This window comes from Vulpes vulpes, chromosome 8, assembly GCF_048418805.1.
Source record: "Vulpes vulpes isolate BD-2025 chromosome 8, VulVul3, whole genome shotgun sequence".
Lineage (NCBI taxonomy): Eukaryota > Metazoa > Chordata > Mammalia > Carnivora > Canidae > Vulpes > Vulpes vulpes.
In genome coordinates this window covers 60,390,865-60,604,381 of record NC_132787.1, presented here as the reverse complement: position 1 = coordinate 60,604,381, position 213,517 = coordinate 60,390,865, and the positions used below count along the sequence as shown (strand labels likewise).

At 37.9% G+C, this 213,517-nt stretch overlaps 2 protein-coding genes, 1 non-coding gene and 1 pseudogene across 53 annotated transcripts; 1 reads left to right on the top strand and 3 right to left on the bottom strand.

Moving 5' to 3' along the window:
• Window positions 1-7,340: 7,340 nt before the first annotated feature.
• ZNF638 (zinc finger protein 638) lies at window positions 7,341-148,180 on the bottom strand. 50 transcript variants are annotated; one of them, XR_012003081.1, is made up of 29 exons: window positions 86,703-87,164; window positions 71,782-73,297; window positions 66,612-66,673; window positions 60,375-60,413; window positions 58,925-59,217; window positions 56,859-57,136; window positions 55,318-55,464; window positions 54,294-54,416; window positions 48,273-48,331; window positions 47,747-47,799; window positions 40,737-40,787; window positions 38,239-38,307; window positions 37,010-37,096; window positions 36,645-36,713; window positions 36,226-36,266; window positions 34,440-34,571; window positions 32,437-32,565; window positions 30,812-30,853; window positions 30,064-30,198; window positions 27,609-27,734; window positions 22,138-22,175; window positions 16,389-17,604; window positions 15,738-15,803; window positions 13,439-14,393; window positions 12,817-12,921; window positions 9,951-10,052; window positions 9,135-9,253; window positions 7,799-7,925; window positions 7,341-7,658 (listed from the first exon to the last, which is right to left on the bottom strand). XR_012003081.1 is itself a non-coding variant. In XM_072766849.1 (28 exons), the coding sequence occupies exons 1-28, from the start codon at window positions 148,117-148,119 to the stop codon at window positions 7,593-7,595; spliced, it is 6,159 nt and encodes a 2,052-aa protein (XP_072622950.1). In that variant the 5' UTR covers window positions 148,120-148,180; the 3' UTR covers window positions 7,341-7,592. The 50 variants fall into 50 exon arrangements, 43 of the variants coding, with proteins under 43 accessions (XP_072622950.1, XP_072622949.1, XP_025850369.1 ...); XR_012003080.1 differs by having other exon boundaries at window positions 86,693-87,064; XR_012003086.1 differs by lacking the exon at window positions 12,817-12,921 and having other exon boundaries at window positions 16,389-17,529.
• LOC112916908 (U6 spliceosomal RNA) lies at window positions 69,597-69,702 on the bottom strand. The gene has a single exon (XR_003234368.1). It is a non-coding gene; the product is annotated as a U6 spliceosomal RNA (small nuclear RNA).
• Window positions 95,275-95,677, bottom strand: LOC112916823 (ATP synthase F(0) complex subunit C3, mitochondrial pseudogene; annotated as a pseudogene).
• Window positions 148,181-181,051: 32,871 nt separating the features above from the next.
• Window positions 181,052-213,260, top strand: PAIP2B (poly(A) binding protein interacting protein 2B). Of its 2 annotated transcripts, XM_072766847.1 has the most exons (5): window positions 181,052-181,507; window positions 204,615-204,763; window positions 206,107-206,173; window positions 206,988-207,164; window positions 208,045-213,260. In XM_072766847.1, exons 2-5 carry the CDS (start codon window positions 204,690-204,692, stop codon window positions 208,099-208,101), a joined length of 375 nt encoding a protein of 124 aa, XP_072622948.1. In that variant the 5' UTR covers window positions 181,052-181,507; window positions 204,615-204,689; the 3' UTR covers window positions 208,102-213,260. The 2 variants fall into 2 exon arrangements, with proteins under 2 accessions (XP_072622948.1, XP_025850377.1); XM_025994592.2 differs by lacking the exon at window positions 206,107-206,173 and having other exon boundaries at window positions 181,300-181,507.
• The last annotated feature ends 257 nt before the right edge of the window (window positions 213,261-213,517 follow it).

The following is a 213,517-nucleotide window of genomic DNA, read 5'->3' as shown; positions in this document are numbered from 1 at the left end:
TCAGTGCCAATCTCCCCTGAAGACTCTTGACTCCATGCTTCCTTTGGCTGGGACAACTCAACACAAGGGGTAGGAGGTAGTGGCCACTACCTCAGGAGGTAGTGGCCAACAGATCTAGAAGAGTTGGAAGAGTTGGAAGACTGAAAATGAGGAAGTTCCAGACTCCAGGGCCACCACAGGACAGATAACACTTGAGCACAGCTTCCGGCCAGTCCCTGTGGGTGACTGTGTGAGACTAGGCATCATTTCTCTGATACTTAACTAAGATCAACCAGGCACCTCCACAAACCTGGGGCCATGGGGCCATGGTTACTGCAAAGAAGCCTCATAAGAAGTGTTACCTTATATTCCCACCCAAGCCTCTGGTCAGTCTTTACAAAAAGGCACCAGCAAACTCCAAGTGCCCCTCCTGGCCACCCAGAAACCTTTCCTGGTCAGGATAGGCTCAGAAAGCTCTAGCTATTCTACAGGGCTGAAGGAGACATCTCAGATAGAGCAAAGCTGCCATCTCTAGGGGAAGGCAGCCCCACTGGCAGGAGTGTACGAAGGGAAGCGCAATAGGTAGTCTATTCCATGAAAGCAAATCAGGGATGCAGTCTGTAGAGAACTTAAAAATAGCAAAATTGACTACATTTTTTATCCTTGCCATTTGCTACTGGCAATTATAAATATTAGTGATGAAATACCCCAGCCCAACAGAGACTGGAGACCACTTCTACCAGTGAGCTACCAGGGTTTTCCACCTTACCTACTAATCCAGGTAACTGCAACAAAGTATTCCACACCCATTCAAGGAAGGCCATCTTTCCTCCCTCTCTGATTCCCAGTCCTGCCAATTCAGCTACATTGCTATGTTTATCCACAAACTTCTATTCCCTGTGACTCCAAGAGGCCTGATGAGATGACCAGAACACTGGGGGGCGTGTAAAATGAGCGTGGGTCTGTGGTAAGATGCCTTGGTTTCCAGCCCTGATTCTATTGCTTGCTTCCTCATAAGTAAAATGGGAATGATCATAATAGCATTTATTTCCTAGAATTATTATTCTTTTTAAAGATTTTATTTATCTATTTGAGGCGGGAAAGGGGAAAAGAAAGAGAATCTGATGCAGACTCTGCACTCAGTGCAGAGCCTGCCATGGAGCCTGATCCATGACCATGAGATCATGACCTGAGCTGAAATGAAGAACCAGACACCCAACCGACTGAGCCACTCAGGTGCCCCTATTTCTTAGAATTATTCTTTTTTTTTTTTTTTTTAATTTATTTATGACAGTCACAGAGAGAGAGAGAGAGAGAGGCAGAGACATAGGCAGAGGGAGAAGCAGGCTCCATGCACCGGGAGGCCGACGTGAACTCGATCCCGGGTCTCCAGGATCGCACCCTGGGCCAAAGGCAAGTGCTAAACCGCTGCACCACCCAGGGATCCCTCTTAGAATTATTCTGAGGATTAACTGAAAATGCTACAAAAACATGAAGGATACTGTCCAGCACAAATAGTATTCATATTTTTACCTAATCCTAGGTTATGAGAATTAAAAGCTACCAGCACACACTCTACCAGTATCTTTTTCACCCCCACTGCAGTGTCTAGTTTGAGAAATGAGCTCATCTTACATTAAGCGTGGTTTTTTTTCTTCACACAAATTATTTGCATGCCTACAGTAATTGCAGTTATTTTCTCACAGGTTATATAACTTTCTGTAAGAGAACTGCAAATCCTTCATCCCCAAGGTTCAGGGCCCAAGATTCATTTTAGAAACCGTGTAATTCCATTTTAGTCTTTAATCCCCTCCTTTGTCATTTATTTTATTTCTCCATATGTTAATTCTCAGTGTCTATACCACTCAGTAAGCATTTAGCATAGGCCAAATTTTCAGGTAACTTTTTATACTCACGTTCTCACGTACACCCTCGAAGAGTACAGGAACATGGTTTATACATATATACACACACTCATACACACTTTTTAGTAAGTTCAGCACCTACCTCATAAGCCTATAATGTTTTGCTGATGAATGTTTATAGATGTCAAAGTAGAATAGAGCAGTAGGGAGTCAATCATAGCACCTTGCTCCTCTTTCTCATGGACTCTGTGGCGTATTACCCTTTTCCCCACTTTTCTTTTAAAATCTTTAGAAGTCTTCTTAAAAAGATCCTCAAGTTTTACGAAAAGGTATTACTTCCCTTTAGCTCATGGAACTTACTATAATTTATCTCCACCAGTTTTGTGACCTATAAATTAAAAGGTTCAGCATCTGGCAAATTTCCTTCTAGGTTTATAGTGAACTCAAATATTTCCTGATTCTCCTCTGCCTTCAATCTCTATTCTTCTATCATTAGCTCTTCTTATAGATTAACAATCATTGGGCAGCCCGGGTGGCTCAGCGGTTTAGTGCTGCCTTTAGCCCAGGGTGTGATTCTGGAGACCCGGGATCGAGTCCCACGTTGGGCTCCCCACATGGAACCTGCTTCTCCCTCTGCCTGTGTCTCTGCCTCTTTCTCTCTGTGTCTCTCATGAATAAATAAATAAAATCTTAAAAAAAAAAATTAACAAGGAACAGTTACTTACATTAGGGAGGGAGGCAATAGGATAAAGTGAGAAAGGTGCTACACTTTCAATATACCTTGTTCTTACAAGTGTGACTTTAGAACCATATAAAAGGCTTTTTATAACATATAATTTAAAAATGCAACCCTTAAAAATCAAAGATAGAATTAAACACATGAACCTCAAAGGTAATCTACCAGGCAGCATAACTACTAAAGAACTATTCCAAGTGACTTGAAGGCTCTATAATTTAAATATATATCCTTAGTAGGACATACCCTGAGGACAAAAACAAAAGCAAAACTGAAAAAGTATTTTAAACTATTCTTTTTTTAAAAACTATTCTTAATAATCATTGCTGGTTGTGGTCTTAGTATTGTTTTTCTGATATACGTAACGTGAGATCCAGAAAAGCAATTTTGATAGTTTAATCCCCTCAATCTGGTGTCCCTGAGAATAACAACACATAAGACAAAATCTAGATTTTTTTTTAAATCTAGATTTAAGATAGAAAAGATAAATAAAAACCTGAAAGTCCTGAATTTGAGCCAGAAGAATCAGTATGATAATGACTTACAAAAAAACCCAAACATTTATTTCCAAGTTCTGTCCTCTGAAAAGCAACAACAAAAACAGAAGCAAAGACTATCCTATGGATCCACTAATTCCTTAAAGAAATAGTTGACTTCAGGTCTGAGGCAGAAAGTTTACAAGACAAGCCTACAATCTCTCTCTATATATGGAGAGCAAGGAACCTATGAAAATTAGTAGCGTCATATCAAAAGAATGAGGAGTCCCATGAAAAAAGGCCAAAAGCACGACAATTTGACCATCAGTAAGGCTACTGCTGCAAAGATTTGCAACACCAAATGTTAAAATTCATGAGTTCAAGTTAGTACCTAAATAAAAAGAATTTACCATAGTTGGTGGGTGCCAACAAAACAACTCATTTTGAAAAAATGAGTATAGGGAAATGAGTATAGGGAAAGCATCAAATACTTATGCCTTTCTTAAACAAACAATACAACTGAGTAACAAAGAGCAGGTTAAGTATCTCTCAGAAAAGTATTCCAGCTTATACAAGGAGGAATATAAAATTAAAATTATCACCATTTTGTAACTCTCAATGAATAAATCTACATCTAAGCTTTAAGCATCAACTGCTACTACAATCCCAAAGAAACAATCAGATACTTTGTGTCTGCTGATCAGGAAGACCAGAGCACCATCTAACGCAGTCTTGCCAAGGGAAAAAGAACCAAATTATGATCACATTTTCATGTTCAGCTACAAATTCAAGGTATCAGAGGACAGAGGAATACTCTAAAATTACACGAGGGTTGCAATTAAAAAAATCCAAACTGTGAGGAACACTTTCAGCAGTGCTTCTCAAACTAGGTGATGATCAGCTTATTTTTCCTTACTTCTTTTCCCCTAATTTCCAGTCCATCACAGATTATTATTTTGTAGAATAAATTAAAAATAGATGTAGAAAATGTAGAAAAAAATAAAAAATGCAGGAACTTAAAACTCCATTTTAATATGATCATATCCAACAAATAAAGTCACTATCAGGCTACAATATGATTTCTAGACACTCAATTTTTGAACTTAACATAAAGTTGCATACCTTGTGGACCAGCATTAGATTCCGAGACCACATTTGATCTGTAGATAAAATATCTCCTTTCTTTATCTGAATCCCAAGAAGAGAACATCTTTATATTAAAAATAATTTAAAAGACCTATCAAGCTAATCACAATGTATGACTTTAGATCTTGATTTAGGTATAGTAAAACAAAATGAAAATCATTTATGAAACACCAGAAAATCTGAACTGGATTATTTATTTGTTTATTTATTTATATTTATATTTATATTTATTTATTTGTTTGTTTTAAAAATTTACTCATGAGAGACCCGAGAGAGACGCAGAGACACAGGCAGGGGGAGAAGCAGGGACCAGAAAATCTGAACTGGATTGACTGATTGTTTGTTTGTTTGTTTATTGATTGATTGATTGATTGATTAAAAATTTACTCATGAGAGACCCGAGAGAGAGGCAGAGACACAGGCAGGGGGAGAAGCAGGCTCCCTGCAGGGAACCTGATGCTAGACTCCATCCCAGGAGCCCTGGGGTCACGCCCTAAGCTAAAGGTAGATGCTCAACCACTGAGCCACCCAGGCATCCCTGAACCAGATTTAAATAAGGAATATTATTAATGACGTTATTACATTAAAAAGAATCCTTATCGGGGATCCCTGGGTGGCGCAGCGGTTTGGCGCCTGCCTTTGGCCCAGGGCGCGATCCTGGAGACCCGGGATCGAATCCCACATCGGGCTCCCGGTGCATGGAGCCTGCTTCTCCCTCTGCCTGTGTGTCTCTGCCTCTCTCTCTCTCTGTGACTATCATACATAAATAAATAAAAATTAAAAAAAAAAAAAAAAAAGAATCCTTATCCTTTAGAAACACATAATGAAATGTCTACGGGTAAAATGACATGCTGAGATTTCCTTTAAAGTACAAGAAAGGGGGACATATATATAATTGGCTTTGAGTCGACTGTTGAAACTACATAATATATACGGGTAAGTTAACCTATTCTCTTCAATATTGCTTGATATTTTTAAGGTTTTTAAAACCTGGTTCTTCTATTTTCTTCCCCAAGAATTCAAAAGAAGCAGTTTTGGAGAGGCAACTAACTTTCACAGCATTCTGCACCAGAAAGGGTAGTTAAACCTAAGAACTTTTATTAGAAGTGGTGTTGAATGCAATCTTTTATTGCTTTGGTGTCAAGATAATGAAATGATAGAAACTTTAAAAACTACACCCTTCACCAACCAGTAAGCAGAAACTGCTATGTATAGGATATTTCATATGTGTAGTGTGAATAAAGGAGGGAGGTATTTCAAGGTTTTCTGAAAAAAGTGTAGAACAATTCTAAAATTACATGCAAAGTCTATGCTTATTTTTAGAAAAACACAAAAATCTTTTATATTTGGAGCCCTATCATAAAAATTCCCAGTCCTCCAGACAAGAACATTATTTACTACGTATAGCTAACCATCAACACTCGTCACTAAAACAAAAATCACCCTTAACACTTCTATGCTTTAGTTCCTTTTATTCTAATTTAGAATCTCAATTTCCACAAAACTAATTTGAAAGAAATAGGGGTTTCACACTTAAAAATTTTTTAAGATTTTTTTTTTAAATTTAGAGAGAGAGAGAGAGAGAGATGGTGCATGCATGAGCTGGTGGGAGGGAAAGAGAGAAAAGGAAAAGCAGACGACCTGTTGAGCAGGAAGCCCTATGCAGGGCTTGATCCCAGGGCCCCAAGATCATGACCTGAGCCAAAGGCAGGCACTTAACCGACTGAGCCACACAGGTACCCCTCACACTTAAATTTTTAAGATTAAATTCCAAAATTGGTCCAGACAAGATTAAAGTTCATATGGTCTCTGGTTTTAAAAGCTTCACCATAAGGAAACGATTCTTTAAAAAGTAAGATTCTTACTTAGTCTGACTATGCTGCTATAGATTGCTGGCAACTTATTCTCCAACCTTTTAAAAGCTCTTCTCTCCAACTCCCACCCCCGTCCCCAAAATTAAAAATAATATAAAATTAAATTAAATTAAAAAAATAAAATAAAATAAAATCTCTTCTCCCTCCTATCACCTCACTCACCTATCAGGGTTTTTCTTTTTCTTTAAAGATTTGTTTATTTGAAAGAGCACATGCACAAATGCATGCTGGAGAGCAAGGAGGGGAGGGGGAACTTAAGGAACTCTGCACTGAGTGCAGAGCCCTACCGACTTATAAACCTGAAATTACAACCTGAGCCAAAACCCAGAGTCCGATACATTACCAACTGGATTATGCACAACCAATTAGGGGTCCCTCACCTATCAGGTTTTTATTACATTAGACTCCTGGCATTCATAAGCTATCCTCCTCCCCACTGCACTCTAGTCTATGGCACATGTAGGAGTCTGCCATTTTGCTCAGGCTGCGATGAAGCCTGAACTGAGTGTGCAATGATTTGGTGGGCAACAAGAAGTCACTGCTTTTTGTTCTTCACTCCACTCTTGCTCACTGTGAGGTAATGTGCTATGATAAGAGTAAAACATCTAAAATAGTAGTTTTTTATTTCCTTCCATTCATTCTCTATTACTAATTGGTATACTCTAATCTTGGAAAAGCTGAGAAATCCAATATTAAAGCAATTCAAAGTCAGCAGGCCTAAGTCTGAAACATGCCTAATCTAAAACTTTATGGTACAGGGCTGTGTTCCACACCTAACAAGCCACTGAATTATTATTATTTTTTAAACCTTTACCACTTTGTGTTTACAACATATTAAATAATAAATTAAATGGTTTAAAAAGCAACTGTAGGGGTCCACAAGAAGTAAAGGTTGCTCTATTTTCATAGCTTTTCAAGCTACTACTAAATGACTTGCTAGAAACTACCTTAAATGGGTCTTGGCAGAAATAGATGTTACCACAAGCAGAAAAAAAAGATCTTCCTAACACACTGAAAACACCAACCAGTTTTACTCAAACCTACCTGGGTCAGTTATGCTGTAATTTAATTTTATCCGGAAAAAATAAGGAGTTTTAAGAAATCTTTGACCTGTATATGGCTGAAGTGAAGTGAAAACCCTGCTATGCTAGGACTTCTGGTAATTACAGGAAGAATCCCTAAACATCCCAAGTCACAGGGGTCTCCTGTCTGCAATAAGAGGCAAGCAAGTCTTTAATAAATCAACCACAAACACAAGATGGTATTTTAAATATACAGTAGGAACATTTATTTTAACACTTCTAAAAGATATTTCTCCATGCCTGATGATTTGATATAAAAATCAAACCCATCATACGTTCCCCATCAGTCTTTCCACATCAAGGGCAATCAGAAATTTGTACAACATGAATATTTGCTTCTGAAACAAAAATTACAAATTAAGTGATAACAAAAATACACAAATCAACTGGACCCTAAATGAATTTCTAATGAAGTCTTTCCCCCTTTCCCCCAATCACCTAGAACTTCTTTCTTCAGCCTCATTCTGCTCCTTTTCCTTTCTCTGCTTGGCCATGAACTTCTGTTAAAAGCAATTTGCAATATAAAATATTTATTAGATGTTGCTCTGTTGTGTGTGCAAACATATCTAATATTTCACTCAATTTACAATTTAAAAGAGCCTGATCCTACAAAATAAAGATTAGAAACACAGTGCCTTACATTAACATTCTTTCCTTCCATTCACCAGTCATCTGATATTTATGATATACCAGGCATTATGCTTGGTGCTTGGGGATTCAGTGGTCAACAAGATAGGTAAGGCCCTTTACCTCATGGAGCTTACATTCTAGTGGGGGAAGAGAAACAATAAAAGAATAAATAAACAAGACAATTTTTGGTGCTGGTAAGCACTATAAAGGAAAGAAATACAATAAGTGACTAAGGTTGACCCTTTTGGGGGCTGGGAAGGAGTTTTGTGCTTTTACCTAAGTCTTTCTTAAGCAAAGGCCTTTCTAGGAAGTATTTGCATCTAGACGTAGCTAAAAGTGGGGAAGAGGCAGCTATACAAGCAGGACTGGTAGAGGGCAAAGGAACAGCAATATATATGTGCAAAAGCAACAAAGGGGACTTTCACAAGTGAAACAAAAAGCCAAGAGAACCGGAAAGGAATCAATCATGTAGGGCTTTACAGATCTACAAGAAGTTTGGATATCATTCCAAGTGTAATACAAAGCCAATGGAAATTTTAAATAGGAAAATGACATGATAAAGTCAGGAGTACAGATACTATAGTATAACGGTTAAGGGTTTGAGGCTAGAAAAAACAGAGCTAAGGTTCAAATCCTAGGTCTGCCACTAACTAGCTATGTGACCTTGTGATTAGATACTTCAGTTTCTAGACTCTATGCCTGTTTTCTTCACCTTTAAAACTGGAATGATAAAAAATACAATTAGAATGATAGCATCTATTTCATATTGATGGGGGAAGGGGATTAGATAAGCTTCCAGCAAATAACACCTCAATAAATGTTAGTTGTTGAGTGTCAGTGCCACAAATTCAATTTCTAAGATATATAAAGTAACTCTCAAATGTTCAGGAGATCAGAACCACTGATTCAACTATGGCTAATGATGATTCTCTAAAGTACCACTTCCTACTCCTAAAAATGAGTAGGACTTAAAAAGGGATGAGCGGTTGTAATCAAATCAGTTTAGGGAATGGGTTAAATACAGGTAAGCAGATTCTGAGTAGACAATTCACAAATTTTAATATGCTATGTGTTCATGACTCTGCAAGAGGCCATCAGAATACAGAGTTTCCCACTAAGAGAGTGTCACATGGGACTAGTGATCTGTAGAATCTACCCTGGGGAATGCTGTCAGAAGTTCCTGGCAAGGTACAGTGAAGACTGTATTTTTGAGCTGTAGAGGAATAAAGGTACACATCTTCAAAAGTTCTCCCCAAGGAAAAGAACGTACATTTTGGGTGAATGCTTAAGTAGTTTGATTATAATACCACCTGAAGAATTTTGAGGGGTTAAGAAAAAAAATTTACCTCTGTATTTTGCTTATGACGTGTACTCTTGCAGTGATTTGTCATTGCTTTTTCACCTGAGTAGAAGAGGGAACAAATTGGACAGAAGAATCCAGCCTTCGGTACAAGAAAGTCTAAATCTAGAGGAAAGAAAAAAGGGGGGGAAGAGAAAGGAGGAAAATTATTATCTATAGCTGTTACTCAATTTATCTAAACATGACAAACATGCTAATCATTGTATATACTTATATACAAACATATACTGCTATGTATCTAGGGATCAAGAGCAATTATGCCTTTAATAACAAAACTGAGGACTTTATTTTTGGATAAATTCTCTAATATTCTATAGCCTCCAGGATACCACAAAATTCCTTCAGAATAGCAATTCACTGAAAAAGAATCTATCAGTGTCTTTGAAATAAACCTCTCTGGAATTCCATTAAAAAAAAAAAAAAAGGCAGAATGATGGGCAACTGTTCACTTGAGGAATATGCTGGGTAAACAGATATGGTGCTCCTTTACTTCATTTTAGCAGGCCACAACCAGTTTGCTAGCTATGCTTTTTAGCATGTTTACTGAAATTTTTGCCTGGGCAAGTATAACTCAGTTATTACCACAGCAGCAAATAAAGTACTAGAAATAAAAGACTTATCCCAGACTTTCTAAGAATAGGGAAAAAATATCTATATCTATCTCCTATCCTGGTTTGGTAAAAAACATAGGCCTAGTGAACTGTTCTCAGAAATGCCAATAGTCTTCTAAACAATGCAACACTTGCTATGGTACTGAATTTTTATTTCATATGGATAAGGAAAAATGTCAAGTTTACTTTACCTTCAGGGACATCAGGTACCCCTGACTTCCCTAAAGAAGAGTCCTCAATCTTCTTACGTTTTCGTTCTGGTTCTGAATCTTTTAATCCAGATTCCTCATCCACTAAAAATCATCAAAATTTTCAAGGAAAATAAGTTATTCAAAATAGATTTACAGCCTGTAAAGCTAACATCAGGTAATCTCTGCTTCAAAATTATGGCTCATCTAAGTAAACCTTCCCTGGCTAGTCCCATTTGGCCACTCTTCAAAGATTCTTCAATATTAGAAATAAATGGACTAAAGCTAATAGCATATTTTATTATATATTGTTCTCAAAAGAATTTAAAGAGTAATGGAAGAAGTTCAAGTTCTGTAATTACTGTCAAGAGTTAACTAGTGTACGTAAAGGGCTGGACTGGGAAAGAGCATAGACTGAGGAGGACAAGACATGGGCAGAAAATCATTCTCATGTCTGATATTGAGGCCCTCTGAATCAAGAAAAACAGCCTAAATCGAAAGACTGAGACCACTGTCCAATAAAATCACAAATGACATCACAAATGTTCAAGCCCAGCAAAGTAAGTAATATGTGAGAAACATTCAATGTTAGCTGACTCCACATAATATAATCTTAGGGAAGACAAAAACGGAAACTGCTTCCAAGCAATCCTGATTACCCTCAGCAGCTTTAACACCTGTTACATGGAAGCTAACAAGTCTCTTTCACATATAACCTTTCATTTAGCTTGTATCTCGTGTGAGATAGGTCAAATCATCATTATCTTTATTTCTTCATAGATGGATATAAAGCAAAACCAAGACTTAAGAACTGGTATGCCCAAGGTTGTAAGGAGTTTAAGTGACAGAGGCTAAAACCAAAGCTTGTGACTTCCAGTTCAGTGCTCTCTACATGCAACTGGGCGAATCTTCAACAAATCTGAGGGGATGGGCAGGAACCATGAAATCATTTACTCCTCTCCTATTCCTTTTATTTTAGTGATCATCAGGTCCTCAGGAGTAGCTAAAAAAAAAAAAAGCTCTTTTCCTGCCTTGATTAAAATAGCCTCTAGTCTCTTCCTACAAAAGTTTATTCCCTCATCAGAGTAATTAATAAATTTTTTATATTTTTTTAAATTAATAAACTTTTAATTATTATTTGCTCCTGCCACTCCAAGGGATATTATATTCACCTTATAATATATATACTATATATAATCACATAATAAATTTTACATAGATTAGAACAATTTTTTAGGTTTAAAATTGTTTAGAAAATTACTTTTTCTTCAGCTAGATTCTTTTTGTCAAACATACTGTCCATTAAGAGAAATAAATTATTTTATAAGCAGTAAGTCACTTTTCTCTATTCTTCATTTGCGACGAGACAATTCTGAGCAAACTAGGAGCTGTAAACAAACCTGGGCGAGGGGGAAGGGACAGGATGACACATACACTCATGAAATCATACTAGGAGCTATCTGTCACATAACCAAATCACTAACTATGGCTTGGTATCAAGGAGAGGTTCTGGAGAATAACAGACAAAGGAAAGGACCCACTTGGTCATGGGAGACAGCTTCAACAAAGAAGACATGATCAAGTAACACATAACGCAGAGAAGTCAAAACTGAATTAGAAGGAAAAAAACTTTATAAATCAAGTTGGAAAACCATCCAATGGGAGTTTAATCAACATAAATTTCAGGAAGGTGGTTCAGAAAGAAGCCAAAATACATTCAGTTCATTGAGATGAAGAAGTGAAAACAGGTGATTCTGTCCAGATACTTTGCCCTGAAAGCAAAGAGAAAAGGTGGGAGCCAGAAGGATTTCAAGGTTAAGGGCACATTTTTTTTTTTTTAAACAACACTTTTTTTTTTTTTTTTTTTTTTTTTAATGGGAAAGACTTGACCATATTTTCTATGTTGAGGTGCCAAGGAAGATAAAACACAAGCTGGCAGACAGTGGAGATCCCGTATTTGCTCTGGTAAATGGAAATAAAAGTAAGGTTATGAGCTGGGAAGAATGAACTGGGTAATGCAGTATGTGATACAGAAGGGGGAAAGACTTTTATTATGTCTGGTTAGGAAATGGGAAAGAAAGGAGGCCCATAATAGACTGGATCAGCACTGAAAGCCCAGTTGAGATCAGATTCAATGAACTTGAGACTGAATCACAGCTGGTAGCTTTTCCTTAGAGAAGACAGGATAGAAAAGCAAGAGGGCAAGGAGGGTGCATCAGAGAATGTACAAAGGATACCTTGCAGTGCTGTTTCAGTCATCCTAGTAGCGGATTTTTTGCTTTAACTCTCTGAATCAGGCAACGTGAGATATGGAACTCTGCACTTTTTTCCTACCCTTTTTGTAACTGTGCTATGAATATAATGGACACAATGACAAATATTTGTTGAAGGACTAGAGTATTATTCTCTCTTACTAGACACTGGTCCATACTTGTTTCAACATAAATTTTATTAATGTTAAGACCTTTTTGTTTAATTCACTGGCTGCCTGCATGGCAGCCTCCACAAAGCAAGGGATCTGGGTCCACAAATAAGAGCTGGTTAAGCAGTGATTTCTACTTGATGCTGCAACATGGTCAGGATGACCTTTCACATATGTCAGTTCCACAAATTTGTTGTGTTCTACTGTCACATTCTACCACAAAAGGGATCATCTATTATTCTGTTTTCCCATTCTATTATGTTCCATTATCTCTAAATTACAAAGACAAAAATCTTTACCCAGATAAGGGTGCCTCCCCCACTTCCCACCCCACTCTATTTCGCCATTTTTCTCCTTTTCTTCTTAGATGGTAGACCTTTGGAACTTCAACCACTACCCTTGTGTTATTCTCTATACTCCTCCCCGCTTCCATCAATCCTGCTTTACCTTCACTAATTTGGAAGGCCTCTTCACCTTTCACTGGTTCTGTTGCAACAGCTTTTTCCGATGGTGGTATTTTCCCAATTCTAACTCTCTTGGTTGGCGTTTTAGCTTTAAAAAGAAAGTCTAATTTATTGCTGTAGTAATAGCATGCCATTCTTAGTTCAGAAATTATTTTGATCACCCTAAAGTGAGCTAAACCTATTACTCTGTGCAATCAAAATATTACTTAAAAAGTGAAATGGCATCATCATAAATTTTTCTAAATCCTAAATCTGAGAAAAACTTGGGAGGCAGTCTGGTATAACATCCTTCTACTAACCAAAAGCTGTTTTCCAGTAACACAAATAAATCATTTTCATTCCAATTTGGGCACTGTAGTTTGCTTTCCAGCTTTGTCCTCTTTTCTTGAAGTATGTTAAGTTGGGACAAAGTCTGCTCTGTAACTAAAAGATATCTTGTAAACTTGCACACATTTCTTTGGAAAATATCACTGGCAATGCATCACTATTTGTTGACTTCTTATATCAATACATGGAAAATTATGACTCATGTTGTAATATTATTTTTTGAATTTTAAATATAATCCCCACATAAAGCAGAAAAATTACCTCCCCTAAGTATCTACCTGCTAAGTGTCTTTCAATCATGGTTTTTAGGTCTTCTTCCATAGCATTCTCACTTAGTGGACCAACTTGGGACAAGGCTTCAAGTTTCATCTTCCTTGTGTCCACAGCTTTCTTTTTTCTATCCCCTCTTTTATCTGTGGGATGGTCATTTTTGCTTTGCGCTAACTCAACTTTTAAATCACCGTCTCCATCTTCCTCCTCTCCAACTTCATCAACAGTAACAAAATTAAGCTCTTCTTTAAGGTTGTTAAAATCTGCCAGAGAGTCTTCATCCTCTTCAGTTACTTCATCCAAAGTCACTAAATGCAGGTCACTGCTGTCATCCTGTATTTCATCTACAGTAACTAAAGTAGAAGGGTCTTCAGGCATCTGAGAAGAAATGAACCCAATGGGATCCCTTCCAGTACTTCCCTCATCTCCTTTCATATTTAAAGTGTCAAAACTTAAGTCTGCTGACTCATTTAGGGGTAGCTCTTCAACTTCTCCAATTTCATCCACAGTTACCAATCGTTCCTGTTTGAGGAGATCGTGCTCTTCAGCCACTGACAGTACAGTAACATCTTTAGGTTCATTGTGGGCAATGCAATCATCTTGATCAATTAACTCATCTAATGTAAGAAGTGAATTTGAATTTTTTACCATTTCTTCCATATTTATTTCTTCTTCATCAATTACTTCATCCACAGTGACTAGAGCTTGTGCTAGATGTGCAGCTCCATCTTCCTCTTCCCCAATCTCATCCAATGTTACAAAAGATAATTCCCCCTCAACAACACGAGGGGCAGAAGTTTTTGCCTTCTTCTTCTTTAAGTTAAGTTCAGAGGAAGGGGTACTTTTGAAAGCCTCTCTTCTTTTTCCCTTTAGTGGGTTCTGCTTGGCTTGAAAAGGATTTACTTCTTCTATAACCTCATCCACAGTGACAAATTCATCCAAATTAAATGGAAATAATGGTTCCTGTGGAAAAGATTAAAAACTGTGAATAGAACCAATTACTGGTAACTTATGTTCCAAACAGTCTCAGCAAATGTGCATGAAATACCATCTGTGAGAATTCTAGTACAAAGAAGTTTCCTATTCCTGAAGTTATTTTGTAAAGCCCCACAAATGAATTAGCTCCAATTCACAAAGTAAACAATACCAAAGGTAAAATCCTAAGAATGCCAACCTAATTCCACCTATACTTAATTTCAATTAAAATTACATTTCCTAAATAATGTATAAGTTTTGATATATGAAGCATAAACATTTAAAGCATTTATCAAATAAAGTAAAGAATTTATCAAACTATAATATAAAAAAATTACTGTTCTGTTAAATATTTAACAAGTGTTCTAGAAAACTTAATGGATATTTAAAAAAACACCTCAAATGTAGCTAGAAAGTAAATTGCTAACTAGATTACACCACTGACCAATTAAGATATATAACATTAACATAAAATTTCTAGCTGGACAAAGTTGTTTGGAAAATTTCGTACTAAATATGACTTACTGCCAAATATAACTATACTTGAAAAAAAAACAGTCTCTGTAATTTGAAAAATGGTGCCAATACTAAAGAAAAAAAAATTCCTAGCAGGCCTCCTACAAATTTAGAATGCTTTCAATGATTAATTACTAGCATTTATAATGACATTAGAACATATATCCATAACTTGGGGGGGGGGTGGAAAAACATAAACATTTATACTATCAACTTATTAAACCAACAGAAACATTATCCTTACTTCTTTTACTTCTTAAACTACTAACATATCTCCATGCCCCGATAAGATGACTAAAAAAATATTCTATGAATGGTAGGAATCTAAAATATCGAACAACAACAACAAAAATACCATGTTTATTTGGCAGGAGAACTTAGCACCAGGAAAGTAAATCTCAGAACCCAATCAGTTAGGTTAATTTGAGCCATCTCAAAAGGACCACCTGTTTGGAAGTTCCACAAAATGGCAAGGACTCTGGTCAACCACTAGTCTCCTTTAACATGTATAATTTTATTATGTTTATCACCCATTGCTGTCAATAGGAGATTGGAGGGATTTTCCTACTCTAATTCCCCCCCTTCCTGCACCTGTGTAACTTTTTGCCCTGCACCATCAACAAAAACCATTTAGCCTAGCTCAAGATAAAAAAACAAATTAGTGGTAGAGCCTTAAATAAAATATCTCGTGCCTGTCTCTTGCTCTGTATGTATCAAATTGATTATTATAGGAGAGACACTAGTTATAAAACAGATGAACTCTTCTGTGGAAGGATAGAATAGAAAGCTTATTAATGTTAGTGAATTGTTTCTTACCTCTTTAGATTTTGAACTTCTACCAGTGGTGCTTTTAGGATTCTTAGTGTTCTGCCCAGCCAAAGTCTGAAATATTAAGTAAAAAATACAGAGAAATAGAATTTACAGCTGTGTTATTAATGTTTTTTTTAAAAAGATTACAGACACCAAACAATATCCAAACACATTTAATTATGCAAATAGTTAACAGATACCACACTAAGTCAACAATCATTTTAACATAGGCATCATCTCTGTAAGTTGTAGGTAAATTTGGTTTTACTGATCTTTTCTTCTGTATACCCACAAATCTAAGTTGGGCAATCAGTAAGCTGATAAAGGAAGCTTCAATTTAAAAGAGAAAACAGTTTCCCATTCAGAATCAGAGTGGTAAATCACCTCATGAGTCACTGCAGACTTTTTTTTTAAAAAAAAACAACACTTGTATTTCTGACCACATTTTATTCAAATAATGCTTTTCAAACCTGTTAATTACATTATTTTAAATGTCTATTGGCTTAAATCAGTGAAATCACTAAGAGAAATAGGAGGTTAGGGGTGGAGTGAGGAGATGAAAATACAAAACAAGATTACATCTCCTACTCCAAAGCTACAACAGCAGAGCTACTCATTTTCAAAGGTACACTGAACCATTCTTCCTACCCTCCTCACCTTATTGCTGCTGTCATGCCGTTTCATGGCGGAAGGTCTAGCCTCTGTTTCCTGAGATTGTTTTGTAATATCCCTGTAATCCAGTTCAGAATCTTTGCCTTGCAGGGCTGAGATCCTTCCACTGCCACCTCTGGTAACACCACTCTGAGTGGGTTTCAACTTATTGCTGCTTTCAGCCAAGCCTGACCTGGCACTTGGTTTAAGGAGACCCAATTCCTTGGCTGAAAGTTTCTTTTCAGCATTTATTTGATCTCTGAGTACAGACTTTAGAAAACTTTTCTGGTTTTCAGATTTTGAAGCTGTAGCTTTTGCCTTTGGAGAAGAGACCATACCAGCTTTGATGCTTGATTTAGTGCTAGATGTATTTGATACAGCCAACATACTGGTTTTACTAGTTTCATCAGGCTTATTGGCCTGACCCATTCCTTTATTTGGATATGCCTTGGTCACAGCATTTTCTGCAGGCTTTTCTTTCATTGCTGCCACAATCTTTTCCAACTTCTCTGCAACCATCCTAGCATCACTCTTTTCGGCTTTCTCTGTTCCTATTTGCAGATCCATTCTGGATTCCTTACTATTAAATTCATTTTCCTCCTTTTCATCCATGTTATTTTTCTCAGAAATTCCCTTTTTGCTCACTGCCTTCTCATCCCCAGTGGAAATTCCTGATGCTAAGGCCACAACGCAAGTAGTTGGTACTATTTCTGAAACAGTTTCATGTTTGTCCACTTCAGCTACAGCTTCTATCATAGACTGTGTAATCCCTGAAAAGAAATCTGCTTCAGATGGAGGTTCTTCTAGAATTCCTTTGATGTTCCTTTCTTCTATAATTGCACTGTCAGATGTTGATAATTCTGCTTCAGGGTTAATAATTTCTGCCTCTTCCTTCTCAAAGTCATTAGTATACACCTGCTGATTTAAAACACACTCCTCTATATTTTCAGTGAATAATTCAATACTGATTGGAGTGGATGCCACAAGAGGAATTTCCACTTTGACCTCTTCTTGAGTTTCAACTCCCAATGTTTCAATAGCAAAGTCAGAGTCACATAGTGCTTTTTCAGGTTCTTCCTCACAAAGTTCTTCCTGCTGTCCAGAAGTTTCTGTTTCAATGTTGGGAACAGTTTCTTCTTCAATCTCACTAGGTTTAACAGAGAGACTATCAGCTGTTGTTTGCACCTCACTTTCATCAACTGGACAGTTTTTCAAGTCAGGGCTAAAAGTATTTAAAAACAAACAAAAAGAACACAAACAAAACACAAACAAAAATCAAACTATGATGAGAATTCAACCATTATAAATAATCCTGTTGATGCCAATTGTTAAGACTTCCTGATGCATTAGTAATAAGCACTGGGAAATCCAGCCAATCGGCATTAAAATGGTTAAGATGTTTTGACATAAATATGTAAACAATATAAAATTGTAAGAGACCCTCCACTGCATTGAAGATTTCTTTTTTAGTTCAAAGGAAATAATGTCAAAATTATGACCACTGATATAATCCTTATAATCGATTTTTTCCTTCTGTGTCACGTTTGTACTAAACATGAGCTGAATGTGAATCGGAGACATATCAAAGTATTAAGATTGAAGTATTAAGATCTTCCCAATAGTGGTTATTGAAACAATAAATACATGTACAGTTCTACAATGAAACTAATAGCCCATGTATTGAAATTTAAAACTTTAAGTGAATCTTACCTAAAATGAACAGAAACACATAGGGAGAAAGGGCTATACTCTTAACTGTGTCAACTTTTTTTTTTTCTTTTAAATATGTGAGACAGATTTGGTTTTCCCAAGAACTGTATTTATAAGACCTAAAAGAAAACTTTCTTTGCAAGTTACTGGATTTAAAGTCAGAGGCAAAACTGATAGAATCACCTTAACATAAAGTAGGTGCCTTTGGCTACTTGAGAATATATATATATATATATATATTCAATATATAGTCATATATATATATATATTCAATATATAGTCATATATATATATATATATTCAATATATAGTCAAAGAAATCTTCCCAGTTACAGAGAATAATTTAGAATTCCAATATGTAATTTAAAGTTTTAAGTAAAATTATTCAGAAGAAATGAAGAAAATACATGGCAAGTATATGCAATTGATCTTATTTCACTGTTGTCCTCCCAAATCCAAAGTAAACAAGTGTGTGATTCTATAATTCAAACTTGAGACAGAATAAATTTTTATAATGTTCCACAGATCAGAGGTTATCTTGAAGAGTGACAAGGAAAATCTTAGCTTCCAAAACAATGTCCAGCATGCTATCAACACAAATCATCAAATTTAACAAATACATTCCCTTATTATGCTAGAAGCAGCAGGTTAGGGGAAGACATCAGAAAGTGATGCCCTATCAACACTTCATAATAAAGAATATTGGTTTTTTTCCTCCTAGTTTTCAAGGAAGGAGAAGATGAGATACCCTTTTAACATGCTTCTCAAAGAGTGGCCATAATATCCTTTAGTTGTGCAAGATGATGTGTATCTGTGTCCTAAGATGTTAATATTTCAAAATTTTGGAAAAAGTAAATGCTATAAGGGTCCAATCATTTGAACCAATACACTGGTCCTTCCCCGTAGAAGATGGTTAAGGAGATCTAAGAGATCAGAGAAACACCTCTTGACGAAAAGTTATAGAGGCAGAGTTTGAGGAAATTATTTAAGTTCAACAGTTGGTAACCATACACCTTAATCAGTATGTAGTCTACTCCTTTGTATAAGCTTCCTTTGTATACTGAAAGGGTTTAAAACTTTTTATTTGACATTATTTACATCCCTTATATTAAAAAACACCAACGGCTGATTTTAAATGTTCCAAATTCTTAGAACTAGTCAAAGTCAAACTTGTGGCCAAGCACAAATATGACAAAGATAAGAAAAAGTTCTGACATTCAATTACAGCAGTTATGTAATATTTCTCAAATGTAAGTTTTCATTTTTTTAATTGTAAGACTCATTTCCAATAATGAAGATTAAATTCAAATTCCTGCCTCATTACAGAACTGCACCAATAACCCTAAAGGCTTTATAAATTAGGGTTACAAAAGCACCAAACTACGCAGCTAGAAGGATAACAATGAAGGTTTTCATTCCTGGCTCTAGAATACAGCAAGTCCTTCCCCTTTACCATATTTACAGTTTGTCAATAGAAAAAGCTATTCTTTTATACAAAATGAATCACTGTGAAGTTTCATACTTCAATCAGAGCATGGACCTACTTGAAAAAATGGCTTAATGTGACGTTTGTGTGAGTTTGTCTTTTAAAATTAAAGTGCTTTCTTCACAAAATTCATTTACCGAAAGATAGTATCTAGTTTTCTAATATGGGAAAAAGCTTTCTGCAGTCATCAGGTTAGCCTGGAAAGTCAGTTTGAGATGTCAAATAAATGAAATTATTAAACACCAGAGTAAAAAAAAACAAAACAAAACAAAACAAAAAAAACCCACAGTCTTGGGGATCCCTGGGTGGCTCAGCGGTTTAGCACCTGGCTTCGACCCAGGGCATGATCCTGTACCACATCGGCTCCCTGCTTGGAGCCTGCTTCTCCCTCTGCCTCTGCCTCTCATGAATAAACAAACAAACAAACAAACAAAAAACCCCAAAAAACCAACAACAGTCTTTTAGAAATAAAGGAAAACACAGTCGTATTTTCGGAAATGCACAAAAAAGAAAGAGGGAAGGCATTCGGGATATAGGTATCTAATTTCCAAACCCGTGACCCACTTCCATCCTCCAATAATACCAGGCTTTCAAAACTCAAAAAAAGCTGGGTATGAGAACAAAGGTTAATACCATACCCTATACTTTCTGAGAAACTTTAGACTGCAATTTAACAATACTGAAAGATTAGTATTTATTTAAGAGGGCCACTGGGCTTGCATCCTTGCATCCTTATTTGGAACCTTAATCACACGATAAAGTAAATAAGGTTTACATGGGAGGGGATGAGAAAACTGCATCTTGCATCCTTATTCAGAGCCTTAATCACATGATAAGTAAATAAGATTTACATGGGAGGGGATGAAACAGACAAAATGTAGAATATTATTAATATATCCATAGGAGGTTTCTTTTCTTTTTCTAAATTTTTTTTAGGAGGTTTCTTTTATTTTTTATTTTATTTTTTTAGGAGGTTTCTTTTAAATAGGAAACACATTTAAGTACTTTACACTAATTATAAACAAAAAGATCATATTCATGATGAATTTGCACCTGCCAAGAGCTTCAAAAACAAAAACAACACAAGCACCAGTATTTTCCCAGGATCAGTATACTTCAATAACGAAATGTGAACTATTCAGGCATCATCCACGTCTTTTTATCTAATGTCATGTAAGTCAGAAAAAACTGACTGCAAAATAGAAATTACTAGTACTAGAATTTTTAAAATTAATTTTATAAGATTACCATAATAGACGACTGTGTAAACTCATTAAGAATCTTTGGTAAGTCAAGGTAAAGAGGAAAAAACTGACCAGAACACAGACAATAGCTGCTCTTGCAGATCTGAAACTATGTCAAATGATATATATAAAAAATGATTTTTTGGATGAACCTACTCACTTAACCAGCCAGGGTTACTGTGGAAAAACCATAGGTCTATCTATTATCACTTATTGCCCTTTGTGGGCTCTTACGTCAAACAGTACTGTTAGTATTACTTCTTAGACATGTGAACATAATTGGTATAAGGATGTATGACTTAAAAAAAAAAAAAACTCCGTGCTGGCATATACAGCAAACCTAATTGCTTAAAGTTACCACCATATTTTAAAGCATTCTTAATCATCTTTATCACTTAAAAGCCTCATTTAAGAATTACTAAGAAAAATCCGTAAGACATCCTGCTTTTCAGGTATCTTAAAATTAGTGCAACAAATAAAACAAGCATTCCATATTTAAACACTTTCAAAATGCTCTTTCAAACTTATAAGCTCTTACTACATTGACTCTAAACAAGAACAAATCACTAAGTATTAAAAAGGGGAAAGAATTCTAAATCAGTTATTTCCAATGAAGAGTAGTAAAAAGGTTATTAACTGGTGCGCAAAGGTGGTGATAAAGGTGGTATTCATCAGAATGAGAAAGTTACTAAAAAGTGGGTTTACTACATGTGGTCAGGACAAGGCTGTTAGTCATTAGTTTGTGTATACACCGAAGAACAGCTTTCATCTTTTGTCCAAGCTTTCATACTTTATTTTGCTTTATAAATATTCTGTTCCCCCACTCTAGCTGTTTTCAAAAAGTGTCAAGATACATACTGATTATCTTTTTGGTTTGAAGTCAGTGAAATTTTAAAAGATCATACAAAATAATTAAAATTTTATTACTATGTTTAGCTATTTTGGAATAGAAAAATCTAACATAATACTGTTAAGAGTCGAGTTGTTCAAGAGTCTACGAAAACATTTCATAAAGAAGTCATATTTATGTATTTAATTCAAACTGTTTACGAATTCAGTTTTTCTTTAAAAATCAGTAAATACCTGAAAGAGACTAAAAAACAAAACAACGCTAGGTCAATAGTCAAAAAAAACCACACACACACACACCCTACCCTAATGTTCATACACATACACACACACACACACACACACACAAAATGGACATGAAAGATATAAACATTTTTGCTACAAGTAAGCAATTACCATAAAATACAGAAACAAAGTTCAATAATTAAATGCTATGCAAAAATGTTAGCAAACTTAAGCAACATACCTTTCTTTTCCTAGTTCTGGGTCTTTGTCAGCTTGAGCCTGTAACACAATTCCACATTTCATTAGAGGCTATTCTACTGGAATTTAAATATTTAACTATTCAATGCCGTGTTCTTAGTTCTTAAAATCTAAGCTAAAAAAACAAGACAATGTCTTAAAAATATATCCAACAGTTAGTTTTCAGTATCCACATAACTATCAGGTTCTAGAATTATTTTCTCATTAGATAAAAAGCCCTAAGTTAGGTGATAGAGGCTGATACAGAGCAATTAATGAGAAAAATGTCACCTTAATGTTGATATAAGAAAGAAACTTTTTTGGACGCCTGGGTAGTACAGTTGTTGAACATCTGGCTCTTGGTTTCAGCTCAGGTCATGATCTCAGGGATCCTGAGATAAAGCCCTAAGTAAGGCTCTGTGCTCAGTGAGGAATCTGCTTGAGATTCTCTCCCCCTCACCCTCTGGCCCTCCTCCCATTCTATCTCTAAAATAAATAGATAAAAACTTAAAAAAAATTTTTTTAACTTTAAAACCTTGGTAATACTGTTTTTTCTCCCAAGAATAAAAAGTCAACCTGAAATATCAACAGCTTCATCGTGCAATTGTTATTTAAAAAGGGAGATGAGGTGACTTAAAAAGCTTTCTACTCCAAACACCTAGAAGTGCTGAACAAAATTTAACAATCTTTTTTTTTTAAAGGCTCCATGATGGGCTACCAGGAGCTCAAACTCACAACCCTGAGATCAAGACCTGACCTGAGATCACGAGTCAGATGCTTAACTGAATGAGCCACCCAGACACCTCTAATAATATCCTTTAAAAAATATATTGAACCACCAAAAATGCAATGTCCTAGGGCCCAAAATAGAAGGAGAAATTAAAATTTAATGCCTATGTACCAAGCATTGGTCCAAGCATTTATTTATTTATACACACACACACACACACACACACTAGCTGTAGACTTTTTCTCAGGGAATCACATGTGCTCTGAGTTCAGAAGTATCTTTCTCTAGATATATTAAAATCTGAAAACTAAACTTGAAAGAAATTGAGGGACGCCTGGGTGGCTCAGCAGTTGAGTGTCTGCCTTTGGCTCAGGGTGTGATCCTGGGGCCTCCTCACGGGCACCTACTTCTCCCTCTGCTTATGTGTCTCCCTCTCTCTGTGTGTCTCTCATGAATAAATAAATAAAATCTTTAAAAGAAAAAAAAAAGAAATTGAATAATGTGCCTAGAAAGGGTTTCTGGTGTGGTTATAGGAGTCCCAGAGTAAAGGCTTTCTTTATTGGGGCATTTTGTTGGGTATTCAATCTACACTGTAATGATACATAACCAAAATTAAAGATGGCAGTTGATAAGCCCCATCCATAGTATTTAAAAGCAGTCTTCCCCTTCATGGGAAAACCTTCATGGGGACTTGTGTGAGTGTGACAGCAGAGGAAATCTATACCAGATACCTGTATTAGCCAACTTGGCTCTTTTTTTTTTTTTTTTTTTTTTTTTTTAAATTTATGATAGTCACAGAGAGAGAGAGAGGCAGAGACATAGGCAGAGGGAGAAGCAGGCTCCATGCACCGGGAGCCCGATGTGGGATTCGATCCCGGGTCTCCAGGATCGCGCCCTGAGCCAAAGGCAGGCGCTAAACCACTGCGCCACCCAGGGATCCCCACCAACTTGGCTCTTTATTGATAATGAAAGAGAAAAATAAATGCACAACAGAGAGCAAGATAAGCATACAAAATGGACTGAAGATAGTTCAGACAACTGAAATACTCCACAAAACCGGTATAGATGTTACCTCCTGAAAGAACATTAAAATTTAAAGAGAAGAAATAATCAAAGAAATAATAAGAGGAAGACCTTCTTCAGGTGAAGGAACACACTCATCTTTATGAATCCACTGAGTGCTCTTAAAGCAGGATATATGAAGTAAGGCCCAAACCAAGGCAAACCTTGCTCACTAGGCTAGCCACACTGATCCTCCTTAAGAGTTCCTAAATCATCAAATCCATGTCCTTAAGGACTTAGAAGGGCTTAGCACTTGTTCTTCTGTTTAAAAACCTCCTCTCCTTGTTATGGTAGTGCCTGCTCTCCTACTTCACTCAGGTCTCAAATAACTATTCCTCAGAGGTGCTATCCCTGCCACTCTAAAATATACATTTCCTCCCATCCATTACTCTCTACCCTTTTTATATCTTGATTAGTCTCCGTAACACTTCATAACATTTTTTTACCACCTGACATTGCATGTGTGTGTGTGTATGTATAATCTTTTACAGTCTGTCTTCGCCACTAAAATATAAGCTCCTCGAGGACTGGGACAGCAACTCTTCTGTTTCTGTTTATCAATGTAGTCCAATGTCTAAGACAATGCTAGCATAGAAGAGGTATTAGACAGCTATTTGTTTAATGAACCAATGAATAAATGCTAAAAGCTTCCAAAGGAAAAAAAATAGAATACATAATGGTATGATTAAAATCAGCCTCCTCCTTAACAATATAGGTTAAAGGGTGCCTAGGTGACTCAGTAGGCAGAGCATGCAACTCTTAATCTCGGAGTTGTCAGTTTGAGCCCCATGATGGGGGTAGAGATTACTTAAAAATAAAATCTTGAAAAAAATACAGGTTAAAAACAATGAAAGGAAAAACAATCTGAGCACAGAATTCTCCATCAAGATAAATTATCAATGAAATATGTAAGAGCAGGGACGCCTGGGTGGCTCAGCGATTGAGCGTGTGCCTTTGGCTCAGGTGTGATCCCGAGTCTGAGGGTCTGAGGATCGAATCCTGCATTAGGCTCTCTGCATGGAGCCTGCTTCCCCTCCCTCTTCCTATGTCTCTGCCTCTCTGTGTCTCTCTCATGAATAAATAAATAAAATCTTCAAATGGCCATAAATTTAGAACAGGGAGTTTTGTTTTGTTTTGTTTTAAAGATTTTACTCATCTATGCGTGAGAGACACAGAGAGAGAGAGATGCAGAGACACAGGCAGAGGGAGAAGCAGGCTCCATGCAGGGAGCCCGACGTGGGACTCAATCTGAATCTCCAGGATCACACCCTGGGCTGAAGGTGGTGCTAAACCACTAGGCCACCCAGGGATCCCCCTAGAACAGGGAACTTTAACAAGAAAGTAGATTCTATTAACAAACAGTAATTAACGACCTGATTAACATGAAAACAGCCTTTCCTTTTCCTCTCAACAACCACCTCCCAAACCTGCACCACCACAAATGTAGAGGAAAGCCATAATCCAAACACTGAGGAAAACAAAAACAGCATCATTTTGAAAAGTGAATGGGAATGTAAGAAAGTGACCTCCAAATGTACAAGTTATGGACAGATATTCTATTTCCTTCTTTACAGACCCACTCTCAAACTACTGAATTCTGTAGTATCTTCTGAATCAAGATATAAAAATACAGATACTGGGATGCCTGGGTGGCTCAGCAGTTGAGTGTCGGCCTTTGGCTCAGGGCCTGATCCCAGATTTCCTGGGATTGAGTCCCACATGGGGCTCCTTGTATGGAGCTTGCTTCTCTTCCCTCTGCCTGTGTCTCTGCCTCTCTGTGTCTCTCATGAATAAATAAATACAATCTTTAAAAAACAAAAACATTGATTTTCAGTACTGAAAATTAAGCCTTCATGCTTCATATGAAGAGTAATTATAGTTATATAACTAAAAGTTGCAATGTACACCTACATAAGTAATATTAAAAGTAAAAAATGAAGGGGGGGTGTCAAAGACTAATAGAGGGTGTTAATTAGCTCATTATAAAGGTGGTAAATTAAAAACTGTAATTTAAGAAATTTGGGAACAGAATTTATTTCCATTTCCTAGTCTAGCTTAGTCTTTAATTACTTCTCATATAGACCATTATAATACCTTGAAATTGGTTTAGCTGTTTCAACCAACAATTTATCATTTGTTGAATGAATATAATAGACACTATGTGACATTCTCAAGATTATGAAGCTATCTTATTAGGTGTGAGGCTAAGTCTACAGTAAAACAATGTGTTTTTCAATTTAATAAGCCATAAGAAGAAGGTTCTGAGTTAAAACTTGGGAAGTAAAGTATCATTCAGGCAGATGTTTTCTAGAATTTTCATTTGTTTCATTTCCTTTAAGTCCAAAAATCTAGGACTACACTTTTAGGAGAAAAATTCTGTATTGTCAGTGTTTACAATAATTCTGAACAAAGTACTTCAAAATATCAAAAACACAAATTTTTAAGAATACAATGTTCTGTTGAGAAAAAAAGTGCTAATGAACAAATAAGTAAAATCTTAAAAAAAAAAAAAAAAGTGCTAAAAAAATTCAAATTTTTTTCTGAAATTATCAGGTTAAACAAGCCACTCAAATTTGTGCTGAAATGAGTACCTATCATTGGGTACCTGGGGGGCTGAGTCAGTTAAGTATCTGACTCTTTTTTTTTTTTTGAGATTTATTTATTTATTGGGGGGTGGGGGGGCTGGGCAGAGACACAGGCAGAGGGAGAAGCAGGCTCCATGCAGGAAGCCCGACGTGGGACTCGACATGGGACTCGATCCCAGGTCTTCAGGGTCACGCCATAGGCTGCAGGCGGTGCTAAACCTCTGCACTTCCGGGGCTGCCCTGACTCTTTGATTTCACCTCTGGTCATGATCTCAGGGTCATGAGACGGATAGTGAGGAATCTGAGGATTTTCTCTCTTCTCCTCTCTCAGTCCCTCCCACCCACACCCTACTCCATTCTCTCTCTAAAATAAATAAATAAATCTTTTAAAAAAATCAATACATATCACAATGCCTTTACTTATAAGATACTCTATTTAATTTGGTTTTGGATAATGGAATCTTCTTTTTCTTGAGCTAGCACAAGATTTTTGGCATATTAATTAACAGAAAACAAGCAGACACCAAATATAGGCCCCATTATTTACCTCCTGTTATGGAGATACAAATAAACTATTAGAAAAAGAAAACATCTGAGTTTGAATCTAATTCTTTCAAAGGTGGATTAGTTTTCATGCATATATTACTGTGTAAGTCAATAATCTGTAAACTCTTATGTCTTACACAAGAGTTTATAATAAATTAAAGAAAGGAATAAATAAACTTCTATCAAGAGTAGGCAAAATTGGACTTGAAGTAGATTCTGTACTCTTGAGAGAATTATGTTAGGTATATAGAAATCATTCTACACATATGTCAATAACAAGTATCAGAATGAATATGCTACATTTTTCAAAACTACTCAATTTATTGTAATTTAGACAAATTTACATTGCTCCATAAACCATGAAAATTGGAGTCATGATTGCAACACAAATCTTTAAAAAGAAAGAATATTTAAACTCAGTACTAGTTTGGCTACTCTCCAAGAATGATTCTTGAAATTTCCTTCAGAGTACATCATCTAGTTTTGGAAGGATGACCTTTACACTTTCTTCATTTTTCTAAAGGCACAAAAGTTGATAGAAAAGAATCTTACCTCTGATGAGTCCATTTTTGGAGATAATGTGCATGTCAATACATGGTCGCCTATATTCTGGGGATTTTGTTTCAGAAAGCTATACATTGACTGAGCAGATTCAGGACTATCTAACTGAAGAATTGCCTTTGGAGAAGATAAAGAAAAATTAAATATTAATTTTTTAAAGAGTATTAATTTTTTTTAAGATTTTATTTATTCATGAAAGACAGAAAGGGGGGGGGGGGAACAGACACAGGCAGAGAGAGAAGCAGGCTCCGTGCAAGGAGCCTGATGTGGGACTCGATCCCGGGTCTCCAGGGTCACACCTTCGGCTGAAGACGGCACTAAACCGCTGAGCCACCTGGGCTGCCCCCCAAAAATTAAATATTAAGTAGTTCCTTAAAAAACTGAAGTAGAATTACCATATTCTCCAGGAATTTCACTTTGTGTTATATACCCTAAAGAACTATAAACAGGAAATAAACAGCCATTTGTACACCCATGTTCATACCAGCATGGTAGAAGCAACCTAAGTATCTATCAATGGATGAGTAAACAAAATCTGGTATATGCCAACAATGGATTATTATTCAGCTTTAAAAAGGAAGTTAATTCTAATATATGTCCCAATACACGCTGGAAGACATTAAGCTAAGTGCAATAAGCCAAATCACAAAAGATCAAATATTATAAGATTCCATTCATATGAGACAGAGTAGTGAAAGGTGGTTGTCGGGCACTAGGAAGGAGACACAGAAGAATTACTGTTTACTTTTTTATATAGTTTTTAAAAATTTTATTTATTTATTCATGAGAGACACAGAAAGAGAGAGAGGCAGAGACACTGGCAGAGGGAGAAACAGGCTCCATGCAGGGAGCCCGACATGGGACTCAATCCCGGATTCTCCAGGATCACGCCTTGGGCTGAAGGCGGCACTAAACTGCTGAGCCACCCAGGCTGCCCGAGGAATTACTGTTTAATGGAAAGATAAAGTTCTGGAGATGGACAAGTGATGGTTGTATTACAACATGAATATACTTAATGCCACTAAATGGATACTTAAACATGGTTAAAACAGCAAGTTTAGCTACATATATTTTAGCACAATAAAAACATTTTAAATTTTTCTAAAGAAGAGATAGATTTTTCTTCCAGACCTCAAATGTGATTACAAAGGTAAGGTTAATCTTCATTTCAAAGGAAGCAAGAGAAAATAATCCTCAAAATGCTGCAAAGTCCAGGCAAAATGGAAAAGTATGATAGACTTTAATAAACTTAAAAATATCTATTAGAGGATTAAATATATCTAAATAAAAGTTCAAAATTTCTTATGCCACCTGTCATCTCCCTTCCCTCCTATGTCACACTATTTCTTAAGTATCAAACATGCTCAAACATGTTCTAAGAATCAGTTACAAGCATGTAAAAGAAATTACTATCTACTTTAGTGAATTAGGTACTTTTTCTGAAGCACACACTATCAACTTTGATATGAAATGCTACCTTTCTAAGTAATATGTTTGCTCAAAATTGATTTTTAATAGATAAGTATCTGAATTAAATATTAAACACAGGGATGCCTGGGTGGCTCAGAGGTTGAGAGCCTGCCTCTGGCCCAGGGCGTGAGTCCCAGGATCAAGTCCCACATCGGGCTCCCGGCACGGAGCCTGCTTCTCCCTCTACCTGTGTCTCCACCTCTCTCTGTGTGTGTCTCTTACGAATAATCAATAAAATAATAAAATAATAAATAAATAAATAAATAAATAATAAAACAAAGGGCAAATGTAAAGAAGTTAACAATTTCTTTTAAGGAAGGAAGCCGCCATACCATGAAGTGAGGGATCATCATTTTATACTTCTTTCTGCATAACTAAACAAAAAAACCTAACTCTCTATGTGCTTTATGGCTGGAAGGGACTTCAGAAAAATACCTACCTGATAACACCTTTTTTCATTTTACAAGTAAGAACTAACTAAAAGTATAAGCTAACTCAGCCAAAGTCACAAAGGTAGTTAAGGCTAGATGAACTAGAGTCTTTGTCCATGCAAGTTTAATTTCCTGTTAAAACTAGGACTTTCAGGGTGCCTGTGTGGCTCAGCTGGTTGAGTGTCTGACTTGATTTTGGCTCAGATAATGATCTCAGGGTCATGGGATCAAGCTTTATGTCAGGATTCCCACTTGGCAGAGAGTCTGCTTGAGATTCTCTCTCTCCCTCTGCTCCTCTCACTGCTCTTGCTTACTCTCTCTCTAAAAATAAATACATCTTAAAACAAAAACAAAATACTAGGAATTCTGAGGAGAAAGTAATAATCTCTTCCTTATTACAGCCTAGGAGAAAATATGCCAATCTATCATATAGTTAAGGAATGATGTTGATGGGTGCTTCAGTTTTCAAGATGGATTAAAAGTTACAAACCCTCAGTCATATATTCTCTACAGAACATACAGCTAAAATAGGAAGGACCCATTACCTTGTTTTTATTACTCATGAATACATGGTGATCCACTTTTCCAAACTGAAGTCCAACACAAAGCACACACTGAAGTCCATCTTCTGGTAAGTTATCAAGATGTACAAATCGATTGTAAATTTTATCTATATTCGCCTGTAGTTTTTTTTTTTTTTTTAAGAGACAGCATAGAAAAAGAGAAACACAGCTGAAGTATCAAACTACAAAACACACATTAATAATAATTTAATTTTTCAGAGATCAGATGATATCCTCTCCCAGGAATAAGAAAATGTGAGTGAAGACAGTGAGATTTTAGTTTTAGATTTGAGTAATCGATGGAACAATATACTAAAAACAAGAGGTTTAATCTTTCTTCTATCAACATAATATTTACCCTAAAACATTTAATATATACTTAAGCTACTTAATATGGCTCCAGTATCTAGAAAATATTTCACAGTAAGGAGTACCATGACCCTTTATTTCTTATTTTTACCAAGAGGAGATCCATCTGATACTTTCATCACCTCAGTATTTTTTAAATTTAAATTCTAATTAACATATAGTGTTAATTACAACATTAGTTTCAGAGGTAGAGTTCAGTGATTGATAAGATGTCTATAATACCCAGTGCTCATTCAATCACATGCCCTCATCATTACCTCAGTATTTTAAAATCAGTAGACTTGTAACAGGTGAATAACCAATGTTTCCATCATTTAAACAAGTGTACAAAGGCATTTAACTTATCAAATGCAAAACTTACCTCTGGATCATTTTCTTTAATCAAGGTTGTAAATATAGCTTCCTACAAAGGCAAAATAGAGGGAAAGTGAAGATTAAGTCTTCCTCATTCATATGCTTAGTCAAGATTTATAATAAAATAACCTATATGAATAAGCATTATTTATTTGAGAGAGAGACAGAGCATGAGCAGGGGGGAAGAGGTAGAGGGTGATGGAGAAGCAGACTCCCCACTGAGCAGAGAGCCCAACACAGGGCTTGATCCCAGGACCCTGAGATCACGACCTGAGTTGAAGACAGACATTTAACTGACTGAGCTACACAGGCACCCCTCAAGTCCCACTAATTCTTCTTATTCCCCTAAGCGAATTCAAGTTTAATAAAGTGGTGTCGGGGATCCCTGGGTGGCGCAGCAGTTTGGTGCCTGCCTTTGGCCCAGCGCGCAATCCTGGAGACCGGGGATCGAGTCCCATGTCGGGCTCCCGGTGCATGGAGCCTGCTTCTCCCTCTGCCTGTGTCTCTGCCTCTCTCTCTGTGTGTGACTATCATAAATAAATAAAAATTTAAAAAAAATTATTTAATAAAGTGGTGTCAGGGGAAGACATTCAAATTCACATACAGGGAATGAGAGATTTAATTTGGCAGTCAATAAGAGGATTCAAACTATAAAACAAAAAGTTAACTGAGCAAAATAGAGAATGAGGAAGAACAGAAATGTAGGCTAGTAAAAAAAAAACCACAACAGTACACAATATTTAATGTACAGTTATTTAGTGCTGTTGATTATAAAGAAGGCTAAGAGTGACATGAGATAAAAATGTCAAGGCCTGGGAAAGGCTAGCTAATGGATGGTTTACCTGTATAGGAAAGGAACTTTATCTTAGGAGAGTCTGGTTCTTAAGTTTTTTTCTCTTTTCAACAATGACATACATAAAACAATTCCACCAATTACATCAGAGTGATTCTCCATGGAAGGCTTTCTCAAATAACATGCATTTCCACCTTCCTCTAGAGAGTCTAATAATTCCGCTTCATACTTCATACTTCTATGAAGCAGTTGATAATAAATGTTTGTATGCCACAAAGAAACAACGAAGGGTTCCTAAGTCGACTGACTTTGAACAGATTTAAATTTTATGTCAGTCTCATTACTTCATGGAGAAAGGTTTTAAGGGAGACAAAACTAAAGGCAAGAGACATAAAGAACTACTTTAGTTGGAGTTTCAAGAAACGAAGCAATGATGGATGGGATATAGAGGGAATGAATTACAGAAATATTTATGATTTAAAAATACAAGACCTAGTGACTGGTTGTGAGAAATTAGAGAAAAATTAAAGCAACATCTGGAGTTCTAGTTTGAAGGACAGATAACAGGAGTAAAACAAGAATAGAGAGTTATTTACAGACAGCAGTTTTCAACTTTTTTCCCACTCTGACATACATGAGAGGTTAGATTCCTTCAATAAGGAAGTAAATCTTAAACACTGGGATGGGAGACTGTGAAGGGACAGGAAGAAACTTCCTCAAGGTCTCAGAGAAAACATGTAACCTGAAGATACAACCTAGAAAGCATAAGTGACCACAATAAATCCGATTTAAAAATTTTATAATTTTCTAGTAAAAATGATACCAAGTCTATTAGTTACCTCATCTTTTATATTCATGTTTTCCGGAACCATACTTATTGAGAGTTGATTTCCATCCATTGATATTGGGAAGCAGGTATAAAATTTTACCATAGATTCTGCAGATTTTCTATTAATTTCCATAAATACCTTTGAAAATAGAAATTATAAGACAAGAAAAATAAATGTCTTAAATTTAAGTTACTTTTTCTTGAAAAGATTTAATTAAGAGACAAGTAAATTGAGTAGCTTAGTAAATATTAAGATAAAAAAATGCATTCCTCCGAAGTGAGGCCAACAGACTCAGAGTATTACAACCATAAGGAAGAAATAATGAATGAACTCATTAGGCAATACTAAAGAGAGAAACAAGACAGGACATTCCAGTAAATCGCATTAAGGAAAAATTGTATTTATCTTATTCATCCCTATATCCTTAGTACCTAGAGCAGTATTTAACACACAGTAGACATTTAATAAATATTTAAGTAACTAAATTTAATGATTAGTAAAATATGAGAAATAAGAAAATTGAAAGAACCAAAGAAATGTGTAATGATTACCAAGTTATTTTTAATTTTGTTTTCCTAATTATAAAATTATAGTTCCATGCATTTCAGTTTTAATTTTCATCCCTGAGTAAATAAATAGGTTGAACATTCTTCTCTATGTCTGATATTGAGGTAAATATCTTTCATATATATTTCTTCATAGTTGTAATTCTTTTTTTAAGGAATTATCTATTTGTGTCATTTGTCAATTTATTTATTGAACTTTTAATATTTTACAGCATAATGAATCTTTCTCTTTTACAAATATAATTTAAATTTTTAATTTATATCTTGCTTATGTTAATTTTAATTCACAAATCTTTATATGACTGAATCTGGTATTTTTCTACTTAATATCTTAAAAACTATTAAATCTCCAAATAGTTAATAATTCTACTCTAATCAAAACTGGGCAGATAATACTATCCACTTTCTCAATTTGGATTTTATATTTAATGTATCTTCTTATTCTTTGGTATATGATACAAAGTATGAATCTGAATTATTCATTTACAGATTCCCACAATTTCCCTGTATTTCAATGTACTGTCACATAAAAAAATTATTCTATTAAAAAACTCATTCCTTTTATTCTTGTCTCTAAATAGAAACAGCTTTAATGAAATATAATTTACATATCATAAAGTTCACCTATAAAGGTGTAGAATTCATTGGTTTTTAGTAATTTATAAAGTTGTACAACCACTCAATCTACTTTTAACATTATGTGAAACTACATATAACTCACTTGTGTTCACTCTCTTCTACTGTTTTCTTAAGCACACCGGCTCTGACTGCCATCAAACACATATATCCTACTCTCAAAGATCTCTTCTCTAGTGACCAACTCCTAATAGAAGAACACTACTACTAAGCCACCTGAGTGGTATTTCCATTATTTACACTTTCCTGAAATCTCACTCCCTGTATCTTCCACAGGTTGTTTATTATGAATTATACATTTTGTTTTAAAATGACAAAAATAGTATGTACTTATTACTGAAAATTTATTTATTTATTTATTTATTTATTTTTATTACTGAAAATTTAAAACACATAGATAATAACCTAGGTTATTCTAAGTACTACTGATGACATCTTTGTTTGAGAATGGTTACTTCCCATTTGTGTGCAATTGGTGAAACAGCAGGAATATTAGTAAAAAAGTGCTATAAGTTGTTATAAAACTCTGTATCATTAACATAGTAAAGACATAAAACATTTCCTTTAGACTAAAATTTTGAGCAAAATTTTGACACATTTAGTGCGCCATCCTCCCCATGATTAAAACTATGTCAAATCATTTAGGATAACACTAAATACAGGATATCTATTTTATATTTAAAAAATCCCTTAGCATGAGTGGCTTAATTTTTTGAGGTGCTTCTTTTAAACCCTTTCTTTTTAGTTTTGTGAACTTAATGTATTTCAAAATGTGCTTCAGACATATGAACAGCTATTATCAACGCTTACCTTTTTATGAGATGATAAAATCAAAATATCCTTTAAACCACCAAATGGTTTTACTAGGTTGTAAACTTCTTCTATAGAATATCCTTTATTAGGCAAATTAGAAATAAGTACCACACACATTTCCTCTGTTTCCTTCAAAACAAATTTAAGAGTTGACATTCAAATTTCTTTAACTGCTTACTTTATACTTATTTAAATTTATGCTGCAGATCAAGGTATAATAGTATTTAAACTGCATTTAATACTAAATCTTACCAATTAAGAAGGCTGGTCTGAACCTCAAAAACAAAACAAAATGCAAATTTCCTCTCTCTGAGTACATAGCATAATTTCAGTCATACCATCTGTCACTTAGGGCTTTTAGTTCTCTTTTTCAACCACTGCTTAAAAATACAAGTTTAAGGGGCACCTGGCTGATTCAGTCAGGGGAGCATGTGAGTTTTGATCTTGGGGTGTGAGTTCAAGCCCCACAACTGGGTACAGAGATTACTTAAATAAAATCTTAAGAGAAAGTAAAAATAATAAGATAATAAAAGTAAACAAAAATACAAGTTTAAAAACACCAGTTTGTCTCTGACAACAACTCCTTCATGTACTAGTTGCCATTTCTGTGTCGTGTGATGCTAACATCCCCAAGCTCCAAAACAAAGCATATCCTTTTATCTTGCTGAATGAAATAATCTTTCAAGCAAAATTAAAGTTTCCCTTAGGAACCTTTCCCTACAACCTCATCACCATTACAAAGTAAATACTTTCATTTCTGCCTTCTCTTCTCTCAGATCAATTCTTTAGGATGATTCCATCAATGCCAGTTTTTCCTTTACTGGATTTTGAGAAAATCCCCAAAGGTATACTAAACTGGACAACTTGTCACTTTTCTTTTGGAAAAAAAAGGCTGGGGCGGAGGAGAAGGAAGTTATAATTTTCATAAATCAGTTGAGAATGATTTTTAACTATGTCAATTGTGTTCATAAATGGTTACTTTTGAAGTCCTTTAAGGCAATCTATTTGTGCTTTAAAATATTCTTCCTAAAACAAAATAGTTAAGACATACTAGTTACTCTCGAAGAATGAATCTACCAGTCAAAAATTGTTTAGCATGTGCATGATTTCAAGATCTTAACCAGTAAAATCTAAATTAACAAGATGCTAATACATTCATAATGACAAAGGTAACCACAGGAAAACAATGTGAGCTTCATGCCCTTCAAATTGAACTTCAAATTCCACTTCCTATTCTAAAAACACACAGAACAACTGGTATTCTAAATATTAACTTAACTCCCATTTGCCTCTAAGAAAAAAGTAAAGCAGATTTCACAAAATTCTACTGGTTCTGATTTGACAACCTGTTTTTCTAGTCAAAACCCATTTGGCCTAAACTTTTTTCTCTGTAAAAGGTAAACCTCAAAAACATGTACATTTATTGATAATCTGCACTTAAACATTTATGACTTACTCTGCAACTCAAATCCTATCTAAAAAGTCATATATGACAAGGGTGCCTGGATAGCTCGATTGGTTAAGCTTCTGACTCCAGATTTAGGCTCTGGATGATCTCAGGGTCCTGAGATCCACCTTGGAGCCTGCTTACTTTCCCTCAGCCCCCATACCCCATTTAAAAAACAAAAAACCTAAGGTGAAGTAATAACACTTAAAAAATAAAGTTACAAATGACAGACTTTTCACCATGCCAAATCCTGTACAATTTTTAGTAGGTTTACAATAAAAATATATTGTGTCAAAATTTCCTAAGCTTTTAAATAAGTAAAATGTAAAAACTGACCTTGTTAACTGGTTCATTTTCTGTAGCCTCCACAGCAGCTTCTTAAGATACAAAATAAGGTAAGAATTCATGCAGATGTATTTGATTTACCAAGATCCCACTTTTCCCACAATGGATTAAATAGTAGCTGCATGAAAATGTACACAACTGACAAAATACTAGAAATTTAAGAAGGAAATAGCTAGAGAAGTAACACTGGCTTTTAAATAATGCTTCATTTTATTCCTTCTAAGAGCTAAATTTCAGAATAATCAAGAGACAGAGTGAAGATCTGAATCATAATATTTTAAATTTCACTTAGGTATGAGCCTGATATTTTAAAAAATATGTATATATGATAGAAAATTAAATACCTTATTTTCTTAAAATTTAATTTTCTATCTTTAAAGATGAAACAAAATAAAAAAATTTTGACCTACCTGAAACAGTTTCTTTAACATTATTTTCAGTGGCTTTGATTTCCATACTGGTCTTTATTTCAGAGTTTTCTGCATGAAATAGTCTGCTTTAATAGTCTAGAAGAACACACTGATATAATTAAACTAATATCTCTAAACAGGAACTTAAATTAGTTTATTTTGTCACTATAAGTCTCCCTAGACTGACCTGAATTAAGTCAAAGCTAATATAGGAGTTGCTTTAAAAAAAAAAAAAAAAGGAGTTGCTTTGAAAATCAACAAAACAATCCCTTTGAAGATTTTAAAGCAATAATTTCCAAATAAACCTTAAAATGTACACCAAGAAGATCTAAAGAGAGCGCTTAATGAAAGCATTTAAAGCTTACCTGGTACAATCACCGGTTTACTGGTGTCTTTGTTTTTGACAATGCCAGCCTTTTTGACTTCTAGAGACTTCTTTCCACTAGATTTTGCTTTTAAAAGTAGAAGTGAATGATTATTCTAGGGATGTGTTCAATCATTTAGTGTGTCTCATACTAATATATGTAAGTAATGTAGTCCAACTTTATTATAAAAGCAGTTCTTTTCCATATATTTATCATTTCCACTTATATCTATTTACCAGTAAGATTAAAAGTAAATTTAAAGGGCCTCTGGGTGGCTCAGTCAGGTTATATGCCCTTGGCCCAGATCATGATCCCAGGACCCTGAGGATCAAGCCCCTCATAGGGCTCCCTGCTATGCAGGGAGCCTATTTCTCCTTCTGCCTCCTGCTCATACACACACAGAAAAGAAAAGAAAAGAAAAGAAAAGAAAAGAAAAGAAAAGAAAAGAGAAAAAGAAAGAAAGAAAGAAAAGAAAGGAAAGAAAGAGAAAGAAAGAAAGAAAGAAAGAAAGAAAGAAAGAAAGAAAGAAAGAAAAGAAAAGAAAGAGAAAGAAAGAAAGAAAGAAAGAAAGAAAGAAAGAAAGAAAGGAAGGAAGAAAGAAGAAAATAAGAAAATAAGTAAATAAGTAAGTAAGTGAGTAAGTAAATTTAAAATGAGACACAATTCTTGTTGATGACCATTAACGGGCCACAGGTTTCTTCTCCTCGTGGCAGAAGCATATTATAATTACTCAAAAAACATTTTATAATTCCTACAACGGCTCTTTAAAATTAGCCTATATATTAATAAACAGATGTTAGTTTCAACATGTTACATTTCTTTCTTTAAGGAGGAAACACTGTTTTAACAGGGAAAAAAACATTTTTTGGAGTAACAAAAATTTACAAGCTGGGGAAGGTAGCAAGGAGTGACAGTTCTAAAAATGGAGGAAAGTAAGTATTTGTAGGGGGAAGCGACAGAGCAGTCTGTAATTATACTGTCAATAAGGTCTCCTCCACCAAAATGTATCTGCAATGGCACACACTGTCAAAGACCAATGTACCAAAATATAGAAGCCCCATTAAGTGTCAGGTTTTAAAAATCAAAGAAATATCTACTTCTTACTTGTAGTTATTAGATACTACAAATTATATGAATTTAAAACTTGTTTTCAATTATTATGGCTATTGTATTCTTCAAGGCAGTATTAAGTACAAACTTAATAAATCCTTTCCTTCCCAAAGTCTTACCTGTTTTGACTGAAGCTTTACCTTTAGCAGCTACTGTTACCACAGATTTTACAGAACCCGCTGATTTCCCTAAATCACAAAAGCTGTAGTCAAAATTAGCTTATTTAACTAGTATCAACAATCCCCCCCCCCCCCCAAGGAACCTCATAGAGAATGAGTGACAGACTACATTTTATCAAAACAAAATGCTATCATCCTTGGGGCACAGGTCATTCTCTAAATCTAGCAATGATGACAATTTCCTCAGGAAAAAAAGTAGCAGTAAAGTAAGAATTCACCTCCCCAGTGGGGTACTTAAAAATAGCATTCAGGGTAGTTAAATCTCTGAATGAGCGCATCAACCAAGAAGCAAAATTACTAACTGCAAGGATATAAGAACAGTCCAATAATGCTTTTAAAATTAAATTTAAATTAAAATTGGCCCCCCAGGGATCCCTGGGTGGCGCAGCGGTTTGGCGCCTGCCTTTGGCCCAGGGCGCGATCCTGGAGACCCAGGATTGAATCCCACGTCAGGCTCCCAGTGCATGGAGCCTGCTTCTCCCTCTGCCTGTGTCTCTGCCTCTCTCTCTCTCTCTGTGTGACTATCATGGATAAATAAAAATTAAATAAAATAATAAATAAATAAAATAAAATTGGCCCCCCAGCCCAAGATTCCTTTGCTCCCAGTTGATTGGATAGCCTTCAAGAACACTTTCATTATGGTTAGGCCACATAAAGCCTGCTTTGACTGATTCCTAGTGGGCTCTATGTGAACAGAACTATTTAAATTGCTTTGACTCTTCTTTGTACATACACATTTGTTACTCTTACTTATATTCAAAGATAATGTATAAAGACTGTGACCATCCAAGTGTCACTGAGAAGATCACCAGAGAGCAAAATCCCTTTCTATTCAGAGAGCAACATAAGGTTTATCTCTGAAAATTAGGATTCATTAACAACTAGTAAAGCTGCATTATGAGGAAAAAGCCCAGAATCAGAAGTCAGTAGAGCAACTGAATTCCAAATTAAATTGTGAAGTCTTGTGGCATGAGTAAGTTTCTGTGCACATCTGCCCACTTGTAAACAAGGGTGGCAATTGCTATAATTATTTAAGAGGACCCTTGTAAGAACATGATTATGCTTTTGAAAAATTATCACACAAAACTAGTGACATGCACAAAAATCAACTGAAATATTTATAAATCCACCCTTTATATCCAAAGATAGACCCTAACCTCTGCTCAAAAAGATTAATACCAATCCTTACAGAGTATCACCTAACCAGCTATTTCTTAGTCAATCCCAAATTTTCATACTGCTTGAGTCACACTGAGCCTCAAAGAGCCCTTAAGCATTTCTTTCACTATCCCTTATTACAAGTCAATTCACGTTACTACTTCTAGCTGTGTATAAGAACTTAAGGAAATAATACACAGAAATAATATCCAACAGGTAAGGGGTGGCTAAGCAGCTTTAACAGCCATTATCAGCAAATCTCCAACAGAATTCCCATAAATGTACTATAAAAGTAAGTACTAAATACTGCTGACTAAATAAATACATCCTCAAAACAAGATTCCTAGCTTTCCCTGACCCTCTCAGGTTTACTGCTTTGAAGAAACCACTATACAAAAGTTCTGGATTTGCCACTAACAATGGTTATTTACCAACGCAAAGCCGTTCTCTTTCTACCATTATAGAAAATGTAATTTAATACACTGATCTCTAGCCACTCAAAAAGATGACCCTGGGCAGCCCGGGTGGCTCAGCAGTTTAGCGCTGCCTTCAGCCCAGGGCCTGATCCTGGAGACTTGGGATCGAGTCCTGCATCAGGCTCCCTGCATGGAGCCTCCTTCTCCCTCTGCCTGTCTCTGCCTCTCTATGTGTCTCTCATGAATAAATAAATAAAATCTTAAAAAAAAAAAAAAAAAAAAAGATGACCCTAAACTAACTAGTATTTAGCAAAAATGAGAAGTAGAAAAAATAATGCTAGAGGAAAGAGAAAAAAAATCACTACTTTAAAACCCATGAGGGGTGCCTGGGTGGCTCAGCTGGTTAGGCATCTTGATCTCAGCTCAGGTCTTGATCTCAGAGGTTGTGAGTTCAAGCATGACACTTGGCCCACGCTTGGCGTGAAAACTACTTAAAAAAACCACACATAAAATAACCCCCACTAAAATCTGTAACAACTGAAAATATAGTTTTGCTGTGTGTTATCTGAACTATTTTATAAAAGAAAGTAAACAGAGACCTGAATAAAAAAGAGGGGAATTATCTCTGATACTCATCATGAGAAATTGTTTCCCACTTAATTATCTTATTTTGATAGTAACTACAAAGAAAGAGCATTGTTTACTAAGTCTCCTTTCTCCGAACTTCTAAATGGCTATAAATTTAAAACATTTCGTGTACATTCAGCACATATTTTGTCACATGAACTCCAAGATTCCTGCTTAATACTTTTTATGTAATTTAAAGTTAACTAGTATGTCTAGAATTCTAGTAAAAAAGCATACCTGAAGACTTACTGACTTTGGCTCCAGATGTCTTGGCTTGTCCAGTTTTGGCTAAAAAGAAAAATATATTAATGACACATTAGAAACATATCATTAGGAAAGAACTAACCCAGCAATGACTGAAAAAAAACATCCTTATACTTGTCTTTGTATGGGTACAGAACTGCCTAAGTAAATTCTGAGACATGTAGTTGCTGAGACAAAAGAAAATATTTGAAATTTAACAATATTAAATTGTCCTGCATGAAAACTCTATCAATTGATATTCCCATCAATAGACAGGAGAGTGGGGCTTCCCATTTCCACACACAGTAGATAAGTCAAGTTATTAATCACTCTAATCTGAAATGGAAACTGGTATGAGTTTTTATTTCTTTAATTAGGAGTAAAGTTGCACTGATTTTCTCATGCTTAATTACACACTATCTTCCTTCGACATCTGTTATCTTAATATTTGTCAATTTATTATCTTTTCAGTTGTTGAGGTTTTTCTTATTTGAGGACTTTATATATTAAGAAAACTCATCTGCATCACACAGGTAACAATTTTTTAAAAACAGTTATGCAAAATATGTATGTAAAAATATTTATGAAATCAAATATCCTGATAGGGAAGGATGTCTTCACTCTGAAATTGAAAACAAAAAAACTCGCCACATTTCTTTCAGTACTTTTATTTACCACCTTATGTATCACGATCCATCTGTGATTTACTTTGCAATTAAAGTACTTTTTTCCTTTTACAAAGGGACTAGTCAATTCAATGAATAATTGATCTTTTCCTTGTTAATTTAAAATATTACCATGATTTACTGATGTTGCATTGTTCTAGGAACTACCTCTGGAATCTCTCTGTTCTACTAATCTTTTGTCTATTTGTGCAAATACATGAAACTATTGGGAATCTTTACCTATGTAATTTTAGTATCTGTTACTGTTAGTCCTAATTAGTCTTCCTTTGCAGAATTTTCCTATGTTAATTTTGTATGTTTAAAGCTTTATAATCAGCTTATTCAGTTTAAAAATCTTATTATTTTTGTCAACTTACTGTGAATTTAAAAAATCTTACTGGGATTTTTACTGGATTCGTAACATTTATCTAATATACGGAAAAAAAGGGGCAGCCCCGGTGGCGCAGCGGTTTAGCGCCGCCTGCAGCCCAGGGTGTGATCCTGGAGAACCAGGATCGAGTCCCACATCGGGCTTCCGGCATGGAGCCTGCTTCTCCCTCTGCCTGTGTCTCTGCCTCTCTCTTTGCTCTCTCTGAATGAATAAATAAATAAATCTTTAAAAAAATAATAATAATAATAATATAAGGGGAAAAAAAGGCATACTGGGGCAGTTAAGCAGGGGAGCCTGCCTCTCCCCTCGGCTTGTGTAAACTTGCTTTCATTCATAAATACATACATACATACATACATACATACATAAATAAATAAATGAATAAATAAATCTTTTTTAAAAAGGAGACACATAATGGTGAGAAGCTTTCTATCAAAGAGTGAGCTGTTTTCTCACATAGCATTTTATGTCTTTCACTAATATTTAAATTTTTTTCATAGCTTTTACCCTTTTTATTACACCCATTTACAGTAAATGGAATATTTTATTAGATTACATGTATGGTTATTCTTTCTACATAATAAAGCAACTGAAACCCTATATTAATTTAGAAAATTAAGGTGGCTAATTAGCAAGCACTTCAGTAGACTCTCTTGGGTGTTCCATCATACACACACATTTGCAAATAATAATGAATCATACTTTCCAATTTTTATGCTCTTGACTTGCACCGACTGGTGGTTATTAGTTTTAGGACAATATTTATGTTATTTCACAGAATTAACATAATTTTTGTTACGTGAAACTGCTCCATAGTTTTAATTTATTATGACAACTTTATCAGCATTTCAAAACATTTATCTTTTTGAGATAACTGTAAATTCACAAGGAGTTGTAAGAAATAATAGGGAGAAATCCCATCCCTTCACCCGATTTCCCCCAATGGTAATATTTTGCATAATTATGTACTAAATTACAAACAGAAAGCTGACATTAATACAATCTACTAACATTTCCCTAGTTCTACACACACTCATTAATGTGTATTTAGTACCATGAAATTGTACCATAATGTGTAGATTACTGTGATCACGGATCACAATACAGCCAGTTCCATCACAAGGATCCTTCCTACTACCCACTTACAGCAATAACCACCTGCCTCCCCCTCCTCTTCAACCCAACAACCACTAATCTATTCTCTCTCTCTCGAACTTTATCATTTCAATAGTGCTGTATAAATAAAAGCTCTAATATATAATTTTTTGAGATTGATTTTTTCATTCAGTGTAATTCCTCTGCAATCCATCCGAGTATTACATCTATCGATAATTTGTTCCTTTTTACTGCCAAGTTGTATTCCATACTACAAATATATCACACAGTTTAACCATTCACCCACTGAAGGACATCTGCCTTGCTCCTAGTTTTTGGTTATTACAAATAAAGATGCTAACAACATTTATGCACAGGTTTTTGTCTGGACAGGTTTTGTGCAAAAGTAATTCATCCATCTAGGATAAATGCCCAAAGAGCATAATTGCTGGGTCCTATGGTAAAGCACATGCTTAGTTCTGTAAAAACTACAATACTTAGGGCACCTGGCTGGCTCAGTCAGTAGAGCATGCAGTTCTTGACCCTGGTTGGAGTTGTGAGTCTGAGCCCCATGTTGAGTGTACAGATTACTTAAGTAAACTAAAACAACAACAACAACAAAAAACCACCCTGCAATATTATTTTCTGCACCATTTTAAATTCCTAACATCAATGTACAAGTTTCTCCACATCTTCAATAGCATTTGGTGTTACTATTTTCTTAGTTTATCCTCTGATAGGCATAGTGTCTGTCAGCATTTGATGTCCATATTAACCTGCTTCTTCCTGTTTCCCTTCTCTCCATCCCCATTTTTAAAGAAAAATTTCCTTTCCTCTGAATACCATGAAATAGCTAAAATAGAACTAGATTTATTTAAAGATTTGATGGAACTCAAATGTGGAAACTATTTGGGCAGAATGCTTTACTTGGGGAAATAAAGGACTTAGCATTAAAAGTCTGTGTTTTGGTTTGTCTCTTTTTTTGTTTGTTCATCTGTTTTGTTCCCTAAAAGAAAGTTATTTTTATCTGGAAACTGAAAAGTATAAAAAATAAGATACATTTACTTTATCTTTTAAAATTATCTTTTAAAGATTTTATTTATTTACTCATGAGACACAGAGAGAGAGAAGCAGAGACACAGGCAGAGGGAGAAGCAGGCTCCCTGCAAGGAGCCCCATGTGGAACTCAGTATCAGATCCCGAGATCATGCCCTGTGCCGAAGACAGACGCTCAACCACTGAGCCACCCAGGCATCCCCCAAGATACATTTACTGAAAAAAAAAAAAAAAAAGAAAAAGGAAAAGGAAAGGAAAAAAAGAAAACCAATAAAATGTTAAGAAAAAAATCATTAAATTAAGGATGACAAATCAGAAAATTTTGGCTGTTTCCCCATGGGTTCAGTTACAACAATACAGTTTGAGTGTCCCCTGTATTTTAACTCCTACAAATATTTATTCATTAACCCTTATACTATATTACATGTTAAGGAATGAGAAAATAAAACTACAAATATTCCCTTACTGAGCCACATAAAAGAGATAGAATTATTAAACTAATATCAGGGCACCTGGGTGGCTCAGTGGTTGAGCATCTGCCTTTGGCTCAAGTCATGTTTTCGGGGTCCTGGGATCGAGTCTTACTTTAGGCTCCCTGCAGGAAGTCTGCTTCTCCCTTTGCCCATGTCTCTGCCTCTTTCTTTGTGTCTTCATGAATAAATAAAATCTTTAAAATAAACAAACAACTAATACCAAATGACTCAATGTATTCAGTATTACTAGAAGGGAACTGGAGGCTTCTAATGCCCAGGTAAGTCAGGGAAGGTATCACGGAGAAGTTCTATCTGAGGTGGGCCTTAAAAAATAATCCAGAATTTGCTCCAACTCCACCCCAAAAAAGTAGTCTTATATGGCTTCCTATCCACAGTACCTTGTACAAGGCCTGGTACCTACTAAGTAGGTACACAGTAAGTGCTTACTAAAGTAACTGGAATTCAGAGAATCCCAAACAAATGGACAGCATAAATAAAGGTGACAAGGGAGTAAAAAGTAACCTGGGACAAAGGGTAAAGGGTCATTTATTTAATGTTAAATAATCTGGACTTTCTCCTGCGAGTCACTAGAAGTGGAATGATCAGACCTGCCTTAAAGAGATCTCAGGGCAATGGTATGAATAATGAAGCAGAGTGGAATAAAAATATGGTCAAGAGGCTATCTTCAAAATTAAAATATGAATCAATTAAAATAGTTACAAGTGTGATGAAGCAAAGTCAAAAGACATAGCTTGAGCCAGAATCAAGAGAGAACTAGTTTGAATCAGCCACTGGTTGGATGAAAAGAGGAAAGATGTTATTTAAGCTTGAACTGGGTGGTATAGAAGAGAAGAGACAGGGAGAAGATTACTCATAATTTCTACATTGGATGATGAATGGTGACTGTCAGATGACATAAAAAATGAGAGGAACAAACTCTAGGGGGTAGAGGTTTATGTATATACATGAGATGTCACTGGTCCTACAAAGAAAAAAATTAGGAAGAAAAGTATGACATAAGAGGAACAGACATTTAGGGAAACCATTATAAGGAGATAAAAGAGCAATCAAAGGAGATTTAGAACAAGTTTTCATAGTTTAATAGATGAAATGCTTTGAAATCATACAGTTTTAGATCTGAATCCTAACTCTTCCATGTGACCCCAAATAAGTCATTTAACTTTGAGTAAATTATTAATCTCTGAATCTGTTTTCTCATCTATAAAATGAGAAGGCAATTTGAAAGATTAAGGAAGGTAACATAAATTGCCTTGTATTAATTAGCACAACCAATGGCAAGTTTCTTTCCCTTGTTTTCTGTCTTCTGGCATAGATCATACCCGTTAGTAAACTCTTCTTCTATTTAACAAATCATTATCTTATTCTAAACAGTAAGTTCAAACTCCAAACTAACCCTGGATCTCCTTCACCCTGTCACAACATTTTTCACTTTATAAAACATAGTATTTAGTATATATCATCTATTACCTCAAGTTAGTATATAAGCTACATGGAAATAGAGACAGTGGCTACTGGTTCACTGACATATCCTTTTTTTAAAAAAAAATATTTTATTTATTTATTCATGACAGACACAAAGAGAGAGAGTGGCAGAGACAGAGGCAAAGGGAGAAGCAGGCTCCATGCAGGGAGCCTGACATGGGACTCGATCCCGGGTCTCCAGAATCACACCTTGGGCTGAGGGGGCGCTAAACCGCTGGGCCACCGGGGCTGCCTCACTGATATATCCTAACACGTTAAAAAGTATCCCCAATTATGAGCATATAGTAGATGCTCAGTTTTTTTTTTTTTTTTAATTAGTGATGGGTAATGGTTCTAAAGTTTTCCTTTCTGATCAAATTATACTTTTGCTTCCTTCGTGTATTTCTCTTCATCCTTTCTGATTTGTGCTTATAAAAGTTCTCTTTAAAATTATCTAATCAGGGATGCCTGGGCACCTCGGTGATTGAGTGTCTGACTCTTGGTTTCAGTTCAGGTCGTGATCTCAGGGTCATGGAATGGAGCCCCGTGTCGGGCTCCGCACTCTCAGTGTGGAATCCATTTCAGACTCCTTTGCCCTCTGCCCTTCCATGTTCTTGCTCAGTCTCTCCCTCTCTAAAATAAATAAATGAATAAGAACTGCCCTAATTAACTTATCATGCACCCTCATGAGACTTTCTCAATCCTATTTACAGGCTCCTGTCTTTCTACATTTCTATTAGAAGGGAGAGTATACTTGACTTGAAGCATTTCTCCCTCTACTCATTGCTTTTATTATGTTAGGACCAGTCCCAAAATTTAGACCTTAAACTTAAAAAATTTCCAAAGTATCCCACTTATTTCAACACCAGGTGATTGGCCGACCTAAAGGATATCTCCAACAGGTAAGTCTATGATACATGAAATTTACCAATGTTGAAATCAGAGTTCAAGGTTTTTCTCAAAGAAATCACTGCATCGGGTAGCCCCGGTGGCTCAGAGGTTTAGCGCCACCTACAGCCCAGGGCGTGATCCTGGAGACCTGGGATGGAGTCCCAGTCGGGCTCCCTGCATGGAGCCTGCTTCTCCCTCTGCCTGTGTCTCTGCCTCTCTCTCTCTATGTCTATCATGAATAAATAAATACATCTTTAAAAAAAAAAGAAAGAAAGAAATCCAGAACACACTATACACCTTTCTAAAAGAAAACATACAAAACAATTTAACTTTCTAAATTTTATAAACTTTCTAGTTTTTATCTACTTTATTTTAGCTTTTCTGTCTCATCCGTCACTATCAAGCTACCTATTCTTACTAAACTCAAGAGTGTTTGCTGTGGCAGTGACTTCTTTCCAACCCCAAACAGATGGAGAAAACTCAGTTTATTAAAACTGTATGCAAAATTCACTTAGCTAATTCATAATAAAGACCTGCAATGTTTTCCTGAGTATAAAGAAACAACTTTAACACTTGAGTGTAGTAACACTGCCTTCTGTTTGGTCTTTTTAGTTTACCTTTTGGCTCTCAGCAAACTTTCAAAATCAAAGGAGACCAAATAAGCAATCTTAACATATCTTTGCGTTGTGTCTTATTGGTAGGGGCTGAAAGGAGATACTACAAAATTAACCTAAACAGCTATTACCTATGGAACTATGATAGGTATTTTATAGACACTATCTCTTTGAACCTTTATATATTAACTACTAACCACTAGCTTAATATAGGGACCAATCTGGGTTCCTTCTACTAATGTACAATAAATAGTTTTCCTACCACCATCTTGTAAGAAGTTTCTAGTAAACTGACAAAATATACTTCTTTGGAGGAGTATTAAAAGTAACAACTTACGGGCAGAAGCTGAAGTCACAGTTTCAACACCTTTGGAAGCGTCTATATCTTTTCTATTTAAAAGAAGAAAAAATTTAGCAAAGACTGAAAGTCTAAGTTCTAAAAGTTCTGAAGATGAAATCTTAATTTAAAAAAGTTTAGAGGCGCCTAACTGGTTCAGTAGGTAGGGCATGTGACTCCTCATCTCAGGGTCATGAGTTCAAGCCCCATGTTGGGCGTAGAGCTTACTTAAATTAAAAATTTAAAGTTAAGGCAATTCAATTTGAACAATGTCTCATTTAAACTGGAGTCAGACACTTGACGGGATGAGCACTGGGTGTTTTTCTGTATATTGGTAAATTGAACACCAATAAAAATTAATTTATAAAAAAATAAATAAATAAATAAACTGGAGTCAGAAAAAAAAAGAAAAAATAAACTGGAGTCAGGGTAATAAAATATATTAAAAATGCAGTTGTACAAAAATTTTAAAATTTGAATTCACATGCACATTCATTCTCAGATATGAAATCATGGCGTTACTCACTTTAAAGCAGATGCAGATATTTTCTTTGAATCTGATGTCTTTTTCTTCATCTCTTTGTTCTGTGAAAGAAAAAGATTTTGAAAAAGAAAAACTAAGTTTCTTCCTCAATTATCCAAGGCAATTTAGAAAATACACACAAGCAAAAAGATATACAACAAAAAACATAGATATTATGATATTCAGATCAATTTAACAAATACCTACTGAATGTTCACTAATTGTCAAGCAGAATTTTAGGCACTGGAGAGCAGTAAATAAAACAAAATTCTTAATGAGTTTACCTTCAAGGGTTAAGGAAAGAAAGACCACAAGGAAATTAAAAATATATACATATCTTATCAGTTAGCAACAAGAGCTATGGAGAAAAGTAACAGAGAAGGGAAATAACTGTTCCTGTTTGGGAATGAGGAGCTATGCGACTTTCAAAAAGTTTGTTACACAAGTCTACTGAAAAGATAACATATGAGCAAACACCTACAGGAAAGAAGAGAGCAAGCCATTCCCTGTGTTGACAGCACTCCAGACAGAAGGAACAGGAACTGTAAGACTTTTGAGATCCGAGCCTATTAGATGGTTTATGAAGTATAAAGGATGTAAAAACTTGAAATGAAAAAAAAGAAAGAAGAATAAAGGATGCTTGGGGTTGGAAGTAGAGATGGAACGAGGTACATGGTGGTTTAGGGGCAGAGTGTGGGTGGAATGTGTGGTGTGAACTCTTATAAGCCACTGTTGAGCACTGGCTTTTCCTCTGAGTGTGATGAAAAGCTGAAACTATGAACGGCAAAATCAATCTGCTTCTATGTTAAGAACAGAGTCTGAGTGGGTGAAAAGGTAAAGACAGAGGTAGAGACTGTTATAAGGCTACAGTAATAGCCAAAACAAAAGACAGTGGTGGACTGGACCAGGATGACAGCAATTAGATACTGAAATGCCACTGTATTATTTGAAATGTTTTTGTAAGAGAGTGGTAAGAAAATGTAGATCAATAGTAAAAGAGAATTAATGAATTACAAAGAATTTATCTCTCTTCCATTACACTGCAAAGACTAGACTACTACTTTTTATACTTACACCGTTTGTGCCTGAATTATTAGAGGTTGCACCTGTATAACTATAAAATTTAAAGTCTTCAACAGTATTAAAGTGGTGTCCTCTTTCTAGAATTTCAGTTATTTGCAGACTGGGTCTCCTGAATATACCCACCATGTCTTTCCTCTTCATCACTAGAAAACTATTAAGTTCCAAGAAGAGTGAGAGCATATCTGTCTGTTCATCACTCTATCTTCTGCAGATACCACAATGCCTTATAACAGATTTTTAAGAAATAGTTTTTCAATTAAAATGAAATTAGGGAAGCCCGGGTGGCTTGGCGGTTTAGCACCGCCTTCAGTCCAGGGTGTGATCCTGGAGACCTGAGATCGAGTCCCACGTCAGGCTCCCTGCATGGAGCCTGCTTCTCCCTCTGCCTGTCTCTGCCTCTTTCTCTCTCTGTGTGTGTCTCTCATGAATAAATAAATAAAATCTTAAAAAAAAAATGAAATTAAACTGTCATCTGAATTTTGATTGTATCTTTGGTTTTAATGCCTTGTTACTTTTTCTGTAATGCTCAAACCCTAATAACGGTTTCTCAGCATTGTTTTTCATTTCTATGCAATCTTCTTGGATATTAGCTAACTGCTTACTGTGGGTTTTAGATGTAATATTACTATGAATCTTTCTAAAAATACTAAACTAGGGCAGCCCGGGGGGAGCTCAGCGGTTTAGCGCTGCCTTCAGCCTGGGGCCTCATCCTGGAGACCTAGGAGCGAGTCCCACGTCAGGCTCCCGCATGGAGCCTGCTTCTCCCTCTGCCTGTGTCTCTGTATCTCTCTGAGTGTCTCTCATAAATAAATAAAATCTTTAAAAATAAATAAACAAACCAAACTAAAAATTTCAAAGTACTGTTTTCATTTAGTTTTTGCAGAGTTAGGCTACAGCACTACTTCAGAGTTGCAATGAAAAATCTGATACTTTTTTCTAGATAAAGTACTCCTGCTCCATTAAAGAAAATTCTGGGAGTATGGACCACTGTCCATTTCTGTGAGAAAAAAAAAAAATGCCTGCTTTCATCAGATTCTTGGTAGTGGTAGCTCAAAAATGGTTAAGAATCAGTACTAAGAACTGAGGTCTACATTGGCTTATAATTAAAGACAAGGTCATTGAATTTGTTAAAGTTGTGCCAATTCATATTTTAATCCAGTTTTATTTATTTTTTATTTTTAAAGATTTTATTTATTCATTCATGAGAGACACAGAGAGAGAAAGAGAGAGGCAGAGACACAGGCAGAGGGAGAAGCAGGCTCCATGCAGGGAGCCCAATGTGGGGATTGATCCTGGGACTCCAGGATCACGCCCTGGGCCAAACGCAGGCGCCAAACTGCTGAGCCACCCAGGGATCCCTTAATCCAGTTTTAAATACAGGGATGTAGGCAATTTTCATCTTTTCTGTAACATTTCTTCATTGATTCGAAGAAGTAGCAAAATGGAGAGGATATTCTTTGAATCACAGCCAGAGTCAAAGGCAGTCCTAACACGAAATATCAAATGTGAACGAAAACTTTTTTCTTGGTCTGACTATTCGTGTCAAAATTAAGATCTGGACCAAGAAAGCTGTAGCAATGCCCTTCTTCCTGGTTTGGGCTCCCAGTCTGCTTTAGTTTGCTCTGGGAAAAGAGTTGATGTCTTCCCCTGTAATAACAGGCTAAGAAGGTTATCTATACATTTCCAATCTGAAACATCCATAGCTGGAGTTCTCTATGGGATGTCCTCCAGTCAGTCCCTAGGAAGGCTGCTCAATTACAACAGAGTCATGAGTTAGCCTCATTCAAACTATATTTAGTTGAAGAATATCAATATTTTTGACACATAGATGGCATGTTTTCTAATTTATAGTGCTGATAGCTTCCCCTATTCGTTACTATGAAAATCAGAATAGTAAATATGGGTGGGCTCTTCTTGGACTTGTTACAACCATACCAACCTTATCAAAATGTTATAAAAGAGAATTATTTTAATCTTACTGAAATATTCTAATAACCTAGATGTATCCTTAATCACCTGTTTTCCCAGATTAAACTTTTTAATATTAAAGAAGACTTTCTCCTCTGTTCTCAAAATTTAATGATCAGCCAGGTCTTGCTTGAGAGTTAACTCATTTAAGCTATTTCTCCTTCCTATTCTCAAGTTTACTAATCTACCTGAAACCATTACTATTATTATAAGAGGCTGGTTGGCTAGATGAATCTTCTAAACAAACTTCAGTAGTTTTTTCCTCTTTTCCCCTTTAATCACTCTGCTAAGCTTTCCTCCTCTTCTTCAATCATTTGCCTAATTTATTCTACAGATCACTCCCAAATGAATTTATCTAATCCATCCACTTTCCGTCACAGCTCTGTTCAAAACGTTGAATAACACTGAATGGTCTACAGGATAAACTTTACATTCTTAAATATATAATTCAATTCAATTCTTGCTTCTCCCTAACCTCCTCTGCAACTAGAGGAGTAACGTGTCACTGTTCTGGTAAATCATAAGTCAGTAAAAGTTGCTCATTCTTCCATTAAAAAAAAAAAGAAAAAATTCAAAACAAATAAAACCTAAAGAAACCTTCTTTTTGCTTTTGGTTTTTATTCCTTTCTTTCTGCTTGGAAAATAAATTTTATGGGTTACCATAAAATTCATTTTTCAAATCAGGACAATGAAAATAAATATATGGTATGTAACAGATGTAAACTAGGATCATGGGTTACTCTAGCAGTAACTAATCAGAAAACATAAACAAAATAAAACATATAGATCCTTTATGGACTAGCAATTTAAGTAATATTTATGATATATACAAAGAAATAGAATAAGTAAACTTAACATCCTCTCCAAAATGTACTAATGGAAACATTACTAAGGACCATTATGAAAAGACACTATATGAAGTCTACATAGAGACAAGCCATGCTTCTGAACAGAAAGAAATAAGTATGGTAAATCATCCATACAAATGCAATACAATATCAGGAGTAAATGTTCAAGATTAACCAAAATAATTTTTTTGCTGTTAAAAAGATTTCATATTTATTTATTTTAAGAGAGAGAGAATGAATGTGCGTGCATGCGTGAGAATGAGCAGGGTGAGAAGCAGATACGGAGGGAGAGGGACGGGGAAAACATTCCAAGCAGACTCTGTGCTGAGTACAGAGCTGAACATGGGTCTTGATTTCAGGTCCCTGAGATCAGGGCCTGAGCCAGAAACCAAGAGTTGGATGCTTAACCAACTGAGTCACAAATAGGCACCCCAAATAAATTTTATTTTTCCAAATTAATTTTAAGTAAAGAACAAAGAAAAAGGATTCTATCAGAAAGATGGGCAATTATGTAAAGTTACAGTAATATATATTAACTGATATCACACAGTATTGAAACAGAAATAAACGGATTGATCTAACAACAGTATGAAAAGATCTACGTGTGCAGGGTAATTTATACACATCACGATGGTTTTTTAAATCAGCGAGGAAGAACCAATTAGGTATAAATGGTGTTGGCCTAGTTGGCTATCCATTTTGGAAATAGTATTAATCCCAATAACACCTTAACTACAACTTATAGATTAAAGTAATAATGAAATCACATCTTTTCTGGCACTGGTATAAAGGGAAATTCTAAAATAAGACAAAACACAAAAAGCAGAAGCCATTAAGAGGGGGGAAAAATCAACTTGAGTACACTGAAATTAAAAATTTTATATAAAAAATTTTTATATAAACGACATACTGGAAGAAAATACTTCTCAGAGAGAATACAAAATTAGTATCAAAATCATGAGCACCTTCAAATGAAATTTCTTAAAAAGACAACCCAATAGAAAGATTAGAAAAGACATACACAACTCATTAAAACAGTAATAACTAATAATTAAGTATGAAGTTTAAATAATAATCAGGAAAACACAAATTAAAGGTCAATACCATATTTTACATATTGCATTTTAAAACTGCAAATATTAAGACGTGGGTAACACAGAAACACTAGTATTCTCATTATTATCAGACAAAATTATTATAGCTACTTAATGGGAGATCTGGTATTACTTATTCCTATATAACCTATCACCCAGCAATTCCACTAGATATCACCTTAAAAACAGTACCATAAATGTATAAGGCCTGTAAAAGCCATATGCAAGGAAGTTAACTAAAGTCCTGTTCTATTAGTGAAAAATTAGAAATAACCTAAATATCAAATCCACAAGGAACTGTTAAAATAACTGTGGCATATTTATACAAAGTGATACCACACAGAAATTAAGAGGAATGAGGAAAATCTGTATGTACTAACATTTAGATCTCCAAATCAAATTGCTGATTGAAAAGTACAAAGCCCCTATAAAGTAGACATTCTTCAGCAAATATAATAATTACATGAAAAGAACACTCATACCCAAAGCAAAACTGCAAGTACTTCTTAAAAAAGCAAAACGTCTATAGACATTATCAATGGATATATATAAACTAAAGTGTAAGAAATGATCTAGAAAGACTAAATTCATAAACAGTAATATCTTTAAGGAAGCAAGGGCCCAAAAGAATATATACGCTCTATAATCCTATTTCTTTAAAGTTCAAAACAGGCAAAACTCAATTATGGTATCAGAAATCAAGCGGGGGTTACTTTTGGGCAGAAGGAAGAGTGTAAGTATTCGGAAGAGGTATACAAGGGGCTTCCAGGATGTTATCAATGTTATTAGCTTGTGAACTAGGTACAGGTTTCACAGATGTTTCTAATTTTATTAAGTATTTTCTCCTAGTCTATTGCTTGCCATTTAACACTGTTTATAGTGCTATTTCTGTAAATATAAAGTCATTAATTTCAATATATTTCAATCTGTTGAGTGAACATTTATGTTCTATGCATTCTTCTGTATGTATCACTTTAAAAAGTCAAACCAACCAAAAACAATGAAACATGTATGATCTAAACCCAGTTTACCTGTGATTTTTTCTTTCCTGGAACACATACTTTCACACTTTTTCCTTTTATCTGAAGAGGTGTTGTTTCAATGTACTTCATGACTGCAGTAACTGCCTCTCTAAATTCCATTTCCAAGTAAGCCTAAATAAAATGTATTCAATTTTTAGTCAAAAATCTAACTCAAAATTCTCTGCATGACTTAGTACTTTTTGTCCAACATGAAACTATGAAATTACTTCAAGTCCTGGTTGCTTTTACTTCTCATTTTGTTCAGCTAAAGTGTCATTTAATCTCTAAGGTGTTTTTACACATGAAATGGATATTTAACCTTATAGAATTTCTATATCATTACTAAAGTAAGAAGAGAAAGATAGGTCCATGGCAGCTCATGGAACAATGAGATATAGGAAGCAGGGCTCATGGAATAAATGGAAATCTGGTCTAACTGCTGTAAGTCTGATGTTTTTAAGGCCTCTTGCAATAAAAAATACTACTAACTATATTCCCCTGTTTTGTCTCACAATTTTATGTTCTGCTTAGTCTGGAGTTGTTCATAATTGTGATGAACTTTATTGTGTGAGTTATAGGACTATAACCCACAGGTGAAAAATACTGTATAACAACATCATTTTTTTAGTATAATTTTACCAGTGTACTAAAGCAATGGAAAGCAAGCTATAACCTGCCATCTGTTTTTGCAAAGTTTTTTGAACACAGTCATACCCATTCATTTGTATATTATTTATGGCTGCCTTTGTGTTACAATGGCAGAATTGAATAGCTGCTGCAATCCTATGGCATACAAAGCCTAAAATATTTACTATCTGGCCCTTTACAGAAAAAGTATGCCAATTCCTGTTCTAAAGAATATAAAACGGTATTTGGGAACCCTGTTCACTGGAATCTAAGCACTTACAACATTAACTCTCAATTAACAATTATATATGTAGTAAAAGCTGCTAAAATATCTTTATAAAGTAATAACCAGATTTTATAATGTAGTAACTTTGTATGTATTTTTGGAACAGAGTGAATGACTCACTTCTTTTCTATATGGAACAATGAGGACATCATTAACTTTTCCAAATGGTTGAAATATTTTTCTAATATCTTCTTCAGTACAGCCATCCTCTGGTAATTCAGATACAAGAAGAACTGAACCATAATGTAAAGACTGGTCTTTCCGAATCTATTTTTGAATGAAAGAAAATTTAAACCAAATTAAGCCATTAAGTACAACAATAAATCTCAATATAATTTCTTCTACCATTAACCTAAGTCCTTTAAAGACTTTTCTAAATATTTTAGCACAATTTAAAAGAAAAATTTAAATGTCAAGGTAGTAAAAAATATGTTTTATATATTACCACCTAAAAGCTTATAGGTAACTCAATCACAGGTGCTCTTTTCTGTTTAGAAGCATTTTGTAACAAACAAGACCTATGAAATGTTCCAAAACTGCTGTAGAATATTTTTCTACATGAATCTACATGGCCCATCATTAAGGAGGATGAAACTATATTTTTTTTCACTTTGTGTTTTAATAGCTGAAACGGTATCTAGATAGGTTTAGCATTTTTAAAAGATTCATATATGTATAAAATCTGAATACCCTGTAATATCAAATTTATCACCTATATTTAATACTGACTTTAAAAAAACTTAAAAAGTTCCACTGTCACCATCTAGAAGTCTTGAAACAAAATGAAAAGAACACTATAGATAAATTTAGCCTCTTCAAAATTTTCCCTGTACTAAAAGTTCTTCCTAACACTCTTCAAAATGGTGTAATTACAGGTTGATTATTTTAAGTGCATCCTTCTAAATATAACCTCTTTAAAGGCAAGGAATTAGAATTGTTGAAAATATTTAGACAACGTTACGAGTAATGTATACCCAAATACCTGAAGACTTGTTAATATCACATAACCATCTGACAATCTGGCTTAACACTGGCAATTACTCTAACATTTGTTCTCCGGATGCTTCATATACTATTTACTGTATCAGTAATGTAACTAATATATATAATAATACACCAATTTTTTAACTAGCACGTTACAGTCAAAATACACCAATAAATCAGTACCAGAAAATAGGCTATTCTACACTGGGCAACAGAGTTTTTGACTTCTGAACTGTACTGCAAAAAAGTAAAAAATAGGCTAAAAATGATCAATTCTCAGTAAAGACTTTTACAGCTTACTGACAAAAGATTACAAAAGCTCATTAATGTTGGCTGGTGATTATACTCACTTCCCCTACCAGATATCAAAATTCATCACAACCACCTCTTGTGTGGTTAGCTTAAAATACCCAACCATCAAAATGTTCTCACTTTTGATACATCAAATGCCAAACCTCTATGATTTGTAAGCTACAAGATTTGGAATTAATGGGCTTTTACTAAATTCATAGGAGCAACCAATAAAATATTCTGTATCAACATGGTTTAGTAAGTCATGATTTTAAACTTTTGAAATATGAAAAAAAAGAAATATGAAAATAAAAAATCCAAACAACTTTTCTGTTTCAAAATGACACAAGTATCTACATGCACTAACAAATTAAAGAACTACTAACCTTACGCTGGAGAGAAACTGCTTTTTCAGACACTGGTTTACATTCTGGTAAGGTGTCATCTTCAATATTCTTGGCTTTGTAACGAGTAGAATGTCCCACTAAACTTGAATCACTCTTTATAGAGTTTGTAGATTTAACTGATGGCTTTGATCCACTGCTAGTTTTAGGCTTCAGTGCTGGTGAGTGTCCTTTATCAACTATTTCAAGATGTTTCTGTTTATTGAATTCTGAAACATGCCCAGGTCGTTGTACTACATCTTCGAATGCTTTTTTTCTATCTAGTAAAAAGGACATAAACAACTTCAACTGAAAAGAATGTATGATGAACACCACCATCTCATCACATTATTTAAAAAAACAAACAAAAAACCAAAAAACTCAACTGCCCAAGTATTTATCACACAGAGCTGCTGTCAGACCAGACAGGAAGGAAATAAACACAAAACAATTCTTAATCTTCAATTCTTCACTCATGAGCCAATCTACACCAGTAGTCCTCAAACTTTTGATTTCAATATCCCTCCTCACTTTCAAAAATTGAGAACTCCAGGGACACCTTGGTGGCTCAGTGGTTGAGCGTCTGCCTCCAGCTCAGGGCGTGATCCCGGGATCCGGGATCGAGTCCCATATCGGGCTCCTTGCAGGAAAACTGCTTCTCCCTCTGCCTGGGTCTCTGCCTCTCTCTCTCTCTCTCTCTCTCTCTCTCTCTCTCTCTCGCTGGGTCTCTCATGAATAAATAAGTCTTAAAAAAACAAAAAAATCTTAAAAAAAAAAAAAGAATTCATATTTCTTTTTTTTCCTGAGGGCTCCAAAGAGTTTTTGTGTTAAATTTATCAGTATCTACTATATAAGAAATTGAAATAGAATTTTAAAAATATTTAATTCAGGGATCCCTGGGTCCTGATCCCAGGCAGCGGTTTGGCGCCTGCCTTTGGCCCGGGGCCCGATCCTGGAGACCTGGGATCGACTCCCACGTCAGGCTCCCTGCATGGAGCCTGCTTCTCCCTCTGCCTGTGTCTCTGCCTCTCTGTCTCTCTGTGTGACTATCATGAATAAATAAAATCTTAAAAGAAATTAAAAAAATAAAAAATAAAAATAAAAATATTTAATTCACTTAATAATAATAAATTCATGTGTTAGCATAAAATAACATTTTTATGAAAAACCATTTTAATTCCCAAAAGAAACAAGAAATTAGATGAGTAGCACCACAACACTTTCCCACACACTTTCATGTTGGGCTTAAAACCTGAATTCTCGGGTGGCCTGGGTGGCTCAGTGGTTGAGGGGCTGCCTTTGGCTCAGGGAGTAGTCCTGGGGGCCCGGGATCGAGTCCCATATCAGGCTCCCTGCACAGAACCTGCTTCTCCCTCTGCCTGTGTCTCTGCCTCTCTCTCTCTCATGAATAATTAAAATCTTAAAACAAAACAAAAAACCCCTGAATTCTCATCTCTGCTTTGGCATCCAATCTGATGGATACATTGTTTTGCTGAAATGTACAAAGAAAATCCAGCTTCACAGATATAATAGTTGGAAAAGGAAAGACCTTGAAGACCTCTAAATAGATCTGAGGACACATATATGAGCTATTTCTAGAAATGTCACTGAACCAGTCTTAAGACACAGGTTGAAAACATGAGAAATTTCAAAAAACTTTAATTCATGGGCAAACTAAGATGCTGACATATCCATGGTTTTTTAATTTGATTTTGGGTAGACAGATACCCATGTTTCTTTTGACACTCAATAAAAGGAAGGAGAATGGACCAGAGGTTGGGATGTGGGTCAATTTCATATAGAAATTCTAAAATATATATATATGTATAAAAGAAATTCTAAAATATAATAAAATAGAATATTTCATCTCTATCTTATTAAAAGAGCTAGGAAAAATAGCTCAAAATGTCAACTTTTGTTAAATCTTGACAATAGCATATAAGTCATGATTTCAAACTTATTAAAGATATAGAAATAAAAAATTCAAACAAAACCTAAAAAACTTAGTCAAAATAAGTAGATTTATTATTAGCTATATTGTCTATTAATATTCATGACCATAAGTGTACCTGATGATCTAACTGATCTTCGTGAGGTCTTTTCAGGGCTAACTGATCGATAACATTTTGGACTACCTCTAAATGGATTTCTCATTCGATATGGTGAACGAGATCTGGATCTGTATCGAGAAATGAAACGATGGCAAATTCTTGGACTTCGACTTCTTGGTCTATATATATAACGTATTGGGCTTCGAGATCGACGGAATCTGTGACTTGAGCTTGATCTCCTAGAACGTCTAGGACTGGGGGAATGAGACCGTCTTCTTGGAGTTTCATTTTCTTTTCTGTTGCCTTCATTTCTATAAAGAAAGGGAGGAATCACAAGATTCAGCAATTTAACGTAAATTTAACTTATATTAAATGACAGAAGTTCCTTCTTAATAACAGACTATAAACACTACCAAACTCTGATACCGTGTATTTAAAACAAAAAACTGTTTGTTATGATGCAATTCACCCTTATAGATGAATAAGAAACAATCAGAACAGATGCTCAGCCCTCTAGTTGCCTGGATCCCTGTTTTGCTATATACAGAAGAATATGTTCCCCATCAATCTCCTGGGCTTCTCCTGTACCACTATGTAGCCAACTATATATTGAAAAGTATTAAATTAGGGACACCTGAGTGGCTCAGTGGTTGAGCGTGTGTGCCTTTGGCTCAGGGCATGATCCTGGGATCGAGTTCCGCATCACGCTCCTCAGAGAGAGCCTGCTTCTCCCCCTGCCTAGGTCTCTGCCTCTCTCTCTGTGTCTCTCATGAATAAATGAATAAAATCTTAAAATAAAGTATTAAGTTATATAAAAAATTTAAGAAACGTTTACATAAACAAATGCTTTTCAACAATTTTTCCTGAGAGATTATGCCATCTACAAATATTTCTTTGACTGCTGTACTTGCATATACACACGTTAAACAGGGACCTCCTAGGGAATACAAACCTTAACAAAACCATTCCCAACCTTCAAGGCATTTATAACGTAAGACCACAAACATAAAACAATAACAAAAACATCAATTATTTTCAGAAAAGACTAAACAAAAAAATAGAAGTTTAGAGACAAGCTATCACATTTAAGCTGGGATAGTTAAAGAAAGATTCATAAAGATTGTTGCATTTATTTGCTGTTTAAAAGTAAAAATTATCAGGGACACCAGAGTGGCTCAGCAGTTGAGCATCTGCCTTTGGCTCAGGGCGTGATCCTGGAGTCCTGGGATTGGGATGAAGTCCCACATCGGGCTCCCTGCAGGGAGCCTGCTTCTCCCTCTGCCTGTGTCTCTGCCTCTCTCTGTCTCTCTAATGAATAAAATCTTTCAAAAATAAACAAATAAATAAATGTAAAAATGATCAAAATAGGAACTCAATTAAAAACAATTTATCTTTCAAAAAAAAAAAAGGTACCTGTTTACTCTTAAAAGAAAATCAGGTCTCAACAATCACTATTCAAAAGAATTACCTTCTTGATGGAAGGATCTCAGGATTCCAATCGGGATACCTATTTTGAGAATAAATCGTGTTAACGAACAGTTAAAATGAGATTACAATTCTCAATCTTTCCTGCAATGCATCAGGAGGACTGTTCAAAACCAAAGTTGACATAGTAATTTATTAGTATATTAAAATATGAAAATTTTCTTGAAAGTATGGTTTTTGAGTGTCTAATTCAATAAAGCATTATTCTAGTAGGCAATTCAAGGAAAAGAAACACATTCCCAGTATTTTATAAAGACTTCAAAGTTTATTTAAGTAAAATAGGCAATATACATACAAGTGTTAAGAGGCACAGAATAGGGACATGACACACAAGTGTAAACAGGGGTTAAAAGACAAAGACAGTTCATGCACTTTGCAGAATTCCAGAATGTAACGTGTGTGGTGCCCTTTACACTATACCATGCAGTCCTTGAAGAGACATATCTGGTGGAAGAAATCAGGGGAGAATTTGCAGAAAAAGGCTGCTTTTCAGGTAGCACTTTAAAATGGTCTACTGTAGGCATGAATTAGGATAGGTTTCATGCAGTGGTGATACATAAAAGAATTCAGAGGCAAAACAAGTGTTCAATTCCAGGAACTGCTCTGGCTGTAGCATGGAAAGGATGAAAAGGAATTATGAGGGGGAAACCTGGAAAGGTAGCTCAGAGTCATAAATTGTGAAGGTCCTTGAAATCAGGTAAGAAGGTTGCACATAAGTAAAAGGCAACAGGGAACCAATAAACATTTCTGAAGTGAAAAGAACACAAGAATATTTTCAAGTCAATTAGAAATAAATATCTGGAATTATGGGGAAAGACGAAGATTGAGTGAGATATTTAAAAATCAGGCATGCAGAAGCCACAAACATAGTACAAAGACTGTGTGAGATTAACAGAATAGTTTATAGGAAAAAAAGGGCTGCAGACAGAATATGCACACCAACACTAAAGAGTAAAGCAAAGACAAACCAATAAAAGGGATTAAGTAGTAATCGCAGGAAGAAAAAAAGTACACAGAACAGTAACATCACAGAAGCCTAAGAAAAAGACAGCTTCATCCTCAACTTTTCTAGAGAATCTAAACTTAAAAGGTTAATTGGAGGACGCCTGGATGGCTCAGTTGGTTAAGTTCAATTCGATTTCAGCTAGGTCATGATCTCAGGGTCGTGAGATTAAGCCCTGAGGTGATTCTCCCTTTCCCTCTGCCCTTCCCCCCAATTCCTGGCTTACGTGCATCCTCTAAAAAAAAAAATTAAAAATAAAAAAAATAAAGGTTAATTGGAAATTTTGGAAACATTTTAAAATTGGAAATTAAATCATTATGTCAACTGATATCCAAAAACAATTTTTTAAAACATGAGAGACACACACAGAGAGAGGCAGAGACACAGGCAGAGGGAGAAGCAGGTACCCTCTGAGGAACGCAATGCGGGACTCCATCCCAGGACCCTGGGATTACCACCTGAGCCAAAGGCAGATGCTCAACCACTGAGCCACCTAGCTGCCCCACAAAAAACAATTTTAATAACCAAGAGGAGACCCAAGTAAGAAAATGGAGGCAACCAACTCTTTCAGCAAGTCATGTGGCAGGAAAATAAAGTCAGGTCAAAACCATAGTAACAGTAAAGTGGTTTTTATTTGTTGCTGTTTGTCTAAGACACTGTTATAGCAGGTTAACTCAACAATTCACAACTTCCTTTTCCCTTTTCTGCCTCTACTACAAAGGCTAAAAAGGCTAAATATCTTTTTTCCTAACCTCCTTAGAACATAACCAGTGACAGGTTCAAAACAATGAGACATAGGTGCAAAACCGGTGGAAAATTCTTCCTGCTTCTTGCCCTCTTCTTCCTTGAGAACACACATGATGCCTGAAGTATCTTCTAACTATAAGGTGACAAACTATGAAGACCAAAAAAAAAAGGTTAACTTTAATCCAGTGTATCTACTATCTGGCATCAACAATCGTCAAAACATGGATAATTTTGTTTCATTTACACTTAGGCTTCTAAAATCCTTCCTTACTGTGTTACTATCTAAGAAGGTAAATTTCTAGTCCTGTTGTATAGTGTTTAAATCCAAGACCTCTAGAATCAAGCAATGTTAGGTCTAAGTGTAGATGCTAACACTTAATGGCCATATATCTGAAAGCCAGTTACTTAATGCGAATAAGCCATAACTTTCTCATATGCACAATGCTAGAAATATGCTGTCAACACTTAGAGGTTATTAAATTTCTGGAGCTCTCCAGTTTATGGTTTTACAAGAGCTTGAGGACACTTACTCAAGAGTCGGTGATAATGTTTTGGATCCTCATTAGGTTGACTGCTAAAATACATGTTTTTGTCTCTGTTGCCCAGGGCAGAAAGATAAAGCATGTATGTATACTATTCTGCAGGTAGAGTTTTAACTGCCTGTACATTGCCTAACTAGTTTAAAATGTGCTTCAGAAGCATGACACTCCTCACAGAGGCAGTATAGCATAATGGCTAAGAACAAGGACCTAAGTGACAGTATCTCTGACCCAATGTGCTAAGTATACACATCACCTATAGTTTCTGTGACAAAAATGTTCGACCTGTATTTATGGATAAGGAAACAAACAGAAAAGTACAAAATGTACTTTTGGGACATTCTACAAGACAACTCCTTCCTGGATATTTCAAAAGAAGTCAACATGAAAGTATCCTTCTCAAAATGAATGAATAAATGAAAGAAAGGAAGAAAAGAAAGAAAAGGTAAAGTAAGAAAAGAAGAAACAGGCAGATGGGCTGTTCTAGCTTAAGAGACTGCAATAAATGAATCTTGGTTGAATTCTGGTTTGGGAGTGTAGTTGAGGGGTAAGCAGGGATTCAATGTGGTTATAACAGATCTCAGGTTCCTGAGATCAAGCCCCATGACAGGTTCCTTGTTTGGCAGAGAGTCTTCTCCCTCTGCTGCTCCCTCTGCTCTTGCTCTCTCACTCATTCTCTCTCTAATAAATAAAATCTTTAAAAATAAATTTTAAAAAAATAGTTCAAAATAGTTTAATGAAAATACAAAATAGATGTGGCAAATGATAATAATTGGTGAACAAAAATGAACATATCCATGTTTACTATCCCTTCAACTTTTACAGCTTAGAATTTTTTTTTTTTTTTTTACAGCTTAGAATCTTTTCAGAATAATCTATTGAGCAGAAAAGAGGGGGAAAGGAGTAAAGATCCATGGGCTAAGAAAGACTAGTTATGCCAATTATTTGCTGTGAGATAGCAAAGAAGTGGATTCTCTATGCCTCAGTTTCCTCACTGGTAAAATTACAAATAGTCATTATACATACATCTCACAAAGTTGCTTTGAAAATTAAATTATGCGAAGGACTTAAATTATGCCCAGCATACAAGAATATATTCTTATTTATTACTAATACTAAAATTCTGATGCACTGTATCTTTTCTCAGGTTATCCAACTACTTGTGTATCATATCCAGAAAGATCCAACAAAGACAGAGAGAGGGAAGAGTTAATCAGCCTTACGAAAAGGAGTAAGAAGCTAAATATACATCAGCAGGTGAATAACTAAATAGATTAAGGTATAGAAACAAAAGGAACATATGTAAAAAAACAAAGAATGGAATAGCATATATTTTCCCATGGAATGATTCCAAGCACCTAATCAAATCTATTTCTTATCATTATTTTTTTTTTTTTTGCAGTGCAGAGAAACACAAGAAAGAATTATTCAAGAGCATACAACCTGAAAAAGGTAATAATGTAGGCTAGATAATACAGTGGCAGGCACAGAAAGCATTTTAAAATCAGGGCCTAAGTGCATGAAAAAAAAATAGGCTATCTACACAGAAGGCTTTAACAAGTATATGTGCCATTTGCTCTAGTAAATTAATGGCAGTGTATATAGCTAGAATCTTATTAACGTTAATGCCTACCTACAGCAAATGACTCACTACACCACTTAAATCCTTCACCTTCATAAAAATCAGACATCCCACTGGGTATCTGAGAAAATTTGTGGCTTAGGAGAGATTTTCCATTTCCTAGTGGCAGCTAGGCCTATCTAATTCAAATAACAAATTATCTCCATATAATAACCTATGCTTGTCTAAACAATGTCTATATAGAGAAGCAACTCTATTCATAGTCTTTATGATTCAGGTAGGGCTTATTTTCACATTCAACAGTAGGAGCAAGCATATGACACCAACACAGGTAGGGTACCCAACTAGTTCTCACAACTATTATAACTGATTTCAAGATGGACAACTAATTCAAAGTGGACCAAAAGAGTCAAACCTTGGACTTAAACAGAAGTTGTGAGGAAAGTGGGTTTTTTGACATGTTTGTTTTGTTTTTAACTCCTAGAATTATTAACTACACAGTTCATTTAAGTCCTGAACTATGGGGGCTATTTTGCTTTGTGAAGGCAGTATACCGGGGATCTCATGAGGCCAAAGTAGAAGAGATCAGAACAGTCAAGAAACAAAAATATTTCTGACTACTTTGATTTTTGTTACAGCATCAATTCAGCTGTTCCTGAAACTAGTATCACTCCTTAAGCTTCCTCCTTCAATAAACTAATAAAATCCCTTACTTTAAAAACTAGTTTGGGGCAGCTGGGTGGTAAAGTCAGTTAAGTGTGAGACTTGGTTTTGGCTCAGGTTGTGAGCTCAGGGTCATGAGACGGAGACCCTCATTGAGCTCCATGCTCAGTGTAGAGTCTGGTTAAGATTCTTTCCACTCCTTTTCCCTCCTCCTCTGCTCATGGTCCTACTCAGCCCTGCTGGCTCTAAAATGAATGAATGAATCGGGCTTAGCAGTTTAGCGCTGTCTTCTGCCCAGGGCGTGATCCTGGAGACCCGGGATGGAGACCTACGTCGGGCTCCCTGCATGGAGCCTGCTTCTCCCTCTCTGTCTCTCCGTCTCTAATAAATAAATAAAAAATCTGGGATCCCTGGGTGGCGCAGCGGTTTAGCGCCTGCCTTTGGCCCAGGGCGCGATCCTGGTGACCCGGGATCGAGTCCCACGTCGGGCTCCCGGTGCATGGGCCTCCTTCTCCCTCTGCCTCTCTCTCTCTCTCTGTGTGTGACTATCATAAATAAATAAAAATAAATAAATAAATAAATAATCTTTAAAAAAACCAGCATTAAAAAAAACAATTAACTTATTAAAATAACTAAAAAATGAATGAATGAATAAATTCTTTAAAAAATAAAGATAAAATAAAAATTAAAAATAAAAATTAATTTGAGGTAAGTTTATCACTTATGACTAGAAGAATCCTGAATAATCTCAAAAACTTTTTCTGAGGTTTTCATAAAGAACAAAACCAAAATCCAAAACAGCTGTCACAAAATCATTTGCCCCAAAACATGTTACTATCAGTCTAGTGACCAGTAACTTGACACATAACTGTATCATATTTAATGACAGAAGGGGCACTACAATTTAGTTTCATTATTCCAAGGGATATATGAGATTCCTATTAAAGTCACACTTTTTATCTTCATAGCTGTCTGTCTTAAAAAAGCAAAAGTCTGAAGAACTGAAGAGCCAATACTGAGGAAACCAACATATCTAGCTTGTTTATCTCCCACTTAAGGTTTATTCTTTTTTTTTTTCAAGATTTATTTACTATAGAGAATGTGCATGTGTGAGCGAGCAAGCAGGGAAAGGAGGTTGGGGGAGTAGGGTGGGGGAAGGATCCCAAGCAGACTCCACCCTGAGCCGGCTGGCTGGGCTCAATCTCACAACCTGAGCCAAAACCAAGGGCCAGATGTTTAACTGAATGAACCATCCAGATGCCCCTAAGGTTTATTCTTAAAATAGGCTCTAAACCAGGAGATTTAGACCTGAAATTTAATTTGGTGTTTGGTTTGGGGTGGCTTTTCGTTATTTATCCTTTAGGCAAGTGGGGCATATAGAAGAAGGAAATTATATCTACTATAAAATAAACCACTGCAAAGAAGGCAAGCCAGCAAGAAATGAACCTATGATATTAAAAGTCTACCTACTGGGATTAAATTAGGAGAGCATCAGAAGAAAAGATCATACTTATTTCTCTCCTTTTGGAAAAAGATTAAATATACTTTATAAAATACTTCAAACAGGCAATAGCTTTCTAAAAATATTTTTCTCTATAGTACCACAGTAAAGGTATTAAAGTCATATCTGAACATTAACTAATTTTGTAAATTTGCTACCTATAAAAAAGAAAAACTTGTTCTTACTGTTGACGTAACTGGCGGCAGCTCTCAATATGAGTAGATGTATTTTGATGCTGAATCCAATCCTATTGTGAAAGGACAAAAGTGATGAAATTAGAATATTCCTCATACTGACTAATGAAATTAGGCTTTTAAAAATGACACAGAATACTTTTTTCAAAAATTAACAAATCTAGTTATAAATAACATTTGACTACTCAATGATATTTCACAAAAATAAAATGCCTCCAAACAAAGCCACTTAATAGCAGACCACATTGATGCCATTTTGAAATATTTTAGTATAAAACACATTTTAAAAATCATACCCATGGATACTCATTTCGAAATCAAATATATATTTAAACTTGGAAAAAATAAAAGCACTGACCAAAAATAATTCATCTTACATGTAAAAATACTCCAGAATACCAAAAACTCTATAAATAATTATAAACAGTATCTGAAATGGCATCTTCAACATATAGTATCAATGATTTATATCTCTAAATTCAAGCTAATAACATCAACAACAAAAAATCCTACCTCTTAGGCCAGTACCATTCCAAACAAGGTACCCACTATATTAACAAAGGATAAGATTAGTAAAAATATGATAAACTGCTGATTAAATCTAATTTACTTTCAGGACTTAAGGGAAAGTAACACTATTTCAAAGACAATATCCCTACATGTAGAGCTTTACAGTGAACAAAATTCCTTTTTAATACATTTCTTCATTTACAAATCTGCCCTAAAATTACATTCTGTACCCATAAATAGCTCCTGGAAGATATTATCTGATTAGAAGTTTTAAAAAAGACAACACAGTTTTCAAAGACTCAATCCCCCAAGTGAAACAGTTAAAAGCAATGTGTATTTTTATTACTCAATGTTGTATTGTTTTTCAGCATTTGGATAGGAAAAGAAATTACTCAACAGTTCTGTTTTAAAATGTTCCTTGAGGAAAATATTATTCATCTCCATTTCAAAAACATTTTAGTATGTCATTGCTACAAACTAGAAGTCTCCAGTTAAAACCACAGCTGACACTGATCTTGGAATCTGCCTTGTCAAGAACTATCCGAAGACAAACGCATGCTATTTGCAATACTCAGCAACAGGTTATGAAAAACCCTGAACTATTTCATTAAGTCGTGGAGCTGATTGTGGATTGCAAAAAAGAAATGTCTGCATATCCCGCTCAATGCTACAAATAGAGTGCTAGCAGAGTTTGGAAGTTAAGAGTCTCTAGTACTGCTGAACCCATGCCTTTGACATTAACTGGACATTGTTTACATCAAAGAGACACACTGCCAAGTAGTGGGTTGGGCATGATTTATTTAGATCATAAAGTGTTTCCTGTGAATAAGTTGCCATCATTTAAAAATCCAGTGATTTTACCCCCAAATCCAGACTTCCAGTTTTTCTTGAAGAAATAATACTGGACATATATTCTATATAGCAACTATCAACTGATGTTGATAGCATACTCTCCAATCCTACACATACATTCATACACATACACACACACATCCTGTGCTGTTTAACAGGCCCACTTCACTGACTGATATCACTTGCTTAAGCTCAGTAAATATACCTTTGCCACCCCAATTTCTAGACTCTCTAATAACAGTATCCAGATGAGGTAATAAGGGTCCAAAAGCAGTACTGCCTCTCCTGAGAGAAAAAGTGATAATTACTAGGCAGGAAGCTTCAAGGACTGTAGACTTGAGCCCAGAATCAAACTGTGAAAATACCTACCCACGTAAGAGTTCACTCTATCCTCCAAATACCTCAAAAATCTTTTACGTTAATTAGTATTTTCTCAAACTGAATTATTTCAGTGAGAAAGATAGCTTCTAAACTGAGAACAGGGATGCCTGGGTGGCTCAGTGGTTGAGTATCTGCCTTTAGCTCAGGTCATGATCCCGGGGTCCTGGGATGGAGTCCCACACAGGGTTCCCTGCTGGGAGCCTGCTTCTCCCTCTGTGTCTCTGCCTCTTTGTGTGTCTATCATGAATAAATAAATAAAATCTTTAAAAATAAATAGTGAACAGAGAAAAAGACCTAACTTCTAAACCAAGCACAGCTCCTCGTATGACGTCTAAATCTCAATTTAGAAAAGAAATCCATTTCACATTCTACTGTTGCCTTTTTCAGACTATAGTTTTAAAGATTCAGCGGTGGGGAACATATGCATCAAATGTCACTTAGTAAGAAAAAACTCTGCAATCAGTAATTTACATTTATTGGCTACAGTATTTACAAGATCATATATATGCACATTTACAAGGCAGCAAGATGTATCACACAGAAACGAGAGGTAGTTTGTAACATCTAAGTCCATGTTCACAAATCTCTATCATGTGGTCATCTAGTAGTGAAAAATTTATTAGTCAGATCCATCATGCTGTTCTGTTTAAAAAAAAAAAAAAGGTGTTTTATGTTTTAAATGGCAATCTCTGTGAACTCTAATGATTTTGTAAGTTTTACTTTTATCATATTAACCTAGACTTTCATCATCTTACACCTGAGGTAACTAGGGAAGCCTCGTATTTGGTGTCTGCTGTTATCACTTCTCATTCCTATTCACCTTGCTCACATCTGCCAGATTTATCCCCCTAAAATACACTTTGAACATGTCACTTCACATATCAAGAACTTTAATTAGCTTCCTAACGCATCTCACCTCAAGTCTAAACTCTAAGCTAAGCTTTCAAAGGCCCTTGGTACTTATTGTTATTGCTGACACCTGAAATGTCATCCCTCCCATACGTATATCTGAAACCTACTTATTATTCAAGACCCATATTTAACCTTCTCCATGAAGTTTTCCCTCCCAGATCCTTCCAGTTCAGAATCAATGCAGTTAGTCACTGTCACTCAATCTTATCAACTAGTGCCTTTTGAGGTCAGAAAGTATATTTATACTTTTTTTTTTTAATTTTTGCTTTCTCCTTTTATAGTATCTATATGAGATGATGGATGTTAACTACACTTATTATAAAAAATATAGAACATATCATGAATTCTCATGTCATCTTTGCACATGGGCCATGCTAATTTCTTCTGTACCATTCAATTTTAGTGTAAGTGCTGCCAAAGTGAGTATTATTTATACTTCTTTTGAATTACATGCTGCTAAATACATAACAGGTATTGATAAATTGATAATGCTGGTCTGAATGGATATAAGCCTGAAGATAGAAATATTAAATTTCTCTCCCCTACAGCAGAGCCAAACAAGTGCAATCACCACACCATCTGATGCCCTCTAATTCTGTAAATTCCTTAGGTGTGTAATTTTTCTCTTCAATGAGACTGTTTAAACTGCTTAAGACCAATGTCTTCATTTTATATAGCTCTTATTTCTGCCCAGCGTCTAATTGAGCCATCTATGAAACTGGTAATCAGTAAATACTCATTGAATAAACATACATGTTTTTCATTCCACAAAATAAAAACCTTAAGTTCTTTAAGATACCTATCGGGCAGCCCTGGTGGCTCAGCGGTTTAGCGCCACCTTCGGTCCAGGGTGTGATCCCCACATCAGGTTCCCTGCATGGAGCCTGCTCCTCCCTCTGCCTGTGTCTCTGCCTCTCTCTCTCTCTCTGTCTCTCATGAATAAATAAATATTTTTAAAAAAAATACCTTTCTTGGATTTATCATGACTAGTTAAAAGTTCAAATGGAATACAGAGAGCCTATTACTCAATTCAGAATTTAGGCCAGCACTACTTAGAGACTATTTAACTAAGTGCAATGAATTATTCTGAGATTTTTCAAGACTTGGCTATCTCCCCTGATAGCAAAGGCAACTATTATTTTATTAGAACTCAGCAAATCTGGCTAAAATGAAAAAGAATGCTGCTTTCCTTTGCTGGAGTTAACAAAAGCATCAGCTTAAATCTGGAGAGTGGGTAATACATAGACAATAAAAGGGCAGCACTGGAAGGAGAAAAAAGAAAATTAACACCTATAGGTTTTTAAGCCTATTCAAAGTATACAACCAATAACAGGGCCTTGAATTGAAACTTATTTCCATGGGAAATACATTCCTTCCTGATTATTTATAACATAAATCTACAAATCACATTAGTGAACAGAAGAAACACTGGTTTCCAAACATATGTAAGTAAATAAAACATACTGGGAAATTCCTACACAAATCCACCAACAGTTACAGTTGACCCTTGAACAATAATACAGGTTTGAAGTGCACGGGTCCATTTATACACAGATTTTTACAGTACACATAAACGTATTTTCTCATCATTTTCTTAACATCTTTTCTCTAAATTACTTTATTGTAAAAATACAGTACACAATATTAACATACAAAACGTATTAACCAACTAGTTAATGTTGTCGCTAAGGCTTCCAGTCAACAGGCTATTAGTAGTTTTTAGGGAGTCAAGTTGGATTTTCAGCTGTGCAGGAGCTGGCACCCCCAAACCCCAACCTGTTCAAGAGTCAACTGTACTATCAGAGTATATTCTACATTGCTCTTCAGCACCTCTATAAAATACTTTCTTCTAATTATACTGACCATAGAGGTACCTAAGGCCTTTTTAAATTTTTTCTCTAAATTTCTACCATGTTACACCGTGAGCCAACAGCTAGGCCCAAAATAATTACTCTTGACTCAATTTTGCTATGGATTAAGTTATTTAGGCTGCTCCTTCTCATGAAACACTAAAAATCCTAGTCTAGCTAGAGTCAGAAAGTATTTGAATCAACATTAACTGTCCTTTAGCCCAAGACGGGTAGATACATGCAAGGCTACAACATACTATTTCTTAAAAGCGTGCAGTACAAATATTTTATTCCAACTTTTTATATTTTTATAACAGATTCTATTTAGATAAAGTTGACTCGTGATATTGTTTTATTAAGTCCACAGTTTATGTTATGTAAGTTTTATGTTGCATGAATTTTCTGCAAGAACTAATTGAAAGTTCAAAGTACATGGACAAACTATGTGGTGTGCCCAGTCACAGGAATACAGAAAGCCTAACAATTCAGTATTTAGGCCAGGGCTACTTCGATTATAACTAAGTGGTGATGTTGCAATCAATCACAAATAATTTCTGCCATTTCCTCAAGACCTAGTTAACATCAGCACAATATGAAAATTTAGAGGAAATTTGGGCGCTGATTATCATTATACAGTGATCTTTAAAAACACTCACCTTCAAATGACTACATTCTACGTTACACAGAGAACACAAATGTGGAAATATTCTTGGAGATGCTGCATAATAATCATTCATCATAGAGGGAGTTGGAAGTCTCTTCATCTTCTGGGCATCAGCATGTGAAAACTTTGGTAACCAAGATGCTTTCACAATCCCAAAGGGTGACTGAATGGGAATATCAGCCTCTGACTGGTAATTCTTTTTACTTCCTCCTGATCCATGTACACTGGATGAGTTAATCACAGGTTCATGTGGGATCCGTTCTTGCTGGCTTACAGCTGAAATTAATTCTGATGAAAAAGGTTGCTGGTTCATAGACGGAGGAATAAGAGATTGACTCATTGTCTGGTTAACTGTTTGGCTAATGGATTGACTGACAGATTTTACAGGTTCAAGGACTGACTGTCCTCCTGAAATGTGTAAGCCTGACATCTTAGTTCCACTCTCAACTGGGAAAAAGGACTGATTATTAGAGGACTCACTGGGGAAGTCCATCTGTCGAAACACATCTTCAACAGGAAACATAGAATTACATATCACATTTGGAGTGGGAACAGATGCAGAAATATTCTGCTGTGACCGAAATTCATTCTTGACCTCATCTGTTGGAATTTCAGGATCATAAATACGTACTTCAAGTGGATCTTCTGTGTAGCCATATTTGCTTGCATGCCCATAATCAATCACATTACTGGAAACTGCCTCATTACCAAGTGTTTCTTTATTTCTGCTCTGTGAAGGTAAATTAGGTAATCGGCGCCCCATTTTTCGCATTCTTATATCCCTCAAAATTAATGGCATATTTTCAGGAGTTAGCTGCTCATCAGGATAGCGACTAAGTTCTTCTAAGTCTTCATTAGATAATCCAAAACTTGCTAAGATACTTGAGGCACTCTCTTTTGTATAGCGGCTCTGCACTTGAGGACTCTGCTCTGTAACCTGTGTTATAGAACTCTGTTTCACTCCCACTGATGCAGATATATGAGGCTCATCATCCCACCGGCTACCATGAGGCTTCCCCTTCTTTTGTTGTGCTTCATGAAAATCCAATTTTTCTTTGGTCAATCTTGGATCAGTTCGGTGTTGAGTTACCTGAACATTCATTCTCTGTGGTCCCATGTTCTGGTAAGATTCATGGCCAGCAAATCTGTGTGGAATTCCACGGGCTCTCCCTGCTGGGTAAAATCTTGGAAGACCCATGGATCCAGGCCTCATAAATGGTCCTGGAGGCCGCATCCCAGAAGGGTTAGGTGCTCGTGGCCTCTGAAGTGGAAAGTTTCCTCGTGGATTAAACCTGGGTCTCGACATGGCTATTTTCAAGAAAGCCTGATTTAATAAAGTATAAGGTGGTGTTGAACTATGTGAGGCAACGGCATTCAGCTGCTGAAGCGCCAACTGAGTCTTAATCTGAGCAAAGTGCAAAGGAGATGGGCCCAACAGAAGTGGGTTTGCAATGCCCAGGTTCAAGGAATTCACAAGTGGTGCGAAATTTTCCAAGAATAACACAAAGCTGAAAGTTAAAACACAAATATTAGATCATTTTAACTCAAACTACTTTATGAAGTGGGTTCTACAGCCAGTGTAAAACATTTTGAAATAAAGCCATGAAATCATCCTCCATTTCATATACTTTTAGAGTGTTTACAAGAATTGTTAACTTTCCCAAAAAATGTTCTCTTCTTTTCTTCCCCGAATCCAGAACACAAACCCCAAACCTCAAGCCAGAGTTCATGTAACATAGTGTTGCACTGGGTGCTGTCCTAGGTGCTGAGCGGTAATTACAACTCCTTTAAAATAATCTTGAAAAACATTGGGGATTTATTTCATATTTCATGCTTTGTTACTGGAAAAAAGATGAAGGCATTAAAATACTATGAAATACACATACACTTAATATGTATGTTATGTACAAATCATGAAAACAAAAACTGTAAGCCTAAAATTTTACAAGACCCATCTCTCCAACAAGTTTTCCTTGGAATCACCTCTCACAAATTCCATATAGCAATTAGACTACACTTAAGTTTCTGTTGTTAAATAAACATTTCTTTTATGATGAAATTTACAAACAACCTGACTAGTCTGACAAAAGAGAGTGTGCAGTAGCATGGAATTGATTATAATATACAACATAATACACAGTACAACCACCAGTCGCCTTTCTCTTAGATTTTCTCCACAGTGTGACTATAGGCAAACATACATCGATAATAATAATAACTAAGTTTATTTATACTGTTCATGTGCCAGTGACTCTTCCAAGCGCTTTGCATGGATTAATTCATTTAATTCTCACAACAACCCCTTGAAATATGTAAGTTGTAGGACAAGAACACTAAGGCTCAGAGAACTCGCACAGACAATAAACGATTGGACCAAGATTTGCACTCAAGGTAATTTAGCACCAGAATGCATGCTCTTAACCACTAACTGATGTGAGCAAGAATATCTTGCAATTCCCAGACACTGTTATTAAAGTGGTTGCTGTCCAGCCATCAGAACACAGCACAACTCATTCCAACCTAAGTCTCAGAAAAATAGTACTTCAGCACCAAGGTCAGCAGCCATGAAAACTTGACTTCCCTCTCCCAGTTTTAAAAAACAACAAGAACCCCTGTGTCCGTTGTTCACAAGGTCCCTACTTTTATACCTGATAGAAATGCAAGATGGGAAATACAAGGTCTTGAGGCACCTACACCTACTATGAAAATCCACACTATAGATCATACTTGATGATTATCACTTTCTGGGTCAAGCTACAACTTCATAGCTCCACTAAATCCTTCTTTAATGTATACGTTAATAAAATGTTAATTTGGCTGAGAAATGGGCTTTATCTAGTTAACACACTCCCTTCCAGCCATCTCTTCCAGTCAAAACAAACAAAATAATTTTGTCGCAGACCTGACTTACTTGATTTTTACTCAACGGTCAGCCTCCATTAAACATTTCTCATCCACCAAGACCCAGTGAGTCTTTCAGCAAACTTTCTTATTTGTTGCTTGTATCACTGGGGACTCATACCTTTCATTATGCTTTTGTGTTCCTATCTGTGTTTTATTTAAAAAAAAAAAAACTGTCAATTAAAAGCATGTGTTTATTGTTGTCTTATCTTCCAAGCATAAATTTTACTCCTACCTAAAACACCATCAAATATTTGTTAAGCTATCTGAAGGATCCAAAGTCACTATAGATTGTCAAATCAGAATGAAACACAATAGTACTACAAAAATCTTAAGCTTCTAATTCAAAAGATACAAACTGCAGACACAAGTTTAGTAAACAATGAAATGATGCAGTCATATGAAAATGTGTCTGTTTTCTACAAAATAAAAATATTTCCAAGAACAACTTTGTCTTACCTAAGCAGTTTGGCATCTAGTAATTCAAACTCTTTCAGCACCATTTTCCTTAACTGGTGAAGACTGTTCCCACAACTTTAAGAACACAAACTATCTCAAATATTGTTTCTCCTCCGTAAGGAAATCAAAAAGGAAGAGATTTCAGTCATCTAACTACTGCATGGAATTGTGAATAAGTATCATTTAGAGGCATCTATGTCTTAAGTTCTTTAAAGGCCAAAAACTTATCTATGTATTTCCTAATGTGTCCAGCACAGCCTTACAGTGATGTACGAATCAGAATTTAAGAGAGCAGCCCTTCACAAACTGTATCCTGCAGAAATTAGTACCCTGTGAAATTGTAGGTCTTCCATAAACAAGTTCCCTGGTCAAGAAAGTTTGAAATGCATGCACTAGCTACCCTTTTCAGAAAGACATGATGCCTACTGTATATTAAAAGCTCTAAAAAAAAAAAAAAAAAAAAAAAAAAAGCTCTGTGATGCCCTGTTATCAAAAGTTTTTTTTTTCATTTTGTGCTTCCTAAACTTGAGTTGTCTTCATACATATACCTAGAGACGATTGGAATATTTAGTTATTGGTAAAGCACAAACAATGAACAATTAGAACAGTTAACTTGTGACTTACAGTGTACAACCAGTGTCCTGAACCCCTCCTTCCTCTATTCCCCTTAAGCTTATAGTTGCTGTAGTACAAGGTGGTGGGTGAGGGAGAGGGGTGCAGTCCTCAGGGAGGGACTAAAGAGCAGGGGAAGTGGAGTTCCACCCTTGGAGAGAAAGCTACTTACTAATCACCGCAGAATTATTTTCATGTTTCAACAACTGCCATATCTGTATCAGTGTTGTAGTTATGAGTATCACTCCTGAAAGATTCAATATTCACACAACAGTGTGGAATATAAATGACAAGAATCAAAAGGCCTTTTCCTGAATTTAAATTTCAGTTCTAAGTAGAAGTTTGGCTTGTTTGCCCCTTTTTTTGGATCCTTACACACACATACACACACACACAATGTCCTATATGGTTAGTCCCAATGTGAAACCTAATATAATGAGGACACAGTAATAAGTTAACAGCAGCCCTCGCTTTCCCAAAGAGATTGTTCTCCCTTCTCTCTTGGTAAGACAAGTTAGGGGCTTGTTTAGTCATAGTTATTTATTAAGCATTCTAATTCCAGGACCTGCTGCTAGCTAGAGGTAAGAAAGTTTCTCTCCTGATACACATATCCTGGAAAATACATCATTATAAGCAAATGTCACTCTTTCAATAGGTCTCTTCAACTAAATTCCTAAGAACAAGTTTAATCCTCCTGAACTTTAAACCAGTATTTCTAATTTTTATCCCAAGACTCATTCTGAATTTCAAACCTAGTCTATAGTGTATTTTAACTTTACATTGCATTTAGTAACACTTTCAGACACTGATCCACTAACGTAAAACCATCAAACACCTTCTTATGCTATTATCAGATATAATCCTGGTAGAAGTTTCTCACAAGTAGTTAATCAAAACAACATCATTAAAAAAGGAATTATGATAAATTACTATACATGTAGTTCAGCTGTCTCCAGTTCTATCTATTCCCACTATAATGATGTGAATGTTAAATCAGAAGCATGAAACACAATGTTGAGCATTGGTAAGAACTTACATGGACCATTTTAAAAATATAATAAAAAGTCTGCCTACAATCCATATGCCAAATAACAGATCTTCAATGGTTAAAGAAATGTTAAGTAACCTTGTGTTTTCTTTGTAAATGAAATTTAAGGAGTACAGTCCTATTTCATTTGCATAACCTTTTTATAAGCATCATTTAGGAAAGTTATCATTTAATCTTCTCTCCTAAAACTATCGTTCACATTACTGCAAACAAAATGTTCTGACTAAAAAGATGCTTGTATTTACAGTTCAAGCTTTCTATTTACAAAGTATTATAAACTTCCCTTTTGCAATTATATAATTTTCAACCCTTATTTCTTCAACTCTAAGGCAAGTCCCACCAATCAGCATCCTCTTCTTTGTTGCTTAACTTTTCCCCTTTGTTTAAACTTCAGTCCTACCAATGATGCCTCAGAGTACAATTACTCAATGCAAATGATAACCACTAAATGAAGCACAGGAATTTATTACCTTCTCAACAGATTCGGAAGAATAGAATGCCATAATCAACTATTAGATCTTTCAAGATATCTAAAAAAACAATGCCAGGTACTCCTAAAAAAAACTTAGAGAAACTGTCTTCTTAGCACTAAATATGTCAGAATAATTTCAAACCCACTTAAATACTTTTAACAGTGCTGGTTTACAAGGGGAAATAGCAAGGCTATTAAGCTAGAACAGATCCCTTCCTTCATAAACCTTTAAACACTCCAGTTTTTAAAAGATGGAGTTAGTGTCTTAGAGAAACCAAAATGATAAAATATAGTTAAAAATCTGGATGTTTCCCTTTTCACACTTCTGCAATTAAGAGGGTTTGCAGAGACTGAAGACTGGTTGAATAAATTATGGTATATTCATAATTTGCAGGGGTAAAAAAGGAATAATATCAAAAAACCTTAGGAGGGGGATCCCTGGGTAGCGCAGCGGTTTGGCGCCTGCCTTTGGCCCACAGCGCAATCCTGGAGACCCGGGATCGAGTCCCACGTCGGGCTCCTGGTGCATGGAGCCTGCTTTTCCCTCTGCCTAGGTCTCTGCCTCTCTCTCTCTCTCTGTGTGTGTGACTATCATAAATAAAAAAATTTAAAAACCTTAGGAGGATATACCCTAAAGGTAAGAACTACTACATTAAAAAAAAAAAAAAAAAAAGAACGCTCCAAAAGTTGTTTTCACTTTTTTTTTAATTGGCATATGGACAAAACATAAAATGCTGATTAAAGATAAAATACCCATATATTATTTTTATATATATAAATATGTAGTACCACCATCACATATGTCTAAAGTCAAGCTGGTTTCTAAACCAAAAATAAAAGAGAATCCTTGCTCTCCAAATCTGCTGTTACAAGTAGAGAAACCCAAGGGGTTTCACCAACAATGGCATTCACTGATTTGATAGTAATTTCTAAATTTTAGTAATATCAAAGAATTTATAGAAAGTAATAAGTGATAGCCAAAAATTCAGAACAAACGCCTAACACAGTTAAGTACAAACTTTATTAACCATAACTATTAAAGAATATGACACTTTCTGGAGAACTGAGCACTAGCCATTAAAGGCTGGTTCACCTAATTTATGAAATCACTAAATTGACTTCAAAATTAACTTCGAAAAACCCGAGTTAAGATCTGAGTTAATTATTAACACTCCTGTGAAAACAATTTTCAAAAATTGAAAGACTGTTTGAAAAACTGCAATTAAATATTAATACCTTAAAATAAATTTTATCCCTGATAAGTAACATATGCTTTTTACAGAAAATAAAAGGTAGTAAATTAAATCCTTACCATTAAAACCATAATCCTAGAATGAACTAGTATTCCGATATAATTTCTTTCAGGTTTGTGTATGTAAATACGTACATGGATGAGAGAGAGAAGTACACCAAACTTTACTGTATGAAATTAGAAATACACTATTTTCAGTTAACATTTTATTTTCCTTTATTTAATATTTTCCAAAAACAGGCTATTTATTGGTCACGATACTTTCTGAACTTCTGAAAGAAATTCTATTGTTGTGACAAGTAGCACTTAATTCTTTTCTGTAACCTTTTAAGAACCAAAGCATGCCACTCTGAAACAAATATTCAATAAAATGTCAAACATAAAAATTCTTTTAAAAACACTTAATAGAAACTGACTTCTTGAATCAGGCATGCAAAAATGGCTCGATCTATTAAAAAGATACTGACATTAGATCCCATGAGTTCTTTCTGAGATGTTCACTACCACACACAATCAAAAATTGCCTGTTATTCTAATGTAATCTTTCTTAAGGGAATCCTTTATTTTCTTTATAGATACTGGTAAAGAAATCAGAAATCTAAAAATCTAAAAGCATCATTAAAAATTAGCCAGATCATAATGGCTCCACTAGATTCATAATGAAAAAATCTATATCAACCCCCAAACGTGAACTTTATAGTATTCAGTTTACAAAGCACTTTATATTATCTCACTGGAACCTCACAATAATCCTATGAGAAAGGGAATCCAGTTTTTACAGATTAAGTGAAGCCTCAGAACTAAGTTGCAAGATCATAACTAAAATCTTTAACTCCTATTTTTTCATGCAATATTCTAGATATAAAATGTAAATGTCATAGCTTTGGTTTTTCTAATTATAAAAAGTAACAAATATTCATTATCACACCCCCCCCCCAATAAAGAAAAATCACCTTCATGACACATAGAAGAGTTGTTTTCTATAATCTTAACATAAAGGGAAAACTACCATTATTTTTCTACATATATACCCACATATCTCATTTGGAATTATTTTGTTAGTGACTGACAATATAGAAATCCACTTTCGTATCTAAGAATACAGGGACTACACTGGTAACTTAATATAAGAGGGAGTACATGTCATTCTATGCTTTCCTCAGTTTAAATGTCAATCTGCTAATCTCTTCTAGTATACAGATGGATCCACTTGGGCAACTCTTTTTTTTTTTTTTTTGGGGGGCAACTCTTTTCTACCATTAGTTTTGTCTCTTCACATCTCAGAAAATCTGTAGGTCCTAATTCTGAAGGTACCACAAGTGTGGCTGGGCAGTATTACTAGAAATTAAAATGCCAAAATGTGGCACCTCAAGGTAACTGTTAAATAACCAGAAAGAATAAACAGGCAATTAGAAACATTATTTGATATCACAGAGGGTGACACAAATTTCCCTGCCACTTGAAAGGATTGCTAAACATCATGATTCCATACATGAAAAAAAAATGGAAGCTCAACTCGCTAACAACACACAATTCCAAGGACAGATTACCATGAGAACCATGCATTAACAACTTCATATAGCAATGATTTAAGCTACTGTTTCCAGAAAAACAACTTTTTGATAAACAGGATGCATATAACTGTACGTATTTTTATATGTATTTTTTTTAAAGCACTGCATACATAAATGGGTTTTGAGAGATCACACTGAATTTATAGTAAATGATGCCTCCCTGAGAAGTGCTTTGGTGGGCCTGCTTGTCTTGCTACCCTCAATAAACGTAATTAGTCAAAGAGAAACCACCTGATCAGAGCTGGAATAAAGAAATCTGTCCTAAAAAAAAAAAAAAAAAGAAAAAGAAATCTGTCCTGAGATTGTTTTTAAAACTAGAAATTAAAAAAGTAGTGTATGTTGATAAAACTCAAATGCTGATAGCATATTTACTGCCTTAGTAAGAAAGCACAAGCATGGAAACCAAATAAAGCCAATGTAACAGAAGACCTCAGGACCAAGAAGTAAAAACAGTACTGAAGACATTCACTGCTTAGATGCAATTGTTCTGAGGCATAACTGCATTCTTGACCTCCCTGCCACTAGGTTGTTCACTTCCATGAAGCATACAGGCCAAAATATGTCTTGTCTCTGCCTAAAATGGGTTTCCAAAATCTTTGATTAAGCATACCTAAACTATTTGGTCAAATGCCTTAAAATGCCAAATTCCTTAAAGTCTTTACCAAGTAACAAAAAAGCATATATAGCATGTTACCTTTTTTTTTTAAGGTTTTATTTTACAGAGAGAGAGAGAGAGCGCGCGCGCCCGCAGGAGAGGGAGAAGCAGGTCCCCACTGAGCAGAGAACCAGCATGGGGCCCTTGATCCCTAGATGCCAGGATCACGACCCCAAGGGTCACAACCTCAGCAAAAGGCAAATGCTTAACAGACTATGCCACTCAGGTGCCCTACCATGGTTACCTTTTGTATAAAAAAATGAAAATAAAAAAACACATGTATCTGCTTACAGTTACAAAAACTACAGGTAGGATAACACAGAAAACAAGATGATTACCTATATGAAATAATAAAAAGGACTGAAAAAAATTGGGAATATTTCATGGAGTATATGAAATATACATGGAGTATATCCTATTATATAGCTTTGACTTTTAGAAGCATATTAACAACCAACATTTTTTTATTTTTATTATTTTTTTCATTTTTTTAAGTTAAATCAAGGATGGAAGGAGGTAAGAAAAATCTAAAACTGAAAGCAAATTCAATCATTTTGCAAACGCATACTATAACCCATTTAAAAAATTCAAGTAATTTATGAACCCACTATTTGATATATATATCCTCAGTTTTAGAGGAGCTAGGAAAAAGGGGGAGAATTACAAATAAATTCTTACTTTTTAGTAGTTTGTTTTGGGGAGTTCTGTAATGATATGAATTCTTAAATTACTTTAGATATGTTCCAGGATTAAGCAAACAAGTAAATGTTTTGATAGTGCTGGGAACCAAGGCTTTCAATGTCCAATACAAGATATACAAATATGAAATGAAAAAAAGAAAAAACTGGACAATAAATTATAAACCACTGAAAAAAATCAAGAGTCTGTAACTCCAATCATTGCAAATGTAGAGGAACTGCTGACTTGAAAAATCATCATTTTGCAACTGTAATAGTAAAGACTGGTTCAGACAAAGAATCTTCTGTGCGTGTTAAATCTAGAGGGAAATTTTGATAAGTAGGACATCTGCATAGTCTTAGAATGTCTCTTCTTAAATCAATTAGTTCGGAGATGGGGGGTGGTGGGGGCATCAAACATATCCGTGGCAGACAGATGGATATCATATACCTCCAGATTTGATACAATGGGGACAAAGGATCGCTTACGTGACTTTTCTGACCAGGGACACATAATCTGAATCTAATCAAGAGGAAACATCACAGAAATCCAAATGAGAAATGTTCTATTACAAAAAAAAAAAAAAGGTAAAAAGAACAGAGAAAGAAAGCAGGCCATATTTTTCAGAAATGTCAACTTCACTAAAGATAAAGAAAGGCTATAAGGAAATGCCCCAGAGTAAAAAAAACTAAAGGACATGACAATTATATGCAATTACCTGACCCTAGACTGATCCTGTTCTGGAAAAACAACAACTGCTATAAAGAACATTGGTGGATCAATTGACAAACCAGAAAATGGCAGATTAAAGAATTGTATCACTATTAAATTTACTTAATAACTATGTAGTTATTTTACTATAACTACAAAAGAAAATACCCTGTTTTTAAGGAAATAAACTAAGGTAAAGGAGTACAATATATGCAACTTACTCTCAAACAGTTGGGGGGGCGGATAAATCACGTGTATATGCATACAAGAATAGAAGAGGGGAGGGAGGAAGGGAGAGGGTATTCCTGTCAGAGATTTAATTCACTCAAAAATTAATAATCCAACCTTTTAAGTACGAGATTAACTCCTTAATTATATACTAAGTAAAAAAAAAAAAAAAGAGGTTATAAGTATGGCCACATGCAGAAAACATGCAACACGACAAAAGAGCATCAGCTCTACACACATTTTTGTTTTTCAAAAAGCAAGCAAAAAAAAAAGTGAGCATCATGCTCACTCCCTATTGACTGTTAGCCCATTATGCAATTCATAATAATCTCATCTTTGGGGACATTTCAACTAATCTGAAGATATCCACCCTGCTAGGAGGGGTGCCAGTGAATTACTTCATTCAAAATTGGTTAACTCCCATAAGTAAAATTTAACACTAATGTAGCATAGTGTTTCTTAAGAACTTAGTTCTTAGATTTAGTGTATTAATTCTGGTCCTGCTGAGTGCTAAAAATGTGACCTTCAACAGGCTGGTTAACCCAAGCCTCAGTTTCATCACGTCAATACCCACTTCAGAATGGTGATGTGACCATTAAAATTATACCTCCCATAGTGCCTGGGTGACTTAGTTAAGCGGCCAGCTCTTGGCTGGCTCCTGATTTTGACTCAGGTCATGATCTCAGGGTCCTGGGATCAAGGCCACATCAGGCTCTGCACTCAGCACGGAGTCTGCCTGAGATTCTTTCCCTCTCCCTCTGCCCCTCCCCACCCCAAAATAAATAAATCTTAAAAAAAAAATTATACCTCCTGATTCACACAGCAGCTGCTCAAAAGGCATTAAGATAGTAAACAAAATGCTTTAAGACGTAGATAGATACTTGTTTCTTTTATTAAAATTTAGGTGATTTCTGAAAATTTCAATATAGTAGTTGTATACATGTATTACATAAACACACTGTAAGTGTGGTATATGAGACACAATTGGGGAAATTTGGATACTGGCATAAGGAATTATTATTTTAGGAGTGATACACGTTTTTCTCTAAATATTGTAGAGAAAATCTGAACTATACACTGATGAGTAATAAGGGATTTGCTTAAAAATAATAGGGTGGAAGGCAGAGACATGACTGACCATTAGCTTGCAATTATTGAAACTGGGTGACAGGTACACAGATGAATCATCGCATAATTCTCTCTGCCCTTGTATATGCTTAAAATTTTCCATAATAAAAAGTTTTCTAAAGAAATGAACACATTCAAAGAAAATAAAGTTGACAACATTCACTCAACAGTAGAACAACAAAAATTAGTTGAAAGTTTAACAAATTAAAATTGTGGAAATAAGGTAAGAAAAAAAAAGTGTAAAACCTTAAAAGACCGGAACAATAATTATTTCGGTATTTAAAGGGATTCAAGAGTTGAAAATAATCCAAAATATATATGTGCCCAACGTAACCACGAAGAAAATATCAAAATATGTGTGCCTTAAAACTAAAACTCTCTTGTATTCCCTGAACTCTTTTCTCTGGACAAAATCCTTGCTCTTGACCCTCACTGATCATTATTATAGCTGTTTTATTTCTGCATCTCATTTTCTTCCTTTCCATTATTCTCTTATCTTCCATATACCTGTTTTCACTTTCATTCTAAGCCACAAATTTCAGACTACAGTAAATAAAGTTGAATAAGAGAGTAAGTAAAGTTGAATACAAATGGGGCTTATTGGGTTTAGCTACAAATAGAACTATTTTCAAAATTTGGAGGAGGTCTAAACCACCACATACCAACATTCAGTGGCTCTTCTTTCCTTGCAAAATAGATCAATGTTACTGGGTACCCATACTGGAAGCACTGATTCCTTTCCTTGCAAAATAGATCAATGTTACTGGGTATCCATACTGGAAGCACTGATTCCAGTATACAAAGCATCTTATCTGATTAGTATATAAAGCATCTTATGAAGAATTTGGACAGATTTATCCAAACTTTGTCCAGTATACATTAAGTCACAATAGGAAGAGCACAATTTGGACTCCAAGGGCTGGGGTTCCTACCCAGGCTCTGGCAACTACCAGCTGAGTTCATTTACTCAACACATGAACCTGGAATACATACCAGGCAATGGCACAGATACAAAGATGAACATAACAATCATATAAATAAGTTACATTTTATTTTGGTAAGTGCTACAAGTGAGGAACATATAAAATTTATAAATACACCAAATATTTCAATGAAATATTAAATGATTTTTCAGCTCCAAAATTCTATCAATTCTATCTTTTAAGCCTCTTTTAACTAAAAGGGAATATTCACAAGAGACGATCTTCTATCAAAAGATGCTGCCTAAAACTTAAATATTTGTAATAAAAGTAATAACTAACGTTAAAGCACCTATTATGTGCCAATGGATAGGGGATTTCCATTCATTGTCTCTCAATTCTCACAACAATCCCAAATAGGAAGTAGGTATTAGCACCATTTTACACATAAGGAAACAAAAGTTCAGTAAGACTAAAGGAACTTGCCCAAAATCTTAGACATACAGTAAAGAAAAAACCAGATTTGAATCCAGATCTTCTGATCCCAAAGCCTATTCACTAAATTATTTGTCTCGCATTTTCTTTCACTACATAAAAAAAAAAATTTCCAGAGATCACCTTCTTTAGAGCATCTAAGAAAAAAATCTTTAGGACAGCCATGAATAACAAAGTGATCTCTGATTGTAATGTGTTTTTTAAACAAGAGTATGTTATATACACCCTCCAAGACAAAAAAAGATTACAAGACTAAAATATAACCAATATTCAAGGTAATGAATATGTGACAAGAATATTCTGAAAACTAGTTAATAGAAACCAATGAGGTTTTGTGACTTCTTCCAACTGTTTTAGCTTTCCCCTTACTAGATGGCAACAATCAAGCAGAGAATGGCCCACTATATTTCACTGTATTAACATGTTAGATTCTACATAATAATTTGAAAGTATTTACAGAGTATGGGGAAATAAAATGCATACGAAGTACTGTCAAATTAAAAAAAAAACATAAACTAAGTCTAGAATGTCTAATAAAATTAAAGCTATGTTGAAATACTGTAAACTATGCATTTTTCTGTATAGACCTCATTAAGCATTTTTTTGGAAATTGATTTTTCCAATTTATCAATATTAATCACAAATCTGAATCAGCAAATATCCCCAACAAATAAGTCAACCCTTTACAACAGATGAGGGAGAATTAAAAACGAAGGAATTTTTTTGTGCACAATTCCAAAGCCGGTTAGGTAAAGAATTTAAATCAACTTTCAGTTGCCGGATCCTGGTAACAAGCTTTTCTTCAAAAAGTGTTCAGATTAAAATAGGGTCCCCCCCCCCAAAAGAAAATTCCTCCTTAGAGTAAAATTTAAGAAAAATTAGCTCGAGGCAGCCGTCATTGTCTAGTTCGATTGAAGATTTTGTACTAACAGAAGTTCCCCCCCATTCGCAATTATCTCAACAAAAGGCCGGTTTCAAACGTCCCCAAGGATGGAACAGGATGGTACACGGCCCCCCCCTTAACAGGACGGGGCTCAGCCTAGAAATCACACACAAACCACTAACGACCCGTATTCGCGATTCCTCGGAGACATTTGTACCAGAACGGTTTATGAGCCTTCCGTATCCCGCACAGAGGTGACATTTTCTTTGCTTTCCAGCCGGCAAAACAGCAGGCACAGGCGACAGGGACGAGCAGAAGCCGCAGGATCTAACATGCCCCTTCCCCAGCCCCAGACACAAACATGCTCTTCTCTCCACGCTCGTGGCACGGCGCCGCTCGCCAGAGGGCTCAGCTCGAGCTCCGCCGTCCGCCGCCTCGCTTCAAGGCCTGACGGGAACGGTTCCTCCCTCCCCGGCGCTCCCGCACCGCCGCTTCCTCCGGCTGTCAGGCCTGGCTCGGCCTCGGCAGGCCCGGCCCCGATGGGGAAGGGGCCGCCACGGCGCTGCCCAAGGGCCGTTCTCGCTCCTCCGCCCGTGCAACGGCGTCAGGCGGCTCTTCCGGAAGCAAGGTCCCAGCGCGGGCGCCCGACCCGGCCCTCCAGGCAGCCAAGTGAACCGACGCGGCAGCGGGGCAGCCGAGCTTCCCTTCCCATCCCGGGGGTCCCCCAACCTCCTCCCGCCCCCGCCGCCTGCCCGCCGCCATTTTGTGCGCAGCCGCTGCGACACAGATACAATAGTCGGCCCGGACCGCACAGGAGAGGCTCAGGAGCCCCACGCTATGGGCTCCCGCCTTGCAGCCCCCTACTCCCCCCAAGGCAGCGGTCCTACCTATGCCTACCCGACTAACAGCCGGATCCCATTTGCGCCCCACACAGTTTAGCACTCAGCCTCCAGTCTCGACGCCGAAGAAGCTACCGCCTCCAGGGAGCTGCACGCATGCGCGCCTGTCGAGCCTTTGCGAGCCCTCATCCGCTCCCGGCGCCTGCGTACCGCCGGCCCCGCGCTCGCCCCGAGGCGCGAGAGAGCAGCCGGAGGAGCCTGGGCCCGAAAGGGAGCGCTAGCGCGCGGGGCGTCCCGGGAGCCGCGTCGGCGCCTCTGCCTGCTCTGCTCCGGACCCGTCCAAATCTTGCGCAACCTGGAAGACTTGTGTGGTCTCGCCTCCGTGAAGTCCCCCTGCCCGTTTCTGCCTTCGGTAACCCCTCGCACTGGATATCATAATGCTCTGTATGGTTAGGATTTTGCCTGCCATTAGGCTCTCGCCTTTTACCTATTTTTGCATGCCTCTGAGCAGTGACGTGATGTGTATCACAGCCCCTGAATATGTCAGGAAATTAGAATCCAGTTGAAGTTTATTGTTTATTAAGCTAAAAATCTGGGCAGCCCCGGTGGCGCAGGGGTTTAGCGCCGCCTGCAGCCCGGGGTGTGATCCTGGAGACCCGGAATCTGGGTCCCACGGCGGACTCCCTGCGTGGAGCCTGCTTCTCCCTCTGCCTGTGTCCCTGCCTCTCTCTCTCTCTCTGAATAAATAAATAAATCTTAAAAAATAAATAAATAAATAATCTTTTCATGTGTCATTTCACAATCAAAATACCCACATGTGTGGTAGATACTTGACACCTTCATTTTATTGATGGAAAATTTTGGGTTGAGAGAACTTGAGTCACTTAAGGTTACTCTACTACACCAGCATATAAGCTCAATCATTGGGCAAAATCGGGTGAAACTCACAAGTCTTGCCTGTGGATGCCACACAAATCACACACCGCCTGCCTGAAGTCTCATGCACCACTTTTACCTAGCACCCAAGCAAATGTGTCTTTCTCTTTTTCTTCCTTTCTTTTTCCTTCTTTTCCAGAGATGTATTTCTTTTAGTCATGTTAAAATAAACAGAAAAAGCTCAAAGAAAAGTCTTCTTATAAAATGTATCTTACCAGATTTTCATTTCAAACTAAAAATCCTGCAGAGGCAGCAAGCCAAAAACAACACAGAAAAAGCCAACAAGCCAACTCCACATAACCAATGTTAAAGCTTGAAGTGTTTCCTTCCATACATTTCCTTTTTTTTCCCTTGTTTTGGGTTTTTTTTTGTTTCTTTTGTTCTTTAAAGATTTTATTTATTTATTTGACAGAGAGCACAAGCAGGGGGAGTGGCAGGCAGAGGGAGAGGGAGAAGCAGGCTCCCCATTGAGCAGGGAGTCCCACATAGGGCTTGACCCAGGATCATGACCTGAGCCTCCCAGGCACCCCGTACATTTCTTTTTTTTTTTTTACTCCCATATATTTCTATATAGTCATACAAACATACATAAACATGTTATTTGCATGCAATGGGAAATATTCTTTTTTCTTTTTTGTCAAAAACTTACACATTAGCCTATTTCCCTTTATGATTACTGATATTTCTCCCAGTAAACCATATAGATCCACTTTCTTAAATAGTTGTGCAATATTTCATAGCATGGTTCCATCAGTTATTTAATCTGTTCTTGACACTGATGTTGTTTTCAGTCTTTTTTGATACTATAAACATAGCTCACATATAAACAGCCTTACCAACTGATATTTTTATTTCTAAAGGCTAGAATCCCAATAGTTATTTTACATTAAAGATGTATATATAGATAGATTAGATGGATAGATAGATTTAATTCTGCTACATATTGTCAGAATCCTTTTTGAAAAGCTTATCCAGATTCCCACTTGCACTAAATGCATAGGAGAATGACCATTTCTTCCCAACCTCACTTCTTTTTCTAAACTCTGAAATGACTTAAATATCATTGGACATGTCTGTAATTTAAAAGGTGGCATAATTAGAGGCACGTGGCTGGCTCAGTCAGTAGAGAATGTGACTCTTGATCTTGAGGTCATTAGTTTGAGCCTCACATTGGGGGTAGAGTTTATTTAATTTAAAAAAGCTTTTGAATTGGTATAATTAACCTTTGAAATATCTCACCTGATGCTTTTTCTGGGAATGGCTCTTGAACAACTTTCTTTAGATGTTTTTATGATATATAATTGGATTAGAATTTTTCTCTCCCCCCTGCAATCATTTTTGTAACTTAATTCTCCTAGAAAAACCACCATTTTGGGATCCCTGGGTGGCGCAGCGGTTTAGTGCCTGCCTCTGGCCCAGGGCGCGATCCTGGAGACCCGGGATCGAATCCCACATCGGGCTCCTGGTGCATGGAGCCTGCTTCTCCTGCTTCTCTGCCTCTCTCTCTCTCTCTCTGTGTGACTATCATAAATAAATAAAAATTTTTAAAAAAAGAAATTTCTAAAAAAAAAAAAAGAAAGAAAAACCACCACTTTGGGGCACCTGGGTGGCTCAATGGTTGAATGTCTGCTTTTGGCTCAAGTCGTGATCCCCAGGTCCTAAGATCAAGTCCTGCATCAGGCTTCCCACAGGGAGCCTCCTTCTCCCTCTGCCTGTGTTTCTGCCTCCCTCTCTCTCTCTCTCTCTCTCTCTGTCTCTCATGAATAAATAAATAAAATCTTTAAAAGAAAAAAAAAAGAAAAACAACCATTTCATCTGGGTTTGTTTGTTTATTTATTTATTTATTTGAGATAGAGAGAGTGCTCACATGGAGAGAAAGATTAGCAGAAAAGGGAGAGAGAGATCCAAGCCGACTCCACACTGAGCATGGAGCCCCCGGTGGGGCTCAATCCCATGACCCTGAGATCACAACCTCGATATCACAACCTGAGCTGAAACCAAGAGTTGGATGCTCAACTGACTGCACCACTCAAGTGCCACTCATCTGGGTTTTCAAACTCATTTCCCTAGAGTTGGGCAAACTAACCTCATAAATTCTTTTTACTTTTATGCTGTCCCTTATATGGTTTGATTTATTTCTACAGCACTTATCACCTTCTGACATACCATATAATTTATTTCTTATTGTTTCTTATCTCTCTCCACTAGAACATAAGCTCCATGATATTAGGGATTTTGCCTCTTTTCTTCACTGCTTTATCTCCAATACTTAGGATGATACTTGGCACACAGTAGGAAAATCAGTGTATATATTTTTTATTTTTTAAAAAATATTTTATTTATTCATTCATGAGAGACACAGCGGGGGAGAGGGGGGCAAAGACTCAGGCAGAGGGAGAAGCAGGCTCCATGCAGGGAGCCCGACGTGGGACTTGATCCCGGGACTCCAGGATCACGCCCTGGGCTGAGGGCAGGGGCTAAACCGCTGAGCCACCCAGGGATCCCAATCAGTGTATATTTTATCCAAAAAAATGAATGACCCTGATGGATAAAAAAGTATATGTGCGTGCATGTGTGTGTCTGTGTGTGTGTGTGTGTGTGTATGAAATTGTGGAGCCTCATTTCATATCTACTGGCCATGTGCATTTCCTCCTCCAAAAATCCTTTTAATATTCTTTGCTTATATTTCTAATAAGCAGATTATCTCTTTCTTATTAGGAGATAATTCTTAGTGTAAGGAATATTAACCCTTTGTCAAAATATTGCATTTGGTTTTGCCCCATTCATATTTTCTTTTGCCATTATAAATTTTAAATGTAATCAAATTTGTCAATCTTTTCCCTTGTGACTTGAGTATTCTTTTTGTCTAAGAAGTCTCACCCCACCCCCATGAAGCATACACACCTAGGAATTATACAAAAATTCTCCTAAACTTGCTAAATTTTTGTTTATAATTTCAAATTTTTATTTTTTACAGTTAGACATATTTAATCTAAAATTTACTTTTAGGGCACCTGGCTGGCTCAGTTGGAAGAGCATGGGACTCTTAATCTAGAGGTTATAAGTTCAAGCCCCACACTGGGTGTAGAGATTACTTAATTGAATAATAAGTAAATAAACTTAAATAAAATAAAATTTATTCTTTTTGTGATATGAAGCAAAGATCTAACTCTGTTTTCTTCCAAATATATTAAATCAATCATGAAGTTTCCATGTGTTAGAAAAAACATGCTTTCCCCTCCTTCATTGAAATAGCCCTTCCCTTTAAAAAACAAACAACAAAGAAATAAGTCCCCATACATAAAATGGATTTATGGACCTTCTAGTCTGTGTTACTTATACATTTGTCTACGTATAGGCCAGTACCATTTATTCATTCATTAACTGACCCACTAAGTATTTGAGGGCCTACTTTGTTGCAGGAACTCATCTGGCACCAAAGAGTCAGTGGCAAACCAAAGGCACCAATAACTCATGCCTCATGGAAGACAATACACAAGTAAATATATAGTATATCAAATGGTAAGTGCTATGGGAAAAAACAAGCAAGATCAGGAGAGGGAATAAAGAGGTAACAGAGGTTGCATTTTAAACAGGATGGTATTCAAAAAAGGTATAACTAAGGGATGTCTAGCTGATTTACTCAGTAGAACATCCAACTATTGACCTCAGGGTCATGGATTCAAGCCCCATGTTGGTGCAGAGATTACTTTAAAAATAAATAAATAGATAAACTTCTTTAAAAAAATAAAGGCATGACTATCTATGAAGGCAGCGTGTCAGCAGAAACCTGACTGAAGTGTATGAATAAGCCGCAGAGAAATCTGGGAGGAAGAGTATTCCAGGAAGAGCGGAACATAAAATACAAAAATTCCAAGGTGAAAGCCAGCTTGTCATACTTGAGAAACTACAAAAATGCCAAAGAAGCTGTAACAGCATGAGTAAGAAGGGACACAGCAGATGAGGTGGTAGAGAAGTGGGCTATATTAGTCTGCTATGGTTGCCATTAGCAAAATATCACTGGATGGGTGGCCTAAACAACAGGGATTTATTCTCTCACAGTTTCAAGTTTAGAAACTGATTGGGGAGTCTAGAAGTCTAGATTGGGGTATAGATATGTTTGGTTTCTCCTCAGGCTTCTCTCCTTGGTTTGCAATTGGCCACCTTCTTTCTGTGTCCACACATGGGCTTTTCCCTATGCACACGCATCCCTATTGTCTCTAAACCCTTCTTATAAGGACACCTGTCATATTGGATTAGGGCCCACCCACATGACTCCACTTAACTGTAATCACCCTTTAAGGTCCTACCTCCAAATATAGTGCTACTCTGAGGCATACTGGCGGTGAAGACTTCAACATATGAATTTGGGAGGAACAATTCAGTCCGTAACAAAGACCATTTTATTTTTTATTTTTTAAATATTTTATTTATTTATTTATTCATGAGAGACACAGAGAGAGAGAGGTAGAGACATGGGCAGAGGGAGAAGCAGGCTCCATGCAGGGAGCCTGACATGGGACTCATTCCGGGTCTCCAGGATCACACCCTGGGCTGAAGGCGGTGCTAAACCGCTGAGCCACCGGGGCTGCCCACAAAGACCACTTTAAAGCCTTTTGGGTTGTGTTGTGAATGAGATGGGAATATTTTGAACAAATGAGTGACATAAATTGACATTCTAAATATTGGAGGACAGAGTAGTCAACAAAAGTCAAGAATCTGCTTTCACAGAGTTTATACTTTAGTGGAAAAAACAATACACAAAAGAATATATAATGTGGTAAAATAAATTAAGGGAAATAAAGTGAGTAAGGGAAAAATGATGAAGCAGGGGCTGGGTAATGCCTTAGAGAAGATAGTCAGGGAAATCTTCTCTGGTAAGATGACAGTGGAACATAGATATAAAGGAAGAGAGAGGGAATATCACATTGATATCTGGAAGAAAAGCTTTCCAACAGAGGACACCAAGCAAGTACAAAGGCCTTGGGACTGGAGCACATTGGGTATGTTTAAGAAATAATTAGGCAGCCAGCACAGTTGAGGTGAAATGATATAGAAGAAGGACAGATAAGGATAGAGAAGTACAAGGGATCAGATCATGCAAATCTTTATAAGCCACTTGTGGCTATACAGAACATTAGATACATCCTGGATTAGGAATCACAAGAATTTCCTTTCTAGCTCCTGTCCTGATAATGACCTCACTGGATTTCAGTTTTCATATTGTAACAAGAGGGAGAGGGAGTGCCCGGGTGGCTCGGATGGTTAAGCATCTGCCTTCAGCTCAGGTCGTGATCCCTGGGTCCTGGGATTGATCCCCACATCAAGCCCCACATTGGGCTCCCAGCTCAGAAGGGAGTCTGCTTCTTCCTCTTCCTCTGCCTTTCTACCTCCCTCCTCATGCTCTCTCTCTCTCTCTCTCTTGCTCTCTCTGAAATGAACAAATAAAATCTTTCATAAAATGAGGGTGGGGGGGGGCGAGGAAGGGACTAGATTATCTTGCCCATAAAATGTGAGTCTGGAAATCTCCTATAAACTGAAAGATGCTCATGAATATTTATGGAATTCCCAAGAAAAAAATTTTTTTTCAAGATTTTTATTTATTTATTTGAGAGAGAGCAAGAGAAAGCATGAGGGGGGTGTAAGGGGCAGAGAGAGGAGAAGTAGACTCTCCACTGAGTAGAGAGCTGATGTGGGGCTCAATCCCAGGATCCTGAGATCATGACCTGAGCTGAGACAGACGCTTAACCATCTGAGGCTGATTCAGGTGTCCCATCCCCCCTTTTTTTATTTTAGAATCTACCATATCCACACTACTCCACATTTTTATATTTTTTAGCCACCTTGGACCACTTGCAGAAATTCACATTCCCACCTAAAAATGTCAATATTCTTGATGGAAATAAAAGTCATCTTACTCTGCCTACTCTTCTGACTATCACTCTTGTCCACAATCCTCCTCCCCATTTTTTTTTTTACTCCATCTCAATACTTTAATTCCTCCCCATTTTTTAACAACTCTGTTTTCTGATTGGCCAGACAAGTACTGAGCAGCTCTGTTCACAGCTCAGCTCCTGCCTGCTCAGCACAGTTCAATGCCTGAAAGGATTAGAAAAAAGAAGACTCATCACAAACCTTTTCCTGTGATTTGTGAATATACATGGGGCTTTGTCCCAATGGCACAAGGAATCTCATTACCATTTCATCTCAAGTGCAAGTGTTGTAGAAAATAGGAGCTGGGAGTAATAATTGCCCTTCATATGTCTTTAGAATGTGATGATTGGGATAGATACAGGGCCATCATGAAAGTTTGAGAAATCCCATAGTCATATTATGCCCCGCTAATAAACATGAACATCAACAAGACTTGATTCTTATTGATCCTTGAATTTTGCCTCATGGTGCCAGACTATAAGCATGTATCATATAGAGAGTTCAGAAAAACTCAAAAGAACAAGCGGTTATTTTTCTCAGTTTTTATCAAAGCTAGTGCAATGGTAACTAGAAATCAGTTTGTCTCTTCTTGTTAAGGTGGTTTCTAAATATGTCCATAGATTCTTTGATGTAATTCACTTCACAAGGTAGAGCCTAATTCCACACTTACTGAATGCAGGTGGGACTTGGCATATTGTTTCTAATGAATAGAATGTGGTAGAAGGGATGCTGTGTGATTTCTAAGGTTAAGTGATAACAAGGATAGCTTCTACCTGACTTTCTCTTCTTTTATTGGATTACTTACACTAGTAAAAGGTTCATGAGAACATCCAGCCTGTTAATAACCCCAAAAGGGAAAGAATTTTAAATATTAACCAAAGCAGACAGCATAACAGAGAGATCAGGAAAAGAGACTGTCAAAGAGAGTCCTGCTAAAACACTGCCATCCCAGAGTAATTTGTGTGCATCCAAGACTACAGTCTTTAAGGAGCAAGAACAGAGGCTGCACAATGAAGGGGCAATAAACTTCACTAAAATAATTCAGGTAAATTACTAAATAAATAAATAAGCAAACAACAACAAAAACAAGTCCCAGAAGAAAGGGATAATCAAGATCTAGATTTGCCACAATATATAACCTAAAATGTCCAGTTTTCAACAAAAAAATACAAGACACACAAAGAAATAAGAATGCATGACTCATACACAAGGAAAAAAAGACAACAGAAACTGCCTGTGAGAAGGTCCAGATATTGGATTTAACATAATAATATGTTTCATAATAATTATTAGAAATATATTGGGAGAACTAAAAGGAACTATGCTAAAAGATGTAAGTAAATGTATTGACATGTTGCAACAAATAGAGAATGTCAATAAAAATAGAGGAATAATTTTTTTAAAGAACCACATGGACATTATGGAAGTAAAAAGTACAATAACTGAAATGACAAGTTCATTAGAAGGATTCAACAGTTGATTTGAACTGGCAGAAAAAAGAATCAGCTAAAACAGGGACTAATGTGGGTCTTCCATAAAAACAAAGGGCTGTAATGCAATCTTAAGAAAGTGGGGGATACTCTTCACTTTATATCATTTTGGCTTAATAAATATTTCATAGGACTGTTCTATTTTCAGATAATGGGAGGAAACTTGTACATTCCCATGACTCCAACACTATATGTTTTGAAGTCACAGTAAAATCAAAGAATTACATTAATAATTAATATGAATGACAACATTTCAAGAAGTAATTTCTGTTACATGGAAAACAAAATTAAGAAAGCAACCATCAAACAAAAGCATCAGACAAGGCAAGTCCAAGGATAGCGTATGAGAACAGCTGATGATCCTGTGAGGGATTTCTGGCCTAACCAATGAGAAGTCTGCCAAAGACTAGTTCAATACCAGCACCAGAAACTACCATTCCTGTTGTTGAAGCACCTGCACCAATAAAATTGGTAGCAGTATAAATGTCTCTGCTGATTGCACTGGTCTGAAACTCCCACTGGATTAGCTAAATCACACCATTCTGTGTCCCATTAACTACTATAGAGCCCTCTTCTATCAAGATGACACTGATGTGGCAATGGATGGCAATGCAATTCTGGATCCAGTTTGCATCAGAGCAGGGAGGCAGGAACCCTTGGCACAGATAAACATCTTATACTCTTTGGGTGCAGCACAGCAAGAAGACTTGGGCAACAAACAACATAAGGTCCTCTCCCACTTCCTCTCTTCTGGGAAGGTAGTGGGCTGTGACTACAACAGAGATCAAAGGGGTGGGTTCTCTTTCATTTTTGAAGGTTAGTTCTACCAGACATATAATTCTTGGTTGACGCTTTTTTTTTTCTCCCTGTAGCACTTTAAATATGTCATTCCATTGTCTTCTGGCTAACATGATTTCCAGAGAGAAATTGGTTGTCACTGTTACTGGGGCTCTCTTGTAAAAGATAAGTCCCTTCTCCCTTGCTGCCTTTATCTTCTAATAATTTGACTATATTGTGGCTGCATGTGGATCTCTTTGAATTTATCCTGCTTGGATAAGCTTAACTTTGAGTTCACTGAACTTTGTGGATGTGTAGTTTCATGTATTTCACCAAATTGGAAAGTCGTTGTATATTATTTCCTTAGAAAGTCTTTCTTCCCTGTATTCTCTCTCCTCTCCCTCTGGGACTCCCATTATACATATGTTGGTATGTGTGATGATGTCCCACATATCTTTTAGGCTTTGTTCATTTTTCTTCATTCTTTTTTCTTTGTGCTCCTCAGACTGGATAATCTCCATTAACTATTTTCTCTTTTAAATATTTAATTTATTTATTTGAGAAACAGAGAGCACAAGAAGGGGGAGCGGAGCAGCAGAGGGAGAAGGAGAAACAGGCTCCCTCCTGAGCAAGGAGTCCAAAGTGAGGCTCAACCCCAGGACCCTGAGTTCATGACGTGAGCCAAAGGCAGACACTTAACTGACTGAGCCACTCAGGTGCCCCTCAATTAACTATGTTCAAGTGTGCTGATTCTTTCTTCTCCTTGCTGAAATCTGCTATTACACACCTTGTTTTAGTTTCTTCCTAATCACCCCACTAGTGAGAGTGGGACTCTCACTCTAGGATTATTCGCATGGGTGAACACACAACACCCAGCACAAATGATAGGAGATTGCTAGCATTTTGTTGTCACATATACTTATAATCTGGGGGAAGAGGACATCACACATCACAGAAGGCCTTGTGAGAGTCATACTCATAAACAGAGTGAACAATGACATATGGGAAGTAGGCTTTGTAATTTCAGTAGGGTGGGTGGATACCTGGCTCCTGCAGTAAGTTGTGATTATCTTGTCTGAATACTTTCAGGGACTTGAAGGGAATGGAAACCTGTTAACTTAGGAATAATCAGGAACTGCACTTGGTCTCCATGATAAGAAAGTGTTTAGGGGAACCTGGGTTGCTTAGCAGGTTGGGCATCCAGGTCACAGTCCAAGAGTCCTGGGATCAAGCCCCACATTGGGCTCCCTGCTCAGTGGTGAGCCTGCTTCTCCCTCTCCCCCTGCTCATGGTCTCTGTCACTATTTCTCTCTCAAATAAATAAATAAAATCTTTAAAAAATATTTTTAAGGGATCCCTGGGTGGCGCAGCTGTTTGGCGCCTGCCTTTGGCCCAGGGCGCGATCCTGGAGACCCGGGATCGAATCCCACGTCGGGCTCCCGGTGTATGGAGCCTGCTTCTCCCTCTGCCTGTGTCTCTGCCTCTCTCTCTCTCTCTCTCTGTGACTATCATAAATAAATAAAAAAAAATTAAAAAAAATATTTTTAAAAAGGTTGTTTGGCTAGGGGCATGGGGTTTCTCTTAAGAGTGATGAAAATGTTTCTCTTTTTTTTTGAAAATGTTTCTAATATTAATTATGGTGGTGGCTGTGTAGAATTCTATGAATATACTAAAAGCCACCAAATGGTACACTTTCAATGGATGAAATGTATGTTATGTGAATTATATCTCAATAAAGCTTTTATATTAATGGTTCCTTTCATAACTTATGAGAGCTTATTTTAAAGCTACACATTAAAAAAAAAAAAAAAAAGAGTAGCAGTCTCCAGCTCAGCTTCTGGGAAGCCAGCTCTCAAAGAGCAATAGAATATGAACTTTTCATCACTCATGACCCAAAAGCAGCACTGCTAACTTTACCATCTCTTTATTCCATCTGAAATAAGCTATTGTTGTCCCCTACTTAAATAAGTCTATCATACAGATGACTCTGTACCTCTAGGATGCTGCTTCACTGCTCATCTTGGCTTCTGCTTCTCTTCTTTCTGAGAATCTCAAATTCAGATTTGTTTAGGTCCCCTGTCACCTTTTTGGCAGAGTTCTCATACTGGTCCATTCATAAGTCACAGGTCTGGCTAATACAATGTACCTTCTAGCTAAGGCACTTATTCTTAATTTAATTAGCTGTGGCAAACGCAGTAAAGCAATATGATACATTGCTAGTGGGAATCCAAAATGGTACAGCCATTCTAGAAAATGGTTTGGCACTTTTTTTCTAAACAAGCATTTTCTATATAACCCTACAATCCCACTTCTGAGAATCTACCCTAGAGTAACAAAAACTGATATTGGCACAAAAACCCAAACACAGATGTTCATAGCAGGTTTATTTGTAATAACCCCAAATTGGAAACAACCAAATGTTCTTCAAAGGGTAAATGGATAAACAAATTTTGGTACATCCATACAATGAACACTACTCAGCAATAAAAAAGGAACACATTACTGAAACATACTATAACTTGGATGAAACTCAAAACATGCTGGTGAAAGAATCTAGTCTCAAGAGGTTACATTCTATGTAATTCCATGTATATAGCATTCTCAAAACCACAAAACTGTAGTGATGGTGAGTAGATCAGCAGTTTTCAGGAGTTATCATTGAAGGGAAAGTGTGACTATAAAGAGTTAACACAAGGGAGTGTTTGGGAATGATAAAACTGTCCTTTATTCTGATTATGGTGGTGGTTATACAAATCTACACATGAATTAAAATATAAAGAACTGTACACCAAAAGAAAAAGAATAACATTTTCTGTATGATAAAGTAAAAAATAAAAACTAACAAGCTTAGGATATTTGTATGGAGTGAACATTTGTGTCCCCCCATCCCCATTCATAATCTGAAATCCTAACTCCTAATGCAATGGTATTAGAAGGTGGGGCTTCTGGGAGATGATTAGGTCATGAGTCTGAGCCCTCATAAATGGGATTCATACTCTTATAAAGGAGACTCCAGAAGATGGCAGAAGAGCAGGGTCTCCAAATCACTTGTCCCCAACAAATTACCTAGAAAACCTTCAAATCATCCTGAAAATCTACGAATTCAGCCTGAGATTTAAAGAGAGACCAGCTGGAACGCTACAGTGAGAAGAGTTCGCGTTTCTATCAAGGTAGGAAGACGGGGGGGGGGAAGAAATAAAGAAACAAAAGGCCTCCAAGGGGGAGGGGCCCCGCGAGGAGCCGGGCTGAGGCCGGGGCGAGTGTCCCCAGGACAGGAGAGCCCCGTCCCGGAGGAGCAGGAGCTGCACCAACCTTCCCGGGAGGAAAGGGGCTCGCAGGGAGTTGGAGCAGAACCAGGAGGGCGGGGATGCCCTCGGGCTCCCTGGGACACTAACAGGCACCTGCGCCCCGGGAGAGTGCGCTGAGCTCCCTAAGGGCTGCAGCGCGCACGGCGGGACCCGGAGCAGCCGGAGGGGCTCGGGCGGCGGCTCCGCGGAGGGGGCTGTGGGGCTCTGGGAGCAGCTCGGGCGGCGGAAGAAGCTCCGCGCGGAGGGGGCGGCGCGGCTCCGGGAACAGCTCGGAGGGGCTCCGGAGGCGGCGGCTCCTCCGCGGAGGGGGCAGCACGGCTCCGGGAACAGCTCGGAGGGGCTCGGGCGGCGGCTCCACGGAGGGGGCTGCGGGGCTCCGGGAGCAGCTCGGCGGCGGCGGCTCGGGCAGAGGAAGAAGCTCCGCGCGGAGGGGGCGGCGCGGCTCTGGGAACAGCTCGGAGGGGCTCGGGTGGCGGCTCCGCGGAGGGGGCTGCGGGGCGGGAGCGCGAATCCAACAGCGCAGACTCCGGAGCACAGGGCGCCGGGACACAGCCCAGGATCCGGCCTCCCCCAGGGACAGGCAGAGGCTGGGAGGGCCCAGGACCGCAAGGACGCTCCTGCCTGGAACTGAGCAGATCAGCGGCCCCGCCTGGGAGCCCCCAGGCCCTGTGGATGGAGAGCCCCGGAGTTACTGCGGGAGCTGACTCCAGGTTCCCAGAGCTGCCGCAGCCACTGTGGCTTCCTCCCGGGGCCTCACGGGGTAAACAACCCCCACTGAGCCCTGCACCAGGCAGGGGCAGAGCAGCTCCCCCAAGTGCTAACACCTGAGAATCAGCACAGCAGGCCCCTCCCCTAGAAGACCAGCTAGACAGACCAGTTCCAGGGTAAGTCAAGGGACTTAAAGTATACAGAATCGGAAGATACTCCCCCGTGTTTTGTTTTGTTTTGTTTTGTTTTTGTTTTTGTTTTTTTTGTTTTGTTTTGTGCTTTATTTTCTTTCTTTCTTCTTGATTTCTGATTGCTTCCCCCACCCCACCCCCTTTTTTTTCTCCTTTCTTTCTTTTTCTTTCTCTTTTTCCCTTTTTTTTTTCTTCTTTCTCTTTTTTCTTTTTCTCTTTTCTTTCCTTCTCTCTCTTTTTCTCCTTTTCCCAATACAACTTGTTTTTGGCCACTCTGCACTGAGCAAAATGACTAGAAGGAAAACCTCACCTCAAAAAAAAAAGAATCAGAAACAGCCCACTCTCCCACAGAGTTACAAAATCTGGATTACAATTCAATGTCAGAAAGCCAATTCAGAAGCACTATTATACAGCTACTGGTGGCTCTAGAAAAAACCATAAAGGACTCAAGAGACTTCATGAATGCAGAATTTAGATCCAATCAGGCAGAAATTAAAAATCAATTAAATGAGATGCAATCCAAGCTAGAAGTCCTAACGACGAATATTAACGAGGTGGAAGAACGAGTGAGTGACATAGAAGACAAGTTGATGGCAAAGAGGGAAACTGAGGAAAAAAGAGACAAGCAATTAAAAGACCATGAGGATAGATTAAGGGAAATAAATGACAGCCTGTGGAAGAAAAACCTACGTTTAATTGGGGTTCCCGAGGGCGCCGAAAGGGACAGAGGGCCAGAATATGTATTTGAACAAATCCTAGCTGAAAACTTTCCTAATCTGGGAAGGGAAACAGGCATTCAGATCCAGGAAATAGAGAGATCCCCCCCTAAAATCAACAAAAACTGTTCAACACCTCGACATTTAATAGTGAAGCTTGCAAATTCCAAAGATAAGGAGAAGATCCTTAAAGCAGCAAGAGAAAAAAAGTCCCTGACTTTTATGGGGAGGAATATTAGGGTAACAGCAGACCTCTCCACAGAGACCTGGCAGGCCAGAAAGGGCTGGCAGGATATATTCAGGGTCCTAAATGAGAAGAACATGCAACCAAGAATACTTTATCCAGCAAGGCTCTCATTCAAAATGGAAGGAGAGATAAAGAGCTTCCAAGACAGGCAGGAACTGAAAGAATATGTGACCTCCAAACCAGCTCTGCAAGAAATTTTAAGGGGGACTCTTAAAATTCCCCTTTAAGAAGAAGTTCAGTGGAACAATCCACAAAAACAAGGACTAAATAGATATGATGACACTAAACTCCTATCTGTCAATAGTAACTCTGAACGTGAACGGGCTTAATGACCCCATCAAAAGGCGCAGGGTTTCAGACTGGATAAAAAAGCAGGACCCATCTATTTGCTGTCTACAAGAGACTCATTTTAGACAGAAGGACACCTACAACCTGAAAATAAAAGGTTGGAGAACCATTTACCATTCAAATGGTCCTCAAAAGAAAGCAGGGGTAGCCATCCTTATATCAGATAAATTAAAATTTACCCCGAAGACTATAGTGAGAGATGAAGAGGGACACTATCTCATACTCAAAGGATCTATCCAACAAGAGGACTTAACAATCCTCAATATATATGCCCCGAATGTGGGAGCTGCCAAATATTTAAACCAATTAATAACCAAACTGAAGAAATACTTTGATAATAATACACTTATACTTGGTGACTTCAATCTAGCTCTTTCTATACTAGATAGGTCTTCTAAGCACAACATATCCAAAGAAACGAGAGCTTTAAATGATACACTGGACCAGATGGATTTCACAGATATCTATAGAACTTTACATCCAAACTCAACTGAATACACATTCTTCTCAAGTGCACATGGAACTTTCTCCAGAAAAGACCACATACTGGGTCACAAATCGGGTCTGAACCGATACCAAAAGATCGGGATAGTCCCCTGTATATTCTCAGACCATAATGCCTTGAAATTAGAACTTAATCACAACAAGAAGTTTGGAAGGACCACAAAAACGTGGAGGTTAAGGACCATCCTGCTAAAAGATGAAAAGGTCAACCAGGAAATTAAGGAAGAATTAAAAAGATTCATGGAAACTAATGAGAATGAAGATACAACCGTTCAAAATCTTTGGGATGCAGCAAAAGCAGTCCTGAGGGGGAAATACATCGCAATACAAGCATCCATTCAAAAACTGGAAAGAGGGGATCCCTGGGTGGCGCAGCGGTTTAGCGCCTGCCTTTGGCCCAGGGCGCGATCCTGGAGATCCGGGATCGAATCCCACGTCGGGCTCCCGGTGCGTGGAGCCTGCTTCTCCCTCTGCCTGTGTCTCTGCCTCTCTCTCTCTCTCTCTCTGTGTGACTATCATAAATAAATAAAAATTAAAAAAAAAAAAAACTGGAAAGAACTCAAATTCAAAAGCTCACCTTACGCATAAAAGAACTAGAGAAAAAGCAACAAATGGACCCCACCCCCAGCAGAAGAAGACAGTTAATTAAAATTCGAGAACTAAATGAAATCGAGACCAAAAGAACTGTGGAACAGATCAACAGAACCAGGAGTTGGTTCTTTGAAAGAATTATAAGATAGATACCATTAGCCAACCTTATTAAAAAGAAGAGAGAGAAGACTCAAATTAATAAAATAATGAATTAGAAAGGAGAGATCACTACCAACACCAAGGAAATACAAACGATTTTAAAAACATATTATGAACAGCTGTACGCCAATAAATTAGGAAATCTAGAAGAAATGGACGCATTCCTGGAAAGCCACAAACTACCAAAACTGGAGTAGGAAGAAATAGAAAACCTGAACAGGCCAATAACCAGGGAGGAAATTGAAGCAGTCATCAAAAACCTCCCAAGACACAAGAGTCCAGGGCCAGATGGCTTCCCAGGGGAATTCTATCAAACGTTTAAAGAAGAAATCATACCTATTCTACTAAAGCTGTTTGGAAAGATAGAAAGAGATGGAGTACTTCCAAATTCGTTCTATGAGGCCAGCATCACCTTAATTCCGAAACCAGACAAAGATCCCACCAAAAAGGAGAATTACAGACCAATATCCCTGATGAACATGGATGCAAAAATTCTCAACAAGATACTAGCCAATAGGATCCAACAACACATTAAGAAAATTATTCACCATGACCAAGTAGGATTTATCCCCGGGACACAAGGCTGGTTCAACACTCGTAAAACCATCAATGTGATTCATCATATCAGCAAGAGAAAACCCAAGAACCATATGATACTCTCATTAGATGCAGAGAAAGCATTTGACAAAATACAGCATCCATTCCTGATCAAAACCCTTCAGAGTGTTGGGATAGAGGGAACTTTCCTCGACATCTTAAAAGCCATTTACGAAAAGCCCACAGCAAATATCATTCTCAATGGGGAAGCACTGGGAGCCTTTCCCCTAAGATCAGGAACAAGACAGGGATGTCCACTCTCACCACTGCTGTTCAACATAGTTCTGGAAGTCCTCGCCTCAGCAATCAGACAACAAAAAGACATTAAAGGCATTCAAATTGGCAAAGAAGAAGTCAAACTCTCCCTCTTCGCCGATGACATGATACTCTACATAGAAAACCCAAAAGCCTCCACCCCAAGATTGCTAGAGCTCATACAGCAATTTGGTAGTGTGGCAGGATACAAAATCAATGCCCAGAAATCAATGGCATTTCTATACACTAACAATGAGACTGAAGAAAGAGAAATTAAGGAGTCCATCCCATTTACAATTGCACTCAAAAGCATAAGATACCTAGGAATAAACCTAACCAAAGAGGTAAAAGATCTATACCCTAAAAACTATAGAACACTTCTGAAAGAAACTGAGGAAGACACAAAGAGATGGAAAAATATTCCATGCTCATGGATTGGCAGAATTAATATTGTAAAAATGTCAATGTTATCCAGGGCAATTTACACGTTTAAAGCAATCCCTATCAAAATACCATGGACTTTCTTCAGAGAGTTAGAACAAATTATTTTAAGATTTGTGTGGAATCAGAAAAGACCCCAAATAGCCAGGGGAATTTTAAAAAAGAAAACCATAGCTGGGGGCATCACAATGCCAGATTTCAGGTTGTACTACAAAGCTGTGGTCATCAAGACAGTGTGGTACTGGCACAAAAACAGACACATAGATCAATGGAACAGAATAGAGAACCCAGAAGTGGACCCTGAAATGTATGGTCATCTAATATTCGATAAAGGAGGAAAGACTATCCATTGGAAGAAAGACAGTCTCTTCAATAAATGGTGTTGGGAAAATTGGACATCCACATGCAAAAGAATGAAACTGGACCACTCTCTTTCACCATACACAAAGATAAACTCAAAATGGATGAGAGATCTAAATGTGAGACAAGAGTCCATCAAAATCATAGAAGAGAACACAGGCAACACCCTTTTTGAACTCGGCCACAGTAACTTCTTGCAAGATACATCCACAAAGGCAAAAGAAACAAAAGCAAAAATGAATTATTGGGACTTCATCAAGATAAGAAGCTTTTGCACAGCAAAGGATACAGTCAACAAAACTAAAAGACAATCTACAGAATGGGAGAAGGTATTTGCAAATGACATATCAGATAAAGGGCTAGTTTCCAAGATCTATAAAGAACTTATTAAACTCAACACCAAAGAAACAAACAATCCAATCATGAAATGGGCAAAAGACATGAAGAGAAATCTCACAGAGGAAGACATGGACATGGCCAACATGCACATGAGAAAATGCTCTGCATCACTTGCCATCAGGGAAATACAAATCAAAACCACAATGAGATACCACCTCACACCAGGGAGAATGGGGAAAATTAACAAGGCAGGAAACAACAAATGTTGGAGAGGATGCGGAGAAAAGGGAACCCTCTTACACTGTTGGTGGGAATGTGAACTGGTGCAGCCACTCTGGAAAACTGTGTGGAGGTTCCTCAAAGAGTTAAAAATAGACCTGCCCTACGACCCAGCAATTGCACTGTTGGGGATTTACCCCAAAGATTCAGATGCAATGAAACGTCGGGACACCTGCACCCCGATGTTTCTAGCAGCAATGGCCACAATAGCCAAACTGTGGAAGGAGCCTCGGTGTCCATCGAAAGATGAATGGATAAAGAAGATGTGGTTTATGTATACATGGAATATTACTCAGCAATTAGAAACGACAAATACCCCCCATTTGCTTCAACGTGGATGGAACTGGAGGGTATTATGCTGAGTGAAGTAAGTCAATCGGAGAAGGACAAACAGTGTATGTTCTCATTCATTTGGGGAATATAAATAATAGTGAAAGGGAATATAAAGGAAGGGAAAAGAAATGTTGGGAAATATCAGGAAGGGAGACAGAACATAAAGACTCCTAACTCTGGGAAACGAACTAGGGGTGGTGGAAGGGGAGGAGGGCGGGTGTTAGAGGGGAATGGGTGACGGGCACTGAGGCGGACACTTGGGATGAGCACTGGGTGTTATTCTGTATGTTGGTAAATTGAACACCAATAAAAATTAATTAAAAATAAATAAATAAAAATTTAAAAAAATCAAAAGAAAAAAAAAAAAAGGAGACTCCAGAATGCTCTCTCACTCTTTCTGTCACATGAGGACACAGCAGGAAGATGGCAGTCTGCAACCCAGAAGAGGGATCTCACCAGACCTGGTCATGCTGGTACCCTGATCTTGAACTTCCAGGTTCCAGAACTATGAGAAATAAATCTTTGTTGTTTATAAGCCACTCATTCTATGATATTCTCTCTCTCTCTTTTGAAAAAGATTTATTTATTTGAGAGAGAGAGAGAGAGGCAGGAGGAGGGGCAGAGGGAGAGGGAGAGAGAGAATCCCTAGCAGACAACTAGCCAGAGGTGGGGCTTGATCCCATCACTCTGAAATCATGACTGGAGCAGAGGACAAGAGTCTGACGCTGAACCAACTGAGCCACCCAGACATCCCTATGATATTCTCTTAGAGCAGTCCAAACTAAGACAGATATCATCAAGCAAGTTATAGAAGAAAAGTGCAAATAGCCAAACTTATTAGTAATCAAAGGAATACAAACTAAAACAGTAAGGAGTGCCTGTTGCATGTGGAGATTACTTATAAATAAAATCTTGGGGCACCTGGATGGCTCAGTTGGTTCAGCACCACACTCAGCAAGGAGTCTGCTTCTCTCTCTCTCTCCTTTTGCCCCTCCTTACCACTCGTTCTCTCTCTCTCAAATAAACAAATTTTTAAAATTAACAAAAATAAAATCTTTTAAAAAACAGTAAGAAATTGTACACTTATCAGATTGGCAAAAACAAAAAAGACTGATGTCTAGTGGGTGAGGATGTGTGGAATTTAGCAGCTGGTGAATATGTAAATGGTAGAGCCTTTGTTAGAGGGTGTCTGGCTTTTTTTTTTTTTTTTTAAGATTTTATTTATTTATTCATGAGAGACACACACACACAGAGGCAGAGACATAGGCAGAGGGAGAAGCAGGCTCCATGCAGGGAGCCCGATGCGGGATTTGATCCTGGGACTTCAGATCATGCCCTGGGCCGAAGGCAGGTGCTAAACCACTGAGCCACCCAGGGATCCCCATTTTAGAGGGCATTTTGATGGCATCTTTAAAAATATGTGTATATCCTTTAAAGCAGATAGCATATTTATAATTTATTTCTCATAGTACCTGGTAGAGAGGGAATTGATTAGTGTGTAAAAATTGAAATTATTTCCTGGAAGAAATGAAAGTTTGAGCTGAACCTTCAAGGATGGCTAGGGTTTGAATCAGTGAAGAGGAAAAATAAAGAATGTCCTAGGAAAAAGAAAAGCTGAGACACAGTGGCTCAAGAGGTAGAATGAATATGTTAAATTGGCATCAGCCAGGCTTCAGTGCAAAAGCGGAGTAGGGAAATGAAGAGAAAGACATGGAAATTTTTTCACAAAGTGAGGTCCATCTCACCTTTGGGGGCTCAAATTAGATGGCACACCTCCCCTAAGAAACCTCCCCTACACCCAGGATTAACTGCTTGTTCTATTGCCCTTCCATAGCTCCTGAGGGAAACCTCACTATTTTCACTGGTTCTCAAACTTCATCCTGCATCAGAATCACCTAATGGGTTTATTAAAACACAGATTGCTGGCTCCACCCCTCAAGGTTTCTGATTCAACAGGTGTGGGGGCCACAATTTGAAAGCTACTACGCTAGCCAAATTGGCTTCCTTTGAATCGCTAAAATATGATTACATTGAACAGCTGTTATTTTTGCCTTCCCAGCATTTATCCTCCCTTTGTTTCAGTAAGGGAACCCTTCTCCAAAGGGGAACTACTTCATAGAAGTTTAGGTGTGGCTGATCTGCCTCCCCTGACCAAACTAGGCACAGGACCCAGACCTGCCTACAGTATTCTCTTCCCATGGTCACGGTAATTGATTCAGGAATGAGACTACAGCCAGTCAGAATCTTCTCTGGGGTTTTTCTGCAGACTTATCAGAGAAGATGCTCTCCTTCTGCTCAGGTTGCTAAACTGATAAGATAGATGTAACTCTAAGGCTTCTGGTGGCCCTCACGACTCTCAAGTGAAGAAAATCTGTTAAAGAGAAAAGAAGGGGGGATCCCTGGGTGGCTCAGTGGTTTAGCGCCTGCCTTCGGCCCAGGGCGTGATCCTGGAGTCCCAGGATAGAGTCCCACATCAGGCTACCTGCATAGAGCCTACTTCTCCGTCTGCCTGTGTCTCTGCCTCTCTCTCTCTCTCTGTCTCTGTGTCTCTCATGAATAAATAAATTAAAAACTTTAAAATAAAAAAAGAGAGAGAGAAAAGAAGGATGTGGATGATGTCACTTGAGCCCTTTTATTTGATCACACCCAAAGCCAGGAGCTAGTTAAACTCCTATAAATTGGAACACTGACTTTGTGCCTATCAAACCTAACGCTTTAGTGGCTTTTGAAATATTTTATGTATGAGCACATGACCTAAATTGACCCAATCAAATTAAGGAAAAAGATTTATTTCATTTTAGTGGACAATCCCTCCCTGCTTCTACTCCAAGACATCATCAAGAAACTCTCTATCCTCTACTTATTGGCAGCTCCCTTGCCACCACAGGAATCCAGTCTTAGGGATGGAGCCAATGTTGAGAACAGCAGGATGAAGAGAGAAATAAACGAGGGTCTATATTGACATAAGCAAGCCACTGCTGATCTTTACCACTTAGCACCCCTACCACTGGACTTTTGGTTATGTAAAACAACAACAAATTTACTTGCTTGAGCCGGTGTTTTCGTATTAGAGTCCAACACTATCCTAAGCCATATAACTGGCTACTTCTGACATTGAATTCTTGCAAGAAAGAACAAGCTTCAGTCAAAATGGTGCATCTGAAAACAAATAAAAAATACCCTAGCCTTAGAACCTTGCAAAGAGATATTTTTATTGCCCACGGACAGCGATCTCAAAACGGATGTGGGTCAAATAATTACTAATCTTAGTGGGTTACAAAGCTAAAAATTCTGCCTCAAGCTAATGTAAAGAAGGAGACACAATGGGAGATCTGATCCGGATCCAGGAAGACCCAAAGAATTGGGACAGCCAGAGGGCCAATGTCCCTCTTGCCTCCTCCTGCCTCACCCCAACCAATTTTAGGTTGGACAGAGGTGAATACCACCTGGCTCATCATAATGAGCCAGTCTGAAATGCACACCGGCGACAAGGGGAAGATAAGCAGAACCTCCCCACCTCAGAAATGCCCCAAGACAGAGACCAAGTCTGAAACAGCTAAAATTGAATTAAGGAGCTTAACAGACAAATAGGTCTATTCTGAAGGCACAGAAATGAGTATTCACATTCAATATTGATGGGAACAGTCTTTCTGGAAGGTGATTTAGCTTAATAGAAACCTTTTTAAAAAAATGTTTCTACTCTAGGGATGCCTGGGTGGCTAAGCTGTTGAGCATCTATCTGCCTTCTGCTCAGGGTGTGATTCCAGGATTCCGGATCAAGTCCTGCATGGGCTCCTTGAAGGGAGCCTGCTTCTCCCTCTGCCTAGTCTCTGCCTCTCTCTCTCTGTCTCTCATGAATAAATAAATAAAATATATATTAAAAAGGTTTCTACTCTGGATATAGTAATTCTATCTAGGTATCCATCCTAAAGAAATAAAGACAACTACAGATATAGTCATGTGGTATTTAAAATGGCCACCACTGAGGGCGCCTGGGTGGCTCAGTCAGTTAAGCATCTGCCTTGGGCTCAGGTCATGATTTCCAGGTCCTGGGATGGAGTCCTACGATTTAGCCTCATATGAGGCTTTCTGCTTGGGGGGAGTCTGCTTTTCCCTCTCCTGCTATGCTTTCTCCCTCTCTCTCAAGTAAATAAATAAAAAATAAATACTAAAAAACCACTGAAAACAACTTGAATGTCCCCAAATTGCCCAAGTTATGTCTTTCATTTCACAAATATTTATTAAGTGTCTTTTGTATGCCAGCCATTCATTGTGATTAAATATGGCCTGTTCTCAACACTTGGCCTTGACCATCTGCTAAGCACTGGGGATACAAGAGCACACATCAAGTTAAGGGCAAAAATGCAGAGTGTTCAGAAACCGTAGAGGCCACTTTTAGGCAAAGAGGCTGGAGCAATGTAATGCAAAAAGGACACAGAGGGCTACAGGGACCACTTGACTGGATGCAGACAGGCCCAAGAGGTGGGGTGACCCACCTCAAAATATCCATAGTCCCTCACTGACCAACCAGGCACAGTTCCCAAAAAAGGGAAGATTCCATTCATTGACCACGCCACCAGCTTTTGCTCGATTGTCGCCCCACATTTGGGGGTCCCCATCTGATCAACACTCCATTTAGGCACCACAGAAATTTTATACCAATTTAACACTGCAGTTTTATGTCTTAAATATAATAACAACATGTGGCTTATATTCTGTATATCTTTGGGTTTTTATTTCCTTTTTCTCCCCAGTAACTTATTTTTATTATATTTCACAAAATATTGGTCTGTGACAAATTGAAAAGTTTTAAAAATTGGTCCCTCACTGCAGATACTTTGAGAAGCATTGGCATACAGAATTTATAAGATGGAGGTCTGGTTGGGTGTAGGACACCAGTTGGTTTGGCCAAGAGTTATAGCACAGACTAAGATGTTGGCAATGAAGATAGTAAGAAATGGAAAGACTTAACATGTTTAGGAGAAGAAATTGATATAATTTGGTAATACAGTAGATATGAAGGAGAGATGAGGGATGTGTCGACAGTGCTTGCTAAGTTGATCACTTACTCAGCGGGACAAATGATCATGCCATTCCCTTAGCTAGGAAATGCTGGAAGACTACCAGGTTTGGGAGATAAGGGGGATTCATGAGTTCTGTCTAGCTTGGATACATAATTTGGAGTGTCTTTGACACAAGTAAAAATGCTAAATAGACAATGAAATACCTATGCTAGGTCTCAAAAGAGGCTTGTGAGATGTAAATTTAGAAGTCATTGGCAGGTATCTAATAATTGAAACTATGAGCCATTGATTAGATTACCTGGGGAGAAAATACTGAGCAAGAAGATGGTCAAGGCCAAGTGTTGAGAACAGGCAATATTCAATCACAATGAAGAAAAGGATGAGCTTGCAGAAATAACTGAGGACAAACCACACAATCGCTTTGTATCCATAAATAGAATATCACTCAACAATTTAGTTTTTTAGATTGTAATAAATATTAACTGAAAAAGTTTAAAGTATCTGTCATATGTTCCCATTTTTAAACAGAAAAATATACATATAGGCAATCGCATATCCAAAAGTAGATGCCATCAAAAGCCTGGTACTAACAGTGAGACATATTGAGAGAGTTTTTTTTCCTGCTCATTTTTATTTCTACTTTTATTTTTTTACAATGATGACAGTTTTTTCCTTGTGCCAAAGCAAACTTTTAAAAAGTTATGTGCACATGAAGATATAGTCCTCAAGTTTAAAATTTTACCTGAAACTTAGGATGTATATTGATTTTTTTCTTTTGCTTATAAATACTTTCATTTCATAAAGCCATAGATCATTCTGTAAAGTGGTATTTTTCCCCCACACTTATAAAAAAGATGTTGACAATTCTTAGATAAAAAAGGTGAAAATGTTTCTTATTAAGTCAGGGTTACACAAACATTATATTAAGAACCCTCATGTTTTAAGTAAAGATTTCCAAAGGCATAAGGATTCTTTGAAAGTATAGTCCTTGGGCATACTGGATTTATATTTTTTTCTGGCCTGGCATCCCTGGCACCTATCACAACTATATACTAGCACCAAGAAATGATTTACTATAGATAAATAAATAAATAAATAAATAAATAAATAAATAAATAAAATCACAAAATCAGAAAGTGTCAAAAATATTATTTTTTTTTTAATTTTTTTTTAATTTTTTTATTTATTTATGATAGTCACACAGAGAGAGAGAGAGGCAGAGACACAGGCGGAGGGAGAAGCAGGCTCCATGCACCGGGAGCCTGATGTGGGATTCGATCCCGGGTCTCTAGGATCGCGCCCTGGGCCAAAGGCAGGCGCCAAACCGCTGCGCCACCCAGGGATCCCTATTATTAAAGAAATTTAGGGCAGCCCTGGTGGCTCAGCAGTTTAGCACCACCTTTGGCTCAGGGTGTGATCCTGGAGACCCGGGATTGAGTCCTACGTCAGGCTCCCTGCATGGAGCCTGCTTCTCCCTCTGCCTGTGTCTCTGCCTCTCTCTCTCTCTCTCTCTCTCTCTCTCTCTCTCTCTCTCTCTGTGTCTCATGAATAAATAAATAAAATCTTTAAAAAAAAAGAAATTTTAAAGTACTTTTGAAGTACTAAAGTATTAAAGTAAATGTATCTAGAAAAATATTTATAACATATTACAAAGGATGAGTTCCCCTATCTAGGACCCATAAGTTAATAAGGAAAAAGAACTCAGTAGTAAGATAGGCAAAGGATATGACAAAGAAAGAAGTACAAAGTACTATTAACTATGCAGTGATGTTCAACTTAACTCATAAGAAAATGTAAATTGAAACTACACAGATATACTATATCTCCTCTATGAGATTAGCATAGATCAAAAAGTATGACTATGTAGGTTGGAGTGTGGGTGATCAGCATATTCCTATGTGGAATGTAAATGTTATGATCTCTATAGAAGGCAATTTGGAAAATTTCTGTCACATTTACAAAAGCACATGCTCTTTGAAACAGCAATTCCACTACTGGGGATTTATCCTGCAGATGTACTCATAATTATACAAACATACCAGATTATTCACTGAACACTATTTGTAATTACAAATTATTGGAACATCCTAAATATCCACCAAGAAGGAATTAGATAAATTATGGTACACCCAACCAATAAAAATACTACCAAACTGTAAAACTGAGCAAGGAATCTGTATAATGATCAGAGATGATCACTGAGCTATATTTAGTGAAAACAAATAAGAGGTAGAACGCTGTACAGTGGGTAGCTAGAGCATATCTTCTGCCTTTTAAATTTGAACCATGTGAATACATTGCCTATTCAAAATACTTTTTTAAAAGAATGTAATTGGGGAAAAAAAAAGAAAGTTCTCTCAAATTTAAAGCTAACAGGAAGAGAGAGAGAAAAATTAAATAAATAAATAAGGCGTTAATGTTAGGAAAAAGATAAAGATTTGGCATTAGTTTCCTAGGGCTGGGATAAAAACCACAAATTGGGTGGCTTTAAAACAATAGAAATTTCTTCTCACATTTTGGGAGGCTAGAAGTCCAAAAGCAAGGTATTAGCAGGGATGGTTCCTTCTGAAAGCCTGCAGAGAGAAAGTGACATGTCTCTCTCCCGGGTGGTTACTGGCAATCATTGGCATTTCTTGGTTTGTAGATGCATCACTACAATCTTCTCCTCTACCTTCACATCACCTCCTTTTTGTGTCTTTGTGTGTCCTTTCCTGCCTCTTATCAGAAGACCTTCATTAGATTTAGGGCCCACCCTAATGCAAGTCTAATCTCATCTCATTCCTTAGTTTTGGCTACAAAGACCCAATTTCCAAATAAGGTCACATTCTAAGGTTACCAATGGACATGAATTTTGAGGGACACTACTCAACCTGCTATACTCATTACTCCTGCTTTTTCTTGGCATTACACTGGAGGTCCCAACTAATGAGCTAAGACCAACAAAAATGGTATAAAGATTAAAAAGAAATGGAGGGATCCCTGGGTGGCGCAGCGGTTTGGCGCCTGCCTTTGGCCCAGGGCGCGATCCTGGAGACCCGGGATCGAATCCCACATCAGGCTCCCAGTGCATGGAGCCTGCTTCTCCCTCTGCCTGTGTCTCTGCCTCTCTCTCTCTCTCTCTGTGACTATCATAAATAAATAAAAAAATTTAAAAAAATAAAAAATAAAAAAAAAATAAAAAGAAATGGAATCATCACTCTTTGAAGATGATATGACTATGTACACAGAAAACTCCAAGGAATCTGCAGATAAATAACTAGAAATAAAAAACTTAACAGGGGTGCCTGGTTGGCTCAGTCAGTAGGGCAAGTAACTCTTGATCTCAGGATTGTGAGTTTGAGCCTCATGTTTTAATTACTTAATTAAAAAAAATATATAGTTTAACAGACTAACAGTTCAAATTACAAAATCAATTGCATATCTACACATCAACAAAAAAGTCAGAAAATATGATTTTAAAAATAACTTTATGGTAGTGATAAAAATTAAGGTATTGAGAGTAAAACAAAATGATATGCAAGATTCCGTATGGACACAATAATAAAACTTCTTTGAAAGATATTAAAGAACACCTAAAAAAATGTGAGCTATGTACTACGTTGATAGATAGCAACATTCAAAACCATATATATATCAATTCTCCCCTGAAGACATGTATAAATTCAACTGAATTTCAATCAAAACCTCAATTGCACATTCTTTGCAATCTGATAAACTAATCCTAAAATCCATATGGAAGAATGAAGAGCCAAGAATAGTTAAGATTATCCTATGTAAGAAGAATAAGGGGAGAATTGCCCCACCAGATATCAAAAGGCATTAAAAGTTAATAATATGTAAAAAAAAAAAAAAGTGTGGCATTATGCAGAAATAAACAAAAAACTAATAAAACAAAGACAGCTCAGAAAAAGACTTAAGCATTTATAGAAACTATAGAAATATAGACAAAGGGAGGCCTAGGTGGTTCAGTGGTTGAGAATCTGCCTTTGGCTTAGGTCGTGATCCTGGGGTCTTGGGATCGAGTTGCACATAGGGCTCCCTGGGGGAACCTGCTTCTCCCTCTGCCTATATCTCTGCCTCTCTGTGTCTCTCATGAATAATAATAAAAAAAATCTTTAGGAATATAAATAGAAATATATATATATATAAAGGTAATATATATATTTAGTGAAAACAAAAATGTAATTTGAAACAGCAATTCCACTACTATAGAAAAGATTATATATATGTATATATACATCAGCAGGGGAAAGGATGACTTTCCAAATGGAAAAAACAAATGGACTCCCACCTCACAACATACCCCAAACTCTGTTCCAGTACATTAGATACTTGAAAGTAAAAGCAAAGCTTTAAGATGTTTACAAAAAAAATAGGTAAATGCACTCAGGATAGGAAAGAATTCCTTATACAACAGTCAAACAATACAAACCATAAGGGGATATATTAATGAACTTCATTACTTATAATTAAAACTTTATGAAAATATATCAATATTTTTTAAAAAGTTAAAAATTAAATGACAAAGTGGAAGAATATTTATGGTACAAGCAATTAACAAAGGCACTGGGATTACAATCGGGATTTATAAAGAGCTCTTGAAAATCAAAGAAATGTTCAACGACCCAATAGAAAAATGAGCAGAAGATATGGTGAGGCATTTCAAAAATGGGGAAGTATAAATAACCAATAGAAATCTGATCAATTTATTAATAATTAAGCAAATGAAAATGAAATCTCACTGAGATTCATTCTGTTCAGTCAACGAATATTTATTCAAGTCTAGTGCACATTTGTTACCTTCTAAGCTCTAGGGATGCAACAGTGAATGATACATACAAAATCTCTGTCCTTGTGGAGTTACCTTCCTGTGGGGAAAGGCAGTGGTAATAAATGCTCTGGAGAAAAATGAAACAGTGAAGGGGGATAAAGAGTGGGAGAGAGGAATATCAAATTTTAAAAGGGATGGATGTGGGGGTGCCTGGCTAGCTCAATTGGTAGAGCGTGTGACTTGATCTCAGGATTGTAAGTTGGAGTCCCATGAAGGATATAGAGATAACTTAAAAAATTATAAGCAAACAAATAAGTGGGATGGGCTAGGAAGGCCTTACAGTTCAGAAAAGGCCTGAAGGAGGTGAAAGAGCCAACCACACAGATATCAAGGGAAAGAACATGCTAAGCTGTCTAAGGAGTTTGTGCAAAGGTCCTGAGTAACACTAAGGAAGCCAGAGTTGCTGGAGTAGAGATCATTTTGTACACACCAGGCAAAACCTCAAAAGCTAAATGTTGATGGTGATATGGAGTAGCATTAACTCTTGTACACTGCTGATAGGAAGGCACATAAATAATAATCATCTTGGAAAACTGTGTGTAGCTTTCTAGCACTACCTTCATAGGTATGCAGCTTAGAAAAGCTCTTGAACAACTTCCTTGTATCAGGAAGTAGGCACATAATATAGCACCACTGATTTTTTCACAGCAAAATTGAATGTCTTCTTGATTTTAATACCATTTTCCATCAACAGAAAAAAGGCAAAATAAATGGTATATTCACATAATAGAATACACGGCAGTTAAAATGAATAAACTCTGGTTAAACATATCGACACAGATGAATGTCAAGAATAAAATGTTGATTGAAAAAAGCAAGTTGCAGAATATCTATAATGTGACTCTGTTCATGCCAAGTTTTCAAACATACACATTGAAGCAATATATTGTTTGTGAATATGTCCGTAAATAAGAAAATATTTTTAATGTAAGAGATTAAGAAGTGAAAAAGTCATAATGGGGGAAATTTGGGGAAGGCATGGAATCAGTAAGAGTATATGAGCATCAAAAACATTGTGAATCTTCTATTTTTTTAGACTGAGTGATAAGTATATGTCACTAATTTTATATTTATTATTTTATCATACAAATATAGGAGGTTCTAGGTGGCTTTGTCCATTAGGTGTCCAACTCTTGATCTCAGCTCAGGTCATGATCTCGGGGTTGGAGTTCAAGGCCCACTTTGAGCTTCACACTGAGCATGGAGACTACTTAAAAAAAAAAAAAAAATATATATATATATATATATATATATATATACAAAACCTTTTGGATACTTGAAGTATTTTACCTAAAAAGTTTTGTTTTCTGAAGAGTGCATGTACCAGTGTCAAATTTTCTTGGCAGATAGATAGTTTTAATATGACCCTGAAATGGTTAAATAAAGCATGGCATTCTTTAAAAAAAAAAAAAAAAGCTTCTGGATTATTGAAAAGGTCTTTCTCCTATTCAGAGAGCAAATATCTAAAAAAAAAAAATCTATCCTGCTTGAATCTGTTTTGTTTTTTTCCTCTTGTTTCACTTTCTGGAATATTACAACCCAACATCCTTTAATAAAAATCTGCCATATAAAAAAAAAATCTGCCATATAAATACACAGAATCCTTGTCATCTTCTTCTTTTCAGTGATTAATCTAAGGGTGGGAAATGGGAAAATATGACAGAAAAAAAGTTTATGAAGTACTATTTATTTTTAATAAATGCTATTTATTTATTTATAAGTATGCTATTTATTTTAATAGTATAAACACTATTTAGCACCTAAATTTGATTTGGACTTCTTTTTTTTTTTTTAAGATTTTATTTAGGGACGTCTGGGTGGCTCACTGGTTGAGCATCTGCCTTTGGCTCAGGGCGTGATCCCAGGGTCCTGGGACTGAGTTCCACATCAAGCTCCCTGCATGGAGCTGCTTCTCCCTCTGCCTATGTCTCTGCCTCTCTCTCTGTGTCTCTCATGAATAAATAAATAAAATCTTTTAAAAAAATAAACCGGAATACAGTATTTATAACAAATGGCAAAGGAAATAAAAATGTTTATATACAAAGATTACATAAATGATTAAAAATGAATAGTGTAGTATAAAAATGGGTAAAAGGCTAGGATCCCTGGGTGGCTCAGCGGTTTGGCGCCTGCCTTCGGCTGAGGGCATGATCTTGGAGTCCCGGGATCGAGTCCCGCATCAGGCTCCCTGCATGGAGCCTGCTTCTCCCTCTGCCTGTGTCTCTGCCTCTCTCTCTCTGTCTCTCATGAATAAATAAATAAAAATAAAAATGGGTAAAAGGCATAAAACTCACCAAAAAAGGAAGACAGAGTTGTATTAAAATATACCCCCCCCAAAAAAAATAAAATATACTCAAGATTTGTTTAATCAAGTATAAGACACGAAGACACAGACATGAGTGTCAGGAAGGCAAAAGTTTATAATCACAGGGCCTTTTTTTTTTTTTTAAGATTTTATTTATTCATGAGAGACAGAAGAGTGGCAGAGACACAGGCAGAGGGAGAAGCTCCTCCCCACAAGGAGCCTGATTCAGGACTTGATCCCAGAACCTCGGGATCATGCCCTGAGCTGAAGGCAGACGCTCAACCACTGAACCAACCAGGCATCCTTGTACATTTTTTTTTAACAAGAGAAAATTCCCAAACAGTTTACTCATGTGCTTAACAAATTAAAACAAAGTAATTCTGTAAATTAATAGAAAAAAATTGAAACTTAAATTACATTAAAAAATTAACATTTTTGTCTGCTAGGCATTGTTCTGAGAGCTTGTATATACATCAATTCATCTAATCCTGAGAATAATTCAATAAAGTGGACAATGTTATTTTCCGCAATCCATGGAAAAAGTAATTAAGGCCCAGAGTTAAGTAATTTGCTGAATGTCACATAGTTAATAACTGGTGGCTCTATGTGAACTCAAGCAGTAGGGCTCTGTAACCCATACCCTTAATCACTACATTATTTTGCTTTTCTCATAGTATAATGTCTTAGTAGAAGCAGACAGAAGGACAGAGGTCAGAAAAAAGAAAAAAAAAAAGAAGGCAGAAAGCTAAGGCAATATTGATATCTGTTAAATATCTGACATACCGACTGAGAACTCCTTAATTCACCTACCAATATTGCTCTTTTTTTCTTTTTTCAGCTTTATTATTTTTTTTAACTTCTTTTCTTTTCAAATTTTTATTTAAATTCTAGTTAGAGGGGCCCTTGGGTGGCTCAGTCAGTTAAGCATTTGCCTTGGGTTCAGGTCATGATCCCGGGGTCCTGGAATGGAGCCCCATATCTGGCTCCTTGCTCAGCGGGGAGCCTGCTTCTCCCTCTCCCTCTGCCTGCTGCTGCCCTTACTTGTGCTCGCTCTCTCTCTGTGTCAAATAAATAAATAAAATCTTTAAAAAATAAAATAAATTTTACTTAGAGTTTTATTTTTATTGCAAATAAAATTGTAAGATATGTATACATCATGATGATTTGATATACATATAAATTGTGAAAGGATTTCTTCCATTTGGTTATCTGTCACTATGTATGTATTTTGTTTTTTAGATTAACACAACAGAGGTTTATTTTTTGCTTATGCTGCTTGACCAGTGCAGTTTGGTAAATGGGTTCTGTCCCAAGTAGTTATACAGTGTCACTACTGGAGTCCATATTCTTGTGATATTGACACTAATATGTAGCTTTATATATATATATGTGATGGCTGTATTAATTAATTATATACACACACTAGATACACACACATATACACACTTTTCTTTGAAATATACATTTTTTTGATGAGAACATTTAAGTTCTACTCTCAGAAAATTTTAATTATACAATACAGTGTTATCAACTCTAGTCACCATGTTTTACATTAGATCCTCGGATCTTACTCATCTTATAAGCAAATGTTGCAAAAACTTGCCAGAGAAAGTACTTCGGTCATATAAATTTTGAAATATAGACATTCTTAAACTTTCTTGTCCTTGTTTTTATCAAGGGACATCTGATCTAAAACTGCCTCTCCTAAAAAAATAAATAAATAAAAATAAATAAAATAAAATAAAACTGCCTCTCCTAAATCTACCTTTAAAAAAAAGAAAAAAAGGGCATTTTAGAGTTCTTTTGCCATCTCGTGGTCTCTTGCAGTATTGCTACTGAAAACCTAACACCTCAGAGCTGGGCTCCAGAAAAAATGTCAATGCCAATCTTAGGGCTGATATTTTGCCTGCTTTTGATCATTTTGGTCACCCTCTGTGGGATCCTAAATTTATCCACATCTTTTTAAAAGTATGGTAACCAACCTGGGCACAATTCAGTCTATCTATGAAGCCCCAAACCAAAGCTGGCTATGCTCAAAATCTTTCTGAGGAAAGTTGTCCCAGCAAGCCCCTGCTGGAGGGGGTAGTCTGTGTGACTTTTTACAGTTATAACAGTTCCAAGACAGTTTTTCATGCTGAATTCATTCTGCGTCTCCTTTGTCTGCTCCAGTAACACACTGCATCAGATCAGAATTCTTAAATTAGTCAGTATACTATTTCCTCCTCTGGTCTGGTCTACTCCCTCAAGGATATTTCCCTTTCCCCTTTTCTGGAAGAGAGGAGGAAAAGGCTGGCACCAAGGCAATACAGCAAGTGCCAGGGAACACTTCAGGGTGAGGCTCACAGGGCAAGATTGATGAGTCCCATAGACACATAGCCATTTCCTGCAGCTCTCTGGTGTTGGGAACTGAGAGCCTAATTTAAACCTCCAATGAAACCTAAGTGCCCCAACCCTACCTGCTTTTCTGCCTTGCTTATGGTTAAACTAATCTTTGAAAAGTCCTTAAATTCTTTAATCAAATACAGCATACACACTTCTGTATAACCAACCTAAAGACATCTAATTCCTCAATCTGCTTTCTTATGACCTTATATTATTTCTTCTTTTTTCCCTCTAATGTTCCCAACTTGAGACAGCATGATGTCAGTATCTGCCCCACTCACTTCTGTTTGAAGATCTGTAGGTCTGGTTCTTTGCTTGATCCAATAATTCAGGAACTACTGGCATTTCATGGTTGAGAGCCAAATATATTAAAAATCCTGCAATGTGTATGAGATCCTCTTAAAACAAATAGCCCTACATAATAGTTAAGAAGGCCACTACTGTTCACTGGTCTGGCCTCCTATATTATGCATAATTTTTCTTTATAAATGGTCAATAAACACCTTAAAATTATTTGGACTCTATTTCCACAGACTGTTACAGGATGGAGTATATATGTCTATGTATACTCACAAAGTGGGAAAAATGGCCATGGCAGTCCCCTGTGCCTGTTTAAAAATCCATATTTCTCTGCTTTTTATCTATATACATTAATTGATTTTGAGTAGGTGAATATGTGATGAAATCCCACTGTATTTATTCCTCTACCCATTTTTATTTTTATTTATTTTATTTTATTATTTTCTTTAGAGAGTGCAGGGCAGGGGCGGGGGTAATGGAGAGGGAGAGAATCTTAATCTTAAGAGATCATGAGCTGAACCGAAATCAAGAGTTGAACGTTTCACTAACTGACTGAGCCACCCAGGCATCCTCCCCCCACCCATTTTTAAATATGCTGTTCTGAACCTTGTTTTTGACTTAATAATTCTTTAAGATTATTTTATATTAGTACAAAGAGTTCTACTTCATTCCTTTTAATGACTGCAGAATACTTTATTTTATGGAGATAACTTAGAATTTAATTAACCAGTCTTTGTGGAAGGATTTACGCCAACAGTATCATAATGAAAGGTATATTTTGGAAAGGTCATTCTGGCTGATAATTGCCAGGTATCATTCACTGCAGAGAAGGGCTTGAAGATTTGGAATAGTTGAGGTGAGAATACCAGTAAGAAGATACTACCACAGTATTCCTAGTGAGGAGTAATCTCTTTTTATTGTTGTTCTGTAATAATTCCTCAGCAGGGCTAAGTCTGGGAAAGAGGGAGGGAGGGAGGAAGGAAAAAAGGTAGGTTTACTTTGCATTTCTCTACTAAAGACACTAAGCACCTTTTATTTTTATTTTTTAAATATTTATTTATTTAGTTATTTATGACAGACATAGAGAGAGAGAGAGAGAGAGAGAGAGAGAGAGAGAGGCAGAGACATAGGAGGAGGGAGAAGCAGGCTCCATGCCGGGAGCCTGAGGCGGAACTCGATCCCAGGACTCCAGGATCGCGCCCTGGGCCAAAGGCAGACGCTAAACCGCTGAGCCACCCAGGGATCCCCTATTTCTTTCTTTAAAAAGTAATGATATCTGATTGTCTCAGAACCATTTACTGAAAAAACTATTCATTTTTCCTCTTCTCTTTAGAGTCAACTTTGTCATGTATCAAGTGTCCAGATATATAGGATTCTGTTTCTGGGCTCTCTACCCAATTTTATTGATTAATTTTTCTTATCTTTCCATTAATATTTCACTTTCATAATAACTGCAGCTTTATGTAAGTCTTGACAGCCAACACAGCTAGTCCTTCCTCTACTGAAGACTGGACTACTTTTTGCCCGTTGCATTTCCATGTACATTTTCTTGTTCTGTTTTTTGTGTTTATTTTTTTTAAGATTTATTTATTTATTTATTTATTTATTTATTTATTTATTTATTTTAGAGAGAGGATGTGAGTGCATGAGAGAGAGCAGGAGGAGGTACAGAGGAAGAGAGAGAGGGAATCCTCAAACTGACTCTCTGCTGACAGCAGAGCTCAATGTGGGGCTCAATCCCTGGACCCTGAGATCGTGACCTGAGCAGAAATCAACTGCTGGCCACTTAACCAACTGAGCCATCCAGGCACCCCTCCATGTACATTTTAGAATCAGCTTGTCAAGTTCTCAAAAAAAAAAAAAAAAAAAAACTTATTGAGCTTTGGGTTGGGATTGTACTGACTTAATAGATCAGTTAGATAAGAAGTGAAATCTTTATAATACTGAGACTTCCAATCCATAAACATGGTATATCCTTCCACTTAATCAGAAGTTATTTAATTTTAGGGTGCCTGGCTGGCTCAGTAGGTAGAGAATGCAACTCTTAATCTCAGGGTTGTGAGTTCAAGCCCCACATTGAGCATGAAGCCTACTTAAATTTTTTTTAAAGCTCTTTAATTTCTTGGGCAACCCCGGTGGCCCAGCGGTTTAGTGCCACCTTCCGCCCGGGGCATGATCCTGGAGACCCGGGATTGAGTCTCACATCAAGCTCCCTGCATGAAGCCTGCTTCTCCCTCTGCCTGTGTCTCTGTTTCTCTCTCTCTCTCTCTCTCTCTCTCTCTCTCTCTGTCTCTCATGAATAAATAAAATCTTTTTTAAAAAAGTTCTTTAATTTCTCACAATAATATTTTATGGCTTTTTGCATTCATATGGTACATGTACATTATGTTAGATGTATTTAATGTTTCTGATACTTTTTTTTAAGGAGACAGAAGTTTATTGAATACACTGCAATGGAGCATTAGGCAGGACAGCAGAGGAGAGGATGCCTGCTATTCCTGATGCTTTTGAAAATACTAGATATTTTTATAAAGATTTATCTATTAATTCATGAGAGACACAGAGAGAGAGAGAGAGAGAGAGGCAGAGACATAGGCAGAGGGAAAAGCTCCCCTCGCAGGGAGCCCGATATGGGACTCGATCCTGGATCCTTGGATCACACCCTGAGCCAAAGGCAGACGCTCAACCGCTGAGCAACCCAGGAGTCCTGAAAATACTATATTTTTTAAAAATTTGTTGGTTGTTGCAATATATAAAAGTAATTGATTTTTGTATACTGGCCTTGAATCCAGCAGCCTTGCTGAACTTACTTAGTAATTCCCTAGATGCTTTAGTATTTTCTATATACACATCATATACACAATCATTACCATAGGTAAAAAACAGTTTTATTTCTTCCTTCCCAATCCTTTAGTACAGTTTAACTTTTTTTTTCTTGTTTACAATACAAGCTAGGATCACAAGCACAATGCTAAACACATAAGTGATAGTGGACATTACTGTTCTATTCCCAATCTCAAAAGGAAATCTTTCATCTTTCACTTTTAAGTATGATGCTTGCTGCAGGGGTTTGTTTTGTATGTTTGTAGTGGAGTAATATTCTATTGTACATATGTATCATATTTTGCTCATCCCTTCATCTGTTGATTAATACTCGGGTCGCTTCCATGTTTTAGCTACTGTGAACAATGATACTATGAACGTGGGTTTACAAATAACTCTTCAAGACCTTGCTTTCAATTCAATTGGTCATATATCAGAAGTAGAATTGTTTAATCATATGGTAATTTAAATTTTTAAAAAATGACCATACTGTTTTCCACAGTTGCCATACCATTTTACATTCTCACCAACTTTGCACAAGGGTTCCAATTTCCCCATATTCTAATCATTATTTGTTGGTCTCTCATTTTTTCAATTGTAGCCATTCTAATGGGTGTAGAGTCTTAATGCATTTTGGGTTTTTTGTTTTGTTTTGTTTTGTTTTAAAGATTTTATTTATTTATGAGGGATCCCTGGGTGGCGCAGCGGTTTGGCGCCTGCCTTTGGCCCAGGGCGCGATCCTGGAGATCCGGGATCGAATCCCACGTCGGGCTCCCGGTGCATGGAGCTTGCTTCTCCCTCTGCCTGTGTCTCTGCCTCTCTCTCTCACTGTGTTCCTATCATAAATAAATAAAAATTTAAAAAAAAAATAAAGATTTTATTTATTTATGAGAGATGGAGAGAGAGGCAGAGACACAGGCAGAGAGAGAAGCAAGCTCCATGAAGGGAGCCCGATGTGGGACTCGTTCCCGGAACTCCGGGATCACATCCTGTGCCAAGGCAGATGCTCAACCGCTGAGCCACCCAGGCGTCCCTCTTAATGCATTTTGACTTATACTTCCCTGATTAGTGATGTTGAGTATCTTTTCATGTATTTATTGGCCATCCACATAGCTTCTTTCAAGAAATGTCTAGGGATGCCTGGGTGGCTCAGTGGTTGAGCGTCTGCCTTCGGCTCAGGGTGTAATCCCAGAGTTCTGGAATCAAGTCCCACATCGGGCTTCCTGCATGGAGCCTGCTTCTCCCTCTGCCTATGTCTCTGCCTCTCTCTGTGTGTCTCTCATGAATAAATAAAATCTTTAAAAAAAAAAAAAAAAGAAATGCCTAAGCCCTTTGCCCATTTTTGAATCAGGTTGTTTGTTTTTTGTTGTTGAGTTTTAGTTTTTCATATATTCTGCATATTAATCCCTTATCAGACATGTGATTTGTATATATTTTCTCTCATTCTTTAGGGGGCCTTTTTACTCTGTTGATAGTGTCTTTGCACAAAATTTTTTAATCTTCACGAAATCTGATTTGTCTATTTTTCTCTTGTTATCTGTGCCTCTGGTGCCATATCCTAGAAATCCCTGCCAAATCTGATGTCTTAAAGCTTTGTCATATATGTTTTCTTTTGAAGTCTTATTGCTTTAGGTCTTACATTTAGGTCTTTGATCCATTTTGAATTAATTTTTGTATATAGTGTTAGGTAAGGGCCCAATTCATCCTTTTGCATTGTGGATATCCAGTTTTCCCGGATCCATTTGTTGAAGAGACTGTCCTTGCCCCATTGAATGATCTTGGCACCCTGTCAAAGATCATTCAACCACATATGTGAAGGTTTGTTTGTAGGATCTCTATCATATTCCATTGGTCTATATGTTTGTGTTTATGCCAATTCCACACTGTTTTGATTACTGTAGTTTTGCAGTGAATTTTGAAATCAGGAAGTGTGAATCCTCCAGCTTCTTCTTCTTTTTTTAAAATTCTTTTGGCTCTTTGGGATCGCTTAAGATTTCATATGAATTTTATTTTATTTTATTTTTAAAAGTTATTTATTCATGAGAAACACAATAGAGAGAGAGAGGCAGAGACACAGGCAGAGGGAGAAGCAGGCTTCATGCAGGGAATGCAACGCGGGACTCGATCCTGGGTCCCCAGGATCACACCCTGGGCTGAAGGTGGTGTTAAACTGCTGAGCCACCTGGGCTGCCCTCATACGAATTTTAGGATGAATTTTTCTATTTCTGCAAAAAATATCATTGGCATTTTCATAGGGTTTGCACTGATGTGTAGATCATTTTGGGTAGCATGGCATTTTAACAATATGAAGCCTTCTAATCTGTGAATATGAAAAATATACTTATTTGTGTCTTCTTTAATTTCTTTCAGTAATGTTTTGTAGTTTTCATTATACAAGTCTTTCACTTCCTTGGTTAATTCCTAAGTATTTTATTGGTTTTGATGCAATTGTAAGTGGAACTATTTTTAATTTCTTTTTCAGATCGTTTGTTGTTTATATATATAAATCAGTTGATTTTTGTGTGTTGATCTTGTGTCCTTCTACTTTCTTGAATTTATTTATAGAATAAATCTGTTGTTTTATTTTTATTTTTTTAATTATTTATTTGAGAGAGAGAGAGAAAGAGACAGAGAGAGCATGAGTCTGGGGAGGGGCAGAGGGAGAGAATCTTTCAAGCAGACTCCTCACTGAAGCAGGAGCCCCATGAAGGGTTCCATCCCATGACCCATGAGACCATGACCTGAGCTGAAATGTGGGACACTCAACCGACTGTACCACCCAGGTACCTCTAGAAAAAAATTTAACTTAAACTTTTCATAATTGTATATTCACATGTAATTGTAAGAAAGTTTTCCTAATGGTAACATCTTATAAAACTAGTACAATATTACAACCAGAATATTGACATTGATACAACCTAGATACAGAGCATTTCCATCACTACAAGGATCCCTCCTATTATACTTTTTTAAAAGATTTTTTTTGTAAAGATTTTATTTATTTATTTATTTATTTATTTATTTATTTATTTATTTGACAGAGAAAGAAAGGGAACACAAGTAGGCAGAGCAGCAGGTAGAGTGAGAGGGAGAAGCAGGCTTCCCACCGAGCAGGGAGCCCAATGCAGGGCCTGATCCCAGGATCCTGGGATCGTAACCTGAGCCAAAGACAGACACACAACCGACTGAGCTACCCAGGTGCCCCAAGATTTTATTTATTTATTTGAGAGAGAGAGAGAGAGAGAGAGAGAGAGAGCAGAGGGAAGGGCAGAGGGACAAGCTGACTCCCCACTGAGCAGGGAGCTTGACATGGGGCTTGAATCCAGGACCCCAAGATCATGATGTGAGCCAAAGGCAGACACTTAACCTACTGAGCTATCCAGGTGCCCCTTTCCTATTATACTTTTATAACCACATCCATTTCTGTCTTGTACACACCTCCTTCCATAACCTGGGGCAACCACTAATTTGTTCAACATTTCTATATTTTGTCAGTTCAAGAATGTTATATAAATGGAATCAGATGGTATTTTATCTTTTAGGATTGGCTTTTTTCATCTAGCATGTGTCTGGAGATCCATCTAGATTGTTACATGTACCAATAATTCAGACTTTTTTATTGCTGAATAGTGTTCCATAGTATGAATGTATCACAGTCTAGCATGTTTTTTTTTTGTTTTGTTTTTTAAAGATTTTATTTATTTATTCATAACAGACACAGAGAGAGGCAGAGACACAGGCAGAGGGAGGAGAAGCAGGCTCCACGGAGGGAGTCTACATCCAACATGGGACTTGAATTCATGACCCTGAGATTAAGAGTCTTATGCTCTACCAACTGAGCCAGCCAGGCCCTGAACATTCTACAGTTTGTTTTATTTATTTATTTTAAATATTTTATTTATTTATTTTTTTCATGAGAGACACAGAAAGAGAGAGAGAAAAAGAGAGAGAGAGAGAGAGAAGAGGGACAGAGATCTAAGCAGAGGGAGAAGCAGGCTCCATGCAAGGAGTCTGATGTGAGACTCAATCCTGGATCCTGGGATCATGCCCTGAGCCAAAGGCAGATGCTCAACTGCTGAGCCACCCAGGCGACCCACATACTGCCATTTAAATATTCATCCTTTATTTTTTTTTTAGATTTTATTTATTTATTCATGAGAGACAGAGAGAGAGAGAGAGAGAGAGAGAGGCAGAGACACAGGCAGAGGGAGAAGCAAGCTCCATGCAGGGAGCCTGAAGTGGGACTCGATCCCAGGTCTCCAGGAATAGGCCCTGGGGGGAAGGCGGCGCTAAACCACTGAGCCACTGGGGCTGCCCAATATTCACCCTTTAAAGAACATGTAGGCTGATTCCAGTCTTTGGTTATTACAAATACAGTTTCTTGGAACATTGGTGTATAGGTTTTTATGTGAACAAAAGCTTTCATTTCTCTAGAACAAATAATGCCCAAGTGCTCTTAGGGTTGTATGGTAATTGCATGGTTAATTTTATAGGAAACTGCCAAATTGTTTTCTGAATGACTATGTCATTTTACATTCCTACCAGTAAAGTATAAGTGATCCAGCTTCTCAGCATCCTTGCCAGTGTTTGGGGTTTTCACTATTTTTCAATTTTAACCATTCTGGTAATTATATAGTGATAACTCACTGTGGTTTTAATTTGCATGTCCTTAATGGCTAATGATGCTGAACATTTATTTCCTGTGCTTACTTGCTATCTGTATTATCCTCTTTGTTGAAATGCTTTACTGCGTCTTTTGCCCGTTTTCTTTCTTTTCTTTCTTTTTTTTTGGGGGGGGAGGGGTAGAGGGAAAGGGAGAGAGAGAATCTTAAGCAGACTCCACACTCAGTGTGGAGCCCAATGTGGGACTTAATCTCACAACTCTGAGATCATGACCTGAGCTGAATTCAAGAGTCAGATGCTAACCAGCTGAGTCATTTAGGCTTCCCTTTTTTGTTGTTCATTTTCTAATTTGATTGGTTTCTCTTTATTAACTATTTGTTAACTACTGTTTAACTCATATTTTTGCCAGTGGGTATGCAATTTCTCTAGCACTGTTTGTTGAATCAGTTATCTTTCCTCCATTGAATTGCTTTTGCATCTTTGTAAAAAATCAGTTCGGCATGTTTGTGTAGGTATCTATCTGGGTTTTCTATTCTGTGCCATTAATCTATGTGTCTATCCTTCTACCAACACCAGTCTTGACTATTATGGCTATATATAGTAACTCATAAAATCAGATAGCCTGACTTTCCCCATTGTATTCTTCTTCAAAATTGTTGTAGCTCTTCTGGTTACTTTGTTTTTCCATATAAACTTTAGAATAATGTTGTTTATATCTATAAAAAATGTTACTGAGATTTTGATAGGAATTGAATTAAATCTATATTTCAACTTAGGGAGAATCAACATGTTCACTATGTAGAATCTTCTAATCCACAGTATTTCTTTCCAAAGAAGCATTTAGATCATTCTTGATTTCTTTTGTCAGTATTGTATAGTTTTTAGTATACACATCTTGTACCTTTTTTCATTAGAAGTACACATAAGTCCTTCATATTTTTGGAGCAACTTTAAATGGTATTGTATTTTAAATTTTGGTGTCCATGTGTTCACTGATAGTACTTAGAAATATAGTTGATTTTTGTATGTTTTTCTTATACTTTGCAACCTTGCCAAACATATATTAATGAGTTCTAGTTTTCCTGTTGATTCCTTGGATTTTCTATAAAGATGATTATGTCATATGCACACAGGGACAGTTTTATTTCTTCTTCACTGATCTGTATGCCTTTTATTTTCTGCAATAATTTCCAGCACTGTTCTTGTTCCCAATCTTAAAGAGAAAGCATTCACTCTTTCACCATTATATATGATTTTATCTGTAGGCTTTTGTAGATGTTCTTTACCACATTGAGAAAGTTCTCCTCTCTTCCCATTTTTTGAGAGTTTTTATTTTTATTTTTTTAAAGATTTTATTTATTTATGAGAGACACGGGGGCGGGTGGGAGAGAGAGAGGCAGAGACACAGGCAGAGGGAGAAGCAGGCTCCACGCAGCGAGCATGATGTGGGACTCGATCCCAGGTCTCCAGGATCACGCTCTGGGCTGAAGGTGGCACTAAACCGCTGAGCCACCCAAGCTGCCCAAGAGAGTTTTTAATCATGAATGGATGTTAAATTCTGTCAAATGTCTTTTCCATGTTGATTAATATGACCATGCGATTTTTCTTCTTTACCTTGTTAATATGGTGAATTCGTGTGATTAATTTTAAGATGTTAAACCAGCCTTACATCCCTAGAATAAACCCCACTTGGTTATGGCATATAATTTTTATATATCTTGGTTAATTCCATTTTTTAATATTTTAAAATGATTTTGTATCTGTATTCATGAGGTATCAGTCTGTACTTTTTTCTTTTATTTTCTTTTTAAAGATTTTATTTATTCATGAGAGACAGAGAGAGACAGAGGCAGAGACACAGGCAGAGGGAAAAGCAGGCTCCATGCAGGGAGCCTAATGTGGGACTTGATCCGGGGACTCCAGGATCACACCCTGGGCCACAGGCAGGCTCCAAACTGCTGAACCCCCCGGGGATCCCCCGTACTTTTTTCTATTTGTCTAGTTTTGGTAGCAGAGTAATATTAGCTTCATAAAATCGGAACTGGATGGGAATTAAAACACATAATCATCTCAATTGATGCACAAAAAATACTTGACAAAATTCAACATCCTTGGGATCCCTGGGTGGTGTAGCAGTTTGGCGCCTGCCTTTGGCCCAGGGCGCGATCCTGGAGACCTGGGATCAAATCCCACATCGGGCTCCCGGTGCATGGAGCCTGCTTCGCCCTCTGCCTATGTCTCTGCCTCTCTCTCTCTCTCTCTCTCTGTGACTATCATAAATAAATAAAAATTTTAAAAAAATTCAACATCCTTTCCTGGTAAAAACACTCAACAACTAAATAGATTAGAAGAGTTAAAATTGTTAAAATGTCAATAACTCTCTCACCCCACCCCATCCCGGGCTCTCTCTCTAAATAAATAAATAAAATATCAATAATTCCCAAAGTGATATACACATTCAGTGCCCAGGTAACAAAAGAAAAAACATGGGACGCCTGGGTGGCTTAGTGGTTGAGCTTCTGCCTTTGGCTCAGGGCATGAGCCATGGAGTCCCAGGATTGAATCCCACATCGGAGCCTGCTTCTCCCTCTGCCTATGTCTCTGCCTCTCTCTGCCTCTCATGAATAAATAAACAAAATCTTTAAAACAAAAAAAAAGAAAAAACATTAGATTGGGTTTTATCAAAATCAAAAACTTTTGTGCATCAAAGGACAGTATTAACAGAGTAAAAAGGTAACCTACAGAAGGGGAGAAAATATTTGCAAATTGTCTATCTGATAAAATATTAATATTCAGGATATATAAAGAGGTCCTGCAACTCAAAACCAAAACACTCAATTAAAATAATGGGCTAAAAGCTTAGACATTTCTTCAAAGAAGAATACAGATGACCAATAAGCACATGAAATTACAGAAACACAAACCAAGTAAGATACACTTTTTATACAGTAGAATATAATATGCATTATTTGAAAAAACCCTGAAAATAAAGTGTTGGTGAGGATATGGAAAAATTCGAAACTTTGTGTATTGCTGGTGGGAATGGTGCAGTCACTGTGGAAAATAAAATGGCAATCCTTCAAGAAAGTAAACAGAATTACCATTTGATTTTGCAATTCCACTTCTAGATACATACCCAAAAGAATAGAAAGCAGAACTCGAATAGGTATTTGTACATCAGTGTTCATAGTGGCATTGTTCACAATAGCCAAAAGGTAAAAACAACCCAAACACTTACCCTCAGGCGAATGGATAAGCAAAATGTGGTATATACATACAATGGAATTTTATTCAGCCTTTATAAAGTATGAAATTCTGATATATGCTACAATGTAGATGAATATTGAAGATATTATGCTAAGTGAAATAAGCCAGACACAAAAGTACAAAAATTGTATGATTCCACTTATATGAGGAAACTAAAATAGTCAATTCATAAAGAAAGTCAGAAGAGTGGTTATCTGGGGCTTTGGAGTGTGAGGAAGGGGTCCTTATTGCTTGATATGCACTTAATTTCAGTTTGGGATGATGAAAAAGTTCTGAGGATGGATGGTGGTGGTGGTTGCATAATAATGTGAATGTGCTTAATGTCACTGAACTGTACACTCTGCATACTTAAAAATGTTTAAAGTGAAAAATTTCACGTTACATACATTCTACTATAACAAAAAAACAACACACAGTTTCACATACAAAGTCATTTACTCCATGATTTTATTTTCCTCCAGTGAATTACTTACATTAAATAACCAGATAGGTATAATTGCTTGGCCAGATTTCACAACTAGCTTTCCCTATGATCAATAGTTCTTGGGATGCCTGCTCTGACCTCTTCTGGAAGTGCCCAAGGATCTGTCTCACCCATGACCTGAACAATATTCAAGGCAGTTAGCTGACTATAGCCACCACAAAAGTCCACAAAGCTGGGATAAAGGTCTGCAGTTCATCACAATATATATACTTCGTCCAGACTCCCAAAGCAAGGAGGAAGGAAAGCAAGAAGACACTACAGGAGTTTGAAAACCTTTATAGGTTTCCACATCCAAATCTAACACAAGCTTTTTTTTTTTTTTTTTTCAAATCTAACACAAGTATAATTCAAGTTCTATAAAGCAGTGGCTCACAAACTTTAGCATTCACCTGAATCACCTGAAAGGTTTGTTAAAACACAGGTTGCTGCCCATCCTACTCTCCGAGAGTTTCTCATACTGTAGGTCAGGATGGGGCTCCAAAATTTGCATTTCCATCAAGTTCCCAGCATTGCCTGGCACAGGCGCCATACTTGAGAACCACTGAAGAGTGTATTCAGAAGCATAATTCTATCTGAGCCCAAAGAAGGATCAAAGGGAGCCAGGAAAAATGTGAAAGGTGTTAAGTTGCCATTTAACCCCCTGATATTGTCATTCTTAAATGTTACTTCTAAACATTTAGCAAAATTAAAATTTAAACACCCAACTGGACACAACTTTCTGGACAAGAAAAATATATATTCATGGTGACAGTTCAGTACTACCAATCATTTGAGATTTAAAAAAACATTTTCCATTGTCCTCTTTTTCTCTGTTTTCCTTGAGCTGGTTTGGGAACTTTAACAAAAAAATTGTGTGTATGTCGTCAAAAGCTTTACTAGGGAGTCTTTAAGGTCTATAAGTCTATGAAAAGGCAACAAACAGCAAGCAATTGAGAGGGCAGAGTTGTAGCTGCATCGGAGCCAGGATGAGGGTAGCACTGCCAGGGAGAGAAGAGTACCAGGCAGCTTCTCATAGACAGCAGTCATCTGGTCCCCAACTCAAGAATTTCAATGAGGTAACAAAGAAACTTAGGAGTTATTATAAAACACAGTACAGCTTCTGATTCCTCACCTGAACACAATTACTTGCCTAAACAGAATCTGGATGGAGCCTCTGATCCTATCAAAGTTCATGGGTGTTATTTTTTAAAAGTTTGCCCTGAAGATTTGATAAGGAATTCTCATGGAATACTATGTAGGGGTGAAAGAAGGGTGAAGGGAAAAATCTTATTACATGATACTGGAATGGCTAACCTGTACTTATGATGCTGAAATAAATAGGCAGGAATTTTTCAGTTTTACTTCCTAAAGCTACCACCATGAAACAAATCACCATGATGATACGTTTAGTGACCAAGTTATGGAAAAGTGGTTAACAGTGTAAAGTTAATTAGTATGATATGATCACCATATTTTCATAGGAATCTGCCCCAAGAATATAGCTAAGATTTTACCTTCCACCAATGGGAAGGGAAACAAACTCAGAACCAGCTAGTAACTTACAATAATTGAATAATACATATTAATAGTTGAATATATCAAATAGAAAATAATTGAATATATGTAATAATTGAATAATGATAAATAATTGAAGTGTTCAAAATCAAAGAAAATTCAGAGACACCTGGGTGGCTTCAGTGGTTGAGCATCTGCCTTTGGCTCAGGGTGTGATCCTGGGATCCTGGGAAGGATCCTCACATCAGGCTCCCTGCAGGGAACCTGCTTCTCTCTCTGCTTATGTGTCTCTCTCTCTCTGTGTCTCTCATGAGTAAATAAATAAAATCTTTTAAAAAAAAATCAAAGAAAATTCAAATGCCAGAAATAGAATCAAACATTGTTTTTAATAAACTATCATTTAGGCATATGTAACATAATACAAACGTTTATGATAATAGAGATTATCAATTTGAAACTGTCAAAATACAAATTAAAAAATAGGGACACTTAATTATTAAGGTTTTCCTATATCTCACACCTTAGATCTAAAACCAAGAATTTGACATCCTTTCCCTTGGACCAAGATGCTAATGTAGTTAGAGTTGCATGCAATGTGTAATATGGCATTCATTCCTGAATCCTTAAACTAAGAACAGTATTTTTTAAAATTGAGTTTCATAAAAAGAAGACAACTCCTCTTAAACACAGGCATTTTCAAACAAAAATAAAATTTTTGCATAGTGAGTTTTGAATTTAGGGTAATTAGAAGGTATTCATGGACTTCTGTTGCTCCAATGTTATAATATTTAGTTTTTATACTTCCATTTGTAGTACCCATTCACATTATTGCTATTAATTGAGAAATATTAGCTCATTTTCATAAAGCATAAAATCAAAGAGCCTGCCTTAGAATTCAGTCTCAAATTCTATCATTTGGGGAATTCAGTTAAGACCACATGAAATGTGGTCTAAAAGTTAGTTTCATTTCTGGAAACTAACTTCAGCATATAAAAATGATCCAGATTATTCCTTACCAAATGTTTGCCAAAAAACATGTATTTACTAAAATGGGAGAACTGAATCATATAAATGTGGTAATCCCTGTGAATTCCCCTGTAAAGAAATATTTGCAGTATTTACTTGAGCTGTAATTCAACCAAAAAAAGCCAAATCTTTGAGCATTCTTCACTGGTAAACTGAGGCAAAGATTTTCCCTTGGATGACAAGTACAGATTGATTTCTCTGAACAGTTAGAAAAAACCATTCCAGCCTTAAACTGTATATGGGAGACTAGAGTTGTACAAACCATGAATCCTGCAAAGCCTTGAAACACCTAAAGTTCAAGAATCGGTAGCCAGTTTATGGTGGCATTACCATATTCATTGCATTTTTAAATCTTTTTGTCCTAAAATTATTCCTAGTGCAATCTGCAATAAACAAATCATTAAATTCATGTCTTCTTATTCTTTCACCATATCATCAAAATGTCCAGTGTTAACCTGCACTATTTATTATTCCAGGAGCACTATCTATAATCAAGCTAATATATTTTTAACTTATTTTCATTAAATTTTGACTTTCCTAACACACGTAAATGAATCATTTGATATTGGCCTTTTCATGGGTGACAATTCCAAAAGTTCTTTGACTCATTAAAATTTTCAGACACCACCACATATATATGATATTATCTATATATATATGTGTTTCCATGAGCTTAAATTGAAAATGCCATAAACAATTTAAATTTGAAATATAATCTGCCTTTAAGTTCTCAGTCATATCTTCAAGATGCTATGACATAGTGTTTCCAATAATATTTACATTTCTTTACTTTTCTTTCTGTTTGAGGTAACATGATTTCTGCTTTCCTCAAAAGGCATTGCTTTACGAACTTACCATCCATATAAGATATTGATACCCAGGATTTTTTTTTCTTACTAAATAAACAAATACATATCATAGTGGCTTTTCTTTTTTTTTTTTTTTTTTTTTTTTATTTATGATAGTCACAGAGAGAGAGAGAGAGGCAGAGACACAGGCTGAGGAAGAAGCAGGCTCCATGCACCAGGAGCCTGATGTGGGATTCGATCCCGGGTCTCCAGGATCGCGCCCTGGGCCAAAGGCAGGCGCCAAACCATTGCGCCACCCAGGGATCCCATAGTGGCTTTTCTTATTTATTTCTCACCAAAAGCAAACCCTATTAAATCTTTTCTAAACACTAGTTATGGTGCTGACTATGTGGGGTTGGTTTTAAAATGGCATCTTAATTTGCATTCTTCTGACAGACACACTTGGTGTGCATATTAAAACACAGAAATATTCTTTACACACACACACAAATCTCTTTCCTTTTTTTTTTTAATAATAAAAAGGCCTTTTTCTCTCCCCACTTTTGAAAGATAAATGGATCTGAAATGTACAGGCTTTCCTTCTTAAAGCTACAGGGGACAAAGAGCAGTGCAAGTACAAAGAGAAAAATGACTGCAGGTACTCGGCCTAGATACTGCGAGTAAGAGGGCGCAGTGGGATGGTCTAGGTGGAGAGCACATGTCTCTCTGAAACTGATAGGTGCTCCCCAACTCCAGCTTCTTGCAGCCATGTGCTAATGTAACCTCAGTGTTCTCAGAGCTTCCAAGTCTTTAAATGCTGGAAATGCAGATTTGTGTGTGTTTACGTGTTTATATAAAGCTGCTTTATTTCAAAGTGTTGGCAACTAATTTAAAAATATATAAAACACTAGGAGGGTCCAACAAATATCCATGGCCCATTAATTTGGGACATTCCCTTCTATTCATCCTCCCCTAACCCATCATGAGATTTAAGTCCTACCAACATCAATCTATATTCTTTGTAAAACTAGTAAAGCAAACAGTAGTGTTTTCACACAAAAAGGCCTCCCTTCTTGGCTGGAGCTTCACAGTGTTCTACCAAACGTTGGTTAACTGCCCAGAACTCCTAGCTGCATCTAAAAAGCCTAACTTTTTTATTTTTGCTTTTTTAATGTCCTTTCCTCCTAACTTTCTGTTATTCAAACTGCCCCTGTTCTAAGAAAACTGAGCTCAAAATAGAGCTGTTTAGCTCTTCTAAATTACGCCTATAGAGATAAACAAACAAACAAGAAAACTCCTGGGATGAGAAATTCTTGGTCTGTTTCTGCAGCCTGTTCGTGTCAAAAATCTTAAATATTGCTTCTCTCTACCTGAGAAGCAATTAGCCATTCCATCTATCTCCATGAAAAGTGAAAAAAAATCTATAGAATAAAAATGCTGAAGCAACTATGTCATTTATTTTTTTTAAGATTTTATCTTTATTTATTCAGAGAGAAATTTATGTGTGTGAGCAGCGGAGGGGCAGAGGGAGAGGGAGAGAGAGAGAATTTCCAGTAGGTTCCCCACTGAGCATGGAGCCCCATGTGGGGCTTGATCCCACAACCCTGAGATCCTGACATGAGCTGAATCAAGAGTCAGATGCTTAACCAACTGAGGCACAGGCACCCCACAACTATGTCATTTAAAATAAATAATGGATGGAAATATTTTTAAGGAAGTAGAGATTTTATATGTCAGATTCTCTAGTCATTCAATAAAATTCCAAATAATAAAAAGATTTTTTAAAAAACATAAATACTTAGAAATTAATATACTACTAAATAATCTTTGTATCAAAGAAATCATGGGGATCCCTTGGTGGCTCAGCAGTTTAGCACCTGCCTTCAGCTCATGGTGTGATCCTGGAGTCCCGGGATCAAGTTCCCCATCAGGCTCCTTGCATGGAGTCTGCTTCTCCCTCTGCCTGTGTCTCTGCCTCTCTCTCTCTCTGTGTCTCTCATGAATAAATAAATAAAATTTTGAAAAAAAAAAAAAAAAGAAATCAGAAGTGAAATTACAAACCATTTACAGATGATGAAAAGGAGAAAATTTTATTGAAGTTCGATATGCCAACATATAGTATAACACCCAGTCTTTATCCCGTCAAGAGGAGAAAATTTTAGACCAATGAATGAACATTCTAGGAGCTAAAACAGTCCTTTGGGGAAATTTTAAAGCCTTAAATACCTTCCTCACTACATAGGGTTTTTAAAAATGTAAAGGAATTATTTATTCAAAATAAGGAAAAAGGATAAAAAGGAAAAAGCAGTAGGAAGTAGGAATTAATACAGATAAACTTAAGAATAACCTTAAAAAGTAATAGTAGGATATATAAATACAAAAGCTTGTTCTCTTAAAGAACGAGAAAACAAAACTCTAATTTTGGCATAATGGAGAAGGATGAAAAGGGGTGAATAAAAATGCATGGATCAGAAATAAAAGAAATATCAAAGAGCTTTAAAATTGCAAGAGAATATCACATGGAACTTCATGACAAGAAATTTAAAAATAGAAAGAAAATGACTTCTTAGCAAAGTATAAATTAAAAATTATAAAAATTGACTCTGAGAATAGAATAGAAAATTTGAATAGATGAATCACTATAAAAGAGAAAAACTCATTATGTGTTTGTTGTATCTATCTATATATATGTGAGTGTGAAGAAAAGAATAGCAATATATATTGCTATACACACACTCTTGGGCACTGCTAAGATTGTATACATTACACTGCTAATAAAAGATTACATTGCTAAGATGTAGAACATAAGAGGGGAAAGATTAACAAAAACGTGACTATTAAAAAGTATCAGTATCCTAAGCACCTGGGTGGCTCAGGCGGTTAAGCACCTGACTTTTGATTTTGGCTCTGGTCATGATCTCAGGTTTGTGAGATGGAGCCCCTCCATCGGGCTCTGTGCTAGGTGTGGAGCCTGCTTAAGATTCTCTCTCTCTCTGCCCCTCTTTTCTCTCTCTTTCTCCCTTTCGAGAAAAAAAAATTGCAGTGGTCTCTTACAAATAAGGCAATATGCTCAATAATTTACTACCATTATCTCATTTAATCCTTAAATCCTGTGTGGTAGGTGTTATTAGACCAATTTTACAAACAAGGGAACTGACTTGAGAGGAGTGTGTGCTGTTAGTACACTCTATTACTATAAAATGAATGGTTAAAAACCCAACAAAACAAAACAACATCAAACTAGCAATATATGCAATGAAATAAAGCATGGTAACACCTTCATTCAATGATTATGAGATATCACCTAGAGGTGCCCAACTTTTGGATCAAATAATGTTAATATTTGTACAATTTGTAGTACTGGTAATCATAGATTGTTTGCAGATGGCAAAGGGTAAATAACATTCATATAGTCATTGGCAAACAGACCTGAGTGACATGGAAATTAAAGAAATTTTTGAAATTTCTAAGCAGTTTTGAAAAAATGAGATGCATATTTGCTAGAATAAAGGCTAAACTACTATAACAATGGCCCCAAAACAAGATGGCTCAAATAAGATCAGAATATGTTTCTCTCTCAATTAACTGTCTACACATAGGCTATTAGGTTGTTCTATGATGTTAATCTCCCAGATTCCTTCCATCTTGTCACTTGAGCTCCCTTTGTCTGCAGAGTTGAAGTTAGCACACCACAGGAGTCTGCCTTCCAGCCCACATGCTGAAAGAAAGAGGAGGAGAGAGCAAACCCAATCCTTTGAAAATATGCTATCTCAACAAGGACAATATCACTTTTAAGGCGGCAAAAGCTGGTTCATAAGGGGTAGAAGGGCAAAAAATGCTAGTCTTTTTGTAGATACAGTACATATATTCCTATAAAGTGTATAAACAGATATACAATGTATCTGTGGTATTAAAATTTTATGGAAGAAGTTAGAGGGAAAAAAAAGTCTAAAAAGGCTCCTCATGCAGTGATAATAATAACAATAATAAAAAGGTTGAGAAGCTCTATGTTAAAGACAAGTACCAAAAACTGCACACATCCTCTGCTCCCAAGAACTTAATCACAAAGATAAACCAGCTGCTAAGGAAACTAGGAAACAGGCAGTAGCTAAGTGGCTACTGACCCAGAGTAAACTCAGTTTCTTCCCATTTGAGCTTCTTCATAAGGCTACTTGAGTGTTCTCATGACATGACAGTTGATTTCTCTGAGAATCCAAGAGACTACAGCGGAAGCCCCCATGTCTTCTATAAGTAAGAGCCTTGGAATCCCCACACTGCCACTTCCACCACATACACATAGGTATACAGACCAATCCTGATACAACGTGGGAGGAACCTACATAAGGGTATCACACCAGGAGGCTAGGTCTGGGAATCATCTAGGCTATTGGCTTTTTGTTTGGAAATATAATCAGAAGTTCTTGTGTCTGTATAACTGGAAAAATCATGCTGGTTAAATTCTAGTTTTCCTTCAAGGCCCTGATGACATGTTAACTTTCTAGCCAGAATTCACTGCCTCCTCCTTTGTGATTCTACATCACATTATTTTCAACTCTGGTGCAGTACTTATTACCCTGTATGATGGTTCATTGTGTACAAGGCTGTCTCTGCAATGAGAATATAGAACTGAGGCTTACTTATTTTGATGCCCTTCAAGCTCAGTGTTGAATTAAAAAAAAAATTTCAACCACTGTCAGTTTCTGGTAGGAAAACCAGTCTGTGGCCAATGTAAGAAGCCTTATAAATTATCTATTTAGCTCATCACTGATTTGCCTTATACACATAGATGACTTGCTTAAAACAAGCAAGTAACCTAGCAAACAAAACAAGCCCAGAATACAAATGTATTCATTTCAATGACAGATTTAACTTCTCTGTCGACTAGAATTTTCATACAGATAACTTTACAGGAGCAGGCAAATTAAAATCTCAACATCGCTAGGTGGGTTTTACAGGAGAAAATGTGTGTTTCAATAGAAAGGGATCTTTGTTTAGATCACACCATTCCAGATTATCTGATTCCAGGCTTTCATTGCTGTTTAACTATTATACTTTATTAGTTCATACTGAAGAAAAGTTAGAATGATATAAAATAATTTTTGCCTCTAGGCATGTAAAATCTGGTGGAGGTTCAAGTGACTCCCTTCTCCAATGAAAGAGGCCAGTTCTGCTTTCATTTGCATGTTCATTTCCATTTTCCTGATCTATAAATATGTCTGTTCTCTGGCTTTTCCTTTTGAACTGGCTGTACCATCTTACTGGGGCTCTCATTTGATTAATGAGTTAAATAAAAAAATTAACATTTGTAAATGTTATATTTGTATGAGAATCATGATTTTACCTATTCCTTAAAAATGTCCTTCAACAGCCCATATATACAGGACAAGAGGGATTGGTTGGGTGATCTTAACCAAAATGAAAAAGCACAGACCAGAATTACACAAACCTGGACTCAAATCCTGGCTCTTTGAGGCACTCAGGACCACTGCACTTCACACCTCCAGAGACATGCATTCACACTCAAGTTTCTATGAATGGTGCTTCCCTGTATAGCACTTCGCACAGGTCTGCACTGCCCACATAGCAATGCCACTTGCCCTACAAGAGCAATTTGTGTGCATGCTGTGTGTCTTAGCAGAAAGCCTGTCCCTTGTCTTTGCCTTGGTGACAAATGAGATGTTTTATGAACCAATAATACATGTATATGTGCTTAACTGTCATAATTAAGCAAACAGCATGGGGGTAGAAATAAATAAGGGAAAGAGATAGAATGGCTTTTAAATGTTAATAGCTTTGATAGTACTGTCCAACAGAATATTTTATTTTGTTTTAAAGATTTTATTTATTTATTCATGAGAGACACAGAGAGAGAGAGAGGAAGAGACACAGGCAGAGGGAGAAGCAGGCTCCATGCAGGTAGCCCGATGTGGGACTCGATCCTGGGACTCCAGGATCACACCCTGGGCCTAAGGCAGGTGCTCAACCACTGAGCCACTCAGGCATCCCCAACAGAATGTTTTGTAATAATGGAAATGTTCTAGATCTGTGCTGTTCAATACAGTAGCCACTACTACCCACACATGGTATTGAGCACTTGAAATGTCACTAGTGTGACTGAGGAATTGAAATTTTACTTTTAATTTAATTAACTTATATTTAAGTACATGTGGCTAGTGGCTACTATGTTGGACAATATAGATATTGATACTAGCAGAAAGACAAATTTCTAGACTCAGAAAAATGGGAGATATAGGCTTCTCAAGCTTTTTGGCGAAAGGACCTATATGCTTAAAAAGCACTGACAAGATCTTATTCTTTTTGATGGCTGAGTAATAGTCTATCCATTCATCTATCAATGAACACTTGGGTTGCTTTCATATCATGGCTATTGTAAGTAATGCTGCATTGGGGGATGGGTGAAATAGATAAAGGGTATTAAGAGGTACTGATTATTCTAGTAATAGAATAAATAAGTCAGAGATGAAAAATACATCACAGGGAATATAGTCAATAATATTGTAATGATATTGTATGGTGATAGATGGTGACCATATATCATGATGAGCAAGGAGCAATGTATAGAATTGTTGAATCAATATGTTTATGCTGAACACCTGCTTTCCCTGAGAGTCTGGAATTTTGATATGTGCTAGGCAGAGGGTGCCTAGGTGAACAGTCCCCAGTAAAAACCTTGGATGCAGAGTCTCTAATGAGCTCCCACGTTAGACAACACTTCACACATGCAGTCACAATTCAGTTACAAAAGAATTAAGCACATCCTGGTGACTTCACTAGAAGACGATTCTGGGAAGTCTCTGCCTTGTTTCCTCTGGACTTCACTCCATGTTCCTTTTCTTTTTTCTGATTTTGCTTTGAAGCCTTTCTTGAAAATAAATCATAACCGTGAGTACAACCATATGTTGAGTCCTGTGAATCTTCCTAGTGAATCACTGAACCTAGAGATGATTTGGGGAATTCTTGACACAGTCCCTTTCATTGGCCTCTGCTCCCAGAATGTCAACACCCAGGATTATATCCCACACTGCAGAGGACTAGAGACTTCTCTCTGAAGAAACTGAAAAACGAAGAGAAAAAAGGACTGCAAAGGGCAGAAACATTGCAAAAGGCAAAAGAAAGTCTCCAAATAAAACTACAATTAATGTCTTTAAAAAGATAAGAAAATATACTGCATTTATAAAAAGTAGAATGCTATTAAAAAGAAGCAATCAGAACAAGAAAGAGCAATATGAAATTGAAAATGTAATAAAATGAAATTCTGAATCAAATGGCTAGAAGATAGTATTGACAACTTGCCCAGAGAAGTTGGGGGGGGGGGGGTAAAAAAAGAGAGAAACAGATGAAAAACAAAAGAGAAAAGATAAGAAAACTGAAGGATCAATCCAGGAGGTCCAAAATTCCAACTAAGAAAAAAAGAGAACAGCATAAAATGGAAAGGAAGAAATTATTAAGGCAAATTTCACCACACTACAAAAAACAAATGAGAGGCATCAGGTTGAAAGAGCACACCAAGTGTACAGCACAATGAGTGAAAAAAAAGAATCACATCAAGGTCACCAAATCATCACATTTCAGGATACCAAAGAGAAGATTCTCAAAAGTTTCAGAAAGGAAAAACAATCCATACTGGCATACAAAACTTAATGATATCAGATTTCTTCACAGTAATACTGACAACAGGCATTCTAAAATTAACTCTTAATCATTTTGAGGAAAAACCTAGAATTTCATACTCAAACTGCAAGTCAATATCCCAGCCATGAAGAAAAACATTTTAAGACATACAAGGACTTTGAAAATTTATCTTTTCTTAGACAGTAATGGGACTAAGTGCTTGAGCAAAATGACTGAAGTCAACCAGATCAGGATCTAGGAGAGAGGTGAATTAGGACTATAGCTATGCACCAAACCTAGAGAAATTTATCTTCTGTTCCTATTCAGAATAATTTTGGCTATCTTTTTAATTTCATAGAGCACTTTGTGCTCTGATTGTTTCTTTCCATAGCATCCAATTCCTATTTCATGGGTACGATCTCTTTTCTTAACTCCTTAAAGATACTAATCTTTAGGGTGGTTGCAAACCTAGAAACAAACCAGATGTATGTGAAGAGTGAGACCTACAGAAAGAAGACTTAAGGAAAAAAATTAAGTTGACAGATTCTTGTAATTGAGCATTTGACAGCATTTGAGTACTTGGAAAAAGCCATAGATAGAAAATTAGGCAAATAAAAAAACAATCTTTATCTTTTGGCTCACAGGCTAGTCATATTTACTTAATCATAATAATATAAAACCTAACTATTAATTCAACTAAATATTGAGATAAATGTCAACTGAGAGGATAGAGGAAGTGGAAGTAGAAGTAGAAGAGAGAGTAAAGGAGTTACATCCTTACCATAAAGTATCAATTCTCAATTTATAAAGGAAATTAAATAAATAATATCCAACTCATTTAAGTCAAGAAATAGTTACAGTATACTTTAAGACCTTAGGAGGTAAATACTAGAAGAAAAAATTTGGGATGCCTAAGTGGCTCAGCGGTTGAGCATCTGCCTTCGGCTCAGGGTGTGATCCCGGGATCTGGGATAGAGTTCCACATCGGGCTCTTTGCAGGGAGCCTACTTCTCCCTCTGCCTGTGTCTCTGCCTCTCTCTGTGTGTCTCTCATGAATAAATAAATAAACTCTTTTTTTTAAAAAAAGAAAAGATTAAAAGAAAAAATTAAAGAGTTGAAAGTAGTTGCCTCAGAGGAGAGAAATAAGGACTGAAGACAAATGAAGTGTCTCATATTTTTGTGGCAAATTTTTAAGAGCTGCTTCATTACCCTGATTATATATTATATTATATAAATATATATTTTTTTAAGTAAAATTTTTTTTTTAATTGGAGGCACCTGGGTAGCTCAGTTGGTTAAGCAACAGACTCTGGATTTCATTTCCTCAGGTCATGATATCAGGGTGGTGAGACCGAACCTCAAGTTGGGCTCCAAGCTCAGTGTGGGGTGTACTTGTCCCTCTCCTTCACCTCACTTGCATGCTCTATCTCTCTCTCTCAAATAGATAATGTCTTTTTAAAAATAACTTAATGACATTTAAACTGGAAGCTTTTACAATTCCGTACGCCACGTTCAAGTACACTCAATATATTGTTTCCTCTTCACTCAGCAAGACAGTCTTGCACTCAACATCCCAACCATGAAGAAAATTCTTCCTCTAATTGTTTTAAGATCCATATCCTTTCTTCATACTCTATGTTCTAACCACTTTTTTTGAAAAAAATCTTTGAGGATGCTCTATGTACTATGAAAAAATCTTCATGACGCACGGTTGAACGGAAAAAGCAAAGGAAAAAATGGCATATATATCCGAGAAGGGGAAAATGTCAATATGTTTTGGCTTAGATACACATAAAATATCTCTGGAATGATAAGCAGTAAACGAATAATAATGCTTACCCAGGATAGGTGAATTGGAGAAATGGGAATTAAGGAGATGAGGAGCTTGGGAAAGAGGGAGACTTTTCATTGTATAACTTTTTTCTTTTTTCTTTTTTTTTTACGTTTTGATCTTCAACCCTATAAAACCATTGCCTACTCAAAAAATATATTTAAAAAAATTTTTTTTATCTAAAAAAATTTTAAGTACTACCCCTTTATCTTGCACACTTACATCCAACTTGAGAACTTAATTACCAGGCTTTTAATCATCACACAAATAAATCTATTAACTCATATTAAAATTACAAAGGTTCAGATAAAATAGAGAGAGTAAATCTTGGGGATAAGCAGAGACATATGGATTATCCTCATTATCTCTAGGGATTTGATGATTATTTCAAAGACAGAATGGTTTCAATGCCTACATATGAAAATATAGTCTTTGCTTTTTTTTACTTCTTTAAACCTAGCTCAAGGGTTTTTAAACTTTACCATGCAGAAGAATTTCTCTCAAAGTGAGAAGACTAAATATTAAATCATGCATAATCTTTACTACACTTCAGAATCTTCTTACACTTCTTTTAACCAAAATGGAAAAATATTCATACTTTTTTAGTATTCTTTTTTTACCCTGATATCATGTTATGACCATCTTTTGATTTTTTGTCAATTTTTTCTACAACATGATTAGTAATGGCTGCATTAGTTTATGTGATATTAATATATTAATGCAACATATTAATCAATATATTGATCAATATAATATTAATATTATATTGTATTACTGTTAATTAATATACTGTAATATTACTACATTGTATAGATATTTTCTGGCTTAAATTATTTTACCATTTCTCTATTTGGGGACATTGAGTGTTTTCAAAGTTTCACCATCATAGGCAACATCACAACAAACATCCAAGTAACTAACCCTATATACAGCTCCATTAATATTTCCTTAGAGGTAGAATTGCTGGGTCAAAATGTATCTAAAAAAAAAAAAATGTATCTAAAATTTCAAGAATTTTAACAACTATGGTTCCAATTTTAGTATCTGTGCTGCCGAAGCGAGCACAAGAATTTTAACAACTATGAACAAAATGCTCTCCAAAAACCTACTTAACTGTTAATGGAAACCTAAACATAAGGTAATTAAGGGAAATGACAGGATGCTTTACTGATTCGATCTGTGAGTCTTCAGGTACCTCAGTGAATCCCAAAATCTCAAACTGCAAAATGTTCCACATGTATCATGTCAAAAAGTCAAAAAAAGAGGGTAACGAACCTTGATATTAAAACCATACCTCTTACATGAATGCTGCAAGAAATGTAGAAGCATCAGAGAAAGAGGAAAAAGATCTCTTGGCAGTAATACATCACTGAAAAATAGCAGACTCAAGTTCTCAAAAGCCTTCTAGTTTAATGTCATTTGAAGAAGTATTTCCTGTTAGTAATTATAATATTCAAAATAATTAAAGTATTTTGTCATCACAGCCATATATTAAAGGAGAAATGTCAAAAAAGATTTTGCTGGTGCTGACATTTCGATGAAGAAAAATAAAACTTTTAATACAATGAATAAGACCAACATTCTCTGAAGTTGCATATTCAACACCGTAATTTAATACCATTCAAAATTTGGAACCTGAATATGTAGTTGTAGGTAAAAGCAGGCCCTAAGTAAACTGGGGAAAAAATAATCTTTCAAAACTGATGACTCAAAAGACTATGCGTGAGTTTTTCTTTTATTTTTCTGCATTTTTCAAAATTTCCTTAATAAAAAAAGTGCATAAACATAAATTAAGAAAGCTCAAACTTATTATTTAGGAAACAAAACTATGGGTGTTGCATTCAAGTGATTACCCTGATATCAAAAACCATTTTTGGATGATATACAGCCTATTATACAATTCTAGAAATCATAAGAAACATAATGTAACTTTCTTTAAAAAGAGCGATCCCAACAAATTCTTTAAACCAGATTATTCTCATAGATGAAAACTGAATAAGTCTCCCTCACCACCACAAAATGTCCCCAGCGGCAAAAGGTAAAGAATTACTGCGTGTGACAGCTCACTCACCTCCCTTCTCTAAAATACATTTACAGTTCAAAGGGAAAAAAAATTTGATTGATTGCAATTAAAAAGCACCCTTGTTAAAAACAAAAACAAAAAAAGACAAATACTTAAAGTTCAAATAAGTTACTACGAATCCTGACGACTAGGGACAGCAAAACACTCCCCAAGTCCTTTAAAGCATATGCAAAAAAAAAAAGAGAGAGAGAGAGAGATACACAGAAAAGATGAATTAAGGGTGCTTTTTGATTTTACAAGACCATTCACAGCGACATTCACAGTTGGAAGGCAGCGGACTAAATTCCGGCACCTTTTTCTGAAGCCAGGAATTCCTTTCCCTGATGAAATAAGGGAATCCTTACGGAATAATAAAAAAGACACTCCTCAACTCAAAGTAACCAACGGGCTCCCAGGAAAGAGCAAAGCAAGCTGACACAATGCCACGGAGCACTTAGATCTAAAAACGGAACAGTGGACGTCCCGTTCTGCAAAATACTATGGTTCTCCTCTCCCGACTCCCACCGACGCGCACAAGCGCCACCGAGACCGGGAGAGGGCCTTGCGGTGCCGCACAGGGTTGGCAGAGCCACGACGAAGCTAAGCGTGGGTTCAGCCTGGTCCAGCAAGACCACCGGACGCAGACTCCGGCCCCCGGGGGAGAAGAGCTGATGCTGCTACCGAGAGCCACCCCGCCCCGCCCTCCCGGCGGGGACGTGACCGGTGTCCTAACACACACGCAGCGCAGCTCGCCTTTCTGGGGACTCTTGGAATGTACAAATCGCTGCCATCAACAGCCGGGCCGGGCGGGCGTCCTCTTGCCCTCCCGGAGCGGCGCGGCAGCCTCCCCGCGCGGGGACAGCCTGGAGTCCGCAGGCCGAGGGGGGCTCCCGGGTGGGCGGATTCCCCGCCACGGTCGGGTGGGCTGGGGGGAAGGGCCGCACGCGCTATTTGCACAGTATTCCGAAGTCTGGAACCTAGTTTGCGGTTGGGGGGGGGGGGGCAAACCTAAGCAAACTGGAAGAAACAAAGTCCTTCAAAACTGGTGACAAAGAAAAAAAGAAAGAAAGAAAGAAAGAAAAGAAAGGAAAGAAAGAAAGAAAAGAAAGAAAAAAAAGAAAGGAAAGAAAGAAAGAAAGAAAAGAAAGAAAAAGAAAGAAAGAAAGAAGAAGAAAGAAAGAAAGAAAGAAAGAAAGAAAGAAAGAAAGAAAGAAAAAGAAAGAAAGAAAGAAAGAAAGAATATATACAGATAGATGACTCAAAACACTATCCAGGGTGTTTCTTTTATCTTTCTGTACTACGAGAAACTCCTCTCATGAAGAAATCTATTGCTCTGAAATAAGAAAGGTCCAACTTATTATTTAAGGAACAAAAGGGTCAGCGTTGCATTCAAATGACTACTCCCGTGAGATCAAAACCTGTTTTTGGATGAGATGCAGCGTATCAGGCAACTCCACAAAGTAATTTTTTTTTTAAGAGCAATCTTTAAACAGAGCTCGAGCTCGGCGGATGTTCCTCTGAGAAGCGAACACCACACTATTCGAAGACCCCTCATCACCACGGCGCCGTGTCCCTGCCGGGTAAAGGGTCGTTTACTTCGTCGCGGACCCCCTAGACCGCCCGCACAGCGCCGCGTCCACAGAGCCCGTCCCGACCCGGGCAAGAGCGCGGGGACCGCGAAGCCAAGCGACAGGGGCCGGCGAGGCGTCCCAGGGCTGTTTGCTGGCCGTCTGGCGCCTCCGCACACAAACTTGGCAGCGCTGAAGACCGGCCTACTGGGAGTGACAGTCACGCGGAGGGCGAGGAGGGCGAGGAGGGGCGAGGAGGGAAGCGGAATCCGGACCCGAACCCCGTGACGCGAGGATGCCTGGGCACGGCCAGGGCCCGCCCACCCGCCTTCGCTATCCCACCCACTGCCGAGAGCCCCGGAGGACGCAGCAGGGCCGGGCGCCCGGGGGCACCGGCGGCGCTCACCGCTTCAGGTGGTCCGAAGCCCGCCCAGCTGCGGTGGTCGCGGAGACCAAACTCGGCGCCGTGGCCCGGGCTGCGGCCCGGGGGGTAACCCGGGCAGGAACCGGCTCCCGGGGCATCGCCGGCGGCCTCCACGGCAGCCGCGCGCAGCCCCCAGCGCTGAGCGCACGCCGCCTCTCGGGCCACGGGGCGCAGGGCACCCCGGCGCGGCCCCGCCCACTCCCGAGGAGGGCCAATGGGCGCGGAGCGCGGGAAGCCGGGGCGGGGCGCGAGCGGCCGGGTAGGCCCACGACGCCGCGCGCTCGGAGGTCCTAGCCGCCCGCCCGGGGCCTTCGGAGTTTCGGAGGCCGCCCCCCACCCCACCTGCTTGTAATCGTGTGTGTCGGGTGAGTGTGGAGGGGACAGGAACGCACAGTCCGCAAATTAAAGATCTGTGAGAGTCGGAGGCGCCCGGGACACACCTCTGACTTTGCGGAGTCTCCTCTTTTCAGACTTCTTGGTCCGCGGATGACCGAACACCAGCCACAGGGTTTGGGGATGCGCGGGAAACATACACAGTCCCTACTTTAAAGATCTCCCAGTCAGTCGGGTGGGGGAGCAGATAAGGAAACAGGTGACTAGGAGAGCACCTCAGGAGGTGCATTCCCAAATCTAAAGTCCTGTTTTGCAATGCGGGGGGTGGGGGGAGTATGTGAAGGTGGGGGCTGGGTTCTCCCAGGAGAGAACTGTAAGACTGGTTACCCGGCAGTACCTGTAGCCATGACTCACAGTGGAGGACAGTGCACACATCTTTTTCATTTTCTTTTTTCCTAATGGTGACCTGATAATATGCACGACAGTTTAAAAATTTCAGTAGCATCAAAATACAGTGATGTGCAATGAAAAGAAAATTTCCATTAGCCATTGCTCCCTCCCACTCCCTCAGTTTTCTTTCCTGTTAACTAATTTGTTTTATGTCCTTTCAAAGACACTCTGTGCAGTAAATATATATTATATGCTGTGTATGTTATGTATATATATATATATAGTCTTCCCTCAATCTCCCTCCCTCCCTCTCTCTCCCTCTCTCTCACACCTAGTATTCTATGGAGTTTTGCCACCTTGGTTTTCTTCACTTAACACTGTATTTTGGACAACTTTTATTGTTTGTGATGATTGCATAGTATTTTACCAAATTATTATTTCAAGTTTTTTCCATTCTTTTGCTTTTCCAAACAGGGCTGCGGTCAGTAGTTATACTCTTATTTATAGCCACTTGGCATGTGACCAGATGTCTGTCTAGGCCAAATAGCTGGATCCTAGGGTATGGGCTTTAAAAATTCTGGTAAATGTTGCCACACTGCTCTCCATACAGTGTGTTATCAAACTTAAGTTTTTTGAATTGCCATTCTGTGGATTGGCTATTCATATCCTTTGCCCATTTTTCTATTCAACTATTGATCTTTTTTTCTTTATTATTGGAGATATAGATATCTATATTTATCTGTCCCTCTCTATATAAATAAAATCAGTCCATTGTGAATAAATTACTTCTCTTTCCTCCACCTTGTCTTTTGGTTTTGTTTATTGTATTTTTTGCAATGAATTATTTTTTATTTTCATATAGTCACACTAATTGATTTTTATTTATGTTTCTAGGTTTTTTAATCTTACAAAGATTCTAAGATTGGCTGTCACTACCCCCAAATTAAAATTCTTCCATGTTTCCTTTGGTATGTTTGATATCTATATGATTAATCCATAATGCAGATAGTCCACAATAAAAATAATATATGTTATGATAAGGAAATAAATCAGAGCAAAGGATATGATCAGATAACTCTCCAAAGAAGGTATCCAAATGGCAAATAAGCAATGAAAAGATGCTTATAGTGTCAGTAGCCATTAACAAAATGAAAATCAACACCACAATGAGATACCACTTCACACTCACCAGAATGGCTAAAATCAAAAAGACAGATAATAAGTGTTGATGCTTAGTCTCTTTGAGTCACTGTAACAAAAATATCATAGCCTGGATAGCTGAAACAATGAACATTGATTTCTCACAGTTCTGAAGACTGAGAAGTCCAAACTTAAGGCACTAGGCAGATTCTGTGTCTTGTGGGGATTTGCTTCCTGGTTCAAAAATGCCTGTCTTAAACATGAGAGACATCTAGCTCTGGGAAATGAACAAGGGGTGGTGGAAGGAGAGGTGGGTGGGGGGTTGGGATGACTGGGTGATGGGCACTGAGGGGTCACTTGGCAGGATGAGCATTGGGTGTTATGCTATATATTGGCAAATTGAACTCCAATAAAAAAAAGAAATGTCTGATGAAAAAAAAAAAGCCTGTCTTATTCTATATGGCAGAAGGGGTGAGGCAACTCTCTGGGGTCTCTTTTAGAGGGCACTAATACCATGTATGAAGGTTCCACCTTTGTGACCTCATCGTCTCCCAAAGGTCCCACCTCCAAATGCTATCATGTTGGGGATTAGGTTTCAACGTATGAATTTTGGGGAAATGTAAACATTTCAGTCTGTAGCATCTGGCAAGTGTTACAAACCAAACTGTCCCTCCAAATTCATACATTGAGACCCTAATTTCCAATGTGACTATATTTGGAGATAAGGTGTTTAGAAAGGTAATCAAAGTGAAATGAGGTCATAAGGGGGCCCTAATCTAATATGACTGGTATGCTTAAAAAAAAAGGAAGAGATACCAGAGATATGCAAGGACACACATAGAAAAGACTATGTGAGCACACAACAATAAATGTTACTATCTGCCAGCCAAGGAGAGAAACCTCAGGAGAAAGGAAACCTGTTGACATCTTGATCTGGAACTTCTGGTCTCCATAACTCTAAGAAAATTAATTTCTATTGTTTAAGACGCCCAGCCTGTGGTATTTTGTTTTGGCAGCCCTACAAAGCTAATGCAGCAAGAATGTGAAGAAATCAGAATCCTCATACACTACTGGTGGGAATGTAAAATGATGCAGCCACTTTGGAAAACAGTCTCAGTTAAATATAGAGTTACTGACTGTATGACCCAGGAATTACACTCCTACATATATACCCCAAAACATATGTCCACACAAAAACCTGTACATGAATGTTCATAGCAAAATTATTCACAAGGCAGAAAGTGGAGGCAACGCACATGCCCGTCAATTGATGAATAAATAAATGTGATATAGCTCTATGGTGGAACATTATTTGGCAATAAAAAGGAGTGAAGGGATGATACATGCTACAGGATGGATGAACGTTGAAAACACTATGCCAAGTGAAAGAAGCCAGTCATTAAGAACCACATATTATATGATTCCATTTATATGAAATGTCCAGAATAGGCAAATCTATAGAAACTGAAAGATTCATGGTTATCTAGGTCTGGGGTGAGATGTAGGGTAAGTAAAGGCTAGGGGTATGGGGATTCTTTTTAGGGTAATGAAATGTTCTAAAATTTATTGTGGAGATGATTGCATAGCTCTGTGAATATACTAACATTCACTGAGTTATACACTTTCAGTGTGTCAGTTGTATGGTATGTGAATTATATCTCAATAAAGATGTTAAAATCAATACCCAGGGATCCCTGGGTGGCGCAGCGGTTTGGCGCCTGCCTTTGGCCCAGGGCGCGATCCTGGAGACCTGGGATCGAATCCCACATCGGGCTCCCGGTGCATGGAGCCTGCTTCTCCCTCTGCCTGTGTCTCTGCGCCTCTCTCTCTCTCTCTCTCTATGTGACTATTATAAATAAATAAAAAATTAAAAAAAAATAAAGTCTGTAGATTTAAAAAAAAAAATCAATACCCAGACTTTACTGGACATGAGGCCAAAGTATATGATCAAATATTCCGTAATGGGAAAACTCAGAGAAGTAGATTTTGGGGAAATGATTAGCCTTGCTGCGAGGTTAATTGAAAGTCACAAAGGAGAATGTTGGCAGAGCTAAGCAAAATGGCTAAACTCATAAATTGATACAATTACTTATTGGGACAACTGTTGATGAGAGAAGCACAAAATCTATGAGGTTATTCATGTTTGTGCCATAATCTACATTTGGGAATATATTCCCCCAAAACAACCCAAGTGAGAAAACCAATTTTCACTAAATGTTTATAGCACCACTCTTTATAATGTGAAACTAAACTGGAAATACCTCAAGAACCTGATAATTCGGAGGATGTTTATTAAAGTGGGAAGCCTGGGCTGCATTCATAAATGGGAAAGTATATCCAAAATAATGAGGAAAATAGAATTCAAATGAGTTTGGGAATGCTGATAAGTGTACATAAATAAATGTACATTGTTGAGTATAATGAAGAGGAAATATAGTATTAAATGGCACCAGTATTCCTCTTAGAAAGAAACTGTATTCATTTGGAAAAATAACCTGATAAGCTCTTTCTGGTATAAGGTGATACTCCAAAAAAGACATGGGGACACCTGGGTGGCTCAGTGGTTGAGTGTCTGCCTTTGGCTCAGCTCATCCCGGGGTCTTGGGATCAAGTCCTGCATCAGGCTCCCTGCAGGGAGACCACTTTTCCCTCTGCCTCTCTCTCTGTGTCTCTCATGAATAAATAAATAAAATCTTTAAAAAACTAAAAAAAAAAAAACCCAAAAACAAAACAAAACAAAACAAAAAACCATAGGAGTAGTTGAAAGCCCCAGCAACACAAGAAAAGCTGCTCTCTATGTAAACACTAGAGGAACTTACATTTACATTTGCTAGTGGGAAATCTCTGGTGATAGGGTAGCAAAATGGACCCTAAAGACAGGAATGTCTAATATATACATCTTAAATTGTTTTCTCAAATCTTAAAATCTCACTAATGCTGTGTATGAATGGGGTTTTGTAGAAACTGAAGAAGAGCCTGAAGATAGGACAGTTGGAACAGTGAAAAGACAGCAGCCATGGATATAGGGACTCAGGGGAGAGAAGACAAGAAAATGAGTCCCTGGGAGAAACATGTCAGTAATCGGGAAAGACTCTGAACACCCAGATTGGATGTTTGGGGCATTCTCCTTGAGATTACAGGGGAAGGGAGGCTCTGGCTGACATTTGCCTTACATAAAGGATACGAAAGTAACATGAAGTAAATGCAGGTGTTTTAAGTTTATAGCAGGCTTAAATATATGATTTTTTTTTAAATTCTCATTTGTTCTAAAAATATTGATCCTTATCCACAGACTAAAACAGAATGAATGGATCCTGGCTAAGCCTCTACTGTGGCAAAAATCTGGGGGAAGTGATGTTCAAGTAAACCCTGGATAATGGCTAGGGGAATGGAAATGAATGTGTAAGATGGAAAAATGTATACCCTTTCTCTTTAGCAGTAAGGAAAGCCTGAAGGGGGGTAGTTAGGCTGTCCCATTATAGAAACATTGTTTTATGTGTTCTGCATTAAAGTGTTATTAGAGTAAAAATAGGATCAAATGTTCAAGAAGGCTGGTCTGTGCAAAAAGTTCAAAAGAACTAAGGTGTAAATGACTCTCAGTATGCATGTTGAGGTTCTTAATTGGCTAACTCCACAATTCATGACTTCCACTGACTTAGCCAGAGGCAGGTTACTAACCAGGCCTAATTTACAGATGGCAGGTCTGTGGCAGAGGGCCTAGAGGTGATTTTCCCAAGGTTATAGAGCAAGCCAGAGGGTGAGTCGAAAATAGAACTGTACCTCACACTGCCATGCAAGCTACATGATAACTTGTGTACTGTCCGCAGAATTGAGGAGTCAATGTCCTGGAGAGGTTAGCCTAGTTTTATGGCTAAAGGAGCTTTCCTCAACAATTGCAAAATGCTACTTGACAACAGCAAATGACCTACTTCATCTTGTAAATGGTAACATTATAGACAAAATTAAGCAAAAGTGTCAGGAAAAAAAATTACTTTTTTGACCATAGCAAATTTTGAAGCTACTATTTGTATAATGTGTAGTACTGTAGAGCTGGTTGTCCTCTTCCTCTAAAGACTAAACTTCCAAATGATGACTCTCAACACTCTAATACCAGCAAGCTTATGGGATCTGGCTGACCTGCCTAAACATTTTCGGAAGTGTAGGATTTTTCCGGATTTCTCAAAGGGTAGGATTTTAGGCCTCAGTGTTGACATTCTGTAAGTTTCCTTACTAAATGAAGAGAATTAGAAGTACAATGGGATAGTCAGATAGTTAGAGCCACAAGGCTTAGCCACTAAATTTATGCCTCTTGGGTTGCCCTGGCTATGAAAGGATTGCTTAGCCAGCTACTATGCTGCACCTGAGCTACCGTGCTCCTATTTTCAGGAAAAACAACAAAAGCTAGTACCACTGTTAGGTAACTCTTCTCTAGAGTAGATTTTGACATTGCACTGATCTAGTCAACAAAAAGCTTTACAAATTTATGTCTTCAGGAGTGTTGTTAATCCCGTTCCCAGTTTTTAGAGTGGGTTCTTCTTGACGATTGCTGTACTGGATTAACACTTATGGGCCAGCTCTAAAAGAATATCACAAATCATCACAGACTATGGACCTGACTGCCAGTTTCCTTCCCATCACATGTGAGGCTGCACTTTTACTGCTTTAGCTCAGTGCTTCAGTCTCCTGCCTTCTATAAGACACTGACCAAAAAGATAAACTCTGTACAATAGAAAAAAGAAAGTGATATATCTGGCAACTATTTCTCAGAGAACTCTTATTTCATTGTTAAGAGTGGTGGAAGCCAGACCTCTTTCCATAACATAACATCCTATCTGAAACCATCTTACAGAGACCCCATAAAAAGCAGGAAATGACAGAACTGCCTGAACAAAATGTAGACCAAAGTGTCCAGGATAAAATCAGGATTACTAGAAATGTTATCTTTTGCAGGCAATATTTTATTAATGTCTTTAAAAGGCAATTACGGTGAGGTGAAGGGAAAATCCAGACATCCAAATTTGCATGAAATTTTTTTGCTCTTTCAGTCTCTTTTAGCATAAATATTTTGGCTGCTTCCAGGTTGTTGTTTTTTCCCCCTTTTAAGCAGCACAGTGACATAGGTCAGGATTTTCTGAGTTATATTAACATAAATAGATAGTTTAAATACTTTTAGTGTGGGAAGTGGATCTAGCATTATTTAGAATACCTTTTGAGTATTTTTGGCCATTCTGTCTAAATTCTAGCTGTACACAGGGTTTGTCTCTGCTCACTGAAACAGGTAGCCTATGTTTCATACAGAAGAGCTCCAAAGAGTCAACAGTGTACCTGGGTCACCCCTTTGCTCACTTCTACTCCTCCTTTCTCAGTTGGACCTATAATCTGTTGTCCAGTTTTGTTTTATTATGAACCTTCGTTTAGCCATTTCTGTATGCAGAGTTCCAACATATGGACTATTTTATTCGATTTCATGTATTTGTCCATTTTTTCACAAAGATTTCTGTCCCTCCAGGAGACATAAGTATCCACTACCCTTCTAAGGCTGCAACTGAATGAGGGAGATAGCAACCATGACAAACACAGTGTAAGAATATATGAAGTAAGTGCTAGAGGTAAGCTTTGGGGTTCAGAAAGACTTGTGTTCAAACCAGCTCTGCTATACACTAACCAAGTGACCTTGGTCGAATTATTGAACCTTACTGACTGTCTGTTTCACCATCCAGGAAAAAGAGTTTGGCAGTTCACTTTCAAGATGGCCCTCAGGATCCTGATATTCATGCGCTTATATAATCCCCCTGCCTCCAATGTGGGCTGGACCTAGTGACATGCTTTTAAAAAGCGAACACTACAAAAGTGATGGGATGTGACTTCCATTGTGAGAATTCAAAAAACTGACTTCTGTCCTCCTGGCTTTTCTCTCTTACCTTCTTAGCTTATGTGCTTTAATGAAGCAAGCTGCCATGTTAGAGAGCCCCACGTGGTAAAGAATGGAGAGAAGCCTCCAGCCAACAGCCAGGGAGGAAATGAATCCTGCCAGCAAGCACATAAGTCAGCCTGGAAGCAAATCCTTTCCCAATAGGGGCTTGCAATGACCATAGCTTCTGATGGTTGGCTGCAGCCTGTGATGTCAGGGACCCAGCTAAGCCAGCCTGGACCTCTGACCTTGTGGAAACTATAAGATAATAAATGTTGTTGAAACCCACTACACTTGGAGGGTAATTTGTTATAAAGTGATAGATAACTAGTACAATGGGATAACATGTTCCTTGAAGAATTATCACAGGGATTAGAATGTATACAAGGATTAGAAGAATGATGATAATAATAATGACAATGACAACAGGGGATCCCAGCTAAGCTTAAATTAAGACTCAGAACCTGGTGGAAATGCTGCTATTGTAAAGTTATTTTTAGTGCTTTAGCCTCCTGAGAAGTACAAGAGAGAATAAAGTATGAAGAACAGGGTATCATATTTCTCAATCAGGCTCAGACTATGTCTGACTCTGATAGAAAGGGGCTTGTGAGCAGAACTAGAAGTAGCAGGTTTGTGAGAGCCAGTGAATAAGAAACAGTGCGTGGGAGCCCAGGTGACGGAGTGTCACCAAGAACTGGGGAGAGGATCATTCTTCTACTTCTGTTCAGGTTGGAGCATGGCTACAGCTATAAACAGAAGTCAAGGGATAGTGCAATTGTTCAGCTCATACCTTGGGAGCATGGAGCATAGGACCCTTGGCAGGAAAGAAGGGATCTCATGAGGGACACTGGCCACAGTGGAGGTGACAAGGCCCTCCGGCTTCTACTGAGACTGGCACATAGCTATTTCTATGTTTCTGGTTGATGAACAGTAAAAGAGACTATGGGAAAGGAGCATAAGCACACTTGATTCTGGGCAGCCTCTGAGAAGGGAAGCTGAGGACCTATGTCACCATAAGCCAGGGCAGTGGGTTATAGGTGTCTTAGAGGACATGCAGAGTTCTGACAGGCAAAGAAAGGTAAACAGACATTCTAAACTAAGGGAATAGCCCATATAAAGATTCAGAGCTGTGAAGAGAAGTCATTTCTTTAGGGAAAAACAAGTAGTCCTGGGTGATCAGGGAAAGGAGTACAAACTAGTTAACATCTCCTATTCTGGGAGATGCCTGGGTGGCTCAGCGGTTTAGCGCCTGCCTTTGGCCCAGGGGAGTGATCCTGGAGTCACAGGATCGAGTCCTGCGTCGGGCTCTCCCGACATGGAGCCTGCTTCTCCCTCCTCCTGTGTCTGCCTCTTTCTCTCTCTCTGTGTGTCTATCATAAATAAATAAATAAATAAATAAATAAATAAATAAATAAATAAATAAATCTTAAAAAAAAAAAAACTATTCTGGTTCTGATTTAGTTTCTAGACCAGATTTTGGGTGTTGGTTTTCCTTCGCAGTCTTAGAAATTACTGATGACCTCAAAGAGCTTTTATTTCTGTGGTTAATATCTTTTGAATATTTACTGTATTAGGAATTTTTTTTTAATTTTTTTTTTTATTATTTATTTATGATAGTCACAGAGAGAGAGAGAGAGGCAGAGACATAGGCAGAGGGAGAAGCAGGCTCCATGCATCGGGAGCCGGATGTGGGATTCGATCCCGGGTCTCCAGGATCGCGCCCTGGGCCAAAGGCAGGCGCCGGACCGCTGCGCCACCCAGGGATCCCTGTATTAGGAATTAAAGCCGGTAACTTAAAAAAAGAATATTTAGTTTGAAAGCATCTAAAATGATAATAAACCTATTAATATAAATAGCATATTTTAAGGAAAATTATCTACATTTCCTAAAACACAACAGAAATAAGTGAGAGAGTGGCATTCTTTTACATTTTTGAAAATCTTTTTAATGTCTGGTTTGATACAAGGCAACTGGATTTTCATATCTGTTTCTGCATCAATCTCTTATAATCTCACATATCACATTGCCTCTGGAAGAGGACACTTGATGCTTGTGAGAGAATAAGAGTGAAAACAACAAAGTAGGTTTTCATTTATGAAAACAGTTTTGATCTCCCAGTCCCCCTGAAAGGGTTATGGGGACCCACAGAAGTCCCTGGGCCACACTTCGAGAATCACTGTCCTGGAGCAAAAGCAGTAGATGTTCCTGAGAGAAAAAGCCAGAATTTACACATGTAGTAATTGGTGATGAGATTACTATTTTTTAAAAAGATTTTATTTGTATTTATTCATGAGAGACACCAAGAGAGAGGCAGAGACATAGGCAGAGGGAGAAGCAGCCTCCCTGCGGGGAGCCTGATGCAGGACCCGATTCGAGGACCCTGGTATCACAACCTGAGCTGAAGGCAGATGCTCAACCACTGAGCCACCCAGGTGCCCCAAGAATACTATTAATAATATCGATATCTACCACGCATTGGGTGCTGACTATATGCTATTCTAAGCACTCACTAGAACCAAAGAAGCATTTATAATTCGATTTTCCAGATAAGGACAAAGAAGCGAAGTAACTTGCCCAAGTTTCCATAGCCAGCAAGGGGTGGTGAAGCTGGAGGTACAAACACGGGCAGCCTGACTCCAGAGCCTGTGCTAACCACTGTACTGCCCTGCCTCTCCCAGGGACAAAGGGCTGCAGTATAAATCACAAAGGGTTGAGTCATTCCACTCATTCACCCCTTCTCCACCCCCTTCTCCCTGCCATTTTAGATTTCAATGCTCTTTTCTCTTTTCTTTGTGTGTTTCAGGAACTCATATTCCTTTTCACTCTGCAGTAAATCCTTGTACATTGCCTGTTGTTCATTATTCCCCCCCACTCCACAGAAGCTGCTCTCTCAAAGGCACCAATGACCAGATAATGACCAGATTCAGTGACTACTTTTCAGTCCTCATCCTCCTTGCTCTTTGAGACATGGGATATTATTGGCCATTTTCTTTTTTATTAAAATTCTCTCCTCTGGGCATGCGGGTGGCTCAGTGGTTAAGCATCTGCAGGCTCCCTGCTTCTCCCTCTGTCTATGTCTCTACTTCTCTCTCTGTGTCTCTCATGAATAAATAAATAAAATCTTTAAAAAAAATTCTCTCCTCTATTGGTTATTCTGACACCAGACACTTCTATTTCTCTCAGCCACTTCTCCAGTAAATTCTTTTCAGAAAATTCTTTATGAGGTATCTTTTTCTTGGCCCATCCCTTAAACATCTTTATTCCTCAGTGTCAGGTTGTAGGCCCATTTTTCCTCTCATTCTTAAATTCACCAACTGCCACATCATTTACCTCCATGGCTTTAATTACTAAATATACACTATTGACACCCAGAGACATTATTTACAGCTCAGTTCCCTGTCATATGTCCAAATGATGTATACGCATTCCTCAGGCACCTTCACACATCCAATCCCTTGGGACGGATCATCTCTCCCTTTAAAGTGATCACTCCTCCTGTGGTCTTTAACCCAGGGAATTATACCAACCATCCTCTGTGAGCCAGATGCTTGGGGGACTTTCCACACTTTTCCTACCTCCCCTTTACCTAGGATCTGCCCCATGGTTCTTCTGGATCTGCCTCTGAAACATTTCTAAAATGTCCCTGACCCTAGCTCAGACCCTCCTCTTCTATACCCAGATTATTACACAAGCCTCATTAGTAGCTCACTTTCATTTAGTTCTGGCTCCTGACAGTTCATCCACAGCAGCAGAAGCTGCTCTTCTGCATGACCTAGATACTGTCATTACATCATATCCTATATTATTGGTACTTCCTGGACTTGTGCAACACTTAGGCTTTGTACATATTGCTGTTGAAATATGCCTTCTAAGTCCTATGTGTGACTGGTCACTCCACAGCCTGAAACCACTCTCATGATTCCCTGTTGCCTTCGGGATAAAGCCCAAACCCCAACACGCTGTTCCAGTTATTATGGCTGTGTAGCAAACTACTGTAAATGTAGCAGTAACCATCTTGTTAGACGTGTGGCTTCTGTGGGTCATAAATTTGGAGAGGGCATAGGAGGAATGGTTTATCTCTTCTCCTTGATGTCTTTGGCCTTACCTGGGGTTGTCTCCATAGCTGGTGACTGGGACCATCTGAAGTCACATCTGGTACCTGGGGTATGTGGAGAAGATTAGGCTTACTGACTAGAGCACCTGCGTGTAGCTTCTCCTTCCGGCTTGGTTTCCTTATAGCTTGGTGGTCTCAATGTCTTACATGACATTTCAGAGTTCCAAGTACCAGTGCTCCAGGAAACAAGGCGGAAGCTACATACCATTTATGACAGCCTTTAGGTTCACACAGTCTACATTCTGTTGGTTACAGGCAAATTTGTCCAGATTCAAGGTGAGGGGACGTAGACTTAACCTCTCAATTGAGAGTATCTGGTCACACTGTAGATGAGTATATGAGATGGGATAGTATTGTGGCCATCCATGGAAAATACAGTGTGCCTTACAAACTATACCAGAACCTGCTGACAAACCCAGCCTCCCCACTTGCTATCTCTCCTTGATCCCTGTGCTCTGGTCACACAAACTTCTGGCCTTTCCCTTCTGCACCTGTTGCTTCCCCTCTACCTGCACATTCCTGCACCTCCCTTAAGAGTTAGCTCAGGCTCAGTTACTGTAGGCAACTTAGGCAGGCATAAAGTAAAAGAAATAATCTCATTTTAAGAATGACGAAAAAATAGAGATAAGGATCCCTCAAGCAAAATAGAATCTAGAAATAGACACAAGGATACACTGAAATTTCATATTTGACATGGGAGATAGGGAGAAGATAGATGCCCATTCTCTCATGTAAGAGTCAGCTTCATCTGGTAGGCATTGGAAAAGTAGACATTTGTCAGACATCCCTCTTTCCTCCTGAGTTATCAACTCTGTGTGTGTTCTACCCAGCTTGCTCTTCTCTACCTGGGGCTCCTGGATACATCCCCCATAGATTCTGCTCCTTGATGTCCACACCACCACCACACAAGGCTGCCCAAGTACATTCTACTCTACTGAAGGATTGGGGAAAATGATAGGAATCACAAGGTAGGGAGTGGAACTTAAGAGCTGAGTGAAAAATGTGTTTTTTTTTCTCCAGAAAATGCCTATGATGTTTTTTTAAGATGTCAACAGTGTTTATTTAACATGTATTTATTGAGTATCCTCTATGTATCAGAGGCAGTTCTGAGTGCTAGGGATAGAATGATGTAGCAGATGGTGTTATGGCTGCACCCTTATACCTTGGGCTTTAGAATGCACCTCATCTCATTTCTTATCATTAGGATCTGCATCTTTTTGCCTATTGATTTTCTTTAGCAGGCAGAATATGGCATGGCCATGGAACAAGTGGATCCATCAGGCCAGGAGTACATAGGAATTAACATACCCTAGAAACAGCCATTATTGGTGACTAACAGGAGTTGGTGTGTGAATATCTCAGCAACTACACTCCCCAGGGTGTATTGGTGGAGGCCCAGGTTCCTCTTCAGGATGAAGCTGTAGTTACACACAGTGATGTCTTGTGGATAATGCATCCTTTATTGATGGCCTTCTCATCTCTGCCTCACTTCTCCATGCTCCTGCTGGTATTCTCTGGGGGTTTGGCTCATAGAAGCAATCACACTCAAACTCTCATTTCAATTCTACTTCTAGGGAAACCCAAACTAAGGTAAATGATTGAAAAATACTTTTTTTAAAAAGACTTTATTTATTCATGACACACACACACACACACACACACACAGAGAGAGGCAGAAACACAGGTGGAGGGAGAAGCAGGTTCCATTCAGGGAGACTGACGTGGGACGCAATCCTGGGTCTCCAGGATCAGGCCCTGGACTGAAGGCGGTACTAAACCACTGAGCCTCCTGGGCTGCCCAAAAAATACTTAAAAAAAAAAACTTTGAAAAAGGCAAAGTCCTGGGGTGCTTAGTCTGTTTAGTATCTGCCTTCCCTACAGCCCCACATCGGGCTCCCTGCTCAGTGAGAAACCTGCGTCTACCTCTCCCACTCCCCCTGCTTGTGCTCTCTCTCTCTGTCCAATAAATAAATATATAAAATTTTAAAATTCAAAAAAAAGGCAAAGTCTTGACCTCACGAAGAAGATAAACAATAAGTAAGTAAATGAATGAATATATGAGTTTAGGAAGAAGCAGTGTTATGAAGAAAAGGCAAAGGATAGAGATAGTGATTAGTGGACGTAGGAGGAAGGGATACTATTTAGATAGAGTGAGTGAGGAAAGAGCCTCTGAGGAACTAATATTTGGGAGAAGCTTAAATGAAGCCAAGGAGGGAATATGGTAAATGTTTAGTAGAAGAACATTCTGGGCAATGGGCAAAGCAGCAAGAATGAATTCTAGTGTTTGAAATACAACAAGAAGGCTGGGGTGGAGGGCCCACTTTCCTCTTCTCCATCTATACGTATTCGTTTGGTGATGCCATCAAGTCTTGTGGGTTTGAGCACCATCTATAGACTTTCAACTCCCAGTCATATCTCCAGCTGGACCTCTTTCCTGGAACCCATACTCATAAATCTAACTACCTGTCTCCACTTGGAGGTCTAACAGACATCTCAAATTTAACATGTCAAAGCCAAAATCCTAGTCTTCTTCCTAAACTTTCTCCTCTCACTGAGATGTCTTCCCCCATCTCAGTAAATGGGCAACTTCATCCCTTCATCCCTCCAGTGTCCCATGCCTTGACAATAGGGTCACCTTTGACTCCTCTCATTCACCTCTCTCATCTAATCCAGCAGCAGATCCTGTCAGCTCTGCCTCGAAAATATATCCAGAACACAGTTACTTCTCACCACCTCCACTGCTGCCATCTTGGTCCAGGCGCTCATTATCCCTGCCTTATTGGTCTCCCTCTTTTGCCCTTTGCTTCTCCTATAATTTATTCCAGCTCAGAAACAGAAGAAATCCTTTTAAAATGAGATCATCTCAGGATAAAAGCCAAAGTTCTTACAATGGCCTACAAGATGCCACACTGTGTACATTCCCGCTTACCTCAGTGCTTAATACTCTCTCTCTTGCTTCATTCCAGCCATATGGGCCTTTCTTGCTTTTCCTTAAATATGCCAGGCACATTTCCATTTTAGGACCTTTGCAACTTGCTGTTCTCTCTACTCAGAATGCTCTTTCCTCAATTATCTTTCACCTCCTTTATACATTTGCTCAAGTGTCTCCTTCTGAGTGCTATCCTCCCTACCCAGGGCCACTGGCCAGAGGGACGAATGGGGCCTTGAAACCCAGCCTCAGTATATGACACATAGTATGCTCCCAATAAGTATTTTTTGAATAAATGAATGAATGGACAAAAGAAGGAACTATTAAATCAGACACACATAACTCCTGATTCAGTATAAATCCTTAAAGAGGAAGGACACTTCTTCACTTGTGCAACTAGAGTACTCTCACACTGGTGTCAGGGTCCCGCATTATTATGCAGAGTGCTTTTAGCTCCTCTCCCCTTTCTTGGCTCACAGGTTGTGTGCATTCTGGCTTGCTGAGAAAAAGAAGCCCAGTGGCTCTTTATGGTCTTTCCTCAGTTGCACAAAGACTTGGCCAAGGCTGTGGAGATTACTATAATGCTCTTAGTAACTGGATTACATTCTTAGCCCAGAACCACATCTTCCTTGGTTTCTATAAGAGAGCAGGAAAGGGATTGTATTATCCTTCTTAAGAAACAGATTATTCTAACTCATGCTATTGGGGCAGCTAGTTAGCCATCTGGGAAAAAAATAATTATTTTGTTTTCTACCTCAATTCCTAAATCAAATAGATAAATTCCAGATGTTTTTGCACTTAAATGTAAAAATTTGAAACTGGTGCTACAAGAAAATAGTGAATTTTATACTGTAGAATTCTATACAGTGAATAGATAGATGAGACAGAAATTTCTATGCACAAACAAAAGTCACAAATCATCAAGCAGAATAGACAAGTTTGACCTACACAAGAATTTAAAAAGCTTCTACGTGGTCATTTTAGATTAATTATAGATGAGGCCAATTATAAAGAAAAACAAGATGTGATTAGCACAAAATTCTGTATAATGGTAACCTTTGTGGAGAAAGTTACTCAGGATTTTACTCCTTTAAATTATCCTACAGAGTGAATAATACAAATTTCTAAAGATATATTTGCAGGAGTGTTAATACCAGTATTATACATTGTAAGTGAAACAGAATTTCAAAAAAAAAAAAAAGAAACAGAAGTTCATTAATAGGGATCTGGTTAAATAAAATATAACATACATACAAGCAATGGAATTCTACACGCACATTAAAAATTATGTTAGTCTCAATATATTAATATGAAAAGACACCCACAATATTTTTTCACTTAAAAAAGGAGATTAGAGGGCAGCCTGGGTGGCTCAGCGGTTTAGCACCTGCCTTCGGCCCAGGGTGTGATCCTTGAGACCCGGGATAGGGTCCCACGTCGGGCTCCCTGCATGGAGCCTGCTTCTCCCTCTGCCTGTGTCTCTGCCTCTCTCTCTCTCTTTCAGTGTGTTTCTCATGAATAAATAAATAAAATCTTTTTTTTTTAAAGGAGATTAGAAAACATCACGTGTACAATGGTCCTGTCTGTACATATGTATGTGTGTCATTAAATAAAGAGAGAAGTATGTGGAAGGAACTATTAACAGCAGTTATCTCTGGATAATGTTATTTGTGGACACATTTGCCTTCTTCATATTTTTTTGAATCATTGGATGTTTGTTAATACAATATACCGTTTGGTCCATAAAATAATTTGTGGTTTTTAAAAATTGGAAAAGTATTATGAGTGTTTTCATTAATTGAAAATAATTAAACATATCCCATCCCTATCGACCCAGGATTTCATATAGCTCTAGAATTTTAGCATTCCCTTCCCTTCTCTTACTCTGCACCTCAAGTCCACGCTGATCCCCAACCCCACACAGAGATTTGTGTCCCTGTGTTGTATCTTATTTCTCTTGGTAGAACTGCATAGTCTCCTGTCCCATTAATAGAGCCATTCTAGAAACCCTGGTTGACTGGACTTCTGGCATACCACCTAACTTTTACATCGGTAAGAATAATTAAGTGAAAGAAAGAGATTACCCTAAAACATAAAGAATAACACAGAAGGGAATCTAATCCTCCTATATATTAAAATGTAGAGTAGAGTAACTATAATCAAAATAACATAGTATCCTTCTGTAAATTGGACTATGATGAATGGCACAGAAGTATGCCAGAATTTAATACTAAAAGAGACACCACTAAAATAAATGAGTGAGGATTACTTAATAAATGTTATTATAGTGAGTGGTTTATAACTCAAAGTAACCTCTAGATGCATAAAAGAGTGAAATATTAAAAAGTAGTAAAATATATTAAAAAGTAATGAAATAAAACATAATTTTGTATCAGATTTTAGAAGGAAAATCCTTCTAAGCATTAATGCAGTAGGATAACTCTAGTCAGCAAATCAACTTTATGAAAATTTGAATTTTGTACTTAATCCAAAATAGTATCACTAAATTGCTACACTTGAAATATATATGTAGCAAATATGACTAACAAGGAGTTAATATATATCCAACTCTTATAATTGGTATGAAAACCTAATACCGGGATCCCTGGGTGGTGCAGCGGTTTGGCGCCTGCCTTTGGTCCAGGGCGTGATCCTGGAGACCCGGGATCGAATCCCACATCAGGCTCCCGGTGCCTGGAGCCTGCTTCTCCCTCTGCCTGTGTCTCTGCCCCTCTCTCTCTCTCTCTCTCTGTGACTATCATAAATAAATAAAAATTAAAAAAAAAAAAAAAGAAAACCTAATACCATGTATACAATAGAATATTACTCAGCCATTAGAAACGACAAATACCCACCATTGGCTTCAACGTGGATAGAACTGGAGGGTATTATGCTGGGTGAAATAAATCAATCAGAAAAGGACAAACATTATATGGTCTCATTAATTTGGGGAATATAAAAGTTAGTGAAAGGGAATAAAGGGAAAGGAGAGAAAAATGAGTGAAAATATCAGTGAGGGTGACAAAACATGAGAGACACCTTTTTTTTTTTTAAGATTTATTTATTTATTTATTTATTTATTTATTTATTTATTTATTTATGATAGACATAGAGAGAGAGGCAAAGACACAGGCAGAGGGAGAAGCAGGCTCCATGCAGGGATCCTGATGTGGGACTCGATCCCGGGTCTCCAGGATCATGCTCTAGGCCGAAGGCAGGCACTAAACCACTGAGCCACCCAGGGATCCTGAGACACCTAACTCTGGGAAACAAACAAGGAGGAGTGGAAAGGGAGGCGGGCGGGGGGGGGGGTGAGCGGGGTTAGGGTGACTGGGTGATGGGCACTGAGGGAGGCACTTGGTGGGATGAGCACTGGGTGTTATGCTAAATGTTGGCAAATTGAACTCCAATAAAAAGAATTTAAAAAAAAGAAAGAAAACCTAATACCTCTGTAGATAAGTATTTGAAACCTAGACATAGTGAAAAAGATGGAGGACAGGATTTTTATGATGTTAAGATAAGGAAGGCCTTCCCAAGGAGCTGAAACTCAAAACATCTGAAGGGAAACACTAATAGATTTGACACTGACATTTTTATAATTTCAAATAGCAAAATGAATAAAGTTAAAAGACAAATGTGAGGAAAATATTTTCAACAAATATCAAGATTAATATTCATGACATATAAATGGCTCCTATAAATCAGTATGATATCATAGGGAGAAAATGAACAAAGATATAAAGACAATTCCTAGAAAAATATTCAAGTGGCTATATATATGTGTGTATATATGGGTTTGAACTTCATGGATTAATTAATATGTGGATTTTAAAAAATTAGTACAGTACAGTATTATAAATGTATTTTCTCTTATTTTTAAATAATATTTTCTTTTCTCTATCTTTATTGTAAAAATACAGTACATAATACCTATAATATACAAAATAGGTGTCAATCGACTGCTAAGGTTTCCAGTAAACAATAGGCTGTTAGTAGTTAAGTTTTTGGAAAGTTAAAAGTCATATGTGGATCTTTGACTGCATGGTGTGGAGTAGATGTTCCTAATCTCCAGCATTATTCAACTGTATATCTGAATATCTCATATAGATAGATAGATAGTTATAGTGAGGTTATGAAATTATATATATTTTTATACATATAAATATATAAATATTATTTATAAATAAAATATTTTATAAAATAAAATATAAAAATTATTTATAAATTATTTATAAATATATTTATATATATAAATATATATAAAATTTCATAACCTCACTATAACTGAGGATTACAGCCCTGTGACTGTTTTTACTAATAGATTGAAATGGATGTGTTGTTCTGGGACTTCTGAATCCAAACCTCAGAAAACTGGTTACTTTTGCTCTTTTTTCTTGGAATACTTTTAAGAACCCAGTTACTATGGTGGGAGAAGCCCAAGTCACATGGAAAAGTCATGTGAATCAGAATCAAGACACTCCAGTTGACAGCCCCAACTGAGCCTGCATCAACTACCACTGATGTAAGTGAATCTTCCAACCCCAAATGATTTTGATCCCTAATGAACAGAACCCAATTAATATTTTACAATCTACTCAATCAGATCAGAAATTTCTTTTTCCTAGAGAAGAGATGGAGGAGTTAGAAGGGATGGGAAAATTATTAGTAACCCCCAATCCACCAGTAGTTGATGTGGGGAATTTATTTTGCTCATACACTTGGCTTCTGGTTGGCCCGAGTGGAGCCCATCAAATTGAAACTCTGATGGGCGCAGTCTATAACTGGGCTTTGAGGCAGGCACTGTACACTACAGCTCCACCTAGACTTGGAGCCTGCAATCTGTTTCATACTTGGCCCTTTGTTCTTTACTCTGAGGTGACTTGGCCATGTATCATGCCTTGACCCACCTATGAAATAAACCACAACTTCCCACAGTTATAACAAGGAATACAACCTGCTTAGAGCCCACTTACCTCATCGAAGAGTAGGAGAGAACTAGTAAGGAACAGAACAGTTACCTTACTTTCTACTAGTTAGATGCCACCAACATCTGGAAAGGGAAGTTAGGATGCAGTTATATATCAAAGGATAAATAATGGTCTCTCAGTAGGTTCCATGGCTCATACATGCACTTGAATTCTCCCTGCTTCTGGACTAGGTAAGAATGATCAAGGAGCCTGTGGATATCTGTTGTCTGTCCAATTTCCCTTTTTCCACTGAGAACATTCCCTTCTCTCTCTCTTTTTTTTTTTTTTTAAGACTTGGTTTATTTATTCAGAGATAGAGATACAGAGAGAGAGAGAGAGAGGGAGAAGCAGGCTCCATGCAGGGAGCCCAATGTGGGATCACATCCTGGGCTGAAGGCAGGCACTAAACTGCTGAGCCACCTGGGAATCCCTCTTCCCTGTCTTTAGTAGTGCTGGTAGCATTATCAATCACAGTGCTGTATCCACATTGTGGAGCATGAGTGAGAAAGTGTCCTAGGCCTAGGCAATTGTGATGCTTCCTTCTACTGTCCACAATAGTCAAATAAAGGGCCATGTGACACAATCACAGATAATCAGAGTCACTACATGAGATATGGTGGTTGGAGAGCAAAGCTTTTTCTGGAACTAAAAGTTGTCAGAATCATGAAGTCAAAAGCTGCATGTGTCCTTTTTTTCCTACCACAGAAGAGAGCAGAGCTAAGGGAGGGAATAAGAAATAGGACCTAATAACGTTGTTTGAACACCTAGATCGAGCCATGCTTGAAGCTAATACCAATCCTAGGCAATTAATTGAACCAACAAATTCCTTTCTGCTTAAGGCAATTTGGAGTTGGGTTTATGTCAGCTGTACATAAAGAGTCTTGACTAGCAAGGTCACTACCCTTGATCCCTCTCTGACATCTGTATCTTAAACTATGTGAAAGGGAGAATGCTAACTATTCACCCTTATCCAGCCAAAATTTATTCATTCTTCAGAGGCCTTGATTATCAACTCTAGGAAGGGGTAAGGAAGGCAGGGAAATTCTCTTCATTTTTCAAACAAAGCACCTGAAAGAAAGATGAAAGGCCTTCTCATAACTAAATAGCTATTCATTTAAAAATGTATATTGCATAGCTATTATATAATTGGCACTATGCTTACCACTATGTGAAAGTGCAAGATAATCATGACCATCAAGTAAGGGATCTCCAGGAGATAAGACTTAGATATATGCAATACCTAAGTAGCTATCACAGGCTCAATGCATTTTATAGGCCAAAATAAAATGTGCAAATACCATGTACCATAAAAATTTGAGAAATTTCAGAGTTTTCTGGTCAGATGATGGAAGACCTCAGAGAAGAACTTGAAAAGTATTAGTATGCTGAAATGATTAGCAAATTTGGCTCATTAGGACAAAGAGGCAAGTGGAAACTCTGGAGACCCACAGTTTATTCCATTCCTATTTGTATGTCCTCTCTACAGTCCATAGAGTCTGAAATTTGTTGTTGGTCTTGTTTATATTTTGTTTTTTTTCCACTCCCTGTGTGTCCCTCAAAGACAAGAACAATGTCACATTCATTGGTGAATCCCTGGCAAGAAGCTCAGCAGCTGGTGTAGCGTAGGTGGTCAGGGGTGGGTGTTGGATGGAGGGATGGCAGGATGAGTGAATGAGGCAGCGTCATCTAGATCAAAGCCATTGGAGACCCACAGACCATTCCTGTGCTTCCTTCCTACATTTTCTAACTTTCCTCTCTCCCATGCAGGTTCAATTAACACATGTCATTTGCCAGGATACAAGATGCAAATAAGTAAGTGTTGGGGAAGTAACAAATTAGTTACTGTCCTACGTATTTTCCGAGGCCCCAAAGTCTGGGTTCTGCCAAAGGCTTCCTGCCCAGAGACAGAAGCTGTTCTCTCTCTTGCCAGCTTGCTGTGCTGACAGCTCTAATTACTAAATGAACAGTCTGTGTTTCTAGTGAGAGAGAGGTTCTCAAAAGAGTGTTTGCTCCTGTGGCCCGGAGACTGGAACACAGTATTGTGCAATCAGAAACTACCACCTCAGCAGAAGAGGTGAGCACTGGATTTTTCCATTACAGGAGGCGTAAATTTGGAACTGGAGGCATTCTTGGAATTTTGATTCCCATAGTGTAGTGGGACCCTGCTAGTCATTGGGAATGGTCATCTGGTCATTTGCTTTCAGAATGCTAGCTACTATATAAAAAAATAATGGTTTGCAAAACAGAAATTGTGTAGTAGTAGTAGTAGAGTTTATGGGTTCTGCAAACATATTCACACATGCAACTTTAAAATCCAGCCGTAAATAAATACTTTTGGGATATGTTCATATGGGGTAGAAAAATCAAGAATTCTAAATTATGACCCTTAAAGAGAATGCAGTTTTATTGAGGAATAAATCAGGCAGTCACAACATAAAAATGCTATGCAAAAAAAAAATGGTAAGAATCACAGATACAAGCACTCAAAAGAAGAAAGAAATCATTACTCCCAATGTCTTTAAGGTAGATCAATTTGCAAATGAGTATTTAGATTATATTGAAATCAAGAAATAACCTAGGAAACTGCTGGAGAGCTTCAGGAACTATTTTATTAGCCAGCTCTGATCTCAGATTTAATCTACAGAGTCTATATTAGAGACCTTTGGCCAAATGGTCCTGGTCAACACTGATAATTGATAACATTTTCATTCACATAGTCTTGATTTCCATTAAATAATCAGCAATTTATTACATAACTATTTTAGTTTCTCATTCATCTGATTTTTAAAGCTAATGCTTTAGTTTTCTTCTTCTATTTTTTTTTTAAGGTTTTATTTATTCATGAGAGACATACAGAGAGAGAGAGAGAGAGAGAGAGAGGCAGAGACACATGCAGAGGGAGAAGCAGGCTCCACGCAAGGGAGCTTGACATGGGACTCGATCCCGGGTCTCCAGGATCACGCCCTGGGCTGAAGGCGGCACTAAACCACTGAGCCACCTGGGCTGCCCTAGTTTTCTTCTTTTTAAGTTATGTTAAGAAAAATAAACAAACAGAAAATTATAAAGAATAGTACACCAGACAGCTGTATACTCATTACTTGAATCCAAAACTAGTTAACATTTTGCCATATTGACTTTTTCTAGGTGTATATATATATGTGTGTGCATTGCTAAACTATTTCAAAGTTAATTTCAGGTATCATGACATTTCATCCTTAAATATTTTATCTTGTAGCTCTAAAAAATTAAGAATATTCTCCTTATTAACCACAATACTACCAATATTTACTAACAAAATGAACAATACTTCCCTTGCTAATATCTAGTACACATTTTATTTTCCCAACTATTCCAAATATATTTTACAACTGTTTTAGCCTATTACTTAAGAGCTCACTGAAATCACCATTATCATTAAGTAATTACTGTTAGTATCACTTACATTCTTACCTAATAACCTCTCCTATGCTGTGTTAGGTTGAAACTTAACACAAAGGAACTTTGTGTATCTCAGTCCTTTTCACAAGCCCTGACTAGGCCCTTTTCCCCATTTTTTTTTTTTCCTTTGTTCCTCACCTTTCTTTTACTTGGCTCCCAACTTTTTAGTTTTACCTGCTTTTTGCCATTCTTCTAGCCAAACACCATTGGTCTCTCCAGTCTTGGCTTTGGCTCTCTCCTGGATGGTTTTTGGATCCTCCTCCAAATCTGTTCCTCAGCTGTTTCTACCCTGCTTTACCAAACTGGTGCCAACATTGGCCAAGCTATGCCTTGGAGGTCTTCCAGGGTTCCCATCTAGTGGGATGGGACATTTTTGCATTTAGCCCATGGTGAGTAGGGTAGAGAGGGATTCTAAGCACCAAGTAGGTTTATCATGCCCTATCTTAGCTGTGGCTGACCACTCTTCCATGGCCTTAGCTGCTCCTGTCTCTCCATCTGGCATTTTCAGATTAATGCTTCATCGAACTATAGGTTTGGTGTGCTCCAGGACCTCAACTACAAGAAGAGTTTTTCTGCATTCCAGTTGTATTTGCATAGGGTCTTCCTTCTTAGGGTAGATAGAGAAAAGGGCCAGTTCAGGACACACAGGTGCGCAGGGAAGCTAATGATTTGATGCCCCATTAAATCAATGCTTAAAGAATATTTGCTCCGATGTTTCTTTAGAGGATAAGTTACACACTCTGTAGAGAGGTGTGGACAATAGTAGACTATCACATACCACTTGCATACTTGACTAAGGAAAACAAAGACTGAAATTAACTGAACCTACTCTTCTTTAAATAGTTGGAGAAGGGATCCCTGGGTGGCGCAGCGGTTTGGCGCCTGCCTTTGGCCCAGGGCACGATCCTGGAGACCCGGGATCAAATCCCACGTCGGGCTCCCGGTGCATGGAGCCTGCTTCTCCCTCTGCCTGTATCTCTGCCTGTATCTCTGCCTTGTCTCTGCCTTGTCTCTGCCTTTCTCTCTCTCTGTATGACTATCATAAATAAATAATAATAATAATAAAATAAATAGTTGGAGAAAAGAAAGGAAGCAACCTTGCTGAGGTTGAATGGAAGGAGGGACAGTGACCCAGAAGACCACTTTGTTCTAGCTGTTCTTAGGAGCAAAACGTTCAGAACCGTCTGCTATTAGTCCCATGCTGCCTATACCATTTGAGTTCCTTGGCCTTACCAGACAGGGGGCCAACAAGCAAAGCATCCCTTGAAGGATTCATGCCTGCCATCCACCAGTGTTGCTTGGGCCACTAGAGCCAGATGTACACCACCTACAGAGAAGCTGAGGAGCTGCCCTGTTATCACCCCTAGCACGAATGTGCAGATGAACAGGTGCTCACCTGAGTTCTTGCCAAGCAGCTGCATTCCCTCTTCTAGCCTGAAGCTAAAGCTCTTCTCATTAACCACAACACTAGTACCCCAGTGAGACCCCAGTGACCTTTGTAAAGAACTCCTACCAGGATTACTGAGGCCTCAATAGAGCTCATCACCATACCCGGGGGCATTAAATATTCCGAATGCTCATTTACTCCTTTCATCACACTCTGAAAGCACCACATTTGACTCATTCAGAAGGCAAGGTGATTTGTTAGATCCCTGGAAGTTGCTTTACAATCCAGAGGCAGTAGGCTTTGTTTATCTAACCTGATCTCAGCCTGTCTGGCATTTTATAGTTCTAGATGCTTAGCTTACAACAAAGGTATAGAGGCAACTATATCCCTGATGAACATTGGGTCTGGTACTTTAACCTGTGCCCATCTCTCACAGAAAATGACCCCAGTGCAGGGCCAATATTATCAAGGGAATGGGAATTCCAGCCTAAAATCAGCTTTTAGGCACTGTTTCCTAAGGGCTCCACACATCTGAGGGTAGGGGATCCACCCCGTCAGCCTGTTGGCAGCTTCCACATGCAGAAAAGTTCTGTTCACACCAGGCCAGCTGCCTCTTTTAATGTTCAGGATTTTCAACCTCATACACTCTAGACAGCCAAAACTGCCAGCTAGACACTCTTTCCCTGAAGTTCAGGGAGCATGTGCTCAGGCTGATGCTCCGTTACCATGCTCCTTGGCTAGCTGTAACTAGCTCTGAATATGATCTACAAAGTGCAATATCAAAGTTGACATCCTGTGCATTACTGCTAATGTGAGACTCACGCTGACGTCAAGGAGTGCCTGGGAATCCCGAGGATTTACTGCATCCTTCCAGTGCTTCCTTGTGTGTTTCTGACCCAAACTCCAATCAGACATTTTCCATATTGGCCCCTCTCTGTACCTCCACAACCAATGTATTCGTCAGTGAGGACCCACTTATTATGTCATCCCTAGTCAAGGCCCACTCCACTGCCTCAGTTCCCCCTGTCACTCCTTGTTGTTAGAAGAAACTTTCATTCCTTCACCCATGTTCACTCCTTCCACATTGGCTCTACAACCTGGCTCCTATTCTGCATTGTCCTGAGGACGACCTCGCTGGTATATAGTCTCTACTTTTGCCTCTGATTCTGATTTCTGCTTTCTGGCTCCAGGCCATTTAAACATGGGAAGGAGGTGCTCTGCCCACATACTATGCCTGGAACCCACCAAAGCCTAATCGGACTCATCTGGCTTTAGTCCTTGTCTGGCCCCCTTCTGACATCAGAGTTTTTGATTCCCAGACTGGAGGACAAATACCAAAGCTGTGTCCAAGGATGGGCGCCAACACCGAGGAACTTAGCCAGTCTAGTCATCATGCAAGGAGCCAGAGGCAAGTAACAAGATCCTGAGACAAGGTCAGGGAGCTGGGGAACATGAGAGTGGAGATCAGCAGGGAGGACACTGCAAATAGAAACTCCACCAGCTGGGTCCCATATTCACACCTTAGTGTTTTCTAATTAAATGCCTTTATGGTTTTTAAAAAGATTTTATTTATTTGAGAGAGACAGACAGACAGACAGACAGAAATAGTGACCAAGAGAGCACAAGCAGGAAGGATAGGGAGAAGCAGGCTCCCTATGAAGCAGGGAGTCTGGATGTGAGGCTTGATCCTGGGACCCTGGGATCATGACCTAAGCTGAAGGAAGACACTTAGCTGACTGAGCCACCCAGGTGCCCCTAATTCCTAATTAAATGTCTTTAATCAAAGCCATGACTACACATCTTTTGTTTTGTTTTTTCCTACATGTGTTTTACAAAATCAATTAGTTTTATCATACCTTTTTTTTTTTTTTTAAACCAAGCTTTAAAAAAAAAAATCAGCAGTCCCCTCCTTGGTCCTTGCAGCAAACTTTTTCAACATTTTTACTGATTTTGTGTGTATGTATGTGTACCTCTTTCTTTAATGTATATCCTCACATAGTAATAATTTGGTTATATGCCTATTAGAATTTTTCTAGACTAGTCTATCACTTTTCTGCTGTGAAATATGGGTAATTAGATTGATTATGCTACTCCCTACATACTTTCTTTTTCCTTACCCTCCCAATGTGTTTACATCCCAAATTTTGTTAAATCCATTATTTAGTGTTACTGTGATTATGACTATATAAATATTGTCATAGAAGCAGCAGAGCACAATGCTTGAGAGTAAGAATTCAGAGCCACCACTAGCTGTGTGTACTAAGCTGAATAATGTCTCCTTAAAGATGCCCACACCCTAATCTCTAGAATCTATGGATATGTTACCTTACATAGTAAAGGGGACTTTGTAGAAGTGACTAAGTTAAGGATTTTGAAGTGGAGAAATTGTCTTGGACTACCAGGTGGGCCCAAAGTAATCACCAGAGTTCTCTTAAGAGGAGGGCAGGAAAATCAGTCTGAGAGAGAAGATGGAAGGACAGAAGCAGATGTCGGAGTGAGAGAAGATGCTGGGTTGCTTGCTTTGAAGATGGAGGAGGCCCACAAATCAATGAATGTAGGTGACCTCTAGAAAGGTATATTTTCCCTGAGAGCCTCCAGATGGATGTGGGTCTGCAGACAGACACCTTGACTTTAGCTCATTGAAACTTATTTTGGACTTCTGGCCTCCAGGACTGTAAGATCATAAGTTTGTGTTGTTTGGTGTATTTAAGTTTGTGGTATTTGTTGAAGTAACAAGAGGAAACTAATACACTGTGTGACCTCTTTGTGGAAGATTTCTTATCTACAAAATGAATTGCTGTGAGGATTAAATGAGTTAATAAGGGTAAAACATTTAGATCAGCACCTAGCATACAGTTATATTTGCTCTTATTTTTTGTAGCTAATCCACCAAGAGTAGTATGACCATGTACCTCTTCTTTTGTCTTTTCCTGGTGCTTACAATTTCAAGACTTCAGTGATTTATGCCTAACTCCCAGCTGTAAAATTGCCTGTCAATATGGCCATATATACAGGTAACATAATTATTACTCTGGGGATTCCCTTCATTCTTTTCTTTTGTTAGAACTGCTTTCCTTAATTCTGTGGCTTCCTCTTTCTTTTTTTTTTTACCCCCAACTTAACTGGGATAGAATTGTGTCCCTCTCTTTCTTGATTTACTTTCTAATTTTGATGGTGCACATCCTCCAATAGCCCCTCATAAAGGATAACTGAGAGGTAAATTTGTTGAGAAGTTGATTGTGTGAAAATGTTTTTATTCCACCCTCACACTTAATTGATGGCATGGCTGGTGTAGCTTCTAGTGCCATAGACCAAATGTCTGTGTCCCCCCAAAATTTTTGTTGATACTTAATCCCCAATGTGATGGTACTTGAAGGTGGGGCTTTTGGGAGGTCATGAGGAACAAGACCTCATGAATGAGATTAGTGCCATTATGAAGGAGGCCCTAGGGAGATACCTCACCCCTTCTACCCTGTGAGGTTATAGTGGAAAGACTGCCAGCTATGAACCAGGAAGATGGCTTTCACCAGACACTGAATCTGCTGGTACATTGATCTTGGACTTCCCAGCCATCAGAGCTGCAAACAATAGATTTCTGTTGTTTTTAAACCATCTGGGCCAGGTTAGAAACAGTTTCTCTCGAATTTTGAAGGTATTGCTCCATTGCTTCTGTCTTCCTGTGTTACCTATGGGAAGTCTGATTTTCTTAATTCCTAATTTTATGTGTGACCTATTGCTCTCTGGAAACTTTCAGGATCATCTCCTTATCCTTACTGCTTTGAAAATGCTTTGACTTGAATTTGACCTTTTTTTTAAAAAAGATTTTATTTATTTACTCATGAGAGACACACAGAAAAAGGCAGAGACATACGCAGAGAGAGAAGCAGGATCCTCTCAGGGAGCCCAATGTGGGACTCTATTCCAGGACCCTGGGATCGTGTCCTGAGCAGAAGGCAGATGCTCAACTACTGAGCCATCCAGGCGTCCCGAATTTGACTTGTAATAGAGAATCTGTCTCCATTCTTTACATTTGACTGATTATAATTTGTGATCCCCACCCTTCTTTCTTCTCTTGCCCTCATAGTAGGCAAAGCAATAAGCCCCGTGCTTCCTCCTTTGGGAAGCTCAAGCCATGCGAGCCACCAACCTGTACATGAAAACCCTTACCACAGTACTACTCACTAACCACAATTAAAGTCAAAGTCAGTTGCCCTCCTGACTTTCTCGGGACATAGTCTGCCCTATGTGGGAGCCTGAGGCATAAAAGACCTCATTATATACACAACAAATCTTTTAATGCCCTCTTGGTACATGTGTGGCATCCATTAGTAATGACATCCAAATCCATTATCATCTGAAGAGGGACCACAACGAAGCTGCCCCACTAACGAGCTGAATGATTTGGGTAAATTACATAATCTTTTTTACTTCAGTATATCTGTTTTTAAATGGGGATAATAACAGTACTCCTGTTGTTTTGAAGATTAAATGGGTTAATACATGTTAAGAACTTAAAACAGTGCGTAGCACATAGTAAAAATTTAACAAGTGTTCCTACTGATGTGAACCTTTTTAATTTAAAGTTTGGGACACTTTAGTTCTTTCAATTAAAGGACTCAGGTTAATTCAGTTATAATACATATTTTTGGTATCATTTAATTCATATCCTTGCCTCTCTTCTCTACTTCTGGAACCTATCTCACACTTTGTCTCCTATTTTCCATCAAATTTACTTTTGTTTTGCCTTTTTTTAAAAAAAAAAAAGATTGTATTCATTTATTCATGAGAGACACAGAGAGGAGAGAGAGAGAGGCAGAGACACAGACAGAGGGAGAAACAGGCTCCATGCAGGGAGCCCGACGTGGGACTCAATCCCGGGTCCCCAGGACCAGCCCTAAGCCAAAGGCGGCACTAAACCACCGAGCCCTCCCGGGCTGCCTTTGTTTTGCTTTATGGGACATTTCCTCAACTTTATCTTCCAGCTTTATCTTCTGTGACCTTTATACTCATTCTCCTTTAAAAATAAATATTTTAAAGTAATCTCTACACCCGACATGGGGCTCAAACTTACAAGCCCAAGATCAAGAGTCGTATGCTCTACTGACTGAGCTAGTCAGGTACCCCTCTGTTCTCCTCTTTAATTAATAGTAGATCCCTGGTTTTTAACTACCCAATTGGTCATCCAGACCTAGCACAGTGAGAAATACTCTCTGAGCATCAAAGGATATTATCAACAGAGGGAAAAAAGGCAACCCACAGAATGGAAGAAAATGTTTACAAATTCTATATCTAATAAGGGATTAATATCCAGAGTATGTACAGAACTTCTAAAACTGAAAAACAATACTGTTAAAAATATGCAAAGGACTGGTATAGACATTTCTCCAACAAATCTGAAAAGCACATGAAAAGATGCTCAGCATTACCAAGAATTAGGACAGTGCAAACCAAAAATAGAAGATACTACTTCGCACTCCTTAGAATAAGTATTATAAAAAAAAACAAAACCCAAACAAACCCGAAGCAGAAAATAACAAGTGTTGGTGAGGATGTGGAGAAAGAAGGGTGTACATAAGTAAAACCCTTATGTACTGTTGGTGGGAATGTAAAATAGTATAGCTGCTGTGGGAAATAGTATGGAAGTTCCTCAAGAACTTAAACCTAGAATTACCATATGATCCAGCAATTCTGCTTCTGAGTATAAACTCAGAGAATTGAATTGAAATCAGGGACTTGAATAGATACTTGTACACCAGTGTTTATAGCAGCATAATTCACAAAAGTCAAATTTCATTGGTGGATGAATGGATAAACAAAAGATGGTATGTATATACAATGGAATACTATTCAGCTTTAAAAGAGAGTGAGGGATCCCTGGGTGGCGCAGCGGTTTGGCGCCTGCCTTTGGCCCAGGGCGCAATCCTGGAGACCCGGGATCGAATCGCACGTCGGGCTCCCAGTGCATGGAGCCTGCTTCTCCCTCTGCCTGTGTCTCTGCCTCTCTCTCTCTCACTGTGTGCCTGTCATAAATAAATAAAAATTAAAAAAATAAAAAATAAATAAAAGAGAGTGAAAGTTTGGTATATGTTACAACATGGATGAACCTTAAAGATATTATGCCTAATGCAATAAGCCAGACACAAAAGCACAAATATTATATGATTCTGCTTAAATGAGGTACCTATAATCATCAAATTCACAGAGACACAAAGTCGAATGATGATTTCCAGAGGGTAGGGGAAGGGAAGATAGGAAGTTATTGTTTACTGAGTATAAAATTTCAGTTTAGGATGATGAAAACATTCTGGAGATGGATAGTAGTGCTGATGGCACAACAATGAATATACTTATGAACTGTACACTTAAAAATGGTAAAAAAAAAAAAAAAAAAGTAAAACTTATATCATGTGTATTTTACCACAATAAAAATAAGAGATATTCTTTGAGGATGAAGATTTATCATCCATGACAGAAATAGGATGTGCAGGAAGGATTGGTGGACTCCTCTTGTTTTCCTCTTTCCAACTGACACCATCCCCTATAACTTTGTGACTGGTTATTTTTTACTACCTCTCCCTTGGGATGCCTATGTATTCTGCATACCACTATCAGATATCCACCTGGTTACCTCCCTCATTCATTGTCTTTTGGCTTCCATAGTTTCTGATAGGAAGTCTGCTGTAATTCTTATCTTCCCACCCCCAACACCGCCGCCCCCCCCCCCCCGCAAATGTAACATACCTTTTTTCTCCGTCAACTTTTAAGATTTTCTCTTTGTCGTTGGTGATATCCAGTCATGAAGTTGCAAGACAGTGTCACTGGTAGGTAGGGAAACAATAGTAGCCCACCAGTACTTCCCCACATCATTGCTATTCTGTAGTATATCTACATCCTATAATAGTGTTTCTGATTCTGCAAGAACACAATATGGACTTGAGGACCCTATTTTTCAAAGCTTTGAGATCCTGTAAGCACACTCTCACCAAATAGCTGAAGACAACTTTAGGAAAAGAAGCAATGGAGGGTGGGGAAGTTATTTTATAGTTGGATTTTTTTTTTCCCTGAAGAAGGTAAGTATTTCTAGTAGGATCCACTTACATTATTTAACTGAGATCAAATTATTATTTTTTTACTTTTATTTGTTAAAATATTTTATTTATTTATTCATGAGAGACACAGAGAGAGGCAGAGACACAGGCAGAGGGAGAGGCAGACCCCCTGCAGGGATGGATGTGGGACTCCATCTCAGGACCCTGGGATCACAACCTGAGCCAAAGGCAGATGCTCAATTGCTGAGCCACCCAGGTGCCCCAACTGAGATCAAATTAAAACCAGAGCAAGCAATCCTAAAATTATACCTAATAACACAAATTGGAAATACATGAAGGAGTGTGACTAGTGATCCTGGTGTTACACGAAGCAGAGGCCTAGCTTAACAGTCTCTTTCCTGCTCTTCACATTATTCATATCTCTTTGCAATGCTGTTTCCTCAAAAAGCTCTTAAACTCACCATTCTACCTAAAATAGCCATTCCTTCAACCATTCTTTAATCCTTGCTTTATTTTTCTTTGTAGCCCTCAATCACAACTTGACATTTTATTATTTGTTGGGTACTTGTTCATTGTCACTCTCTTCCACTAGAAGGAAAGCACTTTTTCCATTTTCATTGTCTTATACGTATCATACACCTGGAGCCTAGATCAGAGCCTGCAATGTCATAGCATATGCTCAATAATATTTGTTGAATGAATGAATTTATTTATGTATCAACTTTGTTACATTATTTATATTAACTTTATTATATTATTTATATTTATATTAAATATGTAACATTTAATTATTGTTACTTAATCTGACTTTATTTCACTGCCCATTTCATTTTTATCCACTCATCATGTAATCACTTATTAAACCTCTACTTTGTGTTATGTGTATAGGCAGCATGAGAGGTGGGGAGAGACAAAGACGTATAAAGACTTCCGTAAAGAAATCCTCGCTTCCTGAGGTATAAAATTTAAAGTCCCTAGCAAGCAAAAATGGGACACCCTAAGTTTAAGGGGGAGATTTAAAAGCACTCAAGAATTTAGGTTTGTTTCTAGAAGTGTGAGACATCTCTCTGCCGCTTTCGACCCCCTCCAGGGAGCCCAGCTCCGCAGCTTCCCGAGGGTGAAGCGCAGCGCCAGCTCCAGCCTAGTTCTAAGGCTCCTCCCGGGGCTCTGGACAGTCAGGGAAATCCCACTGGGGCCCGCCCCTGTGCCCCTCCCGGCTAGGTTGAATGGCGCAACCCGCTGGGAGGGGCCGCGGGCTCAGCCAATAGAAGGAAGCGCCAGCCGGAGCCTGTGTAAACAAACCCCGAGGTGCGGCGCCTTGGGTTCCTCCCCCACGTGGGGGCTGGACGCTTCCTCGGCTCTACGCCCATTCAAGGCGAGCGTAATGTCCTTTCAACCAATCAGAGCTGGTGTCTCCCGAAAGGAGGGGCTCCACCCTGGGAGAAAGAACGAAGGCGGCGAAAAGACAGATGTTAACACCAATCGGAAGCTGGAACTTCTGAAGGAGTGGGCGGGAACTGCCTCCCGTTTGGACCAATAAGCATCACACATGCCCTTCTAGGCGACTGAGCGGCATCATCTTCGGCCCAATAGGCGAGTGGGGCGGTGCCCAGCAACCAATGGCTTGGGTTCGGGGGCGGAGTAAGGAGCCAGTGTGCTGTAAGAGGTAACCTGGCGAGTGGCGAGCGGCGCTTCTCCCGTGCTGTGGCTCACGCTTTGGTACTGGAGGCCGAGACTCTTCTGGCGACGGCGACCTCTGCGGCGACGGCTGAGGCTCTCGGAGGAGTGGCAGAGTACGATCTGGAGGAAGGGCTTCTGATCAGCCCAGGTGGGCTTGGGCAGCCGGGCTGCCAGGGAGGGGGACCCACGGGAAGCGTCTGTCTCCTGGCTCTGGGGGCGCCCTGCGCCTGCCTTTCCTCCGCAGCCGTCGGGGCTGTGAGGGGCGACGCGCGCGGGTCCGGGCTCCTGTGGGGAGGGTCCCAGGTCGTGGCCGTCGGAGAGAAGGGACGTCCGCTGGGGTTACCCTCTGCCTCTCGCGGGCGTCAGGGCGTCTTAGCCCCGTTCTCCCCGCACAGGCGCGCTCTTCCTCGCTCGCCCCTCAGTTTCCCGGAGCCCCCTCAGCCTCCTGCGGACTGGACCCTCCGGCTTGCGAGTCCCCTCACTACCCCGGTGCAACACCGCGAGGCAAACTGACCGGTGCCGCCTCCCGCGGTCCCCTTCCCCGCGGCGAGGCGGACGAGGTGCGCGTTTTCACCCCTCCCCCATTCGCGGGCCCCGGTGCGTTATCTGCTTTGCGTCTACTCCCGCCCCTCCCCACTTTACTCCAGCTTTGGTTCTAGAAACCTAATTTGAGTTAGGAACCCTGGCCACTTCTCTGCCGCCTTCTGTTCTGCGAGTGAGTCCCTCGCCCCTCCCACCCCCTAAATTTCATCCACATCGCTCATGAAAACTAACATTTTCCACTTGCTCGGTCCAAGCAGCTGGAAGGTGAACGCCAGAGACGCAGAATACTCAGTACAGGGAGCTTTGCAAGATTGGGAACTTTAATCGGTTTCCTTAATGGTAAACTATTCTTGCCTTCCTTAAAAATGGTATTTGGTCGTAATATCCTCTGCGAAATCTTTGTCCCGGTAGTTGTTTTGGTGATAGTTTCTGAAAATGGACGTGAGAAGGGTTTACTGGCCACAAGAAATTTAAAATGTATTATTATTTTAAGTAGGCAGTTTTCACTATTCCTCCTTTCTTTCTTTATTCATTGTACCTTAAAAAGCTTAACTGGAGTAGCAGAGAGTTTCCAATGTAAGGGCCTGTCCACCCTACTTTATCATAAAATATATGACCTGTTTTAGCTGTGTAGCACCATGTGATTTGATCACACCCAGACTATGGATAATACGGCATTAAAACTACTGAAAAACAATATTCTCTTTTCCCCATTCACAGAGGATTTGTATTCACATTTATAGTATATCAGTTTGTGTTTTAATGATGTTGGTTCTAGCCACATAATGATCTCAGTTCTAGATAATAGTGCAAACTGTGTCGTGCCTAAATAAAATTATGCCAAGAAATTTATGGGGAAAAGTAGCTTATCACTTTAGAGTTTTGAAAATGTTAATTTAGATATTGGACAGTAAGGGTTTTATTTTGAGGAAATAGAAGTATTGGATTAAGTGTGATGGGCCCCTTAGGCTATGTGTCTATGAGAGTGTGCAGGAGAAAATACACGTGTACAAAACTTTGTAGGTTCTAAAAGTACTTAGTTTCACGAATTCATATAAATTGTAATTATTTTTCTCAGTACACAGGTGAAATGTAACGCATGTTCAGAATGCGTTTGATATGTAAAGTGTGTTTTGGCCAGAATTTAGCAAGTTTTTGTAAAAAAAAAGTCTTACTGTTTTATCTTATTTGTAATACATGTGTATTTTTCCTTGTATTTTGCTATGGTAAGACTGTACCTTGTATATAGAGAAATAAGTCTAGTAGAGTGAATTAAGAGGAATCTTTACTCTGAGGAGGCAACATTGCATTAATAGACCATATGTTTGAGCCCTGTTAATAAATCACATGAAAAAGAGGAAGCTCTTAAAGCTATTCTAACAAATGCCCAGGTATTGAGAACAATAAAAACTATTAATTACAGTATTATTAGCAGTCATCAAAGAAAAGTTCTGGAAAAACTGCAAATCTATGAGTTAGTTGCTATTATGAGTTGGCATAAGGCTGTGGTTGAAAACCAAAGGTATTTTTTTTACAGTCTTTTCAGGTGTATTGGTGCGTAGTAATAACTCATTTGCAGATTTAAAAGATTGTAACTATGATTTCTTCCTAGAGATCTTGTCTTTAAGGAACTAACAGTTTAATGAGAGAGAGACCTGTAAACCAAAAATTAAATGCAGAGGGAGAGGTTCTGCAGTGCAGGGTGTATGTAGGGCACCGACAGGCAGTGTGACCCCATGTTCCCGCCATTTCCTAAACCTGTCTATTTTACACACTTGGGTCTCTCTCTGTACTGTTTCTCTCTTCTTGAAAGCCTTTTCCACACCTTATATGCTTAGTGAGATTCTATTTCAAAATCTCCTGAAGCTTGACACTGGCCTGCACTCCATCCAAATAATTGTTTTCTATATCTTTCCGTTATTTCATTATAAATGATTATCTTTAATTCTCATTATTTGCAGTAATTTTGGTCTATAAAGCCACCTAGAGCACTAAATTAGCAAATACTGAACCAATGCTCCTAGGGAAAATATGTACATGTATATATCTTACGTAGGTTATAATCTTATATAAATACAGTTCATCCTGGTAAATTCTATTTTCTTTATTTCAAAAGAGAAAATGAGGTTCAGAAGTGTTAAGTGATTTCTCTGAGCCCACCTTCGAACAAGTGCCTGAGTTAGGATTCAAACTCTGTCTGACTGGCCCCTAAGCCAGAGCTTCTTGTGCTATACTCCACTGCCCCCTGCCATCCATGTCTTTTAGTCATCTTTGTATGAGACTGGAAACACAAATGCAGAGCACTACCTTGTTCTACCTTAGCTGGGAATGTGTTTGAGGGGTGACTCCACTTTTGCACCTTGTGCATGTGTGTGGACGACAGAGAAAGCAACCGTGAGGGTTGGTTTTGTGGTTACAAAGATATTTTAGCAAGTAGGAGAATTCACAAATACAGAATCCATAAAAAAGTGAGGATCAGCTGTACTTATAAATGACCTCTGGTGTCTATTTCATGATAGCCCTTTTTGCAGCCCACTGTAGAATGTTCTTTTAGCTTCTTTGAGAATTTGTTCACTTATTCAACAAATATTTATTAAGCACTTACTGTAACCAAGGCTTTATTTTAGACTCTGGTGAACAAATAGATTAAGCTCTTGTCCTTCCTGATATTATAAGATAAAATCTTACGATTTTAGAAACAGTTAAACAGCTCAGAGAAAGAAACAGTTAACAGCTCAGGGGAGAGGTCCAGGTTGGAATGATAAATTGACCAAAGTAAAACCTGGTGTGCCCCCTCCCACTTCACATCCCCTAGCATATTGACTTTTAGGACATTTCTGTTTAACTCTGTGCTTAAACTCTTCCTTTTAAGCCTCTCTCCATTAACCTGACTCATAGGAATGTTTTCCAGGTGCATAGAACTTTGAGACAGCATTCCAAGCAGGGATCAGCAGGTGCAAAGGCACAGAGACATAAACAAACAAAAATCACCTAAGGAAAAAAACTGTGAATGGGCTTGGCGAGAGGGCTTGCCACAACTGAGTTAACTCTGACCACTGCTGTTCCATAGGGGATGCAAGTTTTAGGGAGAAAGCATAATGTTCTCAAGCTGATGGCAAGGTATCACTAACAGTTCAGAAATACAAGAATTGAATTCTGGGTAACTGTTATAACGTAGTGACTTTGTTTACTTCTTCATTGTGAGGCTCATATGTGCCCTACACTGTTTCAAGGTGCTGAAAATATAATCCAACTTACTCTCAAAGAGCTCACCATCTAGCAAGGAGACAGATGGATGAACTGGTTTATCCTGTGTTAAGTGAGATAATAGAGCTATAACTAAATGCTGTGAAAACCAGGAAAAAAGGAATAGTTAGTAATATAGAGAGCACTGGGTGAGATAATGAGATAATATTTGAGCAAGGCTTTGGTGTGTAAAGAGGTAGGAGTTCACTAGACTGAACATAGGAACTTCTAAAAGAATTAGTATTTTTGTGTTAGGCAAGATTTAAGAACTATCTATTTTTACTGTATCTATTGTGGGTGTTCAGTTAATAATTACTTTTATCCGGGCAGTTAGTCTAAACATATAATGCAAACAGTTAGGCTGTAGTAGAAGAATTTTGTGTCAAAATAAGCTGGGTTAAACAAAGGTTTCTATGATGTAAGACTTCTCTAGAGCCTTTATTATATTAATGTTTACTGTGATTTGTGGATCTCCAGAAGGGGTGCATTGTATTTAACCATGACTTTTCCTTTCCACCCCTCTGCAATATATCTAATTATCTTTTGGAACAGGATTATATGAGACATAGTTTAAGGAATGATGAATTAAATATACTTTGGAGCACCTGGGTGGCTCAATCTGTTAGGCATCCAATTTTTGATATCAGCTCAGGTCATGATCTCAGGATTGTGAAATTGAGCTCTGCATCAGGCTCCTTGCTGGGTGTGGAGCCTGCTTAAGATTTTCTCTCTCCCTCTCTCTCTCTGCTCCTCTTTGTTTTTTATTTTTTTAATTTATTTTTTATTGGTGTTCAGTTTGCCAACATACAGAATAACACCCAGTGCTCATCCCCTCAGTGCCCGTCACCCAGTCACCCCCACCCCCCGCCCACCTCCCTTTCTACCACCCCTTGTTCATTTCCCAGAATTAGGAGTCTCTCGTGTTCTGTCTCCCTTTCTGATATTTCCCACTCATTTTTTCTCCTTTTCCCTTTATTCCCTTTCACTATTTTTTATATTCCCCAAATGAATGAGACCATATAATGTTTGTCCTTCTCCGATTGACTTACTTCACTCAGCATAATACCCTCCAGTTCCATCCACGTTGAAGCAAATGGTGGGTATTTGTCGTTTCTAATGGCTGAGTAATATTCCATTGTATACATAGACCACAGCTTCTTTATCCATTCATCTTTCGATGGACACCGAGGCTCCTTCCACAGTTTGGCTATTGTGGACATTGCTGCTATATAAACATCGGGGTGCAGGTGTCCCGGCGTTTCACTGCATCTGTATCTTTGGGGTAAATCCCCAGCAGTGCAATTGCTGGGTCATAGGGCAAATCTATTTTTAACTCTTTGAGAAACCTCCACACAGTTCTCCAGAGTGGCTGCACCAGTTCACATTTCCACCAACAGTGCAAGAGGGTTCCCCTTTCTCCACATCCTCTCCAACATTTGTGGTTTCCTGCCTTGTTAATTTTCCCCGTTCTCACTGGTGTGAGGTGGTATCTCATTGTAGTTTGGATTTGTATTTCCCTGATGGCAAGTGATGCGGAACATTTTCTCATGTGCTTGTTGGCCGTGTCTGTGTCTTCCTCTGTGAGATTTCTGTTCATGTCTTTTGCCCATTTCATGATTGGATTGTTTGTTTCTTTGCTGTTGAGTTTAAGAAGTTCTTTATAGATCTTGGATACTAGCCCTTTATCTGATATGTAGTTTGCAAATATCTTCTCCCATTCTGTAGGTTGTCTTTTAGTTTTGTTGACTGTTTCTTTTGCTGTGCAAAAGCTTCTTATCTTGATGAAGTCCCAGTAGTTTATTTTTGCTTTTGTTTCTCTTGCTTTCATGGATGTATCTTGCAAGAAGTTACTGTGGCCAAGTTCAAAAAGGGTGTTGCCTGTGTTCTCTAGGATTTTGACAGAATCTTGTCTCACATTAAGATCTTTCATCCATTTTTAGTTTATCTTTGTGTATGGTGTAAGAGAATGGTCTAGTTTCATTCTTCTGCATCTGGATGTCCAATTTTCCCAGCACCATTTATCTGCTCCTCTTTAAAACAAATATACCTTAACAAATCAAGGTTTATCAGTGGTCTCCATATGTATTATAAAATGACCTGTATAATTTTATAGGAAAGGAGAGACACTGGAGAGAAAGAATATACTCTGGTTAACTTATTACCATCTGGTCTATAAGTCCCAAACTTAAAAAAATATATTTTATAATTACCCCCTTGAAAATATGGCTTATTCATATTTTGAAATTCCGTAAAGTATGTGGAGACCAGACTAGAGCAGGAGTCAGAGACAATGGTTGTTTTGAGAGTGAGAATCTTCTAACTTTAGAGGATGTTGCTTTTATTATACATTCATTTTGGGCCATATTAGACATTAACTTTGCCAGTTAGGTGATTTTTGTAGAAGCACCCACATCCTCTCCTAACTCTGGAGTTTTGGGAGTTGTATGCTAGCATTCTCCCTTTAAGAAGATCTGATTATATGAGCTTTAAGGACTGAGGCCTTATACTGTATAATTTTCATTCATCTATCAAATTCTGATTATGTAACTAACTCCGAAAGTATTATTAAAGTTAAGGAAGCAACAGTTATGGTTTTGATAGTGCACTGATTTTGCAGCAGAAGATCTAGGTTTGAAATTTGCCTCTGCCAGGCTTACTATTTGAATGACCTTGAGCACAACTGCCTAACCATCTGTTGCCTCCTTTTCCATTTTGATAGAATGAAAATACATAGGGTTAGTATAGAATTAAATGATGCACATAAACATACTTTAGGAACAACTCTGAAGCACTCACTGTATAAATATAAGACAGACCAAAGGAATATATCCAGCTCAACTTGAATTAACATTTTATTTATAGCTTTTAATTTTATATTACGGAAATAGTATATTACTTTTATAAAATTAAAAAGCATTGATAGGCAAAAAAAGGGGGGGGCTACAAAGCATTCCGTAGATCCACCATACTAAGGCAGTGGTTCACATTTTGATGGGTATATTTTATACTTTTTATGTACATTCATCATTTTTTATGGAAATGGGTTCATCTGCGTGTTTTAGTCATTTTATTTTTATGAGATGAATCCCCTAAGAGTACAACTGCTTGATTTAGTGGAATCGTTCCATCTTTTGCTACATAATGCTGTATATAATGAGAACTAGCAAAGGGGTAACTTCTGAGCCTGATGAATGTGTTCATGAACTTGTAATCATCTAGTATCTTGAACCATTCCAGAAGCTTCATCAAAGCCACACTCAGAAATGAATTTGATGTATGCATGTGGTTATGCTTGGCATTATTGTTTCTAATAGCATGATAGGGATGACCCTGGTGTTTGTCAGCAGGGAACTTGTTAAGTAAATTCTGCAAGCAAACCATGGAATATTGGATAGTTGTAGAAAAGAATGAGGAAGACTATGGACTGACCTGATGCAAAAGAGCTCTAAGATATGTTGTGTTTTTTTTTTTAAAGGGGGGGCACAAAAAATTAAAAAATAAATAAATAAATAAAAAGGGGGCACAGCACCCAGCCATCTATTTAGTAGGCTACTTTTTGTGCTGAGAGAGAAAGAAGGGTGGAATAAGAATATACATTTATTTATATTTGCTTATAGTTACAAAAAGAAATTCTGAAATGATAAAATAAGAAACCAATGGAAGAAATAGGAGTGGAGATGGGATTTCACCATATGCCTTTATATATATATTTAAAACATTTTTCAAATCAAGAGTTTGTGTTACATTTTCAAGAAATATGTGAATGGGGAGACCTGGGTGGCTCAGTGGATGAGCATCTGTCTTCGGCTCAGGGCGTGATCCTGGGGTGCTGGGATCGAGTCCTGAGTCTCCCCGTAGGGGGCCACTTCTCTGTCTCTGTGTCTCTCATGAATAAGTAAATAAAATCTTTAAAAAAATATATGAATACATGAATTGAAGTAGGGTTTTAAGGAAGAAGAAAGGGTCTGAGGAGCTGCCCATCTTTTGATGTCAGGTGAATACATAGCAACAGTAGCAAAGATTGGAAGAGTGGCCCCTGCAAGGGTTTGGCAGGGCTTTTTTTCCTTTTTACTCAATTTTGTATGTTTAAAAAATACTTTGAACACAATGAAACAACATTTCCAAATGATCGCCCCATGGCTTCAGTAGCTGCTTTCTTTTTCATGTTCACTTGTAGTATTTTTTAGTGAGTACATATTATTTTCAATTGTAATCACACTTTTCATATTTTTTAACTTACCTAATTATGTTTTTTCTATGTTGCTATTGGAGGACCTTTAAAAATAATGAAGATAGGGCAGTTTTGTCACTGCACATCTTAGAAGTGAGCTGATCAACCTCTAGAGGCAGTAATTCCAGCCCTGTAGTCTGCATGTGATGTACATACATGAGGAAAATAAGAAAGAGAATTAAATATGTATACATGAAAACATTTCTCCCTAATTATAAAAGAAGCCACATTCTTCTTTATAATAATTAGAAAATAAAATATAAAGAAAAATCTGTAATTTTGCTACCCAAAACATTCTGGTTTTTTGCTTTTTAGACTTTTTTTTATATATAGAAACATTTTTTTTGGTGCATTAATGTTGTAATTTAATGGTGTTTATCAGTTTAACAGTATGATCCTAACAGTTCAAGATTTAGAGACAGTGAAACCAGCTTCCCTAAGTTTCACTATGCCACTTACTAGCTGTGTGGGCAACTTATTTAAACTGATTTTTTTTCTGACTGTAAAATAATACCCATTTAAAAAGGTAGCACCTATAAAATGATAAAAAAAAAAATACAGAAATATTTAACACATAAAGTAAAAAGTTCACTACTTAAAAGTTTTTTTTTTACTTCTCATTTTACTTTATTTTTTACTTCTCATTTTACTTTATTTTAGTTTTTTATTTTTTTATATATATTTTTTGTATAGAAACATTTTTAAAGGTAGAATCATAATATATGTATCCCTGGGAACTGCTGAGATACTCGTTTAGGTTTTTTTTTTCCCTTTTGCCTGTTAATATAGAAAAATACATTTTATATTTCACAATTTCAGACTATCCTTGCGTTTCTGGGCTGAACTTTGGTGATCAGTGTTATGGTTTTATTTTTAAATAAGTTGCTTTTTTTTTTTTTTTTGCTCATGTCTTATTTGAAAGTGTATATCTATAGCATGGAAATTGGTCTGTGGTTTATCTTTGGTGCTATTTTTGTTCCGTATAGTGTATTGAGCTACTTGTAAACTAATCATTAGGAGGCTGTCTTGTGCTCTGAAACAGTTGCATGGGAACTATCTGCTTTTTGAAAGGTGGTGCTTCGTGAACTGCAGGCTGGTCTTGCCCTCCTTTAAAATGCAATAATACTAGGGGAAGTAAAGTTTTAACATAGTGATTTTAGTATAAACATGAGTAGAACAATATGTAATTGCTTTTGTTTGATGGTGGTGTTCTTGGTGTCTTTTTATTACCTAGGCAAGTACTGAGGGTTTACACATCCTTTGTTTCAGCATTGAACAGATGTGACTGTTTTGTTCTGCAGCCTTGCAGATACACAAAATGGGCCTCCCAGGGCTCTGTTTTATCCCCACCGAAAGCAAAAAGTAATGCAGTGAAACTTTGCCTAGCTAGAACTTTTAAAGAATAGAGTGTTCTGATTTAATTATGTTAACTTGGAAGTATAAAGGTGAAAAGAAATCTCTAATTCCCTATTGAATACAGTTCTGAGATGTAGAAAATAATTCCACTTTTCTTCTCTAATAAGCTTGATATATTCAGACCTAGTTGATGTTTTATTATACAATTCCTGAAGTGTCCGAAGCTTACATTATGAAGGTTCTTTTTTGGAACTTTAGATGTAAGAAGATATAAATGGTATCATGTGAAATCAAGCTAGAAGGGAACTGATGCTTGTTAAGTGTACATTTTTGACTAAATCTCAGATCGCAGCTTGTTTTCTTAGCTCACAAAAATAAAACACATTGGATTGAGGATAGGAGTTTTAAGGAGATTGTCTTTTAATTGGATGTCTTTATTTCATATGAAGATAGAATATACAGCACCCCTGGCTTTGGACCAATAGAAGGAATCACATTTTTTTCCTTATTGTTTATCAGTGGTTCTCAAAGTTGAGTGTTTCTGAATCAGCTGGAGGGCTTATTACGACACAGATTGCTGGGCCCCACCTAGAGTTTCTGATTCAATAGGTCTGGGGTGGGACTGTAAATTTGCATTTCTAGCAAGTTCCCAAGTAATGAGGATGCTGCTCGGCCTGGGAGTAAATTTTGGGAACCATTGCTATATACTTTTTTTTTTTTAAGAGACTCTTTTTTTTTTTTTTTAATTTTTTTATGATAGAGAGAGAGAAAGAGAGGCAGAGACATAGGCAGATGGAGAAGCAGGCTCCATGCACTGGGAGCCTGACGTGGGATTCGATCCCGGGTCTCCAGGATCACGCCCTGGGCCAAAGGCAGGCGCTAAACCGCTGCACCACCCAGGGATCCCCCATTGCTATATACTAACTAAATACTAGAATTCTGGCTTTAGAAGAAGGCTGAATTTGGTCTAGGAGGATAGGAAGTAAACCGGTTATGGAGCAAATCATGAAAGATTTACCTCCTTTGCTGCCAGCATAGTGTTGAATTCAGGTAATCAGCAATACACAGTGACATAAACAATTCTTGTTTCATAATTGGAAGTCAAATCAAATGAGAGAAGCTGTTTCGTCTGCAAAGCTTAGAGGTGAAGGGATTCTGTTGAAATAGGATTTAGTGATTAACCCCATGAGAATAGGAGTTATTTATATGTCCTTTTTGTCTCCCCTGTCACTGACCATTTAACCTTGCTCTAGAAGGTTCCACTAATTTTTTTAGTTGGGACAGGTTTTTGTTTTTGTTTTAAGATTTTATTTATTTATTTATGAGAGACAGAGAGAGGCAGAAACATAGGCAGAGAGAGAAGCAGGCTCCCTGTGGGGAGCCCGATGCAGGACTTGATCCCAGGACCCCAGGATCACTCTGAGTCGAAGGCAGATGCTCAACCACTGAGCCACCTAGGCGTCCCTGGGACAGATGTTTGAATGCTTATTGAAAGTTTTGTTGTTTTAAAAGGTATTAGCTATGTGTATTCTTAAGATTTTTTATTTTTTTTTTTATTATTTTTTTTTATTTTTATTTTTTTATTTTTTATTTTTATTTTTTTTTTTTAAGATTTTTTAAAAACAGTAACAAGAGAATAAGATAATTTTTTTTGCCAAAAAAGGAAATTTTTGGAATTAATTTTTATCTTATTGGAAGGTTGGAGAATGTAGCCTGCTGCATTAGACATCAGGTATACTGTGGATTTTCAGTTGTTTTCATGATTTGTCATTATATTGTTTGAGGTAATACTAGTAATTTTTGTAATCCTTCTAAAAATGAAAAATGAAAGTCAAAATCATAGACCTGGCTTAGCAGCTGGACACAGAAGACAGCTATGAAGAATTAGATAGATATACACACATGCATATATGTTTAAATATATATTCATACACACATACATTTTTTAAATTATTTTTTTTCTGGCAAAGACAAGTATACCTGTGCTGAATTAAGGCATCATATAGAATCTTTGAGTTGAGAGAAAGAAACTCAGGAAGCCAACCTTTTCATAGAGGAGTTTTGCTTCAGCAGGCTTTTCTACCACCTAATTTCAGTTGTTCCACTGCTAACAACCTCAGTTTGCAAGTTGACGAACTGGTCGAACATTGACTGTAGGAGGAATAACATATTAAAGACAGTGGGTTGGTCAGATTCCCTACGTGGAAACAGTTCTGTTTTGCTCCTCTTACTCCCTCAGAAAAGAATTGACGAGAGGGAAAAAAAAAAGGTGGAACTAGACTAGACCAGTGGTTCTGAAGCTTGGCTGTACATCAGAGACAACCCACAAGCTTTCTAAAACATGATATAGGTATGGCCCACCCTGAGACCTTCTCCTAGGATGGAGCCCCAGGGACAGCATTTTTTAATCATTTCCTGAAGCAATTTTTTTTGTAGCCAACTGAGCTCTATGCCTCTGACCAGAAAGGTGCTGGTCTCCAATGAATTTTCACCAGCCTGTGGTGAAATAAGAAAAATTAGGACTGTAGTGTTTTTTGTAAAGTTAAATTTATTCAATTTAAAGAACTGTCTTTTGCATTGAATTAAGGTCTTCTTGTGTTTTCTGGTGTTGAAAATACCCTTTTATAAAGTGATATTGATAAGGATATTTTTGTTATCCTTACTTAGTTTTTAAAAATTGTAACTCTAGGGGGACCTGGGTATCTCAGTGGGTTAAGTATCTGCCTTTGGTTCAGGTCATGATCCCGGAATCCCATTGAGCCACAATCAGGCTCCCGGCTGAGTGGGGAGTCTACTTTTCCCTCTCCCTCTGTTCTTCCCCATCCCCTTCCCACCCCCACTCATGTGCTGTCTCTTTCTCTCTCGCTCACTCTCTCTCTCATATAAATGAATAAAATCTTTTTTAAAATTGTAACTCTATGTTGCCTTCAAAATATTTTTGAAAATTTACTGTCTTGTGAGATCCTGAAGATTAAGTACCTCTTATCTAATCATTCTTAGAAATTGTTTTTAAAATACTTTGGAATACAAGTCTATAGAAGGTATAAAACCTTGACTAGATGAGTTTCAGAATTCAGAATTTTTCAAATTTTAGAGATGCTTTCTCTGTGTGTTATGTAATACCCCCATGGTCTGTTGCAGTACCCTTAGTTACACACAGTAGTATTTCTGAGCAAAACAAGAGTATTCACACTAAGTGGATAAATGCAAGCTAATATAGCTTCGCATCAGTTCAAGTTCTAATGTCATCTGAGTTTTGACAGAAAGCGTATGGAAAATTCTTAGTTTTTAGAGCTTTCTGGATATTGGAATTATGCATAAGGGATTATACATATTGGAATTATGCATAAGGGTCTGCATTCTCATCCTAAAAGGACTAGCAAGCTTCAAATTAAATGGAGCTTTTATGTTTATGACAGAGAACAGAGTTTATTTTTATTTAAATACACCAGCATGTGGTATGACCCTGTTCATATTTTCCTTCCAAAGACCTAATCCTTTTGTTGAATAGCATTTTTCTTTATCCTGCTTCCCCTACTTCCATTAACAATATTTGAGAAAACTTAGCATTTTATATCATAAGTATTCTGGAGCTCAAGTGGGAAGTGTAAGAGTGTAGGATAGTAGCTAAGAGCATGAGCTTTGGATACAGGAAAACCTGAACTTAAGCCCCAATTCCTGCTCTGACTGTATTATCCCTTAGGCAAGGTGTTTAATAAATGTTTGAATGGTTGCAGATTAATCTGAAAAGCAAGGATAATGTCAGCACCTACCTCAAAGAATTGTTGTGAACATAAAAGAGAATGTTAGTGTGAAGTACTTAGAAGAGCCATTATTTTATTTGTGTCTTTTCCCTTTGTATTTGGGTAGATTACTTGTTTCCTCTTTATAACTGGATGTCTTCTGGTGCCCTCTTTTTCCCTTGGACAATCTGGATCAATTTGCTTCAAGTACTTTCCCAATTCACAACTGACTTCTGGTCTGCCTCTACAATTTAGACATCAAATCCTGCCTCTTCAGTGGTTCCACACCAAAAAATCCATCTGCTCCTAAGCTTTATATGGCCCCAGTAGTTTGCTGAACACTAAAAGTCTTAGAGTGGAGACCACATTACACAGTGTCAGGCCACCCGCTATCTGAAAGGTACTACTTTTGACTCCTTGTTTTTCTTTGTCATGTTCCAGCACTGTGTTCCCCCTCAGCCCCCGAGGGAAACGTTTCCCTCTCTTCCATGGAGTAGTTCTCTTACCTTGGTCCTTCAAGGACCCCCAAATTCTTCTACCCCAAATTAATTTTCAAGGAGTTTCTCCCCTCAAAAACGGTACCTTTCCTGAAAAGACTCATAGTGAAAACAGTTTTCTCAACCTCATTACATATGTATTTAGAGTGGGTGGCTCCTTTCTTCCCACTTTATATTTTTTCCAAAAATAGATAAAATGAGCATGCAGTCCCTTTTGGTGATATTTGTTGAGAATCCATGGTATGAATTTCTTCCAGGTTAGATAATTGCACGGTAGCAAGCTTTTATCCCTAGCCTACAACTCCTGATGAGACTATTAAATCCACCTGGTGTTATTAAATGCTAAAATAGTAAACAAGAACATATAAAAATATTTCTTAGAATAGAAGTAGGAATTTTTGCCTCCTCAAGAGTAATTTAACCTGTCAAAAACAGATTCCTGAGTCATGTTGTCACTGGCTGTGGGGAGTATCTGTTAATACTCAATAAGGAATGCTCAACCACAGATCATAGCCCCTAAGGGCATGGGCTTCCTTCCTAGGAAATGAGATTTAGAATACAGCCTTCTGAAAATGGCACTTAGTCAACAAATTATTTATTGAGGACCTGGTGGGCACAAGGCATACTAAAAGCTGTAAAGACTTGATTCTTGCCCTCAAGAAACTTCTAAGATTATAAGTAGACTGGGCCCAAAACAAATGAATAGTAAATACTCAAGTATATTTATAATCAAATGTGAAATGGGGTAGACGTAGGAGAGACCTTAGGTAGAGGTTGTATTCAGCTTTCTATAGTGGCATTTCTGATATTATTGTGCATTTAAAAGACAAAGTGGCACCAGATTAGTCTAAGACATTTAGAGGCCTTTATTTTGTGATTGAGAAAAGTTACACCTATTTCATTTGTAATAATTTGCCCATAACAATGTTTTCAATTAGCGTAATCTGCTAAAGAGTTCAGAGTGTTTCCACTGTTAATAGCATATATCCATCTGGAGCTGGATATGGGGAAGTCAGGGTCCTGTAATGACCACCATTTGATGTTATCCCGGGAGGACAATTGATGGCCTTTACCTGGGGAAGTAGAACTTGAGGGCATACCTCTGGGGTACAGAGAGCTTACCACTGACTAGGCAAGTGTGTTTATTCTACCTTAGAAGTGCTTTATATGCTTTATGGAGTGCATTTTTTGTCTGTTTTATGCATTGACAATAGTATAATGGCACAGGCATCCTTGAGGCAGTGTTTCTAAAAGCTTGTGGGTTAATAGGTGTTAGATTAAAAATGTAATAAATGAATAATAAAGGCAATTAATTGATTAGGGAAATGCTTGGTAGTTCGAGTTAAATAGGTCTTCTCAGAGAAATGAATTTATTTGGCTGTATTTTTTGTTTATTTTTTTGCAAAGAGCAGTCACTAATTTTGGAACTGCTGATGTGGGAATTAGGGTCATTGAGATTTAGATTATTCCGCATAGAATTTGCTACTTTGTTGGAAGAATTCTTCTTAGTCTTTAGTTTTTCTATACTCATAATAACCTATGGCAGTTAACAAGCAAAAATACAAATGTTGGGCGTTGGCTTGGGCCTAACAAATTATAATGTCTGAAAGGTATGATGTGGAAAAGTTTCCTAGTGAGTCTAATGTATTCTAGAGATTGAAAACTACTGAATAAAAATATGCCTCTGGACACTGGCTAACTGCATTCTTAATCCTATTTGAGTATGCTAATAAGCTTTTGAAAGTGACTTGTCAGCTTCTAATTGCAGGTAAGCTCAGTTTTCTGTGTGCTTAACAAGCACATTGATACTCTATTTGCAAGCCCTTTTCTTGCATCAAAAGGAAGATAACTAATGGAGCATTTGTGTATTGAGGTCAGTATAGGAAAGTTTAGCAAGGTGTTACTTATTTATCTTTTGTTAAGTCCATGTAGCCTCTCCAAGAACAAATGAAATGGAAATTAGAGACTGACCTGGAACCTGTTTTTTAATCACCATGTATGTATTCTACATACATGATGTTCTTCCCACGTCACTCTGAAAAAGCTCATCCTGCTTCTACCATCTGGATCTTCTACCAAATGATGGAGAAAAGCTGATGGGTTTATTTACTTAGTAAAAGAAGACTCTGTTGAAGAAGGAAACAGAGAAATTATTTTAGTGCAAAGTATAACATGGTATATATAAAAATATATTCTATATTAATTTAAAAGGCTTTATGAAATTATTTCTTGTATTGCTTATGTCACTTTAAAATAAAATACACACACACAAAATAAAATACACACACACACACTCATGACACTGTAAAAACTTAGAAGAGGAAATAAAAAGAAACTCAGAAAGTTGGAGTTGGGTAGGTTTATCCAGCAACTGTCCAGGCAGGGAGACTTATACTTAGGGGATGAAAGGGAGCAAATTTAGCCACCCCAAAAAATGCCCCTTTGGCATATTGGTTATTTCAAGCTGTTTATTTTTTAAGAAACTACAGATCTAAAAGAAGTTCTTAAAACTAAGTAGAGACATTTATGTTTTTAAAAAGATTGATTAGGGATCCCTGGGTGGCGCAGCGGTTTGGTGCCTGCCTTTGGCCCAGGGCGCGATCCTGGAGACCCGGGATCGAATCCCACGTCGGGCTCCCGGTGCATGGAACCTGCTTCTCCCTCTGCCTGTGTCTCTGCCTCTCTCTCTCTCTCTCTGACTATCATAAATTTAAAAAAAAAAATTAAAAAAAATTTAAAAAGATTGATTATTTATTTATTTATTTATTTAAGAGAGAGATCATGGCACATTTGAGAACTGGAGTATGGGGGAAAAGGGGGAGAGGGAGAAGCAGGTTCCCCGTTGAATCGGGAGCCCAATGCAGGGCTCTATCCCAGGACCCTGGGGTCATGACCTGAGCTGAAGGCTGATGCTTAACTGATTGCTTAACCCAGGTGCCCCAAGACACTTACTTTTATAAGGGAAATTTCCATTCATTGTAAGAGTGTCTCCCTCAGTACCAGGAAGAAGGGGATGACTCCAAATCTCTACAAAATGTTATTAATGGAGAAGGAATGGACTTAAATCTTAAAGCAGACTTAAATCTGTGTAACAACCTTACCCTTGTTTACTGTGCTTTTCTTGTAAACTTCCATAACTTACTTTCCACCCCAAAGATTTTTTGTTTTTAGCTGGAGGTGGTATTTAAGGTGATGCCTTTAGCCACTTTGATGAGTTACTGAGTTTTCATGGGTCTCTCCCATATCTACAAGAGGTATACATGTTAAACTTTTGATTTTTCTCCTGCTAATCTGTCTCATGTCAATTTGATTCTTAGACCAACTAGAAGAATCTTGAAAGGTCGAGAAAATTTTTTTCCTCCCCAACAAGATCCTAAGCATTCTTGCCACCAGGGAAGTAAATATCCTGCCATGGAGTAAAGATGTTTCATATGGCTTTGTGATGGATAAAATCTCTCTCCTGATGCTTTTCTTCTCGTAGCTCTCACTACATGCTCATCTTGCAACTACCTATATTACTAATTAAAAATCCCTGGCATTTAGATTTTGAATCAGGGAATGTATGAGCTATTCAAAACATGAGTAGTTCAGTATCCCTTCCTGCCTTCCCATGGCCTGCACTATCAGTCATTCCTTCTTTCTCTGGTTTCTGTAGTCTCTTCCTCTCCACTAGACCATTTCTATGAACATTCAAACAAGCTCTAGACTCTCCAGTTATTAAAAATACTTTCCAGGGACCTCTCACACTCTAGTTTTTGTCCGTTCATGTCCCTTTTCTTGACAGCTAGATTCCTCCAAAGAGTTATCTAATACTTCTGTCACATGCAACTCACATACCCTCCATTTGGCTTTCCTTTTCATTTATGTTCATGGCAACCACTCTCATTAAGGTCATCAGAGACCTCCGTGTCCTAAATTCTATGGATATTCCTCAGCCTTCCTCTTGACCTTTCAGAAGCCTTCAACATACCCACCATACTGGATTTATTAGTTTTCAGTGGTTATTGTAACAAATTACCACAAACTGGTAGCTTAAATTAACATAAATGTATTTTCTTGCAGTTTTTGGAGGCCAGAAGTAAAAAAAATCAAGGTGTCATCCAGACTACACTCCCTCTGGAGGCTTTAGGGGAGGGAAACTCTGTACTTTGCCTCTTCAGCTTCTGGTGGCTATAGGCATTCCTTGACTTGTGGTCACATCATGCCAATCTCTACCTCATGGTTATATTGCCTCCTTCTCTTCTCTGCTTTCTCTTATAAATGACATTTGTCAATGATTTTAGGGCCTACTGGGATAATCCAGGATGATCTGCTTATCTCAGTGTTCTTAATTTAGTCACATCTGCAAAGACTTTTTTTCCAAGTAAGGTGGACTCCCAGATTCTAGGGATTAGAATGTGGACATATCTTTTGGGGGGCTACCATTCCACTCATTATATGGAGTTCTATCTTCCCTTGATTTCTATGATGCCATACTCTTCTTCTGATTTCCTTCCTGACTCTATGGCTTCTTCTCTCTCTCCTTTTCTGTATTCTTCTCCTCTACCTGACTTTTAAAAATGTTCACATACATCAGGTCTGGGTCTTGGATCCTCTTCTCATCTCACTTTGCCCTTTCTCTCTAGGGTAATATCTTGTAGCCCCATGATTTCTATTACCATTTATATGAACAACTGTTCCAAATTTCTTTATTTAACCAGACCTTTCCTAATCTTGATGCGCATGGATAACCTACTTGACATAGTCATTTGAGTGTTTCAAAGGCATTACAAATTTAATGTGTCTAAAATAGAACTCATCACCCCTTTTACCCCTCCTCATCACCACCCAAAAAAAGTTTGCCCTTCCCACAGGATTCCTTAGCCTAGTGAATGACATTACCATCCACCCAGTTGCTTGTACCAAAGTTATCCTTGATATTTCCCTCAGTCTATCTCCCCACGTCCATTATCAAAAACAACTGAAAATAGTTGCCTACTCTCTTCTTACTGCATCACCTTAGTCTTAAGCAGCAACCATATTTTCATCTGGATTAGCGCATTAGCTGCCTTACCGGTCTCCCATTATCCACTCTCAGTCTCTCCAATCCATTTTCCATATGGCAACCTGAGTGATTTCAAAATATAAATTGAATCATATTACCCTTTTTGAAGGCTTTCATTGATAACATTTAAAATCTTTCCTGTAGTCTCTAATGTCCTGCATGATCTAGCCCCATCTGTCTCTACAACTTCATCTCTCTTCCTTGCCATTCTCCTTTGACCTCCAACTGTATGCATCTCTACCTTCTGAAGTTCCTTAGAGTTCCTTCCTGCGTCTGAATCTTTGCACATGTGTTTTCCTCATTGGGAAGGAAGAAATTTTCCTTGGTCCAGGGTTTTTCTAGGTGGACTAAATTAAATTCACATGAGACAGATTAACAGGTGAAAACATACTTAGTTTCATATGTATGGGACTCCACACAGACATGAAATTCGAAGACAGTTGGGTGATTTGAAGCTTATAAGACATTCTGAATTAAAGAGAGGGGTAGGAGTCTAAGGAAAGGAAGGGGAAGAATATCTTTAGCAGGATAGTGAGAGGAGATGTTTAGAAAACAAAGGTTGCCCTGTTAAGTAGGTAAATTTATTAGGTAAAGAGGAATCTTTGTTAGTAGATCTCTTCCTGGTACAGGCTCTTCTTGCCAATGTAAATTTAGGCAGTTGAGGGGGAGGTAAAGAGCTTTTCCTGAATCTGCTGGGTTTCAGCTGCTTTTATCTCAAAATAGGCTTTATGCCAAAGTGGCCCATCTTGGGGTTCTTACACTTGGCCCTATACACCCTCTTCTCCCTATTGCTAGATAACTTATATTCTTCAAGTATCAAAGAAAATATTGCTTTTTCAGGGAAACCTTTCCTAACCATCCCCCACTGTGGGGGGGATGAAGCATGTATTGTAGAAATGTCCTAGGCACATTAAAAGTCTTGAAGTTCTTTATGGCTGGGAACTGGGCTTTTATTTCAAGCCAAATACCCTTGACCATGGTAAAGTATTAAATCAAATGCCTAGCAGGTCTTAGCACCCCTATTTGGACTCTGTGCTGGCTACATGCTTTTCCATCTTAACCCAAAATAACAACTCTTATTTTCCATTTTCAGCATGTTTGCCGTGTGTATAGAAGGGAAACTGAGGTAGGGGAGAATAAATGTCAAATAGTTCTTGGATTTCATAACGCAGTATAGATGCAAGCCAGACATAAAAACTCTTTTATCTACTGTTGAGGTCCAGTTCTTGAAGAACTTCTCAAACCATGACCTACTTCAAACTGCACATTTGTTGTTTGGATAGATAAGAGGAAAGATGTGGCAACAGATGATTTGTATGGCGGAACTAGTTGTCATTGTTTATCAAATCCTGTATTACCTATTGCCATGTGACATCTTACCGCAAAGCTTAGCAGGTTAAAGCAGCAAACATTTGTTATCTCAGAACTTCTGTTGAGTCAGGAATCTAGGAGCAGCTTAGCTGGGTATGCCTCTACCTCAGAGTCTCATGAAGTTGTTGTTGTCAAGTTGTCCCTTGGCTTCATCTGAAGCCTTGACTGAGGGAAGATGAACTAAGCTCACTCACATGATTGTTAACAGAATTCAATTCCTTGTCACATAACATAGGTGGCCATTCTGATTTGTGATCCTACTTACGTACGCAAGCATTTCCCTCATCTCTAGAAACTTGGGGGGTATTTACTATGTCCCCACTACCCTAGGATGACACATAATGTACCTTGTTGTGGGTGAAGATCAAGTGAAATAATGAACATCAAAGGTCAAAATCTGGTACCTTCTTTGGTACTACATATAGCACTATCTGGATGGTTTTCTTTTTAGAGTAAAGTTGGACAGATTATGTGTCTGAAGTTTGAACGTAGATACAGAAGTACTTTATAAATTGTTGAACATTATACACATTAAGTTGTTGGATTGCTTCTACTTAGAGAAACCTAAGCTTGCCAATTGTGTGGAAAACACAGGTTAGAATAGTATAAACTACGATCAACACTATGTAGCCTGCTGAGAACCACTTTCCTAGTGTTATCAGTCCCATATCTCAGTGTTTTCAACTTCTCTAAAGTGTTTGCATTAAATTGGGTAACATCCCTATGTAGGGATTATAGTATGTCTCCATTCCCTTTCTCATGAAGGAGAGCATCCTGCAGTTTGCTCTGCAAGTTTCACCTTGCTCTTGAATTAAATGGGTTATTCTGTTCTTTGTTTCTCTGCCCTCTCTTTTTCCTTATGGTCATATGCACTTAGGATTTGTTTTTTAGGCAAAGGCAGATATTTTAGAAAACTGAATACTGGTTATCTCTGGGTGATTTCCATACTGATGGGGAGAAATCACTGTGCTGATTATAACCAACTGCCAAATGACCTGGGACTCGATCCCGAGTCTCCAGGATCAGGCCCCAGGTTGAAGGCAGCGCTAAACCGCTGAGCCACCCAGGCTGCCCTTTCCTTGTCTTTTAAGATTTGATTTTCTTTCTTTTTTTTTATGATTTGATTTTCTAATGTTCATAATGGATTAAAAAGTTATAAAGTTATAAGAACTTTAAAGGGGAGTAAGCAGTAATTTTTTAATGTACCCAGAAGCAGCGAAAGACTTTCTCATGAATGTTGACAAGATGGAAAGGAGTGAAGAAAAAAATTATTAAAGGAAATTTAAAGATGCCCCAAGGAGAAAGGAGGAGAGATTGAGAATATAAGCCTCCATCTTGCTTTTCACAAGTTGAGAATCTAATTGGAAAGAGAAAAATTATGCCTATGAAACAGAATAGTTAGGGACTGCTGGGTGGCACAGTGGTTGAGTGTCTGCCTTCAGCTCAGGGTGTGATCCTGGGGTCCTAGGATTGAGCCCCACACTGGGGCTCCCCGCAGGGAGCCTGCTTCTCCCTCTGCCTATATATCTCTGCCTCTCTCATGAGTGTGTGTCTCATGAATAAATAAAATCTTTTAAAAAAAGAAGAGACTAGTTACTTTAGTATGAACACTGACTTCACAAGGTATAGGAACATGGAGGAGGGAAGCAGTGAGTAAAGACTGCAATGATTTTTGAAGAATAATTAAGATTTAAATAAAGAACAGAAAAAAGACACATTCCAGATGATAGCAAACACATCAGTGTGGAATTGGAAGCCAAGTATAAGCAATTCAAAAAAATACGTATGTACTTTAAAGAGTTATAGGCAGACACTCACAAGAGGTAGACAAAACTTAAGGCCAGCAAAAACTGCCACCAAAAAAAAAAAAAAATTAAGAAAATAAAACAAACACAGCATTTTTAATTTATGAATTATTTTATGAAACATAAAAATTATGATATATATAATAAAAGTCCTTGTAACAGATTAAAAAAAGATACATACCCTGATAGAGAAATGGTCAAAATACTTGAACAGAAAAATGACAAAATAAGAAATCAAATGACCCGGAAGTATATCTCAAAATATTCAGCCTCAGTAAAAATCACAGAAATGTAAATGTAAATCATAAGTGACAATTTTTCTCTTCTGAGACTGGCAGTGGTTTAAAAAATAATAATATTCAGTGGGACACCTGGGTGGCTCAGTGGTTGAGCATCTGCTTTTGGCTCAGGGTGTGATCCTGGAGTTCTGGGATCGAGTCCCACATCAGGCTCCCTGCAGGGAGCCTCTCCCTCTGCCTGTGTCTCTGCCTCTCTATCTCTGTGTCTCTCATGAATAAATAAATAAAATCTTAAAAAATAATAATAATAGTACAGAGGAATAGGCACTTATATTCTACTGGTGGGAATTTAAATGCTCATGGCAATGTGACAATAAATCAAGAACCTTAAAAAAACAACATAGTTTCCAATATAGCAGTTCAGTTTCTGGAGTTATCCTAAGGAAAACATTGAAAAAGATGAATGCAAGAAGTTAATCTAACCTTTATAAAGGTTAGGGATATTGAAAATATCCCAAAAGACACTATGGTGGTATTAACACAGAAATGAGAAAAGGCAAATGATAGAGCATCATGCTGTTACTCTAAGAATGGATGCTTGGGGGATATGTGTGTGTATATGTGTCTGCATACACATAAGGGAACTCAGAATGGTTATATGCACTACATTGTATTACATACATATCACTATTAACAATAGTTTTTAACTCTGGGTAGTTGGACAACTGGTAACCTTAATTTTCTCTTATTTGTTTATCAATACAGTTAGCATGTATTATTTTTTGAAATATGTTTTAGAGAAAAACAGCTTGAGAATCAGAATAAGGGGCAGTTGCTCACAGTGTTCATTGAGAATGTATTTTCTCTGCCTATTTAAACATTAAGGAAGCTGTGTGAACTTGATTAGGTTCTAGAGCCTGCAAAAAATTGACTTGAAAATATCCCCCCTCGCACTTGCCTAGAAAGGATAACTGAGCCTAGACGTTTCTTTTAACTCTTTAAGAATTCTACACCTGTATAGTTGATACTGCAGAATATGGTTAGCTTTCTAACAGTTACAGACTAATAGTTTCTGTTCATCTGTAGTTAATAACTTTGACTTAGAACTTCAGAAGCATCTGGAAGAATCTGGATGTTCTAGGTTTTCATTTCCTTGATCCTTTCCTTTGCTTCTGTTTAGGTTCTATCATAATGAATGGATCCAGTGTAGCAAATACATCACCTAATGTAAAATCCAAAGAGGATCAGGGATTAAATGGGCACGATGAGAAGGAAAACCCATTTGCAGAGTACATGTGGATGGAGAACGAAGAAGATTTCAACAGACAGGTAAAGAAAGAAGTGGAAGGCTAAGATGCATGTAACTCAACAGCTATAATATTTTACCATCAATCTGTAGCAAAAGAAATGGGCTTGTCAGCTTGAGAATAATTTAAAAAAATGCATGGAGACCTGGTCTGGGTTGACCCAAGAAGCCTCTTCAGCTGGTAAGACACCAGACTATAGTACTTTGGAAGATACTGATCCTTTTCCATCACATTGGTTACAAGAGGATCTCATGCCACGGTGTCCTGGCGTAGACTTCTCGGGAACAGTAGAAGATGGGCCGGCCTGGCATACTCCCCACATGGGAACTCGGGGACTGATAGAATGTATGTCTGAGATGGAGAAGTGTGTTAGGTGGAGAAAGACTAGACTGTTTGAACAAAGACTCAGCAGTAATCCATTGTCTTGTATCGCGTGACATTAATAGCCCAAGGTAGGCATTGTAGGTAGACAGTGATTCTCCAGCCACCTGGTTCTCCAGTGGTGTTGCTCTGGCACCGCCAGGACATTTATCAGCTGAGTGACTGAAGGATAACTAGAAGTCTAGCCACGGGGAAAAGGGGAGAGCTAAAGGCCAAGGAAGGGATCTCCCTTTAACCGAGTGATGCATCTTCTGGATGACATTACATGATGAATAGTTACGTGGCCATCATCAATGTGGGAGATGGGAAATGTGGTTTTAACTGAACAGCCCAGTGCTCTGGGAAGAAGGAAACAAGTTGAGCGGAGCAGCCAGCAGTTTCCTCCCCAGTCAGCTCACTGTGTTATGATTTGTGTGACTAGCACATAGATCATGCAGGTCTTGAACAGTCATGTTTAATCTTATGGGTTGGAAATATTTTGTGGTGGTTGTTACATTAAGTACTTCACAAGTATCTAATTTACTTGAGATCAATGTGGCTAATTGTAAGGTTGAAGACTATTTTTACATCTTGTGCTACTGATGACTTCTGAATTCACGAATAACTGTATAGGCTAGTCTGGGTGATTATTTTTGTTTGACTTCCCCTCTGATGGTGGTGCTAGTGAGCTATGAATCTATCACCACTAGCCCACAGGAAAAAGATGACCAAATGTGAAGCCTGGGGCCTGTTAAAATCACACTCCGTTTGCAGAGTGAACCATACTCTTTACTAAGACTTGACAATGTCTGCAAAGAGGTCTAAAATATCCTAGATACAAATTACTTTAGTGTAGGGCAATCTTTAAGAAATAGAGTTGTTTAAATATTCATATTTTTCCTTGTTTTGAAAGGATACCTACATTGATGACATCATTTTCTGTTGGTTTGCCAAAAAGTGTTCTTTATATCTTTCTAAGGTTCTGAAAGTATTTTTCTCCTTTAGGGGCCTCATTACCAGAAAAGAGGGCCAGAAGCTGAGAGTTGGTTTTGATTTAATCTCCACTATCCAGGTAGTGGTCTAGTTATGTAATTCCTGTACCTTTTTCATACTTGTAAAATGGGAAATTTAAGAAGTTGCTTCTTAACAAGATTGAAAAAACAATCTCAAGCTTTAAAATGATTTTCTGTAACTGCCATCTGAAGGGAAAGTTTCTGCGTCCCATATTAGAGATGTTAGAAGAGGTGTGAAGGCCTGGACTTCCTGCTGTTCTGAGTAACTGTTTCCTTAGTCTTATTGTTGATGGAATTTTGTTGAAAAAAAACTAAAAATTGTGTTTTCTCTAGCCAGTCATTTGAAGCATTTTAATTCTTAGTATACCTCATGCAGGATCATTCCTTTTTTTTTTTTTTTTAAAGATTTTATTTATTTATTCCTGAGAGACACAGAGAGAGGCAGAGGCATAGGCAGGGGAGAAGCAGGCTCCCACTGAGCAGGGATCATGACCTGAGCCAAACACAGATGCTTAACCGACTGAGCCGTCCAGGCACCCCTTAACCCCTTTTCTTTTTAGTTCGCCTTTCTTTTGTCTGTACTTCTTCTTTTTTAAAGATTCATTCATTCATTCATTCATTCATTCATTCATTCATGATACAGAGAGAGAGAGAGAGAGAGAGAGGCAGAAACTTAGGCGGAGGGAGAAACAGGCTCCCTGTGGGGAGCCCAATGCAGGACTCCATCCCAGGACCGCAGGATCACGATCTGAGCCAAAGGCAGATGCTCAACCACTGAGCCTCCCAGGTGCCCATCATTCTTAACTGCAAGAAAGAGGTAGAAAACATCCCCTCTGGGATGGGAAGTGTCAGTTCCTCCCCTTTGCTTGCTAGGTGGAGGAGGAACTTCAGGAGCAAGACTTCTTAGACCGGTGCTTCCAGGAGATGCTGGATGAAGAAGACCAAGACTGGTTCATTCCCTCACGGGACCTGCCTCAGGCAATGGGACAGTTGCAGCAGCAGTTAAATGGACTGTCCGTCAATGATGGTCACAATTCTGATGATATTTTGGTAAGAGCCATATATATAGTTGCACATGAGACATAGTGGAAATAATAGAGAATTTGGAGTGACATAGTTTCTTTCTGGCCCTACCACTTTGGGCGAGCCTCTGGAGCATCTGAGCCCCTGTTTTCTTCACCCATCCCCTAGGCATTGCACCACATACAGCATTGTGAAAACATCACTGTGGCATTATCACCAACTCTCATTTTCCCCAGTGGGCCTTTCAGAGTAGAATTGGGATTAGGATAAGAATTTGAACACAGAAGAGGTTTGGTTTCAAATGATCACTTGCTGTTGTTCTTTCCTTTTACTATTCCTCAAATCTGTATTTATAGCTTTGAATGATGTGGTTTTGGAAGGAACATACTCCTAAAAGGCTACTTTCCTCTTAAAATTAGAAGACTGGATAAACCAATTTCCTGCTTTTCATGTTTACTTAAAGTCAGAGCTCTGTGAGTGACTTAGTTCTCACAGAACTCATGTTCCAAATGACTCTGGCCTGCGGTTTGCCCAGGTTTTGGACATTCACAAGAGAGTAGATAACCAAAGAGAATACAGTGAGGTGGAAAATAAAGGGGTTGTGGTCACCAAACTGGTTTGGTGGAATACTCTTGATTTTCATCGAGTTAAGGTACTTGGTGAATTGCAAAATTATTTTTGGAGTCAAACTTGCAACGAAAGCATCAAGAAGAGAACTGGCATCTAAAGCAGGAAGGAGAAAATGAGGTTGCTCAAGGCTTAGTATGCCTGGAGCCCTGGGCAGGAGCCCAGCAGTGGCAGCGTGAGGTTTTTTCCTCTCTTGGAGGCTGAGGGTACTGGTAATAATGGAAGCGGGAAGAAAATAACTTTTAATGTGGGATTTCTTATCTCTTGGTTCTTATTTCAGAGCAAAAGTAATCTGAACCCGGATGCCAAGGAATTTATTCCAGGAGTGAAGTACTGAGCTGCAGAAAGTTTTGAGGAGAACTTGTATGTCCCTCCACCTGGGGACAGTGCTGCACAGAGAGGCAGAGCTGAAGAAAGGGGCGGGGCAGGGCGGGCGAGGGGTGCTCCGTGGGGAAGGGGGAGAGTGATTTAACTTGACCCTGTGATTGGAGTAACTAATGTCCTGTCTTATTCGACAAGCCTCTGAGTCTCTGAGTATTTCTCTTTTGTTCTACTGATTTTGGTTTGGAGCAGTTTCCTATCATTATTATTAGTAGCAGTAGTATTAGCTTTTTGAGTTAAGGAAATTGCAGTCTTTTTCTGCCTTCATCAGGAATGTTCTGCTGTGTGTGTGTTAAGCCAAAATAAGCTGACCAAGAAAATCTGGGTGTTTGAGAATGTCCTTCTCATCCTACTGTACACTTACCAAGGGCAATGAGCACCTGGGGAACTGTTTATCGAGTACGTTCAGCTGGAAGAGAAGAGGCACGAGTGGAAGAAGCAGGTGTTTGCCAACCAGAGTTCACCAGCCCAGCTCCCTTGACCCCCAGGGCTTTCCTGCAATGAAGCAGATTACAATGGCCTGCAAGCCAATGACTCCTTGCCTGGAACCCCATTCAAGAAAACACAGACTTAAAGTACTGATTGATGGTAACTCCTTTGATGGTTACCGAAGTTTGGAAATGGCAGGGGTGGGCTGTGACAGTGATTGTCATTCAGGTCACTCAGTCACTGCTGACCTCTTAAGCCTCTGCTTCCAGCCATAATCAAACTCATTATTCATTATTTACCAGGCAAAAGAGCTCTGGGGTGGGTTTGTCACTTTGTCTCTCATGGCATCTAGTCCCCTGTCTCCTTTCCACCGCTCCCTACTCTATTTTTAAGGAAGGATGTTGTTACCAAAGGGGAAGAAGAGGTATGCATCAGCTTTAGTCTGGAACAGTCAACCCTGAACTCTGTTCATTGTGTCTCAAGAGTATTTTGACAAATTTTTGCCAGCCCCATGAGGACTTGGTCCTCCCAGTATCTCCCCTTAGTAAATTATTCCCAACAATTTTTCCCAAGTAAATGTATTTTTCAGGACACCAGCAAGAAATTCAGATCACAATTTGGATGCTTCTCCCCACCTAACAGAATTATGCAAAAGAACTTAAAAAAAAAAAGACCTGGGAGAGTGAGTTCTGCTTGACCCATGTGACCACATGACCCACTGGGACAGTTTCAGCAATTATAAAATTTTGCTATTCCCACATGCCCAGTTTTACGAGTTTTCTAGGTTGGGCTCTTTGGGTATTTCTTTTGTCTTTCCTGACTATAAACCATGGTTTTGTTGTTGTTGTTGTTGTTGGTACTCATAAGGAATTAAACTGGGCACCAGAAACTGCCTTTTGTGTGATAAAGATGTAGGTGGCAGAGTCAGGTCTAAAGGAGAACGTGTGTAGTCCAGGCCGTCCTCCTCAGACTGGGACGTGCAGAGGCCTGAAGGGGACAGCGGCTTCTGTATGACTGCTGCTGTGTGGTGTGACAGGCCTATAGAAAAAGACCACGGAATGAAGTAAAGTCTATGTAAATTCAGTATGTGGATATGGGACAGAGGTTGGAAGGAAAGGACCAGTGTCTAGAAAGCTTAGGAACGTCTCCCTTTTCTTAGGTGCTCCCTTGTTGACTCTTTGAACAGCTGCAGGCTATTGTCAGATCTAAAATATGAACCCACATCCTTTCTTCATTTGAGTCTATAGGATGGCATTGTTTGCAGAATGGCCTTCCTTGTTAGGTCGGTCACATGTCCTAGGAGACTGTAGCTTAAGGAGTTTAAGGAGCCGGATGTGCCCATTAATTCCCAAAGCCTCTACCTCAGGCTGGGGTCGTTGCCTCTAATAGGGAGAAAGCCTCGGAAGTGTAGGAACAGAGAGGTCTGTCTGTCCCTGGCTCCATTTCCTTCTTCAGTCTCCATTAGGTTGTCCAAGCTCAGAGTCCTGAAGGCTGTGGGAAATATATCAAGACACAGAAAGAGCCATTTTCTAGAGCGTGGGCATCTTCGTGGTCAACAACAACACAGTGTTGTTTCTAGTGAGGCTTCTAGTGAGGCTCCCAGCCCAGTAGAGCCCTATAGGGATCCGGATGGAGCCATTTCTTCATCCTGAAGAAGGCTTGTTCTCCTGACCAGGATAGGCTGAGGTGTTGGGTGCTGTGCAGAGGGCTTGTCTGTCAGCTGTGGGGTTCCGTTTTGGATGTCAGCCGTTAGCATGGTTTCACAAAGCAGATCTGAGCAGGAGGAAGAGAATTTCCTGCCAGATGAGCAGTGGAACCTGAGGCCTGGACTTCCTGGTCCCATTCAGACACGAGAGGGTGCTGACTGCAGGAGCAGGAAGCCACTGGCAGCACGACCCCTTTCTTAGCAAGTAGCTTGTGCCACAGACCGTTTCTTTCCATAGTCCGGCCCTTTCCTCCATCGTCAGTATGTTGTGAGGTGGGAGCACAGTTGCCACCCAGGTCATAGGCTCCTTATTAGAAAATGCGTGTGGGTCTTGTTGGACCTTCGCTGGGGAAAGGCTGGGCACCCTTGTCCCTGACGTTTCCTTATAGGAAACAGTCTGGGTGCATGCCAGCCAGCCACCTTGACCCTTAAAGGGCGAGGCAGGTGTTTTATAAGTGATTATTTTGACATTGAATTTAAGCCACAACTTTGTTTAAACTTTTTCTATTGGCAACTGGAAGTTTGAGAATTTGTATAGAAATAGAATGTGTATTTTCTTTCTTTCTCTTTTTTTTCTTCAAGATTTCATTCTCTTATTTGACAAGTAGGCAGAGCAGCAGGCAGAAGGAGAGGGAGAAGTAGGCTCCCTACTGAATGGAGAGCCCCACGTGGGGCTCCATCCCAGGACCCTGGGATCACGAACTGAGCTGAAGGCAGATGCTTCACCACTGAGCCACCCAGGTGCCCCTAGACCGTGTATTTTCAATGAGTGCCAGTTCTGGCCCATCCCAGTGTTGGTTTATTAGTGACTGATTTCTGAGTTTTGTGATTATTGAACTCTAAAACTCCAAGATTAAAATTATTTTATCTCTTGCTCTTCAAGAGAAAAAAAACAAGGAAATGATTTTTCACTTTCTCCAGGTCTTTGAACTGCAGTGGAAAATATGACAGCTACAGCCCAGACCTGAGCACCTGTGACTGTGTGTCTCTGCGCATTTCTGACTGCAGCAGTTGACTTTTGGGGTCGCATATGGTCAAACCAAAACATTGTAAGGAAAAGGCGGTCCTTTGCAGCACCTTTAGTTTCCAAAGTCAAAACAGCTGGAGTCTCTTTAATTGAGGTTATAATGCTAACTATAGCTTAAAAATATGTTTTTAGGGAAAGACTAAGCAGCACTTCTGACATTGTGTCTTGTCCTAGCATCCGCTTTGTCTTGATTTCGGAGAGGCTAGGGAGTAAGGAGGTTATTACAATACTCTGGCCATTACGTACATCAGAGAGGAAAGTTGTGTGAAGAAGGAGCTAAAGGAAATCGCTTGACTGAATCCTCCTGTTTGGTGCTGCTGCAGACCCCATGTAGAAACATCAGGTGCCCGGAAGTGAACCTGCTGTGATTGGAGGGGACTGCTGTCCTTCCATAAGGGTCCCAGCATCCCAGGTTAATAATGTTTCTTGGTTTAGATGATGTTTAGATATGAGCACGAGCAGACACCTGACAAATTTGACCAAGATCTGGGGATGCCTACCTAATGGGGAAGGCTGTATCTTCAGCCACTCCCCCCGGGGGATAACACCTTAGTTTGGGAAATAAGCAGAGGGTACAGGAGGATTGACGCAGTTCTGGTGTGCACTGGGAGACTCTAAGCTATTCACTATAAAATACTACGGTATTTTCACCGTGTAATTCAACACTGATCATTCTGCCGTATTGATTGAGCCTTCAGAAATATTTAATGCTTGATGTGTGGTTTGGGAAGCAGGGATTTTTTTTTTAAAACAACTTTATTGAGGCATATTTTACATATAAAATTCACCCTTTTCAAGTGTACAATTCAGTTATTTTAGTAAGTTTCCCAAGTAGTAGGGCCATGACTATACTCAATCTTAGACGTTTTCATCCTGCCCCGTGAGATCCTTTGTGTCCATTTACATGATAATCCCAGCTCTGGGCAGCCACTTATTTTTCTGTCTCTACAAATTTGCCTTTTCTGGGCGTCATATCAATAGAATCCCACAAGCTGTGGTCTCTTATAGCTGCCTTTTTTCACTTAGCACATTTTTTAGTTTCACCCATAAGGCATAACATGTGTCGGTAGTCTCTTCCTTTAGAGTGCTCAGTACTAGTCCACTGATGGAAATGCCACATTTTGTCAGCAGGGAATCTTACCTACCTGGATTTCAGCCTCCTGTGGTCTAAAGAGAATCCTTAGAACACAGGACTCCTAGGGCAGGCCGCTGCGCATATGAGATGAACTGCTTTTCAGAACCAGCCTTGTCATAAGAGGCTCCATGGGAGGAGCCCAAACTGCTGCAGAAATTTTTATAACTTTGCAACTTCTTTTTTATAAGGGACTTTTGTGCTGTCTACAACACATCAGGACTCTTGAACCATCTGGTAATTTAATGAGTATATTTTGCATGAACACAAAAGTGAAACCATCTGTACTCTGTTGACTATTTTATCGTCCCTAACTGGATGGAGGGGAATCTCTGAACTTTATGAATACAGTATTGTCTCCATTACAGAGTTGAACATATATTAAAGATTGTGCTGCCTTTGTCGGGTGGATTTGAAGAGCAGGACAGCCAGCAGAGGAGGTCAAGGGGAGAAAGGGAGTAGAGCCTGTGGAAACATAAAGTCCCAGAGGGTCTGTGTGTGGTTTACGCATCTGCAGGTGTGGATGGCCAAGTGCCCCTTGTGCCCCGAGGCAGCTTAGCACCTCTAACAGGACTACGTCTTGACTTTCGACTTTAATCCTCGTTTCACAAGTTTAAAAGCTGTTTTTGTTCCTTTTTTCTCCTTTAAATAAATATTACATGGTAGTTATTAATATGTCTTTGGGGGAGGGGAAGGGCTTTAAAATTGAAGATGGTTTTCATAAAAATATCAAAAATGTGGGGAAAGTTACTTTTTAAAATTTTTGCTATACAAATCAAATGGCAGCTGTGGAAAAATCTCAATAAATGAGAATAAAATGCATTTGCTTGCCGGCAGTGGTACTGTTTTTCCTAAGGTTGGGTGATTATATATCATTGTGCATGGAAGGTATGTGTGGTGTGTGTGAGGTTTTTGGTTCTTTTTTAAAAAAACATTATTTATGGGGAGAGAGGGAGAGAGCAGGAGGAGGGGCAGAAAGAGAGGGAGAAAGACTCACGCAGACTCCCCACTGAGCACAGAGCCCGATGCAGGGCTCCATCTCACAAACCTGAGACCATGACCCGAGCTGAAATCAAGAG

Bases quoted from the DNA above. Each gene is read 5' to 3' on its own strand.
- PAIP2B (XM_072766847.1), top strand. From the start codon at position 204,690: ATGGGCACGATGAGAAGGAAAACCCATTTGCAGAGTACATGTGGATGG. The intron at 204,764-206,106 runs GTAAAGAAAGAA...TTTCTCCTTTAG, and splicing joins AAGAAGATTTCAACAGACAG to GGGCCTCATTACCAGAAAAG. The intron at 206,174-206,987 runs GTAGTGGTCTAG...TTTGCTTGCTAG, and splicing joins ATTTAATCTCCACTATCCAG to GTGGAGGAGGAACTTCAGGA.
- ZNF638 (XM_072766848.1), bottom strand. From the start codon at position 148,119: ATGCCCCGGGAGCCGGTTCCTGCCCGGGTTACCCCCCGGGCCGCAGCC. The intron at 48,332-54,293 runs GTAAACTGGGTT...TTTCTTTCACAG, and splicing joins CAGGAAAGAAAAAATCACAG to AACAAAGAGATGAAGAAAAA. The intron at 10,053-12,816 runs GTAAAGCAGGAT...GATGATTTTTAG, and splicing joins GGCCTTCCAAATTAGTGAAG to TGGATGAGGAATCTGGATTA.